This window comes from Manacus candei, unplaced genomic scaffold, assembly GCF_025592945.1.
Source record: "Manacus candei isolate 608988 ecotype Guabito, Panama unplaced genomic scaffold, ASM2559294v1 h1tg000153l, whole genome shotgun sequence".
Taxonomy (NCBI): domain Eukaryota; kingdom Metazoa; phylum Chordata; class Aves; order Passeriformes; family Pipridae; genus Manacus; species Manacus candei.
The window spans coordinates 1599683-1880098 of NW_026138201.1; the positions used below are offsets into that span (position 1 = coordinate 1599683).

Genomic DNA, 280416 nt, shown 5'->3' on the forward strand with positions numbered 1-280416 from the left:
CACTGAGTTTCTTGTTGCAGTGCTGTGGCACCGTCAGGTCCCAGGGATTCCCTGGGCTGGCTTTTTCTGGATCACTGGGAAACACGTCTAAAAAGGTCTTTAATATTAAAGTTTCTTAGTGAGAAGAGACTTGGGACCTGTCCCTCATCTTTTAAAAAGGCATGAGTGTCCTCTGGCATGGATTTTCTGCTCATCTGCTAATTCAGTGAACTCCCATCTCTTCCATTTGATGGTTTTGGGTTTTTTCCCCCTAAAGTTCAAACCACAAAGAGATTAAGGAGCTGAAACATTTGTGCCTTTCCAAGTGGTAGCAAATGGGTGTCTGAGCCATGACCCTCTGAAATCCATCAGTGCAGGTCCTGGGGGGTCAGAGAGGAAAAGTTTGAATTCCAGGCAGTAAAAAAAAAAAAAAAGGTGAGGGAGAAGGGGCAGAAAGTACCAGAAAGTCAGTGGAAACCTGCGATGCAGAAAACTTTGTAGATAGTTTTTGTTGTTGTTGTTTTAATTTTCTATTATAGATTGTTTGTTTGTTTTGGGTTTTTTTAAGATAAACCCACATCGTTTGAAATGCAAAAGCAGGAACTTTTCCACCTGAAAAATGACAGAAGGCTGCTGTCTCCTAATCTCCTAAAGCAAAATACCACAGGGAAAACAATATATGAAACCCAATGTTTCCTGCAAATTGCTATTTCAGAATGAACCTATTCAGGAAAAATATATCTCCTAATACCACTCTGAGCCCAGTGCTGACCAGCTGTAGCCTGAGAATTCTGTTCTGGATATCTGGAATGTTTTTATGGTGTTTGCAGTCTCTTTTGTGCCAAAAGTTTGTGTAGTAGACTTTAAGCATGAAAATGGAGACTAATTCTTGGTTACATTCTGCCCTACTTGCATCAAGGACCTCTTTTGTCCTTTCAGTAATGGGATTCTCAGTCTCTGGGATCCATCAGAGGGATTTATCTGTGTAATAAATATGTCCACTCTGCCTATACTTTTAATGTTTCCTGATTAAAATAAAGCTGGTTATCTCTCTTAGCTTCAGTGGCTGTATGTAAACAGGGATTACTGCTCCAGGGATCTCATCCCCAGTGCCAGTTTGCAGCATGTCCAGGCTTTTCTTTGGGAATGGCTGCAGTGTAGGGACTGTGTCTGTCTGAACATGTGCAACTGTCTTGGAGTGAGTGTGGGCACAGGAAAAAAATACAGAACAGCCTGTTCTACTGAGGGTTTTATGTATATAAATATAATTTCTTATTAACCACTGTGTAACACAAAACCAGCTCTTGGAAGGAAATGGACAAAAAAAAGTTTGACCATCCTAACACAATTTCTTCTTGCCCCTCCCCTTCCAAATGGTAATAACACTTTTGTTTAGAAACATTTTTGTTTCTAAATAAACTGTGGATAAAATCTATGCCATAATAAAATAATTGCCCCTTGGAGACACAGACCTCAACTGTGAGAGGGCATAAATTATCCCACAAAATAATAAAAGGCAGGATCAGCACAGAGAGACTTGCTGTGGGAAGAGAGGAGCAACTTGTGGAGGCTCTGCAAGGAGCCTCAGGGCTGGGCTTGGCCCTTGTGTAAATTAATCAGAATCATGTTACATTTTACACAGAATTAGCAGGATATGTGGCTGTAAAAATATGGGTGATTTTGCTGAGCAAGCCTCAGACAAATTAAAGGAAGCAAAACGCTTTTGGGGCTATTAAGTGAGGAGATGAAGTCATGAATCACTGATTTATGTGTGTGTAAATATTTCTGCATCCTCTGCTTGTGTTCTTCCCTTGGCAGCTGCTGCTGCTCTGTGGCAGAGGGACCTTGGGAATGCTGCTCTGGCCCCACATGGGTTGTTCTGGTCATTTGTCACTCCCATGTCTTGGCAAGCAAGCAGTTTCATGCTAACTAATTATTTCTATTTTACCAGTCTATTTTTGGCAGTTCTTTACTATTGAGCAGGGAAACTTTGTGTTTTCCTCCTGTATTAAGGAGCCAGAATCTTGTTCAGCAGCTTTTGCATCATCCTTGGATTGTTACCCTTAAAGCAGCCCTCAGTCAATCAGCTGAATGAACCATCTTTATCAGGATTGTCCTATTTACACAGACTGAAAAAAACCTGAGGCCAGTTTAAATTCATTGTTTGTTTTCACTTATACCCTTAATCCTTTTTGACTAAACCGTTGTTCTCCTTTTCATAAAAAACAAAAAAGGGATAAAAGAGCCAGCTGTTGGCTTTTCAGAGGGGGCACAGGGGGACAGGGTGGTGGCATCTCCTCACAGGTGCCAGTCTGAGCTCAGCTTGCTCTACAAAGGAGGAGTCTGACCACCTTTCTATTTTTAATTATGGCTAAACAGGAGGGCTTCAATAGCAGTTATTGCAATAAAATTCCAGGCACTGAAGTTCTGGTTCAAAATTCAGATTTCTTTCCTTTCCCCACATGTGTCAATGACAGATAACACAGTTTGTGATGTGACAAACTCCTACAACTTCTGGCTCCTGCAGGGTCCCAGCGTTCCCAATATTAGGACACTTGAGTGGTCCTAATCATCACTTTTGTTCTCTAGGCAAAGGAAGGCACCCTCTTTCTGCATCATGTGTTCTCATGCAATACTTGAAACAATTTCTTTCATATTTACCTATTTTCTATTTCTTTATCTGGTGACTTATCTATTCTATTCACATTTTCAAAGACTACAATTTTTGAGGTGTTATTTATAGGAATAGTAGAGATAGAGAATGTCTTTTTGTGCAAGTCTTCTACTTTTCTTCCTTATTAATGTATTTAAATGTATTAATCCTTTTTTTTTTGGGTAATTTTTTTTATTTTTGGTGGTTTTTTTATTTTTGGTGGTTTTTTTATTTTTGGTGGTTTTTTTATTTTTGGTGGTTTTTTTATTTTTGGTGGTTTTTTTATTTTTGGTAATTTTTTTTATTTTTGGTAATTTTTTTTATTTTTGGTAATTTTTTTTATTTTTGGTATTTAAATGTATTAATCCTCCCTTTCCCCCCATCTTTCCCCAGCATGTCACACTTCTGCATTGTTTTCCCTTGCTTTAATAGTTTTCAAGAATATTCTCCTCAGTTGATGTAAGGGCATCATGCTATTTTCATGCTGTTATTTAATTTCATTGCAGAGCTCTAATGGATGATTTTGAAACTATTCCTGTCAGATGTACCTGAGGTCTAGAAAATATCACCATGTGAGGTCTAGAAAATATCATCACGTGAGGTTCTTCTTCCTTTGCAAAACTGTCATTTTTCCAGCTTGTAACAACTTTTCCAGGTGCTAACGAAAATCTAAAAAAAATTCTACTTGTGCCAATTTGTTGTCAATCAATATCAACAATAAGGTAATAAACTTATTTTCTAAACTTAAAAATACATCTTTTTCTTGTTAGAGGCTGGAGATTACCTTCTGTGATTTGGAGAGCAGAGGGAAGACACTTTAGCCACGAAGGAAATACTGAAGTGTGAGGCTTCTGATCTGCTGTTTTCAGTTGTGAAACAGGAATCACGAGCTGGCTGCTGAGTTTGTTGTAGTATTTGAATAGATAAAAAGCATCTGCCTGTAAGCCACGTGCTGGGGCTGTTGGCTGGCAGCCTGTTCACCAGTGCTCTGGTCAAGGGCTTGAATTCTCAGCCTGTTCAAGCAAAGCCCATTTCTTTCCAAGATTAGATGAGGGATTGCAGAACACTCAGGTACTCAGCTGCAGGTTGTGACCTCGACAAACCCAGTGGTTCTGGGCACAATCAGACTCTTTATGTGCAAGAAAAACTAATTATACATATATGTAGTGTAATCCTATTATAGATATAATAGGATATGTAGCTCAGCCTTAATTGTACATCATTTTCCTTGTACTTTCTTTATATAAACAGTTTGTTTTCTCCAACAACTCCATCTCCTGTAGCTGTTGAAGTTGTTTGCATCCTTCCAAGAGCCCCACAGCTGAATTCTTGTTGTGGGTGTTGCTGAAAGAGTTGTGCTCCAGAATTCCCCTGTCCTGATCAGCACTGATAAGTTTTGTGACACCAATTTCTCTGGAGCAGGAGGGTTCTCACATCCTCGTTCAACGGCACAAAACAGAGTTGCAAACGGGTTTCTGTAGATGTTTTTCTTTCTAAAAACACTGGATGTTTCTATATTATCTTTTTCTTAAACATATCTCCAGGTTTTTGGGGTTTTTTTGGGTGTGACAGTGGTGGTGGCTCAAGCAGATGTCCCTGAGCTGGTAAAAGCTTTCTTAGTAAAACTGAGAAAGTGTGTGTACCTTTTGATTTGCTTTTTTTTGTCTTTCCTATGACATAAAATGAAGGATATTCACTGGAAAACCTGCTTTGGAGCTGAGTATACCAGTGGTAAAAACTCACCCAGCACATACAATCTATATTACACAGTAATAGTCTAAAGATATAAAATTTAAAAAGTCTAAAGGACTAGAAATGATTTGGTGAGGGCAATCTACTGCTCAATAAAAATCCCTCATTTTTTAGCACATTTGCTGCATAGATGAACACACCTTAATAAAATCCATCTCCAACCTGGACCCTATACATTTTTTATATGTTTTTTAAAGTATTCCAATGCATCAGCTGTGCTAGTCTGAAGAAAAAGCTCTTATACCTGATCCTGTCTTCAAAAGTAGCTGCATGTGGATTTGTGTAATGTATTTTTTTATATATGTTTTTTCTCTTTTTCAAAGCTTTGGGGTTTAAATTTTGGCACAAATTCGATATTTGGAGGTAGATGATCCTTTAAAAGCTTATTTGTAATAAGTCCAAAGAGAGGCTTTGCATGGCAACTCAGTTTTGAATAACATGAAGGAAAGTTTCCATTCTCGACCCAAATGGGACCATCAGTCTCCTGTCATATGGAATGATTAGAGGTCCAGTGCACTGAGCAGAGAGATGAAGGATCCCAGCCCAAAGCCCTGCTCCAAATTGCCCTTTTGGAAGGGGCTGAGAGTTGTTTAGCCCATTAGTAGCAGAACTGTAGCTGCTTAAGCTCCTGGCCTTTTTTCCCTTCATTCTCCAGTGGTAGAAGTTCCTTTTTTTCACTTATTTCAAAATCACCTGAATTATCAGGCATTTGAAAAAACCCAAACACACACAAAACACAGTTCAAACTATTATCCATGGCTTTTCCTTCCAGGTGTCCTTCCCTCTGCTTGTGGTTCCCAGTTCCCTCATGGAAGAACTTTTATTTTCCTCCTTAATAATTTCCACAAATTGCTTTTCCCTTCCTCAGTCATGCTCTTTACTTTTTTGGGGTTTGGGTTTTTGTTTTCGTTTGTTTGCTTTGGTTTTTTGTGGGGTTTTTTGTTTGTTTTTGGTTTTTTGTTTTGTTTTTATTTTTTGTGCGTATTTTTTTATTTTTTGTGGGTTTTTTATTTTTTTTGTGGTTTTTTGGGGGGTTTTTGTTTTTTTCCTGTTTGTTTTTTTTTATTATTATTTTTTATTTTTTTTCTATTTTGGGGGGGTTTTTGAAATTTTTTTGATTTTTTTTTTGATTTTTTTTTTTGATTTTTGATTTTTTTTTTTATTTTTTTGGGGGGGTTTTTTGGCCTTTTTTTTTGTTTTTGTTTTTTTGTTTTGTTTTTTTTATTTTTATATTTGTATTTTTTTTAATATATTCATCCTGTATAACCTGAGAAGTTCAACAACAATAAGTAGAAGTAAGCGTGTTTTTATTTGTAATGAAAATATTTTGCAGAAAGACAGCAATGTTTTCATATTGCCAATGAATGGCTCGTGGGGTCAGGCAGGTTGGCCACACCTGATTTAAGTCCTAAGCAAAATAACATCCCAAAAGTCCTTGGAGTACCTTTGCTTCTGGAACTTGCACTGATGTAGCTGTTTCTGTAAAAATCATCTTCGAAATCAGATCTCTTTGAATCAATGAATATAATTCCATAAAAATCCTAGGACTGAGAAATTGTATTACACAGTGGGTTTGCATAGTCTAAATTCGAGTTTTCCACTTAAAACACTGAAAAAAATGTCCTCAGTAATTAATTTGCACCATTTAAGTGCACGTGGAATTTTCATTAAAAATAACAATTCTTCTCGGTGGAAGAGAGACTTGAGTGGAAAATCTTTGTCTTAATCATGATGTTTCATGGAGTGTTTAATGAGAAATATTTTTATCTTTAATCTGTGAATTATATATATATATGATTTGAAAAGTAGCTGATGCAAGAAGAAATGAGTGTCATTCCTCTCCTGGCATCAACTCTGACAGTTGGTTGTGGGAGGAAGATGCCTCTTCATTGTCTGTTTTCCTTTGCTTGTTATCTTCCTTTCATAAATAAGGAATGAAAAACAGCCTTCCTTTTTTTGATGTAGCTTATAAGACATTCCTGAGAGGGTGTATTTTTCTCTCTTTTCATTGCCCTGCACTAATGGCAAGTCACACTCAAAACCTCCAGAGACAAACTAGGAGACAAGTACACAGACATATGTTAGATTTTCTTTTATTTAGGTGGAAAACGAGTCATAAATCCTTAACCATCCCTGCAGACTATTTGCAAGACAAAAATAAGTCTCTCTGCCAACGTATCCTGCTTTCAAAAAAGCTTTTCTCCAATGTTTTTCAGAGCTACAGGTCTGTGCAGTAGAAGTGAGACTTCCTGAGGCAGATATTGCACTGAAATGCCTGTTCTCCAGCAAAAAAAAATCATCATGATTGGAAAGGCACAGCCTGTCTGGTTGTTTATGTGCTCTAACACAACTGCCTTGGAGTTTTGTGGATCTAAACAGTTATTCAGGGATCTCTGTGTAATAAATCAGTGTCTGATTGGAAAGGTGGTTTCCTACAGAGGGGCTCTGACAATGCAGGAAACTCAGAATGTTGCCTTGAAATGGTGTCTCTGTGATCTCCCAATGTAGAGTGGCTCAGATGAGGGGATGGAGGGCACCCCCAGGCTCCTGGCAGGTGGGAGTGTGGATCTGCCGAGGGCAGGAAGGGTCTCCAGAGGGGTCTCAATCCGTGGGCTGAGGCCAGCGGTCTGAGGTTCCCCAAGGCCCAGGGCTGGGTCCTGCCCTGATGTCACAATGATTCTCAGAATCTAGAACCTTCTGGCACGCCGTGGGCAGAGGTTCTGTGTTGTGTTGGTACCAGTTGCTCTTGGCAACCCTTTGGTTGCCCCTCGGGTCACCCCCAGAGCTGCAGGAGCTCCGGGGTGGAGGAGGAACGGGCTGAGCTGGGAAGGGTCACGGGTGGTGCTGCCTGGGGGGACATCCCTGGCCAAGGTAAGGACAGTGACCCTCTCACTACCTTTTCTCTGGGTGTTGTCACCTCGTTCTCAGAGCAACAGAGGGGAAAAAGCTGCAGCCACGGCTTGGCCAGGGGCACCCTGTGCTGGGTCAGGAACTGGCTGAGGACCGGGCCCAGAGAGTGCTGGGGATGGAGCTGCATCCAGCTGGGATCCATCACCAGTGGTGTCCCCAGGGATCAGTGCTGGGCCCAGTCCTGTTTAATGTCTTTACTGATGATTTAGATGAGGGGATTGAGTCCATCATCAGCAAATTTGCAGCTGACACCAAGCTGGGGGGGAGTGTGGATCAGCTGGAAGGCAGGAGGGCTCTGCAGAGGGACCTGACCAGGCTGGATCCATGGGCTGATTCCAAGGGGATGAGGTTCAACCAGGCCAAGGGCCGGGTCCTGCCCTTTGGCCACAACAACCCCCGGCAGCCCCACGGGCTGGGACAGAGTGGCTGGAGAGCAGCCAGGCAGGAAGGGAGCTGGGAGTGGGGATGGACAGGGAGCTGAACAGGAGCCAGAGTGTGCCCAGGGGGACAAGAAGGCCAATGGATCCTGGCCTGGCTCAGGAACAGGGTGGCAGCAGGAGCAGGGCAGTGATTCTGCCCCTGGACTCAGCGCTGGTGAGGCCACCCCTGGAGTGCTGTGTCCAGCTCTGGGCCCTCAGCTCAGGAAGGACATGGAGGGGCTGGAGCAGGTCCAGAGGAGAGCAACGAGGCTGGGGAAGGGACTGGAGCACAAGTGCTGTGAGGAGAGGCTGAGGGAGCTGGGGGGGCTCAGCCTGGAGAAGAGGAGGCTCAGGGGAGACCTCCTCACTCTCTGCAACTCCCTGCCAGGAGGGGGGAGCCGGGGGGGGGTTGGTCTCTTCTCCCAGGCAACCATCAGCAAGACAAGAGGGCTGGGTCTGCAGCTGTGCCAGGGGAGGTTTAGGTTGGATATTAGAAGGAATTTCTTTGCAGAGAGGGTGCTCAGCCATTGGAATGGGCTGCCCAGAAGGGGTGGATTCTCCATCCCTGGAGGTTTTTAAGAAGAGACTGGATGTGGCATCAGTGCCATGGGCTGGGAACCACAGCAGGGTTGGATCAAGGGTTGGACTTGATGATCTTGGAGGTCCCTTCCAACCCAGCTGATTCTGTGATCCTATGAAAAGCTGCCCTTGACAGGGCAGATGCCTAACGAGGGATGGACGGGTGGGGACAGGCAGACAGGTTTATTTGGCAGGGTGGTGTTTGGTCAAAGGTTGGACTCGCCCTTGGAGGTCACTTCCAACCTAAATAACTGTGAGTCTGTTTAAATATACACACTCCTGCATCACTCAGTGCTTACAAAACATCATGTTTCAACTTCTGCCCTCCTGTGTAGCTTAAAGCAAAACACAATCTATCTGATGTGGAACCTGAGCACTTGTAGCTGAAACAGCCATTCTGTGGCTCGGTTTTCTGTCTCTGCTCTCAGGACTGCATACAAAAATGCTTTTAGCACAGAGAATCTGCCCCAAACAGCTCTCAGTGCTATAGCCTGGCTGCCTGACTTGTCCTGTTGTGTGTGGCAATGGCAGTGTGCATGTCACAAAATGTCAGGTAATTTTATAGCCCTTGTCAGAACTGTACATGAAAGTGAAAGCAGTGCAGAGGGTAGGTGTTCATTCTGACAAATGAACAAAGCCACCTAAACGTTTTTTATTACACTTGAAAGTAGCTTAATTCACTTTCCCCCAGCTGATCAGAAAGTTTTGGTGTTTGATTCTCAGAAGGGGGGGAAAAAAAGGATTGGCAGCTGGAGAGAGGACAGGAGGGTTTGCTGAGCAGTGGAAATGCTGGTGTGATGAGCAGGAGCATGAAGTCAATTAAATCCCCACCTGTAGTCTAAGTTATCCAGCCCCAAGTGAGCAGAGGAAAGACTCTCCTGAACCAGTACCATCATCCCAGATCAGAGAGTGACAGCAGGCAGAAAAGTGTCACCATGTCACACCCTTTATTTTATTTCTGGAGCAAAGACTCCACCTGAGAACCCTTCTGCCCAAGGGATGAGTGCTGGTCCTACTGAGTTCTCCAAAACGTTTCTTTGGTTTGCTGCAGAGGGAATATTTCTCTGCTGAAGTCAAGTCACAGCCCAGTAAGTCACCTTGCCAAGCAGAGCCATTATGTGCAAATAACAATTGATTATATGTACTAAAACGTTAATATTAGCAGCTAAAACTTTGTCACTTGGCAGGGTGCTGCATGTCCTGTCCTTCCACTGCAATTATTGCTCTTCTCTAGATGTGACTTCAGTGAATAACAAGTGTTAGAGTCACTGACACCTCAAATGTTCTTTGAAGAGACTAAAAGATGGAAAGGTTAAAAAAATATGCAATGTCTAACTAATGTTGATTATGAAAATTGATTGTTTTTGCATAACCCTTTCTGCTTAGGAGAAAAATGAAGGCAGTGCCTTCTTCCAGTTTAAACTTCCCAGTTTTAACTCGATATTTGTATCAGGTTTGGACATGTTTTATTTCCTTTTATAGAGCAAAATATTTTATTTTGGGGTCAGTATAAGCAATTGTTATTTGCACTGCTTTAAATCAATGAATTTCACTTAAACTGAAAGAGGATTTCAGATATTTTACTTGAACTGAAAGGATTTCAGAGCAAAGGATGAGTTTTTTGACTGGTTTGTCTTATGTGGTATGAGCTGACTTTGTGTTTTCCTCAATGGAGGAAAATCTGTTGTGTAAGCCCCAAATGCTAATTATTTTTAGTGAGTGATTCAGAGCAGCTTCAGTCATTCAGACCATCTGTTTATATTACTGATATCTGTTTGGGTTTTACAGTATTCTCCTTTTATTTCTTTCCCCATTACTCAGTGTTTCCCATTCAGACACCAGCTCTCTGTGCTCCCTCCTTCTTTTATTATAATATGAAGCTTTTCTTTCTGAAAAGCTAAGAAAAAACAGTCAGTTGCTCTTGTCATCTCTCTGTGGCAAACAGAGGAGTTATTTTCTTTACCCTCACATATTTTTTGCTTTCTTAGAACCATCAGCCATGAGGATCTGGTGGCTCACTGTGACCACCACCTCATGACACTAAATCTGTTATTTTTCAATATATTTTTCCCCAGGGTGGTGCCCCTTCTTTCCTCTAAAAGCCACATTTCAGTTGCAGCTCCCCTTGAAAAAAGAATGTTTCACAAAAAGAATTTCTCGGAAGATTCTGAGAATTGTTTTCTTTTGCCTTGAGTCCTCTCAGTGTTTTACTTCCTTTGTCTTTAATTAGCGTGGAAAAGAAGGTGGGGGAAAGAAAAAAATGGACAAGGCAGACTGAAATAAACACCCAAAAATCTGGTTTCATTTAAGTTGGGCTTCTCATGACTCTTGTCCTAGCAAGAAAAGAACTAAGGGGGGGAAAAAATACGTGGAAAGGTGCTTCTGAAAGCTGATTTCTCTGAATGTAGGAATTTGGGGGAGGAGCAAACTACTCTAAACTCACCTATAAACCTCTAAACGCTCTTTATTTTCGTTGCCAGGGGTTCATTTGCAGAGGGCCAGCTCCTTCAGGCGCTGGGTGGGAATCCTGGCTGTCAGGAGGGGTGGTGGCAGGGGGGTCTCCTTGTGTGCTGTGCCGACCAGGGATGGTGAAAAAATGTAATTTCGTTATTTATGGAAGGCATCCAGAGATGGGGGAGGGAAAACAGTGGGCAGTGTTCCCACCCCCAGCTCCCTGCCGGGGTGGAAAGCTGTTGCCCATCACTTTGCAAACAAGATCCATTGTTGCTGCTCTGCAGAGGGAGAAAATTATACTGACAAATGATAATGGTGTTGACTCCCTGGTAAGAAAGTGGAAGCTTTATTGCTCCACAATCAAACAAACAACTTCCTCTGCATCTAATGAATGGGTTCAGCTGCAAGTCAAACATAATTGCAGATAAACCCTGTTTAATATCAAAGCTTGAAGGCAATTAAGCTCTCTGAACTCCACCAGTTCTTTCTCGGTGACCTTTGGTGCACAGACTGCAGGAAGGAAAAATGACATGTAAAAACCCTCATAAAGTGCTTCATTCTGAAGTGGGAAATCTGAATATTCATAACAAGAACATTATTTCTGGGATTTCTTTGGGACTGTAGCCTTATCTCACACCAAAGTTCTACTGTAAGGTGTGCATATTTTAATTTATTTGCTTGGGATAGGGGAAGCCATCAGGGAATTCAAGCTTGCAAGGCAGGGAGAAGTTGGAAACTCTTTGTGTTTGGGGTTGATTTTTTTTTTTTTTTTTTTTTTTGAAAGAGACCAAAATGCCCAGTGTATTCATATTGGATATAATGAAAACAGTTCAATGTCCGTGGGTCTTCTGCAGGATCCCTGATTGCCTGACACGAGACCTAATGGTTTTCTGTCAGATATTCCCAACTTTAACCAGGTGTCTCCCCTGAGAGCCACAACCTTCTGCTGCTGTGTCCAGCAAAAAACTTCTGTGCCACCAGTATTTTACAATTTAAACTGTTGGAAAGTGAATGCCCACAGTTTGTTTTTACACAGTAACCATGAGGATGTCACTGAAATTAAAGGAAATTCTGGTTTAAAAGCCTTTGAAGTGCCTCCAGACAAGCACTGCTGGTGGTCTCCTGATGCTACTGCCAGGAAACAGTAATTTCTAAAGGTGGGGATCTCGTCTCTTCAGCAATCCAGAAGTAAACTCAGGCTAGTTCACGCAGCTTTGCTGAACACCCTTCAGATTTTGGGTTGGTATAAATCAGAGAGGCATCTGATGAGCTATTTTTAAACTGCTCTTCTCAAACATAATAATTTCTAGGTCCCAGTTCAGCAAGAATAAAGATATGAGTGCCTCTACCTTTCCCCTGAGGCTAATGAATGAACTTGTTCCTGAAGATGTAGACCAGGTAGTTGTTCAAAAGTTGATTATTTGTTCAGGGACAAAAGTCTGATCTGTTCCCTTGATGAGTTCCACTGTCCTTGGGGTAGAAAGTTACATTTAATTTTTCTCAGCCGGTTCACTGTGACTTTTTTCTGAAAGCAGCTTCAAATAAGAAGGTGGAATAAAAGATATAAAGGTGACAGTTGTTTCTTCACTTCCTCCAGCTGAAAAGGGAGTGTAAATCGTATCTCCTTTATGCTGGCCAACAAAGTGGGCTCCAGGGTAACTGTGTCAGAGTGGAAGGGGGAACAAAGGACTAGAGAGATGAAGATCAGCACCCATTAACACCAAATTAATTTGGTTTTTAAAAGGAACTGTCACCGTGTTTTGAACAAAAGTGTCAGTGAGACCAGGGAAAGAGCATGATGTACACAGATACCTTACCTGGCACTTTATTGCCTAAGGGAATTACATTTGATAGTCCTGTTCCTGGACACAGAGAAGTCCAAGTCTGCTTATCCAAGTGTGGTTTAGCTCACTTAGAGATACAAGACTTAAGTCACAGAGATTTGTTGAGTCACCGAAGTATTTTGAGGATAGAAAACAATCATCAGTCTGACACTAAAGCTGCAGTTGTCAAAAATCTTTTCTCATATCTGTGCTTCCTTAATGACTCTAAAGGAAGGCTGAGCTTCCTTGGAAATTTTGGTGTGTCTGTGCAGTACCTGGCAGAAAGGAATAAGGCAATGAACAGTGGGAGTTTAATACAGAGGGAGTTAAGATATTATGCAAAAGCCTCACTGTTATTAATTTGCAACAGCTACAGTCATGTAATTCTTGGATAAGGATGGGCAAAGGCAATGGATGGGGATGGTGGGAGGAGAGAGGGATAACCCTTTTCTGGGGGAGGCTGAAGTTTTCCATAAAGAGTAATTAATAAAAACTGCCTTTTATATTTCTTATACACCGTGTTATGATTTGAGGGCCTTTATATCCAGAGTGTGGCTTGAATGATAATTAAAGAGGTGCTGCTCTCCTGCTGCAGTGGAAGAGCAGAAAAATGTGATGGGCTGGTTGTTTCTGGTGCTCACCTGGAGTCTCTCCTGTCTCCCTGCCTGCCATGGTTCTGCCTTTTTTGGGTCCTGTTTGTTGTTTTATTGATCCAAGATAAAGCTGCAGTAAAGAATCTGGCTTTTAAAAGGTGGAAATGAGAGAGAACCCCTCATTTTTGCTTTTCCTTTGCCACTGCAGCTGGTCAGGTTGATTTATTTTCTCCTGTGTGAAAATTTGTGAAAATTTGAGGTGTGTATTTCAAGCTTTCTCAGTTTCTGGTTTAATAGACTAAGAAGTTATATTTTCAGTGCTGCATCCATGCCCCTTGTATTACTCAGGAAACCTGTGCTTAACTCAGCCACTGGCAAACCTCAGTTCCTCACTTTGGATAAACATTTAAACAGCAACAAAAATAACACAATTTCCAGAAAAATGCTGGGAGATCCTCCCTTCCTGTAGCATGCCATGGTCATCAAAGCTTTCTATCTACACGCAAAAAATACTCATTTTGTCAGTCTGAATGGGGGAAATTCCCCCTTGCAAGTGTGTTTGAAGGCCTCTTGCCTCCTTGTACCTACTGCCTCTGCCAAGGGGCATCCTGGGGAATATTTCCCCAGAGGCTACTTAGGGAAAATATTAAAGCTCCAACAGTGTAGCTTGTGGAAGATTTGGATCTATTATTTTACTGCTTTTCTCATCCATGACTGTAATGGCTGGTTTTGCATCAATATGTTTTCAGTGTAAATGAACAATTGTATTTCATGCCTCGGGCAGATTATTTTCTCATTACCACATTAAATACTACAGGCTGTTTTTCTGCCTCAGATCCACAATGTCTGTCAGCATCTGCCTAAAACCCTCTGCTGTGGAAGTCACTGGTGCCAGACTGAGGTACCATTGAGCTAGAAGTTACAACCTGGCTCCAATATTCCTTGTAGCACTTGGAAAATTGAAGAAGCTCTTGTGTTTAATAGCATATATGAGGTTTATGAGAAAAGTCTATAGTTTTCCTACCCCAAGGTCACTAAGAGTAGATAAATAACAACATAAGCAATGATTAAGGCTCATACCTTTATTCACTTCACCTTTGTTGATATTAGTGAAAGTTTGCATCTTTGTCTCAACCAAGATTTTGGTTCAAGTGGGACTTTAGAATTAACTGCAGGATGAGTGGACTCAGTTTTCCAGGAGCTGTGGTCTCGTTGTGCAGTTCATTTAATCTAATGTGCTTCTTTAATCATGTCCTGCATGAAGGGATGCAGAAAAGTGTGTGTGCCTGAAAATACTGTTCTAAACCCTGTGGCAGTTATCTAATGATTCCAGTGTGGAGGGTTTGATATCTGAGTATCTGAACAGGGAACAGAAGAGTTCTGATTTTGGTCACGAGAGGAACTGAGCTGTCTGTGTGCTGGTTCAAAATTACTCTTCACTCTCTTCCTGGTGTGCTCTGTTCTTCAGATTTTTATGTACTAATTAGCTGGGTAACCAGAAAGAAAAAACACCTCCTAGCTGACTGATTTTTCAAAACAGTCCTCCAGTGTACATGTAGTGGAAATGCAAGGAATCAATGTGTCTTCCATTCTGCCATTTCTACCTGCTCTTTCCCTGTTCTCATTTCTTTGCCAATGTATTGTCAGTCCCTCCTCTGTTGTGTGTCTGCTCCTCAAAAGCCTGAATTTCGAAGGCTGTCAAGTGTTCTTACAGTCTCATGTTTGCCCAGCTTGTGATTGGAATGAATGAGAGTCTGCAAAATGAGAGAGAAATGCAGAGAAACTCGGTGTCTGATACTTGTGGGGAGAATATTTTCTTCCAAGAGATGGAATGAAATGAGTTCAGTTCATTTCTGGAACAGCAGATGCCAACCATTTGTGTGACCATCAATCCCCCAATAGGGATCATTAACAAAAGCTTCTCTAGGCTTTGCATATTGATAGTGTGAGGTAATGGCTCTGTGGCCATATAAGTCATTATTTCACAGATCCTAATGTGATTAGATTTCTCCTCTTAGATGATTTCTCCTCTTAGATGATTTCTCCTCTTAGATGATTTCTCCTCTTAGATGATTTCTCCTCTTAGATGATTTCTCCTCTTAGATGATTTCTCCTCTTAGATGATTTCTCCTCTTAGATGATTTCTCCTCTTAGATGATTTCTCCTCTTAGATGATTTCTCCTCTTAGATGATTTCTCCTCTTAGATGATTTCTCCTCTTAGATGATTTCTCCTCTTAGATGATTTCTCCTCTTAGATGATTTCTCCTCTTAGATGATTTCTCCTCTTAGATGATTTCTCCTCTTAGATGATTTCTCCCTGCAATAGGAAGTATTAGGCTGTTGGTTAAGATAAGGGAGATCTGAATTGAATCAGTTCCACATGTTTCTCAGCTCCATTTTAGTGGAACTGAAATGCTTCTCACCTTTTGCTTCTTGTCAGGATTTGAATTCCTGAGCTCTTTGGGCCTCCAAAGGGGAAAGAGGGGCCCCCTGGGGGTCTGAAGAAGAGCAAATTGTGCCCAAGGGGCAAATGGAAAGTTTCAGGAAAAGGAAATCAAAAACTAGCACCACTCATAGCTAAGTAAATAAACTGTGGCTAATTTTACACCCCTTCCCTACCTAAAATAAATGGACTTAGGGAAGAATAACTTTAGGAAGAGCAATGTGATTAGTGACCTTCTCAATTCTGTGGCTTTTGAAGGGAGTTAAGGAAGTCCATCAAGTCCATCCTTTGGAATTCTGAATTAGCTGGTTATCCACTACTGAACTCTAGTGAAGACTGAAAAACCAATTGGGAGACCTGTGATTAAAAAAAACCAAACAAAAAACCCCAACAAACCGGCAGGGAGGCCTGTGTTTTCTGGTTAGGGTCAAAGATCAGTTTGTCTGAAAATCTCAGAAAAGTTTCTTGATCAAACAGATTACTTTTGATCTTGTGTGATCAGGAGAGAGAGCAAAGATGGGTCTTCTGGGGCATTTTTTTTGGACCCATCTTATTTCCTCTAAATATTCCCCACAGTGAGCTATTTGTTAAAGTGTCCCCAGAAATGTCAAACGTTTAAGTTGAGAAAAAGATACTTGCAGAAGCAAGAGTGGAGCTTTAATGTATGCAAATATTCCTCCTATAATGCAGATTTTTAAGAGCAGCAGTATTCATTCAGCCAGGAGCATTGCTAAGAGAATTAGTATCCAGTGACAACAACCAATAAACCTGGCATTTGAAATACTAGGCAGATGTAATGAACTCACTGGAGAACAATCTCCATAGATAAATAGCCATAAAATGAATGGTTCTGGCTAGTAAATAAATACAAAGATGTGATGTTCCTCATGAACAGATAAAGGCTTAAACTGTTTAAAAATGACTCACTGTAGGCTGCCATCCTAGTTCTCTGTAGAAAGAAATGTTCTCCTGAAGTGTGCAGCCCATACTGATGTGGTTTGGATAAAGCAGATAGAAAGGAATATTACTAGAAACACAGGAAACCTTCCTGAACCTTGCCTGTCCCTCTGTGCCAGTCCTGCAGCTGCAGAAGTTGGTAATGCTTTTTTTTTGCCCCTCCCAAACCCTGCCAGTCAGTCGTGCAGTTTGACTGATCCTACTCCTTTCATGTGGTACAAGCAAGCCGAGTTGGATGCAAGGAAAACACCTCCTTGCAACGTGCCAGGGATATCCCCCCACCCCTCTGCATGCCAGAAAATGGGATGTCCATGTTTACAGCCTTCCCTGCAATTCCATTTTCACCTTCTAACAGGGAGATGCCCCCACTTTGAATAGAGAGTAGGGAGTAGTAGCATCATTGTGTGCAATTTCCCATATAATTTCCAGGGAGCTGCTTGGAGACAAGGGGGAAAAGCATGTGTTTGAAGTAGCTCTGCCCCACTCTCCAGGTTTCTAATGTGCCTTGTTCCCAACCTAAAAGCCTTTTGAAGTGACCTGCTGAGACAGAGAACAATCTCTCTCTCCTGCTTTGCAAACATAAGGTGAGAAATCTCAGGGTGTGTAAAACTTGGGACACTGGGAAGACCTCAGAACAGCTGCTGGAAACCCTGCCAGTGGGGTGCTTGCTCTGTTTGTGTTGTGGCAGGGTGGGGATGTGCACTGAAAAGCTGCTGTTAGGAGGATGGTGCCCCTGGAATCAGCTTCTTGTCTGTCTGTAGCCCGAGGAGGAGTTTGGATGGCTCTGTTCCAGTGAGGAATTGCTCCTGCACTGAGGTTATTTATGGCACTGTGGTGGTGAGAGCCTCATTGTGCCCTATTAGATACAGCTGACTTGACAAATAAATACAGATAAGGACTGGAGAGACTCATATACTGTCCAACTGTTTGAGGGAATTTAGTACAGAATGGACCTTCTGGTATCCTGAGTCCACTTTACTGGCTGTCACAGGCATGACATGTATTAATACATTATCTGCTACAAAAATACATCTTAAACTGTGCTGGGCTAAAGATCTTTCTCAGCATCTGCCAGAACAGTGTTTCAGAGAAATACTTTTCCTCTGTTACACACCTCTCCTAGTTTCTTATCTATATTTATTTATATTTTGATTCTGTGCCAACATTATCCTGTAACTTAAATTATTTTCTCTGCGCACAACCCTTGTATGAATGAGGGTTATGGATAATGAACTGAAGGCAGGGGTGACTATTCCTGGCCTTGGCTTTTCTGTCTGTCTGGGGTGCTAAACAATGTGCTCTGCTGTGGTGGGGCTGCCCAGCTCCTGATAATCTTGTGCCTTTTCCTGTTGGTGTTAATCTTTCCTCACCCCAGATGATCAGAGGATTCAACACGAGTTTGGGTGCTTTCTGTAGTGGTGCCTTGGACAAGACTTCCCTGAAAATGGCTTGTCCTGGGGTGCTTTTTCAAGGTATTTAGGAGCTGAAAAGGCACTAAATTTCAGCACACCTGCACTGTGTTGCTTCTTGTTCTGACCTCTGTGGCCAAAGGCAAGATTGGCAATGGGTGCCACAGGTACTCCATGATTCTGAGGTGTGCTGTGCTGCCCAAGGATTTATGCAGCATTTCCCTTTCCTCCTCCTTCCATCTTCCCTCCAGGACTCCTTGGTGGTTTGTGTCTTCCTTCTTTCATTTCCCCTGTGTTGCCCTTTGTGGGTTGTCCACACTGGAGCAGCTTCCAGAGCTGAGGTCAGCAATGGCAGCTTTGTTCATGGATCTCATCCTGCCACCACTTTTTCAGAGAGAAGAAATGCCATATTTACCTTTGCCTCCCAAAGTTTTAATAGAATGAAACTTTCAGCAGTATCTTTGTGTTCCACTGTTTTTCTCGTGGGCTGGCACCTGAGTGAGTTCACAGATGAAAAATGAAGAATAAAAAAAGATGCAGTGTGCCAGCTGTAGCCTTGCAATGTAGAAATGAAGCAGGAGGAAATAATTTCTTGTTATCCCTTCCTCCAGGGAAGAAAAGGTAATGAGCAGGATGTCTTTGCAGGCATTTAGGAATGTGAAAGGCAGGCATTTCACCTTGGGCCTTAAGCACATCTGGGCCTCCAAGAGAGGGGGGAAAAGAGCAGGAACACATGTCACTGCTGGGAAAATGCTGGAGTGTTGAGCTCAAGGTGCTTCCCAGTGATGCAAGAGAACCAGAAGAGGATGTAGGACACCTTAGTGCAGCATAAGGTGAAAGTCAGCGTGACCTTGGGACCTGTGCAGGTTCTGCCTGGACCCCAGTAAGAGTTGCTCAAGCCCCCCACCCTCTGCAGACACTTGTGGGACACCCAGGCTGGCTGGGAGCTGGAATTAAGAGTGTTCCTCAGGAGTCAGTCAGCCACAGAAAAGCTGGCTGGAGGAGAAACAGCTCTGTAGCTCCTGGCCCCCACCACTCCCAAAAGGAAGCCAGAAAGGGCAGAGATCCTACATTAATCTGAGTGTACTTTGAAATTGCATGCAGACCTTGGGAATTCTTTGATTAATTCTAATTTGCATTTTAATTTTATTTATTGCCCTTTCTGTGACACTGCTCAATTCCTTGGCTGTTCAATGAGGATAAGCAGCCAGCTCAGCTCACTACACATACCTCCCCCCCCAAATGTAACTTTTGTGTTTAACAAAGTTTTGCTTGGAATTTTCTGTTCTCCTCATTGTGCCTGTGTTGAGCAGATATTGTAAGTTGTAATGAAATAAATTACCAGTACTATGCCAAAAGGTTTTGCTACAGTATCAGAAAACTGTAGGCAGTCTATGTAAGTTAGGTGGCACTCCAAGAACATGAAGTACCAGTCACTGAGGCTTCCAGTGAGATTTTATGTGGTAAGGAAATCAACCTGCGCCACTGCCATCCATAAAATTATTCAGGCACAAAAATCCTTATAAAGATTAGTGGCTCCTTCATCATAGGATGCTGCACTTAAAAACCCCACGTAATACTGCAACCAATTTAAACCACTCAACACACTAGTACATTATGTTCCACGGGAAAGCAGAACTTAGATGGGAGAAAGAATTCCATTTGAGAGAAATGACCCATCAGATCCCCACAATTGTCCGGGATATGAGCTCAGGGCACACTTTGAATTTTCATTTTCAGTGTTGGACCTGGGTTTGCATTGCTGGTGGAGGGGACATTGAGAAGGATGCTTTTCTCACTTGTACAAAGTCCCAAGGACATCCATAGGAGTTCAGGATTCAGCTCATCTGTCTGTGTTTAGTATTTTTTCTCTGGTTTCATATACATCACCCAGGGCATGGCAGCACTTCTCCACAGATATGATGTTTGCAGACATTACATTAGCTCTGAAACACAGCTCTACTTATCTCCAGAATAAATGCTTAGAAAGAAATCTGGATCTTACACTGCATTGTTACTGGCCAGCAATAAGCAGGTTGAACCTTTGTCTTGTTTTGGATGATAAATAACCAGATTATTTTGGTCAGCTGTTGAAGAGATTAAAGCAAATCACAGCAATCAATAGATCAAGGGTTCCAGTCTTTTGCTGCATTTCTTTTTCACGTAAGGAAGCTTTGTTTTCTCTTCCCAGAAGCATCTTCTTTGCCTTCAGAAGGTCTTGTCTCCCAGGGCTCCTCATGTTGCAAGGCCTAGATTTTGGCTCTACCAAGCAGCACCCTGTAGCATTCCAACTTTTTTCTTCCCTCTTAAACATCTGAATATCTTATCTGATCTTTTGTTTACTAAAATCTTTGACATATTTCTGACTCAACAAGCTTAGAACATGGAGACTTTTTCTGGCAAGTTCCCTTGATGATAACCTAAGCTAGATATTTTTAATTATCCATGGTTTGTAAAATGTGGAATATGCATTTGGCAAACTGCTCCTTTTTTTTTTTTTCCTCTTTTAACTTGAAGGTGAGATCAGAAAGCAAAGGATATATGTATTGACTAAGAATTTACAAATACTAATTATTAGTTTAAGCATTCCCATAATACACTTGTCCATTCATGCAATTTCTCTCTGCAAGGAATTATCTTTAATTTTTTTCTCTGATACCTTTGTGACTTCTGTCTTCTATCTACAAGTTCTGTTTTCACATAAGTAACTTCCTAATTTAATTTGAACCTTACTGAAGAATTGCCTTCCTTAACACCCCAGTGATTTCCATATGGATTTCAGCTTTGCCATGTGTTTGTTGCAGGATAAGAATAATATGCATTTATGAACTTTTAGTGGACTTCAGTATATTATTTAATACCAAAGATATTTTAGAGTTCAAAAGGCAGCAACACTGTGTGGTTGAACAAGGTGAGTTCTGTGTGCAGGCTGTTAACCTTAAAATACATTGTTTTTCATCCTGCTCTCTCCAGGGCTGTATCAGCAACTTTTATTCTACTTTTAAGCATCCTTCCTTATTCTTGCACTGTTGCCTGTGAAGACAAATGTCACCTGGTGACAATTGTGTTTCTGGCAGCAAACCAGCCTCTCAAGTTGTGTAGTTTTTTCTGTTGCAGAGATTCCACTCCATCACACGTAGCTGTTAAAGTGCTAATTACTCTGCTCTTAAACTGACCTCATCTTGTTCAGGAGCTCAGCTTGCTTTCTGAAGTACAAATGAGTAATTTTATCTAATGTGAGCATAGCTTTAACTCTTTCCCTTGTTTTCTTTTTTTTTCTTGATTATCCAGTACTGTTTTCTACTGTTTTTCTGTGTGTTATGAGTTTTACAGACTGAAGCTCTAAGCAGTTGGCTTTGATCATTACTAGAGATGTTGTACTTTGCTAAGTTAAAACTAATATACAATTTCACATGATTTCTGGGCTCGGTTTAATCTCACTGAATCGGTCTAGTATATTTTACATCAATATAATAATGTTGGCAAACAATAATATTGTCTATTCTATCTGTTTAGGTTGATTGGAAGCATATTTATTACACATGTCGTGGCAAAAAGGCATCGTGTGTTATCTGTTTGTGCTAGTTATTTAAATTGCTATCAACTTCTTCAACTATTTTATCTGTAAATGAATGAAGGACTCTAGGGTTTCTGTAAAATCAAAACCTTAAAAGAATTTGGACTGGGCATGATATACCTCCTTTTCTTCCTTTAAGTTTCAAATCCTGGTCTCTCCAGCCATTTCCTGCCTACCTGTGTCCCTTCAAATTTAAATTCCTCGTGCTGCTTTAGATCTGTCTCCTGTTTTCTCCAGCTGCACTGTAAGATATCTCGTGTGCTTAGAATATACCCACACACCTCAGGTGCAGATCCTTCCTTTCCTCTGCTCTGCAAGACCCCAGGGGCAGAGCTGTCTCTCCTGTGCCCACATGGCACTGAAAACATCACGAGAGCTCAAAGAATAAGCCAACCCACGTGCTGAGACCCTCCTTGTTAATGCTAAATAAAGGTTCCATAGTGAAACATTCAGAATTCCAGGAAATTTGTGACTGAATTAATAATGTCACTTATGTCCTCTGTGGAGCAGTGAAGTCAAAATCACTTTAGCAAGTGCTTCATCTGAGATGGGTGTTTTTTTCCCAGATCTAGTCTTCAAGAAATACAAGTCTAATAGACTTTTGCCCCATAGCATCCTCATGTGACAAATGTTTAGGCTGCAAGCTACCAAAAAAAGCAAACACACAGTGTCTCAGTAGTGTAAATATGTTCAACAAACAGAGTATGTTGGGATGGACAGTCCTGAAACAAATCCAATCCCAGCAGTGGCTCCTGCCTCGCTGTCACAGGCTCTCCCAGTGGGAGAGAAGGTGTTTTTATTTACCTTTTATATACCTGTAAAGAGCCCTTGGTAAGTTCTTTGTGTATGCATGGCTTTGAATTTAGAAAAATCACAAGCAAAATAAATGTAGAATCTTTGTCTAATTGGAGACTCTGTACTTGTACAGAAAAGGAACATTATACTTCTTAAATGCTTCAAATAGATTAAATATCATTTTGCTGCCCCTCAATTATTAGGTCTTGTTTTGCAGCCTATAAATCTTCCTGGCTACCTCCAAGAAAGTGAACATTTCCAAAATCTGCTTTTGCTCCTAATTTGTTATCACTATTTGCATGAGTAATCTGGTAATTTAAGTGGTTAAAGTGCTGAGAGTGGGAACATACCTTTTTCCATTAAACATTTTGGATTTTTATGATTCAGAACCATTATGGGTTTTATTATTTTCTCTTGAGCACAGTAATAACACAGTCAGTACCCCAAATAAGCCTCAAATATGAAGCATAATTTGCTGTGCATTTGAAGTAAACCTACAGGATTTATAACTCTTTGTGGAACTTGTTTGTGGTGGTGAAATGCTGTGTGGGCGTAAACAGATCTGGTTTTGTTGGGGTTTGTTTGCATTTCTATTAATACAGCTGTAGGGTTTTTTTTCCCCCAATAAGATACACATATATTTAATTCTCTTCAGAGATAGGCATTGTCCTGCTAAAAAAATTATCCTAACAGAAAAATTTCAGAATAGAAGGGGAATCTATGTAACGTGGAACTCCCTTTGGAAAACATAGTCTGGTTTATATTGACTTTGATTCAGAGGCTAAGCTACATTTAAATATTTTATAGCAATACTGCCTTTAAATGGGTTATAAATAATTCACTCAATAGCTGAACAGATGTCTCTGTGGAGTGCAAACTCTCTATATCTTAATGAGTATATTTAATAGAGTAAAATAAACTTCCAAGCTTTCAGTTATTGGAAAAGAGATTACAGGAAATCTGACTTGCTGTTCTGTAGAGGAGAAACAGATAAACTAGAAATAAAAGCAACAGGGAGTGCCTGGATGTTCCTTTGACATGATTTTTGAGAAATGACTTTTTTTTAAAGTTTTATGTCCTGAGTTTTAAGTGGAAGAAGGGGAGTCTGGAGTGACTGTCTCAAAAACCATTCTACAGAACAAAAACAGAGCTTTGGCCTCTTTGTGACAAATATACCAGCCAGAAAGACTCTGATGTGATGGGGCTCCTAAAAGTCAGCAGTTCCATAAAAGTACTCTTTGGTACATGGCAGGGATTCAGAACAGGCATAATCCTGGTTATTTCTGGCTACCAGGAGTTTTTTTTGCCTTGCCAGTTATCTCTGTTCTAACTGTGGTGTTAAATCCTTTCTTTTGTGTGAAGGCTGCAGATCTGTACATAGATGTATAAAGGTAGAATTCCAGATGGTATTATAAGTCTTTCTCCACTATTTATAAAGTTATTGAAGTTGTTTCTAATAGAAAATTAAAGTGTTAAAAGAGATTTTTTTTTTTAATCTTATAGTATAAATGTGTACAAATATATTAAGCAGGGTATAGTAACCAAATACTTCTGTGAACTTTTCAAACATTTTTTGACAATTACAAGAAATTTCAAAATGTAATTCCAGTCAGAAATCCAGATTTTGAGCAAGATGCAGTCCCCACCAACTGTGTATTTTTGAGCAGCATCTCTGAGCAGACATCCAACCCCCCCCCCCCCAAATTCAGACCCAGAACAAGAGGGTTTGGAGAGGGTGACAAATCCTGTCTTAAGGACAGTAAATAAGAAAGGCCCAAGGCTGTGAAAAGTCACCCAGTGAAACCAGTGCTGAAGTGTCAAAGGCAAGTGCCTCCAGAGAATCTAAGACTGTGCTTGACTGGAAAACATGACCTGTGAGTGAGGAGACCCAGGGAAACATTGCCAAAATGTGTCTCCAGGGGAAGAGTGAAATAGCAAATGCCTGCCTTTCCTCTCCTTTTTAAATGCTATCCTTTGTTAAGCTCTGAGGAAATCTTAATTCAGCCAAGTGGAGCTTCAGCACTGCCCTGTATGTCCAGCCCTGGTGGATACACTGAATATACTGATATTTCCTGCTGTGCAGCCCTACTCCCACTGTGTCAACCAGCACCCTTAGGAAACGCCTATCTTCTCGGTATGGAATTATTAAAACATAACAGGAAGCATATTGGAAAGCTTGTGGGATCAAAGCCAACCCCCTGCACAGAGCTGTTAATGCTCTTTTATTCTCAGATCCCTGGCAGACCAGGCCAGGATGCTCCCTCTCATCCCCTGGATTAATAATCCACAATTGCTGCTTGCAGTGGGGGGGAATTTGGACCTGTACATTCCTAATTCATCTCCCTGTTTGCCCAGTGAACAGCAGACATGGTATGAGGAAGTTGTCCTCAAACACAAGCTCTGGGGGCTATTTTTCGAGGTATGAGTGTCAGGAACATGGTGTATCCCAAGCATGTGGTGGGTAGAACATATGCTGTGTCTGTCCAGGCTGGACCAGACCTGTGAGTCCCTTCTTTTAAGCAGCTTGTGTTGTTATATCATAAACACAGTTTTCATATTTTGAAAACTTTTCCTAATACTACAAAGCATCATTGATATTTTGTTGATTCCTTTTGAAAAGTTAAAATTGTGGGAAAAAAAAAAAAGGAGGGCAAATTCCCTTTTCATCCAAACAAAAGATTTGTCTATTCTTTGAATAAGGGCATTGGTTTTAAAGCAGCATAAGCCAGAAGTTAGGTGAGAAATGTGAAATTATATTATCCATATGTGGATTATTGAAAGAACAGGTAATAGTAACTGAGTTATTTCACTTTTACAAAGAGTATAACTGGAAAGATTTCATGGCTTCTCCTCTTAAGGGTCCCCATATTGAGCATTTTTCATTTTAATAGTGTTCCTCGTGTTTCTTTGGAATGCATTTCACAAAATTTCTTCTTGTCACTAATCAGGGTGGAGGAAAATGCTGCTGTTATCTGCAATACGATTAGTTTATGTTTTCATGAACACCTAAGCAGCATTCCACGAGCACTCCCCCTCCTCTGGTCCTCCCCAGTGAGGTCATTAGAGGAGGTCTGGGGTGGGTGACGGGGCTGCGGTGCGATCAAAACGCTGAAAAGGTGCTTTCTGCCCAATTAAGCGGCAATAGCACCGGGGCTCTCTCATCCCCGAGCTGACAAGCTGTGATTCCAGATTCCAGAGAGCTGCCTTCAAATCACCTTCTGCGAGGCGAGGGACACATCTCTCAGCGCAGGGTTCGGAATGCTGGTGGCAGCAATTACCGGGATGCTCCTTCTGCTCTTGGCAAATGATTTGGCAGCCCGAGGATTCTCGTCTCCCTTTGTCCTCTCCGTATCTGCCCCAGATAGCAGACACATCTTGTTAGCATCTGGAAATCAAGGCTTTCTCTCTCCGGTGGTGTGTGTTTGTTTGTCACCTGCGCTGTGAATGTCCCCAGGTGGTTTATCCCAGTGGGCGGGAACGCTGTTTAACTTCCATTTAAACACCAAATTCCCGGAGTCATTGGGCAGCAATGGTTTCAGCCGGGGAAGGGACAGGAGCCTGTTGCACAGCTCCTGGTGAATGACACCCCCACAAAGGGTTTGTGCGAGGATGCCTCGCCAGGAACAATATTCCGAGACATCCCGGCTGCAGGGGAGGGGGGGAGGGTGAGCTGGCACCCATTTATATCTTGGACAACTGGGAGAGTGACAGCAACTGTTTGCCAGCTTGGACTCTCCGTGGTACAGGTCAAATCCTGCTTGTCTTCCTGGAGAAGCAGCTTGAGGCTGATGGCACTGTTTAGCTGTGTCCAGCAAGCAGGGTTTATAACTTGGTCGTGCAGGGTGAGAAGAGCTGCTGGAAATTTCTGAAGTAGTTGGCACACAACTAAAATGCTTCAGGTTGTTATCCCAGCTGAGCAATTCCCAAAATAAGTGCCAAAACTATATTTGAATGCGTGGCAATATCAGTGCTATCGAAGACAGCTCTGCAAAAATTCCCCCTTTTTTTATATTCCTCAGCTTTAAGTCTGAAGTGTTTGTTACGAGATGGTCCTTTACAGAAACAGACTAAGACAAGGATCCTGCACCTGAGATTTTAAAGATAAGCCTGGGTAGTAAAAAAAATACACTAAAAAGGTAAAAACAACCCAAAAACCAACCACAGAAATTACTTCTCATCTGTATTTTCTGAGTTTGTTTTTTTTTTTTTAATTAGCAATGTTTTTCGGAAACCTCTAAGTGCTTTAGAATGAGCAGAAATCTTTTTAAAACCGTTTTATAGTGAAGAATTAGCCTATCTGTAAATTTAGGTAGAGAGGAAAAATTTGTACCTTTACTGGACAAAAATGGGAATAAACATTCTTTTCAAATAGTGAATAACAATGCACAGATGCTTTCAAAATCAGGACCTGGTCTTAACTACGTTTCCTAAAGTTAGAATGAGAAAAGATTTCTGCTTCTATTCGGGTCTCCTTTTTAAAAAATACTGAAAATAGGTGGTGTCTATGTGGGGCTTTGCTCTGATTGAGGTGGAAGGAAGTTTATGTTCCAGTTCAGGATTCAAACTGGGGTTTAGGATAGAAATATATCCATAAATTATATGAACTATATTCATATTTTTACTGTGTACAAAGTCTTCACTCTGGCTTGCAATGTGACTATTCCAGCATTTTGCTAATGCATTACAGCTAAATCAAGCCTAAATCATCTCCTTTCATTTTCACAGCTGAATTTAGTGCAAACAGTAAAACTGTACAAATGATGAAAAGCAATTAAGGCCATTATCTTAATAACATGTGCACACATGAATAGTTCCATCAGACACAACGGAGCTAATTTGCTGCTTGAATGTCTTAAACGTGCTTTCAGTGCTAATAACTTAAGGTGGAATATTTGAAATAAACGTTTGAGGCTTTGCACGGTGTTTTTGACAGCACAGTGCTGTTATTTCCTCTGACCTCCTCTGTGGTGGGCTCTGTAGATTAACATACAGAAGCTTTTTGGGAATGCAGGGAACAACCACCTGGATTGCAAGGTGTGGGGAAAGCTGGAGTATCCATGTGAGGAATGGCTAAAAAGCTCTGAAACCTTACAAATTAAGTAAATATACACGAGTTGCTAAAATATCTGCCTTTTCCCCTAGTGTATGTTAAAAAAGTGGATGTGAGTGCCAGTTTGGGGCCACAGGATTCCTTTTTTTTTAAATCTAAATACTCACCTTCTGTCCTAGTATTTATCTTCCTTTGTAAGAAGAGAGGAGATAAAACAATTAAGTTGCTCGCTGAGTGAGTGTTCACCGTGCACCGCAGTTACACTGTGCTAACAACCCTCCAAGGATGTGAGTAAACACTCCTTTAAAAGACCTGATTGTGTGTGTCAGTGTAAGAAAACAGATAGCAACCTCGGGGTTTTGTTGCTAATATTTTCAGTCCTGCAAACAAAAATCAATTAAAGAGGGCTCCTAAGGCACAGAGAGCAGTTCCTCATTGTTTTCTGTATACTCAGATTCTTACTTACAAATCAATTTATAAACTTCTGGTCCTGAGAAAACGACTGTCCTTCTGAGCAAAGATACCCACAATCGGGCTGTATGTAAACAACCTGGGAAGCATTGTTCTCCTTCCGAATTTTGCCTGAGTGGCGGAGTGAACGTGAGCAAATAAGGCTATTTTCTCTTCCCGGGGTGTTTCTTCCTCCTTGGTTCTGCTCCCTTGGTGCTGCCTGCTCAGTCTATCGTGCGTGGGAGACAAACCCGTGGTTCCTCCTGAATTATTTCTCACCACTTGCTTTCACGAGGGGCCCAGCAGCTGTTCCATAAGTGCTGTAGTCTTTATTTCTGTCCCTGTGGAAATTCCTCTGCTCCCCACGCTGCAGGAGCACACTCCTGACTGGGACGTGCCTGGGATAATCCAGGAGGCTCTGGAGCATGAGGGAGAAGTTTAGCTTGGATTCTGACCTGTCTGTGGGGGTTATTTGCAATTTGTCATTGTGGCAAGATGCCCCCAAAGTGCACTGAGTTGAGTTACAGAATAAAAATTACCTTTTGCACAAAAGGGTAAAATGAAAGGCAGGACTTTGTTTATTTCGGAGATCAGGGTTGTAAAAGTCTTTGCAAAAGCAAAGTTAGACATGAGGTTGTGTCTCTCATGGGGCAGACAAAGCCACTGTAACTTCATAGGGTCTTTTAGTGAGTGTCAGACAGATTTATACATGTGATTATTGCTTGTTGTTTTCATTGCTGAAAATATTGTGTTGAAGTTCCTTTTAAGATCTAGATAGAGTCCAATAGTACACTCAGCTACGTGGTATCAGTACAAGGAGAATGTTTAAAAAATGGGGCAAAAGTGAAAACAGAATTACACAGGAAAAGTTTTAGACCCTGGTGAAGCCACGAGGGACTGAGTTTATCTCTCTGTAATTACAGACAGGTAGAGTTGAAGAGTTAAATATCTGTCTAGATAAAACTAGTAACTTATTTTACTAGCCAAATAAGAAAGTTCCTTTACATCTCAAGAAACCAGATAAAACAAGCCCATAATTTTATGAGGTGGAGCAGAAACCAGCTGGTCTTTAGGAGTTTTAAAAAGATATTTTTGATCAGAAAGGCAAAGATGAGGAATCAAGGCAAATCCCACTGTCCAAAAAAAAAATCCAGACCTTCTGTTTTCAAACTATTAGTCCCCACTTTTCGTGTCACAGACTTATCTGAAACTAAGCAAAAAAGGGAGTTATGGGCATAACACCTTTGTATTTCACTGCAGGGAGGGGTAAGAAAAGCCAAAGGAACGTTCTTAATTATTCACTCTTTTTTCTAGATGTAAAAGCAAATCGAATGAAACTGGTTTCTTACATTTGGTGTTTCAGTCTGTTCAGCACGGAAGGGAAATTTGTGCTGGCAGGGACAGCACTTACCCACCAGGGAAAGGGCAAAGTGCTTTTTACCTGAGAAAATCGGCTTGTGCTTTGCTTCTCAGAGCTCACCCTGTGTGGGGGTTGATTTGGGGGCAGAGTATCTATATAAGAGTATATATATTCTTATATAGAGACCCATTTTTGTTTCCATGTCCTACCAACCCTTCGGTCTCCTGTTTTTTTTTTTTTCCCCTGGCACGGACCCAGCCCGGCTAATGGTGAGAGTTCAGCCTCCTCAGCAGAGGAGTTAACGAGTTTTAAGGACAGCCTGTGATTGTGGTCATTACCAGTAATGACATGAAAGCAAGAGAGAGCAGGACTTACTGTGGCTTTTCGGGGCTGAGAGGCGCTGGAATGGGATCCTTTGAAGTCCCGTTTGCCCTGAGATACACCTCAGACACAACTGCTCTTGAATTCCCACAAACATAGCTCAGAGATAATTAAATTACCCTTTTCTCCACTGTTCTTGGGAGGGGAATTTACTGGACTTTATTGAAAGCTCTGCTGTCACTAAGATCCAGAATCTCCTGAGAGACTCCAGAGCCCTTTGGCACCAGTAGAGGTGAGAGCAGGTGAAATGTAAATGTTATCATACAAAATTCAGGAAAGTTTTAGGAAAAGTGAAGGAAACCCGTTCTGCTCCAACAGCAGCAGGACGAAAAATTTTGAGCTAAACTGCTTCCCTTTTAACTGGGAGGGTTTAGGTGATAAAACCAGTGCTGTCCAGGGCAGGGGAAGTTCAAGAGAGAAGGAAAAAAGAAAGGTGGACCTGTGATTCTGAAACTGGAATTCATGTGGTATCTAGTCATCTACGGACTCTTGTGCCCCCCTGTGTGTTGTAGGGTACTATTATTAAGAGTATTTAACATTTATTTATGTACTGCTGTCAAAATACTGTCTCAGAAGTTATTATCTGAAACTATAACCTGGGTCATGAAGTATTACTGAGATTATCCTAATTGTGTTCTCTGGTAATTTGACTTTTTAATCTAGTATGTGGCTTTTACACCACTCTGCATGTCATATAACCCTGTAGGTATAAAACACAGTATCATATTTTATAGGTAGTTATGTACAGTTAATAGTATATTCTAGATGCAATATAGAATATAAAAAGATATAATAAAGCTTCCAAATGGCAACTTCTGAATGACTCACTGCTTCAAGAAACCAACATCCCCTGCCCCCTGTGATTTTTATTGCAGACAAAGTAACATGGTGCATTATGTGACTATAAAGGATTAAGTGAGAAAAGGCACCATACATTTGCTGCAGAAGAGCCAGAATATTGAGCAGGGGCTGATGGCTGTTCTTAAGTAAGGCTGCAGTAAAATCCATGGTGCTTCTGCTCTGCAGCTTTGGTATAAAAGTGCTGCTGAGGCATTAATCATCCTGTGATAAAACTACAAACAGGTTCCCCCCAGTCTCTTTCCACTGAAAAGTGTAGGTTCGTGTCCAAGAGTCGTATAATCGTCTGCTACAAATTGTGTGGGGAAAGAGAAACATATTTTAGTGTTCAATTAACTGTAATTTCATGCCAAAAAAGAGCTGTCAGATGGATGCCTGTGAGACAGTCCTGTTGGTGGCTGCATCTTCAGTTACTACTTGATTTTCTCTGCTTTCACTGTAGACATTGTTTAAAGATGGTCTGAAAGGGTGGAGTGTCCATACAAAATTTAAAGTTGCTCAGTGCCTCTGATTTCATGTAAGAGTAAGATTCTGAGTATCTTAGTTTCTATAGGAGTGAGAACCTACAATATTGTGAGACCAAACTCTCAGACTTGCTTTAAATTTCAGAAGTAAATACAAATCCCAAGACTATTATTCCCCCAGTAGCACTTTTAGAAGTGGCATTTCTTTGAGGAAGTGTGCGTGGCTGGTCTGTGGCAGTGAAAGCAGGATTTTTCAGTACAGCTGTAACACCAAAAGTTATTGCTATGGGTGCATGATTTCACAGCTTTGAGCCAGATTAGAATGTCAGACAGTGCTTCACACCATCTTCTTGGTGGTGCTGCTGTGGAAGCCAAGGCTTGGTTAGGCTGAGACAGTAACAGGAGTTTCCTGGAAATCCTAAATCCCTAAATAGAGAAAATGTGATACTCTCTCCCCAGAAAACATTAAAAAAATACATTAGATAATGTATATGCTACTTGTTCTACTTCCTACTAAACCATCTTCACTTAGGAAGGTCAGCACTCACAAACACACAGAGAATGAGTGAAACCAAACCCAAACAGCCCTGAGGGAACAGGATGAGCTGTGACAGTAACGGGGCAGTGGCACAGGGGGTGGGCAGAGATCAGCCTGTCACTGTCCACAGTTTTCCAGGGAATTGGCACTGGGCTGTAGCTTGGCAATAGCCACAGAGAAATGGAAGGACTGCAGGGAAATATAAAGCATGGAACACATGGGATCGTGCCTTGGCCAGTGCTGACCATCTCCTCATGGGTAACAAGGATGGGCTGTTGTGCTCCTTGGGGTCAGGAGCCACCTGAAGGCCACTCCCAGGGGCTTGTTTGATGTGGAAGCCTCAGAGGGACATGGGAATATCCACTCCCCATGGGAATAAATTCCTCAAGCCCTGTTTGGGAATGGATCCCATCCTAGTGTTTTACACTTATTCCCAAATATGTCAAATTACCCTGATCTCTGTTAGATGCTACGTAATATAATTGGCTTCACTGCCAGAACTTGATCTGCTGGTGATTAATTTTCATTCCCCTGGACTGTGTTCATTTTGTCTGCTGTTTAAAAACAACTGTGATGCTACAGACACTGAGAGCAGAGCCTGCCATCACTTGGGCCCTCTGTCCCAATGGATTGTTGACTAGAGCTTTATTTGGGTACCTGGTTTATTGGTTTGATATATTTCAGTTTCTGTGTTAATATTGCTTTTTCTAGTTAGATTTTAGGCTTCTTTCAGTAGAAATTGGGTGGAGGGTAACCAAGTTCTGTTCTGGTAACTGAAGGAGTGGAAATACTGGGGTGTAATCTAGGGCAAAGCAGGTTGAGGATCTTGGGGCTGCAGGCTTGGATTGGGAAAGGAAGAAGGAAGGAGTAGAGGGGGAGGATAGAAAGAGGTGGGAGCGAATCTGGAACTGAGATGAAGGAAATGCATTTTGGAAGCATTAGAGAGAGTGCAAAGCCCACAGGTTCCTGGTGTGCTGCTGAGGAACAGCCACTGTTTTCCAGAGAACTGGGAGAGATTTCAAAATAGGAAGATTTGGGTTACTAAAAACAGGAACAGGGATCTATGGAAAAAACCCTTATTCTTTCTTGTAGCTACTAAGGTTATAAAATGCAAGATTTCTACTGGAATTAGTGCTTTTTAGTTCAAAGTTAAATAGTTTTCAGTTTTGATAGATCAGGGTGAGGATACTCTTATCTCAATCACTGGAAAGGTGATCAAATAAATAATCTTGGAAGCCAGTTCACCACATATGAAGGATGAGAAAGTGAGGTTTACTTAGTTTTCTTTTGTTCAACCAGCAGTTTTCAATCTTTCTTGTTCTGTGAAATCCTAAAAAATTCAGTAGCAGGCTCAGTAGGGCAAATGTACCGCTGGGAATAAATTGCTTTTACAGTTCCCCTTTGCCAGGTCCCTTTTGAAATCTCTGTGTGTTCTCAGCTCGATCTGGGGATCCTCATTTGAAAGTCACGATGGCAAAGGGTGTAACCTCTTTCAGAAGCAGGGATTTTAAACACAGTGCTTTCCCCAGAAGGCAGATCCTTGCCCTCTTTAGTGTCTGCATGGTCTTGTAGAACATTAACTTTAGGAGCCAAGACCTTGGGTGAAATCCTGTAAGCATTTAATCTTCATTTCAACAGCTGAGCTGAGTTGCATAATCACTTATAACAAATTACCCACAAAATACCTTGGATTACCCTCTAGAGCTCTAATACTCAAACAATGAACTCATAAATTTCAGCTTTTAGGCATATTCCCCTGACAAGCCTTATATAAATGAAGGGGTTTTAGAAGCTTTAAATGAATATTCATAATAAAAAAAATAAATAAATATGCTACATGAATAGTCCAAACTTCATTTCAGTCAGTTCTTCCTGAAACACTTTTGCTTCAGGAAAGTTTTGGGATGGAATAAAGGCAGTGCTTTAGGAAAAATGTGTAAGTATCAGAGAGTACCCACTCAGAGCTTCTGTGTCTTGGTTGGGTTTTTCCTTATCAGCTCTGCTTCATCTGCTATAAGAATCCAGGTAAATTAGGAGTTGAAACCAACAGTTAATACCTCCCTTGAGCCTCCACATAAATATTTGGGACCTGTGGTAGTGTGTAGGTCTTTAGCAGGTACTAATGTCTGAAAAACAAGGGGACTTTTGTTTCATACCCTGCGGTTTTTTTGATCCCAAAAAGTGGATGTCTACAGAGTGCTTCAGTAAAGTAATTAAAAAGAAATAATTTCCAAAAAACTCCATGTGATTTTTGTACTGCATAGGGTAGGATTCATCAGTTTTAATTGATGAATATTTTCCAGTGTATTAAATATATAATAATAAATATAAATATATTTATAACATTTCTCAGCAATATTAAATTCTTCAGCATAATTATTGCAGATTTTTTTTTTTGCTCTCCTCTCAACCTCACTTTTTCCTGCCCTGCACTCTGCCAGTTTTCTCCCCGTTTTCTCCATTGAGTTATTAATAAATAATCTAATACCAGGTGCCCTGAACTCTCCATTAACCTCTCTCACTCTGAGAATAATCTGTTCTCTAATCCTGTGTTTCCTTTTACTTCATCAGTCATTTTGAAACCTATGAAAACACTTAATAACTTTCCATCAGATTTTCCAGAACAGGAATGGAGGGGTTTTTACTCCTCCTCCTCACTTTATTAAGAGTGGGAGGATAAATTTGGACATTGTCTAGTATAGTCTGTGCCAGCAGGCACCACATGAGTGATTTTCCTGTCTGCACCAGCAGTAGCTGAGAAGATTCCCCTGGTGTTAGATGTACTCACTAGCTTGGTCCAGATCCTAAAAATTCCCAGCTTCCCATCAACACAAGTATCTTGAAAGAAGAAAAATCCCCAGCCTGAGTCTTGCCCATGATGATTTGGGTTTTGTACGGGGTTTATTTCTCTTCCCCCTGTCTCTAAGTTGGCTGCTGACCTCTGAAAGGTAACGTGGGAAAAAGAAATCCAAGTTCTGCTGAGCCGAGGAGCTGCTTTGAGGGCAGCTGGTCAGAGCAGCCCCAGCAGTTTGGTGGCTTTTCCCAGCATCACACTGTGCTCTGCTGCAGCACAAATGACTTCAGGGGGCCACAGGCAGTGAGTGAGGCAGAGGGACCTTCTTGGGGACAGGCTGGGCTGATCATGAGCCCGTGTGTGCCCAGGAGGCCAGGAAAGCCCATGGCATCTTGCTCCATGTCAGGAGTAGCGTGTCCAGCAGGACCAGGGCAGGGATTGTCCCTGGTGAGGCCACACCTCGAGTGCCACATTCAACTTTGGGGCCCTTTCTTTCAAAAGGACACTGGGAGGCTGGAGCGTGTCCAGAAGGGCTGTGAGGCTCAGGAAGGACCTGAGAACACGTCCTTTGAGGAGCCCCTGAGGGAGCTGGGGGTGCTTGGCCTGGAGCAAAGGAGGCTCGGGGGGCACCTCGTGGGCTCCCCAGCTCCCTGACAGGAGGGTGAGGTGGGGGCTGTCTCTTCTGCTGTGCCTGCAGCAACAGGGCCACAGGAGAAATGGACTTAAGCTGAGACAGGTTAGATATTAGAAAACCTTTGTTTCCCATGTTAGAGTGGTCAGGCACTGGAATAAGTTGCCCAGGGAAGTGCTGGGGTTGCCATCCCTGGAGGGGTTGGAGACTTGTCTGGATCTGGCACTGGGTGATGTGGTTCAGGGCTTATGGTCACAGTGCCATAAAACTTTGACTACTATTCCTACATCTCCCAATGAGTATCAGTCATGTAGATCAGAAAATAAAAAGGGTTTGTAGTAAATGTTTAGGGTGTAACAATATAACCATTTCTACCCTGCTCATCACATTTGTAGAACTACTTTTTCATCATTTTCCTCCTTTAAAAGCTGCCTGGAAAACGGGGGTAATGAGGGGAGAGGGGAATGAAAACCTCCTTCAGGAAGGTGAGAGACTGGGTGGCGTTTTTTGTGTGTTTTCTTTTTTTGTAAAAGCTTTTGACACACTGTCATACTGCAAACACCAAAGCCAATGGTGGCAGAAGTCACCATAGCAACAAAACCTTGGTCAGTGACAGACTTTCCAATAAGTGGTGATTATGTCCTTCAGGTAGCAGAGAATAAGACCTCATTATGTTCAACCTTTGAATACTTTAATTTGCGCTTTGCTTTAAGGGAAAAGGCAAAATTAGGAAGGAAAACAATGAATAGAATTGCATTTGTTCTCGGGGGTGGGTGGTGGAGTATGATAATGCAGCCAACAATAATCCTGTCACCATCCTTCCACCTCAGGAAAAGAGAGGAGGATAAACATTCCCTGGTCCTTTTTTGAGATTATAAAAGACAAATTACTCTTTAGTGATGGTGGTAGCATTCTTTCGTCCTTCTAACCCCCTAATCCCAAATTAAGCCCTTCTGGAAGTAGCAAAACATTGAGAAGTACTTTAACCAAGAGGTGGTTAAGCTTTTCCCTCAGCACAGGTGCCAAAGGACACCTTTTCAGGATCTGAGGCATCTCTCTCCATTGCCCTGTGGCAGAATAAATAAATTCCCAGGGAAGGTGGGAAGATCTAATAATAGGCAGATTTAGCACCCATCAAGAGAAATTTCAAATAATTTCCCATTGGAAACATTTTTTTTTTTGTGAACATTTGAGTTTTTGGGAGGAAAAAGGATTTGTATTTTAAAACTTCTCTTTTAGGGCCAAACTACCAGGCACCAAGTAGCCAAAATCAATTAGTTTTGAGAAATGCTTAAGACACCAAAACCTAATGGAGCTGATGTTCTGGTGGAGTTGACATTCTGTAACATATGGAATTAAAACTACAAGTTTTGGTATTTGCAAAATTACAGTACTTTGTGGATTTTTATTAATCACGTCCTGCCACAAGTACGAATTCAAAACAAAGAAAGGTTTAATCTTTTAGAGGACGAGACAAATGCTTAGAAAGAACTTTGGCTTAATTGATTTTCCTTTTGCTAAATACATTCTCCCATTCTCCTCTTTTGTGATATGACTTGTCCCATTGCTTTTGACAGCAGGCACTTTCATCTTCCTGCAATTCAGAATCAAGATTTTCCTAGTGGGACTGCAGCAATTGTTCAGGGTTCTGATAAGGGGTTACAAAACTGGTATCTTCCACTCCAAATAGAACAATTCTCATTTTTTTTCTTCTCATTTATCATTTGACTTTTGCATTGGCTTTGTTCAATCCTGTTGTTCTCTTGGGACTAGTACAGCTATTACTGAGTGCAGCTCCTAAGTTATATGGTCTGATTTATATGTATAAGGTAATTTGGGTTGTACATCTACAAAAAAAGAGGTTGATTTCACCCATGGAACCTCACTGAGCTCAAATAGGTCAGATAAAGCCTTGCAGAACTTCTTCCACTCCTCTGTACAGTGTATATGATATGCCAAAAAAATATATATATTTCTCTAGAGAGGTGAAGTAGAGCTCCTGTGGGACCAGCTGTTGTGAACTTCATCTCTCTGTTGGTGAACATAATGTGATTCTGACAGAAATCAGGGAAGCCCCATGAAATCAGAACTTGTCATTTCCATAAGAGAGACTTTTTATGCCGTTTGCAGGGAAGGGACCAGGAAGAGCACTGTTTGTACAGGAGGCTCTGCACACCTTTTGAATTTATCAACAAACAGAAAAAGCTGTAGCCTTCTGTGGCTTCTAAAAGCATGAGCAGGAAGAAGTCAGTTGTGGTGTCATAGTTAGGATGGCAAAAATAGGTTTAATCATCATCACGCGCAGCAGCAGAAGCGTTTTTATTGACCTGTCTGTATGTAAAGCTGGATACGTATTTTGATCTAATATTACCCATTTTATTGAATAAAGTCTATATAAAGTCAGTGGCAGAAGAAAGCCCAAACCTTTCAGTGCACAGTGAGCGAGAGGAAAGCTGAGCAATGTGGTTCGAGGCTGATTCCCCCTTTGCCCCCTGTTTGCACAGCTGCATGCAGCTGTCTGCCCATCAGACAGCTCAAAGCAGCGACACACATCACAAAGGTTTGGGGGAATCACTCGCCCTGACATCTTTGGGATGTCAAGGAAACTTGGCACGGCTGTCGTGGGGGCTGAAAACAGGCAGGAGTGCGTTTGCCTTGGAAAACTGCGAGGAAAAGAACTGAGCCTGGGAGAGACGAGATGGGTCTGTGCTTATTTGTCATCTGTCAGGGCCCTAATCTTGGTTTATGTATAGGATCTGTTAATTAGAGCTGCAATGAACTGTTCAGTTCGCTGTGTTCAGGCAGTAGCTTGCAGACTTCGGGACAAAAGGCAGCGCCTGAAGACCCAGGGGACTAATTAAGTACACAATGTTTCAAGTAATTAACATCCTACTCAGATGTTTCCAGTGACAGTCAGTGTATTATGCTGTCAGTGCCCTGCCCTAGGGCATTCTCAGGCCAGTTTTTTTAAACTTTCTTATTCTGTAATCTGTTTTATCACTTAACCCACACAAATGTCAGGGATTCTTTAATAAATTTTTTAAATAAATCTGTAGCAAAACTTGTTCTTCCCAAAGAAGTCATCACCGTGTTTCTGTGACCCAAGCTGTGATCCTTAAAGTCAATTATTTGTGTAGCAATTTAAACTAAATAGACCTATTTTTTTGCAAAGGGTTGATGCCAGACTTCTGTAGAGCTTATTGGATTATGTTGTCAATGTAGATTAAAAGACCAGATAACTATCTTTTTGCATATTGACAAATGTCCTTTTGACCTCGAATCTTTACAAGAGGTGTATTTAATATTTCAACAGGCAAAAAATGCCAGAGATGAAGAGCAATTAGCAAGAAGTGCCCGAACTCCTGCCCTTTTGTCAGTTAAATAGCATTTTTGCTTTTCCTTGTGATTTGACTGTCTTGCTGCTTTAAGGCAATGATGGTGACCTGAGCTAGACAAATAAAACTGTTGTGAAATGTCAGCCCAATTAGTTCCTCACCATCTTCCTTTATTTTCCCTTTTTTCATACTAATCAATGACTTTCAGAAGGGAAGAACTGCCACAGAAATGCAACAGTAGGGATTTGGAAGGGGCATCCCAAAAGTTTTCTTTTCCTTGCTGTTCCAAAGTGTTGGTGTAGATACACTTATGCAAGCCACTGAGTATAAAATACATGTGTGCATGTGCATTTGTGAGATATAAAGCTAATTTGTCTCACTGGAAATACTTTTGCAGTTAAGATAACAGAGTTCAAATTTCTCTTGAGGTGTGTGACTTGCTGCCTCTCCATAATTCGTGTGCATAAGCTTCACAGATGGCCTTGTTTTTATGCTTTTAAAAATACATTTTATCTTTTATTTAGACTTGCTGTGCTGGGAACCTAGTGGCCAATAGAGAGCAAACTCTTAAATACATTTTAGACTGTCTTGTCCTTTCACATCCAATAAATTAAACTAATCCCTATTAGAATATATTGTCATCTTTACATCTCTTCCAGTTGTAATTTATTATGGACAGAAGAAATTGCACTCTTATCCTAGTTTTTCTGGGTTTTTTGTGGGAACTAATACTTTGGGGGAAAGTTTCAAATTGCCCAGAGGTGCCTTTGCTGTACCTCAGTATTCCTGCCAGGCAAGAGAGCAAGATCAGCCAGACCTTTCTTAGAGCCCTGGGATGAAAAACACTCAATGGCAGCGAGGGAGACAATCTCTGTTTAAGAAACAATCCAGTTCTTGCACATCTGAAAGCGAGAGATCTTCTTGTCTGATGATTTATAGCTGTGCATGGAAATTAATTGTTTTATTTTGAAATGGTAATTTGTAATTGTCATGCAAAGTAAATGGTCAGATGATGCTGAGAAACAATCCTGATTTGGTCTTCCTTCCCCCTCGATAGGTTTTTCCTGTGTCCCACTCATATTTCATCCTATTCCTCCTTGCTTTTGGCATGTTTGTATCACTCTTGGCATTTTTATGAGCCATGATTTATTTTCCTCCTAAAACCACCTTGCTCATAACTCTGATTTTTTTTTTTTTCCTGCTGCTTTGCAATACTTGTACTGATGAACAGGTTCATTTTGCTTGTGTTAAAGATGTAAAAAATATTTACAGCAGCCACATTTTTGGATAGTCTTTAATTTAAAGCGTTTATGAGTCTGAGGAAGGTCTCAGTCCTTTAATTTTATTTAACATCTCAGTCCCATAGCGTCTAAATGCCAAGCTACCTGTTATGGTAGGTAAGTAACTGTGGGTCCTTGATCCATCCGTGTGGCAAAACAGGGAGAAAAGCTGAGCCAGCAAGGTGGGTTTGTTAAAGGAAATAGCAGTAGAAACAGAATAAAACCCACATATATTAATAATTTTCAAGTGGGTAATGCCAATGAAGTGAGAAAGTTTCCCCAAAGTGGAAGTTTATTTAAACATTTAGTAGTGTTTGATAAGTTTGCTTCTCCTCATCCAAAGACCTTCACATTTGTAGTGGCTTGGCTACAATTCACAACTATTTCTCACAGCTGGAAATATCAATAACCCCCAGGATCACGTGGTCCCTGCAAAGCCAGGATTAGAAGGTGGGAGTTTTTTAGGCTGTTTTGAAGCTTTTGGTGCCATTCCAGCTTGTATTAAATAGCTCAGTTCATTTTAAGTATTGATTTGTTACAGAGTAATATCACAACCTAAATAGTCACCAACTTCCTACAGAATTCCTGCTTGTTTTCTGGCTGTGACCTCCATAGGCCTGAGACTGCAGTCCAGTCAGTAATAAAATAAAAGAGCTGGTAAGAAAAATAGAAGGTACTGTTCAGCAGGGGGCAAATACAAAGAATAACACAGACAGATTGATACAAAATAGAAATTTACAAAGTATGAATAATATAATGATACATAAAGTATAAATAAATAAATAAGCAACAATAATAATAAATAACAACCCTGAGAAATTTAGACTGGGAAACTTCTGAAGTGAAACAGTTGTGTAAAATTGCACCTGTGGACTGCAGCAGATTCCAAGCAGGAATTGCATCTATGAGACAGTTGTTCAGAAGGTACCCTGAAAAACCAAGGACATAACTGAGTCTGAGATACAGAAGAAGCTGTTGTAAAGGAAGGACAGTAATAGGTTTCAGTGTTTGCAGTGGAACAGGCTTCAATTGCTAAACAGCTGACTAGTACTTAATATTAGAGCATACAGAATATGCAAGAAGGTTAAAATGTTTTCAGCTTCTGCAATGGGTGTAACACCTGAATAATCAGGACAGCTGGCAACTTCTCCTTGATGCCCTTTTCCTCAAAGTCAGTAAATAACTCTTGCAATACAGCACCTTATTTAGCCAGCAAGGGTGTACATAATAAAAAGAAACTGGATTCTTTTCTGACTCTGAACTCACATTAATTTCCCCACAGCACTTCTTGCAGCCTGTGGGAAGGGGGGCCCTGAGGCTGGTTAGTAGGGGACACAGCACCTCCTCAGTTCTCATTGTAGGCACAGAAAGTGAGGGATGTTTGCATACTTAGGGTGAAACTCCTTTTTAGGAGGGGATTGTATGATGTAGCCCATTATTTTTGCCTGAGTGTATCTTCAATGAGACACACTGGGTAGAGAATTTGTTCTGCTGCTCTCTGTGTGTCTCCACTGCTACAAGATAAATAAGATGATTTTAAAAATTCTCAGCCATAAAGTTAACAATGCTGGACTTTGAAGCAGGCAAAGCTTTGGTTTTATGAATGTGCTCGTTTGCACAAAGGTGATTTTTGCAGCTTTTAAAAAAACTTCTCTGAATTCTTCTTAGAGTTGTTTCTTGAGCAGTAGTGTTTTCTACATGTATTTTGCAATTGAAACAAAGACCATGGACCTTTGAAACTTTTAATGGCAATTTTATCTAAACTCTGTGAGGAAGTGGTGAGCCATTCAAGCAGAAACCTTCTGCTGACTGGAATATCATTTTTGGAAGGACAAAAATGTGTTAGACTTATGACAGGAGGAAAACCATGGAATGACTGCAATGTGCATTAATCTAATATATGCAGAGGCTGGAATGAAACTGTCCAACTGACATGAGTGGAACTGTCACTGCTACATCATAAATATTTAACCTGTCACTGGAATAACAAGCAGGCACTCTCCACTTGTTATTTGGATCTGTGTGTCTGCAGAGAGGAACCTGCTGTAAAGTTTTTCCAACTCTTCTTTTGGATTTTTACTTCCCCCTCCAGAAGAGCTCTCTTCTGACACTTGATGGTGCATTTCCCTGCCACGTTTATGTGCAAATTCATTCCTTTTTGAACCAAGCTTGGCTTCCAGATTCAAGCCTGATTTGGCAAGGCAAGTAAGACGAGATGAGAAATAAAGTATTTCTGTTCTAAACAGCTCACAGGGACTGGAGCTGGAAATGGAAACCTGGGATGCTGTTTTTATCAAGTCCACTGTCAGAACAGAACTGCATTTCTGCCTGATTAAATAATGACTGTTCACACTGAACTGATGTCAGAGATTTCAGTCAGAGACTTGTTCTTAGTCACTGTGAAAGTGTTGAATGGGCTGTTGAGGAGGGAAACCATTCCATCTTATTTTCTTTAGTGTCATTCATATGTATTTCTATTACTATTTTACTCTGGCTCTATTCACTTCAATGAGGGATTAATGAACACAGGTCTCAATAGACTCAAATATATTTTCCAGAGGGTAGGGGATAAGGAAACACGAAAAAGGAACACAATTTCAACCAAAATGTAGTGATTTGTGTCTCTGCCCTCCTCACTCCAGTCAGCCGAGGGAATTCTGGTCCTGGCAATTTTTCATGTGTGAACCTGTGACCAGTGAGATCCTGCCTTAGCCAAAGTACTGCTCATTCAGAGGCAGGAGCAAGTGTTAGGCACATTTTCAGATAACAAGACCTAAGTGAATTCTTTTGTCTTCCCTGGTGATTCATCACCCCAGAGATATCCAGGTTTTCCTCAGAAAAACCCCTGCTATGGTTTCAATGTGAGAGACCTAAACAACTGCTTTTCCCCTCTGGGAGAGGGTGACAAAGGCAAATCTTCTTTCCTTTTCTTGTCCTCTCCAAGCTGTTCCCACCCTACAATCCTTCACACCATCCTGAGTAAAGGAGGGGAGTAAAACACTCCCTGTGAGCTGTCCTTACTGTTTCTTTTCCAACACATGGCCAATTCCCACGAACACAACACACTGCACTGCTAAAACCCCTTACAACAGATACTGAGAAATACCACAGGGCACCCCCAGATCTGTCAGGTCTCCCAGCTTCGTAATCTGCATTTTTCTGCACAAATATGGCACGATTCTGCCCTGAATTTTTGTTCAAAAAGCGGCTTTAATGCTATTACCAAAACAACAAAAAACATCTGGCATCCTAATCTGCCAGATGCCACATCCTAAGGAGCCAACATCATCTTGATGGTGATAGAATTGTGTGATACCATTTGTTGGATGAGCAGTTTCAGATATTTTTAGCATATCAAAGCCAGCAAATTGATATCTACCAAGAGGCTCTAATTTCTGCCACATTCACAAGTATCCCCTGCCTGAAATGCTCAGTTCTCATCTGTGGCTACACCAGTTTCTGCACCTATTTAGTTTCTTTGTCAATGTTCTCTCTCGTTCACTGTGAAGGGGGGTGTTCTCTGACAGTGCAGCTCTTCTGTAACTCAGGTTTTATCTTGGGATTAGATGATTCACCCTCTCATCCTTTTGAGTAACCACTATTTTTTTGGTTGCTAACTTGCAGAAGTAACTTTTTATAATGCCGTTCTGGAAAATACCACAGAAATCTAATTAATGTAGAATTAAAGCAAGCAGGAGCTTATCCCCGTTGTAGGCTGTTGTGTAGTTTCATTTGGGTTAAATTAATCACTTTTGGATCAAATGTTTCTAGGTTGACTAGATCTTGAAGGTCTCTTGCAGCCTTGATGATTCTGCTATCCGTACCTAACCTTGTAGAATATATGCAGGTCTCTTATTTATATGTATTTTAAGCATTATCATGGTAAATTTATTGGGTATTATTCAGAGTATCAGTGACAGATCATTGTGCTGGCAGATGGGGAGGGAACTAATAACGCTTAAAAAATGAAATAATTTACATGAGAGCTGTGAGACTACTTCAAAATGCCATTATGAAAATACATTCTAACGAAATTAGTTCAGTCTGGTATTTGAAAGTTTGTTTGCTCCCATGAATATTCATACAAGCTGCAATTTTTTAGCAATAACATTCATTTGGAAACTTAAAATTAATCATGCCAATATGTGTTTGCCCTGGAAGTGTTGTGAATTCTCAGATGACTCTGTCTGCATGAATTTTCCCTTCTATAAAACTTATTCAAGTCCTTTTTCTTTCCCTTGTAAGTGTGATTGGATGGTGGAGACAACCAAATGAACACCCTGGGATTTAAAATGGTAGCAGTGCTGTATAAACAGCAAATTATAAGTAAAGGATGACAAAAGCAAGGCTGGCCAGAGGCAGTTAATGAACAAGCCATGGGCAAGAATATGATCCCATAAAATCCCTTTTAAACAATGTCAGCCAGCATATTTTGTAGAAACAAAATAAAATAAAATGATTCCTATGGCCAAGGAGCAAATATGGAAAGAAGGGCCTTATATTAAATTCATTTTTCAGCCACCTATAACTGAAAAACAAAACCTTATGAATAGTGCCTGTTCCTCTTTTCCTGAAAAATTGTGTGCTTGCCTTAGGATGATGAACCTCTTTGCTGTAAGCTGGGTAGTGTGAGCAGCAGATTGTCTTAAACCATTCCTGACAGACCCCAGGAGATGGCTTTTAATAAATTCAACGCAAGCTGTTTGTAATCCTGACAAGAATCAGCCATTGTACATCAATGTGTGACACAGGCTGGATTCTGGGAAGCAGAGTGCCTGAACCCAGTGTTAATTTGGGGTCTCTTGGCTTTGAGGGGAACATCTCCCAGTGCCACTGCCTGGGTTTGTGTCCCACCTCTGACCTGTCACACTGGTTGCCTTTAATAGACCCCTCTGCTGTGGATTAAGCAACACTAAGTTACCTCCCAATCACAGATAAATTTTGTTGCAACTCTTTGTTTTTACTGTCAAACTCTGCTGAATTCTTCCAATTCACGTATTTTTTTTTTCCTGTCTGCTGTTGACGTGCAAAAAGGAGCTGATCTATCTAATTGTGTTTGTCTGTAAAAATCAGCTTTAAAAACCCTATGGTGATCATAAAAGATGTGAAATAATGAAATTTCTGGCTAAAATTCAGTAATTAATGTGTTTTACTGGTGGCAAAATATCAGTGGAGTCAGTGAGGAGGAGGAAGGAGCAGGGATGTGGTTTTAAACTCCTGATGCACAGTCTGTACCAACAGATCAGGAAAGCACAATCAGGTAAAAATATCAAGCAATTGACTTTCTAATTAATCAGTCAGGAACCTGAAAAACTGGGAGACTTGAATGGCAGTTTGCAGCTGGATCCAATTGTTTTTATGTGTGAGGCATCTTAAGATCCTGAAATTCCTTTGTTCAAAGCTTTCTCCTCTGGATTGATATAGATGAATAATAAGAAGAAAATAATGAAGGGCAGGTGAGCTCAGAATCACCTGCTTTGTTTAGAGCAGCACGTATCTCTGCCAGGCTTTTCAGTTAGATGGGGATTTGTTACAATGAAGAAATTGAGTCATGTCCTCTGATACTGAATTACAGCAAAAGAGAATTTTGAAATTACGCTTACAAAAGCCAAAAGAAACATCCCCCCAGAACGCAGGGAAAAAGTATCAGGCAGCAAGACTGAGGAAATATCTTTCAATCAGGTCCATTAGCTACTGAAGGTCTTATGAAATATTCCTTTTCCATTCCATGTAGTGCTCCCAATGTCAAAATAATGATGCAGCAGCAGTGCGTGCTGAGCAGTTAATGAAGAAGTTTGGACCCCCCACCCTCTTACTGACTTTCATCTGAAAATCAGCTAAAACCCTAACATTTCTGTAATGCAGTGTCCATTTTAAGCACAGCTAGGGCCTGAGAGCTCGAGGACTTCCCACAAAGCACTTCATTTGTCCAGATCCATTAATACAGTCCCTGCCCAGCCACCAGAATTTGGAGGCTTCATTTTGTTTTGTTGGCAACAAAGAAGAGCCTCAGCTCAGGTGTTTTCTGTCAGCCTTCTCTCCTTTTGCAACCAGGCAGAAAGAACAGAGCCCAGGTGAGCTCAGCTCAGGTTTGGTAAATCCAAAAGACCATTTCCTGTCAGGTTTCATTTGGTTTTCTTGGCAAGAAGCCACCAGGATTTTGGCCAGAGAAACAGGAACAAATCTGTATGGGGTAATACCAGCAAAGTGCTTTGGCACTTATAAACTGTCTTATATAGGGTAGGGGAATTATTCAGGAATTATCAGAGGGTTGGGTCATGCCTGGCTCTGGGGAGGGGATGAGAAGGAATTATGTGCTCTGGACGCTGTTTAAGATATAAAAGGAAACTCTTATATCATTTTTTATTCTAATTTTCTTTATTCCTCTGTGAGGAAGCCGTCCCACCTTTGCCCTGCACTTAATTTAGAGATTTGGCTCTGTTCTGAGAACATGCCAAAGACATCCTGGTTTGGATGGCTCTGCTTTGCATTTTGGCCTCCAAGCAAGCAGCAGTTCAGGGTGGCAGTGCCAGTCAATGCAGCTCAGAGTGAAGAGACACTTGGGCTCACCAGCAAAGCCAGATGATTTTGATATTCCCTTCCCACCCATCTGGAAAGACAGTTGTAGCTTGTATGACTCTTCCTCTGGGAAAACCAGTGTCATTCTGTGTGGGAAGGGAGGGTGGAAACAGCATTTTGAGCCTGGGAAGAAATTTCTAGAAGAGTTTTTAAGGGGGTTGAATTTATCCTTGAGAGGAAATGCTTTGCTGCTGTCAAAAGCTGGGTGAGTTACTGTGTCTGTGATATAACCACATAAAGCTCTTGTACCTGCCCGTGGGTGGAAGAACCACTAGGGAGGTTCTTCATGTAAAGTTCTTTAACTATGAGCTCCTCCTGCTATGTTTTAAACCTTCAGTGCCTTCATTTAGTCCCAAATGGGTGAGTTATCATAGCTTACTTAGACTAAATCAGAAAGTCTCAGTATTTCTTCAGTTTTTCGTCCCAACTTTCGTTTTCTCAAGCAGTCATTTAGCACACAGACTTGGATGCTCCAAGGATTTCTAATTCATCCATTGTAAGGCACTCGACACATGTTCACTTGAAAATTGCTTTATAGATTCATACCAGTAAAAAAGCCAAAACAAACCCCCAAAGTTCTATCGATGCACAAAGGAATTAATGTGTGATTTTAAATTGAGAAAAACCCAATTCAACCATGCTTTGTGCAAGATAAAATTACTGAAAATTAATTTCCTGTTTAGCAGTGAAATAATTGAAAGACCAAAGCTGCTCCTGAGATTAGAAGGCTCTGCAGGTTCTGCCTGTGAACAGACTTTCATGCAAAACTCCCTGCAGAGCCTTTTTTTATTGTTTGTTTTTGTTACTTAGACAGTTTCTTACAAACAGAGACATAAATTAATCACTGAAAAATGAACACTAAATAATGGAATGATTGGTATAATTGCCTGAAAATGGATGGCTATTCTTCCATGATCTAAACGTTGCAAACCTCCAAGGCACAACATTTCTGTTGTCTGTACCTTTGTGTGTAGAGCCTGTAAAAGAGTTGTTTCAACACTTCCACTGTCACTGCCCACCATCTGCCAGCCATCCAGAGTATTCCCAAAGGGCTAGGAGGTTTTAGGATGCAGAGGAAGGATGCCCTGCTTCTGCATCATTCTGTAGGAACAGAAGCACAGGAACAGCAAGAAATAAGTTCTACAAAGTCACAAAGGAGAGACATTTGGTTTTTCAGAAATCTCTCCATTTGAAAATCTTCCTGAGCTTGGGACTAACCAATCTGGGATTGCTGCTACTCCTCTCTGCCTGGCATCTCTAAAAATTAGAATTTTCTGCTTTGGCAGGTCCACTATTTATTATTTGTATTGCACATGAACCAAGGCCTTGTTGAGCACTGGAGACAGACAACACTGCAAAAAGAGCCAGCAAGCCAAGCCAGGCACACAGAGGACACACAAAGGAATCTTGGTTTCATCTCTTACTTCTCAGCTTTGGGGTGGTGATTTCTGGCATTTTTACATTCTCCACACCTCGATTTATGCACCTGGCTTAAGTGCCAGCTTCAGGAAGCACAAATTTTTCTGGAATAATCCCTGAGACAGGAGTTTCTCCAGTGGCAGTGCAGAGCAGGATCCTCATTGGAGTGTTTTTCCTTAGGGAGGAAAGGCTGTCTCTCTGTGCTGAGCATTCAGGAAGACCAAGCAGGCCAAGCTACATCACACAAACACTTTTCTATCTCCTCTGGGTCTTGAGTCCCTAATTGTGAGTTATTATATGTGAAAATTGATGCTCGTTTTCCTCACAGAATGGTTGTGAGCCCAGACTGGGAGGTGCCTATATACACTTATGGTAGGACCACTGAAACACAACTAGGAAGCTCCATTTCTCCCCCTCCTTTTCGAAACTTTTCATCATCTAAAATGAATTCTTTGTTATTGGATATAAAAGACATTATGATGTTAGAAACTGTTCTGCTAAATTCAGAATTTTTGCCTTCTGCAGAAAAAAAATAAAATTGAAGGATGAAATATTTTTTTTCTTGTGAAGAGTTGGAAGTTTCAGAAGCAAAAAGGAAATGCAGGAAAAAAATAACATAACTGACTCATTGCAGGTTCTTAGGTCATACTTTTCCACCTGTGCAAAGCAGAAAGGAACTATAGGAATGATGGTCACCTTTGCCTCAGGAATCTTTTCCCCGTGGGCATTAGCACATCATTTCAAGGCTGGTTAAACCCACCCTCCAAAATTCAGTCTTTGGTCTTTGACTTCAGGGGGGTGGAGGAAGGCTGGGGTTTGGATGTCTGTGAACAGCAGGTGTTGAGTGAAGGTGGTCATGGCCTGCAGGTTCAGAACAGGCAGTAGGTGCTGAGAATAGCCAAGAAAATAAACAAATTTAATACATCTGAGTGTGCACAGTCCTTTATTTTGTTGGCAACCTGAGGCAGCTTCAGAGGAACAGTGAAAATGCCTTTAAAGAGCTGCTGGGAGGCTGCATTCAGAAGGGATTCTTTCAATATTACTTCCTCCAGGGTGCTGGGATCTTAGGTCAGATCCTTTTCTAGTGATACCAACTTGGTTGTTGTTACCCCGAGGATCTGGTTACTCCTGTGGTAAAACACAACAATCTGAAATGACTTTGCTTTGCTACTTTACAATTGCTGGAGATAAGTGTTTCATATGTTATGGACAGACAGCAACTTAAATTCTACTCAGTGCTTTGAATGCAGTGGATGAGCCCAGCAAAGGGTTCTTGTGCAGCAGGGGTTTGCAAAATTCACCTTTAATTCATTATGCCATGTAAATTGTATCACAGCCCATCTGTGAAACCCTTGCAAGTCCTTTAGAATATATGATGTGTATTCTTTATGAAAGATACACTTTATAAAAAACCCTTTCTTGTGCCACTAAAAATGCATAGCATTTTCAGGAAATGAGCACTTCAGTTTGGTATGGAGTGATTAAAAATGATTAATTCATTTAAGAGCTGAGGTCTCTGCTGAAAAGGGGAAAGTAGTGAGGATACAAACAACACCTTGACTTTTGGCCACGCAGTTTGCATTCAGTCCACATCTTCCTCAAATGTGCCTCAAATCTCTTCTCTACCCTTCCTGAAAAATCAGAGTTCAAGCATCCCCCTTTCAATGGCCTCCACAGAAATAGCTTATCTGTAGTGAATTGCTTAGCCTGAGTGACAAGTCTGAAAGGCTGGGCAGAGCACCTTTCCATTCATCCCTGCAGCACAGCCCTTTTTATCAGCACCCTCCAGGCTCCCTCCGCTCTCTGTGAGGGGGAGATAACAAACCGAGCAAATTTTTGTGAAGAATATTTTCTATTTAGCCAACCCTGCTTTCTATCTGCTGTTAACCTTCTGAGCAGTGGGTGAGGCAGGATTGCCCTCTGGGTGGTGAAATGGCCATTCAGCTGATAAAAACCAAAGCTCACCAGGACATTTTCAAGTTTGCTTTCACCCCTGGTCAGAGGAAAGGGGGGGTTTACTTTGAACTTGGAGGTGAATTCTCTTATCAGCTGCCCACCACTGCCTGTGTCATGTGAGATGTTCCAGGCAGTCTTGGGTGTTCCATAAAGCCTCAGGGGTTTATTGTGTGTTCCAAGGAAACTTTGGAGTTCGGTGTGTCAGTCTCTAATAATGATCTTCAGCATCTCAAGGACAAAGTGACAAAGACCTGTGACTGGGAACAAACCTCACAGAGCCCAGTTTGTAGCAAGACTGTGAAAGATCACGTTGCAGAGGGATCTGACTACTTCTTTCATTTCCATATGCACATGAGATGATTTATATGCATAAATGAAATAAATAGCCCCCTCAGTTTATTTACAAACAGTGTTTTCCAGTTGATCTGCTGTCTTCTCTACTGTTTTGAGCGCCTGCAGGGCTTGTTACTTGATCTCTGACAACTGTCTTCCTGGAGAAGACAGCTCTGCTCCTCATCCCCTGGGAGGTGGTAGTTCTCAATTCAAATCAGATCTCAAAAAAAATAGTAGCAACTTGCTGGAAAATAAGAAAAGTAGCTATTCATCACTGGCAGGGAGAAAAGAGAATATCCTCTGAAGCCAATTTATCCTTTAAATTGCAGACTAATGCCCATTTTTATTGAGCTCTAACGTGTTTGGACTCTGGAGTTTCTGGTGGTGTCCCCTCCAGGGGCTGTGCGTGGGGGCTCAGCTCAGTTTGCAGCTCCGAAGTGAAGCTGTCAGAGATCACAACAAACCGGGCAAGGGCTGGAGTGACTCAGTCCACCGAGCCCAACTTCTCCCTCCTTTCACACCTAACCATCACTTGGCAGCAGATTAGCCAGTGCAGGGCTGAGTGAATAATTCATAATGAACAATTAGTCTGATTGTGTCTGCTCCCGTTAGGAGCTGATGATGAAGGGCCGAGATTGGATGTCTGAAGTGACTTGTGGGTTCCTTCAAAACAAGTTTTTTCCCGTGGCAACGTCTTGTGATTAAATTCGTTGTGAGTGGTTGAACTTTGGCTGTGGTGATGGTTGCTAAGTTATATAAGTGGCTGGGGTTGTTTGTGTTTCCCTAATTAGATTACTTGCAGGTCCAGACAAAACAGGGTGAATTTAAATTATTAGAACTGAAAACAACGTGCCAGTGGAATAAAAGCTGGAAAGTGCCTGAACATTTGAACTCTAGATATTTGGAGTTAAAGCAAAGCCATCTGAATAACTGGAAAATTAATACAGAAGATCCATACACGTCATTATATTTACCTTTGGTTTCCAATGGGGAGGTTATTTAATGAAAACGTTTTTATTCCTCTGGGTCTGACAGAACTTCTTTTAGCATCTGCCTTTAATTTCTGTGTTGCTCGTGGAGGTGTATTCCATTCATTAGCTGTTCACCTGTGGAGTTTGCCAAGGCCCCAGAGAGTGACACAAAATCCTGCCTGAAATGAAACTTAAACATTTCCACTGACCTCACCAGCATTGTGATTTCACTCTTTGTTCAGAGCTCCTTCGTATTTTCGGTGCCTTGTTCAAAAGACTTTCCTCCCCCTGCTGTTCCAGCTTTGGCCAGGGGGCCAAGTGTGCCCTCAGGTTATTGATGAGGGGCTTTGCCATGGAATGCTTTCCTCTCTGCACCTCTGTAGGGAGGATAAAGGCTCTTTCCCAGTGCTTGGCCATCCTTCTTCCCTTGTGCAGTGTGTCAAACCCCTGACAGTGAGACTTCTACTCAGAGAGTTCTGATGCACCCACAGAGTGTCATGGTCAGTCATCTACCTGTGCCACTGAAAGTGGAGCACAATAAAGGAATTTTTCAGCTTCTGGGCACCTGGTAATAAAGAGCATCAAAATGTTCAGATAGAGGTGAGTCTTCTTCCTTTGCTTTGGTCACAGCACTTTGCAGCAGCATTCCCAAAAAGCTCTGGAATGCTAAGAGGGAAAGGAATGATAATTCAGAGGTCCTCACACATGATGGGTTTGGAAAGAAATATTAAATTTCATGTCCTCAGCTGCTCCATCCAGCCCCCACCTGACTGCTGTAACTTAGGTTTCCTTCCTCTCTGTATAATTGCCTTTCTAGGTGTTCCAAACCAGTTATTTGAGGGTTATCAGCAGCCAGGTATTTTTATTATAGATTCCTCCTCTGGTCACATCTACCTCCTTAGCTGGTGTTTAGAACTTTCAAGTGGAGTTTTAGAAGAGGGAATTCTGTACCAGACAGAGCTAAAAATCACTAATTCTCTAAGTGTTATCCAGGAGGTCTCTGAAATGGACCCTGTTATGTGATTCATATTCTACATTTTAGGGTTTTTTTTCTTCCTTTTTGTACAGAGTTTCCAGTCCCACCACTGCTGCCAGATTCCAGGTTTGCCTTTACTGGAATGTCTTTCCAGTGCTGCCAGACTCCAAGATCATTAATTAGTTGGAGCTGAAGGAATTCAGAGATAATTTGTTCTTAATGCATACAAATATTTCTCTTCTTTTGCTTATGGAATTGAAATAAAAATTTGATTTATTTATTATTATTACTGAAGTTCATAATGGGAGTGACTGACACGAGGCATAGAGGGTATAAGATCATTCCAACTTGGGCCAAATTCCACTAGAAAAATAGGATAATCCATTATTCTGGGCTCCTGGGGATCTTTCAGAGACTCCCTGGGACTCCTGACCTACAAACCTGTTTTATCACAGTTCCTCTGGATGCCTCTGACTGACTGTCACTCTGTGATATATTGTTAGGATAAAAGATTAATGAATTCCAGTAAAAGGCATTAAAATTCCATCATGTGTACATTTGTAAACAGTTTCTCCTTCTTAAATCTGAGAGTAAGCTCAGTCCACAATATTTTGTCATTTTGCACAGCAAACTTCTCTGCTGTCATAGTGTGGATCTGTCTGATCTCTGCATGGAGCTTTGTCCCTGAGCCTCCTTTGCAGGAACAGATAATTTTTATCAGTGTCCTGCACATACATTCCTTTTTTGTATAGGTGTCTGGAAATGTGGGAAAGCAGACTGTGAGTAGGGGCTTAATCACTTAGGAAAATACATATATGCCATTAAAGAGGCAGAATCAGGGATCATCACTGGGCTTCCTCTTCCTGTCCACTTCCTCCAGGTTCTCTTAGAAGGAATTCTTCAACATTGAGTGAATGTTATTTTAATAATGCCACCTGTCAAGGTAACAGCTTTGAAGGTTTGCCTTGGCAGCAATCCCTTGAAGCTAATAAAGGTCATATGACAGGAAATCAAGCCCAGGATTTGCACCTTAAACCTACTTATTGGGGTTACTCCCTTTGCTGGGCAAGATTTTCTGGGTGATAATTCTATAGAGTTTTTATGTGAACCACTCTGACCCGAGACTGTTAGTTCAGAAATGAAAGTTCTTTTGGGGCTTTTTTTGGGGAGCTGCAATCCAACCTAGGCAAGCAAAAAGTCTGGAATAATGTCAGTGAGCAGAAATCTGAGAGCTCGAGGTTTTATCAGTGCAGATAGATGTATGTACCTATGCCAATGCGTAGATAGGAAATAGCTTGAAATTAGTTTGTTTAATCACTTTGCAAGGCCCTGAATTAGGTCCCACGCTGGGAGGAGGTGCAAGTTCAGCTCCTGGATCAGCAGAGCTTAATTAAAGTGCTACCCTACTCAGCCTAATTAGCCTTGCCTCAAAGAGCAGGCACTGGGGAAAATGCACCACTGAAATAAATATATTTTTCAGTGAAGGAGGTGATTTTCCCCCTCTGCTTTGCTCCTGTGACACCCCACCTGGAGCACTGGAGGCTGAGCCTGCCCAAACCACGCTGGAAACTTGTTCAGAACAAGGTGCTGGAGCCGATTTCCAGAGCACCCCCCAGGGAAGAGCATCCCTCCAAACACCAATCCAGCAGTGACACAGCCAGCCAGGTCACAGGTGGTCACCACAAAAGTGTTTGCAAATGTGTTTTAATTCAAACCTCTGTTAGACTCTGCTGAATATTTTATGAAGCCGAAAAGTTTTAATTATCTCTGAAAAGCAAGATTCGCTTTTTGACTTTAACAGCTCCTGTTACAGAGGATTTCTGAAACTGTGGGCAGTGCAAAGATCCCTCAGCTTCCCAGAAGAGCCACAGTTCCCTGGGTGGAGGCAGCCAGATCATCCCTGTGCCAGAGCTCCCCACCCACACAGTAGAAGGTTTTTCCCAATATCTAACCCAAATTTCCCCCCTTTCAGTTTGTACTCGTTGCTCCTCGCCCTGTCACCGCAGCCCCTGAGGAACAGCCCCTCTCTGGTCCCCTGTGGGCCCCAGGCCCAGACCCTGCAGCTTTATGGGCACCAACAATTGTGGGCAGGTTTTGGGCATCAATTCCTCATTCCTGTGGCAGCCATAAAATTGGATTCCAAACCTGCACATGGTCATTATCCCATCACACAGTGTCACCCAGGGTGGCTGAATTTCATAAGAATTAAGCTCTGGTTTCACTCCTGATTAGCCCTACCAAGCCAAATTCCATATTAAACATAACCTTCGGATGCACATCCAAGAACTTTCTGCAGCAATTTCTAACTGCTCGAGCTGATGATTTTACAAACCCAGCAGGTAATTCAAGCTGCCAGGAGCTCTCATGTTTCAGAAATCCTCTGTAACAGGAGCTGTTAAAGTCAAAAAGCGAATCTTGCTTTTCAGAGATAATTAAAACTTTTCGGCTTCATAAAATATTCAGCGGAGTCTAACAGAGATTTGAATTAAAACACATTTGCAAACACTTTTGTGGTGACCACCTATGACCTGGCTGGCTGTGTCACTGATGGATTGGTGTTTGGAGGGATGCTCTTCCCTGGGGGTTGTTCTGAACAAGTTTCCAGCGTGGTTTGGGCAGGCTCAGCCTCCAGTGCTCCAGGTGGGGTGTCACAGGAGCAAAGCAGAGGGGGAAAATCACCTCCTTCACTGAAAAATATATTTATTTCAGTGGTGCATTTTTCCCAGAAAGGGGCAGAACAAACAGCAGGAATCAGCAGTGTGTGAAATGAAGCGTTTTGGAATTTACGTGGATTTTCTCATAATAATACCTGAGTGCTTCCCAATCCCCACAGAACTAAATCTTAACAAAACCTGCAAGAATTAAGGAAGTTGAAATTCCTTCTTCTACAGGTGAGAAACAGGGCAGGTTAATTGTAAGCTGCCCACAGCAAATGACCTCAAAATCACACAGTGATGGATGTTATTGTCACTGGTACCTTTATTACAGCATCTTTTCCAGCCCACAACAGAGGCACCAGGAAAATCAGATAATCTGTGTGCAGACACAACACCCAGCTCTGCAGACAGAAGAGACCATTCCCACCTGAGGCTGCCAACAGGAGTGCCAGGGGGGATCTGCTGGCATTCTCTGTTGCCAGCATGTGTCCAGTGGGGATCCACGGGCATCATTCCATACTTCCAGGTGGTTTTGGCAGCTTGTGTTTGGGCTGAAGTTGCAGAGGCAGAAATTAAGTCAGTGTTCCCTTCTGGCTGTAGTTTATTTTTTGATAAAGTCCATTTCTTTCACTTATTTGCTAGGAAAGATAAAACAACCAAGGATCATTTGGGATTTATTTTTTTTTCCAGGCTGCTTTTACAGCATCTTCCTGATGGTAAGAGACTGATTTATGTGACACACAGTGATAGCCTGCTGCAAAGAAACAGCCCCATTCTTTCAATGCAAGAGCTAATTTAATATTGATCTCCTGCTTATAAAATGCAAAGATAATTCCTTTGGTAAAAACACCTCACATCAGGCTCCTGTGGCTTTCCCAACTCAATCTGAATTTCTAAGCACTAAAGAAATCTCATTATGGGGAAGTAAACCAGCAGTTCCCTCAGCAAAAAGGTCAGGGAAGTGTGAAATAGCCTTTGTACTATTCAGCAGCAGTCCTGGAATATACACATCACTCATCCAGGAGGCTCCTGGTGTTTAAATGCCACCTACAACAGAGTCATTTCTCTGGCAGTCATTTTACTTCTTCCTCTTTTTGCCTTTAATAAAGCAAAGATTAAATGGTTTACAAGAGCTATTACTTTGGAAGTCACGTTTTCCCCATGTGACACTTGCAATTACACAGGGAACGTGTCTTCTATTGGAATACTTAACTCAGTGGGTTTGGATGTTTAGGCTCCAGACAGCTCCAAAATGCTTAAATATGACTCTGAACTTTGAGGTTTTCTCCCTGATACTGTGCCAGTAGTTTCAGCTTTCCATCCATCCATCCCCACTTCCCTTTCAGCTCAACTTACTCATTTTTTTGCCTTGTTCTTTCCCTCAATTTCCCTGATATGCCTTTTGACCCATCTCACTCATCTCATGCTGTAATTAGGTCTTTCTTTTTTCCATGCTCCAGAACCTCCCACAGTTGGTTTGATCATTCAAATCAGAGGAATTTAAAGATGTTTCTTTGATTTTTTTCTCAGAGACTAATTTGATTTTAAATAAGGATTTGCAGAAGGGGTAGAAATGGTAATAGAAAAAAGCTTCTTCCAAGGCTTATAGTTTTTTTTTTCCCCTTCAGAAGGAAAAAAAACAAACACAAACAACAACTCAAAATAAGGAGAATCAGAAGGTAAATGGATGGGGAATTCCTGAAAGCAGTAGAACAAAGGTATTGAATGGGAGGTTACTCCAAAAGAAATCCAGGAGAAAGAGAACCAGGGGGATACCATGAGGCAAACCTTGCACAGTTTATTCTCACAGTTCTGCCCAAGAAGGATTCCACAGCTGAGGTGTGCATGTGGGGTCACCCACCCAGTAGAGTTTATTCAGAGGTGGGGAAGAGGAAGGAGCAGGTTGTTGAAATGGTCACTACTTGTGCACTGTGCAGGAATATCTATTTAAAATCTTGGAGAATATCTGTGGCATTGCTGGCAGGGCTCAGTAAGGGAGATGGCAGGAGTGACACTGGACATGTGGAAGTCATGATGTGGAGCTCACTGACAATAATATGGTGAGTGGGGGTCAGAAGTGATAATCAAAAATTGAAATGTTTTACAGCCTTGACTTTCAGAACCTGGCAGCCTTGTACTCCTATTCACACTGGGGAAAATAAAGTGAGATCTGCCAGGAATGTCTCTCCTGAACCTTGCACCAGCCCCCCAGTGCTGACTCCATGGCTCAGTGACACTGCAGGTTAAAGCTCTGTGTCAGGATGAGCTGCATTTATCACAGAGAGACCAAAGATTCTTTCTCTGGCCTCTGGCCTCTGGCTCCCAGAAGAAGTTTGCTCTTATTTTCTGTGCTGGTCTGACCTGCCTTTTGAGCCTCGTGTCCTTCACCTGGTAAGAACTGCCTTTCCCAGACCCACCCAAAGTCGTTGTTGGTGCCTGTGCCAGCCCAGCCATCAGAACAGCAGCTGCCTCTAACCAGCACACACAGATCACCCTTCCCCTGTGTCTTGCTCTTTGATGCCACACAAATACATTAATTTGTGCTTCCCAGCTCCCCATGGTTGTGTTTTCAGACAAGCAGAACCAAGGGGGAGGATGCTGCAGGTCAGCTGTTGATAAGAGGAGAGAGAAAATGCTTTTTGCTCTGAGCAATTACAAGTCTAAAAGCTGTGGGGATAGACATAGAACAGGAGCTTTATTGAGATCCTTCACACCAAATTCAGCTTCTCTTTCTGCTGTAGACATCTGAGAGCTTTCCTGCTCTCCATCCTGCCCCCATGTGAACACACATGTACATACTCACTATTTCTCCCTGCCAGGCTCCCACAGACCTTTGAAGGCTTGTACTTACCTGTGTCCTTTCAGGACTGAAAGTAAAACAATTCTGACACCTGAAAACATGTTCAGTTTGCTGCCTTACAGTTTTTACCTTTGCTGTTCACTGAAGTGCTGACAAGTGCTTACCCTTTAGAAGATGTGTTTCTGCTAAGGATGGAGACACATTCAAGGGAAAATGTTATATTAGTGATTGGTTATAGGTTTCCCACTCTGTAAAGGTATTTTTCCAGCAGGAGATGATGCAGTGACGCCCCTGTCTGGGTAGTCCTTCCTGAAAAGTCTGTGCACAGCTCTGTCTTTGTGTTTGGGAAAAGCATTGGCACACTTGGAAACCATGAGTGAATCTCAGCAGTTTTACCTGTGGGTCAGTGAGGCTGAACTGGAAAACAACAAGTAGACACCTGCTAGGAAGAGAGCAAAAAGGTGCTTTGAGGATGCTGTTTGATTTCAGTGTTTCTCCAAACAGGGTTGAGGAAACAGCTTTTTCTGTGGCTCAGTATGGCAAAAATATCATTTATGCCAAAAGGCTCTTTACCTCTTGATAAAATTTGTCTTTTGTGCTTTGCTTTTCTGATTTATAGTCTCAGGTAAGGCCTTGTCTGCCTCTCGTAGTGGAAAGATGAACTAGATGGTCTCATAAAGTGACTTTTTGAGCTCTGTTTGGTTTCTATTGTGAATATGCATATGGGATTTTACAGCACAAGTATTTACCTACAGAGAGAAAAACAGCTTTGCCTGTGTTCAGTTTTCTTATTTTTACGTGTTATTGAGACCACAGCTTTTGTCTCATTGCACAAGGAATTGATTTATTAAGTGGCAAGAATAAAGTTTCTGGATGAAAAGTTTCTCTGAAATGGGTATAAATGCCTTTTGCCTTTTATAGGAGTTTACAGGGAATATACAGGTCAAAGCAATGCAACACCTGAGTCGTGCAGCTGTTGGCATTATGTTCAAATCCCAGCTGATTAACTGCATTTCCTCATTCAGCATCAACCTCTGACAGGTTTCACGAGCTGGACAGTGACAAAAAGGTGAAAAAAACCCCACCTCTGACAATTTCTCCCCTAATTGCCACCTGCAATCCCAGAGAGAGAAGGAGAAACGAAGCCATAAATAGCAAGACAGATTTGTCAGGCTGTGCAAGATCAGAGCATCGATTCAGCCTTGATTGGACTCCCCACTGCTTCCCTTTGGTTATTTATGTCAGGTTAACCTCTCACTTTCAGCAGTGACAGCTGTTCCCCATCTACTCCTTCCAGGGGAACATCCTGAGGTTTTGTCAGCTGCTTTTCCTTCTCCTGATTGCTTTGGAGCAAAGCTGCTGGGGTGGGTCTGTGTTTAAAGAATGCCTAATTGGAAATGAATGGCCTTGCTCTGAGATGGGACACGTGATAAGATGTGGGACATTCCATAAAACCTACCAAACACTCCAGGACCAAATCAAAACTGTGAGGACCCCACAGAGAGGTTTATGGAAGGCAAAGACAGAGGAGAGAACAGGCTGAGCATCGAGGTGGAAAGTCCCATTCCCTGTTTCATACAGGGAAAACATAAACACCCAACACCCCACAGGTGAAAGTGTCACCCACGGGGCTCTTCCCCAGTCTCCTTCCAATCATCAGTCAGCCCAGGAAGGTCTGACAGCCTTATTTCTGAATTTCCTTTGGTTGTTCTTGGTTTGAACGGGGTCTGTTTTCAAAGGAGACCTTTGTAAGACAGTTGGGTGATTTTTTCTTTTCTCCTCTGCTCTCCTGCGTGTGCTGGTTGGGCAATGCTTCACTTTGCATGTTCACAGCACAAAACACTCCACACTTCTTGAGCAGGAGAAGCAGGGAGGGAAACCTGCTGTGCTGCAATCCATGCTCCCAGAAAAGCACTGGATGGCTTCCACTAGAGGGGTTTCTCTCACCTCTGGGCTGATTTACTAAAGAAACTGCTCTGCTGGCATAGCAGGAAGCATATCCTTGCCTCAGATGCCTTGTTTTCCCTCCTTTTCCTGTGTTCCTGAACTGTAATTGTCAGACTGGAACTCCATGCAGCAGTTACAAGCTTGACACAAGGGTCATCTTATGAAAATCAGTGACCATGAATTATGCAGCAGTCTGGCTGATATCAAGTACTACATTTCTTCAAAAATGCTTGAATCTCCAGCTTTAATCTTGTATTTTTGCACAGGGTTACTGGCTTCAAGACAAAAAAAAAAACAAAAAAAGGTAGTATTTTATATACTTTTTTGACATACAATGCTTGCAATGCTGTAAATTTAATACTGGTGTTGACTCTGGCTAAGGTCACTTTACCTCATATTCTGGCATCCCCCAGGGCAGGTATTTTGTACATGATTTATGTAATCCACCTATTCAAATTCCTAGTTTCATAGGACAGCTTGTCTCAGGCCAAGCATAGTGTTAGTACTTAAAGAACAATAATAATGATCCTTCCTTGAAGGAGAAAAGAGCCATCTGAACAAGGTAAGAGAATTAATAATCAGGAAAATTTTATCTCTGAAAAAACATGAAGCTGCTTCCTTGCCCAGAGAGATCCATAAAAAGCCAGAAAATCTGAGGTGGGTTAATGTATGATCTCCATATAAAGCACTTCAGCGATCTCTCCCTCATCTTCTCCCATTTTTTTTCCTGGTGGTGTTTGACTCTGTAATATCCTGAATGTCTCAAATCTACAGCTTGGTTCCAGGTGCCCCTCTGGGTTCACTGTTGCTTTTGTGGTGTTTTCCAAAATTACAGAAAATAAGACACACAGCTCTTGCAGAGTTCTGACTCCCTCCTCCCAAATTAAAGAAAAATATTAAAAATTATTTATATGTGCAATATGTACCAAAGGATACTGCCCTTTGTGTACATTTCCAATTGAGGGACACTCTGAGTTCAGTGCCAGTTTAATGGCTGGATCTGCCTGAGCCACTTGTTGTCTAATATTGCTCTACTTCTACTGTGTTGCATAAAACATCATTGAATACATGTTAAGAAAAACGTGTTCAGGCATAATTACACAAAAAGATTCCTGTGGAGGCTTCCTATAGGTGGGAAGTGTCTGTGTGTGTGCACGTATATTTATTTTAAAAGAACTTAGCAAGAAAATACGATTATACAAAATGTTGAAGATCATTTTCCACATTGCTAGAGCACACTCTTCTCCTTGGCTTCTTCACTTTCTAGTACTTCCAGCTGCTCCTAATGATTCTTCCCAGTGGAACAGCTGTGCCCGTGGAACTGCCTCATCCTGGGATGCCTGGGTTGCAAAATGTTCAGTGCATTCACAAGTGGGTGTCTCTCTGTGACAAAGTCCAAAGGAGGGGTCCAGGCATTTTTGTCCTGTTCTGATTTCCAGCTATCCACTGAAATTATTGGGTGATTAAGTCCCAACATAAAAAACTGATAGGATTTTACCTGAATACAGCTGAGAGAAGCACAGATAAACTTCCATCAGGAATGAAAACCCTCTCTGTTTTCGTGACATTCACAGGTTTTAACTGCAGGTCTTCAGGCTTACAGTGTGAGAACCATCTTGACTGTACTGGTACAAATCAGGGATGAATGAATCTCAAAACTGTGGCACCCCATTATTGGCTGTCTCTCTAGGAGTGCTCCACTCTCCCCACTTCTGGGGTGTCGTATAATCCTGAGTGTCTCGAATCTTCAGCTTGGTCCCAGCTGCCCCCCTGATTTCCCTGTTGGTTTTGCACTGCTTTCATCAGTTAGAGAAATCAAGACACACAGGTCTTGCAGAATTGTTATTTCTCCTGCAAAGTTACAAAAACTGTAAAAAAGTGATGCTGTAAGATCGATGCTGGTACTGCTGTGACCCGAATTAGCTCCAACCCTGAGCAGCACACCAATTAGCAAAGACAAAAAGGGAAGCAATAACTAGGTATGCCATTATTCTGCCAATCTTTACAATCTCTTTTATGTGGAATTCCACTTCAAAGCACCTTTCTTGTTTGGTACAAGATCACTTACATAAGCAACATGCAGACGTGACTAAAAATAAGTATTTTGTTATTCCTTCATGCCCGTGTCCTCAGTTACTGAGAATCTCTCATTCCTGTTCTCCCTGGCAGTTCTTCAGACTGACACTGTGCAGCTCTCTTCCCACTTTTGGCTTCTTATTTTTATTCACTAATTGCTTCATTTTAACTTTTTTTTTTTCTTCTCTTGAGCACCTCAGTGTTTTTTAGTCTCCTCCGTAACCATTTTAAAGGGGTGAATGAGGATGTTGAGGGTAGGATGGGGCAGGTAGGGGGACCAAAAGCTTGGGTTTAAACTGCTTCTTTTATTCAAGTTTTAAATGCAAATTAGGGTTATTTTGGGGTAACTCTGATGGAGCTGTTCAATCTACAGAGTTTGTTCTCGCTGCCTGAGAACTTCCCGGTGTAAAAAGTATCCCTCTGGCTAAGCTGGCTCCCACATAAGCAAGGGACTGGGATTCTATCTCCCTATCCTGCCCAGGGAACTTGATTTTCCCGTGGTTTGCTCAGGTGCACACAAGGATCAAACCCCCTGATGTGAGCAGTGTTTTGCTGGTTGTGCACTTGTGTGCATTGATGCCAGAAGAAAATCAGCCCTGGCAATTCTCCTGTTGTACAACCTTGATTTGCTGAAGTATGAGCTGAGCCCAGTATTAAACACAGCCCTAAGAGGCAGAACATGTTCATTCTCCTGAACCAGATGCTTAAAATGCTGCCAAGAGAGGACCTGAGGAAAGTCCAGCTTTATAAATGCAGGTCTGCCTGTGAAGTAGACTCAGGTATTCAAGTGTCCTCTTGTCCTTAAGTGATACATTGTTTGTCCTCCAGTCCTGCTCGGAGTTACAAACAAAACAGAAAAAGCAATTGCAAACAGAATGAAGTGCTGAGAGCACCTCCCCAGCCCTGCTGGTCGATACTCAGCCTTAATCTGGGACCTCTCAGAGCAGTCAGGTTATCTGGAAATACTGCACAGCTCAAGTTAATTGTCTACAAGAGCCTCTTCTGTAAATATATGCCAGGCATTGTGAAGCACTGCCAGGGACCAGAGGTGTGAAATTCAGTATTCATTGGTGTACTTGCAGGAGGTCCCCATAAGAACAAATCCTATTTATTTACAGAAACCTACCATTTATTGGCAACATTTTGCAAGAATAAGCAAGCTTGAAAAAAAAAACCCACCAACCAAGCAGCCTTTTATAGGAAGGACTTGCAGTGGAACTGATGTTGTGGATAGAATGCAGGATTATGACACCATAAATCATTCAACTTCCATGGATGGATAAAACATAAAAGGTGAGAGTTGTTCTGTTGGAACATTCTGGTGTGAAGCCCAGTATCCCAGGTCAGCCCATGGTCCTGCTGGGTCAGGTGCTCTGCAGGAAAGAAGGAACTGGCTCTGCCCTGAATAGCAGCCTAGAGAAAGAGGGAATGAAACAGAGGAGAAGCCAAAAGAAGGAAGGTCAGATGATGATTCCAGTGGAGCCAGAGCATGGCATAGTTTCAGTCTTAACCTCCAGCCACACTACTGAAAAGTCTGTTTTATGACATTGCTTCTAGTAGCTTCTAAACTGTATTATACATTTTTAAAGTCTATTTCATTATATGATTTTCAGTAGCTCCTAAACCACATTAGACACTATTTTTTTTGAGTTGAGACTCTCATTTATTTTACTTATACCCCCAAATGGTTCCAGACCAAGGCTTTCAAATAAGTCTGAAATACGTGAGAAAATTTCCCAAGGGGGTGGCACAGAGATTGAGGTATTAATCCAGGTAATGAAAAGCAAATCTAAAAGGAAATCTACATTTTGCTTTGTTGGCAAAATATTGTTTAAGCACCATGCTTGTGCCTAAGGACTGTATGTGATGAGTTTGGTGACCATAAGGAACTTTATTTTTTCATCTTTACTCTTGTCTTTGAGATTACTCATTTATTAATAGAGTGGACAAAGTTAAAAGTAAATGAAAACATCTAGTAAAGTCAGGGAGATTAAACAAACCTACATGTTAGAGAAAGTGTTGGGAGCTCCTCTTTAAGTTAATTCAGCACTGGGTGAGTGATATTTCCTTTTGAACTGATGATTTCCCTCTCTACTCTGAAATGTGTGATGCTCTGGGACTCAGAAATCCTTTTCCTCCCCCTGCCAGTGATACACACTGTGACCTTGGTGAAACAGTTTCATTTGCCTTTAAGAATATATATTTTTTTTTAAAGCTTTGACTTTGAAAGACAAAGGTACTGTATGAAAGCAGGGTGTTACTACTGCCAGCAAGTTCCACTGCACTAGATCAGATACAACTAAGGAGAACAGGAAAGTTAGAAACAAATTCAGCAGGTTTGTCTTTCCCTGTATCTGCCAAGAATAATTGATCAGAATTCCTTCTGTAACTCAGTAACAAGTCTAGGATGCACTTAAGCAGGAGCAGCAGCCAAACCACCAGTCTGCAGTTGTTGATTGTGGGGTAACAGATTTCCTAACAAAGGAGAAAGATGGTCAGTGTAAACTTTGGAAGCGTATTTGGAGAAAAAGGGGAAAATGATATCCCTCCCCAGGAAGAGATGTGGCAATTTAATTAGTATTTCTCCAAAAATGGCTTCAAATGTTGATGCAGTTTCCCAGGAACATCAGCCATTTAAATTCCAGATCATTTCCAGCCACCCTGGTTCCATCTAGATCAATTTGGTAAGCTCTTAAAAATATAAATATTGGATTTTAGCCCAATGCTAGAGAAGCATATGGGTCATTAACTGTAATTCAGGCCTTGCAGGCTGTTAGCTGGCTCTCCTGCATAAAAGCAGCAGTGTTTCTCCCTCTCAGAAGGAACTGCTCCATTTCGCTTTGCTAGTCTGGGAGGTGGGGGATAGTCAGTCTGTCAGAAGACAGAAACCAAAGAAATTCCCTGGCTGAGGTTTAAGCTTCCCTTGTTCAGGAGAGGAGGTGGCAATGGAGGTCAGAAACAGCACAATCATTTATTACTTGTTGTGCAGTGAGCCTTGGGAGGCTGATGCAGGACACCTGCCCCAAATGTCCCCGGGGGAGCTGAGGCATCTCTGCCCCTTGTCCTCAGGGCCCGGGGGCTTCCCCAGGTTTTAACACTTGGCCTTAATCATCATTTGCCCTGATGAGCTTCACCTGGCACCTCTGCCCACACCCAGGGGCACAGGAGCCCCACTGGAGCTCTGCCCCAGTCTGAGCTCTGCTCAGGTGTGCTCGTGTTCAGCAGTGTCTCTCTCATGGACTCTGTGCCTTTGCTGCCTCTTCATCTGGAATTGTCTCCAGCCTTGGTTTTGGATCCATCTGCTTGCTCCTGGCTGGACTCTCTGGACTTGGCTCACCCCCTCACGTGAGGCTGTGGGTTTGTTGGTGGACCCTTCCATCTCTGGCTGCTGCCTTCAGCCCCTGTGCTCCTGTGCCCACCTGTGAGGGTGCAGCCCTCGGGAGCTGCCTTGCCCTGTGGAGAAGGCCCCTGGTTCTGTGCCCCAAATCCAGCAAAGGTGAGCCCCCGTGTGTGACTGCTGGGTTAGCAAGGTGAACCTCGGAGGTTTTAGGTTGTTTGAGTACTCAGAGTGGCTGATAAGTGTTTGTGAAGCTCCAGGTGGCACAAAGGCAGGTGTGTGTGGTGGAGTTTGTTGCCAGTCCTCAGTCTCTCGGTGCAACTGCGGGACTGATGTGAAAATGAGGGTGTGTGGAGCAGACCACCCTGAGAGAAATGCTTTAGTTAGAAAGGGATGAACTTTTCCTGCCATATTCTCATGCTGGTGGCTCCAGGGAGAGCTGCAGCTGGGTTAGCAGGTGCTGTATCAGTGTGCCTGAGTGATTTTCTTCACCCCTGGCCCTTGGCTGCCAGTGCAGGGCAGTGAGTGGTGAGCTGGGTACCTGGGGAACAAGCTGGGGTTTGAGGCAGCAAACGCACTGGAGAGCCAGAAAAAATGAGATTGAGCTTATGTCTGGCTCTTCCTGTAGCACAGCAAGGGAACAGGCTGCTGGATCTTGCTAAACAGGGATTCTGGAATGAGGAGCTGCTGTGCAGGGAGAACAGAGTCCAGACCAGTCAATGGGGAAGATCAGGGATGGTGCAATAAAGCAGGGGAGGTTAAAACTAGGACTTGAAAAGAAAGAAGTCTCAAGGAGAGATTGGAGCAGAAGATCAAGTGTGTTTATAGCAAGAAGAAGTAGTGCAGAAGGTTAACTGGAAACACAGATAGAATGTGAAGTCAGACAGTGCCAGGATTTGATTTCTTGTTGTAGGGGTTCTTGCAAACTGTACTTTTTTTGAGGTGGCTGAAAGTACTGTCTATCTCAGATTGGCCTTCTAAATTTGTCTGTTCCACAGCTTTCTGTACCAACTCTGTGGTTAAAATTGCTTTTACAGGGGTTTTGTGAAGACAAATTAATATCTGCCAAGTCCTTGGGTGAGCTTGTCAGGAAATAATTTAATCATCCAAATCCTGTGCAATAAATTAACTCTGCCTTGTTAATTCAGTGTGGGGGAATATTCTGGATGGCTGCTTTACCAACCATCCACTGTGCTCAGTCTTAGGGGTCCTCTGGAAGAAACAGTACCTGCTGTGTCTCTAATAACTGGGCACAAAGGAGCCACATTAAATTTATTTAACTCTTCTTCTGGAGCTTTCCTTAACGTGAATGCTTCTTGAAAATATTCCGTTCAAAAGGATAGGAGCCTGAATGAAGTTCCTACACTCAGAATGTCTCAAAACTACAACCAAGTACAAATCCACTTTCAACTGCTTCTTTTTTATTATGCATTCCCTCACCTGCTATTCTCTGAAGATCTAAGCCTGAAGTATCCAGGTGACACACTAATCCAATCAATACCTGGCCCAATTTTCTGGCTCACTAAACCAGCTGCAGGTTATTGGGAAATGAAGGCTTGACCTTCAGCTGTTCAGAGCACCCAAAAGTTACAGCACCCAGCTCCTCTGTGCTGCTTCCTGCCTGTGCCAGGAGTGCGATCAGGCTCTTCCAGGGGATCCTTGCCCCATGGCAAAGGGGGGAATAAATGCTGAGGGACGTGACTGTTGCCTCAGTGACACAAAATAGGCCTTGGCATCTTTTAGTCCTGTGATTTCTTGGCTGAGGGTTGGCAGTGTGTTACCCACCTGTGTCAGCTGGGGGCTTGTGACAGAGAACACTTCCAGCTGAGGTGTTCTGGGGTAGATATCCAGGGTCTGTCCCTTTCAGAGTTATAAGAAGTAGGTTGGGAGAAACACTGAATTTTATTTTATCACTGAAGATACCTGGCACGAGTCCTTTGGGCTGTGGGGACATGTGGCTTCTTGAGTGAACCTGCCACGTCCTTGGACACTGAAAGCAGCCTAGGAAGTTGTTTTTCATCTGAGAAGGTTCTCAGTGGCTGGGTGGGTTTCACAGCTGAAGCAACTCCCGTTGCACTTGCCCAAGCAGAGCATTTACAGGCACCCAGATGTCCGTGGCAGGAGTCTGGTCACTGTCTAACACAATGCACATAAACATTAGCTGGAAAGAAGAACACTGTTGGCTTTTCTGGCTCCTCTCCATCCCCCTGTTATGTTTAGAGCTCTTTATTTGCAGCAGCTGTGTACATGTGAATGGTGGGTCAGGCATCTCAGTTATTTTCAAGTGCATGCAGCTCAGCTTCCATAAAAGTGAACACAGGGAATGCCTGGCAACCTCTCATTTGGAACTTTTAAATGTCAGTTCTTTGCCCCCCTCCCAGCAATACAACAAAACATTGGGATATGCAATTTAGGTCCAGTTTCACTGAGCATCCAGCCTGTGTGTGGTATCCCACAGAATTTTTCAGAGCAATAAATTGGCAACTACCTGTATGGCCTCTTCTCAGCTGTGCCTTTGGGTTTTTTGGAAGTGGGAGTTCCTTATAACAGGGTGGTTTGTGCTGAATAAAGAGACCACCAAAGTCTTAAAAAAAAGAAAAATCAGAGCAGAAAGAAACACTCTGAATATTGATTAAACAAAAAAAATCTGAAAGCTGATTATCTTACCCTTTGAGGATGAGCACTTGGTTGCTTTAAGGAAATATAAGGGCCCCATGCTCTGATATTTGCATTTTCTTTTAGATTTGCCTCCTGGCTAGATGGCAAGTGATCTCAGTGTCTGGGTCCATTTGTTTCAGCTGGTAGTACACAGCATGTCACAACCTTTCAAAGTACTGTTTACCCAGCAGCTTTACAATGCATATTCAAACTGTAAAGAAGCCCAGAAACTCAATTTTAATTTAGAAAAATGTGACTTGTTCATACAAGCTACTGCAGTAGAAAATTCATTAAGGTTCCCTAAAGTGTGGTGTCCAAGGAAGCTTTATTATGGCAAGGGACAAGGATGTTTTCAATAAGCCATCCTCTGCTAATATGAATATTTTTCTGAAGTTTCTGTCTTTTGATTAGAATTTAAAGAATTTTCATGCAAACTGTTCCTGTTCTGTCTAAATGGGAACTTTGTGTGATTGTGACAATTATGTCCAACTATCCTTTTGGGAAAGCAAGAGCCTAAAGAAAACCACATCAATGCCCTTGGGAGATTTTTGGGTTCATTAACTGAATTATTTCAAATTTCCCTGTTTTGTTTTATTCCCCTCTGAGGTTCTGGATGCTTCTGGGTTTTCCTGAAAGCTGAAGAGGGGAATTTGTGTGGATCTACTTCTGATGTACCACAAATGGCCCCTATAGATGTGAGGTTGAACTTGGAGCTCTGAAGTCAGAGGATGCTTCCCCGTGGCCTGGATCAGGCTTAGAATTTAACTTCATTTGAGTGAAAAGAGGGTATTTGAAGATGTGAAATATTGGGATTTTGAGTTGTCTGTTTGACTATCACAGTTAACAGCCTGGTTTCTCCAGAACTGGGGGGTGTTCAGAGATTGCTCTTGACAAAGTTGATATCCACAATAATGTTTTGACGTTTGCCTGGTTGTTTTCCTGGATCAGTTCCTTGACCCTGTTCACGATGTGACTGCTCAAGCTGAGGCAGGTCTGTGTCGTGCCAAGGGGCACAACTGGGATGCCTGGAGTGGGAATGACTTCAGCAAGCATTGCCACTGAAAGCTCTTCCTTGAATTAAAAGCAGCCTCCAGTTTCACATGAATCTAGAGAACCATCTGGGACTTGGATCCCCATCTCATGAGGAGTAATTACCCACTCTCACCAACAATTGGATTTTCTCCATTTTTTCAGTTTTAAGCTACAAGACTCAAAAGGGACTTATAAATAGCATTTAATTTCTGTGCAATTTTCAGGATGTCTACAGTATTCAATTTATTATGGATCTCATGTATTAGAGTAATAATGCTTCATAACTGCATCACTGTAGTCGCAGAATTTACCTTAAGGGGACAAAGGAGGATTTCTGCCTAATCCTGTTTCTCTTGTCTGTTGGCCTGTTAATGAGAGCAGGTGCAGCCTTTCAAGGTAAATGCTCTTCTTCAGTCCTTCAAAAAAAATTCCTGCTCCCTGTGCAGGCACAGCTGTTGGATTGCTGTACTTTACAGCTGGTGTACAGGTAAAATCTGTTGTGACTTCATTTTCCCTGTGACTTCTGACCCTACAGCAGGTATTTTGTGAGAAGGTGAGGTGTCTGAAGCAGTGTGGGAGCAAATTACTGAGAGTCTAATAGGAAGGACAGAAGTGAAGTAATCCCCATCTGAGGGAGCCCTGTGATGCAAAGATATCAAGGCTTCATTTCCTAAACTGAACCCATCCTTCTGTCATTTTTGAGCTCCCTGATGGGTTGCAGTGAGGTGTCTGAGCTGGTGTGTGCAGCTGCAGTCAGGTTAACACGCTCTGCAGGGAGCAGGGAGGGATGTTTGGGATCAGCAGGGAAAGCTTCACAGGGAGGAGACACCTGTGTCTCTGCCCCACTGCTGGCACACAGGATGTGACTGGCTGCAGATTTTACCATCAGTAGTTGTCTGACTGAAGGTGACTGTCCCAAAGCAAGAATAAAAACAGATGATGCTGCATTTCCTCCACCTCATTCATACCACGGTTTGGAACATGCAAACCATGCCCAGGCCAAAACTGAGGCATGGGTGCACTCCCTCTGTGCTGTTTTTGGGGTAGGAGGTGGCCATGTCTTCCCACTGACAGCCACTGTGTGCCTACAAGTCCTATCTTGCTGCATGAATCCCTGAAAACATGGTCATCTGCACCTTGCTATTTAATCAGCACTGAAACTTTCCCCCTATGCTTACCCAGCAAGCAGGAATAGCCTGGGTTGGGTTGGAAGGGGACCTGGAACATCATCTAATTCCAGCCCCCAACACTCATTCTCTGCCTGGTTTGATGTGCAGTGATGGGCTCTTGGATTCAAGTTCTGGGATGTCCTATTTCATTGCAGTGAAGGAATGGTAACTTGCTGTTTTCTGGATTCCTTCTCTGAGCAGAGCACCTCACTCCTGTCAATCACTATTTTTTGGACTATTTTATGTTAACACTACTTGTCTATTTGCCTCTTCTGCTCCTGTCTTTTTTCCTGCTAAGCTGTTTAGTTTCCTGCCACTTCTGACTTTATGGGGTTTTTATCTTTGTTCACTGCAATGACAACGTGGAGCTTTCATCCTCACTGATAGAAAGTGCCAGTATATCCCTTTTGTGACCAAAAATAGTGTCCATGGTCTCAGTTTGTCTGTAGTAGCAGGTTTTGTGTTTACTTGTGCTTATTCCCCTTTTTCTTTCTTTCCCTGTGCCACCCCGGGCCAAGTGCCTTGCAGAGGCACATTAGGTGATAATGGATCCATCTGTCATGTGGAGATTTCTCCCTCTGCAGAACTCTGCTCCGTTTCTAAAAACTGTCTCCACGTCAGTACTCTTCTAGGTTGTATAAATGGTTAATTTTTTTTCCTTTTGACTAATTCAAAGCCAATTCGGGGAACTCTGACTCCAGACACAGAAGAATTATAAATGTGTCTCACTTTCAATTATTTATAATACTGTGCATGTTCTAGTGTTCACATCTATGGAAATAAGCAGATGATACAAGCTGAAGGATCAAAGGCAGTTTTTCCTGAACTTTGACCACCTGCTCACACTCCCTTTATTTAAGAGCTGCATCTCGAGACTATTTGCAGCTCTTAAAACCTGTGAGCGCTTTAAAAGCAGCTGGTGTGTTTGTCTGGTTAAAAAAGCAGCTTCCAATGTAACACTCCTTCTCTCCATATGTCTCCTTGCTACAATGCCTGAATACTGGGCTGGGGTTCTATGGATTTCATGGGAATCCTCTAAGGCAAAAATGGAAACAGACCATTGAGGAGGAATAGTGTCCTGGGCTGTATTAATAAATACAGTCCAGGTGCACACAGCTGTGAGATCAGCCTGAGGTTTGTGCAGGTCCTGCCTCCTGAAGCCCCAGGAAATCAAGGAAATGACTTCCTTGCAGTTGTATTTCCCAAAGTGCAGCTACAGGCAGGAGGTCCTTCCTGCTTGGTTGTGGATCCACGTGTACAAGTCTGTCAGCTGCCTTTGAGATTCATGTGGGCCTGAATTGTCACAGAGGGAGGCTTTCTTCAACTTTGTATGTGCACATATATGTGAAAATATATCTATATTGTGACTATATATTATATACTATATATGCTTCGGTAAGATAGCAAGGGGTACACATCATTTATGTGCATTATTTGCTTCTTTTGTCTCCCTTTATCACAGAAGTACTCACTGAACATTGATTATTTTTGTCTCACATGCATCCACATGGCATCTTAACACTTGTTATCTTGTTATATCATGCCAGAGGCTCATTAGGAAGTGACTGCCCTTTGGGTCGGGAGTAAAAACCAACACAAGAGCCACTAAGGCTTCTCTTCAAATAATTGCCCTTTTCCCTTCTACAGTTATATCTAGAAGCTCTCTCTGACTCTGACTTGGCCACGAGTAATTCCCTTGCATGCACAGCCTTTTTTAGTGAAAAGAAAAAGATTTTTAAGTGCCGTGCACTTCTGAGTTCCAGCTGTGGAAGCCGCTGAGGGTGTTTGCATTTTGCTTCCTGTCAATGCTGTGCTTCAGGCCAGCCTATCTCATTTCTGTCTCTAGGAGGATTTGCAGGCAGCTATTGCAGTATTAAGGTTTTAGGCAATCAATAGAAAGCAGGAAGGTTGTGTCACAAGGTCTCTTTACCTGTATGTGTTCCTTTCATTAACCTGTATTTGGGTTTGCCTCTGCTCCTGTTGAGGGGCTGCTTTATTTCCTGTTGCAGGCTCAGAATTACCCTAGAAGGGATGTAGTTCCTACTCCTACCTCAGACAAACTTGGAAAATTAGAATTTCTTCCCCCCCCATAAATTTATTTAACAGGGTGAAAATGGGAAAGAGGATGGACAAGGCTTCTGCCTCTGAATGCAGCAGCTAAAAGCCTCAGTGCTCCAGGAAGGAAAAGAAATGATTTTGTTTGGCTTGTGCTGTGCTGCCCTGCTTCCCTTCCCCTCTCCCCATGCTCCAAGGAAAAGCTCTAAGAAAGGCCTTGCAGGGGAGGGGGAAGCTCAAAGTCCCTCATCCTTCTGGTTTGGCAGCCCAAGTTGAGAGGATCCCTGCTGTGCATGAACACTGTCCCCTCACCCTGCTGTCACCTCCTGATTGCCCCCTTTCTCCACACCAGAAAACCTGGCAGAACAAAGGATTCCTGTCCTGCCACGGCACTAAAGGGCCAGCTCAAGGTCTGCTTTGTGCTTATTTTACCAACTAGTTCCCTGAGCTACTAAAGAACCTTGAAGGTGGGAAGAACCAAATACTTCACTGTCCTGCAGGGAAAAAGAATCCCTTGAATCTTTCCAATTCAAGGCCCTTTCCAGGTGAATACTCCATCTCTGAACATTAAGTGCCAGTAAGATTGACTAACTGTAATTATTGTCAGCAGTGGCAGGGAGAGGGTGTCTGTATTGCTTCATTCCCTGGGGATATTGGTATTGAAAAAACCCAAGACACCCTTTCCCACCAATCCCTTAAATGAAAGGAAGCAGAAAAGACATCTGACTCAACTAAATCTATAATAGGATATTAATATTTTATATGTGGTTGACAGCAGTGTAAGATCTATTGCCACGGGGACCTGACAGAAAGGAAATATTAGCTAAATATGATGTGTATGATGAGACAGGGAGAAATTAATTTCTAAAATGGAAAGGGAGGGGACTGGTAGGACAGCACAAGAGATTTGGCTGTTGGGAGGCTTTGTAAAGGTAAGTGGTGGAGGACTCCTACTTGGGAGTTTGATCTTTGACTGATGTGAGATTGAGTCTCTAAAACAGCATCTTCAAGGTGTCTTCAGGCCACAAACTTGGACGTGCAGCCACAGAAGTGCAAATTAAGTGTAGGGTTAAACTTTTGGCTTTGATGCTTTGCTGAAAGTCAGGTGGAGACTTGACATGGACTTGTTGGTGTGTGGGATGAGGCAGAGATTTCACCTCCTTTGCAGGCAGAACTAAGGCTCTTCTGACACGTCAAGAGAAGAATAACTTGTGTATTTCTGGGGGAAAAAACTTTGTCCCCCTTCAAAGAGGAAGGAGGGGATCTGTCTCCACAGAGAAGGGAGGAGACTTCACAAAGACTCTCACTACAACCTTCTTTTAAGTGGAGAATGGTGTGGTGTTTTCCAAGAGATCCCATGAAAATGTTGCAGCTGAATACATAATTGTAGCTTCTGTGTTTCATTACCCTGCGTGCTTAATTAGCATCTTTACAACCTCTCTTGATCTGGGGAGATACAAGTTAAATTTCATGCCTAAATCTTTTCATTTGTGTGAAACTTCACACAAATCACTTTATGGTGATTAAATGATGGTCTAAGGTATCTATGCCATCTACTGTACAGCAAGTGAAGCCCATGGAAGTTCAGGAAGCCTGAACAGTTTCCTTTAGGAAGGAGGACATGCAACTTAATTTATCTAGAATGATTCACAGCCTTTAAGATCAGGATAGTCAACAAACTTGGCAAGCAGCAATGGCAGGGTCTGGCTTCTGTTTAAATCAGGAGAAATAACGAAACCAGTGTTGTAAGGGAAGAGTGTGATGTGGGTATTCTAGTGACTTACACAGAGCTTCTGTGGGAACTATGTGGGAATGTGTAAGAATTGCTGTTGCAATTTTGAAAATCAACAAATGAAGGACTTCTGTTCAGGAGAGAAGTATTTTAAAAATGGTCTCCCACTGTGCCCTGAGAATTGGTGGATTCCAGTTCTGATAGTGAGCCAGTTCACAGAGTGACCTTGAAACAGTGTCACTGGTCAAGGAAAAGTCTGATCCTCATCCAGGTGGATCTTGCACAGCTCCTGCCATCCTTATCCCCTTGGATGCTGGCAACTCAGTTAGTCTGACAGAATGTGACAGAAGGGGGTGTCTGAGGTGGGAAAGTGTCCAATGATTTCCTCTCTAACTCTTGAGGAATGAACTGGAGAGCTTTGACCCAAGAAAAGGTGTTAGATGATCCCAAAGTAACTCAAGAACAAAACCAGGAGCGAAAGAATAAGTCTGTGAAAGGAAAAGGAGTAATAGGTTCCTGTTCAAAATACTGTGACAAAATTTATTGAGAGAACAGCCAGAAGGGAGAAAAGTCAGGGATTAAAAAAGAATGATCGATTTGCTGAACGTTTGTACCAAAATTAGATACATCCTGAAAAAGGAACAATTTAGAGACAAGTCAAATAATGGGTGGGAGTGACCACAGTAAACCTGTACATCTGATGCAGTTCTCCACCCCTGGAGCAGGCATAACCCTGTACTTTGGGAACAGCTCCTCTCTCCTCAGTAGAATTTGCTAAGTCACATTTCCTCCCTTCCCTGTCAGTTTTGATTTTGAACTACATTTGGAGAGGAGTAGGTATTCATTTGGGGAAAAAAAGTTTAATAAGACCTTTGGCAGCTCTACTGTGCAGTTAATTTCTGTGAGGGTTAGTGTGTGGTGTGTTCTGAGCTCTTGGTAAAGGTACCATCAGTGTCATCTTGCTGCTTAAAATATCACAAAGCCCAGCAGTAAGTTCCAGCTGGCCCATGAGTTATCTCAAACCACAGAATGAATATTAACTTCAGTTGGTTTATCTCTAAAACTTACCATCAGCTCTAAACACTGGCAGTGCTGCTGAATTTTGTTGCTGAATCTCTTTAACTCCATCCATGAGCCTCAGAAAGTGCAGGCACAGCTGCACAGCAGGAAGAGCAAAATCTTCCTCAACTTGTCTTAAGAGATAGTGTCTGCCAGCCAGTGAAATATGTCTTATTATTGCTACCAACCTTTACAAATAAAGCAGTGTGTTTTGGGTGGGTGGATAGCATTAGTAGGAATACAGCAAATGGGGATGGCACACACTGTCTCAAGGACACAGGAATAGGAATGACATCCCCACAGTGCTGAGGGCTGACAGCTGCAGAGTGTACAGCTTGCTTAATCTGGATTTTTCTGATGCTCTTGAATAAATTTCTACCTTGCCTTAAGCCTGGTTATTAAAGGTACCACCCCATCAGCCTGTCTACAGGCAAGAACACTGTGAGGATACAGCCATAGTCAAAAACTAAACCAGGCATGCAAGGCTCTCTTCCAGTGGATATAAAAGTGTGGAATATAGCCCAGTAAGAGAAATTGGTCATGGATAAATATTAGAGCTATAAAGATATTATTAAAGCTATATTTTGATGGGGAAATTAACTCTTTACATCCGTACATATTAGGAACTCCTTAGGAACATAACAGGAATGGTAATCAGGAACAAATCTTACATGTGTTTCTGCCACACTGAGGTTAATTTTGTTTCTCCACACACATTGTGCAGATGCCAAGCAAATAGACAATAAATGTAGCCCATTTGGAGGCAGTTCAACTCAGGAAAACTTAAGTGTTTGCTTCTGTCTCTCATCTGAACACCCGGTCCTGATGTCCAGGTCAGGATATTGGATGTGAATCCTGGATGAGACCAGCTCATGGAGGAATAGTCCCACAGATAAAACTGATTTTTATTTTTTGAGCTTGTCTGCAAGTATCTGTGTTTTCTTGTGAAAGTGAGAGCTGAAAAATGCCTTAGGCTGAACCTAATGCTTGACTTTCAGAGCTGGGGTGTAAGGGGGGGTTCTGTTTCCCATCTGAGTGCCTTTAACAAAGGGAAGCACTTTGTAATTTCCTGGATCTTCCCTCCCACCCTTGTAAATAGGAATAACATTGGCCACCTTCCAGCTGCTAATTGCCAGTCTTCCCGAGCATCTGTCCTCCAGCTACTGGAAACAACAGGCAAACTGGGGATTCAGGCTCTGAAATCATTCCTGAGCTGTGTGTTGCTGAAAAAACGCTCATAAATACTGAATAAGTATTTATGTGCCTGCCCATCTGACAACAGTTGCTCTCCTCCCAGCATGCCCGAGGTACCCAGTACCATATGCCACTTAAAGCCATGAAAACTAATGGTTTGGACATTTTGGCTCATGTAAAAACCTAAAGCAGCAAAAAGGAAGAGGAGCCTGTGAGACCTGTGGAAGAAGGTTGGGATGTTCAGGAGGAAGAGGAGTGGGCTTGCAGGAAAAGCACCTGGGCACCCTCCTTCCCCTCAGCTCACCAACAGCAGCCAAGGGGATGCACACCCTCCCCACCACAAGGTGTAGGATACACACAATGAATGTGGGAGACAGGAGAATCTGGAAAAGAAATTGCTGCAAGTATCTAGTTTTGAAACAAACATCTTCCTCCATTTTTTTTAATTCAGGATAACCAGAATACTTGTAAGGATGGTTCAAGAGGCAGAGGATAATTTTGTTGGAAAGGAAGAGAAGTGAAAAGACAATTTGGTGTTTTGTTCTCCTATTTGGCAAGATTTTTTATTGAAAGTCGTATTCCTCACTTTTCATATCTGACTTAGAGATATTCCTTTGCTGCAGCCAATTGCTTTGGAGTCTTCAAATTGTCTTTAAATCTCCTCAGTGTTGTAGATTGGTTCAATGTGGAAAACAAATGCATTTTTAAATCTTTTTTTTGTTGGGAAATGGTAAATAATGATGATGGTGCTCAGTGTTAGGACCTGTATGTCCTGGGTCCTGCTCCTGTTAATCCTCCTGCACTTTCTGTGGTGGAAGAGGAAAAACCCTCCCTTCTTGTTTCAGAGTTGATGGGCTTTGCTTCCCCTTCCTTCTCCTGAGAAGGCAGTGAGGTTGTCTGGAGTGAGTGTCCAAACTGGGAGGCTGATGGATGCAGACAGGAGCTGTCACCTCTGGTGCCTCAAACTGTACTGAAAAATGTTTGTTTTGTAGCTGGAATTGGATGGAAAAGGGACAAAAGGAAAGAAAACAGCACCAGCTCAGCTTCCCCTGGGCCCTCTGGTGATGCTGCTGACCTGCAACACTTGTGTTGCTGAAGAGGGAGCAGCTTGTATATATATATATATATATATGTATATGTATATGCTGCAGGTAATCTGCTTGCTTAAGGGGATGCTTGTAAATATAGGACCCAATTTAACTTCATCACTTCCAGCTTTATGTTCCTAGGAAACCTCTTTGTGATTAAATAGCTAGAAATGACAGCTGGGACTGTATTTAATTAAAAAGTGACTCTTAAAAGAAATGCTGGTTGTTTACATACAGAAAGTGAGACTTTCACAGGTTTGACTTCTAATGAAAACGTCACTAACACTGTATGGAGGCAAACTAGTGGTGGGTTTTTTCCCTTCCTCTTGCTTGCCATGGGAGAAAATGCTGAAGTGAGATCAAACCAATCTTTCAAACACGAATTTTCATTTGGTGTGTGCTTCTGTTCAGTGCAAAAATGGTTCCAGGGCAGTAAGAGTACTAAGTGTGCACACAGACCCTGCCACCCCTGTGAGCACACAAAGACAAAAAAACAAACCTGGAAGTCTCACCTTCATCCCCTATTGCTTTGGACTGGAAAGGCCAGGTCTCTTTGTGTTATCATAATAAAAACAAATAGCAAAAACTTTAAACAGAGTCCTGCAAGGTCTCTTGGACAAGGCAAGAGGGCTGGTGAGGGTTGGATTTTATAAGTCTTCCTAGAAAAGAACAATAACCAAGAAAGCAACTTGCCCAAACTCCAGCTGGGACCCTGTAAAGAGTTAGAAAGTGAACCTTGATTGCTGAAGTCCCAGCACAGAACCTCTACCAGACCATTATTGGCAGCTGTCATTTAAGGTACATTTTGTGCAGGTTTGTACAGTTTGCTTCCAGGGGAAATAAAGCTCTGTGTTGTTCTCAACAGATATTCTTAAGTTATTACAAAATGGCTGGATTTGTTTGGACATGGGAAGGTGGATTCAGTGGTTCCTTCACAGAGGTTCAGCCTGAGCCTGGTTTTCAAACTTGATTTGAGTAGGAAGGGAAGTAATTTCCTGGCTGGTTCACCCAGTTCTGGACACGAGTGGAACATTAAAGTTCCACTGAATAAGAGTAGTGTACAACTACATTTTGAGTAATAACAAAAAGCTATTTATTTAAACCTGCAAAGACACTTCATTCTAAACCTTATTAGTGAAAAGAGAATTTAGCAGATGCCTGTCTGCAAGTGTCTTCCATAAAAATTAGATTTACCCCCTTTTGTTCTACTTGACCATCTTGAATTATGTGGACTGAGCCAGAAAAATAGTTGAGCATCCAACTTACCTGTGCACAGTCAGTGGAAACTTATCTAAAACAGTTTGCATATCTCTCCAGAAAGTATTAAAACATTTGGTTATTGGTAAAAAATGAATTAACCTTGATGTAGTTAAGCTGTTTTTAACAAGCCTAACAAAACAGGTGCCCTTCTACTATTCCCCTTCTTTATTTCTGCCTTGTCATCAAGAAACATCTTAAACATCTTAGTTCCTTTTAGGTGTTTAATTAGTGACTAAATCCAGCCATGTTCTTCTCATTGGAACAGAGGAGGGATTCTAGAATACCTCCTAGTTGTTTGTGTCTATAGATGGTGAGAGGCTGCAGCTATTATAAATGTTGGCAATATTTTCAGAAGAAGCATCCCTTATGAACTAGGACAGGCTTGCACTTGAAAATATTGCTTGGAGATACATAACCACTGACAGGAGTTCTGGGTTTTGCACTTAGAACTGAATATATCTTTTAAACTCCCTTCCCAAGGTAAGTATTTCTCAGCAGCCTTTTCTTTTTGTTCACGTTACTTACTTCGAGTGCCTCGGCCACGTGTGAGCTGCAGAGTGGGCAGGTTGGAAAGAAGTTACACATATTTTCATCAGCCTTATCATAATTTTCAGTCTTGCCTGTTTAACAATTCTGGCAGTGCTGGGATAAAATGAGGCTGTTGGTTCTCTGAGCTGGGAGGAACCACTGAAACCGGTGGGGCCACCCACTGGGAGATGCTGGAGGACCCTCCACTTTCAGCTGGGAGCAGTTTCATTCATGTCTTGTGTTCATTTATGTTGTCCCTTTGCCTAGGCTTAGGGGATGACAGCTTTTCCTCTTTCATGTCTAGCACAAGGCAATTTCCTCCTGCTTTTCTCCCACCTTTTCTCCCTCATATCCACGTTCATATTGCAGCCTGATGTATTGTCCTTAAGCATTGCCAAAAGGCTTTTGCATAATCCCTTAACAGGATTGTAAAGCAATACTTTGAATCGCTGTAGTGGCAGTTTAATGGCTTGAAAATGACAGGGGGAAGGATTTCTGAGCGTGGTAGCTTGTGGAAAATGAAAGGCTGTATGAGTGACATGACTCTGGGAATTCCAGCCCGAGCTTAGCGTTCCGAGGAAAGAAAAAAAGAGCTGGAAGAACAGAGTGTTTGCCATAGGCAGGGTAAAATCCTTAAGCTGTAAAGCAATATACAGTTAGGTGCCTTTAAGCTTAGAAACACTGACACAGTATTTGCATCTAGCAGGTATTGACAGGAATGTTTTTTCCTCTAAAGGGAACAGTTCTGGGAGATCCCTTCCTTGCTGTGTCTGCAGCCTCCCGTTCAGGAAGCCAGAGTGGTGTTCTCTGCTTTCAGGGTGAAATGGCAGGAGGAAAAGTGACTTTTGGTCTAGATTCATCCTAGTTTCATGTGTGGGATCAGCTGTTATGGTTTCCCATGGACTGCAGAGCAGCAGCTTCCCACAGAGGACCTGCAGGACCCATTGCAGTGCAGTTACTGGGAGCATCAACTACAGCAGCACTTTCTCTAATGTAGCTCTTTCCACAGCAAACTATGGAATCAGCCAACCAAAAAACTACCCTCCTCTAGCACCCCCTTTTTCTCAATTTCTTATTCCTTCTCTTTGCTTTCTGCTCTTCATCCAGCAGTAGTTTAAAGCCTTCTTCCAGCAAACCTGTTGAAGATGCTCTTGTCCCACCCAAATTATTAGGTAGATCTAATCTTTTCCCAGCCAGCATTGTTATCTGAAGTGCATCTCTTGATCTTAGAAGCCAAAATCCTGCTGGTGCTCAAGGAGAACAGCACCTGGCCCTTGTGCCCTCCCCTCTTGCCATCAGAGCTATAGAGTGATGTGAAAAAACATGTTCTGGCCTTCCAAGATATCAGGCAATGAAGAATGTGCTTTGTCCCTTAAGGTAGTGCAGTGTCTAACCTCCCTCACTGTAACTAACATTAAAGAAAAACTACACAGTTACTCTCTGAACATATCTAACTTCAGCTTCTGCTGGATGTCAGGAAAATTTTATCTGCCAAGTTAAAGCAATACAGGAGAGATTCTGTACTTAAAAGGTCTGATCAGACCTTTTGATGTGATGGAACATTGGGTCTAGTTGTCTTCAAAATACCAGAGTGAACTGGGAGTTACATTGTGAAGGTGGGATGTAAATCTGTCGTGCTCCAGAACCACCTGTTTAGGCTTTGAAAAGCAGGCATCTATTTAACTGCCTCTTACGTATTTATCTTCATTATGTGCAGGATGATCTTTCTCAAGAGTTTATGCTTAAAATGCTCCTTTTTTTTTTGGTAGGCTCAGAAGTCCTTCTGTTTTCAGAGCTCCCGATTGGATGGATCACGAAAACTTCCAGGAGCTGATGAGCCGTGACCCATTTCTTGGCTTAAAAAATAAACACATCCTGCGCTCACAAACACTGCTGCTTAAAATTGCGGGGAGTTTTAGAGGCAGCCCTGGGCTTGTCGAGCGTCAGCACTGTGATGCACAGCTCTCCCTCAGAGCCATCACCCTCCATCGCTGTGCTCCGGGGCAAATATACACCTCAAAGCTGCCTTTTCTCCCTGTCTCAGCGCTGCAAACCTTTGCAGAGAGAAGGAGAAAGAAAGGCTGCAAGTCCCCCCCACACAGCCACCCCCTCAGATTCACAACTGGGCTCCGAGCCGTGCCAAGGAACGCTGACAGGCTGCAATTGTCGATCTGAAAACCTCCTGTAATCCCCGTGTGCGAAGGGGTCGTGTGCTAAATATAAACCTTTTCAGGCAGCCCAAGGAGGGGAGCAGTCAGAGCGCTCAGAGTTAGGGGAATTAAGGCAGTGCGAAGTGATGCTCTGATGGCCGATTACCGAGGGCTTCCTGTCACTCCATCCTGCGTTTGAGGCTTAATTTGGGTTTTTGAGCTGGAGTGGTGCTTTGGGTGACTTTAGGGGACAAAGACTTTATTTTGGGCTGTGTTACGGATCTGGCATCCAAGGGAACTGCTCTGGGTGAGGTGATGCTCGTTCAGATCTGCATGTACGTGGAGCTTGGAATAAGGTGATCATTAGGCAGCTGCTTTGAAACCTGTTATTATTTGCTTTTTCAGACTCAGCAGTGCTGTCAACTGACTTGCTAACAGGTAATGTTATTTATAGACCTTCTTGGAGGTAAAAATTGCTTAGCACTAATTTTGGTCTCCGTTAAGGTGCTAATATTGCTCATTCTTAAATACCCAGCAACACGTTTTCTCTTTCAGCTCATCAGCAGTCGTTTAATGTGCAATAATCTAGCTAATGCTTGTTGCCAAAAAGAAGCCTTTTGACAGAATGTTGAAACTTGCATTAAAAATAATAGGCTGAGCTGTTATTCCTGTGGATTTTCTCGAAAGCTTTAATACATGCCAAAAAATAAAACTTTTAAGCCATGCACGGAAAAGTTGCTGGTATTAAATTAAAGATTTAAATGTTTTAATCTGACTAGCAAAGTAATCTAGATTTCTCTGTCAGAATGCCATCTGCACGGTCTTAAATGCTGTCTTTTCAGGGAAAAATCTTTGTCAAGTGCCACTTCCCTAGGATTTCTGCTGTAATGTATTTCTAGTCCACATAATTATACTGTGTATGTTTGAGATGTGCTTTTCAGCAAACAACTGAAATTGATACGGGAAGTGACAAATTTCTGAGCTGACACAAAAAATAAGATGCTGAAATGTTAGAGTTTATAAAAGAAGAATATTCAGAATATTAAATGTGAGCTTATAAAGAGCTTTAATTCCTAGAAGAGCAGCACTGGGCTCCCCCTCAGCATTCTGGAAAGGACAGTGGTCAGGCTGTGGGCAAGGGGAGATGGGCACCTCTGCCATGTCTCCATGTCACCTCATTCCAGTCAGATCAGCACTTTCCCAGTTTTTAAGGGATGGTCTTTGCAGGTGATGCTCATACAGCTCATTCTGCATGAACTGTGAGCTGACACAATTATTCTATTGAAACTCTTTTTGTCTTGGTTGATGGGAGTGATTCACTTAATGCTGTGGGAGCTTGTTCATGCTATGGTGTAGGGACATATCCAGCTATTAATTCCTGTCTAAATGGATTCTTTCCCCAATCTGCACAAAGGATGCTTAAGGCAAAAGCATCCTTTTTGATCCTAATTTTCTTGTGAAAGAGCAGATCATTTTATTGAAGTACTTGGGGCATCCAGCATTATTTCTGTACCCAGGGTGCAAATGTGATGTGCTTTTTCTCCTCTGAACTTCTCCCTAAATCCATGATGGCCAAAGCAATTGCAAGTAGGTTCTTCTAACTCAGGATTGAACTGCCTGGCTGTGAAGATGAAAAAGAGAGAAATCATTATTCTGACAGCTACATTAGTAGACAGTTCACAGCACGGATTTATTATGCTTTCTCTACTTAACAGAGTATAAAGGTAAAGCATGGCCAGTGCAAAAGCCTTTGGGCTTTGAGTTCCAGACAATTAAAAATGTGAGGTGCATTAGTCACGTGGCCCCTGGGAGGCTGTAAAGGATCAGCTAAATACGAGCTCTGCATCCCATTTTGCCTCCTGTGAACCTGTTTATTCCCCCTGTTAATATACTATGGTGGTGCATGAGACAAAGTTGAGGTGTGTTAGTGGTGGGAGGGAGAGAGCAGGAGTAAAGGACTGCAGGAGTGGAGCTGAAGGGGTAAAAATCTCCAGCTTGTGCTAAACATCAGAGGTCTGCAAGTATCATGGTGTTGAACCCACTCAGTAAAGTCAAACTCAGCAGCTTCTCAGTTGAAGTTGCAGTTCAACATAGCAAAATACTTCTGATGGTTTAGAAGATACTTTCCACTTCTGTGTGGGTGTTAGTCTATATTTTTGCATGCTGGTTAAATAATCTGCTAATTCATCCTGAAAGAAAATTTGTTTTGCAAAACTCCACCCGTGTAGAAAATACTATTCCTGAATCAGGATCCTGTTGGGATTGAATCCTTTATTGTGCTTGATGATGGTCAGTTTTCTTATCAATGGGTGATAACCCCAGACCCACCTTCTGCAGGTGGTGCAGTCAAACACCCAAATATTGAAGCCAAAAATCGTGTAGGTTGCAGGCAATGGGGCTGAAGTGTTGAGCTAAGAGTGCCTGTGTAAAATAGAGGTGGGGAATAGCAGAGTATCCAGTGTTTTCCAGCCAGCTCTAGGCCTGGAAGATGGATGTGTCTGTCACTGCAGGCCTGGCAAATGAGAAGGTTGTCAGGACTCCACTTAATCAGGGGTCACAATGGGACAGGGGCTTTAGGGGGAGAGGACAAATTTTCCTCACTGTAGGAAGGACTGGACTCTTAGAAAACCTTAGAGCCAGTGACATCAAAGAGATTTCACCAAGGGCAGGCTCTTGCCCGTGTCCTCTGTGCCAGGGCCCTTTGAGAAGCTCAGCTGTGTGTGTGACTGTAGCATGGATAAGTGATTCCACTGCCACTTACCTCCATTAATTTTGCCTGTAACTACCTGCTACTGTGCTGAGATGGGATGTAAAGGTTATTGCTATGCATTGTTCGTAGCTTCAGAAGCCTGAGTTAAGAAGCATGACACTATTATATCAGCAGCTGCCCCAATAACATACTAATAACCACTGCAGTTACTGCAGGAAGGGATTTCTTTGCTGCACTGTAATGAAATGTAAAGCTGTAGGGAAGTGTTTTAACATGAGTTGGTTTGACATTTTCATGGTTGTACAATGGGTGTGTTTGAGTGAGGATATAATTGTTCCAAATTTTTTTCTGCCGTCATGTTGGATGTTGCTACTATTTTTAAATCAAAATAAAAGTTTGAACAAGTTGATAATGCTGCTGCCTTTACATATTTCTGGTTGGATGGGTTACCTTCAGTGATCTTGGAGATCATGAACTGTTCTAAACTGCTGTTGTTTTACTAGCTTTTATTAAGGTACTTTTCAGTCCAGTGTTTGATTTGTTGCTTTGTCTGGATTATAATCTGAGATCCCATAAACTGTCCTGTGAGCAAGGACACAGCAAAGATCAGTGTGGGCTTGTTCTAGACAATGTTGGACCAGATGCTTAGGGAAAAACTGTACAAAATCCAGCACTTGTGGAATGCTAATAAAATTTTCATATGCCTGTTTATCTGAAGTCTACCAGGACTGAAAGAGTTGTAGACTTATAAAAAATCTAGCTAATACTTGCTAGATAAAATCATATGTAACATCTCAGCTAGTTAAACCTCGGGGTCACCTTATCCTCACAGAGAAAAATTGTCTTGCAGAGGTTTTAAAAACTCAATATCCAGAAGGAAGAACCCCTCTAAGACACAGTGAGTTTAAACAAGAGGTTTGTTGTGATCTTACAGATACCACAGGACCTTGCAGACAGGGAACTAAGGCATCTGAAGAAGAGAAAATAACATATTGAGTATATTTTTACCCCTTGCATTCTCTGGGTGTCGAGGGGCTGTAACAGGATTTAAGCAGAGGTGGAACTGGGTAGTGGAAGGCAGCTCGTTGTTGTTTAATGTGTACTTCATGTAGGAAGTACATATTATGTACTGTATTACTCATTCAGATCCCATTATCCCTCAGAACAAAAGGCCTTTTCCAGTTCATGGATGGAAAAGGGAAAGGGAATCTGCCTGATTATCTTCCAAAGTGTCCTTAACCTAAACACAGCAATCTCAGCCAGATTTAAGTAGAATAGGTGGCAATTAGAGTTGTTAAATCAGATTGGCCTTGGGAAGGTGGCAGGAAACACAGGGCATATTGTCTTCTATCTTTGTCCCTTCTCCTCCCTGAGTGCCTAAATTTAGACTCTGAAATCCATACTTGGGAACAGAAATAAATATAAATGGTTGTTTTCCACAGTGTTTGCATGTGAAGCTCTTATTGATTTTGATGGTATTGTGTTACTGTGCCACTAAATAGAGGGCACCTTTTAGGTACTTGAGGACAGCATTTGAACTGTGCATATAATTGGTCTAAATTTTAGTGGCTGAGGAAAAATGGTGTGTGAAATGAACAGTGGCTTTAGCAGGAGTACTTAGAAAACATTGGATTCTTGACTACTTAAAAAAAAAAGTGTTTTGAAGATTGGTGATATATGGGAAAGACTTGAAGGATCAATGCTCTGGTGAGGAGCAGAGCATTGCTTCAGGTTTGTGCCCTTGCAGGCTCGGTGGAAAGCACCATCCTTCAGGAGCAAAGGGATTGCAGAGCCCATTTTCAGTGCTCAGCCCCTTTCCATTGTGAGTTCCAGAGTCACTGGGAATGAAAAGCAGCCTGACTGCCCAGACTCACTGGAAAAGGAGGCTCAGGGGGATACAGGGAGCTGGAAATGTTTGCAGCTCTCAGGTACCAGCAGTGTGAGACAATGGGCAGCAGGGGAACCAAGTGTCCTGTGGAAGGGAGGGAAGCAGGTAGGAGATGCATTTATGGGAAGTGACTGAATGGCAGTGTAGCACAGGCATGGGAAATGGTGAACAGAACAAATATATGACAGATTAAATATAGCAAGGAGACGAGATTAATGTACTGGAAACCAGCTGCAGATGATGTGATCTGCTCTGGACACTTTGTTCTCTGCTCTGGCATCATGCCCCTGGTATCCAGGCACTTAACTGGCAGATGACTCACCGTGTCTTTGTGCTGCAGCTTCTTTCTCCATCAGATAAAGGTAATTCTTTCCACTTCTGGAGCGATGCTGAAAAGGATTGATCTGTAAAGTGCTCTGAAGATACACTAACACTCACAGAGCCTCTAAAGCCTAGGTTTTAATTGTGGAGCTGCAGATCGTTTCAATACATTTTGTCAGCAACAGAAATGCCTCCCTGCAGTAATTCTTGTCCATGGTACACTGATACTGATTAACTTCTTAAGTGTAGCATAATACCATTGACTCCACAATGGGGCTCAAAAAAAAGAGTTGCTGGGTGGGAATTAACTTGCTGTGTTTCCAGGGTAGCTTTCTGAATGCTTCAAGGATAACTTATGTCCTCAGCTCATCTCTGATGTTGGCCATCAAACTTAGCTCTGCTGTGAGCAGCAAACAATGAAGTGAAATGATTCCAAGTGAAATAGGAGTTTGTGCCAGAGATACAGAGATCCTCTCAACAGGTTCTATGGTGGAGAAATGGGAATAAAACTTTACCATTCCATCCCGTGTTGCAGAGCTCACACACCAGCTTTCAGGTGTTATGCACATATGATTTCATGGGCTTTGTGACTTTTCATGGGCTTTGTGACTTTTCATGGGCTTTGTGACTTTTCATGGGCTTTGTGACTTTTCATGGGCTTTGTGACTTTTCATGGGCTTTGTGACTTTTCATGGGCTTTGTGACTTTTCATGGGCTTTGTGACTTTTCATGGGCTTTGTGACTTTTCATGGGCTTTGTGACTCAGTGGTCATTGCAATTCAGTCAAACCCGTTCTTTCCATGCCCGTTTACAAATCCTACCCCCTGTCTTTAAGCTCTGTTTTCCTTTGAAGTAGCCACCACAAAGCACTTTTATTAGCTGTGAGCAGAACAGGGACTGTTCTCCTGATGGTCCTGTAACCATGATAACAAAAACTGATTTCTGTGTTCAGCAAGGAAGGGAAGCAACTTCCTGTAAACAACTGAGGACTTTCAGACAACCTGAGCTCACTTCAATTCCAAATTACTTTGTAATCTGGAATTGGATAATATCTGACCCCACGTAGTCGTTCAGCATAAGACCAAAGCCTCATTCCTGTGCACTGGTCCTGATTTATCCTGACAAAGCACTGAAGATTGACTTGAAATGAAAGTTGGTTTACAGCATGTTTTAGATCCTTTCTGTTGTGTTATAATACTGTAAATGGGCCTTCATAAAACATGGTCAAAGCAAGTAGCTTTTCAGAATCCAAATGATGTTACCTCTTGCTGGAAAGAGAGGTGCACAGATAGTTTTTGTCACAAAAGATTTGTCCATAGCTCTTGGCCCACAGTTGTATCAGATCTCACTGTGATTAGTCTCAGATTTATTGGCATTTTGATGCTCTCATTGGGGCAGAAAATGGGGTGTTCCAGTGATAAATCCACTAAATCCAGAGCAATTCTGACAACAGTGATTTTTATTCACCTCACCCATTCTGGTGTTTAACCTGGAGAAGGTGACCACAGTAAAAGCTTATTCTGATGAAGCAAAGGATTTTCTTTAACCAAGTTGGAGACAAGTTAAAAAAAAAATCAAGTGAATGACTAACACTTTCTTGAAAGTATCTTTTCCAGCTCTCTGTAGCTGGCCTTGTGTACCTGGTTTCTATTCAGAACAAATGCCACAACAGGGTGGCTGAATAGGACTGCAGGGAGAAACTCTTCCTTTTTAAAGAAGCCATTTCTTTGTGTTTAACTTTTAGAGGCTGTTTGAAAGCACAAAGGCTGCAAACAAAGCTGTATGAAGCTTATGACCCTTCTGCCATAAAGACCCTTCCTAGTTTTGCTTCCCTTCCTGCCTGAAGGTCTCTCATTGTATGTTTTACCAGTTTCTCCTTCCCCAAATAACCTGATGCACAATTAATTCAATTTCAATAGAAAAAGATGAACTCTAAGATTATTTCTTGATGTTTTCCAATGTTGCAGTCATTTATACAGAAAATAATGATGGTGCTGATAGTGTTACTTCTAATACATTGCTTCCTTTTTTGGGCCTTAAGTGCTGGAATGGCAGCCTCAGCTACAAGAAATTATGAAGTACCTCAAAGACAAGGTTTGTCTCTTCCAAATTCTCTGATCTCCCCTGTGTTTTTGTTCAGTTACTGGATCTAAACATCAGGAACAGCCTAAAGTCTCCTCACTTGTTAGAGAGCAGTATTAGAACTATATTTAATTTTACTGGCCCTCTAAAGTGAGAGAGGGATAAGGAATTTCTTTTTTTGGTGTCTACAGAGAAGCTGTGAAAAAAAAAACCAAACTCACAACAAACAACAAATAAACAAAAAAAACCCCACAAACCAACCCCCTCCCCTCAAAAAACCAACCAAACAAAATAAAACATGGACACATCTTGGCTTTAGGATGTGACATTCCTAAAATACTTAGAGCAAGTCCAGGTGACCACACACTAGGGTAGATTATTAGGCAGCTGCTGCTAAAACATCTCGATTTTACTGCTAATGTAAAAAGGCTTTATTGAAAGGAGAACTGTCTATCTTTCTAGGTGTAGTGTTAAGTCTTCTAAGGTTCCTTAAAAATCTTACTGGATACTTAATTTTTTTCCCCTTCCCCAACAGATTTTTAGAAGATGGTCTGAACAGTAATTCTGAAGTGATTTGTATTTCAGATTGCTTCTCCTCATTTTAGTATAGTGTTCTCTTCTCCTGAGATTCCTTGTTAATTAGGTTGGATCACAAACCCACCACAATTCCAGCATGCAGATTCCTTTTACAGCAGCAGGAATTGTTTATTTGAGCATTCAGACTGAGGCAGATAAAGTTCCTTCAGCTTACTTCAGTTGGCAGTGCTTCAGACCTGGCCTGCAGAGGTGGGATGAGGTACCAAAAGCTTTCTCCTTTTAACCTTGTAATTTCTAGTATTCTCAGTATCCACAGGAACTTTACAGTTTGGGGGATGTTTCAAGCCAGGAGAATCTGTTCTTCTGTGCCTGTTGAATCTGAAGGCAGCTCTGTTCAGAACTCTGGGTCAGCTCTGAGCAGACATTCACACACCATTTTCTCTGTTCTAAATAGGACATTTCTAAAGTACAATCACTCCTGTTTCGTGGTAAGCCCTTTGTGAAGCTGGGACTTCCCTTCCATGTCTTCTCTTCCACAGAGATGTTTTCCAGCTGCAGGGATCTCCATTTCCTCCCAAAGAGTGTAACCTTTGGATCACTGCAGTCATTTACTATCTGAAACTTGGCCTTGGCATATTTTGCCATTTACTATGTTTACTCCAGATAAATAGGACTTGCACTTTCACTTTTATTCTGCCAGGGATGGGGAGGGAAAAACCACTGAGAGCCCTGATGTCATCTTTGGATGCTGCTCTCGTAGATGACCTTTTTCATATGCTCATAATTTTATTCCTTTTGCTTTCTGTGTGTATGTGCACATCATATTCCTCATTCCTATAGTTCAATACTAGCTCAAAAACATTAAGTCAGATCTCAAATGTCACATTATCAATTTAGGGAAGAAAGAGCCTTAGCCATTAATACAGAAAGTGAGTCCTTTTATTTTGGATAACAGGCAAGTTGTAATGAGAAGATTGCATCTCAATATACATGATACAAACATGGCACTCAACCTTCTCCTGTTTATCTTTCATCTGTGTTTATTAGAATTCTCTTCCATCAAACAAATGAGGTTTTTATGGATATTAACAGGAGATGTGGATCTGTCACAAGCCATGTACAGTCACTTGATTTGTGCATTGAATAAGATACTTATATGATTTTATTACCTAAACATAATGTGTCCTTTCTGTACAGATTCAGTAACAGATAATTTTGGTCCTGGTGTTGTATTTATCATGTATAAATTACTTCAATAGTACAGACTGGCTCACTTAAGCAGGACCATTCCTCAGGCATTAAATAACTGTTAAGTGTGGTGCTCCTGGGTGTTCCCTGTGAATCACACTTTTTCATGCTGCAGAACATGGGGTCAAAGCTGTTCAAATACTGACAGGGTCTGGAATAATGGTCTTATTTGCTAAAAGGTGACTTTTTCAATCTAATTTTGTTTCAATGAATCACTGTTCGTCTCCCTTCCTTTGCTTCTTGCCTATTATACAGTAATCACCTTTGTAATGAAAGCCATTTTAGCCCATATGTTAAATCAAAGCAGTTGAATTATTTAATTTCAATGCCATTTAATTCCAGAGTTCAAGACAGTGAATTGATGCCATTAAAAAAAAAATCCCATCTCCTTGCCCACTAAGGCAAAGTTTTTACCAGTTTGTTAACTATTATACACCACCCTACCTAATTTCTTTCAAGCTCTTAGTGTAGACAGCTCCACTGAAACACAGCAAACTCAAATTTTAATGGAGTACATATTTTTCCAAAAAGCAAAAGTGAAACACCTGTCTGGGAACACTTTTGGACATAATTCTTGGCATATTTGCCCCTACTTGAAAACCCCTCTGCCTTCCTTTTTGTGCTGTCTCATCCCTTGACAAAGTCACTGGATTTGTAGTAACTGAGGTTAAAGGAATGGACTAGGTTGCATTTGAGAGGGGGAATATTTAGGATTGTAAACCACTGCTAATAAAAATGCTTTGATGGTAAATAGGAGTTAAATAAACAGGAGTTAAACATCTTCAGCTGTGTTGTGTGTGAGGCTTGCATGTCAAACAGCAGCATTTGTGTCCCTGTGTGTTCTGTATCATCAATTGTCTGCCTGAAAGGTGATTTAAAGGATTCAGAACCTACAAATTTGCCAGTTTGTTATGCTGAAGGAAATATCTCATTTTCTGTTACCATGTCATTTCTTCAGTGTGTAAGTGCTGTATGTAACTATTCTAAATACCTCCTCTGACTTGAAGAAAAAATAGAATGGAAGTGTTGGAGTGATGGCCAGTATCTTGGTTGGGGAGGTGAAGCTCTGCTGCACTAATAAATGAAGAAAATCCACCTCCTCCAACTTTGCCTTGGCTCTTTGACACAGTGCAGCGTGCCTTGGAGTTATACACACGAGGAAAAATGTCCTGTGCATAAGGAGGGAACTTACAGGAATTTCACTGGAATCACTGTCTACCTGGGCCTGAGATTTCATTCGAAGCTCACAGAGGCCCAAAAGTGTCACTGCAAATTTAGAGAATTAATAATGTTGTTTCACCTGACTGGGAGGTCCAGTGCTGTGGTGAAAAAGCACGAAAAGCTCAGGAGTTAATTCATGAAGCTCTTGAATAATTCATTGTAGATAAGCCCTTTAAACCCCTGTTTAAGTTGTTAATAAGGATGAGCAGCTCATTCCCAAGAACTCTGTTACTTGTGTCCAATATAAAGTACAAGTAGGAAAAGCTCACTACAGCCATGTTTCATCTGTAATATTATTTCACCTACTGAAAAATGATTTTTTTCTTATCTTTTAGTCTCTTTTCACTCATTTTAGAAAGCACTAGGTGTTTAAGAATAACTGCTGCTTTTACCATCCCACCTGGCTGTGTAACTGAAAGAAGGCATTTGACTGAAGGATATTCACAATATTTTATTGGAAAAGACAGTAGTAGATGAAATGTTTTTGTCATGATATTGCTATTTTCCTCAAATAAGCTCTTCTAAAATAGTATGAGCATAAACATCCTGCTCTGGGGATTACAGGACTTTTTTCCCTGCAGAGATCAGAAATAAGCACCTGGTATGTTTATGAGGTAAAATTGTTGTTCAGGTAGAGACTTCCCCTAGTAAAGGAGTGAGGAACACAATATGGCCCTCAAGCATGGAGAGCTCCAGGGCTTCAAGGAAATTAGCAGTCCCTTCTCCCTGGCACTGCTGGCAACCCTGAGTGGGGAATAAATGGAAAATTATGTTCGCTCCAGGAGTTCCTCACAGAGGGAAGTGGTCCTTCAGCATCCTCAGCAGAGAACATGGGGCACGTGAAGCTTTAGTGAGGTACAACTGGGAAGAAGGTTTTAGCAAACTGAAAAGTGATTTTTTTTTTAATTTTATTTTTAAAATTCGTTCTTAAATGTGTTTATAAGCTTTCAACTATAGTTACCAAGATACCAGTGTGAGATGACCAGGGTGACAGTCCCAGAAACGCTGGAGCAACACAAGTGCTCATCCATCTCTCTGCTTCATAGCCTTGAGCTGACATGCTCTGCTCCTGCTTGAAGGACTTTTATTATCAATTTCCCAGGATGGAATGCCCTAATAACCAAACACTCTTATCATTAGCATTAAATCTTTTGCTGATCTTGTGACCTGGTACTCGTAGAATAATTCAGGGTGAAAGAAAGGTCTTCAGTCCGAGCTCTTGCTCAAAACATTGTAAGATGATCTCAAAACATTGAGATCAGAACTCTCTGGGGTTTTATCCAGTCAGATCTTGAAAAGTCTCCAAGAGGAGACTACACAGCCCAAATTATATCTGCATAACCACATTTAGTTGGGCAGGGACTGAAATTCAGGTGACTCACCCACAAGTGATCAGAAGGTTATCCTAATGCTCTAAGGGTAATACTTTACAGGTATTTGCCATATAAAGGAAAGTAGCTGGGAGAAGAGGAGAGAGGGGATAACAGGCTCACTTCATTGTTCATGGAAAGGGAATATTCAGTATCTATATTGGAACACATATTCAGAGTTTAATCTGCTATTAAGAGGAAGTGGTCTGTGCATCTCTACCTGTAACTGTATCACTATTCAAAACTCTGGGTAAAAAATGACATGGGGAAGGTGGAAATTTGGGATCTGTACGAATTCTTTGCTTCTGTTCTTCAGTAAGAGAGACAAGAAAAACAGTTTATAGCTGTATCCAGGTCTCCTCTGGGAGGAAATCAAAGGACCTATTTGAGCATGTTTTGAACATCTGCTGAGCAGTTACTGGCAGCTACTTACTCTTAAATCCCAGAGAAATGAAACATTTCTGGGATCTTGTAAGATCTGAAAGTCTTACTCTTCCAGTGAAATTATTTTAGCAGAATTAATGTTGACCATTTTTCTGTAAAAAGACTTAGAATTCATAGAAAAGACCACTGAATTAATTAAATAATCAGTCTTCACTACTTGTCTCTGTTCATAGACACTTTAACTGTTCCAACACATCGTATAAAATGCAATATTTATTTAATTCAACACAATTATGTGTGGATAAAATTTAAATATGGCTGTTGTCATTTTAATTTAAATTCATTGCTAGGCAATTCAGCTTAATGGTAGCTGATTTAAAAAAAAAGGAAATATGTTCTCTATATTCATAAATCAACCCAATGTTCAGTTTGTTCAAAACACTGAATTAGACACTAAGCTGGGGCACTGGAGAAGAAAAAAATTACATTGCTTTCACTAATAGCTTTTTTGAGTATGCAAATTATTAGTCAATTGTAAATGGCTTTGAGCAGACTGGTTTAGGAATTAAAAAAATAGAACCAGAATCATTTAGGTAGTGAACAAGCCTATTTCTGCTCCAGCCTCTTAGGTTTTTATACAAAACAAATTATTTTGACACCTAGTGAATAAAATGTTAGGTTTTCTAGCCTGCAGGCTTCCGAGCCTTAGGGTGGTAGAAATACCTGGAAACAATCCAGTAGTGGAATGCTCATTGAAATAGGCAGAATTCCTGCAATATATGCAGTATATAAAGAGCTGATAACCCTGTTCCTTCCAAGCTGGTAAATCCCACATTCTGCATTTTACTCCCTGTGCACCCCGTGCAGTGCATGGAGACAGGGACTAGAATTATTCTAACTGTGGCTTCCAGGGGCTTTTTTGCTTTTTAAGGGCTGCAAAATGTGCCTGAGGGCAAAACTGGAGTTCAGCTGGCTTTGATACAGGTGTATCCCATGGTAATAGCAGCTACTTTGGTTTAACTGACATAAGCTGGCATTATATGAGGGGTTATTGTACGAAGGGGTGGAATATAACAAAGCTAATAACTTGCATGGATTGCAAATGATGGGTGGAAAAATGCATGGATTGCACTTGGGCTGTGTGCTGTTCCCAAGCACTGGGAACAGAGATGCAAAGCTTCCAGTGTTTCTCCATTCCTACCCTGTATTTCATGCTGAAAAGCACCTCAGCTCTAAAGGCCTGTGAGTTCTAAAGATGCTCCTTGTCCCAGTCCTGGCCGGGCTCCTCGTTAAATTCAGAGCAGTCCTTTCCAGAGCTCAGGAAGGGATGGTGTGAGAGCCCAGTTCAGAGGAGCTCTCCTCCTTTGCAGCCCTGACTTTGTGACTGCAGAGTGCCCCCTGTTTACCGAGAACTGGGGCAGACACTTAGCTGTTGGTTTCAAAGAATCATGGAATAGTTTGTGTTGGAGGGGATCTTCAAGGGTCATCTAGTCCACCCCCCTTAAGTTCATACATAAATGTGCACTACTGAGCTTACCTGCCCTTACCTGTGCAGTTTGAATTTAGAGCACTGGGGCAGCTCATTCCTGCAGCCTGCAGAGGAGAAGGGAACTGTGGCCAGAATGCAGCCAATCCCTCTTTTTCCAAACCTCACCTCTTAATTGAGGGGTTTTTTTAACGGATTTTCCCTAGAAGCTGCTGTTAACAGTCAATATTCTTGTTAGCAGTAAATATTTGGGTTCCTTGTAATTAAGCAATCTTTTGTCTTTGTCTGCTAGGACAAGGATAAGCTCTTTTCAACTCAGAATATTCTGTGAAATCAAGACTTCCATGGTGGTTTCAGTTTGGTATTTGTTGTCAGAGCTGGGAAAGCCTCCTCTAACAGACCAGGATGTGAAGAATGGAGAGGTCCTTTAGATCTCTTGGAGTTGAACAGTTTTAGACTGTTCAAGTCTGCAGAAAGTTTCTGTGTGTAAAACAAACATCCTGTGCTATTCTGAACACCCAGGGACTAGATAAGCACAACAGCATCTCCTGATGGTGAGGCAAGATAAGCTTGAATTCTGCAGCACTTTCCTAAAATGCTGGAGAAAACAGCAAATTTGTTTGCTAAATTTATTTACCATGGCTCCTTGAGGGGGTGTGGTCTTGCAGCCTGACCTGACATGTGTGTCCTGGCTCCCTCTTGGCCATCCCTCTAAGCAAATTCCACCCTGTCCAGAGTGGGACACAAAAGCCTTAGGGTTGCTTTAGGTTCAGAGAGAGAGAAACTTAAATTCAGTGTGCAGAACGTGCTCTTTTTACCCCTCCAAAACAAGTTTAGAGTGACCCTGAATCAGCCTCTCTTGCCTCTCAGTGAAGCCCGTAAAAGTAAAAAAGGCCATACTTGAGTAAAAGTATTTCAGTCCTCTACAAGTGCCAGGAGAGAGATAAATGTAAATCTTTCATATGCACTTGGTATTGTGCTGTGCTGAACAATAATGCTGAAAATGGTTTGTCAGTTTGATTAATGCACCTGTTTCTTACACAGCAGACACTGCAGGAGGGTGTATTCCTTTGAAGCAAGGTTCTAGATGCAAGGCAACTTAAGGAAAATCCTCTAGATTGCTGCTCAAAGTAATATATTCAATAAATATTATCAGAGGGTTGATAAGAGGAGAAATCCCTTGATTAAATATTTACCTTTTGAGAAATATTATCTCTGCTGTAGAAAGCACTCTAAAGCAACATGTTATGAAAGGGCTCAGAAAGCATTCCCAAACCCCAGAAATCAGTAACAAACCTCTTGGATTAATCAGTAAATAAATAGATTTTTAAAACTATGATTATATGTAAATATATAATATTTTATATAATATATATATAAAGATATGAAATAGATTAAAAATGATTTTTGAAAAATGGAGAGTATTTTAAAAAAGGTTTCAAAAAATATTTTAAAGATGGATTTGTACCATTCTTTACATATATTTCTAAAGCAAACAGTTGAACTGTTTTGCACTGTGGTGTTTTTAAGATTACATCACATCTCAATCCTTCAGGGCCATTGTTTTTTTTTTTTCCCAGATCTTAACAATGTCTTTATGTTCCTCACTTAGAGCCACTGGCCATGCTGAGTTCAAATGACTTCATGGACTTCAGTGAGATTGTACTGCCAGTAAACAGAATTTTCACACAGCAGGGCTCTATAATGAACAACCCTGTGATTTTTAAAGCCCTTAACTTTTAGCCTTTTGTATGAAGTGTCTGCCCACTTATTGCAAAGTGCTTCCCTGGGTTTATTAGGATGTAAAATCGTGTACAAAATCACTATTTTAAAAGTGCTGTTCCACGGATATGGAATGGGGTTTGGGATGCTCCTTTGAGTGAGTTTTGTGGGAGAATTACCCACATGCAGCTTTGTTTGAATCAACACACATCCTTTGCAGAGTTTAGAGCTCTGCATCTAAAGGAGAAGCTGGAAGTGATTTTAAATGGGGACCAGTTAAAACAGACAAGCTTTAGGTCGAAATCCATGTGCTTAATACCCCAGTGGGCAGGTAGTTCTGTGGGAAACTCAGTACCACCATCCACATGGAGACAAGGACCTGCCTTCCAGGTAACAGAAGCACTTTTAGAGGTGTTCATTTTCTTCCTCTGCGTGTGGGGAAAAACAGGACATCTAAAACCAACACATGCAAAACTCCTGTTAGGATATTTCCCAAAGCAAAAGGATGTTTGTTGCCATTTCAGTGAAAACTGGACAGGTCAATATAAACTAAATGTACAAAGTCCAAATTCAGCCTCTTAAAGGCTGATCAATCTATTCAGAGCAACTTACACAAAGACAAATGCACGATGGCTGTGTTTCATTTCAGAATTTGTTAGTGGTCCAAATCCTGCTGTAAAGGATAGCTGAAAGCCTGCTGAAACTAGTTTGGGATGCATGAGTTTACACAGTTTGATTCCATTTGATCTCCCCATATAAAGCCCTAGTTAAGTCTCTTCTCACTAAGAGTTATTTTCTGAATGAGGTTGTATCCAGCCCCAATTACAAGTGCTGAGAACGCTGCGAAATGACACCTGGAAAGCTTGCTGTCAATATTTGTTGTGTGCCAGGCTGACCTTTTGGCTGATAGATTTTGTATTTGTGGAGTGAGGAGAGATTGATTTTGTTGCTTTATTCTAATCTCAGCACAATGTAGCAGCACCTCACGGGTGTGAAGGGTGTTCAGGAACCGAAATGCCACCGACACAAACAACTTCCCATCTGCTCCCAATTCAATCTGAACGAGTTTGTGATTTTATAGAGGAAGGTTATTTCTGCCACTGGCAGGAGAAAGGTGCTAATCAGTCAATCAGAATGCATTGATTGCTCTAATTATTGCATCCTGAATGGTTTTTTTTTACGAACCTTACTCACCCACAATTTAGTTGTGACATGTTTTGCTTCCTATCCAAGGCAAATCTATAGTTTGCAACAACTTTGACTTCATCAACAGTAACTTTATTGATAGTTAAAACCAGAGCCACCAGTGGGTGCTGACAATGTTTTACCACCCCAGCTTTGCAAATTGGCTGGAAAAAAAGCCAGTAAAATCAGTTTGATCAACTTTCAAAGCTGCTGACAGCTGGTCTAGAGCTGTGTCATCCCTCATGGCACAGAGTGAATATTACATATAAACCAACTCATCTTTCATGTACGGACTTCAAGCTTTATCTACAGCCTTTGATTTCTTTGATGAATAAACTATCATTTTGTTATTGTTCACTGGTACTGCAGCAATAATTCATGTAGGGGAGAGTGAGAAGGAATCCATTTGGATTTGATTCTGGGCCACGGTCTAAAACCTCCATTTGTTCATTATAATTTTGTGTAAGTAGCACTGCTTCATTTCTAAATGTCCAAGTGAGGTAGAAACTTAGGGGACTAAGAGTTAAAAAGAAAACAAACAAAAAGCAACATCAAAAATACATAGGGGAAAAAAAAAAACAAAACAAAACAAAACAACCAACACACAAAAAACACACCCAAAAAACCCACACACCAAAAAAACCCAAACAGCAAACCCCCAAACCCCCAAAACTACTTCATGGTACTGAGGAAATGCAAGGTAGAGTTTTTTCCCATGAGAAGCAGGTGCAAAATCAGTCAGGCTTTACCTGAGTGCAGATGTGAGCCCACAGGAAATCGATTCCAGGTTTAAGGTCCTAAAAATATTGACCCTTCTGAATAAACAAACGGGTACTTGAAAACAAATTAGTAAATGGTCGCTTATTATTTCTGTGAATTGAAACCCAAGGTTAGGGATTAAATAGCTGAATAGCAATCACTTTGCAGATATTGATGTTAAAGAAGCACCCTTTTGTAGGAAAAGAGCACATTTGCATAGCAGTTTAATTATGGATGTGTGTAAAAGGCCAGTGGCCTTTGGGTGAAACCTTCAGCGATGCTGCTGTTGAAACATGAATCTATCATAGCTTAACAAATATAACCCAGATCAATCATGCCCCACCTGAAATAATTATGAAGGATCCTACAAGCAGAATAAAATGAGTAGTGAAACAACTAGTAGAAATAATGACTAAACTATTTTCCATGAGAAAAGTGCCTCTCTGATTGAGTCACCTATCCATGAAGCACAACCATGCTGCTAGAACTCAGCTCAGCCATGAACTGCAGGGAGGTTTGTTCCACAAAAATTGAGTATTTTGCTCTGGAAAGGGTCAGTGAATGTCCCTGGAGATGAGAAGGAACCAGGGCTGGGTGTCCAGGCTGAAGCAAAGCAATCTGCCCACTGATGTGTTCAAAAGCTGCAGCAGACCTGAGGCAAGTGTGAAATAAATGACAGACTTGCAAAGCTTCATTTGTCTGAGGGTTATTAATGAGAGAAGGGGGAAGCTGGTGCTACCACAGGAGTTTGAGCTGCTGAAGATAAACCTGTCAGGTGTTTGCCCACAGAGAGCCAGGGAAGGAAGGGGGGGAGCTCAGAGTGGTGAGACAGAACTGCCTTGGCAGCTGGAGAATGGCTCTGCCACTGCTTCCCTCCACCCTGTGCTGAGTGCCCCCAGCCTGGGAAAAAACAAAAAATCTCTGCTTTGAAAGAAGTGCATCCTGATATTCCCTGAACTGAGCCAGACTTCTGAGTATTAAGCCTGTGAGAAGAACTTCTGCAAAGGCCAGAGTGACTTGTCACGTTGACAGCTTGACAGCTGGCTCCAGTCTTGCTGCTCAGCAGCTCCTGCTGTGCCTGGATTTGTGGGGATTAAGGACAAGGTGGCTCCAAAGAGGGGACAGAGGGCTGGTTGGTTGTGCACTGCCCTGTGAAGTCATCCTGGAAGGGAATGTCCAGCAGCACATGTGCTCCTTCTCAAGGGATGGAGAGCACCAAACACAAGTTTCTTGTGGCTTCAGTGAAAGGCCTTGGATAAAAACTGTGAGCCTGTTACAAATTCTGAAAGTTTGAGAGCTAAAATTTCAAGTGCACTGTAAGTCTGTGCCCTTTGATCCACAACATTCCTGAAAGACCTACCAGGCAGATGAAGGCTTGGACCTGTGAAAAAGTGTGGAGGATCAGTGAAGTGGAAATTAGCTATTTAATAAGAGTCAAAAAGTAAATACTTGATGGGATTTTGAATTTCAAACAAGCTTTGTGATGTCTGCTGGTTTCAAAGAGAAAAAAAAATTACCTTTAGACATGTGGAGTCCTGCATGAAAATTTATAGAAGAATATTCTGGAGTGACAAAGTGACTAATTCAGACACACTCTTGCAGCAACAGAAACAACTCAAGGAGCTACAAGTGAGAAATCAGTCTGAGAGCAGAGTTCCAGAAGCTGAAGATGTGGAAATGAATTTTATGAAGGCTGCTTGAAAAGTCCAGTGGTGTGACATAGATGTAGTTGTTGAAATTGTGGTGGGCTCTGACAGCTCAGTTGATTTGATCTCGTTCCTGAGGCTGGGGTTCTGGTCTCAGAAAGGAGCACATCACCTTGGTCTTTCCAGTTTAGCAAGTGTGGTTTCATGGTTTCAGAAGTCTCTCACATTGACCCCACGTGGATGGGTGGTACCAAAAACTCCACAGGCAAAGGAAAAGATAATTTTTCAGCTCCCTTTCTGCAAGACATAAAAATATGTATATCCTTGTAGCTAGTTCAAACCTCCTCCTGCTCGCCAATCCCCTCAAAAAACCAAACCAAACAACTCAGAACCCCCAAAAATATGGAAACAAACTGTCTTTAGATGTTATATTCTTCAGCTAGGAGGGCTAGTCCTCTCCTACTCTTGGTTCTACCCCGGAGCACAGAAAACCCTCAGTGAAAGCCTTTCTGAAATTCAGATTTGGATCGGTGTTTCTCAGCAACACTTCTTCCTTTGTGCATATCTTATTAAAGACAAGCAGGTTGTAGATTATTGAGGTGGGTAAAGCAGAACTGGATAGAAAACAAAAGGCTGACTAAATTTAGAGCTCTGCATTAAGGCCCATCTCAGCCCTTTTCCATATAAAAGCAGTGTTGTCACAGGATTTACTGTTCCCAAACCCTTGTTGCCATTTATTGCATTCTTTGCCAGTTAAAAGGAACAAGCTCTAGTGCTTGTTTACTCCAAAGGTAAATCTTTTCATCTGCCCAATCCTACAGGCCTGTGCTGGCTCAAATGTTGTCTGACATAAACTCAGGTTTGTAAAATCCTCACCCTCCCTCCAAACCCGCAGCAAGCCAGGATATTTTAGGGGCAGCAATGGAATGAGCAAAGGTTCTTTGTGGAATATGCACGTGGGACACTTGACAGAATATAACATTTTAAGAAAGGATCCAGTGATCAGATTTTCTTCTGCAAAATATATGTGGACCATAATATTGCTGGCACTGATCAGCTACAAATTAACAGGCCTTACAGCAAGGAAGATTCAGTTTAATAGTTAAGACCACACCTCCACTTTAATTAGTGTAACTCAGCCTAAATTTTTCTTTGTTTGTGTGTTTGTTTGTTTTATTTTTGGTTTTGTTTTTGTTTGGTTGGTTTTTTGTTGGTTTTGGGGGGTTTTTTTGGCACGTGTGTGATTTGTGATAAAAACACAGGGAGGGGTTTCCTCCATAATTTTGCATTAGAAGGATACCCATGTCATCTGTAGCTGCAGCCTTGTCTTGATTTTTTCTTTTAGTGTTGCTTTTTAGAGTATTCTCAAGCATCTGCTCCTGTACTTTTTGGAATTTATTAGCAATCTATAAAAATAAAGGAGAGGGGGAAGTAATCTCTGAGACCCTTGGCGTGAGCTTAGAGCACAGGTTTTAAAATTAACGTTTAACGAGTTCTGGCCCTGACTTAGAGTGGTCTGAGAGATAAATACTGGTATTTACCAGTAATCAGTTGCAGGGATATTAAATGTAATGTTCCTAAAAGAATTCCTGAAAGAAAAGACCTCCTGTGAAGTTGTCCTGTTTACATGATGTCTGTAGGCTGATTTTGAAACAAATGTCAATAAGGCATGAGGCAAATTGGTCCTCAAACTACATTTTTTGACAGAATTGGGCAGAAGGTAGGAGGAAAAAACATCTTGTCCACCTTTCTGTGGCTACAGCATATGGTTCCTATACTTCTTTTAAATCACTGCTATGGCAGGGTGCATAAAACTCCTCTCTGATACTTCCATGGCTTAGCAAGCTGACCTTGAAGCAAAGCATGATTACTGTCCTTGTCTCCCCCTCTTTAAAGCTTTGCATCAGCCTCACAGCATTTTAATTTCCATCATCCATTTGTTAAGGTTTAAAGCCTCTGCACTGAGCTGAATTTATCACCATCCTCTTGTTTTGTGCAGCTCTGGTGATGTGTGAGAGCTGTAAGCTCACACCAGCCCGGGGTTAGGGCAGTTTTACAGCCTCTCAGTGTGGCCACAGAAAGGCAAAGCAGCTGCAGCACATCCCACTCTTTCACCTCCTTGGCTATTGATAGTTCTCCTCAGTGCACTGATAAATATTGGTTGAACTGATTTATAATGAGTTTATAATGGTTGAACTAATTTATAATGATCTTCCTTCACTAGAGAACTCAGTCTTTCCTGAAGAAAAGTTTGTTTTGAAGGTCTAAAACTGCACTTGTTTTTTAAATAAAACTGACCTGGGAGAATTCGTGTGGGGAGACAACAATCACAACAATTACTTGGAAAGAGCAGTTCCTCCCTCCTGCATTTCCTCATCTAGCTGGTTCCCAGTCCATTGCCTTTTTATCTCCCTTTTTTGAAGTACTGATCATACATCACTGTTGTTTCCTCCCCCTGCCCACAGAACAACTGAGGGAGCTCCTGGCTCAGCCTGTGTCCTGTAGAACCATAATTAAGTGCCACACAAACAGCTCTGCACTGGGGTTTCAGCAGAAAAGCATTCAAAGGACTTGCTGAGGGGATGTGCTTCAAAGCAGAGCTGACCTCTCCCCATTCCCCCAGCTGCACCTCCCAGTGCTCACTGGTGGCTCGCTGGGGTGCCCAGGCTTGTCTAAGGCAGCAGAGCTTGTGCAGGGGCAAAGATGTATTTTGGGGATCCATCTTCCTGCTATCCCAACACCAACTGACTTGAAAGACAAGCTGACCCTCGACTCCCCGCACACTGCTGGGTCTGGAGATCATCCTGCCCCCCTGGATCCTGGTTCCTCTCTTCCCTGGAGGCAGGAGGGCCTGTAGCCTGCATGAGAACCAACCTTGCTTAGGGTAAAAAAAAATTGGCCTTAAATTACTGTGTGAGCTTTGCTTGGAAGAGTCGTCTCCCAAATAGTTCAACAGGATGAAATTGGTGACCTTTACAGCTTCTCTGTTCCCATTGCAACAGAGTTGCTGTACAGGTAATTTTTTAAATAATGCTCTACATAAACTAACCTGACTCTTAAATCCCATTTTCTTTAGCTTTCACCTGCAGCACTTGATCTTTTGTAAATGGCATTGGCTTTTAACAGAACATTTTCCCAGCACAATCTTTGCCATGTCCCTTTTATAGGCAGCATTAGAAATGAAATTACCTGGAAAGCAATATTTCCTCTGCTTCAGAGGCAAGACATGAGCTAAGCTTTGCAATCAGTAAAACATAAATGTATCTTAAAGTGAAACACCTTGCACTCACTTATTTCTTCAGACAGAGAGAAAAAGCTGCCCATTGTGGAAATAAACACCTTGAAATTTCAGACTTCAAGTGTTTCTGTCTAATGTCCTTGGCCAAGTCAAGTGCTGAGTTTATATATAAAGTAGGAGCAGTAAATCATTATACTTCTGCTAGATAAAGACTGAAGAAAGCTAAGGGTTATTGCATTTTTTTGTTTGAGAAAAGGATATTATAATTCAAGCTTTATATAGGAAAGCAGATTTCTTTAAATTGGACAGGAGAAAGTTAGATTTCTTTCTTTCTTAAGTAAGCAAATGCCAGCCAAAATATTAAAGAATATTCCAGGCATATAGGGGTTTATGACAATAAGTTTAGAATGGCCAGATTGTCTGATCTATCGAGGAACTCATAATTGCAGAGATTTAGAGTTTTAACCAGGGTTTTACTGTGAGATTAAGGGGGTTTCTTTGTCATATATGTTTCACTCAGAGACTTTGGAAAAACCAAGCTGTTCAGAGTTCTATGCCTTTTATACATGTAAGTACTACAGAATTTTAAGGTGCCTCCTTTACTAAAAAAAAAAATAAAAAACAACCAGAAATTTATAGTTTTACCAAAGGTTTAAAAATTTTAACAAATGCTCTCTGGATTTTGCAGAAATACTTAAATAGATGAGACTAAGACCTTACCAAGGCTGATCTTAAATTCTGGTAGGAGTTAGTGGTGCTTGTTTAGTTTAGCTTTCATGTATTAGACTTAGTCTGTTCAATATACTATCAGAGTCATTAATCAGTAGATTTATGATACACATTGGGACATAGATTGTGTCTTGCTATTTTTAAATCACAACAGTTCATTTAAACTGAATTTCTACAAAACCTGAACAACTCATTCCAGGTTACAAATACACTTGGGAGAACAGGCAAGAATAAACCCTTTCCTGCTGGCTGACAGTCAGTGGTCCTGCTGCTGTAACTGATGTGTTAATGTGCTCAAAGGCTGCCTGTAATTTCTGTCTCTGATCCTTTTTGTCCTGTGAAAGAAATTGGAGGGGCCTGCTTGGCTTTGCAGTGAGCCCTGCAGTGAGGTCCATGCTTTATTCCTGACTTCCAGTATTCCTGGTTGCAAGCTGAGAGAATCTGGGAGATTGGAAGGAAGGCTCCTTGGTTTTATGCTTCCCTGTGTAACTACTCAAAGTTAGGCCACAAGCTCTGGGACAGAGTGGGGTTTGTGCTGCTCTGTATCTACATCAGGTTAGGTCTCAGGAAAGCCACAGAACCTGCCAAACAACACCAACCTTCTCCCAAAGTGAAGTAGACCAGCAGCCACTGGTACTTGCAGCAGTTGGAGGGCCTGGCTTGGCTGTTAAATTGCTCTCTAACTAAAAGCAGTAAGAAAAAAAAACCCTCCCCAAATTCCTTACCAGAAGATTATGTCAGAACATAAAATCCTGGCAGTTCATAAAGATTTAATTAAACATGCTTAGCTGTCTTCTATAATGCATTAACACAGTGAACTCTGAGTCCTCCTTCTCCCAGTGGAAGCTTTGAGGATTCTGTGTTTGCATCTTTTTACATCTCTCTTTGTCTGCAGATCAGCCCAGGTCACTAATGGTGTGTGACAAGCTGAATAAAAATGGTTAAATCCTACCAGCAGAACTTGAACCATGCTTTTACCTCTTCCAATTATCTCCAGAGTTGCTTATCAATTACATTTTTCTGCTGTTGGAAAAGTAATTATGATAATCCAGGAAAGGAGGAATGCTTTCTGATTCTTTTCATTTTCTCAGTTACTGCTGTTAGTCACATCCTTTCTCCAGGCATTGCCAGAAACAATGTTGACCCCATTTCTGTGCTGCTGTAAGACACTTGAGTGTATTTTCCAATGTCCAGTGTGTACAAAGATACCAGTCCTTGCCAAATTGGCTGCACCTTTCTCTGTAGGTGGTTTCGTGGCACACATGGTAAGATAAGATATTCTTTGTCTTGGCTTCTGTTCCTAGTCCAGCTCTGTAGGTCTATAAAGCCTTAAAAAAGCAGGCTTGTAATTATTTAATGTTCCTAGCTGGGTTTGTCCCTAATCACATTTTTTTATCCCCTGCAGAAACAGAGATCCTGCCTTGTATTGACTTCCCTGTGTTGCTATTGTATTCCCAGTAGCTTTCACAGAAATAGCCTTCCTGGAGCAGTATTAACTTGTAGTGATTATCTGATAGTGTAATGTTGTATTTTGGGAATATCAACTCCCACAGTCTCATCAAAAGATGATGGGCCTCATTATTCTGGGGATGTGTGGAGCAGGGAATGGCAGGTGTTGCAGGGATGAGGCCACTGGCATCAGTGCTGAGCCTGGGCTTTGCAATCCTCCCAGAGCACTGGAGGGGCACTTCTGTGGTGGTTCTTTTGGGGGGATACCTGCAGGGTTTGGAAAATACTGACATTTCATTTATTTGTACTGTAGCATTAACTGTAATCTAGTTAATACTAAAACGATGCTGTGATGAATATATATAGTTATTATAGTGTTGTTACAGCCTCAGTTTTGTGACTATAAAAGCTGCGGCTTCTCCCTTTGTCCCTGTGCCCCACCTGTGCAGTAATTCCTAAAAGTGCTGTGGGAAGTCTGGGTGAAAACTTAGTTGCCAGTTCACAGCCAGCACCAGGGAGCAGAAAACTGCTGGGCCACCCAGCAAAATTAATTTATTTCATTGGATTCATCAGTCTGCTGTTCTAACCAGAGAAGAGAGGGATTTAGGTGCCCAACCACAGACAGCTAACGCTGTTTGCAGTGCACCAGCTGCAGCTCCAGACCCATCTCCCAGAGCTCCTGCCTGATGTCTGCAGCCCTTCAGAGCATTCCCGGAGTTCTGAGGCACCTCCCATGGCACAGCTCATCTCTGTTTGACACCCTGAAGGGTTAATTGTGCGGGCTGGCATTAAACTCCGAGGTGCTAATTACTCTGTGCAGTGATTTGGCACTCAGAGCTGGGTTCCTTCTGCTCGGTGTCAGCACACGAGAGGGAAGGTTGGCTGTTCTCCTCCTCCTCCTCCTCCTATTATTCAGCATGTTCTGCACACACCCTCCAACCTCATTTCCAGAGGTGTTCTCCAGGATGAAAACACGGTGCAAAAATAGCAAACGTCACACGCTGTGCAGTGGGGGTTTTATGTTGGCAGCACAAAAACCTGCATGTGAAAGACGCTGTTATTGCTGTTTCTGTGCTGTTCCTGGCCAGGCCAAAGGTCTGATCCCTGGGGGGTTCCAGACAGGGATGATGGGGGGATATGCAGAACGGTGGTGCCTTTTTTCCTCCCTCCTTCTCCCAGTCTTTTTTCTTCTTCCTTAAAGAATGAAAAGAGAACACAGTCTTTACCCAAAAGTAAGGACTTCAGGAGGTGTTTCACAGGCAAACAATGACAAATGAACATATAGCAAGAGCTAATAGAACTGAGAGACATTCTTTAAATGGATAGAAAACTGTCAAAAATGCTTTAAAAATAATATTTAATTAGATCCATTAGAAGGCTTTGTTTTGACTTCAGTCCTTTGAGCAAAGGCTTGGGATCCTTTGGATCAAACAGCATATTTTCACAAAAAAAGCCCTGTGTTTAATGTGTAAAAATGAACAGCCTCCCCTGCTGTGGCTGTGTGTGCACAGGTAACGTGAGGGGAAATTTCTACCAGATTCCCATCTCTCTGATCCTCAGCAGCCTTTTCCCTCCAATCCCAAAAGTTGCCTGCTCATGCTCTGATTTTATCACTGATACCTGAAGACTCATTTCCAAACATAAGTTCTTTAACAGCTACATAGATTATTTTCACACTTGTGACCTGTACAGCAGCACACTGCAATTTTGAAGCAAAATTAAAAGGCTTAATTAGACAAATGTTAAAACAAGGCATTTTTACAATTTTGGGATAAACATATATTTTCCAGATGTTTTGGTTCAAATCTCCCTTCTGAAAAGCCTTGGCTTTGATGATTACAAACTTTCTGCTGAAAAACATTTCTTAGAAGATTTCTTGCCAGATTTGTTTTGTGTTAAGGGCAATGTGCAATGCAAAACAATCACCTACCATCAATATTGAACATTTCATTCAAATCATATAAATGTGATTAGCCTGAGATAGTAATTTGCTTGGAAAAAATATGGTAGTTTTTTTTTAACCTACCCACTCATTACACATGAAATAAAAAACAAACCAATTTAACTGACTCAAAAAAATCAATGAGAGCACATTACATGTTATAGTTCCAGTTTATCTGTGGGATTCTCTCCTGCTCTGGGGACTGAAATGACCATTTGAATTGGCCCAAGAATATCAGTGAAACATCTCAATGATGTGAAACTGTGTCCATTTTCACTCCAAGCTTAATGAGCAAGTAAAATTGCAATGAAATTTTGATCCATTTCTGCACAGGGTGAAGGTGGCAGGAGGGGGAAGGAGAGGGGGAGGAGGTATAAATAAACTTAATTAATAATCTCCACAAATTTTCTAGTGCTTTAAAGAAGCTGCTGATATAATTGACTTGAAGTCATTCCCTTTTTCCTCATTTGAGCCACATCAAAGCACCTCATTCTATGGGATTCCTTACAAAGAACATAAATTATCAGCTGCCAATTTCACTTTTATTAAGCAGCAAATATTACTTCAGTATTGAAACTTGTCCACTGTATTTAGTAGATGTTATGCCTGGCAACCAAAGACACAGATTCAATATTTCATTTTAGTTAATGTAGCTGGGAGTGTACATAGGCATTTAAAGTCAATAACTGTAAGAAATATTTTAAGTGGGAGTCAGCAGCAGTGTTTAAACATGTGAACAGAAGGGACTACATCCAAAAAAAAGAGAGGTTTTCTGGGGTTTTTTTTGTTTTGTTTTTTGTTTGTTTTGGTTTGGAGGTTTTTGTTTGGTTGGTTGGTTTTTTGGTTTATTTTGTTGTTGTTGTTGTTTTGCCAGGACTCACATCAGAAACCCATGTCTTTGACTCCAGAAATGTGATTTGATCAAAGTTTTGGAAATCTAGTAGTGAATATCAATACTGGGTTTTTTTAGGCCCAAATTAAGCCAAATCTTTCACCTCATCCACCTCACTGAAATTTGTAGTTTCTTATTTTACCTCTATCAAGCAGAGTTCTTAAGGAAGTCTTTTACCTCATGTGCTGAGGACTGATCCTGGTCTGCTGCTGCTGATTTGTATCACTGTATGATTAATTCTTAGATTCTTCTGTGGTAATCCTAAGATTATGGGTCCATTTTCCTTGTTTTTCCTCCAGTCAACACTGGGATGAAGAGATGGATACAGAGTCTAAGGCTTTAAGGAAACAGTCATGCAGCTCAGTAAATAAAATACAACTTTTTTCTGTCTTGTATTTGTTGATTTTGAGTCATGAGTGGGTTAAAGATGTCAGTAGCAGCGTGACATTCCTTGTTTTCTAACACTTTGTGGCTTAATCTGAATATGGGGTGCACACAGTCACAGCATCTCTCTTGGGAGAAGTATCAGTTCTCTTTGAGAGGTCCTAACCCCGTAAGGTCTATTTTACTGCAGTCCTAGTGTTACATGGACAGTGGTGGACTCTAAATTAACTGTTTCCACGTGGCAAAGAGATCCTGGAGATGATCCAGAACTCCTTGGAACGTGGCTGCTCCGAGACAATCAGAAAGGCAACTGAGTATCTCTCATGGGTAGGAAATCAATAGAAAGGCAGGCTAAGTTCTGAATTCCCACTCTTCTGTTGTATCTAGGATGTGCTGGTATTCCTAGAAAAGGGCATGACTTCTGTGCAGCAGCTGTAGACTCCAAACAAGCACAAAGGTTGTGCAAAGGCAAACTTCAAAGGGAAGCAGATGCACTGGAGGGCGCAGGCATTTCTCCTGGAGTGCTCCTGCTGCCTCGAGATGGGGGCAGTTTTCTTTGTGCATTGCTCCTTTAATCTTCTCTGGCTCCTGGAGCTTTCTCTGGGGTGGGTTCCAGCAACCAAGAGCAATCCACAGGTTTTCTGCACGGCCAGGGTGGCTTCTGAAGTGCTCAGTCCCTCCCAGCCCAGGTGACCTGGTCAGGCCACCTTCCTGGAAAGCTCTTTGTTCTCCTCTCAGCTCTGAAGCTGCTCTGTCCATCTTCTTCTCCCTCCAGCATTTCTGCTCTCACTCCTTGCCAATCCTTCCTTTATCAGCTCAGCTCACTCAGGGAATTTCAGAAGCTGGTGCTTGTCAGCTCTTGACCATTGTCTGATGGTTTCTCAGAAATCTGTAAGCCATACATAGATTTTCCAAGTTACTCTGGCACATCAGTTTTTTGGTCTGCGTGATAAATGACCCACCCTTAAGGTTTGAAAATGCTCATGAGTCAAAAGGAAGGATGAAAGTCAGAGGGTCCACGAACAACCAGGGAGTTTTAACAGCAAACTACACACTTGGCATGGAAATTGGTGTGTGAGTCCCTGCCCTGTGATACAGACACATGGCATGGGTTTGGGATAACGGGAAAAGAGGAATTAAACACACAGCAGCAGGTTTTGGGTAAAAGGGTAAGGTGGAAGGAAAAAGAGAAATTAAAGCAGCGTTTAATTAAAAAGGGAGAGATGAATTAAAAGAAAATAGAAAAAGGAAGAGAAAAAGGCTTTGCTTGCTCCTGAACATGGCAGTCTGTTCAGACCAAATGTGATTTTCTTTTTTCCTTGCTACTTAATTGTTAAAGGGGTCTTAACCTGTGGCTAGATTTTGTGCAGAGCTTCTTTTAAAAGGTTCTATGTTTATTCATGAAGGTCCCCCAGGTTCTTTATAAAGTCCTTTTCCATTCCCATACATCAGTGCCTTTTGTTTTCTCTGTTACAAAAAAGCTTGTCTTTGTGTTCTTTGATTTTCAATATTTTTAATAGGTAAGTTTCTGGTTTATATTGACCTTTTTAGAAAGTCGTCTGATTCAATTCTGACACGCTCTAGAAATTGCAAAATTCTGTCTCTAGCTTCCTCATACTGCAACTCTATTAGAGAAATATTCTTTTCTAGACAATTAACCTTTACTGTCACTTTGCTGACTGAGTCATCAGCAATTATTTTGTCCCCGAGGAGTGTTTTCACGGCTTTCCAGAGATTTATGGGTAACACAGTCACAGAAAGGGCTTTATTTCTACTTTTTAAACAATGGTTCAGCTGTGCATCACCTCGAAACAAGTTAATGAGCCCCCACGAGCTGGTGCCTGAGCTGGTCACCGTGTGCAGGGACCAGCTCGACAATGAAGGAGGACTTTGCAGCCTGACACTGTTCTGTGGATCCCTTTTGGTAACTGGGAGGAAGCTGCTTCCAAGTCTGTTCTGCATGCAGGCTGAAAACCTGGTGTGATTCTTCCTCTTGGCACTCGTGTCACTGTGACTTAGTGCTTCCATGGAATGAAGCATCTCCGAGCCCTGTCTTGTGAGTCCTCAGGGAGCAGCTCCTCTGTGATGGCAGGGGAGGATGTAGTCATAATCCTCTTTTTCAGATGAGGTTATAATTCTCATTCTGCTTGGAGGCCCTGATAGAGGCTTATAAAATCTGTGGAATTATTATCAAGACGTATATTCCATAGCTAGGGGACAGTAATTCCGGATCATAAAGCTCAAAGAGCGTTTAATCCAGCTGTGTTAGACAAGAATGGGATTTATTGGCATAAAACTAGCAATCCCCTTTTTTCCAACCTCCAATTCAGTGCAGGGAAAAAAAAAAAAAGGAGGAAAATGCAGGTTTTGACTGATTAGCCCTGGCAAATCACACTGCTGAGGGCTAAGGTGTTATCCAGCTTTCTCTCCAGCCTCACTGCCAGAGGTCACCAGCCTTCTAATGAAAGCTGGGAGGGAACCTGCCCCTTTAGCCACGCAGTTTCTGGGCTAATATTTCAATATTTAGCCTTAAGGCTAAATTTTAAAGATTGTTTACTAGAATACCAGGCTCTGGAGAGAAGAACTGCTTCATTTCTGCTGACTTTATCAGTGTCACCCTGAACCACTCACAGCTCACCTGGCAGAGCCTTGTGCATCCTGAGGGTTCCTTTTGTCTTTCTCATGCAAACCCACAGGCTTTGCCACCACAAAGAAACAGAAAAAAAAAAAAGGGCTAGAAATAAAAACCAAGGTTAAGCACTCAGCAAAAAATTAAGTCCTAGTCACAGACTTCTTCAAAAATGTCTCCAATAACCTTCCTCCTTCATTCTTCCCAGAAGCAACTGATATTTTGACACCCTGCAAGGATTGTGGGTCCCGCTGATTTTCAGTGAGACTCTGGCACCTGAATGTCCAAATCAACCAGGAAATAGGATTTGGGGCCCTGCTTCCATACCCCACCATGGAAGGGTTTAACCTGAAACACTGTAATTATTGTCTGCTGAAATATTGTAATCCTGGTGTAAATGTACATAATATTATTCAAATACATTTTTTAACATATGCCAAAAGCAGAGCTGAATAAATTTCAATAGCTTGGCCCAAAACTCAGGCATTTCAGGCATATTTGGAGGGCTGGGTCAGGACTCAGTTGAATAATATTGTTTGGTTTTACTAGTTGCAAGAAATGTCATTTTAGGAAACTCATGGATATTGAATATTTAAGGCCTGCATGGAAAACTTTGCTCAAGTTTTCCCCCCTTTTTTGGCATTAACATTTGTAACTTCAGACTCTGATTTTAGTATAAGACATACAGAACAACCTAGTAGTAATTTGGATTGAAGCTGTACTTCCTTATCTAGTGGCATGGTTTCTTTGTCTGAGGTAATTAAAATTAGATGTCAGAGCTCCTATATGGAAATACAGATCTGATAAAGCAAAATAGCCCACCTGACAATGATGATAACAGACTAAAGGGGAGATAGACTATATGACAGACTTTTCATAAATGTGGTTATATAATTTTTGTGCAATTTTCCTTCTCTCTCAACCCATTTGTTGAACCACCCATTTAAATTTAATGACTAACCCCCAAATGCACAATGCCATAAATAAGGTTAAACAGTGTAGCCACAAGTTTGTAACTTCTCTGAGGCAACATCTTCCTGTTTTAAACCTGTATTTTCTGGGTGCAGAGTGAGATTTCTGTCCATGCTGGGTACCACGAGCCCAATTTTGGTACGGACAAAAAATATCAGGAATTTGTGACATCCAGATCATGAGGGGATATAACAACTAAGAAAGCCAGAATTTTCAGATTACTGGGGGTTTTACCCATAGAATTTTGAGTGAGGGGGGAAATGTTTGTTACCTTGAAAACAGTAGTATTTTTGTTGAATAACTGGCAAGATGGTCACCATGTCTTGGTGATGTTACGTAGTGACAAGAGAAAACAAAAATAAGAACCAGCAACTGAATTCAGAGACTTGTTTACTCAGTATTTTCTTATTTGTCATTAAATGTTTTGAAGGGAGTTGAAAGTGTAAACGGCTGGGACTCCCCTGTGGTTTCAACAACAAAGTAAAGCCAGAAATGAAGAGAAATGAAACTCTCTTTCACCCTTGGCCTCTGAAAATTCCCTTTCTGGTTGCAAAGCACGTGGTTTTGGTTTGCTGGTGTCACTTAAACCCCAGGGAAAGTGTGAGCCTCTGTGCTTGGCACTGCTGGGATGCAGCTCAGTGTCACCAGGAGGGGACAAACGCTGGGTGACCCAGTAATGGGAGCTGACAGATCACCAAGGTTTCCACTGTTACCACTCTGCTTAGCTACTCCCAGCACATCTGCAACGTCTCACCTACCAGAACACAAAGCAAATTTGTTCCTAAAACGTTGTGGAGGGACAACACGAAATAGAGAAACAGTTCTGAGCGCTGAGAAAACAGCCGGGTTTAATGTTTAATGCCACATATTTTATGCAGTCCTGTTAGAGCTATTTACTTGACCTTTATTCTCTCTGGTTCTTCATGTATTTTTAAAGGCTTTTAATGAGATGCACACAGGACTGGCTGTATCTGCCCACTGCTGACATAAATAGGATGCCTGGGAGTAATAAACTGCAAGCTTTCCTTAGAAGCCTTGCAAATAGGAGTGTAGCAGAAGCAAGACTTACTATTAAGCAGCTCTTAGGGCCCTTCCAGAAGCCATACTTTGTATGCAAGTTTAGTCTGGGTGTTGAAGGGAACCTTTTACAAATCTCTTGTGCAGTATTATCTCTACACACTCTTTGAGGGTGTTATTTCTCAGCTACTCATCTTACTTGAGGTAATACTTCCAGGCTCAGGGGCTTTTGGGACCTGGAAATATCTTCACTGGGTTGCTTAGTGGCTCCATCCAGCAGTGTATGGAATAATGATGGCTAATCTTTTTGTCCTGTGCCTTCCCTGTGCTGCTCAGCAGCTGCAAGGGGTATGAAATGAGTGCAGGTTGTGCCAGAGTTCCCCTTTTTCCATCCTAAGCATGTAGCTGACACGAGCTACTCAATGCTGGTGACTGAGGATACAGAGGGTGTTCTTAAATAGCTGTAAAACCTCCTGCCAAAGGCTTGCAAAAGTGACTGGAAGGATCTTTAAGCATGGAGGTAATACTGCAGTGTACACACTGAATTCAGCACCTCGAGGCTTTTTAGGGGGCCCCCCGATGTATTTTTAAAAGAACTCTTTGTCTTTTGATATGTTGTATCTGCTTTTCATTTATAACATGTCCCTAAAGCTGCTGTGCATGGAGAGAAGGTATAAAAGCCCGTTGGCCCAGCAAAGGAATGCTCATTTAAGAAAGAGCTGTTCTTTGTAGAATTGGGATTATAACCCCAATAGAGATCATGGCACTAACAGCCCTCCCCTGGCAATGTGCCTTTTGGAAACTGGCCCTGCACCAAGAAGCTGCAGAATTCCATGGTAATGTACCAAAACCAGTTAAATAATCTGATGAGTTGATAAAGGACTTGCTGAGACCACCTATAAATAAGGAAAGACTGATAGTGGAGATGGGAGTGGGACAGAGAACAGAGTGCCTTGGGGTTGGGAAGGTCTTCAGAGGAACAGGGCAAACAGCACTTGCCTTGTCAGGTTGCCAAACATTTATGGAGAGAACTCTTCTGGTGGCCACAAAGAGCTAGGAAATAGTGTGTGTGCAAAATAAACGTGGTCTGGCTTGTTGGAAATTACAAAATGTACAAAATAAACATGGTCTGGCTTGTTAAAATTTATGTTTTGGAGTGTCTGCTCTCCCCCACCACTTTGGTATTTTAAAAGCTTGATTTGTAGTGATCAAGTCAGTTGAGAGTGCCAGTGGATCACATATTTACACATCTGGGTACTTCTAAACTGACAAAATGCACATCTGTGCAGCTGGTTAAAGAGGCATGGACAAAATCCTGCGCTTAATGTTAAATAACTAAATGCAGTTAAGGTACCCTGTGGTTATTACAGACTGAGTTCAGGTGAAGGAAGCTGTTTCAGAGGTTTTCTTTTGTGTCCTACATGTTTGAAAGACCATATTTAAAAAGTGGAGTCGATATGTTAGGCCCCAAAAGCAGCTCCAGCTTTTGACCTTGCTGGTTTCCTGCCTGCCTTGCAAGGAAACTGGGAGCTCCAGCACCTGCAGCTCCCTGTGAGGAAGAGCCACCAACTTCCAAAGCCACCACAGTATATTTTAAATTGAGTTTACCATAGCAGAAGCTGAAACCAACCTCAGCTCAGGTGCTGGTTGGGAAGCAAATCGAGGTGGCTCAGGTTGAGGATGCACAGCATCCTCCAGGGAGGACCTCACTGTGCCTGGGAGCCTCTCAGAGCCCAGCATCCTGTCTCCAGGGATTTTTAGGATGTCAGATATTCCTGGCTGCTCGTTTATTCATTCATCCTCAGCAGGGCACATTAAAAAAAAAGGTTTATTGCTTTAATGGGAGAGTGCTGTGGCCAAGTGCTGTGCTCTTCTGGTGGGAACAGAGCCAAAGGCTGCACAACAGCAGGGTGTGGAAAGGTGCCCCTGGGTGTGGGATAAAGGAAATGATGGTCCCCACAGTGGTGTCTGCTGGGGGAAAATTAGTTGTGCATGTAGGAACTGGCACTACAGAAAGAGACAAATTATAAGAAGCTATATTAAATTGTCAGCATAATGATAGTGTACCAGAAGGAGACATATCCACCATCTCTGTGCTTATAGCCTGGAGTATTGTCTGTGAAAGGGAACTTATATTAATGCTTTATAGTGGAAATGTCCAACTTAGATTTATGAGAGCTTAAAATGTGATCTGTGAGATGAATCTGTCAGATTTGCATTTATTTACTGTAAATGGGAAAACAATGTGAAGGGGATACAATATGATGCAAATATCTGAGAAGGGAAAAATACAGGGGGGGAAATAATTTCAGTACAGGGAGCAGACATCCAAGAACAGCTGAATGACTGCAACATCCGTGCACCAGACTGGGACCAGCAGGTTCCACCCAGTCCTGCCTGTGCTGCATCATCTGCAGTCACCCACTTTGGCCCAAGCCAGAGAAGATAACACTCATTTTTGGCATTTGACTGCCCTGGAATCAGCTCTCAGATGAACAGAAATTTGGTATCTTCTCTCTGAGTGACTCACTTGTCAGGAAAATGCAGATGGTACTTGGATAGACCCTCCAGGTGCTCAAGTTCAAACCCTTTGGGGTGGGAGCTTTTCCAGGCAGGAGTGAGCTCAGGGGACTCTGCAGCTGGTCAGGGCCTCCTACCACTGTTTATTATAAATAAATAATAGTTGTTATTATTATTAATAATAATATACATATTATATATTTATATATATTTATTATAAGTGACCATTCAACTTACTGACATAAGGAAAGTCAGGTGCAAGTCATGTTAACATTGCACTGCTATTGGCACCTTTAACATTTCAAGTATCTGTATCAATTCCAATTCCAAGGGAAAAAATCCCGGTTTCATTTCAGTAGATAATCACTCTGACTTGCAATAAATTCCTTCACTGAATTTGCTACATGGCTGGGTTGATTTAGATAATATATCCTGTTGTCTTTACATGTCAGTACCAACTAAACAGGTTAGAGGTGCTTTAGTCTTTTTAGTGACTGCTGTTATGTCTTATATGTGTCACCAGACCAGGCAAAGCAGAGCTGCTTTACAGTAGGAAAAATTCCTCCCCAGATTACCTGGAAAGATTGTTAATTCAGGAATCAAAGGGCTCATTTTCCCAAGCCACAAGTTGAACTGGCCTCCAGTAACAGGGTTTCAGCTCACACCAGCAGAGTGGCTGCCTTAAAAACCATGAGTTTAAGCAAGATCAGATAAAGGAAAATGATTCTTATGGTAATATTGCCTGAGAGAAAAATGGAAGTGCCCAGCTCAGCCGACCTCCCTCAAGCACATTGTCTGGAAAATCCAAAGCCACACAAAAGAAACAGTTTTAAAAATAAAATCATGCTGATGCCAGGCTGGGTCCTTTGCAAACTTACTGCTCAGGGCAACTGGGAGGGGAGGAAGATTTCAATAAAAAGTGTGTGTGTGTGGGAACACAGGCTGTTGAATAAGCAATGAGACAGGCCATTGTCAAGGAAAATGTATGGCCAGTAGCAAAAAAAAAGGAGGATAAGGAATATATTTTGCTTTATGTCATCAGATTCCAATCTGTCTTTGCTGTGGTGCTGTGTACCCAACCTGTCCAGAGCCCCACCATGCTCCAGGAACAGCTCACAGGCAGAACTTTCCTCCTCCCCTGAACACAAACTGCACCTGCCTGAGGTGTTCCCAAAATTCCTGTTGGAAAAACATCTGAACAGAATACAGGGAGAACTGCAGCTGTGCTGTGAGCACCACATCCTCTGATCCTTGAGGTCCTCATCCACCCCCTCTGCTCCAGATGTTTGTTGGTGCCAATGCAGGCCCTGAAACCAGGCTCAAAACATTCAGGACACCTCGTGTGGCTCAGTGGGATTCCCAAGAACAAGGGGATTTTGTCACCATTTTGAGGCATCTTTGAAAATCTGACACAACCAATTTACTGAATCTGATGTGGCAATGCCTGAGCCTGCAGGACTTCCAGAACTTCCCTAGGGATGCACAAGCAGATGGAAAAGAAGGGACAGAGCCAGAGAGCTGGGATTTACAGGGCAATCAGTGTCTAACCAGTGCCAAGGTGACACTCATTCCTAGAACCAGCTCCACCTCCCTCTCACTGTCAAGGTCTCTTACAAGCAGAACCATATTTCCATTCTTACAGGAATAGCTTTGGTATAGCAGGAATCTTGAGGAAAGGCAATTAAAACATAACATGTCTGTCTCTGTCTTCCTAATTTAGCAATTAATGAAGTATATACATTGAAAATACCTACGTATGTTGGAGGCAGGAGGTTTTTTTGTGATGTTAATGTCTGTATTGCCTTCCTAACATGCTGAGAAGTACAAAGAACTGAAAATAGGCTGTAGGTGCTGTGTGTTCATGGTAGTAATATGGAACTGCAAAGATAAATCTAATAGTCTTAATATGAGATCATGAAATAGAATTATAGGTTTTCATAAAATAGGAACAATACCATAATGTAAATGAAATTAGTATAATTGAACAGTTACAGGAACTTGAAAGGAGATAATATAAGTAAAGGATATTTTAAACATCCCTATATCTTAGAAAGGATGAAGCTGACTGTAATCAGCTTTCTTTGGGAGCCTCTTTCAGTACTTAATTTCTTTTAATAATATGAAAAGTACTATAGAATAGTCCTGAGTAAGGAGAATCAGCCAATGATAAGAGGTCTGTTGCAACTAAAAGTGATAAAAAATTCTGGAATTATATCTTACAAAAAATGCCAGCCTTTGAAAAACAAACAGATGATCAACTTCCTGGGCTGATGAAAGAAAAACCAAACCCAGACTTTTTTCCACTTTAAGTGACAGAATTCTCAGAAATGTTGTTCTCAGTTCATCAGCTGCTCACTATTCACCAGTGTATTTGTTTTTAAATATTTAAGGATTTTTCCCCCCTTTTGCAAAATTAAAATTCTGCCATTGAAACATTCAAGCTTGCACAAACAGCATTTGTAGGAGGAGAGGAAAAGATGGATGCTGCCTAACCAGCCCTAATTTGCTATACCTATTTACAGCTGTGTTTTACTAATGACTATAGATACAGAAAATAACTTCATAATGGGACATAATTTATTACAAGATTATCTACACGTGAAATTCTCTTGAAGGATCAGGGTTTCTGTGAGCTGTTGTGTACAGATTTAATAGAAAGCAAGCTGTGAAGATTAGTTCTTAATCTATTTTTTTCCCATCCTTATTTAAGGAAGGCTAAAAAAAAAAATAATTGTGGAATGTTGAAAATAATGCTGCAGTTGTTGTAAAGGTCATTCTACCTCTTACTCACAAAACCCAGATCCAATCTGACATAAAAGCAAAACATTATTCTCCTGAGAACCCCCCCTGCAGAGCTGCTCCAGCCCTGGGGAACAGCACAGGGAGGACATAGAGCTGCTGGAGAGAGTCCAGAGGAGGCAAAAAGAGGATCAGAGGGATGGAGCAGCTCTGCTGGGAGAGTTGGGATTGTTCAACCTGGAGAAGAGAAGCTTTGGGGTACCCTAATTGTGGCCTTCCAGGACCTGAAGGGAGCCAACAAGGAAGATGGAGAGAGACTATTTCCAAGGGCCTGGAGTGACAGGACAAGGGGGAATGGCTTCAAACTGACAGAGGGTGGGTTTGGATGGGATATTGGGAAGAAATTCTTTACCATGAGGGTATTGAGGCCCTGGCACAGGTTGCCCAGAGAAGCTGTGGCTGCTCCACCCCTGAAAGTGTCCAAGGCCAGGTTGGACGGGGCTTGGAACAACCTGGGCTAGTGGAAGGTGTCCCTGCCCATGGCAGGGGGTGGCACTGGATGAGCTTTAAAGTCCCTTCCAACCAAACCATTCTATGATTCTCATGGGGTTTTTCCCTCCTAAGATGTCTCATTCTTTTTACAAATGTTGCAAAAGATTCAGGCTTTGACTATTCTTGGTTAGGACACCTCTTGGTTAGCATAAGAATAGTTAATGCATTCCTAATTAAACCTCTCCCTAAAGAAATTATCACCAAAACCAATACTGAGCTGGGTTTTCTTTCAGAAAGAGATCTCTGTGATTAGAAGAAATACCAAATTATTAAAGACAGTATCTGAAAACAAAAGTGGTGTGGAGTGCACAGCAGGGACACAAAAGGCCTGTGATCTCCTCACCTGAAAGCCACATCTCAGCATTTTGCCAGTGTGAGGCTTCTTATCCGAGGATGAATAGATGCTCTGACAGCACAAGTGTGTGCTCTGTTTGCTGGGAGCCACATGTGCAGCCTCCTCTGGCTGGGTTGCTTGCTTTGGAAAAAAAACAGGTGATCAGGAACTGTGCCAGCCTAAGGCTTTACCTAAAGTAGTTAAAAGTTAAAAGACTTAAAAAGTTAGTCTTGGAAAAATATGTTCTTTCAAGGCACTGGCAGATGGATGCCAAGCATTATTTTTTACCCGAGAAAGATAATATTCCAGGTTTAAAAACAGTATAAGGGGCAGCATTCAGCCTTGCTTTGTGGCCTCTCTTGAACTGAAAAGTACCCACGGCAAAACATTTACATGGGTATAAGTGAAGAGCAGATTATCACACATAATACTTTGTAACCAGCTGCAAAAAGGTGGCATTGCTTCTGTTTTCCCGAAGTTTCCTCTCTCCAAACGAGCACGTGCTTCCATTCTCCACACAGCAAAGGATCACGTTTCCCGTAGTAGACAAGTGAGCTCTGTCACTGTGGGTTTTTTTTTTCATTAAAACAGTGCAAACACCCGTTTATCTTAATCAAACACCTCTCGTTTGAGAACTGGGGAGGAAATGAGAGATGCCACAGTCCTTTAGCTGCCTAACAAAGCAGGGGAGGAAGACAGGGCTTTCATACCAGGCTTAGCTCGGGAGCAGATGCTGCAGCTGCAAGATAATTTCCCCCAGCTTGGCATGAGGGTGTTAAATTGTTATTGAAAAACTGAAAAGGGGTTGGGGGAGTGCTGCGGTACGGGAGAACCATATGAAATACAAGTCTTTAATTGGTATTTAGCGTGATAGGAATAGCATGGTAAATGCCTTCCACAGCACATCAAGCTGGTGTTTAAAATGATTTAATTGTCACCTGTCTGCAGTGCAGCAACAACCTTCCTTTTTCCTTTTGTTCATAAATCCCTACAGCCTTTTACAACGTCAACACATTGCTCCAGGGTGGCTGCTCGGCTTCTTTTGAAGGCGTTCAGCAGGAACCAGACTTTAGAAGTTTAAGCACCTGTTAACTGCCAAAAAGGAAAGCAAATCCCCGTTTCCTGTGGAAAAGAAACCCGTCTGGCAAAGCAGAGCGATCAGTGCTGCCCCGGCCTGTGCCAGGGGAACCTGATGCAGGAGCTGGTTTTTGCTCTGCCCTTGACTCCCTGAGCTGTGAATAGTGCAGTGCTGAGGAGGTGGTTCGCTCCGTGCTGAGCTAAGGAGCCTTCTGCAGGATGTCTTTTACATTTACCTTGCAGCAAAATAACCTGGCACGGCTCAGACAGCAGCTTTTAACCAAAGCACCGGTGACATCTGGGCATTTTCAAACCCCTAAAGCAAAGTTCATCAGATCACACACACGAACTTCAGGTCTGGTTTCTCATCAGCCATACCTTCTTTATCCTCTAAAAACATTTTGGTTCCTAGGCAAATGGTGAGTTGCACAGGTGAAACAAGGTTCTGTCTGTAGAAGAAGCCTTTCAGGCATTACTTCTCAGCCTGGTTCCCTGGGAGGTTTTGCCTCATACGACTTTGCTAGGTCGGTGGTTCCCCTCAGCTGGCTCTGGGCATCAGCCAGAGGAGAAAGGAGATTTTACCCAACCAGTCTCTCTCAGAACTGAATGCAAAGTTCATGAAAATCAAGGGTTTCCTTTTCTCCTCGTTTCAGGGGCTGTGACTCTGCCTCAGAGCCTGTGTTAATGAATGCCATTAGTGTTTATATGTACCAAGAGAAGGGTATACCCTGCAAGCTTTTTACAGCTGCAGCATATATAAGCAATATATTGTCTTTCCCCTTAATTCTTTACTCTGCCCTAATACGGATTTTTCAGTATAATGTGTGTTTTACAGAGGAATATACTTAAATGGAGAATGAAATACCTTGTGGACAGAAAGTCAAATTTGCCTTAAGAAGCACGAACTGTAATTCCTCATGCTGGGGTTGTCTGCTGAACAGCTTGATACCCAACTGCACCTCACCAGGTGCCCATTCCCCTGTCTGTGAAATGGAAACATTTGTATGTTCCCCCTCTGCAGAGTGTTCAGAGATAAAGCTGTGGGGAGAGCGGGCTTTGCTTGCATGCACCAGATCTTGTTGTCTGCTAAATGTTGTTTATCATCAGCAGGGTTAAATAACAATCATGTTTACAATAATCATATATAGTATTCCCAAACCTTGTCTTTTTGTCTTTTCTCACTCAGGACTTTGTATTTGCAATCACAGTGATTTTGCTGAGGGCGTGGGGGGTGATTCCCCAACAGCAGTGGTTCATGTTTATACTGAAAACTATGCATTATCTGTGACTGATACCCTCCAGAAACCCTCTCCTGTGTCTATAATATATGGTGGTATTTGGTTAAGGGTTGGGCTCGATGATCCTGAAGGTCTTTTCCAACCTTAATAATTCTGTGATTCTACATTGTGCTGTCAATCCACCTGACTTAGCTAAGGAGCCCCTTAGGAAAGACAGACAGGCCTTCTGCTTATGCCCTGAGGAACTGAACGAGTTGGAGAGCTCAAAAAATGTGAAAAGGCCACTAGCAAGGCAGTAGAAACTTTTTCTTCATGGATTTGTATCTCATTTCTGTTCACTGTATCAGTGACCCGAGATACTGCGTGGCAGGTAACTTCCTCAGACAGAGGCCAAACTTGACACTTATTTTGCCAGGAACCTCAGGTAGAACAAAAGATGAGAAGCCAAGAACTACAAAGGAGTGTTTGCTCCAATCAGTACCTGGAAAAAGACCTCTGGCTCAGTTCACAAAAGAGCTACAAACACCTTCACCTCGTTGTCCTGATGATTAATGCTCTCTCTCCCTGCCCGCAGTCCCTGAGGTGCTTGGTGTCAGCAGAACAAGCCAACACTTAACCCAATAAATCAATGTTTTCTTTGCAGAGGAAGAGCAGTTTGCAGCAGTCCCTTCTCTGGCCAGTTCAGCACAAGGAGCAATTTTCCATAGGCTCTGTTGGACCAGTCCAGTGTGAGAACTGGGAGCAACAACTGCAGTGTCCCCAGAGCCTGTGGATCAGGCTTTCTTCTTCTGACAGGGGACTGGTACAAACTGCTCTTCCTCTGCAAAGAAAACAGTGATTTATTGGGTTAAGTACTGGCTTATTCTGACACCAACCAGCTCAAACCTCTTATCACCAGAGAATCTGTAAAAGCATGGAAGGGTCACTGCCCAGAGCCAAAAGGGAGCCCCCAGCGCTGCTGTAACCGAGCCAACAACCCCCAGCAAACCCAGGAGCTGAATTTTACATTTCTGTTCACTTCTCTGTTCTCAGGGCTTGTAAAATTTGCATGCTGTTTCAGTGAATAACTTTGCAGTTCATAAATCAAAAAGGCTCTCCTAAACCCGAGGTCATGACAGGTGGTAACTGCATTTGAACCGAAGCATTCAATGTCATTTGATGGAAACCTTGTAATCATTTTGCATTTTCCTACACAAGTGACAAAAGTAATTTTCCCTGTCTGGGTTTCAATGTTTGGGCTTTTTTTTTTATTTATTTTTCTCCCTGCCCCTTCTATTTTCTACACTAGCAAAAGATAGATGGTTAAGGCAAAGGAGGAAGAAAGGAACAAACATAAAACCATTTGTTGGTTATTCTTGGCAAAAGCATGTAACCAATTATTTATTTTTTATATATGACTTAAAAAAATGTTTAGAAGAAATTATGAAACCTCAAACTAGCTAAAACTCTGAGCCCACTGACAAAAGAACTTAAAAAAAGGAGGAAACTCAGACTGAAAAAGACTTTTTAACCAAGTATCATCTTTTTATTTGGTTTATTTCCTTTGCCACTTTTTTTTTTTTTAACACGGTGTTTTAGTCAAGAAGCTTTTTTTAAGTGATGGAGATGTGTTGCATTCTGTTATGACACATGGCAATTTATAACTGCTTTCCATTCCTCGTAGATACACTTCTCTTCCATATTTCACTTGTACCAGTAGTTATTGAGAATAAAGGAAATTGGACAGCGTTGAGACGTATATTGTAAGCAGAATGGGGGATTTCATTTCAATGAAAAGCCACTTCTGTGATTTAAAGAGCAAAAGTACAGCTGTCTCGTGCCTTTGAAATTCTTTGACAAGTTCAGGAAGGTTTTTTTCAAAGCCATCGGAGTTGATGGGAGTCTTTGCCCTGGCATTGATGTGCTCTGAGTCAGGATCTCAGGCCAGAGATTTCCTCTCAGTTGTACCGATGTTGTGCAGCCCTTAATTAAATGGAGACACTCCAATATGCAGCAAACCACCCACAGGCTCCCAGGGCAGCAATAAGGGTCTTAATACCAAAAAGGAATAATGGTTGCAGCTTCCTCAGCTGAGCTCTTTTAAAGTCATCCCGCATCCAGGAGGTATTTTGTCCCTCAAAGCACTCAGTGTTGGTTCAGTCCAGTGCTGTGTAATTCTCAAAACTTCCTGTTTTCATCCAGCAAAAAATGTTGTTTGTATCAAACAGGGCTTAGGGAAGCAGAGGAAATGCTTCCTTCAGCCTCTGCTGTCTGATATGTGTTACACAAATTTCCCTTTGCTGTATAAAGTCCTTAAGTCTAATATAGGGTGCTCAGGGTGCAGTAACACTACTGAGTGCCTTAAAAAGCTTCTTTACTGCTCACTGTCATCACAGAATCTTCAACCCTACGTATCCAAGCCACAGCACATCCTCTTTCTGATAGCTTCTTTTCCCTACCTCCACATACCTTATTTTTTTCATTCTACCAAATTCCACTGTTTCTACTGGAAAAGGTGCTCAGGTGGCATAAATCACGCTCATATACAGTATAAATCATGCTTATATAAAACTGCTTTCTTATTTCCATATTCATAATGATGCTGAGGAATAAGGAGCCATTAAAGCCAAAGCTAAATGGGAATATTTCAGATTTATAAGCGACATATTTTTCGGGTCACTAATAGTGTGCAGTACTTCTTATCAAGCAGTGCTGGGAAATTAGAAATTTGCATGAACAGCCTTGCTAATGACTTACTCTCATTTCCCACCCCCTCCCCAGGAGCTCTGAATCCATAGAGTGAATTAATTATCTCTTGACTGCAGCCAGTAGTTTGGAAAAGGAACTTTGGACTAGTCAACATTTTCCTGATTTTGTTTACCAGTAATTGTCAGTGACAGAGCTTAAGAAGCAAGAACACTTCACTGCTAAGCTTCCCACAGAAAAAAAAAAATAAGTATCTGGTCCTTTTGATATAAGTTCAGGCTGTCAAGGAGAAGTGTAAGCTGGAAGCCACAAAATGTTATGCAATAAAAAAAAACCACCCAAGAGATGGTTTACAACTGTGAAACATAAGTGGGTTGAATAGTACTTAAAGTACAATTATATTCTGAGAAGTGACTTTGGGAAAAAAAGTCATGATCTGACTGAAGAGTTCTGTTCCTCAGACTCATCTTAGTCCTGTCCTGATCTAGACCAAAGATATGTGTAATTTTTGAGTCACTTTAAAAATCTTTCTTTTCCTAGCATATAATTCAAGGCATTTACTCAGTGTTTTAGCATGAATGAACTTAACACTGATAAAAACTGATGAGTGCTCCAAGCTAAGCAGTGCCAGTTCAAGTCCTGGTATTCTCCTGCTGTTATTTGTACCTTTGTACACAGAAGTATCTGCAGATATATATCATACAATCATAGGATGGCCTGGGTTGGAAGGGACCTTAAAGCTCATCTCATTCCACCCCTGCCATGGGCAGGGACACCTTCCACTAGCCCAGGTTGCTCCAAGCCCCATCCAGCCTGGCCTTGGACACTTCCAGGGATCCAGGGGCAGCCACAGCTTCTCTGGGCAACCTGTGCCAGGGCCTCACCAACCTCACAGCCAAGAATTTCTTCCTAATATCTAGACACACCCTTAGGCACATTCCATTCCTGACCTTAAAGAGTTTTTTCAACACTTTAAATAGAAATTGCAATGAGACATTCCTCAGTTTTTACATTGTTATTAAAAATAACAGTGCACTGAGTGGCTATGATAAGAGATGCCCACTATTTACAAAGCATTTTTGCAGTTATCTGGTAGTTCAAGATTCTGAAAACACTTGAGAATCTCTGGGAAGTAAAGTTTAATTCAGCTTCTTGGCACATGCAATTAGTTGCTTGCCTCAGCTACTCCTCAGAGGAATCTGTTGCATCCAAATGAAGCTTCAGCCAGCACTTCTTTGGTCAGGAAGGACATCAACCTGTTGGAGTCCAGAGGAGGGACACCAAGGTGATCAGAAGGATGGAGCACCTTTCCTATGAGGAAAGGCACCATTATGTTTAACAATGACATGACAACTGAGGATTGTATCATTGAAATTTCCATCTAAAGTGTTGCAAAGACTCTTTAAAGCCAGGAATGAAACATGTCTTAAGTGTCATTTCTCAAAGTTCAAATAAATGAAGAGACATTCAGCTGAGATTATTGAACCCTACTGCACATAAGCTGTTTTATTCTTTTGAGAAGGCAAGTTAAATCTGGCAGATATATTGTGTGAAATATTCTCTTGTAAGATGTGGGCAGCAGTCCTGTCCTGTCCAAAGCCTGGGAAGAACAAGTAGTGTGACAGAATTACCCCTAACAGTGTTCTTGGTGCCTTCAGGTCTTCTGTTCTGTTTACCACCTTCTTTTCAAGCAGAAAAGTACCAGTCCAAGTGTTAAATCTCCTTTCTACATAAACTCCATAATGGCTCTGTTTGCTCCAGTAGGAAATGGGGCAGGGGAGAGCAGGAATGAGCTCTGTTGAGAGAGATCCCTGAGACAGCAGCCCTGCCAAGTGCAGGTGCTCCCAGCCGTGCCCACACCTCCCTGCCATCTGTTCCTGGAGCTGCCAGACCTCGGAGGCAACACTTCTCCTGCCCCATTAACACAGCAGGGTGCACCTAGAGGGCTTGAGTCAGCACACTGGGTTTTTTGGCAGCAGTTCCTGAAGGCACAGTCCCCAGGCAATGTACTTCTAAAGCAAATGCAGGTGACTGTGAGACATGGAAAGCCTCCTTTTTCCGTTCACAGGGGTGGTGGCAAAGGTGTCTGTGCAGGGCAGAACAGCCCTCCTGGGAAGGCTCCTCCAAGGGGACAGCGTGGGGAGCTTTCCCTGACCATGTAGACAGAGGGAAATTAAGGTTACCTGAAGGGAATTGCCAGTTTTGAACTGGCAAGTCATGGTAGCCCACAGCCACCCTATTCTTCCTTCCCCTCTGCTCATTCAATTTTAGCTCTTCTTCCTCACATGGGTTACTCACATCTCTCTGAGATGCCCTCATTTCATCCCTATACATTGGCCTTTTCAGGAAAAAAAAAGGTCACCACAGATTACCTGAGCTCTGCAGGTTTAAAGCAGTTTAAAATTGTGATTTTTTGAGAGCACTCTTACCTCTTACCTGGACATATCTACAGGACTGAGGTGCTTTGTGCCTTGGTGCTTGAATTCCACTGGGCAGGTATTCCCATAGTCATACTGGGCCATATTTGTAATCCCAATGGGGCTATAAGTCAGAGGAGAGAGATCCCTGCACTTCAGACAGGTATTCCAGCCTGTTAAACTTGCAGTCCCAGCTTGGAATAAGTTTGTGGCAGCAGTGAAGTGCTACCAAATAAACCACTAATTGCAAACCCAGCTCTCCCACTTCACTTCTTCCCACTTTCCAAATAAAAGGAGGGGTCACAGTTGAATTTCCATCCTCTGCCAAATGAAAGACCACCTCGAAGCAAGAGGCATCTTCCTGAAGAGTGATGGCATTTTCTGAGTGAGCTGAAGCCTTCAGTTTATCTCTCAGCACAGCAAAGCACAGTGACACAAACTGCTGTACTGGTGACTCATCCAATTTTTGTCCAGGTGCAGCACTCACCACCTTTCCCTCATCTCCTCTGTAGACAATGCTGTTCCTGCTGTTTACATGTAGATTTAACTGTTTGGTAGCCCAGGTGAATGAAACAACCTGAATGCAAAAAGAAAAGTTGGTACAGTTATGGGTTTATTGGCTCTTTATTCATGCTAAGCACTACACAGTCCTTTCTCTGTTCTTACACCCATGCATTTCTTTCTCTTCCTCTTCCTTGCTTTCTTTTCTTGTCATCTTCACACAGTTTTCATGCTTCTGACTGTGTGAGTAGACTGTGTTCAGTCTATTATGTGTACATACCATGTAATTCCATAGAATAGCAGCAGTATAATTATAATTTTCAACAGAAAAACACTGGCTGAGCAGACAAGACCCCAGGAACAGCCTGGGTGCTGTGAGCTCACCCACACACTCTCCTCCACCATGTTTGGGTCTTTCCTCAAGAGGAAAAGTGTCTTATCAGTCACGTTCCCCCTCTCCCAAAGGCAAACAATCAGCATCTCCTCTGATCTAAATCAGGTGTTTCACTTAACTCAGGAATTCACCAACAGAAACAAAAACAATTCCAGCACTAACCAAACAGTAACAAAACAAATTTGTTCACCAACATTATGTTTTCTAAAGCCACACCCGAGCCGTGCTGACCTTCAGAAGTTTGTGTAGGTGTTGCACCATATATTTTTATATTGCTGTCGCCCCCTCTCTTAATTGGGTCTACATATGTACTTCTGTCCTTGTAGGGTTTAACAGTGCAGCAGTGCCAGCCCCTCTGTTTCTCTCAGGGAGTTAACAGCTCTCATTAACAGCTGGTGGACTATTGCTGCAGTGCCCTATTATCTTATCTAACAGAGGATTTTTGTGGCTATATTTAGTTTAATTGAAGAATGTCCTAGAAAAGGATTAATGACAGTTTTCAATATCAATACACCAGTTCCCATACAGAGAAAATTTTAAAAAGAAAGGAGAGGGGGGAAAAGAAGTTGCTTGGAACCAAAAATTACTTCTGGCAATTAAGATCCTGGAGCATTTTGCTGCTATGTGGCTTGTACCCAGACACTTGCTGATATAATCCATCACTAGACCCTTTTCTTGTAGTCATTTTGAAACTAATGGTCAAAATCTTCACTTCTGTTGCATAAGTATTTATTTCCTTCAGTAATCCCATCAAAATGACATTAATTCCCCACAGAGGGAACGTGTTTACCGTGTATCACAAAATCTGACTTCTAGATAAAAAAGCCTTGCTTTGCCCTAATCCTGTGAGAAGTGTTCTCTTCAGAGTTAAAAGCAGCAGAAATCCAGCACAGATTTTTTTACTGGTAGGAAGTAACTTTCCTGGCAGGAAGAAAATTGCATTTTCATTACCAGGATTCAAAATGGGTTGTTTTACAGTGTCACGGGGAAAATTAAGTTGGAAAGGACTTGAGGAGGTTTCTGGCTCAGGGTCAGCTCTAAGATCTCGGGGCATGTCTTGGCAGCATAAAGTATCAGGCAGAGAGGAATTTAACCCATGGGGTGGGGAATCGATGCAGGGCCTTGCCTGGGTTCATTGACTGGATGAAAAGAAGTATTTTATTAATGTGGCTCTGCTGTTTCTGGCTCAGAGCAGCCTCTCCCTCTTTCATTTTCTAATGCCAGCAGCTGTGAAGAGGTGCTGGTGGAGACACTGCTCCTCACACCTGACTGCAGTGCCTTCTCCCAGTAGCTGACACCATAACTCTGGATAAAATACATTTCTGGATCCATGAGGCAACGTGCATTTGGCTGGGCAAGGCTGGTACTGGCTGGCCTTCATAGGTTTGGACACTTTTCATAGCTTCTATGGAGAGAAATCTGCAACTCTCTTAGTCCTGAATACTCTGGAATTGTTGCTTTCACCTTCTTTATTTGTTTTCCCCGAGAGCAAGGCCAGTTTTCCTGCATTTTGTGGGCTTTCTGAACAACACCTCCCATGCCAGCCAGGTTTTAGCTCATGAACCTCACATACCTCAGGGAAGCTGCGTTATCTGCAGCTGAGTTTATGCTGCAGGACCAGTCACGGTGTCCTCCTGTTGCCGACTCGTTTAGGCTCCTCATGGCTGCATTTTCCAGCCCAGCAGGTGCTGAGCTATTCTCCTTCCCTACACGGAGGCAGTTTTCCCCCCCTGCTGCTCATACTTAGCAGGGGATGGATGAAAGCACAATGAAAACTGTTTGGACACTTGGCGATTTAAGAGCCTTGCTGTGAAAATGTCACCTATCCTAATCCTTGAACCTCACAAAAGGAAGCCCCCCTGCTGAAAACCTGGCCAGGAATTGCCACTGGTGGTCTCATCCCTTCTCAGTGGAGCTGTGCTGCTTCCCTGTCCCTTATCCAGCCCAACACTTCCCTCCTTAATGTCACTTCAAGGTGCCAAACACCTTTTATTTCATTGTCTAAACAATTAACACACCCAGCCTAGCACAGAGAATTCTGCTCACTTGCATTGGCACTTGGTGGTTGTGTTTAGCTCTAAAGGCTGTTCCTTCCACCTCTGAATTTAGGCAGAGCTTTCGTGCCCAAAGTCTTGCCTAGTTTGTGTTCCCCTGTTAGCTCTGGAGTTTTCAAGGGGTGCAGTCCATTTAACATCACCTGAAAACAAAATTTTGTGGTATTACATATTGCTTTGCCTTCAAACCCTTAAAAAAAAAAATCCCTAAACTGCTCTTAAAGTCGTGTTGGAGTGTTTGTTTATTACCAAAAAACCTAGAAAACAGCTCATTTAAGAGTATCTGTTATTATTTCCTAAAACAACTGTTCCCAAAATAAATGGTTTCCATTTTTGGGGGGCCACTGCTGGGTCATGTTTTCACCTCCCCATTGAGGGCACTCATCACCACCGAGTCACACAGTAAACCTGCCTGCCAGAAAGCACCAAAACCTCACCCTGAGCCTGAGCTTGTTCTCACACCACAACTCCAGTTCTTACCTTTGAAACCTTGAAGTAATTAGACAAGTGTGAACGATGTAATAATAGACTTATGGTCATGAGAGCTCTCACTGTCAGGGTATTGCTTGGATTGTCAGGGTATTGCTTGGATTGTCAGGGTATTGTCAGGGTATTCCCAGCTTTGCAAGGGTTTTTATTGCACTTCAGAAGTTAATACTGCCTGGAGAAAAGCCTGGAACTCAACGTGAAAATAGTGATTTGCTTTGTGAATCTTGGGCTTTTCACTGGTTGTCAGTAAAACACGTTGCTTTGGTGGGAAACAAACCTTCTTTAAGATTTAAGCTCACACAAAGGTGCACTCTGTGCATCATGAAGGCTTCCTGGACCCCAGAAGAAAAGAGCTGGGATTGAGTGACATCTCTGTGGAAGCTATTTGGATCAGCTGCCTTTAAAAATCTTGATGTGATAATAACCCTGATAGTCAGAATGCTTATCCAGCTACATAAATATGAATGTGAGCCCTACATTCAGGCATAAATAACTCTCTCTATTCCTGGAGTTTTCTTCTGAGCGTTGTCAGCTAGGGAATTAAATTATCCATTTATTTGTGATGCTGAAGCAAGGCAAGACAGGGGATGGTGAAGATGAGAATATGGACATTAATTGTCCAAGTTCTCTCTTCCTGGAGGATAATGGACTTTAGCTGAAGAATCACCAAGAATTAAATTATTCCAAGAGATACAGAAATTTCCTCTCTCTCTGTGGTGACCAAGTCCTAGCTGTGCTTCACAGGAGTTGGCTGTGAAGTTGTTATCTCCCAGAAGGTACCCACAGGATAAGACTCCTGGCAATTAAAGCCCGACTCCCTGTCTCACCATGTTTGTGCTGGCAGAGCAGGGAGTGTTGTGAGTGAGTGGGTGGCAGGAAATGTGAAGGATGAGCTGTCAGGGAGTTTGGTGTGAGTGGGCTGCCTTCGTGTCCCTGAATTTGTCTGTCCACACAGCAGCTTTCTGGAAGCTGCAGCATTACACCAACCCTTGGCAGTTGGCAGTGACCCTTGAGGGAACAGGAACAAGCTGGACAGGATCAAGTATAGTAGTTTATATTTTCTCTTTCCAACCCATTTTCTGTTTCCCACACAGGGGGAGATGGCAGTGACGTGTATAAGGTTCTTCTGGGGAATTACATGAGTCTTTTGGGGAACCTGTGCAGGTGCAGACATTCTTTGCCCCCTCTAAGGAATAGGGGAGGAACACAGTCTGCCTGTAGCTGTTGATGTGAAATCCTGTCCTCTGGAGAGGATGTTAAATGCACAAAAGTGATGTCTGCCTAACAGACAGCAGTTTTTCACGGAGCTACCAGCAGCAAGATCCACTCTGTATCCATTTCAAATAAATGCAAGCTATTAGATTAAACAATGCTAAGCAAAGGCAAAGGGGGATAATTTTAAAGTCATGAATTGCTCTATAAATGTCTGTTATCCTCAGCAAGGCTTTTATGCCAACACCAAATGCCATACAGTAGAGCAGTGTTTGTTTGTTTCCTTCTGCAAAGGCCAATTCTCAAGGCAAGACAAATGACAGATGAGCAGATCCTTGTAGCCAAATATTTGCCAAAAGGAAAATCAATCTTTTTTTCTTTTCTTCTCCTTTCCCCCCCCCCCCACCCTTGTCTGCAACAGTTCACTTCCAAGCTAAGCAGAAGCCTGAAGTAATGTCCCTTATTCCCTGTGCCCCTGCTCAGGCAGTGTAACACCTCCTGCAACAGGTCAGGCGCTGTTCTAGGAACTCTGGTTGATTTATGTGGCCAATAACCCGGCCCATAATAGTAACAAGTCCCCAGACACTCCTTTTGAACCATTATCAAAAGGTGAGTCATGGAAACCATCCTGCCCCCGACCTCCCCTCGCAGGGTGCGTTTCTTCCTTGGAAGCAGCACTTCTTATCCCTTCAGCATCTCCATCAGCTCCCCCACCTAGTGCAGGATCCAGCTGCAGGTGCCTCCAAGCCAAGCAGGAGGCTGGAGGCTGCATTTAACCAGCTGTGCTGCAAAGGGGTAGATGATTCAGGAAGCCTTTTTTCCCCTCACCTCGTTTTAGCGCTGCCCAATTCCATAGAACCACTTTACAGAAAGGAAAACATGATGTGGTTCAGCCTGAGCTGTGCTCCACGTGCAGTGGGAGCGTGGGAAGGGGCAGGTGACTGGCTGATGACACACTCAGCAGTGTCACCAGGGTCAGTGGAGTCCCAGCTGCACCAAGATGAGCCAAACCAGGAGGGTGAGGCCTTCTCGAAGCCAAACTCACTAGATCTCACAAGCTCAAAGGTGAACGAGTGAGGCTTTGCACTTTTACCACCTGCACTGCTCAGCTCTCAGAATTAAAGCAATTGTTGCAGTTACTAGAAAGCGGTGGGAGGGGGGGAAAAAAAGCAAACACAACCCCCCCCTGTAGCTTTGTCTAATTTCTGTGTGAGTTGGAAATGTCTGCTGAGTTTCCCTTCTTATAAAAGGCAACCACTCCTATCTCACAGGTTAACCTTGCAGACATTTTATTTATGGCATCTAATGAATCTGCCATTCTAAATTTCTTCTGGAAAGCAGGACAAGGGCAGGGATGTGCTTGCCAAATGCAGATTAATTCAAGGTATCAGCAGTACATCCAACCCATTTGTAGTGAAATGGCTTAATACTAATCCCATCATTAGTAGTGTAATTCTCTAAAAAAGTATGAGAGAGAAGGCAGTTAAGAAGAGCAAAGTTCCAGGGTTTAGAAGTGAATCTTATGAGCAGTAATAGCCTTGTAAAGCTGTTGAAATTTAATTAGGAAGATGCTGATAATGTAACATCACCTATAGAACCTGTGTCTCTGTGAATGAGCTGAACACAGGGAGCCAATCATTTCTGTTACCACCTCTTTGGAAATGTCTGGACAGCTTTGGGTGCTCCTTTGCATATCAATTTACCCAGGTTTGATTTTTAATTAACCCTTAGCAAGTTGCCTTTTCCACAAATAGCTGCAAAGAAAAGAAACAGAGCATCCTCTCTGGGCCCTGTGAACACTCAACCAAGAATGAATGTCCTCTATGCAGGGCTGGGTATTATCTCTTGTTAACCCACCCATACATACAATATTTTAAAAAAAAATAGGATGGAAGCTTCATACAATATATACTGGAAAATACCCACAAAATATACTAAAAAATATCCCCAAAATTTTCCATGGTGTAGCTCATAGGAAACATATGCCATACAGTGAAGGAAATCTGGTTCAACACATGATGCTTCTAACCCGAATAAGTGAGTTAAGACCTTGCCATCACAAAAACAAGCTGTATTTTTATTGCCTTCTTGCATTCAGGTTGTGTAATGCCTTTTTGTTTTTTTATTTTTAGGATGGTGATACTGGGCTAAGCGTTGTGAGTTGGATTCTGGGTCTGCCACTCGGAAATGATTTTTATATTTTATCAAATGGTGATTTGCAGAGAAGCTTCCCTTCCTGCCAGAGCTCTGCCACACGCTCCCATCCCTCTCCTCCACTCCTGCTTGGAAGCAAACACCTCTGAGCTGGAGGCAGAGTGCCCTGTGTGAGCGTGTGGCAGGGTGGGAAGGGATTTTGGGGGCAGCAAACAAAAGGGCTGCACTAACTATCCCTGGGGCAGGCACAGACACTTCCACGGGGAGGGAGTGGCAGAGCAGAGCAGTAAAAGCAGCACCATGGAACAGTTTGGGACCTGGTGGGGCCTGACTTGAAAGCACAGCAGTGGTGCTGATAGATTTGCCAACGTGCAGCTGTTGAAATCCTACTGAGTTTTAGGGTCTTTTACACGCTGTTTAATTACTTTAGCAGTGCTCTGTTCCATATTAAAATAATCCTTCTCGTGATCGTTGGCAATTGCCCTTCTCTGTTTTGGTTCAGTAATTATTTATTTCTGCAGTAAAGGAGGAGGCTTGATTCTGTTCCACTTGGTGCACACCCCTGTCCCTACCTCAGAAACTCTGCAAAAGCTATACTTTTCCTCTGGCACTAATGTCACCTCACCCCAACTCTGATAGGACAAGAGAAGTGGGATATTGCTTTATGACTTACAATTGTTAAATTACCCAGCTTCACGAATTTCTGCTTGCATCTGTGTTCAGGAACTTTTTAATCCACCCAAACCAAGAAGCAAAATCAGCTTAAAAGAACTAAGCACTCATTTAGCATATGTAAAAAAAAAGGGCTATGAATTACCATGGTGCCCAGCTGATGTGCAGTGACATAAATTTCAGTATTTGATTTGCTCTGAATTATATGACCACTTGTCTTAGCAGTTTTGTGCTGAGGTAACTATTACAGGTCTCTGCATAATTATATATATTTATTTATAAAAATACATAATACTTATATATAATACATATTGTAATAATACCTACTATATATTTATGATATACTATTTATTGTATGTGTTATAATATAATAAATATTCACATGTCCACAGTTATATTGTTACAAATCTTAGTGGGAACCTTTCAGTATTTGTCTTCCTTTACCCTATAATAGTAATAATTAAAAACAAACAAACAGAAAACAAACATGAAAGAGGGCAGGTTTAGATTGGATATCAGGAAGAAATTCTTGGCTGTGAGGGTGGGGAGGCCCTGGCACAGGTTGCCCAGAGAAGCTGTGGCTGCCCCAGCCCTGGAAGTGTCCAAGGCCAGGTTGGATGGGGCTGGGAACAACCCGGGATAGTGGAAGGTGTCCCTACCTCTTTTTGTTTGTTTGTTTGGGGTTTTGTTGTTGTTGTGGGGTTTGATTTTTTTTTAATGTTTTTATGGAGTTTAGCTCTCTACAAATGGAGACTGGTTGGTGTCCAGTTCAGTGTTTAGCCTCCCACATATCAGACACCACACAGTTAAGCTCACACATACCTAGCAGCTTAAGGAGATTTTCTAACAGCTTGATTTTCTGTTCTCTGTGTCTTTGCTGTGGAGCAAGGTGCTTTGTGTGACAATTAGATGTTATGAGGCCTGCTGTGTCTAGACTGATGAGTCCCAGAGGACTCCCTTTCACCTAAACGGTGCCATATAAGCCACATTTCTGTGTAACGTGCTGGGACTGAGGGGTGATCTCTAACCCCTCCTGAACACCAAAGCCAGCTTTATCCCCACTTTGATTCTCCCCCCAGCTTGGACAGGTGCCATCCCAGTAGTAAATCCTTTGAAGCTGTGTCCAGAAACACTTGAGAGGTTTTAGAAAGGGCCCCAAATACTTCCCTCCTTGGGTAGCGCTGCTGTCTCTGCCTCAGCAACAGAGCCTCTGAAAGCTCTGTTCACCTTCCTGAAAGGCAAGTTACGTTGTTAATAATGCATAAATTAATTTTTCTATTACTGACTTAAGGAAATAAAATTTTAAACACTGCATTAATGTGGGATGTGTGAGATGGAAGGTGCTTAGAGGAAACTCATTAAGACTCGCCGTCTTTCATGCTGCCTCCATTTCATATCAGTGGTCACAAGTAATTCTGACCAAACCTTCTTTTACCAGATTTTGTCATTCCCAACAGTGACAGGAACCACTGCCAGCAGTGGCAGCAGCTGTGCAGGTGAGCAGAGGAAACCTTTTCGTCCTATAATCCGTGTTTGAGCACAGCAGAGGGTTGAGACCTCCCCCAGCCCTGATTCTCTGTGCATCTTGCTCTTTCTAGGACATCTCTTGCAGGGCTGTGCAGCCTCACCAAGCTGCCTGAGCACTTCAGGCTTTTCACTTTGTGCTGTTAAATGAATTGGGATTCAATTCCAGCTGCCACAGCTGCAGCAGAACACAGGCACAGCACTTGGAAACACTTTGTGTATCACAGTTTGAGAGCCCCTGACACAGAGCAAGATGAAGTCAAGAGCTGAAAGCTATTTCAGAGACTGTATTGATTCCTGGGTTTATTTAGGAGGAGTTGGGCCTGGTGGCTACTGAAAGCAAGAGAAAAGATTCCCCTTCTGCAGACAGTACAACAGGGTTCTCTGGGTGAGGGCTCTGCCAAACTGGTGGCTGTGCAGCCCAAACCCTCTCATTCACAGAGGAGCAACACCATGCATGGTACAGACAGCAGGAGCTTTTCCCTCTCTTGCCAACATGCTGCATTTCACACCCAAAGGGCATCATTTGCTGGGAGAGGAAGTATTTTCCATGCATCCTAAAAGCAATCCTGAGTATTAGCTTGATCCTTTGTTAGATTTTATGGTGGTGCATCTCCCCCAACTCCTTGGGCTGCACTATGATCTCAGAGCCACCTGAAACATTCGTGACAGATTTTAAATGGCACATGCCTGAGTTTCTTTCCATAATTCCATGTGATATTGTATAATCCCTCAGTGTCATCCTTGCACTTCCACCAAATACACTTGAAGAAAACAGTTTTCTGACTCCTTATCCCATCAGTGCTCTAGAAGGGGTCTTCAATCTTCTGTCTTGTAAGAACTGAAACTTAATTACATGCCTCCTAATCTGATTAGCAAAGGTGAAGAGGGCTCTTAAAGATGGCTGGAGTGTTTTTATTGAAATCAGCAGTGTGAGACTGCAAGCTGTGTTGAGATAAAAAGCTGTACAAGGTGCAGGTGAACTCTGTGATGCACTTCCAGTCCTGGCAATGCTGACATACAAAAGGGTTCCTGTTTTCCACCTGGAGATAAGCTTAGTAACAGACACACACCTTGTCCTTATCCAGAAATGCTTCTAGAGAAGTTACTTCTCAAAAGCACCAGCATTTCCTTTAGGGAAAGAGGTTGGAAGGCACCCCCAGAGCTCATGTGGTCCAGCACCCCTGCTCAAGCAGGGGGAACTAGAGCAGGTTTCTCAGGACTGTGTTCTACTGGGGTTTTAAAACCTCCAAGGATCCTCTGGGACACAGGGTGTGACTCTTTGGGGATGGTCCTGTGCAGGGATAAGGGTTGGACTTGATGATCCTTGTGTGTCCCTTCCAACTCAGCATATTCTGTTCTACAGCATATGTTCTACAACCATTCTGGGAAATCTGTGACAGTGCTCAGTCACCCTCAGAGTAAAAAAAAAATATTTCCTTAGGTTTGAACGGGCTTTTTTCTGTTTCAGTTTAAGCCCATTGTGTTTTGATTTCCCCTTCATAATCCCTTGCCTCCTACCCCTAATTTTCACCTGGTTGCTAACACAAGGTTCTTTGTTACTTGTAAACACATTTGGGTCTCAAGTGTTCCTTGGGCTGTGGGGGACCAGGGAGTATCTCATGGACATGTTGCTCTCCTACTGAATTCAAGCAGGTTCTCACCCTACCTTTGATTTAGAAGTTGAGAAAATTCATAAATTGCAAGCAAGACACAGATGAAAGCACAAAAATTTGCATGATTTTCATGGAAGCTGCAATTTGAGGGAGCTTGCCCCGATCCCTTTCCCAAGCTGCAGTGTGGCTTCATGCTCATAAAATCCAGCCCAGTTTTGCTGAAAGTTTTATGAACTTCATTCAACCTGGGAACTAACTCAATTTTCAGCCAGATAACATAATACCTAGATAGACAGTGTGTGGGTGGGAGGATGGATATGTGGCAATGACACAGGTTTTCATATCTGTTTGGAGTGATGTTTTAGAAAACAAGAACTTTAATAATAGCTGAAAAATTGACTTTCAGGATCAATTTTGTTCAACATAGCTTGGGTAGGATGTCTGCAGCCCAAACCTGGTGGGAGTTTGTGTCTTAGATGCCACTGCCTGGAAACCAAAAGTGAATATTCAGTGCATCCACCTGCTTCTTGGCACTCCCCCATATCCACTCACTCTCCCTCAACTGCTGAAACTTCCACAATAGAAATTACACATTTTTGATCAATTTATGATAGATGATAAAATTTCACTGTCAAAGATGGTGGGGGAAAAAAAAATCAAAGTTGTTTGCCAAGGAAATAACCAGTACAGTAGTGGTTATACATATTTAACTCCCAATCAAATGTAAACTCCCTATGTAAATGCACAATCTTCATAGAGCATTTTCATTTGCTGCATGTTTTCTGTGGCTGGTACATCAAAAATCACTGGCATGTTAAAAATCAGTTAGTGTAAATTTTGTAAAAGTCCTTCATGGAACAAAATAATGTTCAGAATTACGTTCATTGTCATTAGGGCAGCTTTTCCACCATGAAATCATCTTTTTGAATGACTTGACTCCACAGACAACAGTAGTGGTTGCAATAATGAGGCTTCGTTCCTGTGCAAGAGCTGATTGGGAAGTCTGAAGACAAGGGCTCTGTAATGTTTTAAATGATTGAATTTTGAATTGCAGAAAAGGCTGTAGCTATTTTTGACTGCCACAAAACAAGCTGGTTGATTTTTTTGAGGTGCGTTATCAAATTCTTTCCACAGTTTTTACATAAGTGATATTAAACCTGTTGCATCCTGATTGAAAGGGAACTGTAACTTGTCATAATCACTGAAGGAAAAGAGGTTGTCCTTCAGGGATTGTTTTTTTTTTTAACTACAAAAAAATGTAAATTCACTTTCAGGTTTTCCTTCCCTGCAATTTCACGCAAAATGTTGGCTTTTAGCATTCTTAAAGAACCATATTTCAAGCACCCAGGAAATACCTGTTTGGGTTTTTTTCCCCTTATAAAAGATCTGCCACTGTTTTGGGGCCTTTTTTAAGGGCCTTGTTTTTGGGGCCTTGTTTTGTCATGGTAGGGGAAAAGGCAGCAATTCCTAAATAATTCAGTCCAATGGGTTCACATGAAAGCTTGAGGGAAATTAATGAGATGCACCCAAACACCTCCAGCATTCCTTCCACCTCCTGTGGCCCAGGACAAAATAAATGTGTGGGTCAAGAGCTGTGGGCACTTGGTAAGAATGATCACAGAATCCCAGGATATGCTGAGCTGGAAGGGACCCACAAGGATCATCCAGTCCAACCCTCAGCCCTGCACAGGACCATCCCCAGAGTCACCCCCTGTGCCCCAGAGGATCAGCCAAACCCTCCTGGAGCTCTGGCAGCCTTTGGGGCTGTGCCCACTGCCCTGGGGAGCCTGGGCAGTGCCAACCACCCTCCGGGGAAAGAACCTTTGCCTGAGATCCAACCTGAGCCTGCCCTGACACAGCTCCAGCCATTCCCTGGGTGCTGTCCCTGGTCCCCCCAGAGCAGAGCTCAGTCCCTGCCCCTCCTCTTCCTCTCACCCACCAAACAGGGAATGTCACTGCTCAGCACTTCCAGAGCAGGGCTCACCTCTGACTGCCTTTTGCCACCACCTGAGGAAGGATAAAACTACTCTGAGCTCACTGCAGAGCTGAGACCTTAAAGAATGGTCTGGGCACAGACTGGGACACGGGTGGTTTTCTCTAAGAAGCAACAGGGGGAAAGCTGGAGAGAGGACTGTAATTATGGCCCAGCTCTGGAGCAACCTGGTACCACCTTGAAGATGAGAAAGCTGACTCATGGTTCATTCATTCTCAGTATCTTGGGACACCTTGACTCAGACTAAGGCACTACTTAATGTGGTTTCAAACAAAGAGTGAAAATGTACATAGTTGGCAAAACAAAATGGTTTTGTGGACAGGTCAATAGCTCAGGTTAAACGGGGGCTTTTCACTGCTGAAAGTCATTTCAGACCCAGCTGTGATTGCAAACTGAAAAGGCCATTTTTGAAGCAGTGCCCTGTGCAGATGCTCTTGTTCTGCAACAGGTGTGCACATTTTGGTACTGATTAATCCCTTTCAAAAGTATACTGTACTTGCATGGAAAGAACGAGGGTGTCCAAAAAATGAGCTTGTTAAGAAACAGCTCTTGCACAAGGGCTTCTTTCCCAGCTCTTTGGCTGCAGTCCCGTGGCAGATGGGCACATGCAGCTTTACTGGGCTCTTCTGGAGGGCTGTTTGCTCTGTCTTTTCCTGTTCTGAGTGAAGCAGCAGCTCACACCCGACACACAAGAGAGTTAATTGCCAGAGTCATCCCCGGGAAGTTGCTAAGCAACATTTTTTGGGCCCTGGCATCAGCTCAGCCACTTCTGCTGCCACATGATGCTTCTGGTCCAGCAGATGCTGTGCAGTGCAGCAGGGAACTGCTCAGAAAGCTCAGCTCACTTCCTCAGCTCCCGGTGTCTAATTAAGCTCACCTAATGAAAATAACAGTTTTGCAATTCAGTTCCAGTTGCTTAAAAATTATTTTGAGTATAAAATTTATCTGTACAATAAAAGCAGTTTTTTTCAGTTAACATCCAGTCATTTCAGTTGTTTAAATTGGTCATTCCTACTTGAGATGAACTGATTGGCTTTAATGATTTTAAAGTGTTGTTGTAATAAGTGAACATAAGCACTGACATCACATGAGGCTGAAGCAGGGTGAGCACCTATCCAGTCACTGCAGCAGGAACTAAGCCTGAGGTTTTCCAATATATTACCACAGATTTTTTTTCAGCCTGGCATCCTAATCAAAACCAAGGCTGTCAGGGAACTTTCAACCTTTTGGGTAAATCAACAAGTCCTGAAATCGTTACAAACTCAGGGCTGTGTGCTCTGTCAGCCCAGCCTGATTGCAGCTCAGGAACTCTGGGCTGCATCCTCTGCTCCTGATGGAGCGTGGGCACTGTTGATCTTCCCCTCTGCCTGGGAGGTTAAAGTCCTGAACACCCTTGAGACAGCAGCAAAACCTCCTAATCAGTGATACATCTATTGTTACATCTGTTCTCAGAACAAATCACTCCAGGACTGCCAGAGGTAATAAAAGCTGCATTTTTATGGGTTAGTGTCCTGCAGTGACTCTGAGGGCTGACTGAAGACAACGGCACTTGGTGGGTTTGCTTTCTCTGTGAATTCTTTGTGCCAAGCAAAGCAAAACTCAAAGTAAAAGTGCAGCTTCTCCCCCTTGCCCTGCTCTTTTTCACCTGACTGTTTTTACAAAACTTGTAGGGATTTAAGCATTGGTCAAGTTTGGCTGAGCTTGGGCTGCTCAGAAGCTGCTGGTGGAAAGACAAAATAAGCAAGCACTCAAAAACTATGAGTAAAGAAGAGTCTTTTCCTTAGGGGACCAGCCTAAAATCTTAGTAACCCCATAGAATCCAGCCTCACATAGGTTCCCAGTCTACCAATCATACCTGGATTTCAGCCTGAGGAAAGTACCTTGAATGAACAGGTTTGCATCCAAATCCTAACCTCCCTCATTAAAATGGTTTGCTACTAATTTTTTAAAATTATTTTGCATAAACATTGATAATCCTCATTTTTTAAGTCCACAAGTTAGCAAGTTTAGCAATGTCATTGTTTCGACATGTTTGACTTTTCAACCTCTTTGAATTTTTGGATTCTCAAAAGCTTCCATGGTCAGTGCAGGGTGAATTTATGTTGACTTAGTCTTTTCTAGGTTGTTAGGAATAGTTTATGTTGCTATAGCAGTTTGGAGGCCACAGGTAGAAATGGTCACTCTAAACTTGCCCCTTTTTTTTCCATTTGATTTTACTGTGTTTCTATTCAGCTGCATCTTGAAACTATTATCTGAACAACATTCTATAATATTAAGGTAGAATTTTTTTGTGCCTTTTGATTTTCAAGCAAATCTGTACTGCCTTAGTCTGAAAATGATAATGTGTGGGAAGGGGAACCACATCTCTGGAAACCAGAATGAGAGTAAAAAGGGCAACAGTGAAAAACTTCCAGGGTCAGTCACATTTTAATGATGATTATATCAGAGTATAATACTGACCAGTATATTGTGACAAGCACACAAGGCTGCTGTGGAAGTAATTCTGGTTTTGTTTGAGTTAATGGGAGTTTTACCATTGACTTCAGTGGGATCAGGAGGTACATTTGATTTTATTTTTTTAGATATACTTACAACACTGGACACCACAGAAGACTGACAGAAAGGCAGCACACCCTGTTAGTTCTGCTGTCCTTCCTCTCTTTTTTCTCTGAGTGTTTTTTAAAGTTCAGCATAACACTTCCCAGCGAGCCTTTAATTTCTTATCTGTATTAGACAGACTTTGTGCATCTTTTCACTGCCCACATAGTAATTACAGATTTCTTTTCCTCTGAGCAGACAGTAAATACATTGTTCTTTTTCTGTGTGGATGTGGAGTCTGGAACAGCCCTGGGGTCATCCAAGATCCATGAAGGGGCAGCACTAGCAGTGTCCTTGGCTGGCAGCTAAAAGCTCTTCTGCCTCAGCCTCTTTAGTGCAGAAGTGTTTTTTGCTGGGGGGACTGGAAATGCCACGAGAAGCCTTTTCCAGAAATGTGCTGGAAGGGGCCTCACAAGAGCATCTTGTTAAAATTCCACTTTTAGCAGTGGAAATTGCTTTGCCTCAAAGGCCAGTCCCTTTCCACGTGTCATTTAGTCGTGACTGTGAGAGATGAGTTATCTCTGAGGCTATAAAAATATTTTGCCTTCTGACGTGCCATTAATTGCTGTTATTTAACAACAACGAAAAGACAAAGAAGAAAGAAAAATCAGATGATATGGCACACAGAAATTCCCAGCAAAAGGAACCCAATTGAGTTTTACCCAAGAACATTAACATTCCTGACTCCCTTCATGTCTAATGTCACAAATGGGCCCGTGAAGAACACCATCAAAATAAGTGTTTTCACCCATAAAATGACTATAGATTGGTGGTGTTTTCCCCATTAGTTGTTGCAGGGACATGCCCAAAAATGTTCTATTATTAAAGCTAATAAACAGGTTAATCCCTATCACCACAGTTCTGCTTCCACCAAATAAATGAATCTCATTTGTACTGATATTTATCCCGAGTGTTGTTCACTTTGTTTCTTTTGGCATCTGTCAAAGGCATTGCAAAAAAAAAAAACTTCAAGTAAAAATGTATCAAAACCCAGCTTATCAAAAAGGATATTGGAGAACTCACTTTTTCCCTTTGGTATTTTCTTCCCCTTCTGTTCAGGTCTGAAATAAAATGAGGATTTGCCACCTGACTGCAGAACTGGGAGCAGATGGGAATCAGTGATCTGCTCCCCTCCTCCACTGGGAATGCCACGGAAAAACTGGCTCTGGAGCATGACTTGAACATACTGACAAGAAAAGGTATTTGGTATCTTAGCAAACTCTCATTTATTTCTTCTGTGCACTGTAGGAAAACATCCTGATGATAAAGAACTTGTGGGTTTTAAGTGTCCTTCAAGGCTGCTGGAATAATTAATATATGTTTTCCATAACTTGTGGCAATGGGGGAATGTTGAACTTACCTGTAAAATTTAAGTAAATAATGACAAAAAAGAGAGGATTGATAGAAGTTTAAATTGGTTACATCCCTTTAAAAGTAGGGTCAGTTTTAGAATGCAATGATCATGGGTCAAAAAAGAAAATTTTCAAGTCAGCTTCTTAGTTGATTCCTGTAGTTTTGTACAAATAGGCAGCCTGAGGTCTGTTCCATAAAATTAACTTGGATTGATTTGAATCTCCTACTCTTTGGAAAGTTGCTGTCATCTACCTCAGTGTGTGTTTACTTAGTCCAGTCCAGCCCAACCTGCTATTTAAAGTGTTGCAAAAGTGGCTTAACTGAAGTCTTATTTTAAGTCTGTTCAAATTGAATTGAATTGCAGTCTTGTGCAGATGCACTTAAATCAATGTATAGCTGCCACATAAAATTCCACCCTTTGAATTAAGCTAGATCAACACAAGCCAGTTGTAAATCAATTTAACTGTCTCCACATGTGGATTTGCTTCAAGTCTAATGAAATTGGTTTAAAGAAACAATCCTAGTGAAACCACTACCACTTTCTTTTGCAGGCAAAGCCTATATTATATTGATTTATTTGGAACTAGAACTCCTCTGGCACTCATACTGAACAGCCAGCATAGCTCTGCAGCTGCACTGCTGAACATCAACCTGAATTCTTGGTCTTGTTATGGATTTGGATAATATATTTTCTTGCATGGAGCCATGTTTCTCCCTCAGTGAGATTTGTCTCTCCAAATTGGTTGGGATTTCTTTTGTGTTTTAGAGTAACCTGATTAATTTAATCCACACAGAGTCTTTTGGTGGTGCCAGCAGTGGCACAGGCTCCTCACATCAGCAGTCGTGTTCTTTGTCTGGCTTTTCAGTGTGATTTATGAACACAAACAAGGGAAATTTTAAATCCAGTCAGAAAAAACGGCCCTGTGTTGTTTAGCCAGGATGTTCTGGTGGGGTTTCTATTGTATCTAGGAAATTGGTGCTTCCATGAATTTATGGCTGCAGATGACAGAGGTCTTCAGTTTGTTCCTGACAGAATAACATCAGTCCCAGGGTTGTAGCTCCAACCATTTGTACTTCTGAAAATTGTGTGAAGAATAATTCATCTTTCTACATGTGTTTATCCTTTAGTGAACTGATTTTTGGTTTCCTATCCAGAATTCATGTTGTTTCTTCTACGTGTGACTCATTTTCATCAACACCTTCAAAAGGCAGCAAGAAAGGAAAAGTTCAGACTTGCATGTCCCCAGTTCCCAATGTCTTATCTGAATATCACAAATTTACACCCATAATAGACCCATACATGTAAAACCCCAGGTGTCTATGGGTTTGTATAGACTTTTTTCCCCCTAAAATATGCCCGTTATTCTAAAAAGAAAAGCTATTCTTGCTCCCTGCAGACTTTCCCTGGCTGGCAGCAGCAGACAATTACAGCTACAGCAATGCTGCTGTTAGTGTTGTGCTCATCAGTGTTGTGTGTCCTGCACACCAGTCAGAAATTCAGTAAAAATCAGCAGCAGTGTGGCCTTTCACACCCCCTTTGATCTGGAATAATTTATACATCCAACAGCAATTAATTTTGTGCATACTCATTATTTCATAACCACCGCAGGGCAGATTTCTTGGTTCATAATGAATATTTTCTGTGGTATAATGATGTGTTATTTGTCTGTGGTGGGCTCTCCCTTGTTTTCTGTAGGGACTCTAAGGGGAATTTCAGTAAAAACACGGGAAGGGAAGGAGAAAACAGATGCCAGACCCTCAGCTCACACCAGAGATGTACCAAGTCTGCCAGCCAGTGCCCTCTCAGGGCTGTTATTCCCAGCACACTGTTCTCACTATAACACTGCCACAGGCATCCAAATGCTCTGAGATTTTAGGAGGAAAATTTGGAATTTGCTTGGATTTGCTGAGGGTACTTTCCTAAAATCTGCTTGGCTACAGTTATATTTGGTAAAATATAAAAACACTGGAGGAATGTGACCAAGAGAATAACCAGACTGAGCATGTTTCATTACTGAATATGGAGGCTTGTATCCAATTTCTTGTTTGTTGGCATCACTATGGAGATTCAGATCCCTGCAGCCTCTGAAGAGACCCTCCCCTTATTTTGAGCTTTTCCTCCCTGTCTGATTTAGACCCAATTTTCCTCATCCCTTGTTCCTTGTCTTTTGACTGCGTTTTTGGCCAACCAGCTCAGTCTCTCAAATCAAAATATCCCACTGCCCTGCTTTCATCTCCTCTTCCCTATGTTTTTAGTCCCAGATCTTACTCCTTTCCCCTAGCAGGACACAGCCAACTCTCCTTATCCCACGTTTATTGCCACCTCCTCCTTCAGTCTTGTGCCCTCTGGAGTCTCTAAAAATGGCACAATTCTCAGACTACTGGTCCATGAGGCAGTGGCAAATAGTCTAGGAAATAATTTAATTTTCAGATCAAATATGTTTTCAATTCAGATGGTGACCCACAAGGAATTCAGATGGTTGAGAGGCTTTACTGAGCAGAAGCCTTAGGAACTCCTGCTTCAGAATACAATTCCATGGTTAATTTGACAATAAACTTCTTGTGACTTTTAAATATGTAGAAAGATTTTCTTTCAGTCAGCCTCAGATTTATTATCTGTTGGGTTGGCAAAACCTTCTCTGAATTCCTCAACTGTGCACTTTGAGCTCCTCTTTCATCCAAGCCCTCAATTCTATTTCTGTTCCCCCAGCCCATCTATTTTTGTGTGTGCCCCTCTGCGGGGTCCTGGCTGTCACATCCCAGCCCTCTCACGCAGTCACCCGCATTCCAGAGCATTGTCTTCCCAAAAAGCTGCTGTGTCTCCCCTGCCCCTGTTTGCAGCTCCTCCTCTCAATTCCTGCTATTGTCTTTAGTCTCTACCTGGCACTTATCCCACCGCTTCCAGGCTCCTTGGCTTTTTCTTTTGCTTTTCAAAGAACTCCCTCTCTTGTTCCTGTCAAACACAGCTCCCTCCTCGGGCAGGTTCTCCCGCAGGATCAGAGCTGAGCCTCCCTCTCTGTTCCAGCCCCAGCTCTTGCCATCCTGCCTGTTCATGCTGCTGCTCTTCACCACCAGAAGCAAAGCATCTCCCTCTATGTAAAAGCACACACTGATTTTTTTTTTTTTTAAGGGGTAAACAAGCTTTATGTCATTCTCTTCGGAGAACTGATATTCTGGACTGTTTGGGAAAACTTTTAAATTATTTTTTCCCCCCCTACAAAATCATAAAGACAAATGGAAAGCACCTTTTGTTTGGCATGTTCCCAAGTGCTGCATGCTACCCGGGATCTCAGCTACAACTGTGCAATCAGGCAGTTTTAAAGCTTGTCAAACTGCAGACAACACAGGGCCAGACAGTACAGCACAGACATAAGGCATTAGAGGAGTGGTACAGCTGTAAAACAAGAGGAGATGTGGCTAATGGGGAAAGGGCAGGGGGGGAAATGGAGGCTGGAATTCCTTCTCCGTGGTTCTTAAACAATTGTATCCAGCTGCATCCTCCGAGTGTGTTTGAATTTCTCTCATTACTCTCTGGGGTGGAAAGCTGCTCCTTCTGGTCTGTTCTCTTGGAACAGCCAAACACCCCTTTTTTTTTTCTATTCTGGGCTCTCTCTTTTCTGTGAAATCATCCACTCCAGGCAGGATGATCCCTGCAGCTGTGGAAGTCCAAAGTCATGGTGACCCAAAGTCCAAAGTCATGGGAGACATTCCAGCGAATAAACAAAGCCAGTGGGGCTTCTCGGCACACCTTTGTCTCCTCAGGACCAGTTTGGTTCCTGGGGCTCTCTCTGCTCCTTCAGCTGCCTGACTGCTGGACAGACCCAGGCAACTCTCACCACTGCCCTGCTTTGTTTATTGTGGCATTAGGGAAAAGGCTTTTTCCAGCTCAAACTCCACAGAGTGGCTGATAAAGCTGATATTTATATTTTCGGTCTGTGAGCCATAAAAAAAGTCTCTTATTACAACACATGCTCTGCCCCCCTTTCAAGGGATGACCTGCTTTCATAAAGAGCTTCAGGCTGGTGCTCATTAGCAAAATGTTGTAGGGCATCCTGGGACCTGTGGCTGTCCACCGGTATCTGAGCTAGTTTCTTAATTTTAATTATTGCTACAGTAGGAAAGGGAGCAATTCAGAGCCCTGTTTAGCACTGGGAAAGGGAGAACACATTTGCCACTTTGCCTCTAATAATTTGGATTTCTTTGAACGATAGACAGGGCGCTAACCAGAACTGCACAGGAGACCTCTATAAATGTTATTAATTTATTTTTAGTAAGTTAGGAGGGTGTTTGCAGAGAGGCAACAGAAAATATAGAGATGCTTATGTAGAATATTCACTTTTGTACTTTTCTGCAGCAGCTCAGGGACAGATGACACTCCCTGTTCTCCTCACTGGGGGAACTCAGGGTTTAAATAAGGCTTCTGTAGCTAGTTAAGATTTCTTGGCAGTTTATTACATTGGTCCTTAATTGCATTCATTTCCCTGTGGAGATTCCTTTGAGAGGGACTCTCCATTGCAGGACTGCTGGAAGATTTCCAACAATTCGCATTTTTCCCGATTAATTTCAGCCTCCAATATTGACTCCTTTAGGGACTGAAGTGATAATAAGGCTGGATTTCTGGTTTGCAGAGCTGTGTATCTGTACCACGGGGTATCAGCCAGTGTATACTATTCATTTAAGCCCCATTGCAATGTCTGCTGTGTAGATGAGCTCTCAGAGTTTTTGCTTCAGCAGCAAATGGACAGGAATAATGTGATGATGGCTTAATGCCTCTGAAGATAATGAAGGTGTCAGAGATTCTTTGGCTCACGATGTGAGAAGCTGGTGAGAGCACAAGATCTGAGTGCTGGAATTACACACGGGCTGAAACACTGAAGTTTGGAGATGGTGGAAGATAAACCCCCTTTTCACCAGTAAGCCTAAAATATCACATTGTGATCACAAGTGGTACAAATAAGTTGTCAATGGCTGTCAAAGTTTTTAACAAATCCAACGGGATTTGGATGCCAAATGAAGTGCCAAGGCATTTTCAGGCTCATCGCTGTGGCTCCTTCTGTCTGTGCCAGTTTGGAGCTGATGAGAAGAGACACCAATCCGGAGTTAAACCACAGCATGGCATCTCTGCTTCAGCTGGGGAGCACAGCATTAGGGCTTTCCTCGGTGTCACTCTCCAAAAATAACTCTCCAACTTCCCAAGTGCCTCTTACGAAAAAGAAGTTTAAGGAATAGCGTTTTGATCCCTGCGACAAACCTCCTCCAGGCTCTTCCTTGCTTTGAAATTCTTAACTGCCCTCTCATCTGGTGATGAAAGTGCCTGTGCTGTGCTACCTTAGCTCCTGGCAATTTTTGGGTAAGCAGCCCCACCCCACCAGTGTGCTCCTGGTGTTCTGAGAATTGAAAAAAAAAAAATAAATCTTTCATTTCCTCAGAAATCCTTGGATGATGTTAATAATTTACCATTTCTTATTATAGAGGGCTACTGTTCTACCCAAAAGGGCTGTTTAATCAGCCCTTTCAGCCTCAATCAGCTGAGAAATGACTGGTTTTTTCAGCTAATTCCCAGAAATAATGCCCATCCATAAAGGAGGAATTGAGCCTGACATGAATGTACTTTCTGAAATCATGATGCTGTTAGCCAGGGCTTGCTGTGCATCTGGAAATAGAGCCTGCAAAGCCAGTCAGAACACAGGAATCTGTAGTTTTTTCTCCAAGTCCCCTAAGATTTCTCTATGCTAATTTACCCTTTTGGTAGGACATATCTGGTACTTTCCATGTTATAGGTTGAAGGGTGGGGGGAAGCTTCTTTATTTTTCAGTATCAGGATCATTTTCCTCTGTAAAATTCTTGAAGAATGTCTCCAACAGAAGTGTTTAATCCCCAGAGTGTCAGTGCCTTGGCTGTGTTTCCATTCAGGGTGTTACAGATGCTCAGTCAGAGAGAACAGTTGCAGCAACACAGGAGACAAATAGAAAATTACCAAGCCACTGCAAAGCAGAAAGAAATCTGCACAAGTACAGAACCCACATAGTGGCAAAAGTACAAATAATCTCCATATTCTGGATATAAGAACTTCCAGATGTTACTTACCTGTACATCTTCAAAATATAATTCCAGCACTGTTGTGGTTTTGGCTGGTTCAGGAGTTGGGGGGGTCAGATGTACCCCCAAAGTACTAAAGCAATCACAGCAGCCATGTGTGTAATTTAATGTATAGATATAAAAAATATATTAAAAAAACAAACAAACACAAAACTCAAAAAAAACCAACCTGGAAAGGCTTATACATAATATATATTTCTATAGATCAGCAATGATCCATTTTCATCTTGATGTCAGGGCCCTGAGGGCACCACCAAGCTCTGCAACCTCCTCTCCTCCTAAATATCAATTTGGATTTAAAAACCCCATCAGTTAGCACCCCAAAACACGTATTTGAGGTGGAGGCAGGGGTGGGATATGGTGAGTAGATGTGACATCCTGGTCAGGATTTTTTCCAGCCCTCAGCAGCTTCTCTGATCATTTGGTGTTTCAGTCAAGGCAGGAGAGCAGGTACTTTACAGGGACCCAGGAAATGGAAACTCAGAAATTTGATGGGTTTTACCTGATGTCAAATTATTCCCGGCTATTATTGCTTCCTCTTAATAAGATTGCTAAATACAGCCCATCAGTACTTGTAACAGAGGCTTAGGCTTGAACTGAGACATCTGACGCTGTATATCCTCACAAAGAGACTTTACATGAAAAGATGATTCCCTTTACCATCTGGAAGTCCGATAGAAATAACAAGAAAAATAAACTTATTGTGTTGTAAACCTATTTAACCTATTAAGGCTCCTGTTGGTATGTGTCATGTGCCACGTTGTTACGTGGGTTGTTACATGATCTGAATGGTTTTGGGGAGCTCCCATTAGAAAATTGGGACAGGGAATCTCAGATCCAGAGTGGGAGAAGGTGAGAAAACAAGGGAAGGGACTGGGACTGTGAAAGAGAGGAGATGGGTCTGAGCAAAGGGGGAGCATTTGAGACTAAAATAAAAATTAAAGGTAGTGAGGTAAAGACAAAGAGAAGCTGTAGATGGGTAGGAATCCCAGTACCCCAAAGCTCAGGAACTGGTTTTATCTGTGTTTCCCTTCAGTGCTCCCCAGCAGAGCATCATCAGGTCACCCATGTGTCACACGGGGCCATTCTGCAGGAGCAGCTTGTTCTGATGCTTCCATGGAATCGCCGTCCCTGCGGGCTCTGGGGATCCAGGCAGGATGGCACAGAGGGGGGGTGTGCAGGCACTCCTTTCCAAAAGCCAACTCGGTGCTTCCCTGCAGGGCAACCATCTCTGAGGGGCACTTTGGTGCTGAGATAACAGCCAGTGTCTGCAAACAAAGGATCTGGATCGATGTGTCCACTTAGGTGTGCCTGCCAACACCTCATTAACTCCCTGCCAGGGCTGGAGGAGCAACACACCTCCTGGAACTGAGAACACCATTCAAATGCATCCTTCACGCCACTGTTTCACTCCCCTAAGAAGAGCCCTCTGGAATTAGGTACTGCTTTGCTCTCCTCCTGCACCATTTCACCTTCAACCATGCAGTAAACTTGCTATACCCATTCCAGGAGGTAATAAAGCCTGTGCTTGGAGTGGAAAAGGTTACTAGAGGCGTTAGTCACAGCCGCTGGAGAAGTTTTTATATACGAGCAGACAACTAGAAGGAACTTGGTGTGAAAACAAACAAACAAAATAATACAAGTATTTAAACTTTTTTCTGGTTTCTGCACTTTGTAACTGACTTGGAATTCCAGCTGGGCTGAAAAGTTCATGGAGAAACATGGTCTTCCCTGCTTAGCATATTTCCTTAAAAAGTCTGAGCTCTCTTCTTGCTTGTCTTTTGCCTAAACTTTTAAAAATAATTGTCTTAACACGCTGTGTTCCCTAACATAGTTTCTTTTTTTATCACTGACTGACTGCATTCCCTTTTTTTAAAGGGGAGTTTGAAAAATGTTCCAATCAGTTCCTAAAGTTTAGCCCTCACTGTTGGTTTAGAAGACAGTTAAACCATCAAAATTATTTTAATTTTTATGCAACAGGGTAAAAACTTCCTCAAGTAGTGGGGAGAGGCATAGTTTCAGAGGCTGCTTTTTTTCTGTCCTCTCAGAAACGCTGGCAGTTGCAGAATGACCTCTTTTGAAGACCTCCAGTATGCTGGATTTCACATCTCTCCAGCTGGCTACAAAGCTCTTGCCCTTGATCCATCATCAGTGTTCTCCCTTCAATGTCATTATTCCATAATATTGGTGTTTATGAGGCCTTTTGTGTTTTAAGCCACATCTTCAAGCTGGACAATTGTGTCCTCTTGAGCCTGGAAAAGGGGAAAAGGAGGCACTGTTCCCCAAGACTTTGAGTCTCTTGTGAGTTTGCACCAAATAGTGAAGTCCTCACCCTTTAGGGGTTTCAGAGGAGGGGAGGATCATCAAGGATTCCTCCTGTGGGACAGAAAACATCTAAATCAGAGGAAAGTAACTCTGCAGGGCAGTAACTCTGGCTGTTGTGGGACTGGGGACTGGCAGGGATGGCCCTTTGGTCTCACCCAGGACAGGTGGCCTTCCATTCCTGAGCCAGTGACCCCCTTAAACCAGCACGGGAGCGGGGGGGGTTATTGCTGGCTCGGGTTCTTTACTGGAAGGGAAGGTCAGAGGCCAAAATGGGACACAAGGAATGAGGGACAGGAGTTCTTTAAGGTGTTCAGGTTTTCTTCTTATCAAAACTTCAAACGCCAAGTGTGGTTCTTTAAACACAGCGTGCCTTCCCATGTCATCTTGCCTTTTTTTCCCCCTCTCTCATCTAAACTTACCTGGGTTCCTCTAAACTAACTTCAGGTACCTGGGTTAAAGAATCTATATTTGGATGAAGGTCACTTGGAGGGTCTCTTTGCAGCCAGGGGAGAAGGCCTGGCACCTCCAGTGGGTGATTCATTCCATAGGTGGGCTGCATCTCCCTCAGGAAGGATGGATTGACTCTGTAGGAAGCCTGACATGACCTTGTTTCTAATTTAAGCACGTCAGCTAAGTGTCTAACTTGTCAAGGCCTCAAGTTAGGTAGGAACAGAACTTACTATCCTTGTACCCTGTATCCTTTTAGAGCTTTATTATGTGCATGTGTTGTGAAAAGTCATCAGCACCAGCTCCTAACCCACAAAAACCATGTCAGGGTTGCTGTGACATGAACATAAAATCAAAATCTACAATAAACAAGAATAAAGAACAGATGCTTGGGATCCTCAATTTCCAGATATTTTTTATATACAAAGAACATTGTCAGGATAAAGCAGAACAAGTTTAATAGAATGGAGCATGGATTATATCCCTTAAAATCCCCATTTTTGCACTATACAGCCAACAACACAGGACTTGCCATAATATGGGGCTAATCTTTCTTCGTTTTCTAAGTGCAGGAAGGAGGAACCATAAGGACTTTATTTTCCAAACTATTGTTATATCTGTTTCTATTGGAATTCTTGTCTGATTTAGTAACCAAGCTAATTTTGTACACAATAAAATGTTGTCATGATGACTTAATTTTGCATTTTCCTAGGAAAGAAAAAGCAGATGCATAAATGAGGTTTCCTGTAAGCCATCTAAGGGAATGTGATTCTTAAAAATGAGCACTTAACAATTCTTACTTGTAAGACAGAGTAACCTCAGCTCTCCTTTTGGAAGAATGCAAGAATTTACAACATTGTTTCTACCACAAGCGGCAGAACTCTAGAAAGTGTTGTTATGAATTTTAATTTTCTCCTCAAGAATTTCCTTAGAGGAACAAGAACAGTTTTAGGTTCTCAATTTTGGCAATATCCACACAAATACTGTGAGAGTTAAATGCAGTTTCTCAAGATTTTTACCAATTCAGTTTTCTTTTGGTGAAGGGATGATTCATGTGTACTTTGTGCACTGTTTTCAGAGGTGGTTTACCCAAAAGGGATTTTTTTCAGTGAGGCTTTCATGCTTCTTTTGTCTGGGATGTTCAAGTACCATCATTTTGCACATGAGAAGACTCCTGTTTAAGCACCCTCAGATTTACACACTGAGGTCCATCTCTATTTCTCTCACTGATTATTGGCCATTTCTCTTGAGATTGTCACAAAGCACCAACTGCACAGCTCTTCATCTAAACACTAGTGGTCACACCATCACAATTGTCTGGGAGGACCATGTTAGGCTTCACTCCAGTCCCTCCAAAATAAAATTTTTTAATGTGCAGGAGTGACATTTCACCCCAGAAGTAACTTGTCATGAAATGGGGCACAGCCCCAGTTTGACAGTGGGCACCAACACACGATGAGGAGGTCTCAGGCTTGGCTGTTCATTGCATTTGTTGATTTATATCAGAGCAGTGGTGTAAATAGATAGTGGTGTAAACCAGACAGCTATTTAATTCAGGTACCTGAACTAGGTATTTAATTCAGACACCTGTCTCTCTGCTACAAGCAGTGTGGTTTCCTTAGCCTGGCTCTTCACGTGGGCACTTGGTGCACAGCCAAGGCTGTCAACAGAAAACCCTCTCCCAGAAAGCCAGGAAACCCAGGAGCAGTTCTGATTGCCCCAGAGCTGCTTGTGGACCTTCCTTCCCTCCCAGCAGCCAGCTCTCAGTCACACACAAAGCTGTGACAGAAAGAGTGAACAGTGTTTTTATCCATTAAATCACAAAGGCAGCTGAGGGAGCCAGAAATGCTTGGCCAGCTGTGAGTACGGCCGGGAGGATGATGATGATGATGATGATGATGATGATGATGATGATGTCCTGAGCAGTAGTCAGAAGTGACTGCAGCCATGGTGTTCTGTCTCATGGCTGAACACATCAGTTCTGCCATTTGCCAGCTTTTCCAGGGTTTCTCAGCAACCTGGTGTTCTCCAAAGGTCCTCCATTGCAGTGCCAGCTCAGCTCAGCCCAGCTTTGCCCGGGAGTGATGCCAGCTCCTTTTAGCAAGCCTTGGAGTGGTGTGTGAACACCAACACATGTTCTTGTACAGCTCACAGAAGGAAGGCTCACCAGCAAAGACCGGTCCCAAATCACAAAAATAGAGCTGCAGAAGGACCTCAGGATGGCTTTTAGTTCATCACTTTGTACCTGCCTCACCCAGACTTGAGTGGTGGTGCAACCTGCTGGGAAACACTGCCAGTGATGGTTTCCAGCACCCAGCCTGCCTTCCTACCTTCTGGAAACTTCCTTTGGAACCTCTGACTATCCCTGTGAATCCAGATTAAATCCCACTGCGGTGAATCAAGCACCAATGAGCTCTTGGCCCCTTATTCATTTTCCTTCAAACACTTTTTCTATAAAATCAGACAAATGTGCATTCAGTTTTATTGTTAAGTAACTCTTATGGTTTAGAATGACCAAAATCAGGGGTTTTCATGGAAGCTGAAAGGATGCTGAGAATGCTTTCAGACCCTGGCTCTTCTGAAGCTCCTCTCTCACCCTTTTTCTTCTCTTCTTTAGAAACCTTCCTGCTTTGTTGCAAACACATGGAAAAACTTTCCATGAGAAAGTAACCAGTCTTTGGTAGAGCAATGGAAAGGGAAGAGCTTTTCCTGTCCACTTGCCCTTGTAACACTCAATTAAAAAAACTGGGAACAAAGTTGCTCGGTGGTGTCAAATATTAATTAAGCAGACCAGTCTCCTGCTTCCTCCTGGGAAAAGGCTCTTGCTGTCCTGAAACGTCTCTTACTGCAGATCTTGTGTTGCCAGTGAGGTGCAGTTGGTGCATAAGTAAGTTGTTGCAGAAAGTGTGAGCTGCTGCCTGACAGAAAAGTGTCTGCTTTCTTGAAACAGCTTTTCACACAGTTTCTCTGTGGCAATCTATACCTGATGTGGTTCAGTTCATTGTCATTAACCAATGATCATAAATACACAGTAGAAGTTAGTTTAATGAAGAGCTAAATGTGTTCTAGTTCAAATTTATTTAAACACAGTCCGTGCTGCAACGATTTCAGATTTTTTAGGGGGGGAGGGGACAGTCCTTGGATTCAGAATCCAAAGAGCATTATCTTCCCAGGTTATTTTCTTGTTAATTAAAATGAAAGCTGAGAATTTAGCTAAATCTCCCTCCCTTCATTTGTGCCTCATGATCTTCTCTGGATTTTCCCTTTCTCCTAAATAGCTGGATTACTTTTAGCAAACAAATATTCCTAAAAAACAACTGTACCATTTCATTTGCATGCCAGTTAAGAGAAAAACAGCTTTTCTTTCTCTCTCTCATATTTCCATGTCATTTGTCTTTTCAAAAATAACTTCTTCTGTAAGAATATAAACACAGACCTTCTCAGCAGCATATTAAAACTCAGATCCTCATATCCCTGTGAGCCTGTCACTATTTGCAAAAGTAATGAAGCCTTCCACGTGTCATTGCTTTTACACTCCTGATTTCAATTGTAATCTTCAGCACTTCAGGTACTGGAGGTGCCAGTAGTGCCTAAATGATGAGCTCTTTGAGGGAAGTGCTGTTTCATTTGGTTTGTTCTGCCCAGTTCTGCAGCAGCTGTGCTCCCTGAGCCTGAGGTGATCCTTGGCTTCGCAGCTTCCCCACATCCTGAGCTCAGCAAATGGGGAAATAACCAGTGTGGTTTGCCTTTTCTTTCCAGGAAGGATTGTCTTGTAGTAAAGAACCACAGGGAACCTTGGGAGATGGCTCAGCTTCTGATCTCTTCTACAGATTTCTTGCAAAACCATTCACTCTGCCTCTGCTTCAGCCCTCAACTTCCAAAAAGCCGATTTTGGTGTTGTCTTCCTTTACTCTTTCTAAACCACTCCTGTTGTGGGTGATTCTAGACAGGGAGATTTGCTTTGTTTGCCCAAAATATGGCCCAGTGGGATGCTGGGCTGTAGCGTAGCAGCAATTATGGAAATATTAGTGACTACCCATCAATCACTTCCTTAATTCAAGGGATTTACAAACAGATTAAAGTGAGCCATATTTCCAAGCAAAGAATGGTCTTAGAAAATTATGACAAACAGTATCTAGAGTGGACTGAATCAGACTCATAAATTTTACTAATGATTTATTTACCAAAAATGCATTTGTTCAACAGTCACAGTTCTTCACTGATTTGGCTGATGGTTTAAAAATGGAAAAAATGTTGGAAATATAAATATCAATACACTGCAATTCAAACAAGATTTTTCCACTTTTGCCTTCAAAATCAGTTTGAAGTTGCCAACGTTTAACTTTATAAAAAAAGGGGGGGGTTAAAGAATGAAAGATAGCACTTCTGTTCTGCTCAGCCAAAATATTCAGTAATTCCAAATTATTCCTTTTACAATCTGCGTTACTGAAAAAATCAAAGCTAGAAGTTGAGTTTAGCTCAGTGAAAATGTAAGGTAGCAGCCACTCAGCTGGGCTGGCTTGAAACAAGCAATTAGCACTGAAGTTGGCATATGTTGTTGGTTGGACTGTTTAGTTGGCTGGATGTTCTCGGATTTTTTTGGAAGCCAAACTATTAAGAAACCGCCTCGACAGATTTCCAGAGCTTTAGTGCCATGAATATAAAAGCAAATGTCAAGAACAGAGTCAACTTTCTCAAATGAACAGTGTCTCAAAATGCATGAGGAGCTGTGCTCCTGCCCACATTTATAATTTGGGAGGGGTTCAGCAATTTTTTAGTATCAAGGAGGAATTGGATTCTCATTTAACACAGTGTCATGTTCCTGGGCAAGCACAAAGGCCTTGTTTTTATGTCATAACATAGCACCCTCCTCTGTGCTCTGACAAGGAGACACCAAAATACTCTCTCAGGTGCACCTCCATCTTACATAAAGGAAAGTAAATTAAGTCAGTTATTAATTTTTCTCTAAGTGAAAGGGAAATTGCTTCATTCAGACCAAAGCCTTCCTTTTCCTCTCTACCATGGAAGAATGGAAACGGAAAGTTGTGTTAAACACTGCGTGCTCACCTCGTGGGCTCAACAAAACCCACCTCTCTCCCTTCTCCCTTCTCTGGCTGCCAGTGAGGTTTGTTTGCCTGCCAACACACAGAGCATTTGTTCTTCCAGGCTGCAGCAAGCTGACATTTTGGCAGAGCAATTCTTTTTTTCCTCGTGAAGGAGGGAATAGCAGCTTTTTGTCCCAGGTAGTCCAAGTGAACTGCAGCCCCTGAATTCACCACGTGTATGTTCCTGGGGGGGTGAAAGGCCCAACACCAGCCATGGCTGTTTGTTGAATTCACAGCTCAGTTTTCATGGTGGAGCCAATTTAAGCTGCCACAAGAGCAAAAAAAAAGAATGAGACCAGCAACAAGATTTGCCTGCAGGTGAAGTACATGGTCTAAGTTTCTCCTGGAGACAAACCACCAGACTCACTGAACTAGGAGTATGATTTATAAAAAATAGGGATTTTGTGTAGCCTCTGGGTGTCCCTGCTGATTCTACATTAGTAATTGGCTCTTTCCAGGCTCAAATAGTGTTTCAACAGAGTTATATGTGCATGTCCTATAAAAAGGAAAGAAATTAACCTTAAGAATGCATTTTGTAATGAAGGATAGAAGCTCCCTTCTTCCTGGCGTTGTTGAAAATGCAGTCAGGAGACTTATTGTGAAGGGAAAATAGGGACATTGTTTAGGGGAGACAGAGAGGGGGAAAATCCTATTAATGACTCAATTCAGCACAGCAACCTCAAAATTAAAACATCTATCATGATTTAGTCTGCAAGTAACACTGAAAATATTGCTTTCAGTTTATGAATGCAGCAATAGTGGGAGAATGGGGTATCCTACTGCTGAAATAACACTTGCAAGCCCTATATCCTGCAATTGTTCAAACCAGTATCCTCCTGGATTTCAATGGAAGGAGCACAGTCTGTTGGGTTTGAAATTAGGAAGTCCTTTCTCAAGGCACTGGCTGAGAGCAATGGATCTGTGTTGTGTTATATCACTGGGACACGTGGATCTACACACATTTAGACAAAATCTGGATTCTTGACCCCTTCCATCTTAAGTTTACAGCTCATCAAGCACAAAGTACCTAAACTGATAATGTTTTATCAACTTATTTAAGGAAAAAAAAAAGCTAGAATCTCTTTGTCAAAGGAGTAGAGGGAAAATATAGGCAGGGAGAGTAATTAAGGGGCGTTATTCTGATGTTATTTATGTTAATATCTCTCATGGGTATCTTTGCTGAAATCAGAGAGCCAAGCTGATGGTGACCAAGGCTGAAGGAGGGTCACAGAGTGGGGAAGGATGGCTGGGGATCTTCACTGCCCTGGTATAGTTCTATATGGAGTTATATGGATATATGGCCTGTGTCTTACGTGGTTTCACTGCCAGGCCATGTCACAGGCAGTGCCACCATAATCCTGAATTTATGGAAGTGAGAAACCCCCTGAGTTTATGCCAGATTGGTGCATCTCCAACCAGCTTCAGTGAAAGATAAGACAGACCCTCTGGACAGACACAAATCACATATGGAAGCACATACAGGCTTACAAAAGAAATAGCATCTCCTGAGCAGCAAATAAAAGTGGGTTTGAAGTGCAGCTTGTAAAGATGAGCAGAAAGATGAGGCTTTTAGCTCTTATTTCTGTGCCATGATGTCTCAGTATGATCAGGGGACCTTTCCCTTTGTTTGCACCCGCACAGCCACACAGATTTCTGCAACTCCAGCTCAAGGGAGTGAAAATCCTTTGCAGGAAAGGTTAACAGTGCCTGCACCAGTGGGAAAACACTTCATGTTCTCCGTGGAAGAAGCTTGTGAAAACTGTTTTTCCCACAGGGGACTTACCCAATTTGCCTTTCTCAGTGCCCTGTGTGGATTTGTTCTGCTGCATGTTGGGGATGTGGGGGTTTTTTTGTTCCTCTTGTGCTGTTCCCACGAGCAGCTGGCACTGTGGAGGAAGTATATTGTATTCTGGGCTTCAGGGATTTGGGTGGCACCATCACAGTGTTTGCAGATGTGTTGGTGTGTTTTATATTTTTTGTTCAGCCACCCTTCCTTGTTCCTTTTGGAGTGTAATGGAGCACAGCAAGCAATCTCCTCATTTTCGGTGAGGTGAGCTGGGAGAAGGGCAGGCAGCTGGAAAAACAGGAGAGCATGCAATTCCATCAGAGGATCTTCCTCCTGAATTCATTTAATCATTTAAATTGCATGGGAGTCACACAAGGTCTCAGTGAGTGTCTAGTCACGGGGGAGCTTTCTCTGAGCATTGAAGTTCTTGCACAGTCCTCAGATGTTCCTTTCAAAAACTGTGATTGAACAGTTTTCCAGGAAAGTACATTAAATGTACTTTTTTTCTGACTTATTTTCTCTGCTCCTCTCTTCTTCCTCACTTAGAGACACAGAGCTGGTTAAAAGCCATCTGCCAGAAGACAGAATAAACTCTCATAGCAGCTGAAAACATTAGGAAGATATAGATGCATATATACATAAAATCCAGAGGAACTGACTATCTTTAATAAATATTTCTCCCAGTGTTTGCAATTCAAATGTTATATTGGTGTGTGAGTGCCAGAGAGAGACCTAAAACGAAAATGACTGGAAAGTAACTATTTTTATTGCAAACAGAAAGAAAGGTACAAGGTTATCAAACAGCATACACAATGAAAAGCAAATTAGATTTCTGAAACTCTTCCTTGTTTTACTGACTCCCGTGTGGCGTTTGCAACACAAGCAATAAACCCTGTATATTTTATAAATAACAGACCAAATCCTTACATCCTCCTCATTCCCCTCATGCCAATCTAACACCACAGGTGATGATATGTTGATTTAACAGCTGTTTTCTCAGCCAGACTGAGAAGGGATGTCACCTTCCCTCATCTGCTTCCAGGGTGAGCTGGAGAAAGGAGGAGGGTTGGTCACAGTCAGAATATAATTTACTGGTTTGAGCTGGGCAAGGGGTAAAATCAGGCCCAGCCAACTGCATATGAAGCTCATCTGTGGGCTCTCTGAGATGTGGAGGGGAGCTGGAATTTGCTGTAGATGGAGAGAACTGAGGTTGAGTCCAGCTGGTGTGTTAAGAACTAATTATTTTCCTTTACAGAAGATAAGATACTCTCACATTTTGATCATAGTACATGTGAGAGAGGTTAAAAATACTGCAGGATTTATATCTCAGTAGTGATATATATGTAATATATATATGTGTGTGTGTGTGTGTAAATTGATGAGCCCAGACAGATTGCCTGGGAGCCACTTCAACTAATGGCAGCATTTCTCACAGTTCTTCAGTATTTCTGTCTTCTAAGTATTTTTGACTTTGTAACATCGAGGATCTTGGTAGCCTGAGCCCTACCTCTGCCTCTCCCATCACTTCCCTGGGTGATCCTGAGCAAATTACTTCATTCATTTTAACTGGATGCTGTCGTGAGAAAAGGCTTGTCGGGCTGGGCTGTGAGTCTGCACTTGTTCAATCCTTTTTCAGGCAAATCCCTGTTAATTCCAGTGGGAATCTTCTCTGTGGGAACACTGCAAGGATTGCCACAACTGCATGTGATTAAAAGGTGCCAGCATTTGGATAAAGATTCTGGTCACGTGAAGGTTTATTATTAGAATGTGCTATTGATAGTTATTTTCTTGTTGGCCATTTGAACAAATCCCAAAAGGCCCTTCCTCAGTCTTCCCTGTGATTCCAGGCACAGCTGGCATTGCCAGGAGAGTCTGTATTTCTCTGGCAGCTCTGCTGAGTCCAGTCAAACTTTGGGCAAGTTTTGACTATGAAGGAAAAAGCACAAAATGACGTGTGATATTTTTTTTTCCCCCTCCTACCATTTTGAAGGCAAAAATGAGCAGGTAGATACAATTTCCCAGAAAATTTTATGTCCTTGTTCCCATCCCTAACAGCCCAAGAGAAGGTGGCCAGGCTGGTTTATATGCAGGACAAATCCAGACAGATGTGATTCTTCAGCAGAGGAGAACGGAGACAGTTTTTAAATAAGTCTCACAAGATTCTTAAGAATATTGGAAATAAATGGAATGTGGAAATCCTAGATTAGAATGTGAGCGTGCCTGATTTACATAGCTTTGTAGAGTGAATATTGCTATTATAATTAAAGCAGTGACAGCCACTGATTAAGCAATATCCTTTTAGATGCAGAGTACTATAAAAATACAAGAAGAGTCAGACAAAAATGATTGGAACTGTGACAAAAACCCAACAAATATTATTATTATTATTACTACTATTATGTTCCACCTGGATTCTACAATCTCTCCCATTCATTTTTGATCCTCAGGAGGCTGAGACAAGCTCTTGACATGTGGGAGGAGGGGGGAAGGTTATGTTTTTTAATGTTATCTTCAAAATTGAGAAATAGCTCTGAAAATACTTGTGACCTCTTTTTATTTACTCATCTGTACATGTTTTCTTGCAAGTGTCCAGTGCTCTGCTCTGGTTGACAAGGTGGGGGTCAGTCACAGGTTGGACTTGATGGTCTTGGAGGCCTTTTCCAACCTAACTGATCCTGGGATTCTGTGAACTGGTGTTTTCTGTTTCATCCCTTAAAATTCCATGTATGTTCTTTGATGGGAAGAAAAAAAGAGATACTTTAGCCAAGAGAAGTTAAAATTTCCCCCCAAAGCAGCATGCAGAACAGTCCTCTATTTTTATGAAAATTATGGAAGTGCAAGCTTAATATTCTGACATAAGATGGCCAGTTATTAGTACTTGCAGACAGTGATACTGTTTCATGTATTTCATCCTGAAAAAAAAAAGTCAGGTCACCTCTACTTGCTATCTCCCTGGGCTTACCCACCAGTCTCAATGGTTTATTCCTTTTTTTGTCCCTGATATGTGGTGTCTTAATGTAGGTTTGCCACCCCCACAAAGATATTATTTTCCTCAGAATGTGGAAAATTCTGGAAAACAGTGGCCCAAGAATTCGTGGTTTAGGGACTGAAAATCAAAGTAACCTATTTCTGCTTCTTTCACTAACAAAGAGGTTTCTGGTATAAATAAGCAAGAAAGGCAGGAGCAGCATGGAGCAAGCACATTTGGATTGAAGTTGGACTTCAAAGTGAAGATAACATTTTTTAATCCATCTCTGACCCAGATCCTCATGGATATGTAGCTGTTTTACTCTGATGCTTAAGTAGTTTTAAGGATGTGGGCACAGATGACTCAGGAGGACGTGTAAATACCTGTCCTCCAAACTGCCTGTGGTTGGTGTGGCCACTTTTGCTAAGGAGAAAATACTGAAGGGAGTATAATACAGTGCATACAGAGAAATGAGAACACTGCATGAGCTCAGGAGACCTTCTAGAAAGCACCCAGAGCCTGGTGCCAGCAGTGGTGCAGTTTGGTATCCTGGTATTCACAGGTATTTCTGGTTGCAGCAGTAAGTGTAGAAAGGAGGATTCAGCAGCACAGTGAGGGACAAACATCCCATCATAGGGGAGGGGACCATCCCAGTTTCCATTTCAGGCAGGAGAAGGATTTTACAGTGGAGTTAAAAATTTCCTTTTCCAGTCTGTCAGTAAGAAATCCTAAGCAGGAGGATGGAATACTGTCCTGGATGTAATCACTTATTAATACACAGGGGATTTTGATTAGAAGCCGTGCCCATTGAACAGCAAAGGCACATTAACATTATGCAAATCCCAGCCCAAGGATGGCAATCTAAAACCTGAGACCTTGGAATATTGTGCAGGAGAAACCTATTTACTTTAGGGTTTAATAGATTATTTCCTCTGTGTGTCTGCTCTGCACCAACAGAATCCATGGAGTTGAATATAAAGGAAACCATAAACAACTCTGCAAACTGTGCTTCCATCTCTGGGCTCCACTGACATTAAAAACCCTTTCCCCCAGCTTTTGCAGTTCATTACCATGCAGCAGAAAAAACTCTTTGCTGGCCTGGCTCAGGGTTGCACTGCATGTTTCTCATTCAAATACTTTCTCTCTTTTTTTTGTTTTTCCCCTCCCTTTTTTTAAATTTTCTGTGAATACTTACTGCAAGGAATATTTCCAGTAAAGTGCTAAGATCTAAATGATGTAAATCTTTATTATATATAAAGTGTAGGCAGACCCAACATCTTGGCCCCTGCTGTGTTATGGTATGGTTTGACCCTTGCAATGTTTTAGGTCCTCCCTGTAATAACAAGGATTAAACTGATGTGCCTACAAAGAGATTATGGGAATGAATTACACGGGGGATTAGGGGGAAATCTCATTTCATGCAGCCATCAAAATAAAACCTTAGAAAAGCAGCCTTCCTTTTCTCCCTCATTGGGTCAGATCCTTAAATGTCCTACAGCTGTAAGAGGACTGGAAGGGACCAGTGAACCCAAAGTTAACCTATATTGCCATCAAAACTCTAAACAGTCTATCCTGGAAAGGTCATTTATGCTGGCAAACGTGAACATGAGTCAGTGCCACGTGTCTCCACGTGTCCCACCCTCCCAACCCCCTGATGGGAGCAGGCAGCGACAGAAGGAGCTGTGGAAAAGCTCTTGCTGGTTTCTAGTAAGCAAAATACAACAATACAAATTCCTTGTCCTTTGGAGAACCTTAAAATACTTTACAAACAATATGTTCCCCAGTGCATCTGGGAGAGCAGATATTTTTGTGTTTATGTTGTGGAGAGCTAAACTAAAACACGTTCCACTTGTCAAGGGTACCCAGAGAATCAAAACAAATAAATTACTGCCAAGAACCTTGTGCTGTAACTACAAGGAAAGCCACCCCAATGGTTAGGTTTGGTTGAGTATTTCCCAGTAAAATACACTCATCACACATCTGTGGAGCTCCTTCCACGTCAAGGACCTCGGACTCCTTTAAAAACTGAGACAATTCAGCAGTAACAATCCCTCCCCTGAAGTGCAGCCATATTAGGAATGAAATGTAGCCACTGTTCAACAATCCAGCTCTGTGTAATAATCTCTGACAGAAAGTGAACAGTGACAAAATTGAACTTGGGGAAAAACTATTAGCTGATAGGCATTGTACAATAATTTAAGCAGTAAATTGTGGAGAACATAAAACTCGTCCCAGCGTTTGCTCTCTTTTCCCTTCACACTTCCCATTTGGTTTGCATAAATCTACTTCCATTGCAATTGTTCTTCCATCACTATTTTTTTTCTCTTATTGAGGATTCCACATCCAGCTCCAAAGGCTGCATCTAGCTGCATCAACTTTTTTTCTTTTTTTTTCATAGCTGGAGGGCTTGGCTGGACACTGTGGCCACAAAGATCCACTTGGATTTTGGAGAGCCAAATCCTCCCTCTTTCTTTCCACTTCCTCCCTCCACCAACACAAAGTTATAGAGTCCCATCCAACTCTGAGTGTTTTGGAACTGATAACTTCTCTGCCTTGCACAGAATGATTCAGAAGGGTGGGTTGTCTTTTCACAGAGAACTGTAAAGGTCCTTTAGCTTTTAATGTCAGGCAGGAACTCTACTCCAGCTCTGCACTCTCTGCTTTACAAGTGTATGGTAACAGCCTTGTTACCTGTTAACCTTTTGGGAATGATCCTACTTTTTCTCCCAGGCAATCAGATAAAGAGCAAAAAGGATCTAAAGGATAAGGGGGAAAAGAGAGGCTGGGGGTGGCCTCGCTGAGCTGGTGAGGGACAATGTTACACCCCCTGGTGTAACATTTCTGTGCTAAGTGTTAATGGGTTTTAAAGGTTGGCTGTTGGGGCATAACCCACTGTCTACACAGAGAAATAACTCCTAATTTTCATTTGCTCACACAAAAATAGCTGCCTTTGAGTGTCTCCCTCCCGAGCAGCAGCTGCAGGGAGTGTGTGTGAGTGGGAGAGAGGTGCTGCAGTCTGGCTTGCTGGGGCATCCAAGGGAGGAGAGAGCATCCTGAGCTCACAGTAGGCTGCTCTGTGGGAGGAGGAGTGAATGTCCTTCCCTCCCTGCTAACAGGATTAATGCCAATCCCACACACTGCTGTGTGTTCTGGGGTGGCTTTGTTGGCACAAGCTTTTACCATGGGCTGCCATGGGAGAGGCACCTCTGCTTGTGACCCACTCTGCTTCCCTGGATTGGGCTTGAAAGTCAAGATATATTTGTCTGCATGTGCCTGTATGTGTGCATAAATCACACAGCTAGAAGTCCTTGCACTGCCATAAGTAACTACTGGTTTGTCTCTCTTGTTTTCTTTTTTTCTTTTTGGAAACTCCAGCTGATGCAAACAATACATTTAATGTATTTAGTATTTATGCTGTAGCTTGTTCTTTTCAAACTCATGGCTCCAACAATGTCTATAGAAGTATCTTGGTTCTCATCCACTTTTTAAACATCATTTTTTTCCTTCCAAATGAAACATAGATATTTATATCCACATCTACAGCCTGGACAGCACAGTAAAGCTTGTCCCTGACTCATTTCCTTGACATTCAGTTCTGAAAACCATCTCTGGCAATTTTAGAGGACCATGTGGTAGCCAGGGCCGTGTCCAAACCACCTGAGTTTGGACTGCCCTGTTTGCAGTCAGCACTGGGATTGTTAATTCCCTCCAGATGTCAACACTTCTCGTCTGGAAGGGTCTAATGCCTTTGGTGCACCTTGTTAGCAGGCAGAGCCCTCCCAGAGGGGAAAATCCATGCAGGTTCTCCCTAGATAATATTTAAAATTGAGCTATGACAGATGACTGAGACAATACTTAAAACTCTCTCTTTTCTGAATATTATGTGGGAAGAGTGTGTGTTTCATATCATAATAGTCCAATGAAAGCTATAGAAAATTATTAAAAGGTGAATTAGCCATTTCAAAAATGAACCTGATACTGAGGTGTGCTGTTACTTCTGTGCTTATAATGCATTATTAGGATTTCCTGACCTTGCCTAGGAAAAACTGGATGTTAACAGTTATACAGAAGGTGAAAGTGTGTGGAATTCCAAGGATGGAACAACATGGCCTTGTTGGCTTTGGCAAAGCACAATCTTTGGTGATGGAAACCTGAGAAATTTGGGGTCCCACAAAGGCTTAGACCTGTGCTTATCTTTGTGTGTAACTCATGCACGTGAATTCTTACAGCATTTGGCCTGTGACAGGGTTGTTTCAGCACAGACTCTGCTCTGTAAAGCCCAAGGTGGAATCTTGGCCTTGCTGAAGTCAGTGGGACTTTCTGTGGGAGCAAAGTTAGTTTTGGGAGCCAGCAGAGCTGCCCTGTAAGGGTTGAAATAGGAAATTAGCTACTCAGATGTTGTGAACTGCAAAATAGTTCACAACTGACTTCAGAGGGGAGAAAAAGGGATTCTTTGAATAGTGGCTTTATGGTCTTTTTCACGATTATATTATTTACTGTGGCATCATCCCAAGGCCCAAAGGAGGTTCCCATCCAAAGCTTCTTTATACCACAATTACACAAGCAATCGCTGCTTTGTTCTAACCATCTTTTGTATTTTTATATAAAGCTTTAAATTCAAAACCTTGAAGTAGTATAGGCTTGATCTGGAGCACTGCCATGCTCAGCACACCTGGTCCTAATACCAGTTCCAGCACTGGTTTAAACCAGAGTGATGGATAAATCACTCATTTTCTGTTTGGTGTCACTCTCCAAGCTATGTACTTCAAGTTTACACTGTGACAAAAGTCATGATTTTAAACTGCTTTTATTATGAGAGAGAGGAGTGCTAGAGGAGGAAGATTGCAACTATTTAAAAAACACAAGAAGTGTCTACTAACTGCCTGAAATATAAGACCAAATTTATTTTATATTTACTGCAAAAGAGCCATAAAACATCAAGCAGATGATGATGAGGCTATTGGGACACAAGCATTTGGTTGGTGCATCTGGCATAAGCATGGGATGACAGAGTCACTGATCAGGATTTAATTTTAATTTCTTGTCCTAATTTGCATTTCCTATTACTGTTTGTTGCATTTCAGCCCTGTGGGTTTGGGATCTGACCAACTGAAAGCTCTAAAACCACTAAAAGTCCAGCGTTTCTTTCTTTCTTTCCTCCAAAAAGTCAAACAAAAATAAACACCCTCCCTCCTGCTCTTTTCCCTTCACACATATATCCACTGGAAAAATGTCTGCTCCTCAGGAAACAGGCATGGATAACACAGGATCATTTGTGTCAGATTTAAAGAAGACTTTCATAGCTTTTCCTTTGGTCACTCTTAACAATGGAGTGGATGAGGGTGAGAGTTTGTCACTCAAATAGAAAGAGAAGCACAGAAAAAAGGAGTAGCTTAATCCTGAGCACCTCACAAGAATGGCTTTGAATCTTTGTCTATGTGGGGGAAGAGCTTCCTTGATACCATCTGCTTAAAAAGAAAAAAAAAACCCAACCACAAACCCACAAATGAAGAATAGGGAACAGAACAGCTCATTGCCCTTGTACTCCCAGGGTTCAGTGAAACACAGGAATCAGCAGCGCTACAGAATTATAAGAAAGAAACAAATGAATTGGTGGTTCACCGTTTCTCTGCTCTGTGATTATTTTAGGGAAAAATAACAGCCACAAGGAGTTTTATTTGGTGTCTGTAGCAGAATGAGCCCCAATGGGACAGCGTAGCCTAGTTTTACGTGGCCGAGTAATGAGACATCCCAGTATGAGGAATTGGCACAAGCTGACAGGGGACCTTCATTTCTGTTTGAAACTTATGGCTTTTAAACAACTGGCTAAGTTTGTTAATGTGGAGAAAGTCACAGTTTGTATTCCTGCCTGATCCAAGAAGTAGCTCTGTGATGGTTCCTTTCCATGTGCAGGGCCTGTGCAGAAAGTGCAGCTCACCTGCTTCAATATTCAAAACATGGATTTTCAAGCGAGATTCCGAGTTAAAACGTGTCAGGGAGAGAGAGTAGGGTTAAGAAATGATGCTTTACTTCCTCCAGAATGTAATTATAGGGAAGCAGTTCAGAACATCCAGATTTTGTTATCAAGCAGTCTAATTTAAACATAGTTCCATTCTCAGACAATAAATAATGTACATGTGGTGGGCATGAGTCATCACACTTGCACCAGTGTCTGTGGAGCTCCCTGCTTTGCATGATTTCTGCATTAAAATGTAAATGAAAACCAGTTTTTTATTAGAATTTGAATTCAGGAGAGAGGTCATTTATAGACGTTACTGGGATTGGTTTAGACCTTCTCTGAGGTCACAACCACCTGTTGGGCTACGAGGCTGTGAAGCAAAGGGAGGGAGGGGGAGAAGGGGAAGCTTTGGCCGTGTTTTTTGAGAGGCGAGCCCTCAAATCGTTGTACGAATCAGCGTCCAAATCAGCGTGCAAACCAGCGTGTTCCCATCTCGGTGTCAGTCCGGAGGGGCAGGCTGTGCTGCTGCAGCAGCCGGGGACCACCGGGTGCGCAGACGAGCTTCAGAGTCCTCTCTGAGCCAGGAGGGCTCGCGTTGCTCTGCCTGTGCGTGTGTCTTGGCGTCACGGCTTAAAAAAAAACCCTCCAGGTTTCCGCCGCTCCAAGGCGTGCGCTTAGTCCCGTGCCTAAACTGCAGCTGGACGGACAGCCCTCGCCCGGCCGGGGCTGCTTTAGTCTGGGCTGAGAACGCCGAACGCGGGCTCTGGGGCCGTTCCCGGGCTGAGCCCGGGGATGCCCGCGGTGCTCACACCTCCCTCCTTCCCTCCCTCCCTTCCTCCTTCCCTCCCTCCTTGCCCCGCTCCCGCAGTCGTGCGGGACGGACGGGCAGGTGCGGGGAGGGCAGGGCAGGGCAGCCCCGGCTCTCCCGAAGGGCGTTTTCCCAAGGAACCGGGAGCCAGGAGGGCGTTCAGCTCTCTGATCCCTCCGATTAAAGCGTCCCCGGCGGGGATCGTTTCTTACTGGGCTGCTGGGTGCTCCCACAGTAATTTAAAATCGCCGAAGCGCTGTTTATTAATATAATGCTCTTAAAATTGAAAGTACGCGTTAATCCGCGGTGCCGCCGTAGCGATGCGGGGGCTGAGGGGGGGTAAGAAGGAGAGCGGGGCGGGCGCGGGTCGGTGTTCGGGCCGGGAGCCGGGCAGGGACCAGCTCCCCTGGGACCCCGGGGGGGACAGCTGGGCACGGGGACACTGGGCAGGGGGACACTGGGCAGGGGGACACTGGGCACGGGGACACTGGGCACGGGGACAGCTGGGCACGGGGACAGCTGGGCACGGGGACAGCTGGGCACGGGGACACTGGGCACGGGGACCAGCTGCACTGTCGCCTCCTGGCTCAGCCACCCGCTCGCCGGTGACAGGGACCAGCGTGGCCGGGGAGGGCGATCCGCGGGCCCCGCACGGCTCCCGCACCTGCCCTGCCAGCTCCCCGCTACGTCCATCCCTCCTTCCATCCCTCCTTCCATCCCTCCAGCCCCCTCAGGAGGGCGGGGAGCGGCCGCGCAGTGCCGGCAGAGCCCGAGCAGCGCGAACCTCCCCGGGAAGCCCCGAGAGAGGAGGAGGAGGAGAGGAAGAGGGCAGGGGTGCGCCCCGCGCCCCCCCAGGTGCCACCTCCAGCGCTGATGCCGCCAGCGCTGCCGGTACCCCCCAGCCCCGGAGGACGCCGCCGGGCTTTCCCGAGGCGAGTGGCCACCTCCGGGCGGCTCTGCCCTTCCCCGGGCCGGGCAGGGCTCCGGGCAGCGATGTCCCGAGCAGAGCATCCCGCTCCCTGCGGGAGAGGAGCGCCGGGGCCCGGGGAAGTTCTCGTGCGGGGCAAGGGAAAAGCGGCGAATCCAGCTGCTGGAAAGGGACACGCGTGGGAGCGGGAGGCACCTGGAGAGCCGGCCCAGGTGGAGGGAGAGCAGCTGGTTGGAGCGGAGGCGGGGGGAGGAAGGGAGAAGGTGGGGAAGCGGGCGGGGACAGGAGGGGATGGGTGGGGGAGCCGCAGAGCGGCGAGATGGGGAAGGAGGTGGCGGCGGCGGCTCCTGTGCATCGGTGCCGGGGCTGAAGCAGCCGAGAGGAACAGGCACAGGCTCACAGCAGCACCAACGGAGCCGAATCCTTCGGGGGTTTGCCGTGCAACTCTTGGGAGAAGTGGCTGTGCCCGGGGAGCGACTCAGCGCAAGGTCAGGCGCGGGTTTGTGCGGGGCTTGTGGCGGATCGTCAGAGACCTGCGGGTGCCGTGCCCGGTTCCCGGAGCAGAGCCCCTGGAAGGGAGCAGAGCCCCTGGAAGGGAGCAGAGCCCCGGGCCCGCGTTGGGATGCGCGGCCGCCGCCGTCTCACCCCCACCCCGCGCATCCGCGTTTGGGAAACTTTGTGTGCTCCCGGGGCCGGGGCGGTGTTGTGCATCCCGGTGGAGCGGGATGGCTTGTCCTGCTTGTGTGCCCTCCTCCGGGCTTCTGGCAGCTGGTTGATTATGTGTGTGTTTGCGTTTTGGATCAATATTTATTTACGGGGCTCAGGTATTAATCACTGGTGCCTCGGAAAGCTCATTAGCGGTGACTTGTTTCCATGACAACGGGACCCCTCGGAACCTTCGGGGTTATCCGTTTGCCCGATTTATTTATTTATTTATTTTCTTTTCATGGGGCTTGTTTGTAGTAGTGTCGTGTTTTGTCACCGAGGAGGAAAACAGACAAATAAACCCTGTGTGATCCTGTGGCCCCTGTTCGGTTTTCCTCTAACGCTCAATTATTTCCCCAGACTTAATTAACGGTACATGAACGGGATTAAGCAAGTGTGTGAGCGATACAAGATTTCTTAGTGCTTGTTTTGATGCTTTGCCTCCTTTAGCTATAGAGCTCAGACTAAGACTTGTCAGAGCACTCCTTAAGACACTAAAAGAGTGTGATGTTTGCTATCTTTTTGTTTGTGTATCATTCAGTAGCACAGAAGCCTTTGGGGAGCACAGTATTGCAGCTTTATTGCTACAGCAGAGCTGGGGATCAGTAGTGAGTTATTGTGACTCTGTCACCTTCCCGGGCTGTGACCTTGACAGGTCTCTTAAGTTCTTCATATCCCACCCTGCTCAACGTTGCTCTGAGCTAATCAAACAAAACACTTGGTCTGAGATTGAGCACTGTTAAAACTGACCCTATGAGTATATTATTTTCTGTTTCAGGAGTAAACGTATCCCATCCATCCCATTTCCCCGATGGTATAGGTGAAAATTCCCCTTCTTAACTCCAGTCTTTATTTAACTCAGCACAGCTGGCTCTTCAGATAATGTGTGCTATCACCCAGCTGAAAACAGTGGTTCTAATCATGTTTTTGCTAACTACCAATCACTGCTCTCCTGGGTTACCTTCATCAGAGTCAGGTCAAAAGGAGAGTCTGAGACTTGTAGGAATATCTACTGAAAAAAGTGAAAAGATGCAAGAGTAAAGAAAGACAAGACTGTAAAACTGAATGACAGTCTTGATCACTTGCCTTAGCATTGCAACATGAGAGGGACTTGAGTGCTTCTTGAGAGCAAGCAAACACCCACTTTGAACTGAACTGTATGTTAGGTTGAACATCTGAAACTGTTCTACCAATTTGCCTAGTTTTGCAAGAAACATTTTAATCTATAGTGTTCTGTTGAGAAGCACTGTGTGTAAGAAATGTTTAAGAATATACAGTTCCAAACTAATATACTGCCTGAGAGATGCTCAGTTGTGACTGGTTTAGATTACAGGAGTAGGAAGTTATAATAGTAGGGGAACCTCAGTATGAAGCACACATTTTGCTTCTCTCTTGAAACACTCCTTTTAAGTGAATAAGCTTTTATAAAATAACTGTCTCTCTCATAGTGTGAGAAAGAGTCTCTCCCTGGCTCAGCTCAGTCCAGCAAAGTGCTAAAACATGCCTTGTTCCAGGTGCATTAGAGTAGGCAAATCATACTTCAAGCTTTTACCTAAACATCCTAAAGAATCAAGGCCTGTGACCTTGACTTTTGTATTCTGGTTTTTAGCAACTTGAGAGCGAGACATCTGTCCAAAAATACTCCTTGTGGGTTGAGGGCCATTAACAGCCATTAGTTCCCAGTGAAGTGGTTCCACCACAATCCCATGAAGAGAAAGAAAGAAATCTTAGTCAGCATCTTGTCTCCTTTGGCTGTCATGGACTTAAATTTCCATACTGAATGATTAATTTTTTACTACTTAGTGCTGCACAGTCAATACAGGTGGAGAGGAAGTGATCTATCTAGGCTTTACTCTGTGCTTTACGTCCTCTGTAAAGCTCAGTCTTTTATTACAGCTGCTATTAAGAAAAACAGATATTCCAGTTCAATTCTCAGACCCTGGTTGCCATGAGGGAAAAGAAACACTAATCCTAATTTTATTTTTTAAGACTGATAACTGGCAGTAAGAAAGATAATTCCTAAGAAACCCTCATTACTTATAGAGATATTCTTCAGAACAAAAATCACTTAAGGTTGTAAGAAGGCTGCTGAGTATATGAGCTGTCAGTGATAAAGGTGTTCTGTTTGAGGGAGTGGAAAAAAGTACATAGACATGAAGGCTAAATCTGCAGATACGGATGATTATATTGGTTTACATTGTATTTTACTCAGCATTACAGCAAAGTAACTTGGCTATAATGTACACTGATTTTCATAAACAGAAATGCTTCTAGTGGTGTTTATATTCAAGGTACTGCCTATTGCTCATGTGCCTGTTGCTCATACTTTGCTCTCCTGGGGCAATAAGCTTAATATTGTTTGTTTCTGTGGTGTTGGAAGTCCCTCAACTGGGATGAGTAAGATGCAGGACCAGTATTTAGTGGAGGGGGTTGAGCTCCTTTCTTTGTAGGTGATCTACTCTGGACAAGCCACTTTGTCCCTCTATTTTAACTTTTCCCTGGTCATCTTTCCTCTTATTTCTCCTCACTCAGTGTTGCCTGTTTGGAGTGTAGGATCTCCAGGGCAGAGTCTTGCCCTGTGCATACCTTGTGCCCAGACAGATCTCTGCCAGAGCAGAAAAATGTCAGTGCAGCACAAGAACATGGAATTATAGCCAACATTTTTGCTGTGTTGGTCACTGGGATCTTTGCATGATCCCCAGTTACTGTCTGAGAGGCACTGAGGTGGTTGCAGATCAGTGGGAGGGTGTAAAGGAGGAGTTGCCTCCAGTGCTGGTTCCTTAACACTCCTTTTACTGAATATATTTGAAGAAAACAGCTTTCAGAGCAAAAAGTTCCCAGATCTGTACTCCAAGGACTTGGGAATAAAGAATGGCTCATTCCTGCTTTTCCTGAACACCTGTTTGCTATCAGGTTGAATGTACTGGCCTTCTGGATGTAAAAATAAGGCAGCTACGAATTTAAAATAGACCTATTGGCAGCAAGAGGAGAGCAAAAACCAGCACTAAATATCCAAAGTGGCATCTTGATTTTCTTTTTCTCTCCTTTTTTTTTCCTCCAGTGTTTTTAGGAGGGAGAAGGGCAGATAAGTTTCCAGGTATACTTTTTGAGCTTCTAAAATACACAGTTTCATTTGACAGGAGTGAGTAATGATGTTAGGAAGGTATGAGAGCTGTTTTGGTGTTATTCCAGTTGGGAGCTCTATTATGTTCTTCATAAACTACTACAAAGGGTTTACACTTCAAAATGTGCTGTACTTGGTTCAGCTATGTTTTGTTTGGTCTTAATTTCAACATCACTCTACTAATCAATACTGGTGCTTTCTGATAAAACAGTCTTTTAGATTGAGGCAGGAATTCCTAGGAAAGGTTACAGATGAAAACTGACTTTTAAAGTGATCTTTTCTCTTATATCTGGTAGATTTACTTCCATCTTTCACCAGAATTTGACTGCTACACTTATGATAAAACAGAGAATGTATTTTTGTATATGAGTGGTAAAGTAAAACTCTTCTGTTTCAGTCATTTTAAACTTTTAAAAAGTGAGATTTCTTAAATGTGAAGGTGTAGAAAAGCTCCTTTCTGACCTTTCATTCGCTCACCATATTTTTAATGAAACTGTGTACAGTCATTTCAAAACTACTTAGACTTTTAAGGCCCAACTTTGAGAAGAACCCCCCAAAAATCAGTGTTTTAAAAGATTTATTCCAGAGGGAATAAAGAGACATCTCTAAGATGCCTCATGTTACACCCCTGCAAGTTCACAGGCACAAACTCTCTTGTCCCTCTGGGAGTTTTGGACCTGGGCGTGTTTTCTGCTTGCAAAACAGGTGAAAAGAGACATCAGCTGAAACTACTTGTAAATTCAAGGGACTTGCTCTTCTGTTTGTTGCTCAGAGCACTGATGTAGTGGAGCAGCACCTCAGGCAGTGATTCTGCACTGCCTTTTCCCTTCAGCTTGGACAGCACAGCTGCTTTGCCCAGGCTGGGTTTCTGTGGGAGATAACGCTCTGCCTGGCTGTGCAGGGGAAGCCCGGGTGCAGATGTGTGATGTTCCCAGGGGATAAGGCAGGGACAAGCCTCACCCCTGCATGTGCAGCAGCCCCAGCAGCCTGCCAGCTCCTCCTGCAGAGTCCCAGGGTTTGCAGGCTGACCTTTCCTCCCCAGTGAGGCTTAGCAGGCCCACCCGATTTTCTCACTTCATGTCAGGATGTCTGATGCTGCAGACAGGGAGTCTGTTCCTGCTCTGTTTGGAGGCAAGGGCAGAATGCTCCCTGATTTCCATAGGAACAAGATGTATTCCTAAACATACTTCAGTAGCTGGAAGGAAACTTCCTAATAAAGAACCAGGCTGTAATGTTACCCAGAACATTGTTCGAGGCTTCAGAGCTCTGAACAGCAACGTGCCTGCAGACCAGGCACTGCAAACAACAAATCCCAGGGCACTCCTGGCAGGACTGGGGAGAATTAGCAGCTCTTCTGTCCAGAGGCTTCAGCACCTTCCTGACAAAATCCTGTTTATTCTGAGGGATGCAATTCAAGCCCCTCAGGTTGTACCAGGAATGGAGCTGTAGAAGCTTTGGAGTGTGACGTTGTGGAGCAGGAAAGAAAGGTTGTGGGATTTCAATTTACCTGAAGAAGTTGGAACTTAGCAGGGAGTTGGAAGTTACCAGGGGAAACTTGGGACTGCAGTTCTGCTGCTTTGAGTTTTTCTGCTCCAGCCAGAACACTTTCTAACTAAAACTACTTCTTCTTCTTCTTCCTTTGGGTATTAATTTTTAAGGTGGGGACCTTCCACCCCTCATCTTACTTTTACTACCATTCCTATGTGTCACTTTACAGTGAAACCTTTTTCTTTAGGAGAGGTTGAAATGAATTACCTAGAGCCTGTTGAGGCAGTGGTTTCCAAAATGTAGCTCACAGATATCTGTGATTCCTTGCTTGCTTTCCATAATCCGTATATTCCATTAATTTTGCCACTGTTCTGTCCAAAGAGAGCTGTCAAAGTGCAAGGAAGTGGTGGGAAGATGTAGATGGTGCATTTGCCATCTGTGTTGCATTCCCAAACATGAGAGCTCCAGGGCTGCTTTTTCACACAATTTTCAGCTCGTGGTAGTCAGAAAATACCATTTTCTCTGGTTATCTCCCATCTCTGACCGGTTTGTTTTTGTGCTGAACGTCTGGGACATTGCATTTTTTTTCCCCTGTAGTGTCTTAGCAGCATCAACACTTGTTAAATCCTTCTTCACCTACTCCCCTGCTGAATAATTACACTTCTATTTAAAAGCTTTGTCTTGTAAAGCACATGGCTGGCATGCTTTCCCATGATGTCCCTTCTCAGATAATTAATACTTTACCATTCAAAAATACAGGGAAAATTTTAGAGAGAAAAACTTTTCCAGGAAAACTGTGTCCACTTCAGACACTTATCTTGAATAGCAAATATAAGTGTTCAATATACATTAAAAAACAGAGTAGTGGTATTGTCCTAATCTAGGACAATACCAGGTTGAGTTCTTTGTTCCTGTCTTGCATGTCATTGGACAGAGAGCTGCCAAGATAATAGACCAAAGATACAAAATGTTTCTATTTCTCAGGGCATGAACGTCCCAAACTGCAGAACTTGAATAAAAAACATTTTGAATTATTTCCTTGAAAGCTGTAAAAGAGAACACAAGAACGTCCAGGAGTGGTGTCAGCCCAAAATTTCATAGTCCTGAAAAACTTCATCCAAAAGGGAGGGGTGTGTTGTTGGAAATGGATGGAAACCTGAGCAACATCTTCCCAGGATGATTTTCATTGCTGTTTTGTGGCAGAAAATAAAATATAAAAAATACATTCATTCTTTTAAGGTTCATCTCGATATTGAAACCGTTTTTTATGCAGCCAGTTCAATGCAGCCATTCATGCTTGTTACCTCCTTTGAATGTGTGGAGTTTTAAGAGCAGCTCACTGTGACCCTGTTGTAAAGTGTTGTGACGTGGCAGCGTTTTGTTGATTAAGATATTGCTGAAATATCATTTTTAGAAATGCTGCTGGCAGAGGTTTGGAAACCTGGACTCCAGCCAGACAGTGAACAATCACTGAAGCCAGCTATGCAGGGAGATTCTATATACACAAGTTGGAGGCTGTTAATTAGTGCTCTGTGTTGCAGCCTCTCTCCTCTGGGTTTGAGTGAATCCGTGCAGTGGTCACTGAGCCACGTCCTGTCCCACAGCCCTTCAGGGGCAGGTGGCACATGGAAAGGCTCCTGTGGGCTTGGTGCTCCTCCAGCCTGTGATTTGTGCCAGTCTTCAAGTTGTTCTCTTGCTGGAAGAGCAGCAGGGGGCACAGATCACTGTGGTCACCATCTCTGCTGCAAAATCAGGCTCAGTCACTCCCCACTTCTTCCCATTTCTGTTCCCTTCCTGTTCTCTCAGGGTGGCTTCACTGTCCAGCTCCTGTGTCACTCACAGGCAGCTCCCTTGAAACTCTAGAGGGTTTCCATCAGAAACAAAGTTTACAGAAGAAACCAGCTCACATCAGCCATTACTTTGTAGGAGCCTCACACATGGAACTATAGTGATTAAATTACAAGTTCATCTTGCAACAATTTGCCTTTTGTTTCAGAGTAGAAGAGAACAGGTGAAGAGATACTGAACAGGCTATAATATTTCTTTGTATGAAATAACTGTTTTCAAGACTTTTATAGGTCTGTGGGCAAATTCCATTTTATTTGAGTGGCCCCATGTGCCTGAGGGTTGCAATTGTGAAAGCAGAGCCTTCTGAGTCTCCTCTGCAGGAATTGGGATGCACTCCTGGTCAGGGAGCTGAATATAGCAATGGGAAATGTATGAGGAAGGGAACTGGCAGTAATGACAGCCCTTTTGCCTTTCTGCTCTGTATCATCAGGGCCATGACCTCACTGCAGTCACAGAGACGTGCTGGGACAGCTCCTGGGACTGGATTGCTGTCATGGATGGCTACATTCCTTTTAGGAAAGACAGGGCAGCAAGGCCAGGTGCTGGAGCTGCTGTTTGTGTGAGAGAGCAACTGGAATTTATTGAGCTCTGCCAAGGAGTGGGTGAGGAACGAGTCAGGAGCTCAGGGCAGGATTAAGGGATGGGCTCGTGTGGGTGACATGGGTGTGGGTTTTACTACAGGCCACCTGATCAGTAAGTAAGAGGTTTTCTGTAGACAATTACAGAAGTAGCCTCAGGATCACAGGTCCTGGCTTTCTGGGGGGATTTCAACCCTGACACCCACAGCTCAGGGCTCTCGAAGGATCCGAGAGAGCTGGTTAATATTCCAGCATCACTTCCTCCAGGCTCAGGATCAGTGCATCCCTGTGCACTTCTCCCTAAATCTTCTGACTGCAGTGGGAGATTCTCAGTAGCATGAACATGAGTCCAAATGACTGAGGACTAAAAAGAATAAAATTTATTACTTTATGTATTGAACTGACATTACTCTAAACTTAACTGCAGTGGTGGGAATGAAATACAGAATACATATATTCACAAGGTTTCACAGTTTGAAGCATTTCAGAGATTATTTTTCTCTTTTGTTCTTCTCTGAAGTTTAACTCGACAGTCTTCAATCAGTGGTAATTGTAGTCCAACCTTAAAGCATCAAGCAAGAGCTCCCAAACATGCTTTTCATAAACATCCTGTGCTGTGCTGCCTCCCAGAAAGCACAAGATTTCTTTAGGCAGGCCAAGAATTAAGGAAGTCTTGTAATTTGTTTTAATTAATTACCAAAGTCAGGATTGACTGTGTTTTGCAGTTTACTGCTGGCTTGGACTGGGCTGATACAGCTTGGGTGTCCAGCAGCTGCCTACAAACTTCCAAAATTCACCACTCTCCTATCTCAACAGTGTTTGTGCCTTTTCCTCCTTCATGTCTTCCATATGAAATGGTTCTGGGAGCAGTGGAAATGGTTTTGTTTCATGCAGTGCTGATCAGAACCTGGAAAATCCTTTTCCTCTTTCCTGAGCCTAATTCCTCTTTCCTTTGCTTTTTTCCTTTCTGTGGTGTATGAAGTAAAGGTTGTGGTGTTTTAGTTTTGAGCATCAAAACCAAATAAATGTTTATCTCATTCAAACATTAATTATTTCTTTTTTCTAATTCAGCTGCCAAAATAAAAAAAACCCCACCAGGCAGTTTTACAGCCTTTATGGGGAATTTGTACCTGGCACAGAGTGGCCCTCCAAAAGAACATGTCTTTTCCTGCAAATTGAGATGCTGAACACATGGTATGATCAGTTGGTTTCTAGGGTCCTCATCATCACAAGCCCTCAGAAGTCCTGTCTTCTTCTACAAGAGCATTTTCCATGATTTCCATAAACTCAAATAGTGTAGGAAACCACTACAAAACCCCCAAAGCTTTAAGAGAGTAGATTAATTATGTCCTTTTCTCAAAAACAAAGCTAAGACACAGTCCTCAAGGAACTTGGTATCTTCAATTCTTGAGCCCATACGGGCTGTGCTTATCACAGAATCACAAACTTTGTCAATCTGCTTGCAGAAAGTGCTGTTAATATGAAGTGGAAAAGTATTTTTGATAGATAACTCTCAGGTCTCACGTGTTATTTATAATCCCAGGCTGAGTGCAATCCATCAGCATGATGGTTTTGTTTATTTGGGGAGGAAGGATGTGACCAAAATTAAATTATTTTGCTATGAGCAGCAGAGCAGACCCAGGAAAACAGGCCATGTGTTGAAGTGCTTGCTGCTGTTAAAAAATGTTATATATGACAAAACCAAACAGTGATCCAGCAAGTACAGAGCCTGAATTTTGAAGCACCAAGTGATGATGGATGTTATGGAAATTCATCAGGATCTCTGCCTGCCTTCCCCTCTGAAAGGGATCCAGAATTTCCAGCAAGACAAAGCAGAAAGTTCAATGATTAAAATACGTAACGAGCACCTAATCAATACTGAATTTGTTCTATGGCAAGAGTGAAGGATCTCTGAAAATGTAAAGACACGAGTAGTTAGGAGCAGTTCTCACAGATTAGAAGGATGAAATAATGTCTGAAGAACATGCTGCTTTAAGATAGAAGTAGTGAAGTACCACTTAACATTTAAAAAATTTAAAAAAAATATTCTGGGGTTTTTTTAGTGGTATGCTGTACCAGTGTTTGGTCAAAACTGAAGTTCACCAGAACACCAACCCTTCCTCATTTTTCACCATACAAAGCACAAGACAACAGAAAGCAAAACCCCCAAAACACAAGAGGTCAGCAGGACACAAGCCAGGCATAAATATCTCTGCAGTATTAGAGTCCTTAAAAAGGAGAAAAGATAGAAGTAAAATCTCATTTCTGTCTGAGTGTGCCAACAAAAGGCAACACCTGCTTTCCTAGAAACAGCCTAAGGACCACACGAGTCTGGTTTTTCTGAAGACCTTGTTCAGGACACAAACTAAGCAGTGTGACCACAGACCAGGCAGACTGACCACAGGGCTGCTGGAGCTCTTGCCTGCTGTCTGTGCAGGGCCCAGAGCAGCTGAGTGTTGAATTTCCAGCCATGAGCTGTCTGCAGACAATAATTAACTGCACATCAGCACAGTGGCTTTGGCCTTTGACATGACTCTGCTTTCAAGGTGTGACAGTGTGTTTGAAGAGTTTGATTGTGTGCCCTGACCCTGAGTTGTGACTTCCTTTTATTCTGTGGTTGAAGAATTCAGAGTTGGGTCAGCTCTTCAGGAAGGCACAGAGAAGAGTGGGTTTTAGGGATCAAATAGTGACATTTTGTTCCTGGAGCTGAACATCAGCACTTGAGGCCATAGCAGTTTGTGTTTGCCCAGAAGCAGACTTTCAGACAGCCTGGAGAATGTCTTCCAGTACCAAAAGCTTTCAGAAAACTGATCTTTGTGGCCATCAAAAGGTGACTTTCAAGTCATGATCTGTTCTGGTCGAGTGATGCTTCATTTGTTCTTGTACAGGTGTTTGCAGGGAAGAGGGACAGGGCAAGGAGACTGGACTTTGGTGTGACTCTTTGGGATTGGAAAGATGACACAAAAAAGGGAGTCAGAGTGGATATTTGGGTCAGGTTAAGCATCCATCTAACTTGCTGCCAAGTCTGATATTGGCTGGGCTGTGTATTTTATTATGTAAACATAGGGCAAATTTATTTCCTCTCAGCTTCTGCCTCACAGGTACTTTCAGCCTGTCAGTAGAGTCCCAGTTTTGTGGTTAACAGCTGTTGGTGGAGGGTTTATCCATACAATTTGTTTAGTTGTTCTTAAAAGATAAGGAAGCTTTTTGTCATAGGGAGAAATCCAGTTAAACTGCACACTGGGGGAGGGGTACAACCACCTCCTTTTGTTTGTTTTGGAAGTGCTATCAGGTAGTGCTGTAATTCTTGTATTATCAAAGGTGATGCATGATTGCCGTCTGTTCAGTTTGTCAACACTGCTTGAAAATTTTTATGGACTTTTATGAGATTCCTTCCCAACTCAATCTTCCTGGTCTGTTTAAATGCTTTGCATACAGCAAACATTCCACACCTCTTACTATCCTTTTCATCCCCCTCCTGATCCCTTTCCAGCTCTGGAGATGTAGAAAAAACCATAAACTAGTGCCATGGTATAATGAGCTTTTCTTTTTTTCCCTTTTTTTTTTTTTTTATCAGCTTCTGAAATTCTGTTTGCTATTGAGTTCTAAATCACCATCTGCATAGAACTGATGTGCACAATTTTATTTTAGATGTAGTAGCCCACCCAGTGCTGAGCACACCACTGTGCAAAGCTGGTGAGGGGAAGGGGTTTCTTCCCTGCCTTACTTTGCATTTGCCAACATGAATTTCACATTCCATTTTATCCCCTGGTTACTCAGTGAGTGGTGGATCCCACTGGAATGGTTTCTGGCTGAAGGCAGGGAAGTGTCCTGCCAAGCTGTGGGTGCTTTGGAGAGGGAGTCAGCTCAGTGTGAGGGAGTGTGTGTCTTGGGAGTTGTCACAGGTTTGAGGAATTGGGACTCCTAAATTCTCTGAAATAAATTTGGTCAAGACAGTCTGTAAATTCTGTGCAATTCTTTGCCTTCTAACACAGAGTCTTTGAAGGGCTTAATGGGCAGAGCCTGACAGCCAGGTCAGGGAGCAGCAGTGACAGCAGGAATGTGGAAGGCCTGCCTTACTAGCTTTCAGCATCAAGGGCAGTGGTGGGAGAGGAAAAATGGCCTGGAATCAGAAAAAAGAGATAAAGGTTGGTCTCCACTAGAAATCTGTTAACTTAGAGCATCTTGCCAGCAAGGTGACAATGTGGTCAGGTGCTTGATGAGCTGAGAGCACAAACATCCATGGAATGCCTGCCCTGTGGCCGTTGTGGGTCTGTAGGTTTTTGGGTTTCCTCAGCTGGCAGCTCAGCAGAAAAGCAGTTTTTCCTCTGTGATTCCATGCTACGTTTCTTGTACAGCTCTGAAGTTTCTGAGGCAGGAGTGGCACTTGGTTTTTGCTCACTGTGTTGCAGTTGGACTCCTCGGTGCTGAGAGAAGGGACCTTCAAAGTGGTCAGAATTCCCTGTGCTTATTCAGACTGCTTTAAAACCAGATCTGGTGTGTGTTGTCAAGGATGCAGCTCCTTTTGTAAAGCAGTCTTAGGAGGTCTCTCCTCACAAAGCAAGAAGAAAAATCTTCAGAGTTGTAAAATCTTCCTTCCCCTATAAACCAGAAGTCTTGTCCGTGTGGAAAAGAGCGAAGTTTTCAGGGAGTCACTGGATTTTTAGGGATTTTTCCTCCTGGTGACTTTACCTTGGTTAGGGCATGGGGAATCATTACATCTTTGGGAAAACAGATTTCTGTTACTGGTGTTGCAAAAGAATTTGGTCCGTTGTGGAGTCACAGAGTGTGCCTAGACAGAGTACTTAGGGGGAATACTCCCCAGCTGGTGAGTTTATCTCCAGGAGACAGAACAGTCACTGAACATTATAAACAGCAAACAATAACAGATCACATACTGAAGGAAATCGAGCTATATTTGCTGTAGCCTTTGGTTGTGGCATCTTTGTGGTCACCTGAACAGTGTGAGGTGCCTCCATTTCCAAATGTGGTATTAATGTTATTTTTATTTATTTTTTAGGGAATTTACCTTCTTGCTTTGATTTACTCTGTGAATTCTAGTTCTTTCTGGAGCTGTTTAGACTCTCTAGTAATTTCTTTTAGGTTAAGGCATCAGCATTATTAGTACTCTTGAACCTCAATTAAACCTCTTTCCCTGGGGTTTTTTATTTTTAAAGTTTGGATATCGTGTTTTGGCTAACCATGGTGACTTTGGTATGCCAAATACAAGTGTAACAAACAGCCAGTTTGATTTCAGGCTGATAATCTTGCTTGTCTTCTTCTAAAACCTCGTACCTAACTCTTAAATAAAATACTTTTGAATTAGTGATCTTACCGACATGTTATGCAAGCTCTGGTTCTTATGTGCTCTCATTAAGTAACATAATCCTTCTTGCAGTCACTGCAGCTGTTCTTCACATGGCAAGAAGTTGTCTTGCTATCAGTTGACCTTTCAGTATCAGATTTCTTCTGCTTGCAACAGTTTGGGTTCTTTGCAGTTTGTTGTCCAGTGCACAGCTGGATTCTCCTCACTTGGCACATCCCCATTTCCCCAAGAAAGCTCAAGGCTGCCTCTTCCAGTGCTCTTTCTGTGTTTCTGTTGTAGGTTGTAGTTACAGCCTGGTCTCTTGCCAGTGCAGTGTCCCTTATTTATCTCCAGTGATGTTCCACACTTGTCCCTCTCTGTCATATTTGACTAAAAGACAATCAACTGCTGGCAAAAATAAGGTTTCCCAAAACTGTCCCACTTCCCTGGTGCTCAGTGCTGGTAGGTAGGAGGTGACTCACTGATCTGGGTGTATTTATTCCTGCAGTTCTCCACCTGCCCTCACTCAGTGGAGTCAGCAGCACAGTCCTTGTCTTCCAAATGGAGATGTCCATGTTGATTTGCACTTCTTCGTTGAGCTGAGTGCAGATCCAGATCTATATGCTGCAGACAGTTTCTGAGGATAGGTGAGATGTATTCCCAGGGGAATTCCTGCTTAGGGATCCTTCATACCACTCCATACTTGATTTTAGAGATGAAGCATGGGGCATAGCAGTCTTTGCCCCAAGATCTGGGATTTGCAAAGCCGTGTCTAGAGGTGGGGAGCAAGACCAGTGACCACAGCTAATCAATCCATCACCACGGGCCAGGAGGTAGTTCCTGCTTTAGGTAATGTAAACTTACCCAGAATAATCCCAATATCCCTGTGTTAGTGTCACTTATTGGATAAACACTCAGTCCATCCTTTTGATGATGGACAAGCAAAGCAAACCGAGACAACAGAGCTGCAGTGCACAGAAAACTCAAGCCTTGTGTATGGTTTAACCAGTGATCTATTAAATATATTAATACATAATTTATTTATTTTGAGGTTCTTAAATTCTGCTTGTTCTCATTGGTCACTCGTGGTTGTAAAGCTTTGAATTCTTTGGAAGTGGGAGACCAGGCAGAGGGGATGTGAGCTGGCAAAAATCCCACCAAGGTGCCCATTGTGTGGAACCAGTTAAAGAGCCATGGGCTAAAACGAGGCAGAAATTCCCTCAGTGTTTGGATCTGAGGCACTGGGCAACAAAACTGACAGTGTTCCAAGTAGTTTGGGAAGCGACTTAAAACATTACTGATGAAGTATTACACCATGATTACTGTGGAAATAAAAAATACCATCCTTCCTGTTGTTTCCACTTCAGCCCTTCCTTAGCCATGCTGGTTCTTAAAAGAGCTGCATCAGGCCCTGAGTTTTCATTCTGCACAACTGGTTTTAGTTTCAAAGTGTGCTTAGGACAGAAAACTCCTTTAACCATTACAGTGCTCAAAAATACCTTTATCAAAATACCTTTATCAAAAATACATTTATCAGCAGTGAGCAAGTGCTAATGGGTTTTGACTAAGTACAGTTTCCTAAACATCTGAAAGAAATGTGCTTTTATTACCCAGAGACAGGTACTTGTTCTGCTGGGCTCCAGCCTGTGCTTTGCATAAACTTGCTTCATATGTGCACCATCCTTCTCATTCCTGGACCCTCTTGTTAAGCAGCTTTCTCAGTTCTTGGCCCATCTTCTCACTCCTCATTTTTATTATTAATATCCTACTCTTACTAGTTTCTTGTTTCCATTTATATAGTGCACTATGTTTCAGCATACTTAATAGGTGATTTTTACTGAAAAACAGTAAAAAGGCTTTTGGAATAGGTTTTAAAGCATATTTGAGTGGGTTTGAAAACCAGATATGTCACATTTAGCAGCTTGAGACAAGGTGTTACAATTTCTAGATTAATCCAAAAGATCAAGCTATTAAGTGGAAACATCTTCAAGAACTTGCCGATATTTAAAGTTTTCCTTACACTGAACGTGCAGTGTGTGTGTTGGGATAATGAAAATCATTGTTTTCCTGGTTGTTCAGGGGTCAGGACTGCACAAGGTTCTGCCACCTCTTTTTCTAAACCTGTCCTGTGCCCTTCCAATACTCGAGAAGTCCAGATAACAGGTGAGGTTAGTCTGGTGTCTGATCCCTTGAGGATCTATCAAAAACCAAGGTCCTGTTATATCACATCTCAATTATCTCTCTCATATGTGTGCCATATGTCACATATATCGTATATATGTGTGCATATATCACATATATGCTATTAATAATTATATCTTTCACGTATATCACATATATCATGTGACATTGTATGTGCCATATATCCTATTATCTATGACATATGTAATGTATCATATTGTTACATCTGAGATGTCTTATGTCATGTGGTATATGTCACATGTATCATGTGTATTGTGTCACACATATCACATATGTCCTTTACAATCATTTTAGTACAAACAACTGAGGACAGTCAAAGCAGAAAAGCCTGAAGTGCCACTTCCATTTTACTGTGAAGTACATGGAACAATAAACTTTTAGAGGCAAGTTTTCTGTGATTCAGTTAAAACCAAGAATGTTTCAGGTGTTGCTCACTTGAAATATTCTGACTTTGTCCAACATGGAATCATTGGGGGGGAGCAAAAGGACCAGCACAGTGATGACTTTGCAGTATCCCAAGGGTGAAAGACAAGCTGCTGCACACAAATGGGGAGCCTTTTTGTTAAGGTAATATGGATAAACCTGTCAGATTTAAAAATACTTCAGGAGGAAAAGAATATTAATATCCAAGAATATTCCTTGTCACTTCAGATGAACGCCTGAAAATACTTTATCTGAAAACGCTGCAGAAATCTTTCCAATAACGAAGGAAATCACTTTCACATCACTTGTTCTCCAGAAGTAAAACTTGTAGTGTTTGAACAGAAGTCATACTGCTTATAATTAAGGACAGAATAATATTTATATTTAAAAAGCTGAATCTTAGAAGAGTGAGACATCAAAGAGGTCCAAGTCTATTAAGAGAAGTAGGATCTTTGATTTTTTTTTTTAGTCTTTAGTAGAGTTTTTTTTTTGTTGTAAAACTGCTGATTTTCCTGATGAAAAGCAGCTTTCTTTAATTCTCTGATCTCCTTTTTCCAGTATGAAGGATCTGAAGGATCAGAGTACTAATCTTTTGAGTTACACTATGGGTATCTTTAGAGTGCATTAATTTTCTCATAGCACTGAGCCAGTGGGTGAACAAACACATTTATCTTCATATGAATGAACAATCTGAGCAGTATTTTTGCATGGCAGAACAATAAGTATTATACACAATATACAAAGACTTTTTTATTTCCAGTAATAAATTTTATTAAAAGCAAAAAAGCTTCAGTCTGGCTTTTAGTAGTAAATATAGGTGACATAAATATATATATGGTTCAATATAAATAGTTAAAGCTGTGCTCTGAAACCTTTTAATTCTGTGGGAGACCTGCCTTTTTTAATAGCAATATTTGCTTTCAAAAAAACATGCTGATGGCTCTCTTCCCACAGAAAGTGTGAAGATGTCTGTGGGTGGCCACACCAATACAACTGCCTGCGTTTTTAAATGGATTATTTTAACTGCCAATGCTTTGTGTGCCCTTCACGTGGGTATTCTTCTGTGTTACACGGTGGCAGTGGAGACAGGGCTTTATTAGCAGCTCGTTTCAGGTTCCTTGAGCTGATATTGTCCTCACAGGTCTCTCCTTAAGTGCATCTCTTTGCCTTGCATTGCACACATTTAGCAGCCAGTCAGGGACCTTCAGGAGTCGATTTAATTCCACCACTGGATGCCAGGTGCCCACCAAAGCTGCTCCATCACTGCCCTGATTAGCTGGGCAAGAGGCAGAAAACACAACAGAGGACCCGTGAGGGCAGGGCAGGGCAGGGAGGGATCACTCACCACTCCCGGGCAAAACAGACTCGACTTAAGGGAATTAGTTGAATTTATTACCAATCAAATCAGAGCAGCGTGATGAGAAGTAAAACAAATCTTAAAAACGCCTTCCCTCCTTCCCGGGCTTAATTTTATTCCCAGTTCTCCCTGTCCTCCCCCGCAGTGGGGCAGGGAGAGTTATGGAAGTTATGGTCAGCACCTCCTCAGGGAGAGGAATCCTTCCCCTGCCCCATTCCTCTCCTTCCATGGGAGACAGTCCTCCACCAACTTCTCCAACCTGAGTCCTTCCCACAGGCTGCAGTTTTTCACCCAGACTTCTCCAGCCTGGGTCCCTTCCACGGGGTCACAAGTCCTGCCAGTAAACCTGTCCCATCCTGGTCCCTCTTTCCACAGGGCCTGGCACAGGATCCTGCTCAAGGGTGGGCTTTCCACAGGGTCACAGCCTTCTTTTGGGCATCCCCCTGGTCTGGGGTGGGCTCCTCCAGGGGCTGCAGGAGGATCTCTGCTCCCCTGTAGCCCCCCATGGGCTGCAGGGGAATCTCAGCTCCAACACCTGGAGCACCTCCTGCCCTCCTTCTCCACTGCCCTTGGTGTCTGCAGGGCTGTTTCTCTCACATATTCTCACTCCTCACTTCTAGGGCCAGAATTACTTCTGCCAAATAATTTTTGTGTTCTTAAACCTGTTATCCCAGAGGTGTCACTGCCACCTCTGCTGGGCTCAGCCTTGGCCAGCGGTGGGTCTGTCCTGGAGCCAGCTGGAATTGGATCACTTGGACATGGGGGAAGCTTCTGGCAGCTTCTCAGAGAATCCACCCCTGTATCCCCCCACTGCCAGAGCTTTGCCAGGCAAACCCAATACCTGGATGCCAGGTGCCCACCAAGCCACTCTGTCCCTCTTCAGCTGCACAGGGGAGAGAAAATAAGATGGAAAATAGCGTGCAGGTCGAGATAAGGAAGTTTACTGAAGTGAAAGCACAAGCAAAGGAAAATACCAAAGATTTTACTCTCTGCTTCCCATCAGCAGGTAATGTCCAAGCACTTCCCAGGAAGCAGGGCTTCAGCAGGAGGAGCAGCTGCTCAGAAAGGCAAATGTTGTGAATAATGGATGCCCCCCCCTTTCCTCGGCTTTTCTGTCTGAGCTGACATCTCGTGGTCTGGATCATCCCTCTGGGCATTTGGGTCAGCTGCCCTAGCTGGGTAGTTGTGCCCTGTGCCAGGACCTTGCCCATCCCCAGTCCCTGGATGGAGGGAATGCTGTGGGGACAGTGCTGATGCTGTGCCAGCCCTGCCCAGCAGGACCAGCACACTGGAGTGTTATCAGCACCTTTCCAGCACTGTGGGGGCTGCTGTGGGGAAATGAACCCTTCTCAGCCAAATGACATGTTGTTACCATTAATTGTCTTGTCTTCATTCCATACCAGTTTTCCTTTCTGCTCCCTTTAGAAGCGATGCCTTCTGCATTTCTCTGTTGGCTTCCTTCATCTGGTTGAGGATTCCAGGTATTTTTATCCTAGCTAAACAAACAGGCTTACACTTTGACATGCTCTAGGGATTCTCAGATGTGTGCTTTTTGCAGCTTGGGCCTTTATTAATTACCAAATGGCCGTGCCCTGCCAGGGGAGCACACTGGGATGGTTCAGTGCCAGTTGCTGCCTCGTGACTTCCTGAGGAAGGTCATCCCTTCTTCAGGTGACCCTTTGCTCTTGTTTCTGAGCATGTTTCACCCTGGTTTTCTTTTGAAAAGCCCCTGTGTGGCAGTTTGCAGCAGTTTGGGAGGCAGGCACAGTGCAGGTGCCAAGCCTGGCTCTGAACCTTCCTGGGAAGGATTCCATGGAACGTGGTGCCCACAGTGGCAGTTCCGAGCTCCAAGGCTGATTAACTGAGAAACATTTTCTTAAGTGGGATCTTTTTTTTTTCTCTTAAATCCTTTTGTAATCAGTGCTGGGCTTTTCTTTTTAGACTGAGAGATTTCTGTAATTTAGAGTGGCCTTCCCAATTACTGGTAATTACCTTACAGTACAAGGAAGATGATTAATTGCATGACTTGCTTTGGAGATTCGTTTGTTCTAAAAGGCCTTTAGAAGCTGCCATGCTTAGAGCTTATGATGAAATTGCAGTTTTACCCTTTTGTTTGGTGGCATTTTCAGTATACAATAGAGGTAAAGACAGCAGTTGGGGAAAAAAAGAGATATGACCCAAAAGCATTCTGTGAGAATAAATAACTTTTAGCTAGAAATATAGCAGGTTAAGAACAAGGCCTCTTTTAAACTTTTATAATTTTTGTTATTCTCTGGATGGTGTTTCTGATTGATAGGGTTTCTGAGCTAGTGTGCTGTACCTCCTCAAAGAAAACACAATTTTTAAGCTATGTAAACATCAGTCTAATCTAAAATATTTCCTTCAAATTAATTGGTGTTTCAATAATATTTCATTTTCTAAGTGCATCTTTGAAAGAAGTGTTATGATCCAAGCCTTATTAAAAGATATTTCCAGCTTCCCAGTGCAAGACTGTTGAGCTCCTCCTGAATTTCTCACATAAGTGATACAAGACTTGTTCTAACAAGAAATCTGAGAAGTTAGAAACTGTTTATTGGAAAGTGGGATGCAAAAGGACACAGCAATGCCCTTTGTAAGACAAAAATAAGGGAATATTCAACAGCTGAACCATCATTTATTATTTATTTATAGCTAATCAATAGAAATTATTGAGCTAAAAGATAACCATGCTGGTAAGAGCTCTGGAGAAGAGCAGACATTTATATAAACAATGAAATAACTGTGTCATAAATCACTGTTATGATAATTGCATAAAGATTTTCCAGCAATTAAATTTTTCTTCAAAACATTGTTAGCCTCATTAAAGGAATATAGGAGAAATTTATCTCTAAGACAAACTTCTGCTCCTGCCCCCTGTCAAACATCTGTTCTGCAGAAGGAAAACTGGATTTCACCTGTGGCTGATATGGTATGAAATAAAGTACAGCCATCTGATAGTGCTACCAGAAAGGAGAAAAAACTAGGCTGAGAAACCAAAGAAACAACCCCAAAAACCCAAGCCCTCTTGCACTCCCAGTAATTAGTCTCATGTTTTGAGTCTCATGCATGTGGAATGAGGTGTTATTCCATTCTTTGGGCACATGACTTCCTTGACTTGGCAAGTTTACAATGCTTAGAAAACCTTCAGTATTGTGGCCAGGACAATGAAATCTTTATTAGTGCAAAATGGATAAGATGATGAATAGAAATAAATTATATCACTGCAGGAAAGACCTTGGATTAGTTAAGTCTTCTTAGGAGGGGAGTGTTTATTTACTGCCTTCTGCTGTAACTACAAATCCAGATTATGCTCTTAAAGCAGAACTTCTTGACAAGATATTTAAAAGTTTATTTGATTTATGGTTGTGTTTAAGACCTACATTAGTAATCCTAGATGTAATTACATCACACAAATGACACCAAACTAGGCTGCAGTCTGTGCTTACCCTTTTAACTGATGTTGAATTCCAGGTATTAAATCACAAGATTTCAGGAGAGAGGGGCGTAACTGATATAAAGATTTGTTTGAAGAATAAAAATAGGACACCAAGGACAATGCAGAGTGATATATGACCTTTGCTGAAGTGCCACAAACCAAAGCAATATGTTTAATAGTGTAGAAGACAGTTGATTACCAAGGAAGCTCAGGAATGCACTGCTGACTTTGACTTTCTGGCTGGAAATGATTATGTGTCAACGAACTTAGAGATGATGGAGAGGTAGAGAAGGATTTTAGAGTAAAACAGTTATTCAGAATAAAATTCAACAGCAGAAGGAGTTCTTCAGAAGCCATCTGGTCATTTCTATTCCCCCCTCTTTGGCTGGAGGGACTAAATAACGATTTAAGCAGCTGAAAGATGGGAAGAAATAGAATAAGGTTATACAGGAGGGGAGAAATCATGTCTGCATCTGGCTCCTATTCCCTTACTTGGACAACCCCATTTTTCATTACACTGTCATTCAGTTTCTATCTCATTTCTATGAGATAGAAATACCTCATTTCTATCCTTTGCCTCTTAAAATAACAGCTGTCTTTCCCCCAGAGTTGTCCAGAGGTGTCTCTGTGGGTTGTCATTCCAGGTAGAAGAAGGAAGGCAGATGTCAATCATTTTTTTCTCCATAAAAAGGGGGAAGTCTGGAATTCAGGTTTGTAACCCATAGCTGAAGTGGGTTAATTCTAAATATAAAAAGCCCCTCTGCTCTTCCCAGACTCCATTAGATTCAGTTCAGCTACATATGAGCTCTGAGGATTTCACAGTTCAGTATATTTTGGATGCAGTTTGCTGTCCCAAGACACAAAATTGATTGTCTGAGCTCTGTGACTTCATCCATAATATGATAAATATATTATGGAGTGGGCATCAAAGGCCTTATGGTTAGTGAAGAGAAAATCACTGCAGAATGAGCATCTGTGGCAGCTGCCAAAAGGATTATATTTTTATTAGACGAGAGGGTAAAAAAAAAATGTTGTTACAATAAATACCACGTTTGGGAACAGGCCTTGAGAATGCATTGAGATACCAGGATTAAAATAACGCTCTGCTCATAAAATTTGCATGCAGATTGTGCCCCCCCTGCCTTTGATGCTGCAGCACCAGCTTTGTTGGTTTGGTCTTATGTTTTTTCATGATTTGGTTTTATGATCATTTTTCTGTGTTCCCCATTCAAGTGAAGTAGCTGTAAATATCTGTATTATAGGATAATCAAATTGTCACTTACCAAATGTAACTAATTTCATATTGCTAAAATACCCCAGAGAATGGGTCATTAAGAGCAGACTGTTCCCTGTATGAATAAGGGGTTCTTTACATCGACTTCAACGAGGTAATGCACGTGATTGTTGCAGTTATTCAGCCAGAATTTCCAGAAATGAAGCCTCTCAGTTTGAAAATAATCCTTGTGATTTAAAACTCTGCATTCTTATTCTGCTTCTTTAATGTGTCCAAATTGTGACCTGTTCCTCACTGTGGGTGTGGAGATATCTCAAGGTTGTTTTCTGCAAGGATGGTTTAAAGTCATATTGGTATCCCTGTACCCTTTCATCTTTCAGTGAGTTGAGGTGTCTGTTTAATTATACAAAGGTTAAATAATTCTCTTTTAAGTTCCCTGGGTCAGAGACTTTGTAGGAGTATCTCAAAGATACAGTGGCTGGCATCTAGTTCCTGTCAGAAAGTCATAGTTAGACCTCTGACTGCCACTTTCCAACTTTATTAGTACACATTTTCAGGCATAATTATGCCTTAAAATTACTTGAAAGTGATGCCTTCTGTGCTAGTAAAGTTGGAAAGTAGCAGTCAGAGGTCTAAGTTATGAAGCTGAATTCCCTAGCCATGCTCTCTTTTGTATATAAACCTTATAAAAATGATTTAAACATCAAGCAAGGTTATATTCTCATAGGTAATGGTTTTTTTTTTCCCACCCTGGTCGGTTTTCATATGGCATTTTTAATCAGTGTTTACTTGTTTAGGGCATTAAATCTACAACTTGATATGCAGGTCTCAAATCTGCTGTGTTCTGTGGTCTCTGAGGCAAATGGGAAATAAATATCTCCTTCAGAGGAACCATTTCTGAAAGCTCTGTCAGATTGTTCTCTGTGTATTCCTGGAATTACAGGGATAGAAATGGCAAAGGTTTCAGGTGGGAGCCATTTCTTGGGGGCTGTTTAGAGCCAAAGTGTGGTGTTGATGTGGGTCATAATTAAGTTCCCAGGTAGTACTGTAGTATTATTCTGCTCTGTGTGTTTGATATATGTCTACACAGTAAGCAGAGGTATAAATATTAAATACAAATATTATAATTTAGATAATATATTTATATTTTGGTATTTGCATATTTGTATTTTGTATAAATTTATATACTGTTATAAATAGTCATATACTATGAATAGATAATACATCTAAATATAAATAAATATTAAAGGAAGCCACTTCTAAATGAACTGTGGTTTCAATCTGCAGTTAATGCTTCTGGTAGATGTTTGTAATTTTGCTCAGCTCCACTGGGTTCAATGAGAAGGGGTGTTTGATCCATGGGAGGGCAAGAAATAAGAGTTTCTTGGAATTCTATACAAGTCTTTTCATGGAGCTTCTCTCACACCTACTTGTGCACAGCATAAGATCTGCACAAACCCCAAGCCAGGCATAAAATAAGCAGGTTTTACATCTTGTAAAGGATGTGGAACAAAGTTTGTGATGGGTGTGATGTCACCACCAGCAGCACAGCTTTATTTTACCTGGTTTTTGAGTTCCAAAAATGCACTCTGGGGGGGGAAAATAAAAAAAAGAAAAAGATATATTGTTGAAAGCCACTTTTCTGCAGCTCTGCATGCCTTTTCTCCTTCTGCTTGGCAACCTCCACACCTGCTGTTCTGACTACTAAAAATTGTCCTTTTTTGTCCTGCAAGTATTTCTGCCTCAGGGGAGAGGACAAAGGGCTCACCAGCACTTTCCTTGGTTCTTCTGCCTTATAACTTTCAACACGAAGTTCTTGTTAACAATTCAGTGTTCTCGGGGTTCTGAAAGTAAGGGGCTTTGATTAGAATGGCCGGGAGTTGGGATGGCTGCAGTAGTACAGGCACGTGCTGCTCTAAAAACCAGCTTTTTAATGGAATTGTTGAGTGTGTAGCAGTGAAAAATGGCTGGTGTGTTCAAAGGCACAGGGGAAAGGAAGTTGCTCCAACCTTCTGCAGTGCATTTTCTCTTTCCAGCAGTTGTTGGTTAAGGCTCCCACAGAGTTTCCTTCCTCCTGAGCTGGTGCAGTGGCAGCTCCTCACCCTGGTGTGTTCTGCTTTGAGATCAGCCTTTGGTTGTGATGTCACCGAGAAACATTTCAATATATGAAACACTGGAATGTTTTAAGGAGGGAGGCAAATTCTTTTGGAGTTGGGACTTGATGATCCTTGTGGGTCCCCTTCTTCTTGATTCTGTGACTTCTCAGTTTACTCTGGTGGGTGTTTTTCCTCGTTATCTTTAACGACAGGGTGAGCCAGGTTTGAGACCAAAACGTTTCCTGGAATCCAAAGAGTTATTTGCCTCTTCAGGGAACGCTGATGGCTAGTTTCAGATTTCAAAACTGAAAAAGTTTTTGCCTTTTGAACAGTTTTTTTCCACGAGCCAACCCATCCTGTTACCACCAGCACTGCTCACAAGGTGCAGAATTTTGCCAGTTCACCTCAGGTGAACTCCCTGGGCCGTTTTATTTCTCCTGAGCCTTGTCCTTGCCAACACCAAGGGTGTGTCAACAGCTGAGCTGGTTCTAGATGAACCAAGTTTAGCACTGGAGAGTGCCTCTATTTCTTCCCAGGGTAGATGAGCCTGCCCAGCTTTCAGTTCTCGTTCAGCCCTGCCTCGCTGTGCACACTGAGATGTGTTCCTCAGGAAAGTCGGGATAACGCTGCCAAAATCCTTGCAGTGCGGGTCCATCTGTGTCAGAGAAGCCACACATCATGTTGGCATAGTTAAATGAGCCTCCTGAGGGAGGAAAAAATAAGTGGTTTTCTGGTTTAACCCCAAGTGGCAGCTCTTTTCCCAGCACTGCTCTGTTAATCAGGGGTTGCACCCTTTCCTCATTTGGGAATTAGCTGGGTTTCCCATTGTAATGCATCCTGGGTTTAAAATATGCTAAATAACCTAACATTTTTGATCAGGAACACAAGTTATTTCAATGCTTGATGACCAGAAGGTAATTTTAGAGCCTTTTAGAAAGCTCTAGTGCTGTAAGACAGGCCGTGCTCAAGGTAATAACTTTGCAAGGATTGATGTCTGGTGGGAGGCCAGAGCTAAAATATTTGATACCTATATAGGGACTTGGAATGTTTAATTAGATTGTAAAGGAACGGAGTAATAATTTCTGTTTGTAAAAGGAAACATCTTTCTAAAGTTGATGGGAAGAGGGGAAAAAGGTATTTATGAGAATTCTTGAATTCCTTTGAATTTGACATGTTTAAATTAACGTGTTTGTTCTGAGTTGACTTTAACTTTTGCTTGACTTAATCCTCATATTTTGTCACTTTGGAACAAAATAGTGTTTTACAAACCCAGAGTGACAGAAGATTAGAAACCAGTCTGATTAGATGCAGATGTTGATTAGTGATGATCAGGAATGTGAGAATGAAACAAAATTTGGACGTCACAGACTTTGCACAGGAAGGTTTATTTTGCAGAAGAGGCCATTTCTGAAAGGCAAATGTGTCTAAAATGCTCCCATAGAGACTACAGGTAGTTCTTAATTTCTGTATGTATACAGCTGATGACATATTGGTGAAATCAAAAATTTACTCACAATTTTCACTACATAAATTGCTGATATATTACTTTTTTTCTCAAAAGAATAATAAAAATATACTAGCCAGTTTTACTGCCCTGTTTGTAGGTACACAAATTCTCAGGTTTTAGAGCTCTGCAGTAATGCAGAGATGGAGTTTTTTAAAACATGGCTGTTATAGAACCTCTAATGTTACCATCAAAACTCGTTTTATTTCTCAATAACATCTTTAAAATTACTTGGACAAACTGTTTCAAATAAACCAGTAGAAATTACATTATTAATTTAAGATTTGGAGATGGTAATCTTTTAAATTAAGGTACATTTGCTCTGGTTCTATACTGAAAGTAGCTCAAAAAACACAAGCAGAAGTTTCCTTAGAGAAGAGCTTTGCATTTCTTAAAACTGAAATGATAACTTTGATTAACAGTAGGGATTTGTAACCACTTAAAAATGTATCCTGTCCTGCTCTTAGAAAATTATTACAAAACTCTGTGTGTGTTTCCTTGTCATTCCTCTCTCATGGGAGACCAAGAGCACTCATAATTTCAGAGTTGAAATTCAGTTGTTTCAGGTTACTTTGTTCCATGACTAGACCAGACTTGATGGTTTCATCTTACTGGATTTATTAATTCATTGATGAAGCTCTCAGTTTTTGCACAGGTTTTAGGAACACAGATTGTAGATTTTGGTTGCCCAAAATCACCTGTAGCTGAGGTTACTTATCAGTGGCAGTAAACCATCCCAGCTGCAGCTGTTATTTTCACAAAGCTGACAGTCTCCCCAAAGTAATTTAGGTATTTTTCCCCAAAAAAATGTCATGTACACAGTGAGGGGCCAGTTGTTGGATGGACAACAATCTAAAATTCCCTGACCTTCATCAGCAATAGATCTGGGAAATCAAACACTTATCCTAACAAATGCAAATACATAGTGAATCACAGCAAGAGTTTGATTAGCTGAAGTTTATTTGCATTATGGTAATATCTTTAATATCTTTAGCTGTGCTGTGGAGACAGTTTGGAATTTGGCTGTCAACGAAGATTTTGTGCTACCATAGGGAGGTTCCTCATCAGTTAAATTTTGTGATTATAAGGTCTGAGTATGTTACTGATTCTCTAAAATTAATCCTCCTGCAATAAAGGGATCCTTTAACTTCTGTGTCAGATTCTGCTCCTCATCAGATTCTGCTGCTCATCATACTCAGGGTAGGAACTGCTAAAATCCATTTCCAATTTGGATGCTGGTGATGTGGGTGTGGGACAGGTCCCAACAGCTCACCAGAGGTGTGGGTGAGACGGGGAAGGGCTAAAAGAGGCAGGAGATGAATAAGTGTCACTTTGGACAGGTTTCTTGGCCTATTAACGACAGCTTGAAGTTCACAGGATGGTCTTCAGGCTGTACTTAAGAGCTTTATTTTTTAGGATGCATGGGTGTTGTCTCTTCATAGCTGTTTGGAGAAATAGTAAACATGGGGGTGGGAAATAGAACAGAACAGTTCACATTTTCAATTTCAAAATTTATAAAATAGAAGGGAAGAATTTCATGTCTGAGGTAGTGTGTAATGTAACTTTGCTCATCTCTAGCAGCACTAAACCCCTGACTGCAAATGCTTTATCTGTGGTTGTGTAGAGACTCACACATGCTTAAATTAAAGCATATGTGCAGTGAGATGTTTTTAAGGAAGAGACACTGAGTAAAGTTAGTGCTTCATTACAATTCAAAAGGTTTTCTATCACCAGTTCCTTTTCATAGGTTGTTTCAGTTGTTTCGAGCTGAAAACTGGTGTCTGTTTCTCATAAACATTTTCTTGAGGTTATTGCAGTGTGAAACCACGTTTCCTTAGTAATCAGGTTTTCTTTCATGCCAGTTCTGTTGCTTCCTTTGTAATAAGGCTGTAATTTCGTTGTAATAGTGTCCATGAACACATACTGGATGCATTTTTAAGCCTGCTTTAATGTGAGAAGTGAACAGAGCTGGACTAGGAGTTAGGTTTGGATCACAGCCTTTTATTTTCCATCTGATGTTGAACAGCTTTCTCAAGCACTGTGATCGTGTTATTCATTCCCCCACTGCTGCCACAATCAGCCAGAGTTTTCTGTTGCCTCCAGATGAGCAAACAGGTTGAGAGGAGGCCACTTCCCTGCTGCTTTGACCCTCTTTGTCCCAAAGGTGTAGGAAGTGCAGCAAAACTAAACGTGTGTCTATGGTTAGTGAGGGTGGGTAATAAGGGACTATGGCAACCAGAGCTTTTCTAGGTATCATTTAATCTGTGAAAGATGTCCCAAAAGACTGGAGGAAGAAGTGGGAAGGACTGCTGGACATCAGTTATGTCCCGTGTGGTGGCACATTTTTACCTGTGTAGTTTTGCCTGTGTGTAGATGTTCCTCTCCAGGAATAACCTATTTATCTTTTGAGTCAACTGTGAGAATTAGCAGGAGCTCTGTGGTTATCTGCACCTTGCAATGCTCTGTTTGTATTTCCCTTGGAAGAGCTGGCAGCTCTTGAGATGTTTATTAGGACTTTTGGGGGCACTAAGGAAATATGAACAACAGGAACCAAAATGACACTGAAGTTCCAGGCACAGCCTTGCCATGAAGGGTCGAGGCAGGTACAAGAGGAGGTATAGAGGTGGAACAAGGGGGAGGTTTAAGGAAAGATTACAACAAGTATAAGTTTTTAGTCTGAGAAAAGAGTGAGTAAAGATGTGATAGCACTTTGTGTGTGTTAATTAAAGACTGGTGCAGAGGTGTAACCAGTGTACCAGCATGTAAATCATTCTCCAGCTCCACTGGGGATGGGATGGGCCTGAATCAAGCAAAGGAGCTGCAGTTTAGACATGGGGAAAGCTTTCTAGGTTGGAGAAACACTCTAGGGAATTGTCTGAGAAGGTCAGAAAACCACTTTGGTGGTGGACATTCTGTGAACTTCTGCCAAGAACGGGTTAGGTGTACCTAATCTGTGGCAGGAAGATGAGTTAAATGATCTCTTGCATCACCCCATTTTCTGTCTCTGCAGAGAACAAACTTGTGAGGCAGCACTGATGTATTTAATAAATTCTCTTGCTATCTCCCTTTGTTCTTTCTAACAACCAAAAAAAAAATACCAAATGTGCATTGTTTTTCAATCATCTCTTCCAAACATGGCTTTTCTTCTCCTTCAGAGTCAGGGGAAAATAATTTCTACATCAAAATCTTACCTCATGAAATGGTTGTTTCTCTTGGCAGCTTTTCTTTCCAGTGATTCACTGATTCCCTTCAAGAGGAGACAGCTAGATAGAGCTACAGGGATAACCAAAGCAGTGGATGTAGGAGCAGAGTAAGAGCTAAAATGTCACAGTGTGGAAGTGAGAAGCAAAATCTGCATAATGATCTGATATATCTGTATGGTTTCTGCACCCAAAGGTGCAGAGGGTGAGGAGGGAGGTTAAAGGCAAACCAGTTCTGCTCTTGTGCTGGGGGTGAGATCAGAAGTTGCAGTTCAGTCACAGGCTCTTCACCAGCAGAAACAAAAAGCCACCCACCTGCTCTGTCTCCCTTTAACATCTGCTCTCCTTCATCATGATTTTACAGCACCTTTCCTTTGAGTGTTGCTCCCTTTTTGAATCTTTCACTGCTGCATCTTCTGCGAGGGAAAGCAATATTCTGAACATAATCCTTATTCCATGACAAGATAGCCAAAAAAATTAAAAAACATGAGTGAGGGCCATTTCTTCTGTTTCACAGGAGACACGTGTCAGGTTTTAACCCCATTTGGCAACTAAGTACCATGGAGCTGCTTAAAAATAACAATAAATAAATATTCAGCTAGATCACTGCTGATTACCGTGTTTCTGCCTTCTCTATTCCATGGCCTAACATCAGGGAATGCCTTGTGTGATTTAGGCTTTTCCTTTTACCATGTCACCAGTTCTCCTGCCCGTCTCTTCCAGCTCTGACAGCTCAGAGACATCCCCCTGGTACTGCACAAAACATGACTGCTTCAGCCAGACAGCAGCATGTAAAGAAACCCTCAGAACAGTCAACAAGTGAACAGTTAGTTATATTTTACCCTCCCAAAAATGCTCCTATTCAGTGTAATGATCACTGAAACAGCAGTTCTAAAACTGGAGCGTTTCCCTGCTGTCACAAATATGGATAGATGTGTACATGCATTTATTTACACAGATTCTCCTGGCCACTGGTGTGCAGGTCTCTCAGGTTCTAGTCCCTCCCTCTGATTTCCCAGCTGACAGAAAACACAAGCATCCCATGATTTTGGATTAAAATGCCAATTTCATCGTTGCCAGTTCTGCTGGACGTAATTGAAATAAATTTTTCCCTTCTAGATTTCTACCTACAGCGCTGATTAAGAAATTGCCAGTAAGGCTGGATGTACTCAATTACTAACAAGATTGTGCCTTCCAAAAAATGTGCATCTGATTTCCAATCTGAGTTAGTCTTCCATAACTGATGTGGTTTTTTTCCTCATTCTCACTGCCTGCTCAAATTCATGCTACTAAGTAAGATATTTTACAGACATCTACTATACTATAACTATCTTTAATCTACTTTAATCAACAACCCAGAGAGAAATAAGTTAACTTTACCATAAGGCCAGAGTGATATATATTAATTATATTACTCTCCTTAATTATTTATTAATTGGATTCTGTATTAACCATTCCATTAAATTTCTCTAGATCCACATCATGCTTGTAATTTACCTGGATTATCTCATTTACTTCTAAAAAGGTTCTTAAGTTTCTTCAGGTTCTCTGACAGCTGCCCTTGTTTCCCAAAAAATTGAAAAAGTGATTTCCATGTTCCCCATCCAGCTCTGCTGAAATAACTGGATACAAATTACACGGATTTGCAGATATCAAATTAGGAACCTTAGTGTCAACTCATTAATGTCATCCTAAATTACTCTTGATCTGGAAATATTTAATAGTCTCAGCTATAGCAAACATCTTTGTCTTCCCAGATACACAACAGGAGTGCTTATTGATCTCTTTTTAATTAACTGCTACAAAAGCCAAGATTTGCCTTAGTAATGAATCACTACCAGAATTCCTGCAGGTTTGGTTCACTCAGGAGAATATCCTACCCTTTTATTTCTATCAATATTGGCAATAGCATGTTCTCTGTAGCTGTTTTTCTTGGTCAAACTCCTACATTCTCAACCTCTGGCTTATATTCAGTTTTATTTTTTTTTTAATGCAATTCCAACGTTAGGTCTGCTCAGTGTTTTAATTAATATGATATTCCTTCTGAAAAAAAGGTGGCAGCTTTTTTCAAACAGTACTGATGAGAAGTATTTTTAATTAGCATTCACAGTTCATTGCACTTTTATATTCTCCTCACAGTGTTATGGTTTCTAACTTTTTTTCCCTTGAAAGCTTACTTTAAGGTTACAATGCAGTGGTTTGGCTTGCAGATAACAGTGTAAACTATCACGTTTTCTTGTACAAAAGTTTTTAGGTCTGTGCTCTGTTTTTCACATGCCAAGATGACTTTTTAGTGGATTTGCTTGTGCCACACACGGCATTTTGTGGGAGAAATCTTTGGCCTCTCAGCACTTTGCACCCAGCTCTGTGTCTCCCCTCCATTATCCATCTGTGGTACTCAGGATTTAGTTACTCCTGATACATTAATTTTCACCCCACTCCCCTTTTGTTACATCAGGTGCAATTGTCTTGGTGTTTTAATCTGATTCAGTAGATTTTAGTAGACCCCTACTAGTAAACTACATATTTATATAATCCAGCATTTATTTCATAAACAGTCAGCAAAATGTGTCTCTTGAGCTGTCAGAAACAGTGGAATTTTTTACATAAATTGCCATTTTCCTTCCTTTTTTTTTCCTAAATACCTTAGAATGATGTTAACAACCCAAGAATTAGACTCACCACACCACCTTGCAGTAGCACCACCTGGTGTGTAGCCCAATCTCCCAGTGTCCAAACCAATAAATTACCTCTTTATTTTAGATTTGATTTTTAATTTTATTTATATCGTTAATCACCTATTTATAACGGAAATAAATAGGGGATTAATAATATAACTGAAATAAATAGAATCGTTGAATCACAGAATCAGCTGGGTTGGAAGGGACCTCCGAGATCATCAAGTCCAACCCTTGATCCAACCCCGCCGTGGTTCCCAGCCCATGGCACTGATGCCACATCCAGTCTCATCTTAAAAACCTCCAGGGATGGAGAATCCACCCCTTCCCTGGGCAGCCCATTCCAATGATTACCCTCTCTGTAAAGAAATTCTTCCTAATCTCCAACCTAACCCTCCCCTGGCACAGCTGAAGACCCAGCCCTCTTGTCTTGCTGATGGTTGCCTGGGAAAAGAGACCAACCCCCCCCGGCTCCCCCCTCCTGTCAGGGAGTTGCAGAGAGTGAGGAGGTCTCCCCTGAGCCTCCTCTTCTCCAGGCTGAGCCCCCCCAGCTCCCTCAGCCTCTCCTCACAGCACTTGTGCTCCAGTCCCTTCCCCAGCCTCGTTGCTCTCCTCTGGCCCTGCTCCAGCCCCTCCATGGCCTTCCTGAGCTGAGGGCCCAGAACTGGACACAGCACTCCAGGGGTGGCCTCACCAGCGCTGAGTCCAGGGCAGGAATCACTTCCCTGGCCCTGTTGGCCACACTGTTCCTGAGCCAGGCCAGGATCCATTGGCCCTCTTGTCCCCCTGGGCACACTCTGGCTCCTGTTCAGCTCCCTGTCCATCCCCACTCCCAGCTCCCTTCCTGCCTGGCTGCTCTCCAGCCCCTCTGGCCCAGCCTGGAGCTGCTGGGGGTTGTTGTGGCCAAAGGGCAGGACCCGGCCCTTGGCCTGGTTGAACCTCATCCCGTTGGAATCAGCCCATGGATCCAGCCTGGCCAGGTCCCTCTGCAGAGCCCTCCTGCCTTCCAGCTGATCCACACTCCCCCACAGCTTGGTGTCAGCTGCAAATTTGCTGATGGTGGACTCAATCCCCTCATCTAAATCATCAGTAAAGATATTAAACAGGACTGGGCCCAACACTGATCCCTGGGGACACCACTGGTGATGGATCCCAACTGGATGCAGCCCCATCCCCACCACTCTCTGGGCCCTCCAGCCAGTTCCTGACCCAGCACAGAGTGCCCCTGGCCAAGCCATGGGCTGTGGCTTTTCCAGGACAATGCTGTGGGAGACGGTGTCCAAGGCCTTGCTGAAGTCCAGACAGACACATCCACACCTTCCCCTCATCCACCAGGAGGGTCACCTGGTCAGGAAAGGAGATCAGGTTGGTCAGACAGGACCTGCCCCTCCTAACCCCGTGCTGGCTGGGTCTGATCCCGTGTCCATCCTGCAGGTGCTGTGGGACTGCACTGAGGATGATCTGCTCCAGAACCTTGCCGGGCACTGAGCTCAGGCTGACGGGCCTGGAGTTTCCCGGGTCCTCCTTCCGGCCCTTTTTGTGGATTGGTGGGACATTCACCACCTTCCAATCATCTGGGACCTCCCCAGTGAGCCAGGGCTGTTGGTAGATGATGGAGAGAGGCTTGGCGAGCTCTTCCACCAGCTCCTCATCACCCTGGGGTGGATCCCCTCTGGTCCCATAGACTTGTGGGGATCCCCTCTGGTCCCATAGACTTGTGGGGGTCCAAGCGGCTCAGCAGGTCACTGACTGTTTCCTTCTGGATTACAGGGGGGCTGTTCAGATTCTTGTCTCTTTCTACAATCTCTAGAAGCCAGTTGTCCTCAGGACAACCTGTGTTACTGTTGAATAATAGGGGATAATTAATATAATAATAAATAATAGAACAAATAAATAGGGGATTAATAATATAACTGAAATAAATAGGGGATTAATAATATAACTAAAATTATATTTTATTTTAGGTCTGTAGCCCAAGCTCCCAGTGTTCTTGTACAAACCAATAAATTACCTCTTTATTTTATGTTGTGTTATTAATTTTATTTATGTTATTAATCACCTGTTTATTCTGTTTATAAATTACCTATTTATTAATGTCAGTGTGAGGTCAGGATGAAGAGTTCATACATCCAGGGTTGTGACAACAGGATTGGGCACCACTCAATCCTTCCCATGTTGGTGAGAGCACTTACTTTGGGGCAGAGTCTCTGTTGGAGCTGTTGAATGTGCAGCAGGTGATGCTGAATTAATGTGGAACAAGATGTGTTTGGCCTCACCCAGCTGTGAGGATCCTTTTTAGGCTATTAGGATTTTTGCCAGCCAAACCAGACCACTTCTCACCCTGCTTTCTAGGAAAAAAAATAAGAAATAACAATCCCATGAAATGCTGTGATTCTAATGAAAAGACTTTTTCTTTTTAAGTGTTTCCAACCATCTCAGTTGCTTGACCCACTTTCTGAGCGACTGCACCCTCTAATGGGGTAAAACAGATTGGCTTTCAGAGCAGCCAATTTATTTTTGTATTGTTTATGTGTTTCTGGTCCTTAGAGGCTTCATACAACAGCCCATTCCTGTGACAGGGAAAGCAGCACACTTTTGCTGAGTGCAGATTACAGGGGAGGTGTGAATATCCAATAAAGGCTTTGTGTGATCCATCTCCACTCTGGGTTAATGGAAAGGAAGTAAACAGTTGTTTATATTCGTGGTGAAATGAGAAAGGAATTTTAATGAAATCATACAAAGGAGAATTTATTTCACTTCTAAGTCCAGAAAAATTATATGGGTGTTATTTTTTTTTTCTTACTGTGCAAAGCCATCTCACTTTACCAAAGCTTTGTGAGGAAGTAAAAGTTTGAACCATGAAAAGGAGATGAAGCAGACACTTAAATGTGATTTTTGCATCTTGTCAAACAGGTAATTTTCTAATGGACCAATGAAAGCCAACGATGACAAGTTGTGGTCAACAGTCCCTGAATGTGCTGATGGTTCTGCTCTCCTTACTCTTGTCAGCAGGTAACTTTCTCTTTTACTGGTGTGTGCCACAGGGAAAAAAATAGTTGCAAATTAATATGGACTTCCTTCAAAACAGGATCAGATGGATTGCTAATTAAATAATAAATAAGCCACAGAATGGATTTGTGCAGAAATGTGTCAGCTTTTAGCTTGAGAATGAGTCAAGTGCTCTGATTATTTGTTGCATTTGTTCTTCAGAAGTTATTTATGACATTAAGGGTTTCTGTAACTATGAATGAATATTAGAAAAATAATTAAAAAGCTTCTTAGTCCAAATAGATTTGATCCTACAGGTTTTTAACTTGCAGTTCAGTGTCTTTTATCCTCCATTCTTGAAGCAGTTTTTAATCCAAAGGGATTTTTTTTGTATCACTGCTCTTTTTCCCCTTATACTACATCCCATCCCTGACCACCATACTTAAAACTTTACCAGGCATCATGTGCATTAAAGTATCCTTGTGTTCAGTGAAAATTGTTCCTGCTCTGTCTGTGTAAGGACTTCATTATCAGTTAGCTCAAGCATTTTGTTGCCCACTGCTTGTTTGCAGTGTCCAAGTTGATTCTTGCTAATGATGGTTTGTTATTTAGCTGTAAATGACACAGTCCTTTTGCTGACAGTGTTAGAATATTATCAACCACACTACTTCTCATCTGAAAACATTGTTCTCCTTCAGTCCTTGCAGTGAAAATCCCTTTGTATGGGGCTGCATCCCTAGTTCTGTATCTGCCCTCCTCCTCCTGTGGACTGGGATTGGGCACAGGGGTTGTAGCAGCTTCTTTGTTGTTTGCTAGGCTAAAATAATCTCAAAAATCTGTTTCTGTGGTGCCTGAATGAAGTAAATTACAAAGAACACTTCAATGAAGTGATCAAACGTCACAAAACTTTGCCAGCTGCTCCAGTCTCCTCTGTTGATTTTTAAGTTTTCATACCTTTACCACTCTTTATAGGGGACTTCTGATAGAGACATCCTGAGATCCCACTTCTCCAGCCCTTTTCCTCAAGGTGATACAAACATTTACCTTTGTTCTATTTACCTGTGTTGAGGTTGAATGGGACACTGTAATAACACCATGTGTGCAAACAGATGTATTCAACCCCTGGTATAATACACCTTTATTCCCTCAAACCCAGACAATAAAGCCAGTGTTGTGATATATTTTTTTCCCCTTGGAAGAAAAGTATTGCCTCTGGGTAATAACATATTGCATTCAATATGTTTATTTGAAACAAATTACATATAGCTTTTCTTACATAATTTATCTATTAACATTGATAACTATTGGCTTTCTAAATGTGTATCTTCCTGTTGCTCCTTGGCTGTAAGTGTTTTATTATCTGACATCCATTATGAGCATGTAGAGTAGAGGCTTAATTTGAAATCATCACAAGCCTTTCTTGGCAGCCAAACTCGGCTCCTTGGGGAATTTTGCTGCTGACATCTGTAGGGATGGGTTTAGGTCATTGCTAACTCACACACGTTTTACAGGAGGAAATTTATTGTCATTTTGCAGCCAGCCAATGGAATTTGGTTGGGTTTTTTTTGCCCAAGACAGATCAGCTTCCATAAAAGAAAACCACTGGCTTTGTGCAGTGAGAATGGCAGGGGTCAAAAAAAGATGCTGCTTAAAAAAGGATGCTGCTCTCACTGGAGTGATATGAACATCATTTTTAACCTGAGCTGAAGTGAAAATCGAATGGCAAGGCTCCATTTGAGTTCCCCACATGAACAGACTGTAAATCCAAGTGTTTGGTATCCCAAGATTCACACTGAAATCTGTAGGAATGGCTGAAAACCCCACTTAGCAATTAGAAGCATAACTTTCACTGGCTCCACAAGTGGAACAGAAGTAAGGGTACAAGTGATAGAAAAGCCCCCTGAACAATGTTAATACTTAGTCATTTAGTGCACTGAAACACATTTGTGAAATCAGGGATGACAGCAAGGCTTACAGGAACAAGCCAAAGAGTGACAGATTATTTTTATTTTGAAGTTGGAAATGAATGTCCACCCAGCAAATTAACATGTGGTAAAATGCACACACAGGAATATTTCTGTGGATCCAAGTGGAAAGCTTAGAAAGACCAGCCCTTCTCAAAGTCTCAGGGCTTGAAGAATTTAGTGGCTAAATTTAAAATGTGATCAGTGTTGCCCAGATGTGTAACTGTGAACAGAGAGGGAAGCAGCAGTTTGTTGTATTCTGGCTGTGTACCTTTAAGGCAGAGCAGATAAATCTTAAGATGAGCTTAAATCTTTGAAGCATGACAGACTATCCTCTGGAAATCAGTAGGAACAGAGATAGGAGCATCCATATCAGTTACCTGTTCAATAATAGTTCTTAAAAACAGTATTTGCACAGGAGAACTCCAGAAACAGACAATTTAAGAGCCTTTCAGGTACAATACTTTTAGCTGAAGTATTTTATAGAAATAAGGTTCTTTAATCCTCAGGATTTAAGCAAAGTTATTTTCAGGAAAAATACTTAAAAAAAAAAATCACACGTTGTTTATTGGCTTTCTGATTCACAGAGAAGCAAAGACAGCAGGTGAACTTACACAGATTAAAACTTGATAAAGTTCTTTCAGTGTGCACCAGGTACTTGCTGATGCTGCTGTGGGGTTTTTTCTTACTCATTTGTTAAATGACCCATGAGTTTTCTCACTTTCTGATTCCCTCACAGGGAGAGGGGGAGTGACAAGCAGCTGCCTACCAGGGTTAATCCACCACACACCGACTCCCGAGTTCAGAATGTAATTTAATCATCACATTACACTCTTATTTGTGCATTTATTTTAATCACTGACACACATTTTACTATTTAAGGATGTGCCTAGGACTGCATCTTATTACAGACACCCCTCCTCCTGTGACCTGACGTTATCTTAATTCTCCCTTCAGTCTGTAATCACACTTCCCTCAGTTTTTATTCCCAGGGAAGTTTGTTTTCCTTTTTAAATGGGCAAAGGAACCATTCAGGGATCAGGGGACACTTCCACACTGTGCTCTTGAGTAAAACACTTTGCAGTGAAGAGCAAGCAAAACTTCTGAGTGGTAAAACCCAGTGACAGGACCAGAGGCCAATTTCATCTGGAACACATATTTTCCCAGGCAGGGCAAAATATGTAATTACTTTTCTCAACATCTGTGTTCCTTTAGAAACAGCACTGTCAGTTCCTGACTGAATTAATCTACAAACTGTTTCTTCTTTTGTTGAATGATGCCAGGTATGTGTGCACACACACATATATATATAAATATTAAATGCTTAAAGGGGATGCTTTTTGACTCAGAGGGCACTACAAGTTACCTTGTTTCAGTTTAGCTTTTTGTTCTAGGCTCCCCCCCCTATACACAGAAATTAAAAAGTCATCTCCAGTGTCACAATCCTTAAAATGTATCTTGAAATTAATATATTTTATGAATTTGAGAAACAGAAGCATTAGGAATTTTTTAAAGCAATATAGGAAGAAATGAGGATTAGGCAGATAAGATGCAATTACAGATCAACAGGGACTGTGGGATACAGCACAGTTAAGCTAAATCCATGCAAGTCATTATCTGTAACCTCTTGTGCTGGTAAAACTGATGGATAAATCATACCCCAAATTACAAGGGTTAATTCTGTCAGTGTGAAGTGAATATCCTTTGCTAATTGGTGTGACCTTATGAGCTGCACTGCCCCCAGCACGGCTGGGACTCTGCTCTCTACTCAGGGTAAAAGCATTTCACTGCTAAGAGACTTCCACATTTCCTCAGAGTTTAACCCTTTGGGGTGTGTATATGGTAAATGTGCTATAAATGATGATATAAGGCCTAATGACACAGATTGTGAATGAGTTAAAATGTTGGCATAACGTGGAACCAAATATTGTCTCTTGAAAGATTCTTCACATCAACCAGGAGGTCTCATGTGGTTGCTTATGGAACTACATTTTGGAAAAGAAATGTATGGAGAGGTTTTTCCCCCCCATCAGTAAAAGCGATGGTGAAATCAGTGTGACACACTGCTGTAAAAAAAGTGTTCTCAGAGCTGTAATAAACTCTTTAATTGAGAACTTATTAAAGGAGAAATGTAAGAACTCTCAGGAACACCTATGAAGGTATTATTAGTAGTATTTTACAGGTATTATAGTATTTTAAAGGTATTATTATTACTTGTGTCTATTTGCAATTTGAGAATTGTTCAGATTTGTTATGCTGTTCCTAATTACTGTTTCTGACAGACTAATCCTTATCAAAGAATGACCTTTACGATAGAGAAGATGTTTTCTGTCAGGACTGGTGACTGTAAACCAAGTGCCAGCAAACTTGTATTGCAGTTTCTATATAGACCTTTTTGTTTTTATTAAGTCATCCCAGGAGAATCAGACATGGACATCATGGAGTGTTATGGATACCCCTATATTTAGAACAGCAAAATGAAAATGTTTCCCTAAATATTTTTGTGCCTCTAAGCACAGAGGGCACTTCTCCTCTTCCCTTAAACAATAAGATTCAAAATACAACAAGAGCCTAAATATTGTGGTCTTTATGTACTAAATCTTACGATGCTGAAAGCTCTGAGGTATTAATGTTTTTCAGAAATCAAACCCCAGCTGTTTAAGCCTGAAAAACTGTTATTGATAGCACACAGCTGACACGAGTGACTCACAGAGCTGATGTTGTTCTTGGTTTTCCAGTGTTGTCTGCACATTTTCGGGTCTGCGAGCCCTACACGGACTACAAAGGTCGCTACCACTTTGGGTTCCACTGCCCCCGGCTCTCTGACAATAAATCCTACATCTTCTGCTGTCACCATAACAACACAGTGTTTAAATACTGCTGCAATGAGACAGAATTCCAAACTGTCATGCAGATGAACTTAACGGGGAGTGCAGATGGATACATGCACAAGTAAGTACATGAGTTTTACAGTTCTCCTCACCAAACTGGTCCTGGTCTAATCACGTGGTCTCAGGTGCATTTAATGATGGGAGCAGTCAGAGTAATTGAATTTACAGAAAAACATTACTAAGAGGTTTTTGCTTCCTTGAAAGAAAGGATATTTCAGCTTTGCCTGCCTTGCTTTGACGTGGGCTGTAAACATTGCAAGGAGAGCATATATGTAAAAGTTGCATGTAAATGCAACAGATATAATGTTACATCTAAAAGTTACCAAAGTCTCTTCCCTGACCCTAATTTGATCTGAACTATGTTTAAATGTACATCAGTAAAAATAAACCCCAAAGCTGTTCGTAGGGGAGAGAGAGGGAGTGAGTTGACATTTTCCATATCAGCCCAAGTGCACTATTTTGAATCTGTGATGTTTTGAGTATAAATCCCTTGTAACAAATGGCTGACCTTGGGGAACAGAATGTATTTGCTTATATACCAGCGTTGTGTGGTCTCCCTGCCTGTTACCTGGGATACTTCCATGTGCTGCTGGGGGCTGTCCTCCAAGATAAATGTCAGCACTCTTCTTTCCTGAAGAACTGGTAAGTAGAAGGTAGATCTTTGGTACTGATTAGGTATTTACAGGGACAAAACCTTCACTTGTGGTCTGGTCCCTGTTTGGTATTTGACATTCAGGCCAAGCTAATCTGCTGTGATTTCTTTTGGTGCAGAGGGTAGCTGTGATGTGGGGTAAACCCCCAGGTTAAATTCTCCTTTATCTGCTTTTCCCCTGCCATTTTACTCTGGTGTTCAGCTCCTCCAGGGCAAGGAAGGGGCAGATTAAAGACAACTGGAATGCCAGGCTGGGGATTTTTTGTTTACAACAGGGATTTTGGTGTTTTGCAGTGCAAAAGTCAGTCTGTGCATTGTCATTCCTTCCTGTGGAAGCAGGTGCAGGGCTCCTGGGAGACTGTGGTGTTGGAATACTGATGTAACAACAGGAGTTGGAACTCCCTGTGTGCAGATCAGCCCAGTTTGGAGTCAGCAAACCATTATCATCCTTAGAAACCACGTAGTGGCAGACAGAGCCAAAACCTGCTGCATGCTCAGGGTGATAAAAAGAGCCTCAGTCATCTCAGATTTCAGGGTGTTACTGCCCAAGTGCAGCCCAGACAAGTGGAAAGGCAGTACTTCAGGCTTTTCCCAATATCCCAGCAGCTACTCATGGGCAGAGCTTACTAAGGTAAGGCTCTTCTGCTCTGCCTTCCACCAGCAACCTGTAGTGTGGAGGGCATAGTGTTTTATATTAGTTTTCATTTAGATTTTAAACCCCCCCCCCACACACACACACAAAAACCCCCCAACTCATCTTACTCAGTTGAGATGGAGAAAGGTACCTCTGTATTATTTTTTTTTTTTAAGATTCATGGTTGAGAACCACCTGCAGAATATTTACCCTAAAAGTCTTCAGTCCAGAGTTTCCTGGGGACTTTTAGCTCCGTGTGATCTTTCACAGAGGCAGGTGAAATCATGTTAAATGTGATAAAAAGCTTCTGGAGATGTAGCTTAGACAAGTGCAGGAGTGAAACCAGTATTGCCCTTGTGTAAATCCCTGAAACCTCATTTCTGATGAATCTGTCAGGACCAGGAAAATGAAGGGCTGCTTCTTCCTACGTGAAACTTCACCACTGTAGTGAGACCCTGAGCTCAGTGGCATGGGTAGAAAACTTCCTGGTAATTTTAGGAGGAGCAGAAAGGAGTGAATCCTACAGGCCTGCATTAAAAACACTGCAAGAAGCTTCTTACTTAACACACTCTGACTTTATTTAACAAGTGCAATAACTAAACTTTATTTGGATTCTAATACATCCAGGGTTCGGTTTACAGTGACAAAGTCAGCTCTTGTTTAGATCTAATTTCACACACCACTGAAAAAAAATCCTGATGAAACCTATTGTAGTGTAGCAGGGGAGAATAATTTGGGATATGGGAATAGCACTGAACTGAAAAAAAAAAAAAGGATTATAGTTTGTAGGGAAGAGTGATTCAATATTATTGCTTGGTTTATTTCAATATTATTATTTGGTTTATTTTTCCCCTTAGCCATTCTTGTGATCATCAAAACAAATTTCTTGTTTTATAATACAGTTGAGGGAAGAAATTAGTGAAGTGACTTGTCATGGCACAGCTGTAAAGATGTGTTTGTCTTCTGCAGTCACACAATACAACTAAAGCCACATTTATTTACAGTTTCCCATTACTATAACAAAAGATTTCTGTGTTTTCTAAGTCTTTGCCATCGTGCAGATTAATCTGTTTATAATACTTTTAATGTGAACAATTCTCTCAGTATTAAATACAGAAATACACATGATGTCTAACAGACAAGAAAAGTTCTGTGATGCCTTAAAACTGTCTAAGGAGTTGTTTAACTGTTCTTAAAAACATATTCACAATGTTTTTCATAATCTCTCAGATTTTCTATCATGGATGTTTTGGTGGATTCTCAGTAGTACTACTATTCTAGGGGTCCTTAATCTGATACTGGAACTGTGTTATGGAAGTATGTAATGTATCCGTGGTTTTCCCTTATCTTTCAGTCCAGAAAAAAAGGGGGGGAAAAATCCCATTTAAAGTGTACATGCAAAACCCACCCTGGTTTCCTCAATGCTAGAAGTACAAAGGTGTTTGGTAAGATATAAACTTGGATTTCTTTGGGGCAACACTCACTGTTACTACTGGGAGCAACAGCCTCATTTAAGGGGAACAGGGAAAGGAACCCTTTCCATGCCCATCTGCCCACATTTAAATTCTGCAGCTGTAGAATTCAGCTCACAGTTGTTTTGATTTGTTGGTTTGGTTTTCAAACCTGAGTTCCCACGTGAATTATTCTCTGCTAACGTGCTGCACATAAAACCCAAGAAAATCTACTAAAAAGACAGAGCCTGGTCATAACCAGCTCGTCATCTGCCTCAAAAAGTGAATTATTAGATGGAAGGAATCATATAGCTAAAAATAGTAATAAAAGGACCTGTGTTTTTATTTGTGTGTAGGGATTTTAGAGAACTCCATGCAGGATTCTGTAGATGGAATAGGAGGAGAGGGATGGCAAAAGTATTTCTTGTTCTCAGAGAGCCCAGTTCAAGGCTCCCTGAAGTCAGAGCAGATCTTTCCATTTGCACAAGTGGGCTCTGTATCGAGGTTAGTCCATGGATATTCTGTATATCATCCTATTTCTAGAAAAGGTGACTTAAAATAATGAGCCCCTAAGCTTTTCTGGTGGGTCCACAAATTACCCTGTTTTTTCTCTTCTGTGTATCTGGTCTTACTGTTATTCTCAATAAGGTTGTTTATTTTCTAATTAAGACATCTTCATTTGCAGGACAGTTTCAGTTTTTACTATAATTAGTAGCCATCAGCAAAATTAACATTTTCTACATGTTAATGGTTTGAGAAACAGAAAAAACATCAAGGAATGGAATTTCCCTCTGTGTACTTAAACCTACTACTTACTATTTTTGCCTGTGATTTTTCACAAGGCCCTTTTGATAGTGCTGTTGTCCCACTGTCTGTTATTTAAAATAAAGCAGCCTTTCATTTTTGGGCTTGTGAGAAACAGATGTTATTTAGGAGGAGCAGATGAATATGATTAATGAATTGTCACTTTAAATCAGAACACTCAAAATACCTCTGACTTCTCACTAATCAAAATTTTGATGATTGAAATTAAATACCTAAAACACACCAAAAAAATCATTTTGAGTTAAGAAATGTTCCTGCCTCTCGAATTGTTGCCAAGAAAAAAAACCAAAACAAAAGTTTTCTAGTATTTCCATTCTTACTATGGACCAAATGCAGTAGAGGCAAAGACTTTGGAGTTAAGGGTTTTCAGAAGCTTTATGTTTTGTCTCCTTCCAATCCTCCTGGAAATTTACTGCCTTTTTTTTAATTCTTATATTTTAATGCTTTATTTCTTTTTTTAATTTTTTTTTTAATTCTAGTCTTGTATGGTCCTAAAGTTAGACAGGAAGGGATCCATTAACAGCTCCTTCCTCTTGTTACTTACATTCCATTTGCTATGGAACTTTATTTAAAGGTGTTACATCTGTGTAGTGGAAAAATCAACCTCCTTAAGTGCTGACAGACACAGAAATTAAAATTCTGATTTCTTACCTGATTTCTCATTTCAAATCCTGATTTTTTTCAATTTTTTTTTTTAAAGCATACAATGAAAGTCACTGAAATGGAAGTGGAAGTTTTTAAAGCAGAGGCTTGAAATGTTTTGATCCAAAAAGGCTGGGGACATGTTTTTTAAAATGTCAAAATCTCTCTCTGGCTTGCATCTATAATATCCTCAGCCTTTTTTCCTCTTGTGTTTTGATCAATGTTCTGATAAAATACATTTCCCTCGGAGTTTCTCTGAGTAGGGAGAAGTTTCTCTTTATTCATGTGAGTTCAGGTCCGTGGAGATTGTGGGGTGTCCACCTGTTACTCTGATAGAATTTATCTCTAAGACTGTCCTAAGGGCATTTTTTACTGATGTCCCTTCAGCTTCCTCTTGTTTTACAGTCTCTGGTACAGGTACTTCCACATTAGCTCATGGGTCTCAATTGGCCTTTTTTTGCTTTATACTTTGTACTTTTTTTTTTAAATCAAGCTCATTCTTACCCAGATTTCTCCTCCTCTCTTCTGACCTCATCCTCCCCACACACAGTTTCCAGTCCAAACTGCATTTACACCTGACAGTCTCTTTTCTTTTAATAATACTCCATCTCCAGCAGAGCTTTAGCAATTCTTCCCCTTTTTGATCTCCAAATTCTTGACCCCTCATACCTTTTCCTCCTGTTTCCCCCTCCTTTCTCTTAATATCTTTAATCACCTGTCAGAGCTTTACAGCTCCATGTCAGCAGCTGATCATTTTCATGGCCTTTATCTAAAAATACACTTTATATATTTCAGTGTAGTACATATTTTCCTATGAAATGAAGTGTGTAATATGATCTCATCAATGTTCTCCAGCCCGAAATTTATTACCAGGAAACTGAGGGTCTTTAGCAGCCCCTCTGGAAATCCTACACTTCTACTGTTATCTTCTTTATCCAGTAGTAATTATTATTATATCCAAAGCAAATTCAAGCACATTAAACATCTGGTAAGAGAAATGGTTTGTGATGCAGGTCAGCAGTGAATGTTTCCATGTGTATATTATAGAATTTTATATATTGATAATTATGTTCTATACATTATCTATAATTATATTATTATATAATAATATATAACAATATAATATATCAATATTAATATATTAATATTATATATAACAATATAATATATAATATAATAATATATTATATTATTATATAATAATATATAACAGATAGATACTATTATATATTACTGTATTTTATAATATATATTAACAGATACTATTTAATATATTAATATTTATGTTTACATATTTATGACAATGTATAATAATATAGACTATATAATATGTATAGTTATGTATTATATTACACAATTATTTTTATATATTATATAATTAATGAAAAAACCTTGGTAAAATAACACAGTGACTGAGATAATTTGTTGTCCCTTTCTTTTTTCCCAGCAACTACAGATATAAAATTACTATATTAATATAAACTAATATATAGATATAATAATCTCTAATATGCAATATTAGAGATTAATAATATATATTATGGATAGTATTTAATATTAATATTTATGTATTTATAGATTATGTAGCTATGTATAATATAGAACATATATTAATTATATATTCTATTATGTAATTAATTTTATATATATTATATGTTAAACAACCTTGATAAAATAACACAGTGGCTGAGAGATAACTTTTTTTGTTGTACCTTTTTTCTTTCCCAGCAACTACAGCTATAATATTACTATATTAATATATAATAATATATAGAGATATAATAATCTCTAATACACAATATTACAGATTAATAATATATAGTATATTATGGATACTATTTAATATTAATATTTATGTATTTATAGATTATACAGCTATGTATAATATAGAATATATATTAATTATATATTCTATTATGTAAATAATTTTATATGTAATGTATAATATATAACAATGTAATGTAATTTATATTATATATTATATTATTTTATATCTAATATATTATACTAATATATAATATATAATATATTATATATTAAACAACTTTGATAAAATAACACAGTGACTGAGAGATAGCTTTTTTTGTTGTACCTTTTTTCTTTCCCAGCAACTACAGCTATAATATTACTATATTAATATATAATAATATAAAGAGATATAATAATATTAGAGTAATAATAATAATATATAGTATATTATGGATACTATTTAATATTAATATTTATGTATTTATGGATTATATAGCTATGTATAATATAGAATATATATTAATTATATATTCTATTATGTAATTAATTTTATATGTAATTTATAATGTAACATATTACATATAATATATAATTATGTAATATATAAATATATTACATAATTATATATTATAATATAAACAACTTGATAAAATAACACAGTGACTGAGAGATAATTTTTTTGTTGTACCTTATTTATTTCCCAGCAATCACAACTGTAATATTACTATATTAATATAGAATTATATATAATATATAGAGATATAATAATCTATAGTATATTATAATCTATAGTATGTGAATAATTTATAGTATATTAATATATACTATGTAATAGTATAATATAATAGTAGTATATTATAATCCTATATTATAATAGTATATGAATAATATATAGTATATGAGTAATATATAGTATATTAATATGTCCTATGTAATAGTATATTATAATATTAGTATATTATAATCGTGTATAATAGTATGATAGTATATGAATCATATATAGTATATGAATATATACTATGTAATATATTACTATTATGTCATATAGCTGTAGAATAATATACTAATATATATCATTTTATCTATTCTGTTATGTAATTAATGGTATATATTGTATAATTAACAAAAGAAGCCCCTTGATAAAGCCCCCCAGTGACCATTCCAGAGAGAGAACTCCTTTTGTTGTCCCGTTTCTTCTCTCGCAGCAACTACAGCGCCCTGCTGGGAGTGTGGATCTATGGCTTTTTTGTGGTGATCCTGCTCATCCTGGACCTTTTGTATTACTCCTCCCTGAACTATGACATTTGCAAGCTGTACCTGGCACGCTGGGGGATCCAGGGCAAGTGGATGAGCCAGGGACAGAGCCGATGGATCAGCCCCGCTCAGGACCCCAGCCAGGCTCAGGCACAGCCCCCGCCACAGACTCAGCCCCAGCCAGCACAGACAGTTCACACTCTAAAAGGAGATGCTTTAAGCCCACCCCTGATGTCTTTTCAGAGTTCATCTGCCTGGTGAGTAATTGGAGACCATTGATGTATGTTCTCTTGACTCTGCTGGTTTGTAATGTGAATAATCACCTGGTTTTTGGAAGGGTCTGCACATTCAGGCTGAACAGCACCATTGCTAGCACATAAATCTAGGTATCATGAACAGTCTTATAGAATTACTACTTAGGAGGAATGCCTTACTCTGGAATATATTAAGACAGTGCTAAACAGTTTTACTACTGTCATACAAATCTTTGTTCTGCATCAACCATTATAAAATTAGTTCTAATCTGGTCTCAAAGACTAATTGCTGTGCGTATCTGTTGGTCTGGTTTGAAAAGACTATGTGTATCTGTTGGTCTGGTTTTAAAAGACTGTATAAATAGCAACACTGAAAGAGCTTCAGTGTGAGATGTCACAAATCCTCTCTGTTTGTGGTGTGAGATATGGAAACAACATAAAAAACGGGTTAGTCTTTTTTACATGCACAGCCAAAAAAACCATAGCTTGGTCTCATTTGACAGTGACACAAGTAGGCTACTGTGGAGTTAAATTCTGCAAAGCCAAAACAAAATCTCCAAAAAAACCCCAAACAACCCACATCAAATGGGAGACAGATCCTATGGGAGCAAGCAGAACTGGAAGTATAAATAGAAGAAACTAAACGCTATCTAGCCATGGGACAAAATGATACTAAATTATTTTGGACTGGTTTTTTTTTAACCAAAGAAAACAAAAGCAAAGGGAAAGAGCTGAATAAAACATTTCTCTGAATAAGGTATCCAGAATGGCAGGGATTGTTTATTTCTTGGCAAGAAAGCATAAAGATGTGGAAGGACGCAGAGAGAGAGTACAGAGTCACCAGTGTAGTTTAGAAGTGTTCCAGAAGGCTGAGTGCTGACTTTTGGCAAAATAAAATGATCTAAAAATGAGGAGGGTGAAGAAGATGACTCCTGAAGCTGTAGAACATGTGAAGCCCCAGCACTGATCTCGGTGTGAAACCTTTGGGTGTCACTGTGTTGCAGGTGGGATGGTGACAGCAAAAGTCCTTTTATTTCGTAATTCCCCCTTAATTTTAAGTAAGTCTGGAGCAAATAGAGTTGAAGGTTTGTTGCCATTAGGGATAGTTTGACAAAGATCAGTGAAAGAGGAGGTTGTTTGGCATCACAGCCAGTATTGGATGTATCCAGGTCAGGCTTAAGGACCATTCCAGTAGGCCTTGTCCAAACAGAAGAGTCTAAGGCTGCTACTTAAGAGACAATCACTTGTGCTTAGTTGTAAGCACTATTCTTTTCACTCCTTTTTTCCTCTTCTTTCCTTTATTCTTCTTCTAATTCTTCCAGCTTTTTTTTTTTTGCACATTGATTTCTGAGTCTTCAGTTAAAATTGCCATGTAGATTAAAAACATCTGTAGCACAGTAATTGTATTTTAGCTTAATACTTGTGTGTATATATATATACAAAAATGACTACATATATACATGAAAACTATTATTCTGGTTATACCACTTAGTAATTCTGCCATACCATTATAAATTGTAGCTATCCAATAATTCTTGAAGGATTCCTGGTCACATTTTATTGCTGATTTCCCTTGTTCTGTTTCTCTGCTTTTCTTGAAGCGTTAAGAGGGCAATGTATGTTAGGATCAGGTGAGCACATCCCACATGCTCCTTTTCCTGTGTTTGCAATCCTGTGTGATTGATAAGTCACTCCAGTAACCCTCACCTCTTTCCCAGTGAACTGTTTGTCTCTGCTCCCCCCAGTTCCCATAAAATTGTTCCTTTTCTTTTTCCCTAATCCTTTCGTCGCTCGATGGAAGAAAGAAGTAGATGCTTCCCTAGTAAAACCCTATAAATCCCTTTTATTTCAGCATGTAAAACACTACAAAAGGTGCCATATTTTCAAACTGATAACCTGCAACTTTCGAGACTCAAGGAAGTGCAGAGATGATTCAGTGTGAGTTGGATACATAAAAAAATAGCAATAGGCACTGGTGATCACAGGCAAGATGTTTAGCATGCAAAGGAGGTTTTTGAGTAAACAGCTCCCTCAGAAAATGACAGATTTGTGTACTACACCAATTGCTAACACGGTGGGGAGTGGGTTGCCTGGCTATTTATTCCTCTGTTAGATAATCTGCAGGTTATAGCCATGAAAATATGGTAATTTTGCCCTACAGAAGTGAAGCTCGGTTTCAGAGTCTGGTTTTCTCAGTCTGTATTTGATGAACAACCCCAGGACTGTCTGCTCAAAATCTAATTGTACTATCAGTGAAGAAGTGCAATGGACTTACTGGATTTATTTTCCATGGCTGGATTTAAAATTACAGAGTCTAGTAATTTTTTTTTTCCTTTTTCATTTTGCACCTGAATTTCCGTTTTTCCAGATCGTGACACCTGCTCTGGTAACAGCAGGCTTCCAGGCTCAAATAATCCACTTTGCAGTTTGTGTTGCCATTTTTAACGTGTCCCAAAACTAGAGAAAAATAAACATTTTCCTTTAGCACTTCACAAACATACCATGTGTAACATAGGGGTGATATAAGAACAGTTCCTGTTTACAGGCGAGCATTTTGAAAATAGAAAATTAATCCTGGGGGATGTGAATGGATCCCAGGGCGTAAAAACTTAAATACTGTTTAAAAACCTCTTTCCGAAGCAGTTTGCAGGTTTTCACGATGACAGATGTTGTGGAAGTTGGTAACTTCCTGTGCTACATTTATCCAAGCACAGTTAAAAATATGCCCATTCTGGAGGACACATTCCAGGATAATTCTTGCACAGCAAGAATCTCAACCACACTGAAGACTTTGAGCATCCTTAGAGAACTAACAGAGTAAGAAACTGCCCCAGGAAGGATGTCAGGATTAACCTGCAGCTTGTAAAGCAGTTGGGGATCTTCCTGGATTAAAAAAATAAATACATAAATTACGTAAGTGGCTTTTAGTTTATGATTTCTCTTCTTGTCTTCGTTTAAATGCCATGAATTGGCAGTGAAACTGAAACAGGTGTGTCAGAGAGGAAAAATCAAGCAAGTAATGGTATGTAGTGGGTAGAACCAGCCCCAAGGTGTTTGAATGTTTTGTCATAGCAGATCACTTCATTATTTACTTGAGACAAAGAGGACCACGTACAGGCACAATATTGTTATAACTGAAGAAGTCTGGAGTCTGTTATACCTTCTGCTGGCTGCTCTGCAGTGCTGGGCAAGGAGAGGAAGGAAAACCATTGATCTCAGGAACACCCAGCCCCGTTTGGAATCCTGTAACTTCCCCCTGTAGCGTGGATTTTGCAGCCCCACTAATGTTATTTCTTCTTCAGCATGAAAACCATCTGAGGGCTCCCCAGAGGCCTGTGTGGATGAACCTTCCCAGCCCAAACACCATCAGAGACTGCGAGTCAAGGAGCTCCCAACCCTGGGAACACTGTTAATTAATTAATTAATTTTTAATTAAGGATGACTTAAAAAAGGTCACACCTGCAAGGAGGAGTGGGCAGAGTTTCTCCAGGTTCTCCCTGGCTCTGCTGTGTCCCACATCTGAGAGAGAACCTGCTCACTCTGCCTTGCTCTGGTGATGTTAAACTCCTCCCCACCTCCCTCAAGGATGCAAATCCCAGGGAATTCTGTCTTGAAGTCCAACATTTGCCTCTCTGCTCCCCACCTTTCTGCACAACAGCACACAGAGGCAATGCCTATGAGCATACAAGTTGTGCTGCAGGACTCAAAGTTTGGGAAACCTGCTGGTTGTCCAGAATCAGGAAAAGTATCAGCCCAGCAGGGTTAGCCAGAGATTATCTCCTTTGCACAGCTGGAATGGCTTGGAAAAAGGCAAGTCTCTTTTACTTTCCTTCATTAGATGTTGCAATCAGCTTTCACTGTGAATTCCTGCGAGTCCCATTGTCTTTTGGACAACAAGTAGGATGGTTTTTAGCCTGCTGCTTTTGACCTGCTGCTTGACAGCTCTCCCAAAGCACTTCTATACAAAGAGAGAAAAAAAAAGCCCACAAAAATACTGGCAGGGTTTAGGAGCCAGCATGTCCACAGCAACTCTACCAAAAACCACATAAATACTTTGCTGGTGGCTAAAAAGTCTGTGGGAAAGAATTTGCTTTGATACGAAAGTTTGAAATGGGGAATAATTACTTCAGTACCTTCTAAGAGTGTGAACATGGCCACAGTCCTCCAAAAACACGAGCCACTGGGGTGGCCAGGAGGGTTTTGTGCAGAGGCTGCTCTTGGTACAAGTTATTTACAGTAAAAAAAAAATCTCAAATTTACATTTGCAAAACTGCTATACATTAAACAGGAATAAGATGGCAGTGTTTTAAAGATGCAAAATTTGCATCATAGGGCAAAGCATAGTTTTTATTTACAGCCCTTACCTGGATTTTTATATTAGACTGAATATGGCAAACCAGAGCACCAGTAGTTGTTTGGGGTTTTTTTAAAAGTTGAAAATAAATAAAATGGAATACTTACATAGTAGTTTTAGGAAAGAACTGTCTGGGAATTAATATCATGTGGAGAATGTGTCTGGTAACAGAGATTAGGTGTGTCAGGAAATATCTACCATTACCTGTGTGCCTCCATTCCCTTCAGAATATATTGTGTTGGAATAACAGCTGTTGTTGAATATATATTTTCTTCTAAATATTATCATCTCTTTGCTAGGAACTGCATACCTGTAAAAACAGAAATTAGTTATTATCACTGTGTTCAGCACAAATCCAAAACACAGCCCCACAGAAGCCCCTGTGAAGAAAATTAACCTTACACCAACTAAAATCAGGGCAAGAAACCAACAACACAAATTGACTGTGGGCTTGGAACCAACCACCTCAAGCTCTGAGTCTTGTTGGTTTGCCCCAGTGATGTAGCATTCAAATAAACTGGGAGATTTTGAATTATTTAAATGCAGATGATAAAAATAAACCCAAGATACATAAGTTACTTGCTTTCCTTCTCCCTTGCATTTAGAAATTCACTATTAGCATGGGAAGTTAAGGCAATGTGCAAGATTTCCATTCACCTCAATCTGAATATAGACAACCTTTGTTTCTATTGTTATACACTGCATCTTTTGTCAATACACACGTTGATTTCATGCCTTATTCTCCTTTTCTTTTGGTTTATAGGCCCCATATTGCAACATCATCTATTTCTCTACGTTCCTAATTTCAGATCCACCGGATGTGGGCTGTTGGATAATTCCCTAATTTAGCTATTTCTGAGCCTTTCCATTGAATTGAGACTGTCACACTCAGGGAAGTCTTTAAATGGATTGTACAGTTGAAGGGATTTAGCTTAAATGTGGTAATGAATTATCAGAAAGCAGTAATTAAGACAAAAGTGAGGAGTTAAAAGGTTGTCTGAAGGCTAAAACAGCTCTGCCCACTGGGGACTGAAAGCCAGCAGAATTACTGGAGAGCAGTTCCTGAACTGAACAACTTCCATATTTAAATTTCCTCAGGCATTTTGAGCAGAGTTTTTTTTCTGCAGCGAGATCATTTGCCTCATCTACATCATCCAAACCCAGAATAAAACCACCGAAGTCGCAGAAAATGGGTGTGAAATCAGAAGGCTCCAATTAAACCCACAATTTCTCTGCACAGTGTCACAACAGCAGCACACCCAGGAACGAGTGTGACAGCCTGAGCTTTAGCAACCAGTTCCATCTTCTCTGTCACAACATTTTAAAAGACTCTGCAGGTGTTTGGGTGGTTACAAAAGTCTTGCCTCTCACGTCCTCTGAGGTGCCAGATGCTCCACAGTGCTTGTAACAGCACGTGCATGTTTTACACCTCCTAAATATGCACTGAAAAATAAAATAAGCTCACAGCCACTCCTGATTTAGATATCTGGCTACAAATATAACTGAAAATGAGCATAATTGTGTCTGACATGCTTTTAGCTGGGTCTAGAGTAGCAAAGGTATAAGGCAGTGAGTAGCTCCCAAACCTTGTATTAAATTACAGTCTCAGCTTTAAGTGGCAGGGACCAAAGGTTTTTATTGCATGGATGAAATTCAACTAATTGCTTCTAGTTTTTCAGAGACTAAATAAGGCAGGTGGACAAGCACGTGACAGGGAGAGTAAACAGCACCAGCCAAAGATATTGCCAGTGGGAATGAAAATAAAAGGGGAGGTGTTCAGGAGCTGGAGTTCAGGATCTAAACAGGCATAACTGCATTTATGCAAAGTGGCAAGAGTTTGCATAAATGCAGCAGCAGTTAGTTTCTAAGAAACAATTTGTTTCTAAGGAACAAATAAAGGAAAGGACATTTTCAAAAAAGAAAAAGGACCAAAAAAAAGGGGGAAAAAGGCAAAAAAAAGGAGAAAATGATGGACAGAAAACTGTCCATCTTCAGTAGTGTACGACCCAGAGAACTACTAAAAATACCTTCAAAACAACTATCTATGTACACTTGGTGCTTTTAACTGAAGTGAGGATGAAGAAGAAGAAAAAAAACAACAAGAGAAGAGTCTCTGACGTAAAATCCCATTGCTTTCAGCTTGGAAAATCAACTCCCAACCAATATTTTGGATGTCAAGAAACAAATAAACCCCTAACTCAAGGAGGAACAAGGAGGTAATAAAGCTGACCATTTACAGACACATTTGTTATTCTCATAGGAATCATTAAACAAAAAGCCACATGTAATAAATAATCCTTTTTGAGTATGCTAAGATTTCCACATGAAATAATGGCATACTATGGGATAGTAAAGAAATTCAGTGATGAAATCATCCTAAGCTTCTGTGCTAATGCTGAATACATGACTGTAAATGGTAAGGATGGCAGACAATTATTTTCAGTGACAGCTGAGGTCAGGAATCCACCACATCATTGCTTTCCTTGTCACTGTCCCCTGGTTAGATCATGACAAAACAATCCCAGCAAGAAATTAGTCACTTCATCAGAAAAGTGCTAAAACGTGTTTGTATGACCTCACTTTTATAATGATGTTTCACTGAACAGTTCAAGAAAAGGCCAGGAATCAGGCACAGTCAGTTTTTCATCATTAGCAAGAAATCAGATACAGGGCTGCTTGAGCCTCTGAAGCAAAATAGATCAAGAAGCATCCAAATTTGAGTCATTTTACTCTTCATTAAATCATGAGAGAACACTGATGCCAGTCAGCAAACAATTTCCAGGAACTTAAAAAGGATTTGGGGAAATTATGTGATCAACACTGTCATAAATACATGTGCACACACATCTGCAGTTCACTTCAGGAAAAAAAAACACACCTCTGAAAACACTTTGAAATCCACTATAAAAAATTTCTTGGAAATTGGAAATGCTTAAACCAGCCTAAGGCATTAAATGGCAGGAATGTGACATTTCATTCAAACACAATTAGAAGTGCTGCTAATTTTAGTCCCAGCCAGGTGAGAATGTGATCCCAAAGTGGGACACGTTACTTTAAACAAGAGAGAAACGAGTTTAATCAGCACAAAACTGTGGAGTCCCCACAGAGCAGCAGCAAAGGAGTAGTTGGTAGGAAGTTGGCACACCTCAGAGTATACAAGAGGGTAAAAAAGAGCTGTAAAAAGTGGTTATGTGTGAAATAAATTTAAGTTATCTCACTTCCCAGTAGGTTTACAGTAAAAAAGCAGTGATGGAAAGGTGTTTGCATTTGGTCACCTGGCAGAAAAATGACTGTTGGGTTCAAATCTGAAAGGGAAAAAGGTCCACTAGAAGGACACCTGCTTAATTTGCATTTTAAGACATTTTAAGGAAATGACAGGACAGTTGACTCCATATTTTTTTTAATGTTCACTGAAGCTTCTCAGAGCACAACAAAAACAGGCATCCTAATTAAAAAAGAGCCCTGGTGTTTGCATGAACAACTAAATGTGGCTGCATTTCTGTGGATGTGTTAAAAATACTGCTTAATTGTGACGCTACTGAAGAAAAAAGATAAGCTTGGTTCACTTGTTGAGGTTGACTTGCCCTGGGAATACGTAAAGCAAAACTAAAAATACCTGAAGCAGCCCAACAACCAGACTTGGCTGTGAGGGACATGTTGTGAAAAAGTTAGAGACAAGTGAAATAATAAGGAAAAAACACCTTGTTAAGCATTAGAGGTAGAGAAAAGAGTAATCCAAATCTTCCCTAGTGTTTGTTACACTAATAAATTTAACCTGTGAGGGCAATCACTGCCTCAGTTTTGTTTCTTCCTTTATTCTAGTTAAATAAATGCAGAAATAAAATAAATAAAGAGCAGAATTAGTAAAAATTATCCAGGGGATTGTCTGACATTTCCTTATCTTTCTTAGGGACAGTTCTCATGACTGCTGGCCATAGCTGGAGTTAGAGCTGCTCCTGTGTACTATAAAAGTCCATGAATCCCTAGTATTCCTTATTATATCCTTAGCCTGTGCTGTATTTATCCCCACAGTGCCAAACTACTCAAGTGTTGGTGCTTCCATTTGACAGATGAGACAGAAAAGCTGATCTGGTTACTGAGGGGCCACGCTGAAAGTATTTGACAATACTTCCATTATTGTAATTTGTGTAAAAAAAAAATTTAAATTCTGCAATACTTTTGTAATAAGAGCAAGATTCTTCTAGTTGGCCCTTAGCTGACATACTGTGAGGGGGCTGCAGGGAAGCACATGAGGAAATTTGAAATATCCAGTAATACAATACTCACCATCAGTTCCCTACACAATATGATGGATAATAACCAAGCTAATGGAATTCTGGACTATATAGAGAGGAGGTGCCAATTAGAAGTAGGGAGCTGTTATCTCACTAGCAGTGAGATTGCTGGGGGGAAACAGCACCTGCACTAGGGCCTGGAGCAGGAAAAATTGTAATACCAGATGGGAAAGCATTCAGAAAGAGCTGCAGAGCTTATCTGACTTCTGTCAAACTGTAAGAAGTTTAAGAAGCTCAAGGCTAAAAGAACATTAAAAGGCAATTTGAACTCAGCCTGTAAATCCTTCATGGCGAGCAGATGTCGGATGATAGAGGACTGCAGCAAACAAAGACAGAAAAATACCCAGTACCTGCAAGATCTATTTATACAAATCTTGACTGTTGATAAAGAGCAGGATTAACCTCAGCTGGGCCATTTAAAAGTCTTACATCTACTAGTTATTTAAGCACCCTCACCAGCACATTGAAAGAGGCATTTTTCAGAAGGCTGTTCATTCCACCTTCTCTCAATGGATGGAATTGCTTGGAAGCTTATCTTGATTAATTTTTTGACATCATGCTGGAAGATTAGTTTGTAAGAGTCACTAACATTTAACCAGGTGAAGTTTGCCAGTGGGATTCATCTCACCTAAGTGTGCATTTCTTTCAAAGTTGGCAAGTCACCGAGGAAATGTCTTGAGGTGCAACAAAACAGCCATTATTTGTGATTTTGAAAACTTGCAAGGGAGCTTGTGGAATATGAGCAACAGTGGGAAGAATGGGAAGCTAGATCCTGCACAGAAGGCCACAGTGAGGACCCTAAGGAGAATGGCTCTTTAAAATCTGATTTATGTGGGGAATGTGTGAGGCTGCAGTCCCAGAAGAGTCACTCACACCAAAATCAGTTTTCATGGAATCCTTAGGTTGGAAAAGACCCTTAAGGTCATTGAGTCCAGCTGTTCCCCCAGCCCTGCCAAGGCCACCACTAACCCATGTCCCGAAGTGCCACATCCACATGGCTTTGAAATCCCTCCAGGGATGGGGACTCCACCCCTGCCCTGGGCAGCTGTGCCAGGGATGGACAGCCCTTTCAGTGAACAGGTTTCTCCTGGTGTCCAGCCTAAACCTGCCCTGGCACAGCTTGAGGGCATTTCCTCTTGTTCTGTCCCTTGTTCCCTGGGAGGAGAGACCAAACCTCACCTGTCTTCAGCTTCCTTTCAAACAGTTGTAAAGAGCAATAAGTTCTCCCCTGAGCCTCCTTTTCTCCAGGCTGAGCCCCCCCAGCTCCCTCAGCCTCTCCTGCTGTTCCAGCCCCTTCCCCAGCTCCATTCCCTTCCCTGCACACTCTCCAGCCCTCAAGGTCTTTTTTTGTCCTGAGGGGCCCAAAACTGCCCCCAGGGTTTGAGGTGTGGCCTCAGCAGTGCCAGCACAGGGGGACAATCCCTGCCCTGGTCCTGCTGCCACACTATTGCTGATCCAAACCAGGTGCCCTTGGCCTTCTTGCCCCCCTGGGCACACCCAGCTCATGTCCAGCCGCTGTCACCAGCACCCCCAGGGCCTTTCCCAGCTTTCCAGCCCCTCTGCCCCAGCCTGGAGCTGCAGGGGGTTGTTGTGACCCCAGCAGCACATTTTCCTACCGTTGCAATCCCGTCCCACTGAACTGAGCAGTCAGAAAACACGAACCAACAGCTGCACATCAAAAAACCAAAATCACACCATGCTTTTTTCCCAATTGTATCATCCTCTGCCACTAGGGAACACAGGGGACAAACATGTGGCCTTCCTCCTCCCCACCTCTTCCAATAAATGCCTGATTATGCAGCTGCTGCACAATAGCTGCTGATGCCATGGGACTGCACAATCACACCAAAGAATGGGAGTCTCTGGGCAAAGTCTCATCTCAGGCACCACCTGCCAAAGCCTCAGCTCTCCCATTCTGTGGGCACAGAAAGCCACTGGTGGTGGTAGCACGGAAGAGGTGAAGATTATTTTTGTGGCTTCCAATTTCTTCCATGTAAGATTACAGTGGACACAAGAAAATTGACTCTCTGTTAGAGTGTGTATATTTAATAGTTGTTGTTGAATTCATCATTCTGAATTATTCCAGCCTTTCTGCCCCTCATCTAATGTGAAGGTGCATACCTGATAACTGCACTCACCACTGGGCAACTGCAAGCAGCTTAAGCTTCTCTCATGAAAAAATTAGCGTACAACAGATCCACAATACGAAGCGTGCACACAGATGCAAAAAAAAAATGAGCAAATAATGAAAAGTGACGTAGAACGAACTGAGAATAAGCCACCAGCTGGCAGCCATAATTGTTCACAACAAAAAAATGTCATTGCTTCATAAATTATCACTCCAACCAAGCCATACCTCAGTGCAGTGACGCCAACCTAGCGCTGGTTTTCTTCCTCTGTGACTCCAGAAATGCTGCTCAGCGGGGGTCACTGAGCCATGCACAAGATCCTGTTGCAGCCAAAGGACATTTTACACCCCAGCAGACACTTATCTGGCTGCAGCTGTGAGACAATTTAAAAATAATAAACCAGTCACAGTTCCACCAGAGTGTCAAAACGTGTTTCTCTGCAGAACTGGCAATACAGCTCAGATAACCACGAAAAAACATTTGTTTTCTTGCCTCTTGCACTCTGCTGAAATTGCCCAGGCTCCTTGGCTTCTTCTCTTTCCACATCACGACACACCTCAACTTCTCCTGTTGCCTTTTACATGGGAAAGGCAGAGAGGAAAAGAGGGAAGAATCGTCTTTCCAACATCCCTTCCAGTCCGTTGTGCTGTTTCCAGTGCTGGTGTTGTGGGTGTTACCCTCCTGCTCCCAGCTGCAAGTGAACAAAGTTAAACATTATTTATTGCCTGGATGATTATGTGCAAGGCAACTTACCTGGATCCACCACAGAACCAGATTAAATTGCAAAGGCTTCACTCCTATTTAACTGTGGATAATTTTGTTAATGTTAAAAAAGCTCTTTCTCGAAGTATCTTCAGGAAGTTATTTTAAAAAAAACGGCTTTAAATTTCATACTGGAAAAGCCACACAAATTCAGTTGTGGGGGAAACAAAAATCATACACAGAAAGAACAGTTGCAGGAAACACAGTGATTTTCATCCTGCAATGAAATTTGGCTCTCAACACAGCAATTATTACATATTTTCTCTTGATCTCTGACTCAGAAGACTAACCCTCAATACTGAAAAGTGAAAGCAGAAAATAAAGCTCTTTGGTAAAAGAAATAACTATTTCAAGAATTATTTTTTTTTTCTCTTATGCCATTAATACACATTTTATTTCCCCAAATGACAGAATTCCCTGTGTTGTGCACAGGTAAATAAAAAAGCCAAGTTAACTTGGAGTAAATATACCACTCTGGGCTAAAACCCAGGTTTGGAGATCAAAATTCAAGTGCTGAAACAGCTTCCTCCCTCCTAAATAGAGGGAGTTGTGCAGTTGGAGCAATTTGAGCCTCTGGCAAGGAAGGGTAAGGGAGGCAGCACATGAATCTTGTTTCAGGTCTCCTGGAGGAAGCAGCAGTTCTTGTAAAAAATTGTTAATAATCAGGAGAGAAAAATGGAAATGGGAGAAAGAAAGGGGGTGTAACCTCCTCAGTGGGATGAAATGCAGAGGTGAGGTGGGGACTGAGAAGTTCCAGCACCCCCAGGGATGGAGGTGGGCACTCCCTGCCCTCCTTGCTGCTGGGTGAGGGCACAGGGATCAGGCACTGTCCTCTTCAGGGCCACTGCTGTGCCCCCTCTGCCCCTGCAGCACCCACCTTCCTGCCAGGGGAGTGGAGAGCCTGGAGTATTTCATAGGGATCCAGCTCAAGGTATTCATATTTTCATTATTCAGAGGTACAAAAATATCAGTTTGATCTGCTTTGGAAATCAACATTGCCACCTTCTTTCAGATAGAGTCCTGCTTCTCAATCCCCTAAAATCTCAGTGGCTCTCAGTTTTATTTGACTTTGTGGCCCTTGAAAGAAGTCAGCACCTTGAAGCTCTGCAAATGGGACCTGAACACTCCAGCCTAATGTTTAGAGCAAGTCTCAGCAGTTCAATTTCCATGGAAGTGTTTGTTTGGTTTTATCCTTTGTTAGGATAAAATGCTAGGCAACAATTTTAGTAGATTGAATTTTGCTGATGCCAAAGGGGGCAAAGAGCTCCAGGGCAAAAAGAGATGGTAAAAGGAGCAGGATCTTCACCTGATGTAGGGTTGGCCTGAGCTTTTGTTCAGCTCAGGGGTTTAAACTTGAATTTTACCAAGAAACTTAAGCTGAATTTCCATATAAAAGGTACATACACAGAAACTGTGGGCCAGATAAATAAATAGATAAATATGCAAATAGCATAATACATATACATATAGTTCCTATGGCCACATTTTTCCTTCTCTCACTAATTTTTCCGTACAGCTCAGTTAGTGTCAAGCTACAAACCACACCATCCTGCATTTAACCTCAACTGGAAGTTGCTAAGACCTGTTACAACACTTAGAATTGACCATCCCCATAAGTAAAGATCCCTTACACTGAGTAGAGCTTCCAGAAACACCCATTTAATATATGACCTTCACTTATAAATAAATTGATCACTTCATGGTAAAGGAATTATAAAAAAAAATTAAAATTGACTAGGCTTAATAAAAGAATACACTCTGTAACTGCTTTTCTTGCTGAATCAGGCACTGCTGTTATACCAAGGTTTTGCTGTTTGTGTTTTTTCTTTGGTTGAGTTTTTTAAATATCCCTGTCAATATTTTTGGTGCATTAGGAGATGGTGTAAGCAGGGAATGGCAGCATCCCAACAAGCTACATCATAAATCCCATGGTAAGTTTTCCTGCTTGCTTTTTAAACCTGGCCTTCGATTTCTGGCACATCTGTTAAATTCAGATTGTCAGTCAGCATGAAAGGAGGCCTTTCTCTCCTATTATGTACCTGGATTTTAGCACAGAAGGGCAGGTTCTTGTAAAGCCTCTTATGCTTCCCATTGTGCTCTCTTGGATCTGAGATGGCACTGCTGGGTGAGAGTTCAGCCAAAGTGCAGAATACTGGAATGTTTGGGATATGTCAGGATACCTGAGTATCTGGGATATATCAGGATACCTGAGTATCTGGGATATGGCAGAGCTGCTGTGTGGGAACAGATTTGGAACGCTGGGAAGATCAGCTTTTGAGAGATTGGGATGAGCTGGAATCAGAGACGTTCAGATCATTCAGTCCCTGCCACTGACACAGAAATATTCCAGGGTTTGTGGTCCTTTCCAGAGCTGTGTGTGAGGAAATACCCACAGGCCTCGGGTTTTCCATCAGAATCTTTTGGTGTGTTGCAGGTCTGTTGTATGTGTTAAAAATCAAATCTGCTCACGAATAAATACGAGGGAAGAAGGTTTCTAACCAGAACACGGAGATTCCAGTTCAAACTCCACGTGGTGGTACTGGATTGTAAATATGTATATTTACAGAGAAGATTGTGTGTTTGTACATTTGCCTAGAAGATATATTTACATGGGAGATTGTATTTTGTAGATTTGCTTGTGGCAGTGTGAGGCTGAAGATCATGTTAACAAAAATCCATCCTGCACGTTTTTATAACTTGGGTTTTGGGGGCAGTGGGACTACTCCCTCCCTGAGTTAGGCAGGGGACTTTTAGGCTCCTGCACCTGGTCTGAGTAATTACTGGGGTTTTTTGGAGCCAGTAAAGACAAAAAGGGAGTCCCTGCAGCATCATTCACCCAGGCTGATGCCCCAGGAGGACCAGAGGAGCTCTGCAGAGGTGCCTAGTGCTATCTGTTGATGATAAAGGACCCTGGGGTCTGGAAATTAAGACATTTAACCATTTTGGTGCCTAAGGAAAGTCAGGTGAGATTAAACCCCACTCCCTGCCATTAAATTACACTACCCATAGCAATAATCTCCTTTCCAAAGCAACATGCCTGCCCCAGACCTTCAAGAAGCAGACAAAAATATACTCTCTTGCCTCTAGCAATAGTTCCTCTTGTCCTCTCTGTTTCTGAGTACCTCAAGTCATCTTCCTCTATGATAGGAATGCAATTAAAGCCATTTGGTCACTTCAGTTATCAGAAAATTACACGAAAACAAGCACAGTCTCAGGTGGAATAATAAGTCTGGAGTTCCTTACGTGACATCCATATTCATCATGATCACAATGCCTTGAGGTCTTGAAAGGAACTGAGCACACTTCAAACTATACAAAACCAAACCAGGGTTGGGGTTTTCTTGGTGAACAATGCAAATTAATTTTGCTTCAGGTGAATCAGCTGTTTAGTGGCTGCCACGTATTCACCTCCAGGAAAATTTGGCAACAGTCAGCCAGATGAATTTCAGCCCCAGGTGACACATCTGAGCACCCTGGTGGGGACATGAGGGTTCTATAAATGTTTTATATGTAATGAAGAATTTATATATAATGGAGAATGAGTAAGTCCAACTCACTTTAACTTCTAATTGGCCATTCACTCTTTTAAGATGCTTTGGAAGGCCCAAGGTGTTTTTTGAGTTTGTTATTTTTTTTTAATAACCTTAAGAGGAGGAAGAAAACATTTCAGATCATTGAAAGTCGGGCTGCAATGCTTCAGTGAGAGAGGATACAGCTTTTCAGTGATCACCTTTCAATTTATATCCTCAAACCTTTATCTGTTCCCTCTATTCAAAACTCATAAATCAGAACTTTGAATGCTTCATATTTCCATTAAAAAAAAATCTACAAAAAAACACCTCAAAAATTCTCCTGGATGTTTTTACCTTCCAGAACAGTGTTCAGGAGTATCAATCATTTCAGGATCTATCAAATGAAAAACATTGCCACTAATTGAAAAATACTTCACTTTCAGAAGCACAGGATTACTTCAGAAACCATTACTTACAGTAAGTAATATTTATTTATGTTAGCAACCCTATTGGTTTCACATCACTACTCCTTGCAAGTGAGTATTGTAAAATATGGCCTCTAGTAAAAAACAGAGAAAAATTGTATCCTGTGTGGTTTCATCCCCCTCCCACCCAGCCCAGCTGATGGGACAAAAGATGTATTTAATTTGTACAATTCTAGATATTCCAGAAACTCTGCAGGAAACCAGATTTCTCTCTTAGCTTTGCTGTGTTAGCCAGGGACCACATTAATAACAAAAGTCGGGCCAGCTGCTGCTCTCACACCCTCAGTGCTGCTGGGGGAGGCCAGTCCTGGCCTGCAGCAGCTCTCCAGGCTCACTCCAAGTGCCAGGTCTCCTCCTGCATCCCTCTGGGAGACAGGATCCGAGCAGATCCCAAGCTTCCCTTCCCAAAAAAGCAGCCAGATCATGGGTGATGAGCCCTGTGCCACAGACCATGTGCCAAAGCAGTGCTGGTGCAGGGCCCTCCTGCTCAGTGCAGGGCAGAGCTGGGAGGCAATTCCTGACTGGTTCCACTTTGTTTCCCACCAGCTCAGAGCACTGCCCTAGACACAAGTGCAAACCAGGGAAGCCCAAACGTGTGCTGTAGACAAAGTGTTCCTCTGAAAACCACCTCTGAACTCAACATTGGCGACAAAAATCACGGCATCGAGTTTAAAAGTAATTTAAAGAGGTGAACAGAGACCCTGCACTGATGTGAGCAACCCAGTCTCGTGGCTGCCTGCACACCAGTGAGGGGCATGGCTGTTGTTAATGAAAAGGTCTTAGCATGGGGTTTAGATTTAGATTTTGATCTAGATTTAGATTTAGCTGGAAAATAAGCAGCAGTGGAGTTGAAATCCTTCAAGTTCCCTCTGGTGTGGAGAGTAGCCCTGCCCTGACCCCCCAATATTTCCTCTGCAGCACAACCACCACAGCCATCCACCAGCAGCTCCCTGTCCCCTACAAGTGCCCAAACCAGCCTTCCCAATGGGAACACCAGATATTCCCGAAGTTCCCAAAGCTCCTTTAGAGCCAGTGAGCAGCTCTCAGCAGTGATGTGACCTGCAGTTTGTCTTATCCCCCCCCCCAGCCCTTATGGGAGCTGCACAACCTCAAACCAGTGTAGAAGAGGTGAGATTCTTAAGAAATGGAGTGAGCAATTTAAAAGGCAGGTTTAGCAACACTCACAACAAACTATTAAAATGGAAATGCCTTTAAAATTGTGCTGCTTCATAGTTTGGGCACTTACAGCTTTTTCTAGCAGCCCTTTCTCAAACTCTTGAATGCATTCCACAATGCTCCAGTGTTTCAGTCAGCTGACAGCACTCACTTTTGTAGCATGTGATGCCCTGAGGTGACAATTAGCTCCCCTAACACAGACTGGCAGTTCTGCTCTGCAAGAGCAATGAAAGGAAGCACAAGCCTATTTCCTCCTACCTGTATTTCCCAGGTGGAAGGGAGGAGAACAGTCTGGCAGGTGACTGGTTTGTAGGAGCTTATCCCCCCTCCACTTTTGTGTGGGTTCCAGTCACACCTTGAGCCTGCCTTGTTCCTCCTTCAGCACTCGTGGTAACACATGCCCCAAGAGCAAATCCACTGCTGGGAGCACAGTCCAGAGGAAACTCAGATGATCCAAATGGTTTCTTCCCACCTGCAGAGCAACAACATGAGCAGTCAGCAGCTGGCTTTCCCAGTATCAGTTATGGAAACTTGGCTTTCTGGTGCTTCCCTGGGACTAATATAATCTTTAACCCACCCCAGCAAAAGCTGTCCCCACCACAAGGCTATCAGGAATCTCTTGCCTCTAGCAATAGTTCCTCTTGGCCTCTCTGTTTCTAAATACCTCAAGTCATCTTCCTCTATGATAGGAATGCAATTAAAGCTATTTGGTCATTCCTGTTGTCAGAAAATTATATGAAAACAAGCACAGTCTCAGGTGGAGTAATAAGTCTAGAGTTCCTTATGTGACATCCATATCGTGATGTCACGATGCCTTGAGGGCTTGAAAGGAACTGAGCACACTTCAAACTATACAAAACCAAACCAGGGTTGGGGTTTTCTTGGTGAACAATGCAAATTAATTTTGCTTCAAGTCAATCAGCTGTTTAGTGGCTGCCACGTATTCACCTCCAGGAAAATTTGGCAACAGTCAGCCAGATGAATTTCAGCCCCAGGTGACACATCTGAGCACCCTGGTGGGGACATGAGGGTTCTGTAAATGTCTGGAGAATTAGGAAGTCCAGCTCACTTTCAGCTTTACTTGGAATTGGCCATTCACTCTTTGTCCTGATAGCCTTGCTTATGTTGAAGTGCACAGCACATCCCAGCACTGCTCAGGGCACGTTGCAGGAGACTTGTAAATACACCTTGTCTTTCCAGAAAGCACCAGCTGTTCTTATGCTCATTGTTGCAACTCACCTGCCTTTTATCTGATGGTGTTAAATAAAGGTGACAATTCCCAAGCCATGATAGCAAAAGGGCAGTTTGTGTTACCCAAATGAGCAGTAGGCAGAGAAATCCTGCTAAAAAAATCTTCTCTTGAACTGACAGAAACTGCTTTTGAACTGACAGAAACTGCTTTATCTCCTGAGCACTCTGGTGCTGCTCCCCATGGCTCACAGGAGCTGTAGTTCACAGTTCTCCATCTGTGCTTAATCCAGAGCACACAAGAACATTTCTAGTTGCCACCCACACCTGCACTAGGTAAGGAATGGGCTGCCACCTTAATACAGTGGGTACATGCACTCAAATAGGAACCCCTCCCAAATGTCCCCACAGAATATGATCAAGATTTACATCTGTGCTGTGCCCCCCTGGGCCTTATGGACCTGTTATGAAGTCCCATGGTGTTTCCCACCAGCTGATGGGGAGAAGCATCCCAGACATTTCTGACTGCTCAGCAAAGGGATTCTTTCAGTTGATCCCATTTATGTGTCTCCCCAGTGACCAAGATCACACCTGCCAGGGGAAAAAGCTTCTTGTAACACATCCCAGGTATTTCCATCACCTTTCCTGAGGTCTGCAGGTAAGGGGTTGCTTAACTCTGATGAAATCAGGCATGTGTTGCACATTTATTCTGTTTGAGCCTTAACATCACCCCGAGGTATTCGCTTTCAAACATATTTTGACATTTCTCTCCAGCCTTGCAGGATTGTCAGCTGCAGCAGAAATAACACTGGAGCTGAAATTTCAGCCTGTTTTTCAAGCTGAAAATTTCCAGGGCCTGGGTTTTGTTTAAACTCTTAAGCACCAGATGTCTGTGTTCCCTGAGCCAGCCATTATTTTAGAAACATCAGCAATGGCTACCAGTGGGGGTGCTCCTTTTCCACAGTGGCTGTGACAAAACTGGCCACTGTTTAGGGTCATCCTCTCATCTGACCTCATGTAGGTGCATTTCATAGCTAGACCAGAGGAGAATTTGTGCTTCACCAAAAATGAGGTAACTGGGGATGAAAACAGAGGCAAATCCTTATGGCAAAATTAAGAGTTGGACTCTGATCCTTGTGGGTCCCTTCCAACTCTCAAAATATTCTGTGATTCTGTGAAAATGGCAACACCCACTGCCACTGCTCAATGCTGAAGTGCTCCTTGTCAATTCAAAAACCCTAAACATTCAATCTCCTCAGTGCTGAGCCAACCTGAGGCAAACTGTTGTTGAAGTTTCCCCTACATCAGAAAACCCCGAATCATTCCACTGTTTTGATGTTCTCCCAAAATAAAAAAAAAAAAAAAGATGATGAGCTCCACCTAAAAAATCTGAGACTTTCCATCTTCTCTCACACAGACAAGACAGCCAAATTGAGATTGCCCCAGCACTGTTCATTCTGGCCTTTCAGAACTTTTAAGTATTAAGACTTGGTAACCCAAGCAACTTTTCAACGTGCATTTTGGGTGTAGCATTAAATGCTATGTATAACCCAGCCATAGGAGTGTACAGATGCCAAGCTATGAAAATTATCTCCCTGCTCTTTGGCAGACTCCACAGGCAGAGGGATTAGATTATATTCTATTTCTTTCTGGTTTAAAATATATTCAGACAACTGAATGGCTTTTCATTTAGTGCTTGTCCTGCAATTAATTTCTCACATCCTTCCTTTCAGTCTTGGGAGGCTTTTACAGAGTCTGGTGCATTGTGCTTTGTCCTCCCTTGTCCTTCCATTTTTGGGGGAAGGAGGACATTCCTATTGCCTGTAACAATCAGTGTATCCACCAAGGGCTTCTTATTGCTGGAAGCTGTTTGTCAGCCTGGCATCCCAGCTTTTCCTAGGAACAAAGAGAGTGAAAGCTTTTCCCCCTCTGCCAGCACGGCCAGATTTGAAGGCATTGCAGCAGAACCTCGACAGGCACAGATCAGAACAGGTCTGCTCAGACCAGTGCAATTTTATGCCAGAGGAAGATCTGGACATTTGCAGAGACTGGTCCCTTTGCTGTGAACTGTGAGCCACAATTCCTGTAAGTGATGGGCCCAGGGTGTACCTGAGCTCTGAAGGGGCTGTGGTGATGGATGATGCTTTTATGTGAACACCAACTTAGCAAGAGGCCCTGTGACGGTGAACATGGCAACTGTTTACCTCATTTGTCAGAAAATGGCAGAAATCTCTGAAAAAAACTTGGCTCCAGAGGCTCTGAATCATTCCTTCACTACTAATGGGTGTCATTTTTTTCCAGTGGAACTAAGCCACCGTACAAAGCTATTGCTGTGAAAGAGGAGGCAATATTTTAGTTGGCTACTTCCTTGTCAGGCAGTGGAAATCATAGAATTGCTTGGAAGGGACCTTAAAGGAAGGGACCTTAAAGATCATCTTGTTCCAACCCCCCTGCCCCCATGGGCAGGGACACCTTCCACGATTTCAGGTTGCTCAGAGCCCCATCCAACCTGGCCTTGGACACTTCCAGGGATGGGGCAGCCACAGCTTCTCTGGGCAACCTGTTCCCGTGCCTCACTGTCCTCATGGTAAAGAATTTCTTCCCAACATCTAATCTAAAGGTACAATAACCTTTGCTAGTGAGTAGGAGCAATGTGAACCATCTCCAAAGCCCAGGCTTTGGCTCCAAAGGCATTAAAATCCTGCAGGAGTGCCCAGGAGTGACAAACACAGGGTTTCTGCTGCCAAGCACAGTGTGATGGGAGACTGGAATGTAACACTCTAAGTGCACGTGGCAATCAGCATTTGTGTTTCTTAGGAAAATGCAGGTGTTTTCTGTGGAACCCCAGCCATCTGAAGCAGTGCCTCTCACCTTTCCTGGTCCAACCATCAATCAGTCACACGCCCTGGGGGAAGGGCACCTTTCAGCCCAGCCTCTGTCCTGTCAGGGTTTGGTTTTGGGGAGAGGCTGTTGGTTCAGCACCAGGCTCAGCCAGGAGCTTGCAAAACACGGGGTGGATGCTTCCCACCTGTGAGAGGCTTCCAGAGCAGAGTGGGGTCTGTGCTGCTGGCTCTGCTGTTCACATCCTCCCACGGCTTTCTGCACTCGGGAGAAGAACTGGCAGGAAATGGAAGCTACTCACAGGAGCGATATTTTAGCTTCTGTGCAGCACAGAAACATCCATAAACTTTTTTTATGGTCTTTGGATCCAGCAACTCCAGTAACTCTCACTTTAGCTTGGTGACACTTCTGATTTTGCATTAACCTTGGAAGAAGGATCTGCCCAGGAGCAACTTTGGGACTCTAAAGTAGAGGACAAGAGTAACTGGCTGGTGGGTCTGACACATTTAAAACTGTCCTGGAGCACCCAAATGGCTGCTCTACCTGCTTCATCTCTAAACATTTATATTAAAATAAATAAATAAATAAATAAATAAATAAAAATCCGCATCCTGTCAAACAGTCCAGTTAATTAAATTATGCAGATTTTAGGTTGGTGGAGCCTTTCATCAGAGCTAAAGCACACAAGGCAATCCACAGAAACAACTGAAGGTGCTCTGAAGGATGTAGGTGCCTCCCAGCCCTGACACGCTCTCACGCTCTTCAGATTCTCTCTCCCCAGGTATTTTTTAAATCAGTTATAACTAAGTCTCCTGAGACTCTCTTCTAGGTACAAACAACTCAATTTAAACTTTAGGCTGCCTGCAGACTCACAAGAGGCAGGTCTGCATGTTGTGTTAGTGTGCATTTCTACCAGTGTCGAAAAAGGCCAGTGACAGAACAAAACAATGTACATTTTTGTGTATTTCTGACATGAATAAGGCTGTCTAGGCTGTTTGATTGTTAGAAAGCAATCAGCTGTCCAACCTTGAAATAGGTTTCATGTGACTGAGTTTTGGCTTAAATCCTCAGAGTTTAGTTGTGAGAAAACTGCATTTTTCTGCCCGGGGGTCCTCCCTGGCTGAGAGTACTGTGAGAAGTGCCTAAATCTGAATGAAGATAATACAGTTCTAAATCTGAATTAGGATAATACAGTTGTGCTGCGGCCCAGGTGACTGCATACCTGACCTTGCACTGTTAAGCACATCTATTGCTGCAATTTTAGTAAGAGTTTTGCTGAGGTGGAAGTTGAGACTCAGGTCTCTGATGGGTGAAACACTAAACGTGCTGATTCCCACAGATATTCTGCTGCCTGAGCCACATGTTCCTTTATACTTTATACATTAATGGAATGCAATATGTATAATGTAGCACATAAATTTAGAATTACCCATCATGCAAAGAACTCTGGTGGGAGAAGTTAATTAAGTGCTGTTGCTATTGGATACCCAACAGCTTGTATTTGTACCATTACCAGTTGCCTGCTGGAGCAAACAGATGCATTTCTTTAATTTATTACTATGATTAGTGATCTCAAAAGCTTTCCCCTAGTTGGGCTTTCAGCCAGTTCAGCCTCATATATGGCTGGATCCCAGAGCCAGTTACACACACTCTGCACGAGGGGAAGTTGGGGCAGATTTAAAGCATTTGTTGTGTGCAGGAGGCACTGCAAGCAAAAAGAACTTATGAAAACTTGGAACACTTCTGTGAGGAAAGCACATAAATGTATTATTTATCCACATATATGTGGAATAGAAGCACATTTTCTCATCATATGAAAGGAACAGGGGCCAGAGTTCAGACATGCACCCAGACCTCAGAACAGTGTTTTGTTCAGCTTGATACAAACAGGGAGAAATAAGCTTAGCCTCCCTGACTATACAGAATAAAAAGAGGAGAATGCAACTATCCACAGCACAAAATTCACTCTGCACCAAACAGAACTGATGAGGGAAGGTACAGGCTTCTTAACACCTCCTTCATGCTTTTCCTTCCTCTTTCTTGCCTCCCCAAATCAAATCCACGACTGAGAATTCTGCAAGTTTTCCTTTACAAGGAAATACTTTGATGTTGTGTGCTCATGAAACATTTGTGGTTTATGTCTTCCAGAAAATCATATTGATGTGCCTCAAGATGGGAGAGGTAGGACCAGACTTCAAGGAGCAGCTTTCAAGAAAAATCAACTGAATTACAAGAGGAGGGAAAAATTAGGGATAAGCAGGAGAGAGAAAGACTACAAGAGGAAGATGGAGCAAGTCACCTGAAGACAAACATCATTCAGACAATTTCTGTAAGGAAATGATATGGAAAGAGTCTCCAGGAGAGAGTAGTCTGTAAGCAATATTTTAGTTCTAGACCAACAATATTATCTCAGAAAGAAAGCACCATATTTGAGAAAATGCTGAATAGGAAGAAAATTAAGTTGCTCTGGCAAATCCACACAAAGGTGGAAAAAGATCACAAGACAAACCTGTGGTAGATAACTTTTCTTTGCCTCCCCATCCATCTATTGCCATTTGAGCCTAATCTAAGTGTCAGAATACTGAATGTGAGTTTTTCCAAAGTTCTCTGGTGAGCATTTTGTCACAATGGGGTAGATGCTGGCAATCCTCATCACTGTTAACCATACCTACCATATGCATTGCAAGGTAAGCAAAGCCCTTTCAGTGAGTGCAACTGCAGGGTAGCAGTTGCTTCAACCTTAATGCACATTTTAAGATCATTGGCAGTGATTCTGCTAAGACATCAAGCAGCTGAGCACATCTCAAGTTCAGGTTCACACACCTCTTCAAGAGGGGAGCTTTATTAGGAAGCAACACAGGCACCCAATTCCACCCTCACACTCCTTGGAGATGAAAAAGAAACAAAACAAAACAAAAAAATTGGCCAGCTGTGTATTTCAAAAGCAATAATACCATTTTCTCTTTGCTTTACAAGACAATAGTCCAACTCTCTCAGTCACTGACTGGCTTCAGAGTTTACACCTCACAAATCTAAGAATTCATTTGTGAGCCAGAAGGACAGTGATGCTACCACAGAAGTACTTGGTCACCAGGTTGCAATAGGGTGACAACTTTCCACAGGACAGACTTATTTTAAAATCCCCCAGTATCAATTACGTGGGCAAACCCTGTGAAGTTCAATTATTTAAGCTGTATATGTGGAGAACCTGGCAGTGGCAACCAAACAGAGGAGTTCATCTGGAAGTCATAACACAAAGCCCTGATAATGCCAAATTAATCCTTCAGGCCTAATATTTTGCCCTGTAAATCTGAATAACTTTAAAGTGACCATACATTCTGCTGTACAGCCAACACAGGGGACACGTGGTCAATGCATAATAATCAAGTTTTCCTTTTGGACCTCTTTGGCTGAGTGAATTTTATTCTCCTGTTGAACTTAAAAAGGGACACTATTCTGAGTGATCTGAACTAATTCATGGCTACTGGAGTGCAGGATGGTACATGACTAAAACCAGGCAGGAATAAGTTGTGTTGGAGGACCCAACAAGGCTGGAGATCACCAGAGTGCCCAGCCTTCGAAATCTGAGCGGGATACCAGCATGCACAAGCCCCTTTTCTTAACAAACCAAGTCCTAAACTTGCCTGGTGTCACTGAGCAAGGACAGGTCACAGCTAAGAGAAAGAATTCAAATGCCACAGGGGGGAGTGCCACCCTGGGGGCATCAGACTCCATCCTGTCCTAGCTGAGCTTGATGCCTGGCCCATTCTCACTCATCACAGAAGCTCCTGAGTGAACAACTCAGCTTGTAGAGCCCCAGAGGGGCTGCCCCAGTGCAGCTGGGCTGTTTGGCACTGTGAGTGACACAGCACTTCAAATAAAACAGGGCCGGTATTTTTTTAGACCTTGATTCACACTAAACCGCAGAGATTCTTCTAGTTTTTCAAAAAGAATATGTCCATCAGGGCACTGCAAACCCTTCCAAAAAGAATATGTCCATCAGGGCACTGCAAACCCTTCCAAAAAGAATATGTCAATCAGGGCACTGCAAACCCTTCCAAAAAGAATATGTCATCAGGGCACTGCAAACCCTTCCAAAAAGAATATGTCATCAGGGCACTGCAAACCCTTCCAAAAAGAATATGTCCATCAGGGCACTGCAGAACCATCCAAAGCACTTCGGCTGGGAGCAAAAAGGACCCTCAGCAAAGACATGCTGTAAGTACCTTGCAGATCCTGGCAGACAGTCCAAAATGCTCTCTCCTTGAGGATGAGGGATTCTGCAGGGCAAGGGTCTGTGCTCCCGGGGGTGGGAGAGCTGATCCTGTGAGCTGGAAGGTGGTGCTCTTAGTGCCAGCCCACAAGGAAAGCAAAGGAAACCAGGGAGCTGGAGGCAATGCTATCCATGGCTCTGCCAACATCACACCTTCTCCACACTCCCTCATTGTCTTCAAGGACAGTAATCCCTGCAGACACTCAAAAAACCACATATCTACACCCAAAAAAGTGCATATCTAGAGTAATCAGTCTCACCTGGGCACTTTGCAGTAACTCTTGGCTTTTTTTCCCTTTTTGCCAGCACCTACTACCATTGTGAGGTGAAGACTGCCACACAGAGAGCTTTGCAAAAAGCTTATGTTCATGGAGGAATTTGTATTAGATACTGGTTTGTGTGACTTACTGTATTTTGTAAGGGTTTTTTTCCCTCTGGGAATTGTGTGTTATAACTGAGCAGTTTTATGCTTTCCTTCTAGTACACGTATACCTTGTAATGGATGTGCTTTTCTGTTTGTTTGTTTTCTTTTATGCTCTATACAGAGCCGGTTAATAGAAGGTAGATACTCTCTGGCTGAAATTCTCCTTTTGCCTCCCAGTTAATTTATGGATAAATCCCTGTTGTAGCTGGTGAACTGCAGTTCACCAAATGTGTTGTTAGAATCACCTGATAGTTTCTCTGTTTTAGCAGAATACAAGATCCTGAGTAAGACTAATGCTAGCTGGGCCTTAAACTCCAGGGAAATAGTGCACTTCATGTGATTCCCTACCTGCCCTTCTCCCTCAGTGTTTGGGACACTGTAGAAGAGTACTGGCTACACAAACAGTCCCCTCAACACCTCAGCCATCTCTGTAGCTGGGCTCTGATACCCCCTGCTTTTACTTCATCAAAATCATGGTGAACCAGATAAACTGCAATGAACTTTTCACTTTTTTCCTGCAGAGACCGGTTCAAACACAACCTTTCTCTGTAAGAAAGAATCTGCACTAAAATAGATATATTTTCCTCCGTGTCCATCCTGATCTGGTTGGAAAAATAAGGGATCTAAAATTAACATTTACAGCCTATGTTACAATGACAGCTGTCTGTCTCAGTGGCTGTTAATGACCCTCATGCTCCAGAAACCTCCTTCCTTGTCCAACTCATTTTCTCTCTTCAGTTTTACTGAGAACTCAGTGTCCAACTTCTTAATAATTGCTGTGTATAACGTAGGACATAAAAAGATAAGTTATAAAGCTTGTGCAGGACTTGGTGTTGTAATTAACCATCTTTTGTGCCTGGTTATCAATTTTACAAAAACAGAGTGAAAACAATCCGGCCTCTCAATGTCTACTTCAGCATATTGTAGCAGCTCTTTTAGATAACTGGTTTTTATAGTTTTACTGTAATTTCTGTATGAGGACTGTCCACTTGAAGAAGCAACAGGTCAAAATGATTTTTTAGAGTCAGTTCCATTTCACCACCAGTGATGGTGTATGAAAGGTATAAAGCAGCAAAAACAAAACCTCAGCCACTCGCCAGGAAGAAACATCTTTTCTCAGCCTCAAACAATCCTCTTCTGCAAGACAGGCATTTCTTCTAGTCCTCCTTTTACAAAAGTAGTAAATCACTAAGAATATATACAGTACAATAGTCTATTTTAATAGTCAGCAGACAAATTTTAGGCTAATTAAGCTAACTAGAAATTCTAGGGTTGCAGTGATTTCTCTTTATCAATACATTGACAATAATACTGTTTACATAACACTTGATGTTTGAAATCAATACGTGCCAGTGTCCAGTGATTTGCTAATCTAGTTTTGGATCTAATCCTGTCCTATTTTTTGCAGCATTCTCTGACTTCATATTATGAATCATGTTGTCTTTCTAAAGTGATTGCCAAGTAAACCAAAAATGTGTTTTACACTGCTATTGCACTGCTCTTGTCTTTATATACAGTAGTTTTTATAAAGATGTCCTTAGGTTTTAATAAATGAGTGTAATGTAAACTAATCTCTGTAATAAAACTTGCTTTAGTGTTTCAAAGGCTGTCTGGAATAGCTGTAGAGATTTGAGCTTCCCTGTATTTCAATAGCTCCAAAATCTATGGCTTCCTTTCCATGTGCAGGGAGATCCCCAGACACCAGTACTCCATAGTGTATTTAATACACAGAATGATGCTTGGATGGGAGACAGGGGGAAAGGGCCCCAAAAAACCAAACCACACCACAAAAACATGGCTGAGGCCATTGCATAAATAAATACACAGTCCCTTTAGTCTGCATCACGTTTCCAGAAGTTTCTACCACCAGATATTTAAGAGGGAAATGTGAGATACTGAACAGAGGCTGCTAAGGAATAAACAAAATCTTCCCACTACTCGAGGCAAGCTGAGAAGAAACTGCAGCTGAGCAGACAGAAAGCAGCATTTTGACTTGCACCCCCCAAGAACTCCATCCCCACGTGGCTGTTATGGTGGGTCCATCTCCCCCCTGAGGCAAACACAATTTAACTTGCTCTGTACAAAAAGGCAGGACCAGCAATCCATAGAAAAAAACCCCAAAAAAACCAAAAAACAAACAAACAAACAAAACCAACCAAACAAAACAAAACAAAACAAAAAAAACACTTTTGTTCCTGCCAGGCTGGAGGATTTGGACAGATTTTCCAGAAAGATTTAGGTTTCCTAAACACACTGTGCTCTCTGGAGGCCCTTTGTCACCTGTTGTTTACAGGAATCATTCCAGATGTTCCCACAACACCGAGGACTGACATTTCAGCTCTCACATCGGTAAAAAGGAACAGTTCTGACCCAGCTGGATAAAACACACACACAAACCCAGATAAAACAACCAGCAAACGACTGCTGCTTTCTGCTGGCAGCTTTGCTGATACTTCAGGCTGTGCCTCCCTCCACCCACTCCTCGGGGAATGTCAGTCATGCACTTGGGGTGCCCAGGTCCCAACGCAGAGCACAGGCAGGGATGAGATTCCAGAGGGGATTCTCACCTCTTGGAACCCGTTCCTTCCCTCAACAGAAACAGTTCTTTCTCTTCCCTGTCCTGCTGCTTCCCCAGCGTGTTTTCCTCAGCTTCTCCTGTCCAGCCCTGGTCCTCCCTGGCTCATCCCAAAACCTTGGTGTGCCACTGAAATCCTGGCATTTTACAAAATTTTTTCACGTTAGAAATCATTCTTTCAGTAACAGATCACTGACCTCAGACTGTGCTGTAGAAGTGTACCCAAACCAGTCAAAACTACAGAAGTTTTAAAGGCAGATTTTAACGATGAGAAATCCTTTGCAATGTCATTTATTTCGTGTTCCACAGTTCTCTCCTGCAGCTTCTATAACAAGGTGTGTCAGCTCAGAAGTGGAAAAGGATCATTTTCATTACAGCAACACTTCAGTAATTCTTTGGGGTTTAGCAACAGTAAGAGACCATAATTGCATCCCACTGTGCTAAGACTTATGGAGACATATTGCAGAAAGAAAGAGGACAAAAAGCAGCTTTAAAAACACATAAATATGTAAAATTACAAATAATTGCAACCCCTTCTCAAACTGCACTTGCAGTTGTGACAACAGCTAAATGTGCAAGACAAATGAGAAGGGAAATGGTAAATGGCCATATTGGGTGTGTTGCAGCTCCCTTACCAAGTTTCAACAATTTCTACAGTGTGCTTCTAGTAATTGAGTAAGAATTATATTTGAACACATTATGCTCAGCAGGAACAGCTTTCATATACCAAGGAGCAAATTAAATACCTCTGGAATTGCCATAGAAGATGTTAAAATGCTGATAGTGACTTACAGACTGTCATTACCAAGCCATTATCACCAAACTAAAACAAGCAGGAGCATCACAGCCAGTTCCTTTAAATTGTTTATTCTGACTAGAAAGCAGAGACTGCCCTGATCTGCTGGTTGTTCACATGTACAGAAGGACAAGGAAGGAAAAGATACCCAAGTTTTGATATTTATTTCCAAGAAAACAAACCCCTGTGGCTCTCACCCAAGTTATTCTCAACCTTTAATTCAATTTGTGCAGAAAATGGAAAAATATCGTGGGGGGAAAACACACTAATACATCAGGTATGTGTGGGCATTCGTGTGTAAAGCATGTAATGGTCTGAATTTCCCAGTCAGAACTTTAACTGTCTTCTCTGAACAGCTGAATTGTGCAGAGCCTCGAGCTCCTCTCAAATTGGAATTCGCCATTTCATCCTTAAGTGCAATTCCATCACTGGTGTTTATTTGGAAGGGTAATGAGGAATCAGTAGGATGTTATAAAGAACTGAAAAGTCATCTGAAGAGGGGGAAACTCGCTGTGCTGTCCCACTGGAAGGAGCTTTTTGCCTCACTGTTGAGTCCTTCACAACCAACAAAAAAAACCCCCCGGCACTAAAGGCAGAGCAGGCTTGAAATGAAGAGGCTGAGGGGAAGTTTTTGGTAAGAGATGTTGGGAGTCTCAGGCCACTTTCTGGGCCAGGAGGAGGGACAGACATGAGGACCTGAACACAAATAGCTGCTGCTTTGTTGTGGCACTGACAGTTGACAATTGGATTTAAATCCCTGGCTCTGACAACACACAAACAAAAAAAGTTTGATCTAGGTAACATTTCAGAATACTCTCCCCATGGCCACCTACTCTCCAGGTTTAATTTAAGCCATTTTCATTACTTAGAGTTTTTTAATTAATTTTTGTATTAACTGCCTTATAGTAACTGCTGTAAAATGCCTTTTTTTTTTTTTTTTTTTTAAGTAAGGCTATTGAAAACAATCCAAACCTTAGAAGCATCTAAAAAAAGCTGTGTTCCACTTGAGTTTTTTGCTCCCCTACTCTCTTCTCCAGCATTTGCTGTCCCAGGAATCGAGTACATCATCGTTTGATGCCATTAATGTGCAATATCAAACTCTTCACTGCAAAGCCACCTTTCTGGAGCGTGCCTGGATTTTGGTAGAAGAATTTATGCTGCTGGGGCAGGTGGGAGCACGGTAGGAAGTGCCACCCCTGGTGACAAAGTGATAGCTGGGCTTTGCTGTATAAACTCCCATTATCGTTTCAACCACACCTTCTCTTTCCCTGAATGAATGTGCTCGAAGCAGCCACCAGAGAGAGGGAATTTATCTAGTGAGGAGACACAGCATCCCAGTGCTGTCTCTGCTATTGTTATGCAGATAGAGGAGCTCAGACATTTCACAGCCTTTCCCTTTTCTCTGCACTAGCTGCATGGGTGTTTGTTACAGGAATCATCTCTAGCTGATAAAAAAAAAAAGGCAAAAGCCCCAAACCCGAGAGAAAGAAATCCCACAATACTGTGAGTCTCACAGATTTTGTGTTTTGTTATACTACCCACAGAAATAAAATGCACTGCTTAAGCCACAGTCACATTTCTATGGAGTTCCTGGGCTGCAGGTGATGGCTTTGGCTGGGGACCTGCTCCTTTTTCTCAGGTCTTTCAGCCTCAAAACAACAGAAGGGAAACCACAGACATTCAGAAGAAGTGCCCAAAACTGATTCAGGATGGAAATAAAAAAGGAATACTTGGTCTACTTGAACACTGCATTTCCTCTTTCAGTTCCTCCTCCCATTTCCCAGAGTTCAGACAAAGGGAAGCAGGCCATGCTAACACACAGAAGAACCACCAGTATTAAGAAATCTCCATTCTCCCCAGCTATGACACACATAAATATGCACTAAACCTTCCAGCAACCTTTTGCAGAGCCACACGTTCCCTGTTGGTGGTAGGAATGAACAAATTGGGCAAATCCAGTTTTCTGTCTCCTCCCCAGCAGTTATAAACAGAGGATATTTTGGCTGGACCGTGGTCTTTACTCGCCATCTCTCCCCAGCTGGTGCAAAATTCCCATTCCCTGCTGCAGAACACTTGCAGCCTGATGCTCTGGGCAGATTTCCACACTGCATGCCCTGAGGGAGGGAAGTGGTTGGTTAAACACTTTAAGAGCCTGCTTTGTGCCTGCTGTGTAAACCCACACTGCTGTCCTGGTGCTGCCCACTTTGTACCACGGGGCTGGGCTTTGGCTTTGCTGCTGCCCGGGCTCTGCTGAGAGGAACTGAGGAGACAAACCTCGGGGAGCTGGCAGCTGGCAAATACACCTTGGAGCAGAGCAGGGTGAAAATAGCAGAGTCTGAAGGAAGGCCAAACTGAGAGCCTGCTCACTGTGAGCTGGGACCCCTGTAAGCCAGAGGGAAGCCGAGCCCCTCTTGCCAGCCCAGCTGTTTGCAGAGCCCGAGCAGCAGCTACACAGCCCAGCCAGGAGCCTCTCCCACTCAAAGTCAAACATCCAGAGCCTGCCTCGCATCAAAAGTAGCCTCCACTCACCCAGTTGGTGTGAGCACACCCCAAGGATGTGTCTGGAAGCCTGGCCCAGACCCAGAAAGCCCCAGCCTGCTTGGCTGATGGACTTCGGCTCATCTTTGCTGTGCCATCTCAGCCGTCCCCTTCAATCCTCAGTCATGTCATTAATTCCTCCAGAACTGCCATAAGAAAATGAGTGCTACTCACTGAAAGACACATAGAACTCAGGGGAAAATATAAAATTGGATGGCATGGGAGTCCCCCCTGCAAAAACATGAGGCTTTTACCAAAGCAGCTGCAGGATTATTTTTTTTCTTTCCCGTTTCAGGCAAGTAGCTGTGTTTCTCATCCAGAAAACTTACCCTGCTGCACCTGAAGCCATTTAGCTGAACTAGAGATGGATTTCTATGTGCTTCCAGCTCCAAGGTACAGATCCCAGAGCCTGGGTGGACTACATTTGGCAGCAACCAGGTTTAGCAGGTCGGCATTGCCCCTGGAGTTTAAAGGGCACTTGCAGAAGACAGGATAAAGCAAAAGTTGGGCTGTTTCTTGCCACAGACTGTGTCAGAGGGAGGACACCAAGAAAGTTGCCCACCCTGCAGAATATTGCACAGTTCCTCCCAGCAGGGTGTAAATATGGGTGTAAATATGAGGGGTTTCTTCTAATGCCTTCATCTAATCTCTGGGTCAAGGCACGTGCATAACAAAACAGCAAATTAAGGCCTCAGTCAGAGCTTTCTGAGAACTGCTGTGGGCTGATGTATTCCCAGTGTCTGGGGCTTTACTCCTCCCTTGTTGGAAAAGAAAGGAACTCAGTAACGGGCTGATAATTAATTCTACAACAATACTCAATAAGGGAAAGCTTGGTTTTAATAAACAGAACTCCTGATTTAACACAAACATATTCGGTTAGAAGGACATCTCAAAAATATTTATATTAGAAGCAAGAACAAAGCAATAACAACCACACTCTACAGGAAGTATTGCTTGCTTTCTGGTGATTAATAAACCCCAGGAAAGAATAAAATAGATGGTCTAAGTTTTCTCTTCCCTGTTTCCCATAAACTGAAACGCACAAAGGAAATAAATGTTTATGGTGGAACCAAAGCCAGAATTTTGTGATGAACTTCCCCTGTTACAGGAACGTTTTGAGATCCCTCTCCCCAGGGAGTTCAAGTTATTTCTTATAATGGTGATAAATGAACAATGGGGAAGACTTCTGTCTTCACTGGGAAATCAGGAGGGAGTTTGCACCCCCTGTACTTAAAGGAGCAGCAGCAAAGGCAGCAAGTCAGAGGTCCCAGAGTGCTCTGCACAGAGCAGCAGGAGGGGGGGCCAGGGACTGCCCCTCTGAAGCAGCACCTGGACAGACAGCACCTGGAAACCACCTGGATATCCAGGATGGGGTGTCCAGGTGCCAGGGGGTGGCTGTGCCATGTGCTCTGCTCCTGGGAAACAGGAGGAGAGGGCTTCAGCTTCCTCAGAGGAGCTGCAGTTTAGTCAGGTGTCATAACAGTCCGTCTTACAATTTCCATCTCTAAAATACTGAAGACTTATCCAGTTTTTATAAACTGTCTGTCAAGCAGGGGGACATTCCCTCCCCTGCCTGCTCCAGCAGAAAGCAGTGGGAGCTCTGGCTCACTCATCCTCAGCCAGCAGCAGTGGTTAATCCCTACCAAAACGATGCTGAGGAATCAGCTAAAACCCAATTGCAATATTTCTCATCAAAACACTTCGCTCAACAGGAAATATGATGTCACACAGGCAGGAAAAATTTAATTTTTTTTCTTGTTATCCTTTGTTTTTCAACAAGCTATTGGAAAACAAACTACAGATCACCCCTGGATGTTCATCTCAGAATACTTCCTTTATCACTTTTATCTAAAATACCCTCTCTCCAAGTCTGCCTGGCAATATGCTCTGAGAAACCAATCTGTCGTTGAGGATGTGGACAGACACATTTTATGGCCCCAAGGCCAGACCACAGCTAGAGGCTGTGTGGGTTTTTTGGCTGTGAGAATCTCTCTCTAAGCCCTTGTGCTGCACAGTTCAGCTCTCACCACCCAAGGTCCTGTTGTGGTTTAACCCCAGCCAGCAGCCAACCCCACACAGCTCCTCACTCACAGCCCCAGCAGTGGGATCAGGGAGAGAATCAGAAGGGCAAAAACTAGGAAAATCAAGGGTGGAGAGGAAGCCAGTTTAAAATGGGAAAGCAAAAGCTGAGCACACAAGCAGAGAAAAACATGGAATTAATTCCCTTCTTCCCATGGTTGGGCAGGTGTTCAACATCTCCAGGGCCCCATCCCATGTAACAGTGACTTGGGAAGACAAACACCATCACTCCAAACATCCCCACTTCCTCCTCCTCTCCCCACTTTATACACTGAGCATGATGTCACATGGTCTGGAATATCCCCTTGGTGTCCCCTGTCCTGGCTGTGTCTCCTCCCAGTTTTCCAAGCACTCCCAAATTCCTCACCAGCGTGGCAGCACAAAAAGCAGCAAAGGCCTTGGCTGTGTGCAAGCTCAGCAATAACAACACCACCCCTGGACTATCACTGTGCTCAGCACAAATCCAAAACACAGCCCCACACCAGCCCCTGGGAAGACAATTAACTGCCCCAACCAGAACCAGCACAGGTCCCTAACAAAAGGAAGCAAACTGGAAACCTTTCCCAAGTTTTCAGATGCTATGATGAAGAAAGATGCAGAGAAAGACAGAGTCTGGAGGGATTTTGCAGTCAGACACTGGTTAAAAAAAAATAAATTGCAGTACTTTAATTTATAGTATGTTTGTCCAGATCTCTCTTCCAAACTCTAGGGATGCAAATCCATCCCTCACATCACATCAGGAAGTTGCTGAAGGAGTCATGGCATCCTCTCTATCACTGATGTGCCCTTTTCCAGTGTCACCTTCCTCCCCACAGGCAAAGTCCCCCCAGCCCAGCTGTGACATTCAGGTTGTGGTGCTGCATCCATCAGGGCACACACTGTCACAGCAGCACTGGGAGCAGCTGGAATCTGGAATCCTCAGCTGAAAACTGCCTTTTCTACACAACTGGAACTGCTGTAAGAGTCTCCCCCACAATGAACTTTTCTGGAAGCCAACTGAAGTGCCTCAAACAGGGAAAGAGGAGGTAGAAGCACTCAGGAGCAAAGCAATGGGCAGGAGGTGGGGGGGAGTGTTTGGAGTTGGAGGTTTCCTCAGGGGTTTTTTAGCACTTCAGCTCCAGCTGCACATCCAGCACTTCAGTGGAAGCAGCCAACAACCTGGCTCCTTACACATGCCTCCCTCCCTCCTTCCTCCAAACATGTGTCTGCTCAAACCAACCAAACACAAAGGCAGCTTGAGGTTGACTGAATCTGGGTTTGGTTCCTGGTCAAATTTCCTGGGACAAAGCCAATGGGAACACGAGGTGGTCTCCTCATGCCTTGTGGAGAAACCATGGCAGAGGAACCAAACCCTTCTCCTCTCCCTTGCCTGTGTGCACTGGCACTCCTGTGTCTGATGTAACATCTGGAGAGCAAGAGACTTTGCTCTAAGGTGGATGTTTTATTTCAATTCCTCACTTTACTCTTCCTATTTGCAGTTTCTGCCTCCAAAACGAAGCTCTAACTCTGTATTTCTGGCTCTTTATTTCTGACTCTCTGGGTTTCTGTGCTGGATGCTCAGAAATTACTCCTCTTACCCCCGTGAGCACTTTGGTCCTGCCCTCCAGGACCAAACAAAACGAGGAAAACCACAGGACACAACAGGCACAAGGTTGGTGGCACAAGCACCAAACTGTGAATATGCCCCACAGTCCTTGATTTTAGTCCTAATTCTAATGAACTCCCAGAAAATTCACCATAAACAAATAAAAATCCCTAAGAAATCAGAGCTACCACTGATACCCCAGGAGAGGCAGGGGAAGAATTTGGGCAACATATTTCATCAGCTCAGCAGAAACAGGTGTATACAGCAAGTTTAGTCTTGGGATGCTTATAAAGGGAAGTCTGGAAAAAAGGCAGAAAGAGATAATTTTGTAATACTCAGTGTGAATCCCCCAAATAAAGAGCTTTATGGATATTTCTGTGAAGTAGAAAACAATCATTTATTCCAGCTGTGTTCACATCCTTTTCGCCTTCCAGGGTTAATCTGCTGAAAAGCTTTTAGCTAAGATTAATGTATATCCAGCTGTCTCTGGGCTTTTCTCTTTCATCCCCAAATTAACACACAACAAACAAACAAACAAACAACTACTGGCAAGAACATACTAGCAAAAAAAAAAAGAAAAAAGAAGAGGAATGTTTCGATTCAGACATAATTCCCATAGTATTCCTCCAGAATGAAAGGCACTGAATTTGTTTTGCAAAGGGAAAACAAAAAGGAGGCAGGGAGGAAAAAAAGGTACTCTGCTAATTTTTGGCATTATTCAGAATACAAGGAGATTAAAGGGATTAAGAGCTGGGCAGAGATAAGACCAGCGTGGGAACTGATGCACCAATGTCAGAAATGGTTTCACCTCAAGCTGAAAAGTTAAACATGAACATCCTTAACCAGAACAGAGAGAAAAAAAACCAACCAAGGTGGCAACAACAAGTAAACTCTGATCTGGTCTTGACATGCCAGTTTTTAAGGCATCTTTCTAGGCCTTGCTGGGTTCCTTGATGTCAAATCTAACCTGGGTGTGTTTAACTTACTATTTTTCACTTGTAACCCTCCTCTGGGGTAGTCACCATATGGAGTTTTTTTCAGGGCAAAGTTGCAGTCATTTCACAGTGCACAGCTGACACCCTGTCACCCTTCCTTACCAAAAAAAGACTATACTTTTTAAACCACAATTATTGTCCTGGTACACTTAATTAACCAGCAACAACTTCTTGGTTTACAACAGTCACCATCTCTGCACAGGCCCTCTGATATAAGGTATTTTTCTTTATGAGATTATGAGGAGCCCATTTCCAGCTCCATGGAAAAAAAAAAGTAAGCAGAGGCAAGGATAATTTTTCTTGAGCAGCACAGAATAGCAGAGAAAGTCTGTGATGTGGTGGGAGGGTAAATGAAGGCTATGCAGAAACACTGGCCTGCCTGGGTAGTGTGGATAAGGTTAAGCCCATGAACCAAAGAGAAATGGATTTTTTAACTGACACTTTTCTCAGTGGAAAATGCTCCTTCAATTCTACCAACACTGGAAGAAAACAGAGTGAAACAATCTCATGAAAATGAAGTTGGACCTTATTCCATCACAAATGTTTCAGAAAGATATATTCCAAAATGAATTTAAAAAAAAAAAACCAAACCAAAAACAATCTTTCAAGCAGTATGTACTATATTACATTTTCTTCTAAAGTCTGAAATGCAGATAAAATGAATTCTTGCACACAGGCTCTGCAAATGCTCGGAGAGAGGAGGGGGAGCTCCCCCCAAATCTCAATTTTTTGCAGAATAAACCAATCTGTTCTCTGATCAGCACTGCTAGCAGATGTAGAACTTTAGATACTGCTCAAATCCTTGTCTGTGCTGATCCACAGAAAATTAGTATCTGTTACAGTGAAAGGGAAGTTTAAGTGGAGCTGAAAAAGGTCATGTTTTCATGTTGGGCATTCCTCCTGTCAGGAACTAGTGCAAGAAAAAGAATGAATGGACATTTGCCACCATCTTCCTTTTGTGGGGTCATAAAAAGATCAGTCTTTAAAGTTATAATATACCACACTTTGTTTTAAATAAAGAAGGAAAGATTTTTTTCAACATCAACTTATTAGGAAAATTCTTGAGAATGAGGTGCAAGGGCCCACCTTAGCTTGTGGAATTAATTCCCTTAAAGTGTAAAAGGAGTGATCAGAGGACCCCTAAAACAGGAATCTGTTGGTTTGGGTCTGATGGTGTTTCCCTGTGAGAGCACAAGTCCAACCACATCCAAAGCAGGTACCCCTATGGGATTATTGAAAAGTGCTACACAAAGAAGGAAACACATTCCCAAATGTGCCAGGGCACTGCAATATCCTCAATGGCCTGCTAACTGTACCAGGGTCAAGTTATAACAGACATGGTACAGACTGTTAAAAAAAAAAATTAAAAAAAAGACAGAGTTAAAGACCTTAAAATGTGAATATCTGGACAAAATAATGTGTCAACAAAGCTAAAACTAGTAATGACATGGTATGAGGTGATTGAAAAGAGGCTCAGATATTGGTATTATTCCTGGATCACTGCTACAAAACCATTTCTACCTCCTCCTTTCCTGCTCACTAAGAGTTGCTGCTGCTTTTGCTTGAGTGTGAAGTAATTCAGTGCCATACTAGAGACACATCCATCAAACTGGAAGGTTTGGTCTGGATTAAATCCTCAATACCACCAAAATCTGGAACATATCAGCAGGTCACTGAGAGAAGGAGGATTCACAATCTTCTAGCCTTTCTCAAGACACCGCTCCCAAATCTGAATTTCACCCTCTGGAAAAGCTGTGAAATTTATCCTCAGGAAGCACCACAGCCTGATGTTGTCTTTGTCTTTTCTGACTCCTAGAGCAGAGCCTACCCTGAAGCTGCAAGGTTTCCATTACAGCAACTGGCCTACTCCTCACACCATCTCCCATCAATTTTATCTTGGTAGGTTTTCTGCCAAAAAAAAGAAAAAGGAAAAAAAAATCAGACTGCAAGAAGCAGTTTTGTTCTATTAAAATATATATAAAGTAAAATAAAGGGGAAAAAAAATTATCTGAGTTCAAACTAGATGCTCCTCAACTATTTTTCTTTGCATGTAAAACTCAATAAGCTGGCTCTCCTGGAAAGGCAGAGAGCACAGTGAGGTATTCCTGAAAAATCCAGCTTGCCAGGGTTGGGAGCACAGCCCTTCCAAGCACACGCAACACCCACACCCGGCCCAGGCCTCGGCAGCTTCGCGGGTCAGAATAAACACAACAAACCACAGAGAATTCAGTATGTGCTGCATGAAATACTTTCCTTTTTCTTCAAGGGAAGCTCCATTTAACGGACTTTCTGCTTTATTTTTTATGACAGCATCTGGTTTATTTTACCGGGCCTGGTTTTTTTTTCCCTTTCTCCAGCAACACCCCGAGCCTTCTGCGGCTCGCTCTGGGATCTGGTTCGGTGCTCACTTGCACAGTAAAAACAACCAACCATGGAAATAAGATGCTGGCAAATAAGCAAAGGGTGGAGACTGTCCATGAATGCAAAGCTGGCCCTGCTGTTTTCCCCCTGGTGCAGCTGCTTTCCCCTTGTCGGAGCGGCGCTCGGGCTGCGGCATCGGATGGGAAGCACTGGATCCCCCAGTGCACTGGTGCATCCATGGATTCCCAGCACCAGCAGGGATCCAGCCAGCCCAGAGCAGGCTCAGCAGCCCCACAGGGGAAGAGCAAAACCCACGCAGTGCCCCTTTCCTTCAGCAATAAGCAAGTTTGGAGGAGCCTAATGCCGGGATCCTGGCTCCTGTCATCCCTGTCCACCAAGGGTTTACTGGTGCCATGGAAGCACCCTGAAATCACTCGGATGGGAAGCAGAACCCCAGATCACTGGGATTTTCAGAACTTGTGAGGGATGCAGAGATGCCAAGAGGTGCTGCTGTCCAGCATCCTCCGTGTGCTTCCAGGGTTTCCACTTGCTGTGGAGTCACAGCCATCGCCTCTGACTTTTCCTACCAGATTGCTCACAGGATTAGGAAATGGTGATCTCTTTCTGTTTCCTATCCACTTTATTTTTCTTTTTCTTTCTCTCTTTTTTTTTTTTTACTAACAGTCTTTTTCTTCTTTCCCTTGTATTTTTCCTCTTTACTGCCTTCTTTTCTCAATTGTGGAACTGCATCGATATTCAAACATTTTTAATCTTTGAGAAAAGTAAGGCATCAAGCTAAAGATACATCAATCACTATTGCCTTGGAATAACAATAAGTGACACATTACAGGTCAGCTGCAGCTTCTAAAACACCCAAAAAGAGCAGATTTGTCCTCCACCAGCATTAAAGGAGAATTACTTGCCCCCATTGTGGTCTATTTGCTTTCTTCTCTTTCCACTGTAACACAGACTCCAACAAAGTGCCCAAAGAGCCACAGACAAAGAAACCCTGCTTCTATCCCTCTGTCCATCCACCTGCATGCCCAGATTACCTGGAGCACTAATGAGCTCTCAGATCAGGGCTTGCTGCAATATTGTATCATCACGAGAGCTACTGGGTGATTAAATAAACACAGCTCAAAGCTGAACACAATTCTGCCTGTATTTACAAACATTTCGAGGCAGGCACAGGGCACATGGAAAGCAGCACATCACCTTTAAATAGCATTTCACTTCTGAGGGGAAATAAATACGAGAAGAGAAAAGCAAACACAAAAATCCCTCCCTCACAGCCACCAAACAGGAGTGAGGCGTTTTCCACGAAGCCAAAACACGCAGGAGAACAGGCAGGTTATCCATCATTTTCCCCAAAGGTGTGAAAATAAGAAGCTGGGAATAAGTTACCTGGAAGCTAAGCCTAACATGAAGTTTGAAGACAGAAAACATCACCAAGGGCCAAAGGCCAGAGAGAAAATATGTTGTGGCTTCTCCCGAGAGCCCTTGGGCAGCAGGGACTTGGTCACACCCTGGTGCTTCCTCAGGGTCACCTGCAGCTGCAAAGACTGGCAGGATTTTCCTAAAATTGCATTACAACTGACATTACATAGGATTTCCACCCAGCCACGGGGTATCACACAGCCACAGAGGAGAAGGGACACAGGTAGGGCACAGAATTCACAGCAGGCACAGGAGAATTTCTGCATTTAAATCTTTGCAGCTGAGAGAAGGGATCTGAATCAGCAAGGCAGCCAGTCAAAGACATAAAAAACAGGGGGAAAAAATGTACCATCTGTGTATTTCCAATTCTTATCACACTGGTGTGAAAGCTGGGAGGATTCTTCAAGCATTGCAAATGTACCCTGCACACCACATTTGTCTCTGGACCCTCCTGGCTACACTGGGTAAATCTGTCACATGAAGGGGAAAATGCAATGACTACAATATAGTAGTAGTATGGTGTGGAGCACAACTTATTGCATTGCATAAACAAGAAGAAAGTGAATTAAAAATTAGGTTGACATAGGACTGATCAGGCTTCAAATCTTGCCAGAAAAAATTGCTTTTCCTAGGAAAAGTTTTTTAGTGGAGATCAGCACTGACAGCCTGTGACACCCTAAAACCAAAAAAAGCTAATTCCATCTGGTCAGGAAGACTCAGCTTGAAAATAACCATTTGTAACCTAACAATGCTTCTTTCTTCTTAATCTTCTTATCTTTGAAAACTTCTTTTTGAAAGATGAAAATTGAGTTTCTCAAGTAGTCATTTGCCTCCAGAGGGTGGGAGTTCCAAAGGAGGGGTGGGGAAGAAAAACCTACTGTTGAATCAATTGAGTAAATTTCCTGATCCAAATTTCAGGAGTTCATGATAAATTTATGCCTTTGGGCCTTTCAAGAGATCTGCAAACATACATCATTACTTCCCACAATATGTTACAAAGAGGAGTTTGGAAGTTCTTCTGGATGAATGCACCTGATGCCTCCAGGTTTCACAAGGGGCACCTGCAAACTTTTGCCCTGCCCTCTAAGTTAAAAGAAAATCCACACTGCAGCCTCCAGCCATCCAGAGCTCCTAGAGGAAAAAAAAAAAAAAGCTCAGAATTCTCCAGTGCTCCCTGGGATTTGCTCCTGGGAGCTCAGAGGCTGCAGATTTTTGTGCCTGCTCTGCCCCAGAGCACAGAGAGCCAAGGGCAGGGGGAATGCTCTGCAGATGGAGCCAGATGGATGCCAGAGAAACTCTTCATTTCACTGTCCAGCACAACCACTAAGCTTTTGCATCCTGGTCAAACTTCCAAGGCATCTGACAGGAGCAATTTGCTGGTTGCAGAGATGTGGTTTTGCAGTGCCAACTCAGATCTGGGGTTTTCTTATTCTTCTCACGTAGCACAACTGGCAGAAGTAACAGAGTGAGATCAAAAGGAAAAGAAACTACACGAGAAAAAGATGAAGTATGAAATAATGCTGGTAACAGACAAGCTGCAATTCATGATCAAAGGAATGAATCTGGCCCCAACTATATAAATAAAGAAGTACCTTCCCCCCATTTCTGAAAGGAAGAATTTGCTGTTTGCCCTCTTGTCACGCAATCCTTTCAAGTGCAGTTATACTGAGGGAGCTGAAATTAAAAAAAAATACAAAGGAAAAGGAACAGAGTACCTCAAATTTTATTTATTTGCTTTAATCATCACGAAAGAGAGCTCTCCTGGGATCTCACTGCTTCCCCATTCCTGTTGTGTGTAATCCACACAACAAATAATCAAACCCCAGAGCATCTTCCATTCCAGCTAAACAAGGAGAGCGTGACAACAAGGTCTTGTGCCCACTACAGGCTCAAAGAAAAGGATCCTCAGCACTGCATGCCCCACATATTTCCCCTCCATGCTCCACAGGCACAGAGTGGATCTGGGAGACAGTAATTCCCAGCTCTACCTCCCCAGCCAGCAAAGGCAGCAGCTCCATGGCACCCACCCCGTGGGGCTCCTTGGTCACCTGCATTCGGCTGCAAGAGGCTCACAGAGGGCTTGGTGACCACGTGGGAACACAAAGAAATGGTTTTCCACCCATAAAAACCGACCTCAAAGCCTGAGCAAGGGAAAGCACGCCAAGCCTCTCACCCTCTGGCACTCCAGCAACCCTGGCTTGCCTCCAGCTCTGCTGCTGACGCTCAGGGGAGCAAAGGAAACCTCCCCACTGGAGTTACTGCCAGTCCAGCACCCACCATGAGGGTCCATCCTGGGGAATGAACTTTTGGGCCCCAGGGAAAAGCAGAAATCCTTCGCTTTTCAGACAAAGGCAATTAAAAAGTAGCTAGAGATGTCAATGTAGAAATCCTCCCTTTGGCTTTAAAAGGGGGACACTGTTCACCTCCCATCCTGTTTATTCAGGGTGATACAGGGCACCCCTCTGGCCACAGGACACTGGGGAAGCTGCTGGCATCAGGGTGAAATCCAGACTGTGAGCTCAGCTAAGGACCAGGCAGAGTTTCTGTGACACATTCCAGGTCTGAACGAGTTGCTTTTCCCACTGCCCCCTTATCCCACTCCAGAAATGGGTCCAGACCCACCTCCCCACTGTTGGAGGGGTTAATGCCAGAAGGAGCACTGCTCCCCTGGGTGTGCAGATCTCTTGTGCTCTGATCTTCTTGTGTCAGAGCCAGAAAAACATCCCAGCATCTCCTGCTGAGATGGATGGTCTCCCAGCACACCTGCACAGGGGGATTTTGCTCTGAGGAGTGCAGCAGCCTGAGATCAGCAGTGACTAATGGGCACTCTGCAAAGCTGAGCATTCAAAGGCTTTGTGTTCCCAGGGGAGGGACCAAGTTTCACAAGACCTGCGCTAGTGCTTTTGTTTTACCGACGCAGAAAACTTGGTTCATCCCAAAGAAAAGGCTGCACATTTGGGATTGTTTTGCTTTTCAGTGTCAGCTTTGAAATACACAGAATATCCTTGCAGAGCAGAAATTTCCAAGTAATTTGAGGTTAGTGTGCCAAGACTTTTCAGTGTGATTGTTCCTGAGCAGAAGGTGAACGCTGGTAAACACATTAAAAGGAAACGTGTGGGCATCGTTGGAATTAATTCCTCTGTTCCTGCTGGCAGTGGCTGAGACATCCCCACAGAAATCTGAACTTCCCAAAGCTTCATCTCCTGAGGGAAAACAGCTCCTTCCACAGTCTCTGCTGTGCTGGTCAAACAGCCCATTTCAGCTCTTCTCCTTCCCTCTCATGTCAGTTCTTATCTATTTAAATCAACCACGCTGAGGCATCTACTATTTTTTGGTGTTGCCCTTGACTTCAGGGGAGCTCCCACCTCTGTACCAGCCCCTTGCCAACTACTGTAACAGCAATCATTCCAGCACCAGTTATGTTTTCATAAATGCTTCCTTTGTGTACATTAGTCACCTAACAAATAACTGGCAAGCAATGAGTGACTCCTGGCTCTGTAAACAGGCACGATGCTGTAGCACTAATTAAAGCATCATCCATTCACACACAGAACAATAGTTTTGTGTCTTTTTAGTGTTAGAGAGCAAGGCATTACTTTATTTACAGCCCTGGGTGTGTATGTGGCTGACAAAAATCCTGCCTCCCCACCAATACATCACTTTTTCACCCATTAACACATTTTTAATGAAGAAAGTAACGTTCATTGGCTCTAAATTACATAATTTGGTACTTTTCCCAAGCTATGCTCTCACTAAAGTTGCTTATGACACATTTTTGCCATATGCTGGCTAAAAGTGATTTAAGGCCTAGAACACACTAACAACTAATAGAAAAGTTCATTAGGACCATCACTTGACAATCCAGACTTAATTAGGGCTGCTCACTTTCCAACACTGAGCATCCTGGTCCAACCCAGCCATAACCCTTCCCAACAAGTCCCTGCCCATATAAAGCACAATATCCCCAAGTCTTTTCCCATATAAAGCACAATATCCCCATGTCTTTTCCCATATAAAGCACAATATCCCAGCAAGGTGGAGTATGGTTCTCACCCCATCCTGAGGCAGAACAAAATAAGGAAAGCACAGATCCAAACCTCTTCCTGTTGGCTGAAGGATTGTGTCTCATGACCTGGGTATTTTTTAGGCAGAAACTCCTCTTTTTTCCTTTAGTAATTACACTTCACAACATGTCCTTCTGCTAATGAACATTTGTAAACTGAACACCCTGATTTATTGAAGTTTTCTGTTCCTATCCAAGCTTTTTGTTGTCAATCAGTTTTCCTTAAAAACAGAGAAGTACCACCAAAAAACAGGTCTCTGGGGGAAGAAATCCCTCAGTGCCTGATTACTGCAGCCCTTCAGTTAGAACAGCATTTGCACACTTCAGTAACTCCCTCCCAACTAATTGTGTAAAACATCAATACTGCACATTATCTTAAAAAATGATCCCAGAGACAGCTTCCTCTTTTCACACAACACAAGTCTAATGTGCCTTCCCTAAGAAGCAGCAGGAGAATCATTTATATTCACACACCCACTCCTATTAAAAGTCTGTGAGCGTCCATATTAAGGGTCCTCTGGTTTTAAGAAAGGACAGAAAAAAACCTCAACAGGAACCCCTCACAACAACTCTGACAAAAACTGAGCCACTTTCTGCTGCTGAGAGCAACAACCCAAGCAGAGCTGCAGCCCCCACCCAGCAGCACCTTTAACCTGCCCCAAGGTCTGTATCCTTCTGAAATGCCACTTTTCCCCTTAGCTTGGCATTAATCAGCGTTATACCATTTATAACCCATCAGTTTTGTGTCTACTTGCCCTCACCAAGAGCTCAGAGAGACAAGATTGTAATCCTTCTTGAAAAAACTGATTATGATCCTTTGCTACAGAACTTCCCGCACCAAAAAAGTCCAATCTCAATAAATCATCTGCCCGAGGAAGGAACGATGTGGGAGTTTGGGGGGCTGATTTTTATGGCCTGGAATGTCTAAAGAAGTATTCATAAAATAATGAAATGTAAGGCATTGCCTGGTAGGCTAATTTTAGAAAACTAAATTATCAAGTTTGAACACTGAATCTAGAGCAGAGCAGGACTAAGCAGAAACACAATAGTGTCACCATTTCTGAATTTATTAAATATTTGCTCTTTCAAGTAAAACTGTACTTTTGTAATCTCTCCATTTAGAGAAGAGTTTGGGGAAATATTCATGCACAGAGTCTGACAGCTGAATCACCTCCTTTTGCTGTGCATCCCATTTGCCTTCTCTGTATTATTCACTGCCACAGAGACACGGTGATTTAACATTAATTTAATTTACATATACTAAATGTGCTCAGAGTATTTGCACAGCTTGACTACAACCATGGGACCCGCTTTCCAAATTCAGCTAAATTCATGGCAAAGCCCACAGCATGCAGTTCTTTTGCTAAGCTGGCTGTGGAACAGAGTTACTTCTTAGCTTCTAAAATTTAACTATTCATGAAGAGTTGATGACTTCTGTTCTGCCTCTCAGCAACAGCTTGACCAGCCTTATGCATCAGCATCTTTATCCTTTGTCAGACCCTTGCTCTGCACCTCTGTCTGCCTCAAAGCCTTTCAGAAAGCTTCTGTGCTGATCAATACTTTTGGAAATCATAAAACGTGCCGAGTATAAAAAAAGATTGTCATGTTTTGAGAGCAGAGGGAGTCTGGACCTTCACTGTTGCCTTTTTGCTCCTTGATCTGCAATGCTAAATACTCCAGGGTTAAAGGATCCTCTTTTGACCATTATTTGGAAGGATTTTTCATTAGAAACACAGCTGAACAGGTTCCACAACTAGTAGCAAAAAAAAAAAAAAGTAGTCACTGCTCAATGGAAATTCAATAATAAAGTTTGTTGCTTTTAAATCTGTGAGATCAATTAAGGAGAGCCCAAGCCTTAACCCACAGATCTCGACCTGAATTTCCAAAAGGTCTGTGGACCAGGGGGTTGGCCAACTCCTGACAGAGAAGAGGCAACACTGCAGTCAGAGCTGCCCTGGCATCCTGGGGTTGGGGCTCAGCCCTTTTCCAGCAGGAGAACTTCAAAAGCCACAAAAGAACCACCAGTGCCTGGCAATCAACCTTTTGTAAAGGGTGAAAAGCACCAATCTCTAAGGAATGGATGGGAAGGACACTAGGGGATCTCTCTAACTGTCTGTAATAACAGGATGATTTAATGCCCAGAACAACCTGGACTAACCACACTCCAGTTTAGTACAGAAAGCCAAATTCCAGAGAGGAATCTGTGTAGCCCTTGCCAGTCTCACCTGAGGAAAGTGCCTCTTTGGTCTCCAGGCGTGGTGATGTCTTTCCCTCTGAGTCACTGAGTAAGACATACAAGTGCCACTATCTCCTGGGTTTAATTATGGCCCAAGGAAAAATATATTCCTTTTTAGCCTCAGCAAGCAACCAGCTAAAGCTTAAAGCACAGGATTAGTACAATATCAATATGATGCAAACAGCAAACCAGTCTCCTTCTGAGCCCTTTAGAAATACCTGTACATGAACCACAAGCTGTATTTTCTATTTACATGGATTTCTCTGTTGTGCTATAAAATCCTTTCCATAAATTTATGAAGGTCTAGTGTAGATCTCAGGTCCTTTTTCTCAGAGATTTGTGTGTTGTGTCCCCCAACCCCTTTGAACTTCATCTTTGGGATGGCTGGAAACCTTCTTCTACTCTATGAATTTAAGCAGTTTATTCTGTGATTTCAATCATTTCACCCCACTTTTTTAATTCAAAGCTCCTCCACATGCAGCATGCAGTAATCTTAAAATTACAGATGGGTGCTGGCCAGCCTCTTTCACCTCTTGCCATAGATGTAGAGAGTAAATAAAAAACTGGAACAAGCAGCAGAATCCCAAGTACAGCCCTAAACCAAAGTGCACCAGAACCTCTCAGTCAGGGGATCAAAACAAAGTGGTACAAAGATAATAAGAGGCAAACACTATCTATCAATTTGTGTGTGACTCATTGACTGACTACTGCAAACAGCAGAAATTCAACCAATTACCCACTAGAAGTCAAAAACCTTAATACCAACTGTAAATGTGTTTTAAAAAATGGTGAAATTACAGCAAAACCTGAAACATCCCTGTGTTATCAACCCTGCTTTCAGCACAAATCCAAAACAAAGCCTCTATTATTTCTACTATGAAGAAAATTGACTCTATCCCAGATAAAACCTGAGGGAGAATACAAATATTTCCCTGTACTTTTTTAAGTAGAATCAGCTGCTTCAGCCTCTGGATGACCAGTACATTCAGATCCACTGTCCTAACAATCATCTTTTTAAATTAAACAAGAGATTGATAAAGCAAAGGAGAACCCACCCCCCCTTTTGTGCTGTGCAGGTTAAATATACAGAGGTTCAATGTATTCCAAGCATCCTCTTATGATTTAGGAACAAATTTTTGGGGGTTGTGACCTTTCCTAGAGGGAATGCTACACACACAGGGATACCTTGCTAGCTGTGCACTGCTCCTGCTGCGAGAGCAGCTTGGAAAGGGGAGACAAGGAGACAAGCTCAGCTCTTCCAGCTCGTTTTAGGAAGGGGATATGCAGGTGGAAGATGAAGAATGGCACGTATTAAAAGGCAATGATGAGAGTGAGTAGGAGAGCAACAAGAGCTGGCAGAAGAACCAGCAGCAGGGTTTGCTAATCACCCATCAGCTGCCAGGGAGGTGAGCGGGGAGGCATCCCTGAGCTGTCACTGTCAGGGCTCACTCCTCCCAAAATTCCTCCCACCCTCTCCAGCAGGAGAGTCCTCAGGGACAAACCGATGGGGAACAGCAAACCACAAGCCTGGCAACGAAGCACTGACAGCTCAGGGATGACGCCTCCGTGCGAGGCTGAGATTTTCTGCGTTCTGGGCTGGAGAGGGGGGGATTTTGTGTTTGCTCCACGGGTGCTGTCCTTCAGCTGAGAGAGCCTGAAACCTGGCAGAGTTCACCTTCACTTTGTGCCACAGCCCTGATAGATGCAGAATAAGCCACAGAGAAGACATCTGTTTATTAAACTGTGTATAAAATGACTGTGTCACGTAGGTCTCATCTGTGTTTGTGGTATTCAAAGCAAACGGGGCAAGCATGAAATCCATGTTGCTCCATAATGCCAGTTTGGGCCAAATAGTGCTCCATGGTAAAGGTGTGACTCAAAAAGGGATTGGAAAATCCAATGCTAAGGCAGTTGACAGAGATTTATTTAAGTACCAGTTAAAAATTAGGACATGAATGTACGATTTAAAAAATATTTATAAAATTCTTTCATCTGTATTTTCCACTAAACCCATACCAGGGATGAAGGGTAATCTTGTAAATTGAAATTAAATTATCTAAAAGCAATGCTCTCAGGGAATTTTCTCCAAGCATTTTTTTTTTTAGGTCTGAGTTATCACTTTTTTTTTTCTTTAAGCAAAATAGATCAAATTTCCCATTTACAGAGCCCAATGTCAGCTTGATTTGCCATCCATATTTTGCAGTATTGTGCTAATTCATGAGAAGAAGAGAGATAAAACAGATGGAAACAAAAGGAAAACCAGATTTGTTTCACTGTGTAAGGAGCTGGAAATACAAGGAATTAACTCACAGGAGAAATAGGAAAGGCAGGGCAGGGAGAACAAAGATTTCCCTGAGCTCCCTACTTTTCCATGACTATGGAAAAGACATGTCTATCCAAAACCACTGCAAAGAGACCCCTGAGTCCCACAGGACATCACCTGTGCAAAGGTGGGACATCAACACACGAGGAGTGACTGCCTTTGTCCCTGCATGGATTCAAACAACCTCCGTGCCCACTGCACCTCCCAGGCTGCAGGGCTGCATCCCACACCCCAGCACCAGAGCTCTGGGCTTTCTGGCAACCCTCTTCTTCTTCTCCTCTCTCCCCATGTGTGGACAGGGGGATTTCCAGCAGAGCCCTCTGGATTGCCACCTAATCCCTTCCAGAAAGAGAGTCTTTAAAAAAATAATGGGTAACCACCACCACCACTTCTACTCCTGCAAGCAGGAGAGAACTGCAGGGGTTTTTTTTCAAACAAACTAAAGGCTCAGCTTCCCAGAGAGTGATATTGGTTTTCTGTCTGCCATGACTGTGAGCACAAAACCAGAAGCCCCCCAGCTTCACCCTTTAAAACTTTCATCTAGTGGCTCTATGATACCAGACTTGCTCTTCCCTCTCTGAGATTCCCTTCTTCCTCTATGATTCCAGACTTCCTGCTACTTCTGTGATGCCAGACCATTTCCTTCCTATAGGATTCCAGACTCCCTTGAACACCTAGAATGCCAGGAACCCTCTTACCTCTATGATTCCAGATGCCTGCCTTCTTTCCTTCCTCAGTGATGCCAGACTCTCTCCTTCCTTCGTGATTCCACAGTCCCTCCTGCCTTTATGATGAGACTCCTTCCTTCCTCAATGATGTCAGGCTCTCTTCTTCCTATTTTATGTCACTCTCTCCTTCCTTCATGGTGCCTGACTCTCAGTTATCTCTATGATGAGACTCCTTCCTTCTCCCATTATTCCAGATTTCCTCCTCTTTCTATGATGCCACACTCCCTCATTCCCTTATGAGGCCAGACTCCCTCTTACCTTTCCCAAACTCAACCCAAATTGGTAATCTTTAGGAAGTGGCTCATGTCAACCCTGGTTTTGCAGCTGCCCAACCTCCAGAAAACCCAACTGCTTGTTTTGCCCAACAAATCAGGGCTGTTCTCTGTGCAAGAGGGTTGAATAGAAAATAAGGAACCCACAGATCACTGACTTAGGGTATCACCTGTACCTTTGCAGGATGTTACTCATGCACCCCTGTCCCCCAAAAAGCAAACAAGCAGAGATCTCCTCTTTTATAAAATACACTGGCTTAGAAGTTGGGAAAATTCCTGCTTGGAAGAGCTTGGGCTAGAAACTTGTTCCTTAGAAAGGCAGCCTCAGGTATTTCCTTGCATAATCTACCCAACTCTATGTGCCAGATCTCTGGCATTAGTTGGAAAAAATCCCCAGAGATTATTGTTGATATCCAGCTATTGTTCCTATCAAAATAGCAGCAGGCATCATCACAGGCTCCTGGTGCCACTCACATCCACCTTGTTGTTTCATTTGCTCCCAGAGGAACTCAAAATATTGTGCCAGGGCTTGTAAAGCAGGGACTTAGAGGAGCAGGGTTCCCAGAACTTAATGGAAAACGCTTTAACTGAGATAAAAGAAGTGTAGCCTTTAATATTGGGTGTTCAGAGGGGGATTACTGCATCAGAGAAGCAGGGCAAAAGGAAGGGAAGGGGTAGGATCATGTCCTTTAAAGAAGATGCACCTTTGCTTTTGGTGTGGAAGGAGTTATGGGAGGAAACTGACAACTTGTTGGTAAGACACAAATAGTCTAAATTATACAAAGGTTCTTCTTGCCTTATTAAAAAGGGTTCCATTATCTCCTGCAAAAGATACTGAGAGAGAGGAGTATCTGAAAGGCTGCACTGCTGTGGCAGAAAGCAAAAAGCTGAAGGTGCTAAGAAGAAGCCTCTGTAATGAACCTTCTGCAGAAGAAAAATTGAATTTACTTTAACTACTGTTACAGCATCTCCTCCCAGGGAAAGAGATGAGACTGCAAACATTTGCACCCCGTGTTTGATAGTGATCCACCCAGCCCACACACTCCCTCTGAAGGCCAGCAGGCTGTGAAAAACCTGTTTTCAGTTGAACAGACACATGTCACATCTCAGCTGGTCTAATCACCCAAGTGTTCAAACACACCCAGGAGGAGAATTCCAGAGTGGTTGTTTTTGCCAGCACTGTTTCATTTAGGGATCCATGTGCAGGGTAGGGAGGAGGCTGGAAACTTATCCTGGGTTCACATCTCTGGGGCCTGGAGCATCCTTCTGGGGCAAAGGAGTCACCTCAACAGCAGTAAGGAAAGGATTATTGCACTTTAACAACACCCCAGGCACTGCCAGGACAGAGTTTCAGGCTGCAAATCTTTGTGAGGCTCTGCCAACCAGCACCCAGGGAATTTAACTGCATGAGGGCAATGGGATTTGAAGATACCCCTGTGCTCAGCACTCTCTCCCCACATAAACGTGCTTGATCTGGTGAATTTTGAGACAACTCACGTGTCCTCCTGCACCTCCAAGTGCCCTCCCAGAGGTTTGAATGCCCCGTGGAGTCTGACACTGCCCATCTCCAGACAATTTACATAAATATTCTGTGAATAAATTCTGAAATCTGGTGGGTATTCTCTCACAAATAAAGAGGAATCGCAGTGAATGCAAACAGATGAAACGACACAAGTGGTTTTAACTGGAGATGGTTGGGAAAACTCACAATAAGCCTTTTAGGCCAAAGCTTTCGAAGCTGATGACACAAATTGGAGCTCAGTTACTGTTATTTAGCAGGCTTTGCTTGTCTGCTGCTCTCACAGTGATCACAACCAGACTGAATTTCCCCAGGCACAGTTATGACACCAATATATGCAGTAATGTCTGGATGTCTTAGTCGTGCTGGGTTTTGAGCATCATCTTCTTCCACAGTCTGAAAGAAATCTGTTTGGTTTTTTACCTTGATGGACTGATCCCAAAGAGTTTCTGCCAAGTCTTCCTAGTTTTAGATGAAATGGCAAAGCAATTCTGGTTGCTCAGAATTGGTCACACAGGTCACAGAAACAAGGTGGCACAAAGAGTGCACCAGCAGTGCAAGTCTCCCCTGGGAATGCAGTAATTTAGGCTTTTCCATGGCACAAGGAAGAGAAGCACAAGATCCTTTCAAGGGGGATTATAGTTTCACAAGTTAGAAAGGATGCTCTCTGTCTCATTTTAGGATCCATTCCCTAAAAGGCTGTTGCAGAGTTTGTCTACTTTCAAACCCCACTGCAGAGACAGAACTTAAATACAAGAGATAACACGTGATCCAAATACCTTTACCAACCATCCTTGCCCACAGCCCTGCACTCTTCTTCCCCCCAGAAAACCCAAAAAACCCCCTCTTATGTGATTTCACCTAATTAATTTAGTTAACCTTCCCAAATTATCAGAGAACTAAACGTTGTTTATCTCATAGTTATTCAGAAGGATCAGATGAAGGATTGAGGGTTGATATTAGCAAAGTAATATCCAGTGCTTGTAGATGTGCAGAGAATCAGGGAAGAGGGATGTAGGAGCACTGTGTTGCCATGGAAGGGACAAAATGACTTCAGTAGTTTCTCTCCATTTGTAATTCCTGTAATTATATTATCTCATAAGGAAAATAACCTCTGGGATGTCTGAGTCAATGACAGTTGTGTTCAACTGGAGCTCTCCCAGATCAGTTTTGTCACGTAACATATTTTCCAGACAGATTTTGTCCTATTCTTCCCCATCCTAAGCTTTTGTCCCATTCTTCCCCATCTGTCTGGTGACAGAAAAGATCACCAATGTGCAAGTTCAGCACAGTGACAGCAGTGAGAGGGGGGGACTTCATTCACAAACAAGTAGGATGTTGTTTAGTGCAAAATTAATCTGCTGGAGATTTGAGTACTGACTCTCAGGAAATTATTACACAGCAAAGCAGCACTTCATGAGCTCTCCTGCTCCCCATACCCCATCCTACAGCATCAGCCCAGCACAGGAGGCTGAGGTCAAGTATCTAAACAGCACTAAATGTCCCTGCAGAGCCCGTGGCAGAGGGACAGGCATGGCAACACATCTCCCAGAACGGGAACCTTTACAGCTTCAAACTGAGAACAACCTTATCTGGTGGGCAAGCAACACCATAGAGTGGATGGGGATCCAAGGATTATCTTCCTCAGCTTTGTTTCTTAAGCCTTCAGGCACAACCACACTTTGGGAATGGCAACAAAAGATTTTTGCCTTGCTTTCAAAGCCAGAGCTCTGGTAGGGTCTGGATTTTATCCCCACACCTGGACTGAGGGTTTCATGCCCAGGGTGGCCTTCTCAGAGCATGTCTGTGCTGAGCAGCAGCATTTTTTTTTTAGCATCTATCTAGTGAAGGTGGAGAAAACCTTTTTCTGTCAGGATTGCCCAGCAATTGTGTGTAAAAAGCAAGGCAGTAGTAGGTTGTTGCCCAATGTTAAACCAACAAGTGGAATTGTCTCTCCTGAGGGCCACAGACAAGTTTAACCCATTTTTGTCACTCCCCTAACCCTTCCCAAGCACTGGGGGTTTGGAATAGCCTTTTATCCTTCCTCAAGGCTTCCCAATAGAAAGCTGCTTTTCTCTCTTCATGGGGCTGTCTCTTCTCAGCAAACTCAGCCTTTGTGTGAGAGCTCCTTACTGGAGGGAGCAGCTACTCAATCCCTTTCCTTTTTCCTGTCTTGGCTCTCCAGGTGGTGGCAGTTCCTGCACCTTACTATGACCACTATACAAATGGATAAACTTTTCATGCAGAAGTTTTTACCAGAAAAGAAAAACAAGTCCTCCTTTACCATCCAGTGTGCTGGATGTACTTCATTTCTTTTTAAAGACACAGGTAGCCTTTGTAGAAGAAAGGGAAATAGATCAATAAATAAAATAAATAAACCATAAAGGCATCTTTTCCAGAGTCAAAGGGATGAAGGGGAAAGGGTACTGAGGAGGCCACGAGGTCATCTGTGCACTTCTAAAACATTCCTGAAAAGTGCATTGAGATTAGGGAACACTGTACAGTAGGATGCAGGGTCAGGCATGTTGCTCAAAGACTCAGCTCCTGGAAATATAGGAGTACACTGAAATTTTAATATCTTGGAATTAATAAAACTCAAACGAACAACCCCCCAGCCCTTTCCATACTTTCCAGTTTCTGGGAAAACAACACACATTAAAACATGCTCTGAGAAGACACAAAACACAGCTGTAGAGCTCGGGGGGGTACAAACACAGGAGTCCTGCTTCTTGAGTGAGGCCTTTTAGCTTACTGGAAATTATCAGCATCATACAACTAATTTTTCTTGTGAGAATAGCAGTGTAATGCAATTAGCATTAATTTGGAGAGGAGTGAGGAAATGGCTCAGCATGGCCATGCATAAAGGATGAATCAGTCTGAGTCTCTGGCTATGAGCAGTCCAGTCACCAGTGTGAGAAGCGTGGCTGGCACTGAGAAGCAAACTGAAGTTGGATTTGAAGTGACTGAAGTTGGATTTGAAGTCAGCTGACTTAAAGCCAGTGTCAATCTAAAGTGGCAAAGGCACTTAGGATTGGACAATCAAGTCCACTGAATGTGACAGAAGATCACTTGGATGAAATCACTCTGTATGCAGGGAATGAAATTAGAAAACTGGGGGGAAGGCACTGGATGTGATCAGGAAGGCAAATGTTTCCACCATTTACTTAATAAGGAGCACCAATGTCAGGGAAAAAATGACTCCCATCTTTAGTCATAGTACTTGTTGTTTATTTATTACTGTTTTTCCAAAATTCCTAGCAGAGGAAGAAGAGTGTACTTTGAAGTCGTGCAATAGACCCTTTCCCCTCATACCTTGTGCAAAGCTTCACACTGCAAATGCACCAGTGAACCCCATTTCCTCCTGTGACAGGGTAACCCACTGGGCTGATCTGGGAAAGCCAGAGAGGGAATCTTTTGGGACATCAGCAAAGCTGTTGGTACTGTCTGTGCCAGGATCCTTCTGGACAAACTGTCCAGGCCACAGCTGGACAAACACGTGCCACGATGGGTGAGCAACAAAAGGGTGCCAGTGACTGGGGTGACATCAGGCTGGCAGTCCTGGGAGCAGCTTGGGGCACCACAACATAAAAAAGACATTAAGCCATTAAAGAGTGTCCAAAGGAGGGCAGTGAAGATGGGGAAAGGCCTTGATTTGAAGGCGTGTGAGGACACTGAGGGCACTTGGTGTGTTCAGCTGGAGCAGAGGAGACTGAGGGAAGACCTCAGTGCAGTTCCAACTGCCTGGGCAGGGACTGAGCTCTGCTCTGGGGGGACCAGGGACAGCACCCAGGGAATGGCTGGAGCTGTGTCAGGGCAGGCTCAGGTTGGATCTCAGGGAAAGGTTCTTCCCCCAGAGGGTGGTTGGCACTGCCCAGGCTCCCCAGGGCAGTGGGCACAGCCCCAAGGCTGCCAGAGCTGCAGGAGGGTTTGGATGATGCTCTGGGGCACAGGGTGGGACTCTGGGGATGGTCCTGTGCAGGGCTGAGGGTCGGACTGGATGATCCTTGTGGGTCCCTCCCAGCTCAGCACATTCTATATTCTGTGAAATCTGGCCCATGGTACTGGCTGATGAACAGCTTTCTCTTTTGCACATGTCTTCACATACTTATAAAGGGCCTTGGAAATCTGTTTATGCTCTGCCAAATGTTTTTCCCTTATGTGCTCTGTATTTGAACAAATGACTCCCCTCAGTTCTTAAACTACCTCGCACAGTGTGTTTTCCAGCACAGGCCATCAAATGCTTTGACCCTGTCAAATCACAGAAGCCAGGGGTGGAACAGAATCACTGGGATTGCATTCCTGCAGCACATCCCAAGAAACTATCAAAGTTACCAGGAAAATGGGACTCTAATCTTCACTGGTCCAAATTCTGGGACTCACTGTAATCTGGTTCAGTTCAAGGTCAAAATTAACATATTTAGTTTAAAAACAAGGCTACTTTAAACTCACTTTAAATTCCTCACATCTTAGAAAAACCTCAGATCTATTAAAAAGTAAAGGTAAATTTAATCACCACTGCAAAGCTAAACTAGCAAAGCTAAACTTATTCTAGTTCTGCTATCCTAAAAAAATATTAAGCCTTAAAATTTTATTCTAATTTTATTAGGTCTTTCTAAACACCCTGCTATGAAACTTTCAGGATTTAGGGTTCCCCAGGTCTGGAAAATTAAGGATTTATTCCTTGCAAAAATACAAGAGAAGAAATACATGGGGTTTTTTTCAGAAAAAAATCCATGCAGGATTAATCTCTAACTCCAGCAGCCCATGTGAAACCAGATGCTGAAATGAGGTGGATGCAAGTATAAAAGATGTGGAAACAGTTATATTAACAGACCCATATGAAGGCTTTCAGAAATAGTGAAGATTTCTAAATCCTGGCCTCACATATGTGATCACTAAACAAAAAAAAACCAACAAACAAACAAAAAAAAAAAACAAAACAAAAAAAATCCTTTGGTGCAAGCACTGGTGAAAGGGATATTTTTTTTTTGTTTGAGACAGAAAAATCAAGATCCTGTACTCAGGTGGTAGCTCAGATCCCCTTGCAGCCTTCTTAGGACTATCCAGCCTTCTGCTTTGCCTCTAATTTGACTGTTTTCTCCATTGGGAATCACTTCATATGATTGCAGTTTGGAAAGGTACCTTTACTCCCTGTCTTTAATCTCATGTAACATTGCAGCACACTGGAATATATCACATCTGTTCAATTCAAGGTATTCCAGTGCCACACACACAGGGGTGAGGAGCTCTGGATCCTGTGGAAAACTTGCACTCCAAAAGCTTCATTACACAAGCAGGTGAAACACAGATCCAGGCTCATTTTGGCAACAACAAACAGGGATGCATTTGTTGCTTTTCTTTGATATTGAAGAGTACATTTTTCAAAGGGCATCTATATTTGTGCCTCCTAATTAAAAGCATCATTATCCAGTATAAACAAGACAGTTCAATGGCTGGCTAAGTGGTTTGCACACAGAGCTGCTTAGAGATGCAGAGTTCACGTGGAGAAAATGTATTCACAGTGCTCATGACACTCTTGGAAAATGTCAAGGTGCTGCCCCAAAGCTCTGCAGACAAAGCTCAGCCAGTGCAGAGTGTCGGCCCCAAAAATGGGCCTGGGAGGATTTTTTTTGTTTTCACAGCTCAACATCCACAGCAATTTCTTCCAACTTAAAACCACAAGTCACAAAATAAAGGCAAGGTTTTGCAATGCAATGCTTTCAGTTCAAAACATCCTGATAACACGAGTAGGGAGGTCCCTCTTCCCAAACATGCCCTTTTTCATAAAATTCAGTATAAAAAGCTTGAAAACCTGCAGTATGGTTACTCTATAAAGCATAATTTTCCCTATACTTATTCTTCATTCTACTGCTGAATTGTTAGGGGTAGTTTCTTCAGGAGAATTTTAGTATTTCACTGTCTTCCCCAAAGTTCTGGCAACTTACAACAGCAGAAGACGTAAAGGCAGAATTAGAAGAAGAATTATTGAAAATCCCTTTAAGTTCCAATCCTAGTGAATCTTTCTCATATAGCAAAACACTAGAAGAGGGTAGTTCTCTTCCCTTGCCATCTCATAAATTTCCCTGTCAACCTGCACAGGTTCCTTCAGACCAAACACCAAGCTTAGAACAAGTGAGTTTGTGTGTCTATTCAGTCCCTGGCTAATCATTTCTTGCCATTATATAACAGAAGCCCTTTTGTATTTCTTTCTTTTCGAAGAATAAGCCAGATAAGGAGAGCACTGAAAACCATTTTGGGGTGAAATAACCTGAAATTCTAAGTGACCCTCCAAGCGAGGCATCGTTGCTCAGCCACCTCGTGCTGCTCCACCTTTCAGACACTGCTCCCTGGCAAAACTCACTAAAAGGTCGTTCTTGGTCTCTAAGGGTGCAATTTAAAACTTAACAGAGCTCTGAAAAGAACCTTTCATCTTTAACGACTGTGTTACAACCTCCCCGCACAGCCCTAATAATCTGTGAGCCTCAATTGAGGTAATTGTGTTTACCCAAACCCTTAAGTCTGAGGTGTGGGAGTGCTGGGGTTTAGACAGCAGTGACCAGGTCACTGTGCCAGCACATTCATTTTCATTTCACTTATTGATTTTTTTTCTCCTTCCCTGTCATCATGGGGAAAAAAAGGAAAATAAAAGCTATTTCTGCTAGCCTCCCTCCTTTTTCTAGCTTTATTTCTGGCTTCTTCCAGAAGAGGTTTCCTGTGAAGAACCACCTCGACTCAAGTGGGGCAGAAAACAAATCCAAAGAGCAGAAAGACTCTGATAATGTCATGTTGTTACTGAGAATTTGCCATACTAATGACATGTATCCTTGTATTCTGAACATTAGGATGCTCAGGACACCCAGTTGCCATGGAAGTGGATTTAATTCTTGATTGCACCTCACAAGAAACAAAAGTGCAACAGAGCCATGAGGAAAAGGGCTGGATCCTGGAGAGCTGTCATGGGATGGAGCAAACCTGCACCCTCGTGTAGATCTCTCAGTGTATCTGATGCCTTTTCTAAATGTCATGTCTTTGACTTGCATTCTTTCAAATCCATCTTGATATTCACTTGGGGAAAAACAAAACAAAACAACTAATATTTCCCCAAAAGAAAAATTAGAATAATGTAAATGCACAAAAGCTCAGAGGAAGAATCAATCCTTAATATTTACTTTTTCAGCTCCAGATTTTAAACATCTAACATTTTCCAGGTGCTCAAGGCTGAAAAAGTGCATTTATTTCACCCCTTTCTGCTTCATGTTCAGGCAAGTTGATCTGAAAACTCAGTGAACAGAGCAGTTGGTTTTTTGGATTTTTGTTTTTTGTTTTTTTTTGTTTTTTGTTTGTTTTTTTTAATGTAAAGCAATAGATTACAGAGGGTTACACAGAGCAAAGAAATGGTGTATTGGGGTCAGATCACCAAGAACCAAAATAACATGTCATAGACAAGTGGAAATTAGTTGCAGGGACTTTTGATAGTATTTCTACAGTTTTGTGCCATCATAGATGAGATTAAAAAAATGAGGTGATGGTGGGAATGGGGAGTGGAAATAGCTTTGAGCTAATCTCTGCTGTGAAATGACATCCAGGTTAAAAAAAGGAATTAAAGGATCTCCTTTTTCATTTCCAGGAAGATAAAGGCAGCCAGAGGACCCCCACACTGAGGGTAGGGAAGAAAGATGGGATTCTTTAACACCCACATGTGTATCTACACTCCTTGGACAAGCAATGAAATCAGGGTCCTTTCTCTCTCCTCGACTGTCTGAGCAGTTCATGGCTCTACATCCCTGAGGTACCAACCCAGCTGAGATCCCACCCCAGAGCTTCCCAGGCCAGGGACACCAGTTCCCAGCACCTGGGAGATATTTCCACAAATTGTTAGGGAAGGGAAGCCTGATCTATTTGAAAAACTGGAATCCTCAACACAGGGGCTAACCCATCAAAACATCATCCCCTTCCCAGGAAATAAAATATAGTTTTGCAACACAAAATTGGTATTTTGATATTTTTGGGCTTTTTTCCTCCAAGCATCCCAGAGCAGTTATTTTATATATATATAAAAATATAGTGATATATATATAAAAATAGTGAGAGAGAGATGTAATATAGTGAGAGAGAGATGTAATATAGTGAGAGAGAGATGTAATATAGTGAGAGAGAGATGTAATATAGTGAGAGAGAGATGTAATATAGTGAGAGAGAGATGTAATATAGTGATATAAATATAATGTGATATATATAATATAGTGAGATATATATATATAATACAGTGATTATATATATAATATAATGATATATACATATAATATAGTGATATATACAGAGGAATCCCCATCAGGATTTCCTTTGTCCACAATTTTATTTTATTTTTTTTTTAACAAGCTCTTGTAAGCTGCACTGAAAAAAAAAAAAAAAAAGTCTAGGCCTTTAGATTTTGAGGACATAATTGCCACTCCTGACCTTAATTGTTACAGATCACTTCAATTCTGGCACATTTGCTCTTTTCTTCAAAACTGATCTGAATATTTTCAATGGGATATATCAACTCAGAACTGGGGGCCAAAAAAAAAAAAAAGAAGTCAAAGCCCACCACTCAACTGCATCTCAAGATAAGGCAGATGTTCCAGGCAGGCTTTTCCACCTCTCTCTTTATGTTAATACATAAAATCTAATCACGCTGTGTAATTGCTGCAATATGCACAACATTCATCACTGAAGTTTTCATTAGTTAAAATTCCTTCTCATCAGTAAAAACACAGATGGCTCCCAAAAGCAGCTTCTTCTGCACCAAACTGTTCTATCCATCTCCATCACAGCTTTTGCAGGCACTTCACAGAATACTCCTGAAATCTGGGCTCCTTTGAGGGCAATGCTGAACGTTTTAAAGGATGTGCTGGCATTTGATTTAGGGCAGAACTACAACGAGTTTGATTCAAGGGGTGGTGGCAATGGGGGGGTTTTGGAGGAATTTGATGTCAGAGCAGCATCTCTAAAAGCTGTTCATAATCCCTGTAAATGAATTCACCAGCGTTTACTCTGTCATTGTATAACAAAGAGTCACTTGCTCAGGCTTCCAAATAGGAAATATCACTACATTTCAGGAAATGCCTTTAAAAACTGTGGTTATGATGCAACAAGTTGGCACAAATCTGTCCCACTGTTGCTTTCTCTGCAAACTGCATGGGAGAAGATGCTGGTGGAGGGTTTTCCTGCCTGCCTGGGTGGAACAGGCTGGCGCAGAAGGTGTCAAGTGAGGCACAAATGCCCAAATTTCCCTTTTCATGGCCTTTTCTGCCCTGCTGTACTTTTCAGCAGGTTTCTAGCAGTGAGATAAGCCCTCACAACACCAGCTGGGTGACTGGTGACAGTGACACAGCTGCTAAGGAACCTCATGAAATGGCCACTGTTCTTACAGAACTAATGAGAATTAGAGTGGAAAACTGAGGCTGAGTCATATTTATACAAATGAGATCTACCTGTCCTGGCTGCTTCCCCCAGCTGCTTTTGTGGAAGCTAGACTGGGAAAAAAAAGCCACAAAGAATATTGTCTCATAGGGAGAAATCATGTGCAGAATAATTAATCCTTTTTTCCCTTACTTGTTTACAAAGTGTGTTCCCATAAACAAGCTCTGTCTCCTTTCTTCTCATGTTCATGCACACTCTCATTCTTCTTCCCCATCTAAAATATTCATTTACTCAAGAACTTGTAGCTATAAAACATGAGACTAACATCCATCAGAAGTTATCAAAGGAACTACTGATCAGCCAAAATTAGCCCTGCTCGTTATTCAAATTATCAGGCTGATAAATGTGGGTTAGTCTGAAACTTCCAGGCCTGCAAAGCAAAAAGGGCTAAAAGGTCTTAACAGGACATCACCCAAATTGCCCCTGAGGCTTGTAGCACATCAGCAGGATGTCATCCCAATCCCAGGAACTGAGGTTTAATGGAATTAAAAGAGCAAAGGACTACACTTCAGAAGGGGGTTTCCTTTCCCATCAAAACCCAAATATTATTCATCTTTATGTGAAAGAACTTTATAATGAAAAAAAAAAAGCTGTGCACATTCTAATATTTAATTAGGGGTGAAAGTATTTCAGCAAAATTTCCTCATCACAAAGACAGGGATAGAGGAGAATTTAATTACAATACTCATTGGAAGTGTGCTAGCTTTCCAATTCTCCCTCCTTCTGTCATATTTCTCCATTAGGCATAACAAAAAAGCTCACAGACCAGGTACACTAATTAGAATGGCAGCTTATGAATAGAATATAAGCTGCTGAACATCCTGCAAGCAGAAAACCTTTTTAAAAAAATCTCTTTGTCTCCATGAGAAATTATTTCTCCCCACAATTGCACTGATACCTTAAGTACTAGGCTGCTAAGCACAGTATGTAAAGCTTTGAGACTTATCTTTGTGTCTGGTTTAAGAGGATGTGACATCACTGATTTCAAAGGAAAAATGTCAAGGTTGCCTTTCATCTTATATCCTAAAACAGGAAACTCGTTCTAAAAAAGAGGGGTCTTCAACCCCAAACCTCTGTTCAGGGAGACAAAGGCACAGTTATCAACCTCTGAGGTGAACAGGAGCACCAGGAAATCCCACAGAGGTACTTAAATCATTGAGTATTATTCCTCCTCCCAGAGAGCTTTCAAAAGGGCTGATTAGTATTTAAAGAAGAATTTTGGGAACCACTCTGTTGCCTGGTTACTTGTTAGCAAGTGTTTTATTTATTTTTTTTTCCCCACAAGCACAAGTCCTTTCTACAAACTCCAGAAACAAAAAGAATTTAAAAAGTGGGAAAATAGTTTCCAATCTAGCAGGTCAGTATGTCACCTTAATTTGATTTCAAGTAATAATCATCACCTATTAATAACAACAGCAAATGTAAGAATTACAAAAAATATTGTTGTAGCTGTGAGATGATTTGAACCACGACTGGAGAGAGTGCATTGCAATAAAAATTATTGCTCTAAGAAGAATGTGTAATATATTATTTTACATCCCCAGGGAAGAAAAAACCCCCACAAAACCCAAATAAGCATCTCAATTCTTCCTTGCTTTTCTTTCCCACTGTGAGTTAAAAAAAAATGATCTTCCTAGTTGGAACATTAATTTCATCCAAAGGGATGCTGTGTTTTAACCAAAGATGATAAAAAGCATTAAGCCACATTGGGCTTTATGAAGTCAGAGAGAAAAACTCATTAAAGATTGAATTCTGCTGGCAATCCATCATGCTGCCTTGAAGGTAATTTTGAACTGAGGCATTAGACTTTGGGAATATGTCTCTCTACCCACCTCACACACTGTCATTTTTCAGCTGCCACTAAAAAAGGTTACCCAACACTTATTCTGTTTTTCCTGGGAGGGACCCCACCACCTCAGGAACCAGGATTACCACAAACCAGTGACTGCCAAAACGTTCCCCTGATGACAAGAGGCACTGGGTGCCCTCTCAATCCTATTGGGAATAAAATTGCTTTGAAAGCCATGGCTTTGGGGGCATCAGTGCTTCAGCTCTCACACTGCAGAACAGGACTGACTGCACACAGTCAGTTAGATAAATGCATGAAGAAGAAATCTGAGGAAAGATAACATCAGAAACTCTACCAAAAATGTTGAAAAGGAAAAAAAAAAAAAAAAGCAGAACATCATATTTACCCGAGTTCAGAAGGAATGAAAAGCAGAGCTGGGAACTGAAAGCAGGTCTGGCCTTAATTTTGAAAATATCTGTATCCAGCACTACCTGTCCCAAATGAGAATTGATAGAAAAGCAGCTGTTGGAATTCATCCTAAGGAAAATCTCAGTGCAGGATCTCTTCAGGGCCGAGACAACGTCTGGCTGGGCCATCAGCCTTGATGCTCCAAGAGCTCCTCAAGGACTCAGGGGAAGGCATTTGCTCCCCAGGCCATGAGTCTGCCTCAAAGCTTAGCAGTTGTGGTAGTTGGATGAAATAAATCCCTAAGGGAGCTGGAAGGGGTGTTGGAGCACGGCTGGCAGGCAGAAATCTAGATTCAGGTGTAGCTGGGCTTCAAAATTCATGCTAATCTTCACCAAAAATAACATAAAATTAAGATTAAAATTAAATTGTTAAAAAAAAACCCTTCCCAGATGTAACCACCTACCACAACCAGCCTGGACAGTCACTGCTTTGGTGTCCAGGCGTGTTTTCAAATGAGAAAAAACGTCCTTTCAAATGTCCTTCCACCAGAGCCTGTTTTTCCCAGAAGGACCTGACAGTCAGGACCTATTTCCATGGAAAGGCAAACAACAAAGGGTGCAGAGATTCCACTGACAAAAAAGTATTGTGTGATAATACATTGATCTGGGCAAGGCACTTTTGAAGAATAAAGCAAATATCTGATAACACAATAGTCAAGCAAACAAGAAAAGCCCAAACAAACAAACAAAAAAAACCCTCAAAAGCATTCCAGACATACAGCACTAGTTTGCCATTTACTTTTCTGCTGCCAAATGGGGATGAATGGAGGTAGATCAGTGGTGGAATAGGGAAACCCAAGAGTAACCAACAGTAAAAGGGGAAAAAAAAAAAAAAAAAGAAACAAAAAAACCCAAAACCAAGCAACCAACCCACCAAAAATGAACCCACCAAAAATGAACCCACCAAAAATGAACCCACCAAAAATGAACCCACCAAAAATGAACCCACCAAAAATGAACCCACCAAAAATGAACCCACCAAAAATGAACCCACCAAAAATGAACCCACCAAAAATGAACCCACCAAAAATGAACCCACCAAAAATGAACCCACCAAAAATGAACCCACCAAAAATGAACCCACCAAAAATGAACCCACCAAAAATGAACCCACCAAAAATGAACCCACCAAAAAAACCCCACAAAAATCCAAAACAACCAAAACAAATAAAAAACACCAACCAACCAATCAAAAAAAAAAATAAAAAACAAAAATAAAAACAAAAAAAGGCCACCAAAAAAACCACCAACCAACCAAAAATCCACAAACATTTAAAGGGCCTTTGAGATGAATAAAACACCAGATCCCATAAGAGAGGCAGATGGGAGAGCATTCCCAGGAGAGCAGAGGGGAAAGCAATGCAGTTAAATCTGAATTAAAGGACAGAATGAATGTTGCACTGTGACCACTGCTTCCTTTCCTGATCACGTGGGGAAACAACAAACTGCTGACAGGGAAACAGAGTTTTATTTTTTGGGAAGAGATGAGGAGATTTTTGGGAAGAGACAGGAGAAACTAAGGCAAATCAGGCAGGCAATAAAAACACTGCAAACTTCACCACAGATTCTGGCAGAGGCCCAGTGGAAAAGAGCCCCTGTGGGACTTGACTTGGTACCTCGGGCAAAAATAGGTCCTAATCCCAGCTCAAACCTGACCCTTGAGGGATCACACATGTCAAAGCTCTGCTTTCTGTTTTATTTCATTTATTTGCCAGCAAACTCTTTGGGGGCCAGTGGCATTGCCCACTCCACAGCACACCTCCATTGCAGATCCACAACATAACTCAGCTGTTGCTGCACACAAGTGATGAAATCCAAGGGCAGTAGGGCATAAAATAAAGCAGCAGATGACTAAATGACTAGAGAAAAATCCTAGATGCACTCAGCATCTTGCACATTTCCTTGTTTGGTTTTTTTCCCAAATCAGCTTCCTTTCCACACTGACCACGTGGTAATTCCCCCTCATCACTCCCATAATTCACTCTAATTATTGCACCATTGGAATACAGGGGCATGTAGAAATTACAGCTTCATCCAGGGCCTCATTGTAGCAATCACAGTGTATTCACAAAGTCAAAAATATTCCTTGTTATAGTCTAAATATAGGAAAGCAGGAAAGGACAAATAAATCATCCCGTTTTTCAGCCAAGGAACCAAAGCTCCAGGACAGGCAAGAGCAGCCCACTGGAGCTGGTTAACATTTCCAGGTCTTCAGACAAGACTCAGTGTCGTGTGACAAAATATCCAGAGCCCACAGTTCAATTTTCAGGCAATTCTGCCCCATCTAAACCAAAGTCACTCAGAGTCCCTGGGCTGAGCACCACATCACACACCTTTTCTCTCCCTCAGCCCTAGCCAGTCTATTAACTGCAAAGTGGTTTCCCCAGGAAGAGGAATAGACCCCATATCCTACAGCAGCCTCCAATGTGCCAT

At 42.2% G+C, this 280416-nt stretch overlaps 1 protein-coding gene across 16 annotated transcripts; it reads left to right on the forward strand.

The window, feature by feature from the left end:
- The first annotated feature begins 9658 nt into the window (after window positions 1-9658).
- On the forward strand, window positions 9659-239135 carry SHISAL1 (shisa like 1). Of its 16 annotated transcripts, XM_051772500.1 has the most exons (8): window positions 9662-9745; window positions 71890-71995; window positions 80867-80899; window positions 87125-87236; window positions 142101-142240; window positions 202929-203027; window positions 207706-207919; window positions 215017-215512. In XM_051772500.1, the coding sequence occupies exons 6-8, from the start codon at window positions 202961-202963 to the stop codon at window positions 215324-215326; spliced, it is 591 nt and encodes a 196-aa protein (XP_051628460.1). In that variant the 5' UTR covers window positions 9662-9745; window positions 71890-71995; window positions 80867-80899; window positions 87125-87236; window positions 142101-142240; window positions 202929-202960; the 3' UTR covers window positions 215327-215512. The 16 variants fall into 16 exon arrangements, with proteins under 16 accessions (XP_051628464.1, XP_051628463.1, XP_051628460.1 ...); XM_051772503.1 differs by lacking the exon at window positions 71890-71995 and having other exon boundaries at window positions 9661-9745; XM_051772505.1 differs by lacking the exon at window positions 80867-80899.
- The last annotated feature ends 41281 nt before the right edge of the window (window positions 239136-280416 follow it).

Bases quoted from the DNA above. Each gene is read 5' to 3' on its own strand.
- SHISAL1 (XM_051772504.1), top strand. From the start codon at position 202,961: ATGACAAGTTGTGGTCAACAGTCCCTGAATGTGCTGATGGTTCTGCTC. The intron at 203,028-207,705 runs GTAACTTTCTCT...TTGGTTTTCCAG, and splicing joins CTCCTTACTCTTGTCAGCAG to TGTTGTCTGCACATTTTCGG. The intron at 207,920-215,016 runs GTAAGTACATGA...CTTCTCTCGCAG, and splicing joins GCAGATGGATACATGCACAA to CAACTACAGCGCCCTGCTGG.